Raw genomic sequence first — 288,358 nt, 5'->3', positions numbered from 1 at the left:
TCTCACCTCTTCACTTGCTACATTTTATAATATTTATAACTAGGGTGACTGGACATCCAGTTTGCCTAGCACAGTACTGATTTATGTCTGTTAGGTCAGAATAATTAGTAGTTCCTCTTTCTTACTCCCTAAAGTTCCAGTTTAGATTATAAATGGAACTCAAATATGTACCAAGGACCACATAACCCAGGGTTTTTATGCCATTGCACTCAAATAAGGACTATCTAGTAACTAAAAGTGACTAAAAATTTCCCGTATCACTGGAAGAACATGAAAGGTGATGTAAGTTATAACCTACAGTGACCCTTTTCAGAAGTCTCTCTCCTCTCTTCCCCAAGTGCTCCTGGTGGTGATGGCTGCTCCAAAGACTTTCAAACAGAGCCCCCTCATGTTACTGACATCCAGCATATATCTTCTATTTTGTCTCTCTTGCTTCTCTTGGCTTTTTTTTTTTGGCAGGGGTGGTGGGGGCGGTTTGCATGTCTTCTCTTTTCTCTATCCTTTCTCTTAATTCTGCTTTGCAAAGATGCTGAAGCCAATCTGGCAAAGAGAACTCTCTTTAGAGGGTGAGGGAGGGAAAGAATCTCAACTGGCCAGACAAAATTGTCTTGAGTGGGCTGGAAGTGGGAGGAGGGAAGCTTGAAAAATCTCCTTGGTGACTAAATCTTGTATCTGTCACAGATTATCTGAAAGCCGGGCTGTGCGCTCTGCATCGCAGTGGGGTGGCCACAATGCTTGGCACAGAGAGGTCCTCAAAAACGTGAGTGAATGGAAGTGAATTAAGGAGACCTTTTACCTGGCTTTGAAGGAAGAACAATATTTGAGTGGGTGTACAGGCAGTAGGAAGGAATTCCATTAAAATAAGAATCAGGATGTGTGTAGTTGTGGTGTTATAAGTGTGTGGTGGGATGTGAAGAGACTGGAAATAGCATGGGAGTTTCTCAGTGGTGAAAAGTGGAGAATTCTGTAGCTTCCAAAAGTGGAGACAGCTCCAGAATGGCTCTGGAAGTCTGCGGGAGGACTGCGTATCAGGAAGCCAGGGTACGTTAATGAAGTAGGGAGTGACATGGCAGGAGATACAGTTTAGATTAATCTGCCTACTTTGGGGTAGTTAGTATGCTTGGCACATGGGACTGCACTATGATGGATAAGAAGCATATAGCACATGGAAGGAACTCAATACCATCTTTATCACCACCACCACCACCACCAACACCTCCACCACCACCAACACCATCTCCAGCCCCATCATCATTTTGATTATCGGGAAAGTTGAGCCTGAGAGATAAACTATGGATTGTTTAAAGGAGGCATTGTGGAAGGAAATAGAGAAGCTTCTGGGAAGAATGGGAATTCCAAATCTTAGAAGGCTGTGTAGTAGAAGAGGAAGGAGACACACAGAGGGCTCTCTTGGATAAAGTTGAGATGAGGTGGGGAATCATGGGCAAGATGATTTCAGCTCAGCATTAATAAGCTTTTTCATATTCAAAATGTCTAACCATTAAATAGATTATCTCATGAGCAAGTGAGCGTCCTGACGTTGGGAAAGCCAAGAAGAACCTGGGTGATCTCCAGATGTCACAGATGCTTTAATAAACATGTGGAAGAGAGGGTTTATTTCTCATTTTATTCCCTTCTAGCCAAAAGGTGCAAAGACTTGTAGACCAAGTTGGTAACAGGTTGAGTGGCAAAAAAGGGTCATGGTCTATACTGGCAGTTTTCAACCTTTTTGCCCCTTAGGGAACACTTGGAAATCTCCAGAGACATTTTTGGTTGTCCAAACATGGAAGAGGGTGCTGTTGGCATCTAGTCAGTAGGGTGCCCAAATGTTGATAGTGGCAAGATTGAGAAAACCTGGCCTATAGTTTCACGAATCCATTGACCTCTGTAGAAGAATGAAGAGAGTTACTGGATGGATAATGTGACTCACATTCACTTGGCAGTATTTTCCTAAGCAATGAGCCAGAAATGCTGTCGAATATGCCCTTTATGTTGTGGTTTTCACACATATCTTAAAGATTATTTTTTCTTCAAAGCTTCTTTGAAGTTAGTAAAACTGGTTAAGAAATGCAGCAGGTGACGAGGACAAACTCACCATTCAGACTTGTTTGAAACCCAATTCTGGCTGCTATCCAGGGGGCTCTAGGAAGTGCAGTCTTGTATTTATCGTACTTCCTGGAGGGTAACTGACTTCCTTGAAGGCCAAAGGTGAATAAAGAGGATTCAAGTTTTGCAGATTTTTTTTGTAACCTGGTCATTTCCTTCCTCATTTTGTACATGGCTTATGAATAGGTAGGGAGACTATATGTTCAGGTTATCCTGAAACAGTCATAGTTTGTTCATACTGTACAGGGTGATTATTAATAGTACCTCCTTTTACCATCAAAAGTGTCCTGGCTTAGACAATAAATTATAGGGCCACCCTACTATTAATCGGCCAGTGGGTATTTTGATGAAAATTACCATTTTAAATATGAATTACCTAACTTTAGTGTTATCAGTATAAAAATAATTCTCCAATAACAGCTAATTTGATTCATCATCATCATCACAATAGCCAATCTGAAATAACTTGTCTAAAATAGCGATGACCTCTGTCACTTTTGGCCTACTTCTTCTTGTGATCTACAACCAACATTTGTGACTTGACTGTGACCATGGAGTTGAATCTGTAGCTACAGATTAAAGTAAATAACTCACTAGGGCCATGTTGACCTTATTCTGATCCACTGCCCAACCAGTAACACATTTCTATTAGACAAACAGCCCTTCTCTAACCTTTTATGCAAATTCCTTCTAAATCATGACCAATTCTACATTAACTTCATATCTTATTTTGTCTTTTTCAAAAATATAAACATTAAATTTAAAAGTTTTAGATTTATAGAAAAACTGTGATAGTCCAGAAAGTTCCCATATATCTTTCACCAATTTCCTCTTTTATTAACCTATTACATTAGTATGCTTCAATTGTCAAAATTAACAAAACAGTATTGATACCTTATTTGTTACCAATTAAAGCCTAATTGACTAATAATATTCTCTTAGTTTCAGGTGAATATCACAGTGATTCTGCATTTTTATACATTACAAAATGATCCTCATAATAAGTCTAGTTATCATGTCACCATACAAAATTATTACAGTATTATTATATTCTCTATGCTGTACATTATATCCTTATGGCTTATTTATTTTATAACTGGAAATTGTACCTCTTAATCCCCTTCACCTATTGCTGCCCACCCCCCCAACACTCCTTACTCTGGTAAGCAGCAAGTTTGTTTCCTGTATCTACAAATCTGTTTCTGTTTTGTTCTGTTTATTTATTTTGTTTTTTAGGTTCCACTTATAATGTATTTGTCTCCCTCTGTCTGATTTAATTCACTTAGCATAATACCCTCTAGATCACAGGTTCCCAACATTTTTTGGCCCAGCACCCATTTTTCCAAAGAGTGATTTGATAACGCCCCCTTAGGTGTATTATACTATACTATATATAAAAGAAGGACAGATTTTTTCAAATTATTTTATTAGAAGAAATTAACAATGTTAATGTTTTGCTCATAGTATAATTAAAATTAAAAAAATTATAAAGGTATATATTATTTAAAAAAATTAATGAAATCTTTATTAATAAGAGGGTTGAACTTGGTGAGATGACACTAATTTTTCAAAGTTTGGTGTCATTTTTGTCATCAGCAATCTTAAATTGCCACATTTCACTATTGACAATTTGTTTCTTTGTTAATAGATTGCTGACCACATTAAATCCTCTTTTGGCTAAATATGATGGTGGAAATGCAACGAAAAACTTCTTTGCTACAGCCCATAAGGCTGGATATAATATTGGAATTTGCCTTTGAAGCCAAAATTCTTGATATCCATTTTGTAATTTCAATTTCATCTCTTCATTTGTTGACAATTCTATCAACTCCTCCTGCAGTGATATTTCTGCTATTTGTAGGTTCAAGTAAGGTTCTAGGACCCCGTCTGGAATAATACTGCTGAGTAAATCCCGAAATTTATTTGTAAAATCTTTAAAGTGCTTGCAATTGCTGGCTATAAACCAGAATGTCGTCATCATTTGTTTTCACTAAAGAAAGATGTGGAAACTGATAAAATTGTCTCTGGCTCAAATTTCATTTGTTCAAGTCAAGTTCTGACATGAATGCAGAAATAGTTGCCTTGGCTTTGATCAAATTCACTGTAGAGTATTAATCAAACCTTTCATCATGTTTATTAGAGTACTGCCCAAGCTGCTAAGGCGGCTGATCCCCAATGCCCCCTTAATATGTCTTGGACCAAAAACTCCCCCTCAGATTTCTTCAGCACCCACCAATGCGAGGTACCACCCCCGTGGAGAACCAGGGCTCTAGATCCATCTATGTCATCACAAATAGGAAGATTTCATTCTTTTGTATGACAATAATATTCCACTGTGCATGTATACCACATCTCCTTTCTCTATTCATTTAGATGCTTGATGGTCACTTAGGTTGCTTCCATATCTTGGCTATTGTAAATAATGCTGTAAGGAATATAAGGGTGTATATCTTTTCAGGTTGATGTTTTCATTATCTTCAGATAAATACCAGAAGTGGGATTGCTGGATCATGTAGTAGTTCCATTTTTAATTTTTTGAGGAACCTCCATACTGTTTCCATTGTGGCCACACCAATTTATATTTCCACCAACAGTGCTTGGACATTAACCCCTTACCTGATGTATGATTTACATATATCTTCTCACATTCAGTAGGTTGCCTTTTTGTTTTGTTGATAGTTTCCTCTGCTGTGCAGAAGCTTTTTAATTCAGTGTAGTCCCACTTGTTTATGTTAGCTTTTCTATCCATTTTGTCTTTTCTAACCACTTCTCAACTCCATTTCCTAAACCGCTGCCCTTTCTTCAACTTTGATTCCCAAAGAGCTGAATTTGAAACGCAGTTTCATTGGTTTCCTGAAGCACATAAAAATGATAGATCTGATTAGGCAAATCCATATTTTATAAATACAGTGTATAGAGTCTCATCATTTAATACTTCAAACAGAGAATGATACCTGTTCTATGAAGGTTCCTGGCCATAAAGGCAACAAACTGCTTTCTATTTGTGTAGATTATGTTTTTCCTGCAGTGTATTCTTCTATATTTTACTCTTCTCAGCTCTTTGGGGGAGGGAAGTGTTTGTTCAGCAGGTGCTATGTACAGTAAATTGTTGTATGCATTTATGTTGCTATGTAAATAATGAACATTTCCACATTCATAGACACTTTGATAGCCACAGTGATAATATATTATTCTTATTTTAGAGAAAATAGATATACATAGGGTTTTACCTTGTTTCACCAGCTAAGACATATCAGGTTGGCACATGACCTTATTTTTCTTCTTTAAAGCCATACTGTAGCAGTTCTTGAGATTGCTCATAAAATATGTCAATTGCTTAGAATGCAAAAAAAGAAAAAAACCCATGATGTCCACTGTACTCAATCTCAGAAATCATCCCCATTTTCTCTTCCCAGTTGACTACTCAGTTTTGGGATTTATAGATTTAAAAACTAAGAGATTTTTCCCTAGCTCAATATGCAATAACACATGTGTAATCAGAAGCAGGGGCTTGGGAACCTATCGTGAGTTAAGAAAGTCAGACCCATCTCTTCACAGCTGTGTGGCCTTGGACAAGTTACCTAATCTCTCTGGGCCTCATTTGACTCATACACTGTAGGGGGATTAAAAACCTCATCTTATAGGATTGTTGTGTTAATTACTGTATATACATCTCTAGCACATGGAACAGAGTAACATGAAATAAGGCAGCAATTCTTTGTAGAGGCTCCCATACTGCTACTTTTCACATCCCATAACTCAACTACCATCTGTTCAAATGCCTGTCCTTATCACTAGATAGTGAGCAACTTAAGGGCAGGGGCAAGGTTTATTCATCTATATAGCTCCAAAGTCTAGCTTTGCAAATATTAGGCTTTCAATACATGTTTTTAAAATCAGTAAACCAACGGAAGAATCTGACAGTTTTCAAGGTGGGTAACAGTTGATTGTTACTCTCTTTCCCTACACTCAAAAAATTCTTTCCAAAAACTTCAAACTATGATGTGTTCTGGCTTTCCTGCAGCTCTGAGTACAGTGTTCCATTTGGCTTTGGGAAAACCTGTCCCTCTATTTCCGTAGCACCGGTGGTGGTTGTTGGCTACATCTGTGGTGTAGGCGCTGTGGGTATCCTGCCCACATCATCTTTACTTGGAAGGTGTCTCCAACTCATGTTGTTTGTTAACAGTGCGAAGTTGTGCACAGTTCACAATCTTTTTGGAGATTTCCCCTCCATTAACAGAAGTCTCTTGTCCATAGATGTTGGGAGGTTATGCTCACCCTCCCAGCCCAGTAACCTGCAGCAGCCAATGACTGACTGATACAGGGATACAAAAGTCTGATCATTTAGGGACCATACTTATACTAAAACCAAGTCAGATTCATAGCATCGTGGATGTGGTCAAATTGAAGGCTTGTCAGTGGTGTGGCTGCATGTCCTAGTCTCCAATCGATGCACTTCTGGGACAAAGTCAAGGACTTTCTGCAGTTTTTTTGTAACCTTTGGCAGGTTTTTATCCCCCAATTTTGTACTTTGTTCACATTTGGAAAAGAAAGGTCATATTTTAGTATTTCAGAATTGAAAGTTATTAGACTTATAAAGACTTATCAGTTTATAGCAAAGGATCAAAATGAGTTTCTTATGAATGTTTCATATTCTTGACATTCTAAGAAAAGAATATTAACAAAAAGTAGTCTGAAAAATGTAAGTCCAGAATGCCAGAATGTTTTAATTGTACCACTGACAGAAGTACAGGTTAACTTATTTGTAGAAAATATTTTCCAGAGTACTAGGAATATAACATTCTGGTAAGATAGGTAAAAATTTGACAGAACTGATTTGCCAGACTCTTTTCAAATCCATCAAAACTAAATTGAGTGTATTTTCTCTCTGACAGTGTCAAGCTCTTATAGTGCTTCAAGTTGGAAGTTATGAACATCTGTTAGCTTAACATTAGAGATACATTTCAAAAAAATCTACTAATAGAGATTGCTCACTTATTAACAAAGTTGTAACACAGACCTTGGAGTAGATGCATAAACTGAGTTGACTTGATCAGTCTGCATGATGGGGAACAGGTTTCCAGAAACGGGTCCTGTCTCCCCACATAGTGTCTCCACCCTGAACCTTTCTGCATGGTTGATGCTGGAAATGTTATTAAAGACCATTTATTCTAATTTACCTATTTCATCTTGCAGATGAAGAAACTGAGAACTGGAAAATGGAGAGGCTGAAACTACACATTTTAAAAACCACATAATGACTCTTTTCACTGTGCCCTTGAGATGGGAAGACACAAACTGGTTCTTACCCTGTTGTCTGCACTGGTTGGGATGTGAAGGAGCCAGGGTGAACGCAGGCACAGGAGGTACGTGAAGAGTGTGTTTTTTCATACCCTGTAGTTTAAGGGAACCAGTTGTCCTGTAGTACCACTGCCAGAGAGATGGGAGGGGAAGTGAAGGAAGTCAGCTGCAACTTGATCGCTAGCAGAGTGCATCCCCACCTGTATCCAGGTATTTTAGCCTTGTTCTAGATGTTCTAAGATCACCTGTGGCTGATATAGTCCATATGGTCCATACAAGGCTGAGAGTAGCCTGGAGTTGGGGGAGAGAACTGTACTTTGGATTTTGTCATGAACATTCCTGGGAGGGTGTGTTGATTTTAGATTTTACCTTCCTTGCAGTTTCAGGAAAGCTTATCTTATTTCAGAGATAAAGAAATGTGGGAAAGGTTCAGAATTTGGATGTTGAAGGGCCCATGTACAAGGAGACTAGATATCTTGTGTGGCTCCATACAGACCTCAAAGGAGACTGTCTTGAAGATGTGGGGACCAAAGCTGATTGAGATTCATAGGACTCACGGGTGGATCCTGAGCAGAGCACAGAGTTATGCCCACTCTCCTTTCCAGGTTAACTGTGGCAGCCAATTTTGCTCCATGCAATAGGCTACATTGCTGCCTTGGACCAGCTGATGCTCAGCTCACACCAAGGACCAAAATATTTTGGAGCATTCGGAGATCATTAAAAGAGAGCTAAGCCAGGCAAAGGAGTGAAGACTGAGGAAGATAACAGTGAAGTTGACTATGCTTCTGTGTGTAGAACTAACCCTAAATCTGAGGGATCCCCCATTTCATTGATCAGGGTACTGCTCATTGGAGTCCATATGTCAGTAGATTTGAAGTAGCTACAGAGGGCTAATTGTTCATACAAGCAACATGTGTGTTGAGGGGGAGCTGAAAGAAAGGGCAGAGTAACCAATAACTAAATAACCTCCAAGCAAATAAACAAAATCCCCACCATCATGGCTCGAAATGGCCTCATTTTTAAAAACAACAAACAGAAGGAAAAAACAAAATATATTCTTCCCATGCCATTCTCTCTCAGGAGTTATAAGCAGCTGGAGGAGACGGAAAATAGATTGTGTTCGTAACAAAACAATTGCCCATGACATTTTCAGGAGGAATGGAATATTAACTGAGAAATGATACAGACAGATGTGAGAAAACACAATGCTTAACATTTCACATTTATTTCATAAACTTATTTTTAATACTAGCAGACAGAGATTAAAAAAAAAAAGACTGTGCCCTTCTAAAGCTCTGAAGTCACATTGATTAAGGTTTATGATTATTAGCATCAGGTAAGTCATGGTCATCCCTGTAGGTATTTGGACAGGTGGACAAGCGGTATCGGAATGTGGAGCACAAAACATCTCTGGCGGCCCTTCCACAGTATCAGCAGGAGCTGTTCCATCACCATGTTCCTAACTAAGAACAGATTATGGGCCTCTCTTGGCTTGACCCCCCTTGTTCTCTGTAGGTAATTATCTGATGTGTCTTCTTTTTGAGGATCTGTAAGTAAGTGTTTTGATGTAGTAATGTTGATGTTATAACTATATTTGGATGGAGGCAAAAGAGATGTAGAATTTCGGTTTTTCCAGAAGTCAGCAGAACAGGTCCTAAGGCCGAGATGTCAAATACGTAGCTTTGACTTGTCAGATCAACAGCAGTTCCTTGCCTCTCCGTCCCTCACTGGTGTACACATGATGGCTGCTACAATGGGTGCCACACAGCCACGCATCTCTCTGAATTTTAATGAAACCCCACAAAATGTTGCAGAGAAGTAAAGAACATTATAATTTTTATGGCATTCATAAAATAAATTGTAAAAGCATGTGAGTAATGAATCAGACTTTTAGAGATCTCAAAACTTGTCCTCAAAAGCTTACCTAATTTTGAAAAAAATGATTGAACTTCTAAAAAGAGGCTTGATGTTTCTAGATTGTCACTCCATAAGTAATATTAACCAGGTAGAAAGCATGCGCTGTTAAAGAATAAGAATAACATTTATTTCATAAAAAATTACAGCATGTAGATTTATCAACTTGCAACATAGTTTTATTACTATGAATAATATTACTACTGGTAATTTCATTTGTAGTCATTTTATGTACATTTCATTTTGAAATAACAGTCGGCATATGACTAACCAGCATGTTTGTAGTATCTTTCTTACTCATGTGCCCTGAAGATATGGATATACTTAGCTATCATGTTTCTTTACCTATTGTTGAATTCTTCCTTGGGTCAAGAGAAAAATCAAACAGAATGAAGTATAAAGACAAAGTGTATAATGAAGAAAGTGAGAAGAGGGGGAAAAAGATGGTGGAGTAGTAAGGCAGGACGGAAACCCAACACACCCCAAGGAAGCAGCTATAGCAAATACAACTAACCCTGGAAATGACCTGAAGACTGCAGAGCACACCATCCGCACCTGGGGAAGGAGAGAAGCCCGCACAGAGCAAAGTGACAGAGCTGTGATCGACTGGGACCCAAGCCCTTTCCCCCTTTTCTAAAGATAAATAAAGTTGTAGAGTGAAACTTCTTTTTCCCACTCCTGCATACCCCTCTCCACTCACTTCCTATACTACTCAACTGTGACAGGTTCTACTATTAGTGCCATATGTATTTTTCCAGAGATACAAATATAGATGTCTATTTTTGCTCCTTTTATATACAAAAGGTAGAAAATTATACAAACTATTCTGTACCTTGGTTTTTAAAAACCTAACAGGACATTTTGAAGTTCTTTCCATATCAATCTGTAGAGAGTTTTATCACTCTCTTAAAGCTGTGGCGTGTGGCCTTCTGGTAAGAAGGCCTCTCCATTTAAAAAATTATAAAAATTTGTTTCTCATATTCCCTATATTTTCATAGTTTTAATTTTTACATTTATATATTTAGTGTCTGGGAATCATTTTGTGAGGTTTGAATTTAACATTATTTCATTTTCGAAAGGAGATCCAATTGTCCCAACAGTGCTTATTGAATAATTCATCCTTTCTCTCATGATTTGAAATGCCATCTTACCCTATAACAAATTTTTATAAATACCTACGTCTGTTTCCATATATCTCTATTCTGTTTCCCTGATTGATTTGTCTGGGCCAGAACAGCACTGCACTGTTTTAATTTCTCCAGTATTGTGGTGCATTTTGTTAGCTGGTAAGCAAATACTCTCTCTTAATTCCTTGCAAAAATTTCATTATTATCTTTTATTTTGTGGGTGAGCTTTATAACTAATTAATCAAGTTAAAAAAATCATGTTAAAAGTTTGCAGTTGCATTAAACTTACAGATAAATTTGTGGAAAAATGACACTTTTGTTGCCTCTCCACTGAAAGCATAAAAGGTACCTTTATTAAGTTTCTCTATGTGTTTCAGTCAAGTTTTATAATTTTTTTCCCCTACAGGTTTTCTATATTTCTTAAGTTAATTTTTAGGTATTTTATGTGTTTTGTGTTGCTAGTAAGAAGGGTGCCTCTTTGTCTCATTATATTGTCTTGCTGGTCATTGTAGATTAGAGTTTGCCACCGATTTTTATAAATTTATCAATTTTTGCTTGTTTCTGTTTTTATTATGGAATGTTTTAAACATACACAGAACTAAAGGCAACATACAATATAATTCCTTGTGCTCCCACCACCCAGCTCCTCCAGCCATCATGCCACAGCCAGTTCCATTCCGTCGATGTCCTGCTCCAGGTTGTTTTGAAGCAGTTACCAGAGATCACGTTTCATTATACATTTCTAAAAATATGTACTCTTTTTCTTAAAAAAAGTATGATCACATCATTATCACTCCTAAATAATATTAACAATCCCTTAATATCATTAAATATCCAGCGTTTACATTTCCCCATTGTCTCTAAGTTACTTTTAATATTTGTTTGAATCAGCACACAAATAAGTTCTGATACACTGTAATTACTTGATATGGCACATAAGTGTCTTTTAATCTCCAGGTTCATCCCACCCCTTTGTTTGTTGTGGATGCCATGAAGTCTTTTTTCTGCTGAGTTCCCCACATTCTGATTTTATCTGTTGGAATCTAATGATGTCCTTTATCATGTTCCTCTGTTGCCTGTATTCCTTCCAGTCCTATCATCAAGGTCTCTTGGGTCATTTTGGTTGACTGCAGGTCATTCTTCTGTGGACTTCCAGGGAGGGTTCATGGGAATACATTTCCTGAGTTCCTGCATGTCCGTAGCGGCTTCTCTACAGACATTATGTTTGAAGGTCAGTTTGGCTGATGTGAAATTCTTGGTGAGTGTGAGGTTCTTCTGTTCTGAGCTTGACAGACGCCCTGCTATTTCCTCCTGCTCCCTTCTGCACAGTTGCTGATACCCACACGGATCCTTGTTTGTCCCCACCTGTTCCTGTTTGATGTTCTTGAGTCTATCGTATCATCTTGTTTTGTTCTAGATGTTATCAGGGGCTTTTTGGTTTTGCGGTCCTACTTCCTGTTTTTTATGGGGGCATTTAGGGAGACGAAACAACTCCGTAATTATCTTTTAAATCAACAATTTATCAAAATAAATGGCTTTAAAAGGTTTTTCAGCTAGTCTTCATGGATTTTTCTAGGTGGAAAACTCTACCATCTGTTTTTTATTTTGTATTCAAAAGAGTTTTTTCTTATTCTCATATTGTTCCTCTGCTGATCTTGTTTTGTCTTCTCAAACTTCTCAAAGCTCACTGAGGGTTCGATCTGGAATATTTTCAAAGTTCTGTCCTTTCCTACCTTAATTCAGTTTTGGTGGCAGCCAATTGTTTTGATGACTCAAATATTTTATGTTTGTAATTTTAAAATTGAAATCTAGGTCGATGAGTTTTGGTAGGTGGTGTGGTCTCTTATTAATAATTGCGTGAATGACGATCTGGCTTCCTGGAAGGCTGGTTTCCGTTCTACCCGCTCAGCAGTGGCAGGGAGCTTCCAGAGCCCAACATGTGACTCCCTCAGAAAGGCGGGCTGGCTTTCCTTTGGGACCTATCAGCTAGGAATAGACTGGTGGAAGATCCCTTCATGAATGAAATGGGTAATTAGAGGAGCCATTTAAACATTGATTATTTATGGCATGTACAATGGTTGCTTACGATTGGCTGTGCTCAATTTTGACTTAGTATTATTTCTCTAATATCATCCTTTTTTCTGTTTGTCTTTCTGTTAACACACACACACACACACACACACACACACACACACATTCAAGAGTATGAATGGGGGTAATGGCATATTAGGGATAATCACACCCAATCCCCACAGCAATTTATAAATGTGGCCAACATACAAGGCAAATTTATTTAAAAACCCAAGTCCTTAAACCTTAAATAATTAAATGTGACAAGTTATTTGTGTTGTACCTCAGAATTGATATTGACAAGCTTGTTGTCTCAAAATCACAGTATTTTGTGTAAAAATCAGTGATTCCATATATCACAATGCACTTCACATAACACATTTTATATTTTGTTTCATAATGACATAAATACCATCAATTAAAGAACATTTGAGATTCTTCTGTTGAACTTAGGTCTAGTCAACCTTAAGAAAATGTTGTGAGTGGTATAATTTATGAGTGACTTTTTTCACAAAACTCATTAATTGGTTAGTTTACTCTGAGTTTGATCAAATCTGATAATCACTAGGTCCTCTCTTTATTCAAGCTAAATACACAAAGCTGAACTATGAGAAAACATCTTGTGTTTCATCGAATGACTTTTGCGATGAGGAATTTTTAATGATAGAGCTCATTTTCAAAGACTATGTTACAAATAATGATAATGAAGTTTGTTCACTGTTGAATTAGGAAACCCCTAGGTAAGGCTATTGGTTATGAAAATAATCTTAGCTTTAACTTGATGTTATAGTGTTAAATTGTGATCCACATTATTTAGAGTATTTAGATGTTATGTTAGAATTGGAATCTAAAACAAATTTTAGAAGATGTTCTCAAAGCAAAGTGGGAAATAATTTCATAGACAAAAATGGAGAAGAGAAGTGTGCCTGTGGTCCTCCTAGATAACAAACTGATGTTCAAGTGGTACATGAGAAGGACACATTTTGACCATTACCTTTCTCTCCAGTTTTTCAAATTCTCCTTCTCTGGAAAGGCTGATGAAATGAGGACATTTTATTTGCCTTTAAACTAGACAGCATGCCAAGTGTCATTAAAGATGGCTCTGCTCCTGAATCATTAAAGGGCAGTAGAGAAACTGCAATGAAATATGCTGTTTTTTGACATTCCATAACATTGCCCTTCACTGCAGCTGCCAAAAGTGAGCAGCTGCTTCTTACATTCCCCTGCCATTTCCGAGCTTTGCTGAAAGAGGTCAGCTCTGTTTTCTCATTACTGTTCTTTCCACAGGCTGGACATCTGGATTCATAGTCCTCCTGTATCCTAGTTCAACATTTTCTTTACCTCATAAATGGCATGGTGGACAGATCGGGCAACCTATAGCCACAAGCATTTTCAGTTTGACCCCAGTGACTCAGCCCCAGCTACTTACCCCAAGAAATCCAGACCACATGATGCAAGAATCATTGTACTTTTCCACTAAGCTGAGACAGAGGAGTGCTCTTTAGGACACAAAGAGAGAAGGGAAGCAAGGAAACAGGTCTGCAATTTGTTCCTGTTTCCCCTGATTTTCAGACAGTTGGCAAAAGTTAATGCACCTAAAGAGGAAGAATAAACAGAGGGCTGTCCTTGCAGTCACAGCAAAATCTGACCTTCTAGAGCAGTTAGAAGATTTCACTTAGAGGGTTTTCTAATCCCCTCACTGCCTTTATAAACACAAGTAAATACATTTGAGATTTAAAATCCCCATTTAGATAATTTTAGTTAAAGAACAGGAACATAATTCCCAACGCCTTCACAAACCCAATCCTGAGGTGCTGACCTGGGCCTGGTTGGACCATGGCAGCTCAAGGCCAGCTTCTAGGACCATTCTGGGGGGTTCAGCTCCCTCTGGTATCAGTTTGCTTATGAGGAGCCTTGGTGAGGATCCAAAATAAGATTTACCTGAACAGTTGTGTAAGAAATTGTGATGGTCTGTAACTCACATATGGTTCTAAGAGACACTGGGTGCGAAAGGAGATAACCGCACATCTCAGATATTCTGGAGTGATTCAGCATTTTAATTTTTCTGGTTTGATATTTCTGTCCCCACTGAAATGTCTCAGACATACTGCTGTGCTAGTTTCTAAATATGTTCTAGACCTGTGGTACTCAAAGTGTGGTCTGTGCACCTGGGGCCTAGGTATCACCTGGAAGCTTATGAGAAAAACAGAATCTCAGGTCCACCCTAGACCTGGTGAGTGCAGATTAACAAGAGCTCCAGTTTGTGAATCAATATTCTAGAGCCCCTCTTATAACTGGCTGCATGAAAAATATTTGTCAGAGCAGGTCCAAGTGATCTTTGTAGAAAAATCCAGAGGAGGTTGTATTTTCTCATTACCAGAGGCTGAACTCCTCCTTGCACGGCCCTCAGTGGGGTTTGGCGAATGTGGTTCATTTAGCATACATCTGGCCTCACTAGTAAAGAGGATTAAGAGCTTCAAAAGGGAAACAGCATCACAATATGTCTGCTACTGAGACTCTTTAGTCCTTGGATAAAGATATTTCATTCTAAATCCTGGAGTGATACCAAATAACTTGTTTAATTTGTGATTTTTTTGTTCAATGGCAGAAGAATGACCGAGCCCACAGGGTGGCTGGAAGCTCCAGCCTAAGAATGACTCAGAGCCCCTGAAGCCTCTAGGAACTGACTCTCTCTTTGGCTCTGACGGTGATATTGATGTTTGCTGAGTACTACCAGAGCCCCAAGATAATATGTAGAACCCTTGACTTCAATATAAAATACAGAGACTTTTCAAAAACATACAAGGAATTCTTTGTAGTTAAGAATTCACCTGCCTTGTATCTTTAAGATCACGTAGTAACTCAATCTTTCTAATTGTTTGTTATTGATGAATTGGAAAAAAAGAATTGATTAAGTAAGTCACATTGTGGTGACTGGGAGAGCATTTCTTTGGGAAGAGAAAAGAACTTAAAGACAGCAGGGCATCTGGGTTTTGCCTCCAAGCTATTCTACTACTGGTGTTCAGATACTAACATAGGTGAAACCCTTAAGATGAAGACTTCCTCATAAAGGGGGGCAAGACCTGACTCAAGGGACTCAATCACCCGAGTCAGGACACTTGATGGTCAGAGTGGTCACCTGGGTTTCCCCAGACAGCCTGGGTTTATGCCTGTTCTCTTGGTGTAGTAATTACTAGGCCTGACTCTTCCTTCCCTTCCTCTACTTGGTTTGGACCTTAAAGTATTAGATTCGTAAAAATGCCCACTTCATACGTCGTAAAAGCCCTTATATGTCATGTGTACGTGGTTCGTAAGATAAACTCTCCTTCGCTATTGTGAACCACGCGGCCCTTCATGGTCGACCCCGCCTGCTGTCCCAGTCCGATGTCTAGCACTCACCCTGTGTTCCGGCTGTACTGAATTACTGGGTTCTCACAATATGACATATTTTATCTTATTTGTATGGGACGGTTCTCTCTGCTGGAGGGAATTCATTTTCCCCACAGTCTGCCGGGTCGATTCTCCGTTCTTCCAGGCTCTTCTCTTATTAGCCCTTTAGGGAAACTGTGCGGAGAAACCTCCACGTATTGGGGCTTTTGTAGCCCTTTGGTGCACTTGCTGAGTGTGTGGACTGTGCCATCAAGCCCGGCGTGCCTGACACATGGTGGGCACTCAGTCCAAGTTCATGCAAGGTAGAGACAGAGGAGGGAGGAAGGAAAGAATGAAGGCGGGCAGGGGGGAAGGTGACAAGGAGGGAGGAACAAAACGGGGCTTGTCCTTGTAAAGTCATAGTTGCTAAAAAGGAAAACTGAATTTGGGGAGTCACTGTTATATGAGACTGTGAGATTTCTTTAGCTCTATGTTCCTAATTACTAACCCCTGAGTTCTCCTCTTTTTGCTTGTAATAAACCTTCAAGTAAAACCTGAAGTGTCTCGTGCACTTTTTAATAGGATAGGTTGGGAAAAGCAATGAGATTGCTTATTCTGCTGTATAGCAGGGAGAAGACTTGTCAAAAAGAACAGGGAAAGAAATGTTAAGAAAGAGGCAGAAAACTCACCTTCTACTACTGGCACATAGAATAGAAAGCATGGCAGGGGGCTCGTCTGGGACTAAGAAGTGACTCAGGGGTGTTGACACTGTCACAAATGCTGTCATATGGTTGAGCCTCCAAGTAACAGCTCTATGTATTATAATACTTTTTACTAAGGACACAAATGAGTACAAGGGAGCTTTTATTCCATGAGGATATCATTAAAAATGATGTTCACAAAGAGGTCCTAAAATGTCAGTGCATTTGGCTAAATACGTATTTCTTCACTTCCTCAAGCTGAGTTTCTGACATGTGGTCAGAGGATCACCGGTCAGCTGCTCTGCTTGCTAAGATGCAGATCCCCGGGCCTCTCCCCAGACCCGCTGAACCCGAGTCCCAGGGAGCAGCGGTGGACTCCGGATTTCCAAAGGCTCACTAGGGGTCCCTACATCTGCTCTGCAGTGAGAACTACTGCTCAGAGGGGGTTCGTAGCTTCTCCACACCACCTTTGACCTTGGACAGGAGCCAGCTTCTTAGGAAAGACAGTACTTTCATGTGGTGGTTGAATTGTAAAACTAAAAATACTCTGTGGCTGTGTAAAAAAAATATGGCTGTGTGAGCCTCCCTGGGAAAACCTGGGCGGGAGGCAAACCTCACCTCCACCCATGGTTCTTCTTTTCAGTCCAGTCAATGAGATTTTCCTCTGTGTTACTGAAAGAGATGGCTGAGAGGCTCTAGAAAATTTCTCGCCTGTGTTTCTTTGCAACAGAGTTTGGAATGGAATTGCAATTAGCCTGACATCTTTTTACATTTCCTGCATCAAGGAGAGAGTCATCCTCCAATTTTCCAGTTGGCTTATTTTGGTTAGATTGTGAACCTGCATAACAAGCTCTGCCCAGCTTCTGAAAAATCTGTGGAAGGTTAACTTTGTGGGTCTTTGCACCTTGGTAGTCAGGAGACAAGATCCAGGTCAGGATAAAGGCAAGACAGGGTCTCTTCAGGAAGAGGCAACATTGACATTTTCAGGGACACCGAGGAGAAGACCCTTATAGTGCAATGTTAGTCCTAATATTTTAAGAACTGTTCTTTCCAGCTGTCCCTCAGTGTTGCGCACATTGTTAAATTGGAATGTGTTGAGTTCGTGAAACGATTCTTGTTTTAAAATAAACTTTTCTATTATTTTAAATCATTTTTCTGGATCTTAAATCCATTATTATTCTCAATTTTCAAGAATCCACTTAAGAGATTTTATTACCAGCTTGTTTGGGAGCAGATATGTTCTCCTTGGGATCTCTGTACTACTCAAGAACAAATTATTTAGACTGATGATTTCTGTATTACCTGTCTATATAATGTGGCTTATAAACCAATGCTTCTACACTTGCATAATGTCTTGAATTGTCCAGCGTTTTGAACACTAATACTGTGCTTGAACCCATGTCTGTCTGGTTCTTAAAATTATATCTGATTAGTTCAAATAGCATGCAGTAAAGAAGGTTTATTTTTGGTTTGGGCGTTACAGAGTCTGGATTATTTGCTTAGATGGCTCCAATGTTAATCAGTCAAATTTCCCTTTGCTTGGTGTGGTCCACTGTCTTATACACACCACAGATGGTAACACAGAGCACTGGTAGAGTAAATTTGAATGATCCTTTTGAACATGAAGGATTAGAATACAAGGCATAGTAAGCAAGCATCATTAAGACAAATAGCTCGTGCAAGTTTTGTACAAATAGCTAGTACAAGCCACAGATGAATCACCTGACATGAAGAATCACCGAACATTAAAGTTTGTATACTGGTGTTGATAGTCTTTTGAAGGGAAGTTGAATTAACTATTTCAAGGGAAATCTAAACACGTTGAATTTGATCCAGTAGAGGGCACTGTATCTCTGTCCTTATGTATATATTTATGTGTGTATTATATACTATTAAATATGCCCTATGTTAAAACACAATATACTGTGTAAGACAATATAGAGCATATATGCATATTTAACATTCCTTTAAGAATTTAACTTTTCTCCTCAAAGGATGAAAGATTGCTTATACATGAAAACAGGGCTTGTAGATGGAACACGTGGTAAAGCATTTAAATGTAAAGCATGTTCTGTATTGTTGTGTATTCACCATCCAGATCAACGCCCTTGTGGAGTAAGAAAAATAGGGACTTTTCCTTTTCTTTTTGCAACATTGTTCTTGATTCTGGCTTTTTAAGGGAAGGGATGACTGCATTTTTTTCTTCTCCAGGGAGAAGGATGTTAATTTCTTGAAAACAATTTTGATAGCTAAAATGCCAAAATAAAGAATGCTGATTTTACGTTATTTTCACTTGTGCCTGACCAAAAGCACCGAAATGGCGTCTCCAGGAAGGTCAAGACTTGCCGCGCAAGGGCGGGAGGGTCCCGGCAACCACGGGCTGCAGCGCCGTCCGCCAGGCGCGCGCCTGTGCGCAATGCGGGGAAGCTGTTGCGCAGAGGTCCCGCGGAGGCTTCCCACGGGTTCCGCTTATTTCAAATAGCCTCCCGGAAAACATCTTAAGACGTTGCAGTGGGAAGAATACTTCTCGCCCTTGCTTACGCTCGTGTTCCTGGTGATTCCTGCTCACTGCTATTCCTTCCCAGTCATTCGTCGTCAAATGCACAGGCTGACGAGCAAGTTGAAGTCACCAGGGCATTAAACACAGGGAAGCAGTTCGTTAGAGCCAAGAACCTGGGCTTTTCAAAGGAACGCAGAGCGACGAGGCTTTACAATGCAAGGATAATTTAGCTGTAGGGACATCCTTTCCCTCCAAATAATCTGGAACAAGCATTGCTGTCTTCCTGGTAAACATTATGACTTCTAGAGAATGGATTTAATTATTGAAGTCTTCCGAATTTCAGTCCAACTGGAAAGTGATTGTGTCTTTCTTAAAGGAGAACTTGCTTTTTAATTCTGAAAGAATTTACTGATGCCTGCCTGTTAGAGAGTCTACTGCTGCAAAAGGGGCTTTAAACCGAGGCACTTTCTGAAGGGGTGAAAGATAAATAGGAAAATGCTAATGTCTTCGATTTCAGTAATAAATTTAGAAATACATCACTTCTAAAATTTTAGTGACTGGAGTGCAGTGGTGAAAGCCTGGAAGAAAGAGAAAAGATGTAGAATGGCCTCCATGAGATTCTAGATATTCCAGGAAGTCTACGGAAGGATAAATTCCACACCTCCAAAAACTGCTAACTTTTTAAATGAGTCAGTTCCCCTTCATGTCTGTTTACTTTATCAGGAATAAAGCTTCATTTAGTTACTAATATATTTTTAACAGCTAATATAATTAATCCCCATTTAAATATAGAGGCTCTGGGCAAGTAAATATTTATTAAATGAGTGGATTCTCATAACACAGAACTAAAGAAATCAGGTTGTTTCCCACTTTTGTACCTTTCTGGAGGCTGTTTCTGCTGCCTTGAACATCCTTTGACTGGGCCAAGTTGAATCCTATTTATCTTTCTGCACTACACTTCTAAAAGCTGTTGTTTTTTTTCTTAAAGCAACAACTCAGTGTTGGTTGGCAAGGATGTGGTGAAAAGGGCATTCTGTTCACTACCAGGCAGAATGTATCTGGTTTTACCTTTCTGAAAAACAATTGGTATGACTCAGGAATTGTCCTTTAATAAACTTACTGTAATAAGCAAAACGGGCAAAGATTTAGACACCAGTGAGTTTACAGAAATGGTGTTTTGTAATGGGTCTTAGCTGGGCTAGATTAGGCTAATTAATGAATGGAGCTTGAACTAGATAAGCAAACCCTGTCCTGGCTTTATTCAACATCCGATTCAATGGAAACTGAGACACTTTCTGAAGGAGCAGTGGGGATGGAATTGAAAATTGTCATGAAAAATTTCAAATACACACAAAAATAGAGTACTAGAATAAACTTCCATATACCAATCATCCAGATTCAACAAGGATCAAACATTTTCATTGTTTCTATCTCTTCATTTTCTTTGCTGAAATATTTAGCAAATCCCCTTTGCCATGCCATTTCATCCCTTCAGTATACATCTCTAAAAAATACTGACTTTCTCATATTTATAATGTCACTATCATCCCTGATCATAATTTTTCTTATATTAATATTTTAATATTTTGTTGGTATCATTTGATACTCAGTTCTTAACCAAAGAATTAATTATTTGGGAGGGAGAATTTAGGATCCAAACAGGTCCATCCATTACATTTGGTTGTTAGGGGATTGAAGTTTTAATGGTATTTTCAACTGGGGTTCAGACATCCACAGATTTTCCAGCTAACCAGGTGGGTGGAGGGCAGTGAAAATGAGATTGAAGGGAAGGATGGTGAAGCCACTGGAGAGAACTGAGAGAGAATCTGGTGTTGGGTGTGTGCCCTGAGGATGACAGGGTCTGCCTGTGTGATGTGAAAAGCTTGCTTACTGTAACAATTTGGGATTTAAGCAAACCTGATATGGGATACCCTCTTTTTTCCTTCATCTTCTGTCTCCCAGTCAGGCCAGAAGGTGATAATGTTTTCTGGTTTGTTTCACAAGAGGCTATGGAGTTGTGACACCAATAAGACCTAGAGTGTTAGTGGAGGGAGCATGGCAAAGGCTCATGGGGGGCAGTCAAAGCTGCTGGTGTGACAGAGCTCAGCGAAGGCAGGGCCAGGAAGGGAAGCCAGTGGGTCTAATGGCTGAGAAAGTCTATATTTTTTCTTTGCCTTTGAAGGATAATTTCACTAGATACAGAATTCTAGGTTGGTGGTTCTTGTCCTTCAACACTAAATGTTTCACTCCACTCTCTTGCTTGCATGGTTTCTGAAGAAAAGTCTGGGTTAATTCATTTTTTTTTACTTTAAGGTATCATTGATATTCAATCTTATGAAGGTTTCACATGATCAATATTGTGGTTTCAACATTCACTCACATTATCAAGTCTCCCCCACCACCCGATCGCAATCACTGTCCATCAGTGTACTAAGATGCTATAGAGTTACTACTTATCTTCTCTGTGCTGTACTGCCTTCCCTGTGACCTACCTATATTGTGTATGCTAATTATAATGCCCTTCAATCCCCTTCTCCCTCCCTCCCCACCCACCCTCCCCAGCCCCTTCCCTTTGGTAACCAGTAGTTCCTTCTTGGAGTCTGTGAGTCTGCTGTTGTTTTGTTCCTTCAATTTTGCTTTGTTGTTATATTCCACAAGTGAGTGAAATCATTTAGTACTTGTCTTTCTCTGCCTGGCTTATTTCACTGAGCATAATACCCTCTAGCTCCTTCCATGTTGTTGCAAATGGTAGGATTTGTTTTCTTCTTATGGCTGAATAATATTCCATTGTGTATATGTACCACCTCTTTATCCATTCATCTACTGATTGGATGAATAGATAAAGGTTGCCTCCATATCTTGGCTATTGTAAATAGTGCTGCCATAAACACAGGGGTGTCTATGACATTTTGAAACAGGGATCTTGTTTTCTTTGGGCAAATTTCTATGAGTGGAATTCCTGGGTCAAATAGTATTTTTATTTTCAGTTTTTTGAAGAACCTCCATATTGCTTTCCACAATGGTTGAACTAATTTACATTCCCCAGCAGTGTAGGAGGGTTCTCCTTTCTCTGCATCCTCATCAGCATTTGTTGTTCCTTGTCCTTTGAGATGTGGGCCATCCAACATGAGTGGTATGAGGTGATATCTCATTGTGGTTTTAATTTGCATTTCCCTGATGATTAGTGATGTGGAGCATCTTTTCATGTACTTGTTAGCCATCTGAATTTCTTCTTTGGAGAAGAGTCTGTTCAGATCTCCTGCTCATATTTTAATAAGGTTATTTGCTTTTTGGATGTTGAGGCATGTGAGTTCTTTATATATTTTGGATATTAACCCCTTATCGGATATGTCATTTATGAATATGTTCTCCCTACTATATGATGCCTTTTGTTCCACTGATGGTGTCCTTTGCTCTATAGAAGCTTTTTAGTTTGATGTAGTCCCATTTGTTCACTTTTGCTTTTTTTCCTCTTGCCCAAGGAAATGTGTTCAGGAAACAGTTGCTTATGTTTATATTCAAGAGATTTTTGCCTATGTTTTCTTCTAAGAGTTTTATGGTTTCATGACTTACATTCAGGTCTTTTATCTATTTTGAATGTACTTGTGTGTATGGAGTTAGACAATAATCCAGTTTCATTCTTACCTGTAGCTGTCCAGTTTTGCCAATACCAGTTGTTGAAGAGGCTGTCATTTCCCCATTGTATATCCATGGCTCCTTTATCACATGTTAATCGGCTGTATATGTTTGCATTTATATCTGGGCTCTCTATTCTGTTCCATTGATCTATGGGTCTGTTTTTGTGACAGTACCAAATTGTTCAGATTACTGTGGCTTTGTAGTAGAGCTTGAATTGGGGAGCTTTTGTTTTTCCTTCTCAGGATTGCTTTGGCTGTTCAGGGTCTGTTATGGTTCCATATGAATTTTAGAACTATTTGTTCTTGTTCATTGAAGAATGCTGTTGATATTTCGATAGGGATTGTGTTGAATCTGTAGATTGCTTTAGGCAGGATGGTCATTTTGATAATATTAATTCTTCCTATCCATGAGCATGGGATGTATTTCTATTTATTGGTGTCTTCATTAATTTCTCTCATGAGTGTCTTATAGTTTTCAGGGTATAGGTCTTTCACCTCCTTGGTTAGTTTTATTCCTAGATATCTTATTCTTTTTGATGCATTTGTAAATGGAGTTGTTTTACTGATTTTTCTTTCTGCTAGTTCACCATTAGTATCTAGGAATGCAACATATTTCTGTGTATTAGTTTTGTATCCTGCAACTTTGCTGAATTCAGTTCTAGCAGTTTTTGGGTGGATTATTTAGTGTTTTTTATATATAATATCATGTCATCTACAAACAGTGACAGTTTAACTTCTTCCTTACCAATTTGGATGCCTTTTATTTCTGTGTGTTGTCTGATTGCCATGGCTATGACTTCCAGTACTATGTTGAATAAAAGTGGGGAGAGTGGGTATCTTTGTCTTGTTCTTGATCTTAGAGGAAAAGTTTTCAGCTTTTCACTGTTAAGTATGATGTTGACTGTGGGTTTGTCATATATGGCCTATATTTTGTTTAGGTACTTACCCTCTATACTCATTTTGTTGAGAGTTTCCATCATGAATGGATATTGAATTTTGTCAAATGCTTTTTCAGCATCTATGATGATCATGTGATTTTTATCTTTGTTTTTGTTGATGTGGTGGATGATGTTGATGGATTTGTGAATATTGTTCCATCCTTGCATCCCTAGAATAAATCCCAAGTGACCATGATGGATGATCTTTTTTGATGTAGTTTTGAATTTGGTTTGCTAATATTCTGTTGAGTATCTTTGTATCTAGCTTCATCAGGTATATTGGTCTGCAATTTTCTTTTTTTGTGGTATCTTTGCCTGGTTTTGATATTAGAGTGATGCTGGCCTTGTAGAATGAGTTTGGAAGTATTCCCTCCTCTTTTACTTTTTGGAAAACTTTATGGAGGATGGGTATTATTTCTTCTCTAAATGTTTGATAAAATTCAGCATTGAAGCCATCTGGTCCTGGAGTTTTGTTCTTAGGTAGTTTTTTGATTACCAGTTCAATTTCACTGCTGGTAATTGTTCTGTTGAGATTTTCTGTTTATTCCTGGGTCAGTCTTGGAAGGTTGTATTTTTCTAGAAAGTTGTCCATTTCTTCTAGGTTATTCAATTTGTTAGCATATTATTTTTTGTAGTATTATCTAATAATTCGTTGTGTTTCTGTGGTGTCTATAATGATTTTTCCTTTCTTATTTATGATTATGTTTATGTGTGTAGACTTTCTTTTTTTTTTTTTTCTTGGTAAGTCTGGTTAGGGTTTTATCTATTTTGTTAATTTTCTCGAAGAACCAGTTCCTGGTTTCATTGATTCTTTCTATTGTTTTATTCTTATTGATTTTATTTATTTATGTTCCAATATTTATGTCCCTCCTTCTACTGACTTTTGGCCTCATTTGCTCTTATTTTTCTAGTTTCATTAATTGTGAGTTTAGACTGTTCATTTGGGATTGTTCTTCTTTCTTGAGGTAAGCCTGTATTACAATATACTTTCCTCTTGAACTGCCTTCGCTGTATCCCACAAGTTTAGGGCTGTTGAGTTGTTGTTTTCATTTGTCTCCATATAATGCTTGATTTCTATTTTTATTTGACTATTGATCAATTAATTATTTAGGAGCATGTTGTTAAGCCTCCATGTGTTTGTGGGCTTTTTCATTTTCTCTGCATAATTTATTTCTAGTTTCATACCTTTGTGGTCTGAGAAGTTGGTTGGCAAAATTTCAATTTTTTGAATTTACTCAGGGTCCTTTTGTGGTCTTCTATGTGATCTCTTCTGGAAAATGTTCCATGTACACTTGAGAAGAATGTGTATCCTGCTGCTTTTGTGTGAAGTGTTCTGTATCTACTTCTCTGTAGATATTTGTTAGGTCCATCTGTTCTAATGTGTTGTTCAGTGCCTCTGTCTCCTTACTTCTTTTCTTCCTAATTGTTCTGTCCTTTGGAGTAAGTGGTGTGTTGAAGTCTCCTAAAATGAGTGCATTACATTCTATTTCCCCTTTAATTCTGTTAGTATTTCACATATTTAGGTGCTCCTATATTGGATTGATAGATATTTATAATGGTTATATCCTCTTTTTGGACTCACCCCTTATCATTATGTAATGTCCTTCTTTGTCTCTTGTTTCTTTATTTTGAAATCTATTTTGTCTGATATAAGTACTGCAACTCTTGCTTTTTTCTCCCTGTTATTTGCATGAAATATCTTTTTCCATCCCTTCACTTTTGGTCTGTGCATGTCTTTGGGTTTGAAGTGATTCCCTTGGAGGCATCATAAAGATGGGTCTTGTTTTTTTTTTTTTATCCATTCTATAACTCTATGTCCTTTGATTAGTATGTTCAGTCCATTTACATTTAGGGTGATTATAGATAGACATGTACTTATTGCCATTGCAGGCTTTAGATTTGTGGTTGCAGAAGGTTCAAGGGCAGCTTCCTTACTATCTAACAGTGTAACTTAACTCACTTATTATGCTATTTCAAACACAATCTAAGGTTGTTTGTTTCCCCTTCTTCTTCTACCTCCTCCATTCTTTATGTATTAGGTATCATATTCTGTGCTCCACTCTTTATATATTAGGTGTGATATTTTGTCTATTCCTTGACTGACTTAGAGGGTAGTTGATTTGATTTTGCATTTGCTTAGTAATTAATTGGTTCCTTTACTGTGGTTTTATTTCTCTGGTGACAGCTATTTTGCCTTAGGAGCACTTCCATCTAGAGAAGTCCTCTAAAGTACACTGTAGAGCTGGTTTGTGGGACGTAAATTCCCTCAAGTTTTGCTTATCTGGAAATTGTTTAATCCCTGATTCAAATTTAAATGATAATATTGCTAGGTAGGGTATTCTTGGTTGGAGGTGCTTCTGTTTTATTGCATTAAATATGTCATGCCACTCCTTTCTTGCCTGTAAGGTTTCTTCTGAGAAGTCTGCTGATAGCCTTATGCACTTTCCTTTATATGTGATCTTTTTCCTCTCTCTGGCTGCTTTTAATACTCTCTCATTGTCTTTGATCTTTGCCATCTTAATTATTATATGTCTTGGTGTTGTCTTCCTAGGGTCCCTTGTGCTGGGAGATCTGTGTGCTTCCATGGCCTGAGAGAATATTTCCTTCCCCAGATTGGGGAAGTTTTCAGTAGTTAGTTCCTCAAAGAGACTTTCTATCCCTTTTTCTCTCTTCTTCTTCTGGTACCCCTATAATGTGAATATTGTTCCATTTGGATTGATCACACAGTTATATTATTATTCTTTCATTCTTAGAGATCCTTTTTTCTCTCTTCCCCTCAGCTTCTTTGTTTTGCTGTTCCCTAATTTCTATTTCATTTACCATCTCCTCTACCTTATCTAATCTACTATTAAATCCCTCCATTTTATGTTTCATTCCAGATCCTGTACTTTTCAAAGTTTCTGTCTCTTTCTTGAAGTTTTCCCTGAGATCTTGAATATTTTTCTATAGTTTCATGAGCATGTTTATGATTTTTATTTTGAAATCTTTATGAAGAAGATGGGTAATTTCAGGTTCACTTTGCCTTCTTTATGCTGTCTGCTGAACTTTTATTTGTACAATTTTTTTTTGCATTTTCATATTTCTCATGATTCCTATGGAATAATAACTTTGTGCAGGTGGTGCCCTCTAGTTCCCAGAAACTCTACTCTCTGAAGCTGTCCAGCACCTGCAGCAATGGTGGGGGTCACAGGTTAGTGGTGGCAGCACCTGCTGTGAGGAAAGAGCTCTTTCCTGCTTCCTGGCTGCAGTGCCTGCCTCCACTTTCAGGTCCAGTGGGCTGAACATGCAGGGAGGAGTCCCTATGTTACCCCTGTATAGCTGCCTAGACAGGGCCACCCTCCTGCTGGTCTGGCAAGATGGTGGGGATAGCAGGTGTGTGGACCAGTACCTGTGGGGAGGAAGGAGTGGCAGGCTGCATATTGCAGTAGGGAGCCTTGGGGCTGTGTTGCCAGCCAGGGGCATGGAGCATCTGATGCTCCTGAAAGTTCCCAACCTGCTGGGCTGAGTGTGCCAGGATGATTTTTGTTCACCCATCCTTTCTTCTGAGCAGCAAGCTCTGTGTAATCCTTGCCCCTTCAGCACCCCTCTCACAGTTGGGAAATCTTTCCAAGTGGCCACCTTTCTTTTGTCCTGGAGCAGCTTGTTGTGCATACCTGTTCTCTATAAGTGGTTGCAATCTCAATCTCTCTGAGTATTCTGCCTGTCTTTGCTTTCTAACCCCACTAATATCTGGAGCACCATGTAGTTTTGTGCTCCTGGGGCAGATCTCCAGGGCTGGGTGTTTAGCAGTCCTGGGCTCTACTTCCTCCCTGCTCCATTTCTATTCCTCCTGTTTGTGAGCTGGTGTAGGGAGAGGGCTTAGGTCCCACTGGATCCTGGCTTTGCTACTTTACCCTTTTCTGTGAGGTCTTCTCTTTTCCCCAGATGTAGGCAGTCTTTAGCACTCTTCAGGTCACTCTTATAGGATTAGCTGTATTTCCTGTGTTTTCATGTTATATGCAGTTTTAAGAGGAGGTTTCTGCCTCACTTCTCAAGCTGCCATCTTTTTACCATGTCCAAATCTGGTTTAATTATTATCTTTGTCTTCTATAGGAAAGGTAATTTTTCCTCTGGCTTCTTTTAAGATTTTCTTATTGTCTTTGGTTTTCTGCAGCTTGAATATGATATGCCTATGTGTAGATTTTTTGGTTTCCATCTTGCTTGGTGTCTTCTTATCTTCCTGGATCTGTGGTTTGGTGTATCTAATTTTAAAAATTCTCAATCATTATAATTTCAAATATTTCTTCTGTTCCTTTCTCTCTTCTCTTTCTGGTGTTTCTATTAAATGTATGTTACACTTTTGTAATTGTCCCACTGTTCTTGGATATTCTGTTGTATTTTTTTGCTCTTTTCATTTCAATTTTGGAAGTTTCTATTGACATATCTTCAAGCCCAGTCCTTTCCTTGCTGTGTCCAGTCTATGGATGAGCCCATCAAGGGTATTCTTCATTTCTGTGACACATTTTAAAAAAATTTCTAGGGTCTCCTTTTGATTCTTTCTTAGTGTTTCTGTTTCTTTGGGTTATCATTTTACCATTTAGCATTTACCAGCCTGCATTGCTTATCTGTTCTTGCATGTGCCCACATTTTCCATTAAAGCCCTTAGCATATCAATCACAGTTTTTTAAAATTCCTAGTCTGATAGTTCCAAAATCTCTGCCATATATGAGGTCCTAGTTTTGATGCTTGCTTTGTCTCTTCAGATTGTGTTTTTTGCCTTTTATGTTTACTGTTTGCTGTAGCTGTAGCTTGTTGAGATTAAAATTTCCTCTAGTACTCTTGTTTATATGCCCCTTTTTTGTTTTTCATTTTTTTGCAATATAGTTTATATACAATATTATATTGTTTTCAAGTATACAAAATACAACATAGTGATTCAATAGTTATATACCCTATTAAATGCTCACCCCAATTACTGTAGTTACTGCCAACATAGGAAGATGTTACAGAACTACTGACCATATTCTCTATGCTGTACTTTCATCCCTGTGACAAATTTGTATTATAATTGAGATTTTGAACCTCTTTACTCCCTTTACCTATTTCATCCAAACACCCCAAACCCTCCCATGGTAACCACTAGTCACTTCTCAAGGTCTCTTAGTCTATTGTTGTTTTATTCATTTTTTTTTGTTTAATTTTGAGATTCCACATGTAAGTGAAATCATACATATTTGTCTTTCTCTGCCTGGGTTATTTCATTAAGCTTAACACACTCTAGGTCCACCCATGTTGTCACAAATGGCAGGATTTCTTTCCTTTTTATGGCTGAATAATATTCCACTGTGTATATGTACCACATCTTCTTTATCCATTCATCTATTGATGGTCCCCTATGTTTACTGTTGCATTATTTACAATAGTCCTGTTTTTAAAAATTTCCCTAGAGACCCATTTTTAAATAGGGTTAAACAAAGTTAGACAAATACAGTTCTTTTAGCTGTAATCCCCTTTATTATATAAATATTTGTTGGTGTGGTGGTAGGTGCAGGAGGACCTATGATTAGGTCTCAGTCCTTTAGTGAACCTGTGCATCTCAGCTATGACCTTCCCAAGTACTTTTCAGCTTTCCTCCCACTAGGTGAGACAGGAAGGGGAGAGAGGCTGAGATTGGGTATTTCCCTTCCCTCAGGTTGGTTAGTCTCTGGTAAAACTCAAGTTGATTAAGTTCTGGTAAAATAATTTCCCTTGGGGCCAGACCTTTGTTAAAGATAAAAGTACTCTGGGAATATTTTAAAATGGTACTTTTCCCCTCGCCTGCTAGAGGCATGAGAAGACTTTTGTCTGCTCTTCACCTGAAATCCTGGGAGGCTCCTGGAGGTCAAACTCATAAAAGATTGGGGGTCTGCCTAGGCTGTGCCCCCAGGAGTTTTTTACTCTCAAGCTAACTATGCCCCATCTCTAGCAATTAGTCAGTTCTTCCTTTTTAAAATTAATTAACACATCCATCACTGTATATGTGTATACACACACACACACACACACACACACACACACACTGTGCATATGTGAAAACATTTTGCTTTTACTCTCTTAGAAAATTTCAATTATACAATGCAGTGTTAGCACCTATAGTCATCATGTTATACATTAGATCCTCAGGCCTTATTTATCTTACAGCTGAAAATTTGTACCTTTTTACCAATCTCTTCCTATTTCCCCAACTGTTCAGTCCCTGACAACCATTATTCTACTATGAATTTCTATGAGACTGACTTTTTATTTTTAGATTTCATATATGTTATACCATACAATGTTTGTCTTTGTCTGGCTTATTTCATTTAACATAATGTCCTCAAGGCCCATACATGTTGTTGCAAATGGCAAAATTTCCTTCTTTCTAATGATGAATAATATTCTGTTGTGTATATAACTTCTTTATCCATTCATCCATTGACAGACACTTAGGTTGTTTCCAAATCTTGGCTGTTGTAAATAATGCTACAATGAACACAGGAGTGAGGATCCCTCTCAGTAGCCTGTTTTCATTTTCTTTGTATATTTGCCGAAGTAGGATTGCTGGATCATAGCCAATTACTCCTTAATTGTTCCTACCAAGCTCCAACAGTGGCTTCTGCTCCCATTAAGTTGTGATTCTCCATATTCACCTGTCTCTCCAGTTTTGGGAACAATAGTTTGCTCCATGACCTTAATTATATGATGGATCTAAGAATAGTTGATTTTCAGTTGATTCAGCTTTTTATGTTGTTGTGAGGGTAGGGGTGATGACTTCCAAGCTCTTTCCACATTGGACTCACAAGACCAGTGGATTTGATGACAGAATTTAGGGCGGTTAAGACCCATGGAAGCAGGATATGGGATATTTTTATGGCTCACTTGTGGATAATTCCATGGTTAAAGATGGGATTATTATGGGTATCAAGCAGATTTGGAAAGAAAAAGCTAAAAATTATCATTATCTTCAACATCATCAATTTCAATAAGCATTTAGTAATTTTAAGTTGGGTTATGAAAAACAATCCAGAATGATCTTTGTCTCCAGTCAGCATAAAGTCTAAGTGGGAAGACAAGACTAGTGCATAGGAAGAAAAATAACAACAATATACCTACGTCTCTAATTTGTCTATGTGTCTAATGATATAAGGGTACTGAGAGAGGATTTAAGATTCAGAACTCTCCTTTAAGATAGGGATTTTAATACCAAATTCATGAGACTGTCAGAATAAAAATATATTTTGGAGTGCAACAAAAAAGCTTTTAGCCATTTGCATTTTTATAATCCTTAGAATTTTCCTTCTGTTAAGTGGGGAAATCAATATTTATTAAAGGTTGAAAATTATGCATAAACAATGTAGATTATACACAAAATTATCCACTGAGCAAAATTGAGTAAATATAAATATAAATTTAAAATTGAGATTCGGTTCTGTAGCTTTAAATGAACCAAATTACAAAATTCTGAAATATTTCAGTTTGTGAATTAAAATCTGATTATTCTTGAATCACTTGAATCTTGAATTATTCTTGAATCTTGTACTAATCCTGGAACAATCCATTCTATCTAGTAATTTAAAACCAGTTTTACATAGTACCTTAGAAATAAAGTGCTTTTTTTCCCCAAATATGGAGTTTACCTTAAAAATATGATTTCCTTGGGTGAGGGTCTCTTGGTGGCAAACTCTCTGTTTCACTTATTTGAAAATGTCTTTATATCACTTTCTTTCTTGAAAGACTGTTTCACTGGGTATACAGTTCTAGGTTTGCACTCTGAATTTTAGGTTGACTCTTTGAATATATTTTTCCACTGTGTTCTATCAACTATTAGTCTAACTTTCTTTGTAGGTAAACTATTTACCTCTGGCTGGTTCTAAGATATTCTCTTTGTCTTTGGTGTTCTGTGATTTTATAACAATGTAATTTGGTGTCCATTCCTTTTTATTTATCCAAACTGATATTATTTAATTATTCAGATCTGAGGCTTGGAGTCTCTCAATAGTTCTGGAAAAGTCTCAGTTGTAATCTATGTGAATATTGATTTTCCAAATTGTATAACTCTTGGAATTTCAATTGGATGTAAACTAGACTTAATCCTCTGTGTTTCTTAACTTTTTGCTGTAATTTTTCATTTTTCAATCTCCCTAGAGTGCATTCTGGAAGTGATTCTTTGGATCTGTCTAGTTCAGTTGTATTTTTAACTGTTTTGTTTAAGTTATCTTGAGTGTTATGTTTCAAATAATTCTATTATTTTTTTCAAGTCTTTTGGTTGTTTTAAGGTCTTATATTCTTTGCTTTTATTTTTGAGCCTTAATTTTATTTTTTGTTACATATTAAATATATGTTACATATTAACTAATTATATACTCATATGTATTTGTGGTTCTGAGAGTGCTGTCTATTTTTTCTGCTGATACTCATAGTGCCTGTTCTCCATGTATATTTTTGATGAGTAACTTTGAGCTATGAATTCATTTCCTTGGAAGTTTATCTTTGGAAATTCTTTGAATTTCACATTGAAATTACATTCTTTCAAAGAGGATTTTCATTCTTTCAGAAAGGATTTCTGCTAGTTCCCTAGAGCCCTAATTATCCTAGGTTACAGTAAATTAAATTATCCATCTGAGGCTTTTTTAGGTTGCACAGTTGGTGTGAACTTGGTCCCCAAACCTACATGAGGATCAACTCATTTTCACAGATTCTTAAGGCAATTTATTTTGCCTTCTGTTCAGTGTAGGTAAGAGTCAAAAGAAGAAAGTTTCCAAATGAAGGCTTATTTCTTCTTCATCCTTACAGAGAAGCTCTAGGCCCTTGGGAGCCCCAGCTTATGTAGGGATTTTTCTATTTGACTCCTATGTTGGGTAGATCCTGGGCTTTATTGTCTGCTTATCATGACCCACGTAGCTCTCACATTGGAGGTACAAGGGCACCAGAGTTCAGGTCAACCTATGGGCAAAAGCCAGTTTGGATGATCTTTTAATCTCAGGTTCACATTGAATTTTTTTCCTTTGTAGAGTTCTTGCCCTTTTCTTCTGTTTGTTTTTTCTTTTTTTTGCTGCCTCATCAATGAATTTAGTGTTTCTTATATTTTACTGAGCTTTCATATTGTTTACCTTCATAAGGCCTTATTATAAAACATTTGTCAGTAGTTATCAATACAAAAATTCAATCTGTCCTTTGAATGAGCAATTCTACTTTTAGAAATTTCTTTCGCAGAAATATTTACATGTTTAAAAATACATGCATGCCCTTTTGATCCCTGTAGCAGTAGATATAATAGTGAAATACTAGAAGTCTTCATTAATGACCACTCCATGCTATGGAGTAATACTGAGTAATCAAAAAAAAAAATGTGGAGGCCTCTACATACTGGCATAGGAGGATCTCCAAGATTTTTACGAAGATGGAAAAAAGAAAAGAAGAAAGAACTTTTTCTTCTTCAGTGCACCTTCTTATTTTTAAATTTTATTTTTGGTATCTCAAAATAGTCTTAGCAGAAGTAGTAAAAGTAACATTATATGCCAAAAAGTATAATAAAAAAGTAATTCACTCTGCAGAATGCCTTTCATCTGTAGACTTCAAACAGCATATATTACCACAACATTGAAGCATTAATAGACTAAATACTTATTATATATATTAAAGATAATATTACTTTAAAATTTCAAAATAGAATATTAACTTTATAAAGGACTTTTGAAATAAAGCAATCTAATCTTTTAGGATTTCTTGAGGGGTAGATAATCTCATCCATTTCAATATTTTCCCCTCATAATACCCAGAGACAATATACCTCTCATGTGCCTAATATCTTGAATATCTTTTAAGTCAGCAGGATAGAATTATTTCTAATATCTTATGCTAGACATTTTAAGATTATTAATATAGTAAGGTCCTGATGCCATATTTTACCCACTAAGTGTAAATGATATTTGAATTAGACAGTTGACATTGTGAAAGGAGGCAATCTGTTCTCTAGGCAATTGTTTCTAGATAATATCACTACAGCAAATCACTTCATAGTGCATAGGAAATTTTATGGAACAATTTGCTTAAAAAAGTGAAATATGTAGAAAAAAGACTCAATCTTAACTAATCATGCTCACATAAATGAAACTTAATATTTTAAAGAGATAACCAAAACTGTTTATCTTTAATGTAAGAAAGAAAAAAACACATTGGATATTTACCCTTATGGGAGAGAGAAGCCATAGAAATTTTTCTGAATGAGTGTAAATTTGAACCAATTTGTCTTTCAGTGAAAACTATATAACATACTCCTTCTTCAGTGTGTTATGTGACACAATATTAACCTGCAGAAAGTAGAATCTTGTTGGAACTAAGTTTCTATCTGAGTGGTACTCAGTCCTCAGAATGAGAGGCTATTTAGAAAGAGTTAAGAAACTCCCAACCTAATAGATAAAATAGGGTTATGAGAGAATAAATCTATAGTGTTTTAATGAGATATTTGTAAAGAATAATACTGACAGCACGTATATCAGGAAAATATCCTGATGATACAGTCCACATTCAAAATTTACTTTTTTATAGCTTCTTGAGTCTCTAGCTTTTGAAATCATTTGGATTCTCCCCTTTCTCCTTCTCTACGCTTTGAAAAACTGCTTATACAGGTTGGGAATTCTGTTCTGTAAAAGTTTGAACAACTTACCTGCAACACATTTTAAACTTGTAGTCTTTGGGGAAGGTAATTCTTTTTGCCATATATTTCAAAAGTTATTAATCTTTGTTAGTTTCAAGTTCTTTGTGAGTCATTTTAGCAGCTTTTATTTTTGCATAAAATGGTCTACTTTGTTATGATTTTCATTTTTTAAACATAGAATTGTACATTTTGTTCTATTATACTTTAAAACTCTCTTCCATACTTGTGTTTTGTGTTTACTTATCTATTTTGTGTTTTTGTGTTTTTTAACAGTATGACAGAATTTTTATTTAAACATAAGTAAGGGATCAGACATAAATCTGGGAAGATGCAAACCTGAACATTAGTAACAGGTATCCCTGGGTTGTGGCAGTGTAAGTGATTTCTTCATTAACATTTTCAATGCATTGTGAATGCATTTATTTTTTAATTAAGGAAAGTGTAATTTTAACATATAAGAAATACATTCTCGCTATTGTCAGTTGCATACTGTTTTGTCTTCCAATTAAAGGGCACTAATATGGAGAAGTGTCACTATTAGTCACTGCTGTGGAAGCTTATATTAACACAATTTTTGAGGCCAATTTGGGAATAGGTTAAAATGCAATATATGTAATATGTAATACTCTTTGTCCAGATATTTCACTTCTAAAGCTTTATTCTAATAAAATAAAGACCATGTACACAAAAATATGTTTGTAAAAAGTGTATGTGTATAAATGGATATTTAGACTTGCATTGCCCAATGGGGTAGCCATTAGTCATATGAAACTTTTGAGCACTTAAATTTAGCTAGTCTAAACTGAGATGTGCTGTTAGTATGAAATGCAAATTCTGACGCAAAGACTTAGTGCAGAAAAATAAATATAAAATATCTTGTTAATATTTCTGATATTGATTAGATGTTGAAATGCTAATATTTTGGGTATTGGGTTAAATAAAATAAGTTATTAAAATTAATTTCACCTGGTTCTTTTAATGTGGGTACTGGAAAATTCAAGCTTTCATGGGTGGTTCAAATTATATTAGTATTGACATTGTTTAGAGTTTGTTTTTTGTTTTTGTATCTGTGATGTTATTTATTAAGGTATCATTGATGTACACTCTTATGAAGGTTTCACAAGAAAAACAATGTGGTATTGCATTCACCCTTATTATCCTGTCCCCCCATACCCCATTGCAGTCACAGTGCATCAGTGTAGTAAGATGCCACAGAGTCCCTATTTGTCTTCTCTGAGCTACACTGTCTTCCCTGTGACCCCACACACACCATGTGTACCAATCATGACACCCCACAATCTCCTTCTCCCCCCTCCCCACCCGCCCTCCCAACCCCTCCCCTTTGGTAACCACTAGTCCTTTCTTGGAGTCTGTGAGTCTGCTGCTATTTTGTTCCTTCAGTTTTGCTTTGTTGTTATACAACACAAATGAGGGAAATCATTTGGTATTTGTCTTTCTCTGCCTGACTTATTTCACTGAGCATAATACCCTCTAGCTCCATCCATGTTGTTGCAAATGGTAGGATTTGTTTTCTTCTTATGGCTGAATAATATTCCATTGTGTATACGTACCACATCTTCTTTATCCATTCATCTACTGATGGACACTTAGGTTGCTTCCATACCTTGGCTATTGTAAATAGTGTTGCGATAAACATAGGGGTGCATATGTCTTTTTGAATCTGAGAAGTTGTTTTCTTTGGGTAAATTTCTGGGAGTGGAATTCCTGGGTCAAATTGTTTACAGGTTTTGATATTCCATACCATCTCATTTATGTATCTTTTAATTACTGAAATTACTGCAACAGCCTCCAAATGTTTACTTTACCATTAATTCATATCTGGTATTTAGAAAATTATTTTTCTCTTGAAGGTGGTTTTGTTTATTTAACTTCTTCCTTAGGAACTTTGTTTAGGAAGTTTGTCTCAAATGATAAGAGAGCCTTGAGGCTTTTTCTCAATTTGGCATCAGTGTGAAATGTACCTGTTGGGGCTTCCTAGCAAAAGTCTGTACAATTTTATTAAAACTCAGCAAGGATTCATAGGGCACTATGAGTGAGAAAGTTTGTTGATATAGCTCTTCTCTGGGTTAGTCTCCATTTTCCAATGATATTGTTCTTAGAGATGGCAGAAACTAAGTATATATATGTATGAGGCACTTCTGCCTCTAGCAATATGATGAAAGGCAAACTGAAGCCTTTCTAATACAAACACACAGAAGAAGTGGAGAAAATTATGACAGTCTTTTAAATATTTCAAAAAGGAAAAAGAAAGCCCCAGTGCCAGAAAAGAGAGGGAACTAAACATTCAGTGATAAGCTGTGAACAGGTGCTGTGATGTCCTCAGGGCAGGGTGGGGAGTATATATAGGTGCTTGAGTGCCCACATGGGTAGAAAAGTTGAAGACCCTGGTCTGTGTGAGGCAGACACTTGGAATGGAGGAACCCTGATATGATGCTAGAACTTTTGAAGGGATGCATCCTCAGTTAAAGAGTGAATTAGAACAGGAAAATAAAGGTTGTTTTAATCTAATGGATCTGAGTGGAAAAAATTAGTCTTTTCTAATATTTCTAAAACCCAAGCTTGAACATCATACAATTTTAGGGTTCCAATTTCACTACTCCTGTGGTCAGAGCCTCAGGCCAAATTAAGAAATACTAATATTAGAGTCATCCTAGGATGCTGATACCCCTAGGGTTGTGTCAGAGCCAAACCCAAAATCACTCTGAAAGGGTAAATTTATAGTCCAAACCACAAGGCATTCCATAGAAAAAAAGTCCAAATTAAAATGAGTCCACATGAAAATTACAAAACTGATGAGGAAATAATTCACCAACAGCAAGAGTCAGCAGATAGAAACAGTATATATAGCATTCTCAAGAACTTAAGATAATAGATCACCTGAGAGAAAATAAAAATTAAATATGTTAAAAAAAATAAATGATATATAAAAGCAATTGGTGCCCTAAGAAAAGAAAGAGTCTGAGAAAAGAACAGGCAGATTTGAAAGGTACCATTTCAAGTTGTAGAATTAAAATATGTAATCATTTAATATAAAATTCTCTGTATATCTTAAATAACAATTATGATAGTTATGAAAGGAGAATTAATGAAATACATATTATATAAAAAATTACCCAGAAAGCAACAAAATGAGATAAAAAGATGAAAGACATGAAGGCCAAGTCAATAGACATGAAGAATAAAATAAGAAGGTATGATGTGTATAGCAGAAATTTAAGAAGAATTACTAGAATGGGGCATAGAATGTAAACATGGTAGACGCATTACCAGAATTAAAGAACAATAAGCCTCATACTGAATAAATTCAGTCTTTGCAAGCTAAATAAAAATTAACTCACATATTTCTACATTGTAGTGAAATTGCATAGTACTGAAAATCAAAGAGAAAATCATACAGCAACCAGAGAGGGAAGTTACCAACCAAAAAAAAAAAAAAACCCAGCAGAATTCTAGTAGACTTTTCAAAAGGAGTAGTAGAAGCATGAAGTCAATAGAATAATTAGTTAAAAGGGTGAAGGGAAAACAAGGGTTCACTTAAAATTCTACACTCAAAAAACCTCTGAAGTGTGTGAATAAAATAAAAATATTTTTCAGACTACACAGAGATTTACAACCCATGGACATTAAAAAAAGGAACAAATTCCTGTGCTGATGGATAGGAAGAATTAATATTGTCAAAATGGCCATCCTGCCTAAAGCAATCTACAGATTCAGTGTAATTCCTATCAAAATATCAACAGCATTCTTCAACGAACTGCAGAAAATCATCAACATCCAAAATATATAAAGAACTTACATGCCTCAACATCCAGAAAGCAAATGACCCAATCAACAAATGGGCAGAGGATATGAAGAGACAGTTCTCCAAAAAAGAAATTCAGATGGCCAATTTCTTTGAAATGAAAAGATGCTCCACATCACTAATTATCAGGGAAATGCAAATTAAAACCACAATGAGATATCACCTCACACTGGTAAGGTTGGCCAGCATCGAAAAGACTAAGAATAACAAATGCTGGTGAGGATGCGGAGAAAGGGGAACCCTCCTACACTGCTGGTGGGAATGTAAGCTAGTTCAGCCATTGTGGAAAGCAATATGGAGGTTCCTCAGAAAACTAAAAATAGAAATACCATTGACCCAGGAATCCCACTCTTGGAATTTACCCAAAGAATTCAACTTCTCAGTTTCAAAAAGACATATACACCCCTATGTTTATCACAGCACTATTTACAATTGCCAAGATATGGAAGCAACCTAAGTGTCCATCTGTAGATGAATGAATAAAAAAGATGTGGTACATATACACAATGGAATACTATTCAGCCATAAGAAAGAAACAAATCCTACCATTTGCAACAACATGGATGGAGCTGGAGGATATTATGCTCAGTTAAATAAGCCAGGCAGAGAAAGACAAGTGCCAAATGATTTCCCTTATTTGTGGAGTATAACAACAAAGCAAAACTGAAGGAACAAAATAGCAGCAGACTCAGGGACTCCAAGAATGAACTAGTGGTTACCAAAGGGGAGGGGTGTGGGAGGGCGGGTGGGGAGGGAGGGAGAAGGGGACTGAGGGGTATTATGTTTAGCACACATGGTGTGGGGATCACAGGAAAACAATGTAGCACAGGGAAGGCAAATAGTGGATCTGTTGCATCTTACTACATGGATGGACAGTGATTGCATTGGGGTACAGGTGGGGACTTGATAATATGGGTAAATGTAGTAACCACATTGTTTTTTCATGTGAAACCTTCATAAGAGTGTATACAATAATACCATAATAAAAAATTTAAAAAATTAAAAATAAAAAGAAATAAAAATGAACCCACCAAAATATTAACAATAAGTACATTGCTTCCAACTTGGTAGAGGGAAAAATAGAAATTAAAAATATAGTAATAATGAAAAGGAAGAATTGAAGAGAAAACTAAACAAGAACATGTTTAAGTAGGAACAAAATAAGAGTAGAAATAAGCTAAAACTAAGTAATAATCACAAAAGTATGTGGAGTTGAAAGATAAAGCATATCTATTAAAACTGCATATTCTTATATAACTTTAAGAAAATCCCACCAAATCCACCTATATGATGTATGTAAGATAGACATAAAACTTAATGATAAAGCAATGTTGAAGAGTAAAGGATGGAAATGTCTTGGATAAATGACCAAAACAAAGCTGGTTAAGCAACATATCAGATACATGTATTTTCAGGCAAAAAGCATTATTTGACATACAAATAGCCCTTATTCAAAAGCAAAAGGAAGATACCAGAAAGCAGAATAATCCTGAACTTCTATGCAACCATCAAAATACCACCAAAATACATAAAGCAAACACTGGTCTAATTATTGGAAGAGATAAACAAATCCATGTATTTGCTGAGGATTCCAATGTTCCTTTTTTAGAAACTGACAGATCAGGTATACAAACAATGAATGAAATACGAAAGACTTGAATTGCATGTACAGAACTCTGTATCCAACATTTAGACAATTCACATTCCTTTTAAGCATATGTGAAACATTTACAATAAAACTGGGCACTTAATAAGCTGTAAAGCAAGTCTAAAAATGTTAAGAAGTTGATGTTACATGGTTATCTGATGATAATATTGTCATCTCAATGCAGTAAAATAAGAAGTTGGTAAAAGGTTTTACTGAATTCTATGCACTTAGAAAAATAAAATTCATGCTACTAAATGATTTGAGTCAAATAGAAGTCATAATGGAAATTTTAAAATCTTTAGCAATGAATGACAACATAATATCTACATATCAAAACTTTGAGGTTATAGATAAAGTAGTATTTAAAAGAAAAAAATCATATCTTAAATGCAAAATTTAAAAGAGAAAGAATAGAAGAATTCACAGGGTAGGCATGCAACTCAAGGAATTAGAAAAATAAGAACAAGTAAATCCAAAGAATAAAATAATGAATATAAGAGCAGAAGTCAAATAAATAGAAAATTACATAAAGAGCACCAACTGTACCAAAAATTACTTCTTTGAAGAAAAAACCCTTTAATAAAAAAGATAAAGCTTTAAGATTAGTAAAGGCATAAGAATAACATTAGAAATAAAATAGTAGCTTTAACTTTAGTGACTATATAGATTTTTAAAGAAATCATAAGATGATCTATTCCAATAAATTGAACTTAATGGAAAGAGATAATTTCCTAGAAAAAATATAGTTCTCCAAAACCTACTCAAGGAGACATAGAAAATCTAGGTAGGCTGATGAGTTTTAAAAAACTGAATGGATAATAAAAGTATGTTCCCCTAAAACCACCAGCCCAAACTATTTCATTAGTTATTTCTACAAATATTATGGAACTAGTAATACTTTCCTATACAATGTGTACCAGAGAATAAAAAAGAAGGCAAGCTCTCCAATTCCTTTTATGAGGCTGGTACAATCTTGTTGCAAAGACTGGTCGAGGGCATTATGAACACGGAAAATTATATGCAATTCTCACTCATCAACATCAAAGGAAAAACCCCAAATAAAATATTAGCAATACAAATAGAAAGAATGGATAAATGATTTAACATTAATGATATAAATAATAAATCTATTAATGTAATTTAACACATGTACAGATTAAATAATAAACTATATGAGCATCTCAAAAGATGTAGGAAAAACATTTGTCAAAATTTAACAGACATCCAAGAAAAAACTTTCAATAAAATAGGAATAGAAGGCAACTTACTTCATAGGATGTCTTAGAATAAGTTGGTGACTTAGAATAAGATCTGATGTCTGCTATCATCATGCTTACTGAATATTGACCAAAGTTCCTTACAGACCAGTAAGGACAGACACTGGAGTACAACAGATGGTGGAAAAGAAAGGAGCAAACCATAGTTTAATTTTTTTAGATAACATGATTGTCCATATGGAAAATTCAAGAAATTCCACAAGTAAACTGTGGGAACTAATAAAAACATTCAGCAAAGTTGTTAGATATAGATCAATACAGGAAATCAATAATGACATTCTCAAACAGTGGTACTGAATAATGGACAAAGTAATTTTTAAAAAAGATAACATTTACGATATTATCCCAAACTATAAGGTTATCAGGAGTAGAGTTACAAAAAGAAAAAAAAAAAAAAGAGACCTTCATGGAAATCTTTATTATACCACACATAAAGGAGGATGTAAATAAATGTTGTAACATACTACATTCCTGGATAAGATGATATTTCAGTGGTTTGAGTTCTCCCCAAACAATCTCTAAATTCAATGCAATTCCAATAAAAATCTCACTCATCAAAAATACAATTCTCATCAAACTTTTTGTGCAATTCAATATGCTTGTCCTAAATTCCTACGAAGCAGTAAATAGTCCAGAACAGTAAAAACGTTTCTGAAGAGCAGTAGCATCAGTGGTAAAAGTGCAAGCAGAAGCAGTGGAAGCTGAGAAAGGAAAAGGGAGATACAAGAGACACGAAGATGCTACATAGCTACAGTGATTAACACGGCTGGTGACGTAAGACAGCGGAAAGGGAGATACAAGAGACACGAAGATGCTACATAGCTACAGTGATTAACACGGCTGGTGACGTAAGACAGCGGCACGGCATAGACAAATAACATGACATAGAATAGAGAATCAGAAACTGGTGTACAAATATCAGGTAACTTAAATGACAAAGATGGTATGACACATTATTGGGGAGAGGGTGAATTCTTTAATAAATTATGTAGGTACAATGGATAATTTATATGGAAAATGATACAACTAGGTCCCTACTCCTTAATATACAGAAAAGCAAACTCCTGCTTGTTTAAAGACCTATTGTGAAAAATAAACTGTAAGCATTTTAGAAATAAACCCAAGATGTCTGTAATCTTTTATACTTTTCTATATGCTTACAATTCTTCATAGTTAAAAATAATTTAAGAAAAAAATTTGTGAACCAGATGTTTGGGGAATTATACTATTTTGGGGGGAACTTTCAGAAAATCTAAGGTGCAAAATATTTATGATAACAACAGAAGAGACATTTCCCAATTTCCCATGGACAACATGGCACTAAAGGCCAAACAAATATACCAGACTGCTAAAGAATATTACTTGGCTTCACTAACTCCCTATAAAAATGAGTGAAATAAAACCTACTTCATATGGTTCTTTTACTGTATCTTTTATAATCTTTATGGTCATGTCTTTTATGACAAGGGGGCAGGAACCCAACTTAGATTTCAGTGAAGATTGGAAGTTGGGCTCATGTCACTGGGAAGTTCAGGGGAAATAATAAACGTGTGTGCAGTGCAAGGCACTAGCCTAAAGGCTGCACGTCCATCCACCTGTTTAATTCTCACAACCCCAGTGAGCTGGGTTCTGTTGGTATTCTAACATTGCAGATGAGCAAGCACATGCAGGGGTAAATGGAGCACCAAGAGATAAGCACCTTGTATCTTCGTGTGGATTGATGGTCAGGAAAGAACTTAGGAAACAGAGATGTCTAATGCAGATTTTAAACGTGTTTACTTAGAGCTGTGCAATGTGAACACCTGTTGCACATCTCTCATGAAAGCTTCAGGGTCTGAATCCCTCACTCACCTTTGGAATATTTGGTGTATTTGGGCAGACCCAAGAAGTCTAAGCTCTTAATCTAGTTTGATATGGGGTAAATCTAGTTTGAGGCAGCATATGTGGAAGGAAGAAAGCAACCGTAAAGGGCCAGCTGAGCTCTTGGTCACGCTAAACAGTTTGGAACTTACTCTGTGATTAGGGAGCCCTACGTAAGTTTCTGAGCAGGGGCCAATATAATGAAAACACTGTTACAGATGTTTCAAGCGATATGCGCCAGAAATGAAAAATGGAAAACCTGAGGGCAGGGAGAGCAGTTAGAATGCTGCTTGTTGCGTTAGTCTATCATTACATAGAGTTGGAGGAAATTAGAAGCATAGTCTTGTGGCCATACACAAACAAGAAGAGAGGGATGAGAAAGGCCTCATCTTGGCACCTGATGATTGAACAGGTGGTTAGGAAAGAGAGTGGAGAATATGACAGGTAACTGAAGTTACAGTCTGGGTAACTGAAAGAATGATGTCATTATAAAGGAAAGGAAAGTTACAGTAAACAACAGGTTTTAGGAGAAAAACAATTCAATGTTAGATAAGTTCAATTCGAGATGATAAATAAGAAACTATCAGTCAGGATTCTTAGTTGGAAGCAACCAACACCAATTCTGATTTACGTGGCAAAGGAATTTTTGTTAAAGGGAGCTTGGTAGTTTGCAGAGTCTTCAGAAGATTTCTGGAACCAGGCTTAGACCTACCCACCCCAGAAGCAATGCCCCAAACCGCGAGCTCACCTCTGGCACTGTCTCTGAGTTCCTGACACCACAGACTGGCTGGCCCTGGCCACCGCTTCAGTCCCCAATGCTGCCAGGCTTCCTAGTTCCTGCTGCCCTACTCCACGAGTGCATAACTCAAGGTGCAGGTGTAAATGATTGGCACAGGCCACACGCCATGCCTAGCTGCAGGGACAGCTAGGAGAGTGAATGTCTGCTTTTTCAGCTTTATAGAGGGATGCAGTCTCTGTCCCCCACCAAAGTTCATTAGGTCTTGAAAGAGTCCCAGAGTAGGAAAGGGGGTTATATGCCAGGCAGCCGAAAGGGCATTCAAGCACAAGCCCCTGTCAGAGGTTTAGAAAGTTCAAGGGAGAGACTGGGGCTGGTGATAAAGCTCTGGAAGGTGATGTTCCCCAAAACAGAGAGTCTAGGGCATAATCAGGAGAGAGGGTGGCTAAGAACTGAAATTCAGAGAAGTGGTATTTAGGTGGCTGGGAGAGAGAAAGAAGGAGCGTCAGATAAGCTAGGCAAGAGAGGAGAGAGCTTCTGCAGAGTAGGGACGGGGCAGCAAGTGTGGGAGAGAGTCACAGGCCCTGGGAAAATATCAAAATCTTTGAAATTAAGTCAGCATTGGCCATCCTGTGCATCCCAGTAATAGTGAAATAGTGAGTCGGTAGTAAAGAAGGAAGGTAGGAGGTGTAGTCAACCCACTTATGAGCCTTATAGAGAATATACATTATATAATTACAGGCAGTATTATTTGTGCTCTAAAGTTACCACATGCTCCATTATTCCCTTATGGAGAGCCCAGCTGTAGAGTGCTGTTTAGCAATTAGCTTTATGCATTTTCCTGAATACTTAATGTTTTCTGGCCAGGACCTGAGCAGTGAGGGGCAAGATTTATCAATATTTGAAACCTCTGGTTAAGTACAGAAATTCTTTTCTTAAATTCTAAACTCCAACCTTTGTTTCGTATAGATCTCAGAGATTCCATTAAAGCCATAACATATCATATCTTATCAGGGGGTACTTTGTTAACTGAAAGCACATAAATATTAGTTGTTGACATATGTAGGATAAAAGGATGTCAGAATAGTGCAGTTTCAATTTCTGGGATCCCACAGACCTACATGCCATCAAGCACACATTTCAAAGTGAGGCATGGGAAAACCTGTGTGGGTTTGGCCACCAAGGAGATGGCAGAATATGAGTTGGTCACTGTTCAGCCATCATTCACCCTCCAGGTTATATAATTGGAAGCTAAGAATTTAGGGAAGGAGGTTAAAAATTAGCAAGGGCGCTCCTTCAACATTATTGGCTTCATTTGTTCATTCATTTATTCAGCAAATACTCACTAAGGACGCAGCACGTGCTCTGTGCAGTAGCTGGGACTACTTAGTTATTTAATTTGCCTCATGAAGCTGCAGCATTTCCGTCAGGTAGGAGGGCTGAACAAGCTCCGGTCAGAGAACGCTCCTCTCTCACATCATCAATCTCATGTGATGGTTCCAACTTCCTTGTTTGGTCCACTTCTGGTTGGAACTGAAACCCTGCTTCATATTTAATAGAGGCTTTTGTTCTCCCTTCACACAATATATTGATTCTTATAATTGGGCCTTTTTGCTTTTTCCCAAACTACATTACCCACATTAACAGCTAGCTTAAAATGCCATTATAAAACCATATGGGTCTTAGTGGAAGAGAAAAAAAGGAAATGAACCTCTCAGAGCTCCACCTCTTCCAGTAAGGCATTCCATGGATGGGGAAGTCTGTCAGGGTTTGCTTTTCCACCTCCCATTGGCTACAATCTCCCAGAGCTTTCTAGCTGGCAAGCCAGCTGTTTATTCAGCTCTGCCCTACAGACCAGGAAAGTCAGATTGTTGGGGGATGGGGTTCCCCTAATTTCTTATTCCACTCTTTGCTAATGAGACCTCCATCCTGCAAGTCTGTGCATATGCATTTGTGTACCGTCCTCAACCCCTGCTTATTGCATTAGAAAGTCGAGAGGATTAGAGAGCTCTGTAGAAATCGTACGGTTAGCAAACCTAACTCCATGTTAGTGGATCGCTCTTTATTTAATATCCTTGGGCTCACTTGGCCAAGGGCATATTTAGTTACTTTAACACTCCCAAATTGTGATTTTTGACATTTTCATTAGTATCAAGGAGATTTTAAGCATATGTAATTACTTTTATTTGAGGTGCTCCCACCATATACTTTACTACTTACAGGCAAGTTCAGTGAGGAGAGAATAGAAAGATCAAAGACCAAAGCAGCTCTGCAGAAGGACAGGGCCCCACAATTCTGGTCTGGGTGGCAGAAGGCTTGCTCTTCAGGTGCTGACGTGGTGCTGCACAGTCAGGGCCTATGTGTGTGCTTGGTTAAACTCAATTCAGCCCATGTTTACTGGGGCCTGCTAGGGGTAAGCCATCATGACATGTTCTAGGAGGGGCAGCAGGATGGGAATTCATTGATGAAAAAGTCATAATCTTTGCCCTCCAGTGCTCAAAGAAGTTGGTGATGGTTAGTTTTATGTGTCAACTTGACTGGGCCATGGTTTTTGTGAAGGTGTTTTTTGAGATGAGATGAGATGAACATTTACATTGGTAGACTCTGAGTAAGGCATACTGCCCTCCATGATGGGGGTGGGTCTCATCCAGTCAGTTGGAGGACTGAATAGAAGAAAAGACTGACTTTCCCCAAGCAAAAAGAAATTCTGTAGCTGACTGCCTGTGGACTGGAACCATGGCACCGGCTCCTCCCTGGGGCTCCAACGTGCCAGCCTGCCCTGCAGATTAGACTTGTCAGTCCCATAATCATGGGGACCAATTCTTTCAAATAAATCTCTTTCTCTGGAAAACACTACTAGAGGTCAAGCACAGATTTGCACAAACACACCAAGTAGATCACATCATCAGGTGTATAGTGTAGGGAGGGTTATACAGGACTTGTTGAGAAGGGCCATGAAGTGTGGGTGGAAGGTCCATCCCTGATGTGACCGGGGAGACGTTTCCAGCAGACTCGTATCTGGACTGTCAATGAATAACTGTCAGGAGGTCATTTTGAGTGATAGCTTTCCAAGTTTGTAGCAACATTAAAACTGGTCTAATCAGGTAAATTGTTAGAATTTTTGAGAGACATGATCACAGATTAGAATGCCCATTCACCATTGGGCACCACTGGAACATGATTCTCTGAGTTCCCTCAACAATTGTGCAGCTATGGCAAGAAGGTGGTGCAGACCAAATCTACTAGCCTACCAAGACTATCAAAGCCAGACCCTTGGGTGGCAAATTTTATTTTTGTAACAACTGGCTTTTTGGTTACAAATAATAAATTTAATATTTAAGTGATAAAAATGGTTGCTCTTGCTCGTAGCAAACCCATAAAAGGAAAAGTCAATCTACAGTGTCTGGAGAAGAGAGAATAGGAGTAAAACCAGAGTAAAACTGGTGTCTAAGTCCTCAACATCCTTTCTTGGATAGAGAATAGAGATAGTTGGATAGTTGAATAGAGACTTCTTGAGGGTCCACTCCCAAAGGGACCACCAGTCCTTACGGCATTAGGGTACATGGGTCATTTCTTATCCTCAAGTACACCAGTGAATACTTTGAAATTAAAATGGGAAGAAATTGACACATTGAGAAAAAGAGCTTCAAAAACCTAGCTTTTTCATTTCCTATGAAATACTGTTTTCTTCCAAAGACACAAACCTAGATAATTGCAGGGATTGTAATAAACACTGATCTTGCAAAATTAATATTAGTGATTCAGGATTTGAAGTACTGGGAGTATTTGGGAAGTCTGAGAACATTTGGAGCCATTTTGTGAGTCAAAAGACTTTTGTTCTACTGCAAAATGCCTCAAACAATTCCCAACACTTAGTGTTCATAGGACAAAATGACCACCCACAGTGCCTGAGGAGCTTGCATGGTGGGCACCAACTTTGCAAGGTTCAGTCTTTGACAGGGACTTAAAATGACTGCTACTACCTTGCATTTGGATGGAATCTAGGAAAAGAAAAACCTCTTTACTTCCAATTTAAGCATTTCCCCCTCAAACCCATTGTTTCACATGCTGAATAAAACAATGAAGTTGACTGAGAGTGTTTCCATTTTCTTCATGGCCTTGTGCCAGTATCTCACACACTTAATGCCACTTTATATTTCTGGCCAACCCCTGTAATCCACTTATGACAGATTTTTGAACTGCTTCAAGCAGCAGCAGTGACAGACATGTACTCCATGGGTAATAAAAGCAAGGTTATGGGGACTATCTTCTCAGAAGTTCTCTTCAAGAGCGGTCACCACACCAGTTGCAGGAAATATTGTGATGATCATATGACTGTAGAGACCCTTTCTCCTGTGTGGGTAAAGTTGTCTGTGATAAATGAACTGTTTCTTTCCTAGATACTTCTGCCTGCATTTCCTCTTATTCATTTAATATAAAATCACTGTGATGGGACTATGAGGGTGTCCTCTGTGCTTCAGTCCTCAAGCTTCGTGATACTATCCCACCATGAAGACCCTTCACAGTCTTAAGGTTGAAGCTGGATACTTGCCAGTATTTTTATGTTTCTCTTCCCTGTAGCTAATGGATCAATGTTTTTCACAAAGTCCAGTCTTTCTAGAGTCAGCTTCCTAATGGAGTTGAGTCACGGGAGTTCCTTTTCCCCTTCTATGCCCTTCTTGGAACATCCCTCTCATGTTATAACTCACCTTTCCTAACTCCCTTTGGTCCTTTTAAGGAAAAATTTACTTTGTTTTTCTTTTTTAAAATTATTTTTTTTTATAATGAGGTACATACAGTAAAATACACAAAATGTTAGTGTACAACTTGATGAATTTTGACATGTGTATATATATTCATGCAACCATTGCCAGATCAAGATATCAATCATTCTCACCAACTTTGTTGTCCTTTTTAATTTAGATTCTGGGAAGGCAGGAGTCCCACGGGTTCACTGAGTCACTGCCTCACCTCAAACATTGGTCATTTTTAAAGACAAAAAGTGCCACCAGATAAGGTGGATGTGTAATGTTTAGCTAAAATGAGAGAGAAAGAAAGGTGAAGGGAAATAACTCTTTTTTTAATTAAGGTTTCATTGATATACAATCTTGTGAAGGTTTCACATAAGCAACATTGTGGTTACAACATTCACCTATTTTATAAAGTCCCACCCACACATCCCGTTGCAGCCAATGTCCATCGGCATAGTAAGATGCTGTGCAGTCACAACTTGTCTTCTCTGTGCTGTACTGTCTTCCCCATGACCTACATTATGTATGCCAATCATAATGCCCCTTAATCCCCTTCTTCCTCCCTCCCTACCCACCCTCCCCAGCCCCTTTGCTTTGATAACCGCTAGTCCCTTCTTATAGTCTGTCTATGAATCCACTGCTGTTCTGTTCCTTCAATTTTTCTTTCTTGTTATACTCCACGAATGAGTGAAATCCTTTGGTACTTGTCTTTCTCTGCCTGGCTTACTTCACTGAGCATAATACCCTCTAGCTCCTTCCATGTTGTTGCAAATGGTAGGGTTTGTTTTCTTCTTATGGATGAATAATATTCGATTGTGTATATGTATCACTTCTTCTTTATCCATTCATCTACTGATGGACACTTAGGTTGCTTCCATTTCTTGGCTGTTGTAAATAGTGCTGTGATAAACATAGGGTGCATATGTCTTTTGAATCTGGGATCTTGTTTTCTTTGGACAAATTCCTAGGAGTAGAATTCCTGGGTCAAATGGTATTTCTATTTTTAGTTTTTTGAGGAACCTCCATATTGCTTTCCACAAACGTTGAACTAATTTACATTCCCAGCAACAGTGTAGGGAGTTCCCCTTTCTCTGCATCCTCTCCAGCATTTGTTGTTCGTTTTCTTTTGGATGTTGGCCATCTTAACTGTTGTGAAGTGGTATCTCATTGTGGTTTTAATTCGCATTTCCCTGATGATTAGTGATGTGGAGCATCTTTCCATGTGCCTGTTGGCCATCTGAATTTCTTTTTTGGAGAAGAGTCTGTTCAGATCCTCTGCTCATTTTTTAGTAAGGTTATTTGCGTTTTGGGTGTTGAGGCATGTGAGTTCTTTATATATTTTGGATATTAACCCTTTATCGGATATGTCATATATGAATATATTCTTCCACACTGTAGGGTGCCTTTCATTCTGCTGGTGGTGTCCTTTGCTCTATAGAAGCTTTTTAGTTTGATGTAGTCTGACTTGTTCATTTTTGCCTTTGTTTCCCTTTTCTGAGGAGATGTGTTCAGGAAAAGATTGCTCATGTTTATATTCAAGAGATTTTTGCCTATATTTTCTTCTATGTTTTATGGTTTCATGACTTACATTCAGGTCTTTGATCCATTTTGAATTTACTTTTGTGTATGGGGTTAGACAGTGATACAGTTTCATTCTCTTGCATGTAGCTTCCCAGTTTTGCTGACACTAGCTGTTGAAGAGGCTATTTCCCCATTGTATATCCCTGGCACCTTTATTGTATAATGATTGGCCATATATGTGTGTGTTAATATCTGGACTCTCTGTTCTTGTTCCCTTGATCTATGGGTTTGTTTTTTTGGCAGCACCAAATTGCCTTGACTACTGTGCCTTTGTAGTAGAGCTTGAAGTGGGGGTTGTAATCCCCCCAGCTTTGTTCTCCCTCCTCAGGATTGCTTTGGCTATTTGGGGTCTTTTGTGGTTTCATATGAATTTTAGAACTACATGTTCTAGTTTGTTGAAAAATCCTGTTGGTATTTTGATAGGGTTGCAGTGAATCTGTAGACTGCTTTAGGCAGGATGGCCATTTTGACAATATTTATTTTACCTATCTGTGAGCGTGGTATGTATTTCCATTTATTGGTGTCTTCTTTAATTTCTTTCATGAGTATCTTGTAGTTTTCAGGTTAGAGGTCTTTTATCTCCTTGGTTAGGTTTATTCCTACATATTTTATTCTTTTTGATACAATTGAAAATGGAGTTGTTTTCCTGATTTCTCTTTCTGCTATTTCATCATTAGTATATAGGATTGCAACAGATTTCTGTGTATTAATTTTGTATCCTGCAAGTTTGCTGAATTCACTTTTTAGTTCTAGTAGTTTTGGGGTGGATTCTTTAGGGCTTTTTATGTACAGATCATGTCATCTGCAGACAGTGACAGTTTAACTTCTTCCTTACCAATCTGGATTCCTTTTATTTCTGTGTGTTGTCTGATTGCCATGGCTAGGACCTCCAGTACTATGTTGAATAAAAGTAGAAAGAGTGGGCATCCCTGTCTTATTCCCAGTCTTAGAGGAAAAGCTTTCAGCTTTTCACTGTTAAGTATGATGTTGGCTGTGGGTTTGCCATATATGGCCTTTATTATGTTGAGGTACTTGCCCTCTATACCCATTTTGTTGAGAGTTTTTATCGTGAATGGATGTTCAATTTTGTCAAATGCCTTTTCAGCATCTATGGAGATGAGCATGTGTTCTTTGTTATTCTTTTTGTTGATGTGGTGTATGTTGTTGATGAATTTTCAAATATTGTACCATCTTGTATTTCTGGAATAAATCCTACTTGATCATGATGGATGATCTTTTTGATGTACTTTTTAATTCAGTTTGCTAATATTCTGTTGAGTATTTTTGCATCTATGTTCATCAGGGATATTGGATGGTAATTTTCTTTTTTTGTTGTGTCTTTGCCTGGTTTTGGTACTAGAGTGATGCTGGCCTAATAGAATGAGTTTGGAAGTATTCCCTCCCCTTATAATTTTAGAATACTTTAAGGAGGAAGGTCATTTCTAAGTGTTCAATAAAATTCAGCAGTGAAGCCTTCTGGTCCAGGAATTTTGTTCTTAGGTAAGTTTTGATTATTAATTCAGTTTCACTGGTGGCAATTGATTTATTGAGATTTTCTGTTTCTTCCTGGGTCAGTCTTGGAAGGTTGTATTTTCTAGAAAGTTGCCCATTTCTTCTAGGTTGTCCAATTTGTTAGCATATAGTTTTTCATAGTTTTCCCTAATAATTCTTTGTTTCTGTGGTGTCTATAGTGGTTTTTCTTTCTCATTTCTGATTTATTTTCTAGGTGTAAACTCACTTTTTTTCTTGATAAGTCTGACTAGGGTTTATCTGTTTTGTTTTTTTTCTCAAAGAACCAGCTCCTGCTTTCATTGATTCTTTCTATTGTTTTATTTTTCTCAATTTCATTTATTTTTGCTCTGGTCTTTGTTGCATCCCTCCTTTTACTGACTTTGTGCTTCATTTCTTCTTCTTTTTTTAATTTCATGAATTATGAGTTAAGACTTCATTTGGGATTTCTTTTCCTTCTTGAGGTAAATCTATATTGCAATACACTTCCCTCTTAGAACTGCCTTTACTGCTTCCCACAGGTTTTGGACTGTTGAGTTGTTTCATTTGTCTCCACATGTGGCTTGATCTCTGTTTTTATTTGGTAATTGATCTAGTGATTATTTAGGAGCATGTTGTTAAGCTGCCATGTATTTATCAGCTTTTTGTTTTCTTTTTATAATTTATTTCTAGTTTCATACCTTTGTGGTCTGAGAAACTGGTTTGTACAATTTCAATCTTTTTGAATGTATTGACACTCTTTTTGTGACCTAGTATGTGACCTAAAATGCTCCATGTGCACTTGAGAAGAATATGTATTCTGATGCTTTTGGGTAGAATGTTCTGTTTGGTCCATCTGTTCTAATGTATTGTTCACTGCCTCTGTCTCCTTACTTATTTTCTGTCTGGTTGATCTGTCCTTTGGAGTGAGTGGTTAGTTAAAGTCTCCAAAAATGAATGCATTGCATTCCCTTTCTCCCTTTAATTCTTTTAGTATTTGTTTCACATATTTAGGTGCACCTATATTGGGTCCATAGATATTTAAAATGGTTATATACTCTTGCTGATTTGACCCTTTTATCATTATGTAATGTCCTTCTTTGTCTCTTGTGACTTCCTTTGTTTTGAAATCTATTTTGTCTGATGTAAGTATTGCAACTCCTGCTGTCTTCTCCCTATTATTTGCATGAAATATCTTTTTCCATCCCTTCATTTTTAGTCTGTTTATGTCTTTGGGTTTAAAGTGAGTCTTTTGTAGGGAGCATATAGATGGGCCTTGTTTTCTTTGTCCATTCTGTTACTCTATGTCTTTTGATTGGTGTATTCAGTCTATTTACATTTAGGGTGATCATTAATAGATATTTACTTATTGCCATTGCAGGCTTTAGATTCATGGTTACCAATGGTTCAAGGGCAGCTTCTTTACTATCTAACAGTCTAACTTAACTTGTTTATTAGGCTATTTCAAACACAATCTAATGGTTCTTTTTCTATTCTCTCCTTTCTTTTTCTTCCTCCTCCTCCCTTCATATATTAGGTATCTTATTCTGTACTCTTTGTATACCTCCTGACTGATTTTGTGGGTAGTTTATTTACTTTTGCATTTGCTTAGTAATTAATTGGTCTACTTCCTTCACTATAGTTTTATTTTCTCTTGTGACAGTTATTTAGCCTTAGGAGCAATTCCATCTAGAGCAGTCCCTTTAAAATACACTGTAGAGATCATCTATGGGAGGTAAATTCCCTCAACTGTTGCTTATCTGGAAATTGTTTAATCCCTGCTTCAAATTTAAATGATAATCTTGTTGGGTAGAGTATTCTTGGTTGGAGGATCTTCTGTTTCATTGCATTAAATATATCATGCCACTCCCTTCTGGCCTGTAAGGTTTCTGCTGAGAAGTCTGCTCATAGCCTAATGGGCTTTCCTTTATATGTGATCTTTTTTCTCTTGTGGATTATAGTAGTACTCTGTCTGTTTCCCTGATTTTTGCCATTTTAATTATTATATATCTTGTTTTTGTCTTCCTAGAATCCCTTGTTTTGGGATATCTGTGTACCTCCATGACCTGAGAGACTATTTCCTTCCTCAGATTGGGAAAGTTTCCAGCAATTATTTCCTCAAAGAGAATTTCTATCCCTTTTTCTCTCTCCTCTTCTTCTGGTACTCCTATAATATGAATATTGTTCTGTTTTGATTGGTCACACAGTTCTATTATTCTTTCATTTCTACAGATCCTTTTTTCTCTCTGCACCTCAGCTTCTTTATTGCCTGTTCTGTAATTTCTATTTCATTTACCATCCCCTCTACCTTATCGAATCTGCTTTAAATCCCTCCATTGTACATTTTATTTCAGACAATGTACTTTTCAAAGTTTCTATCTCTTTCTTGAAGTCCTCCCCTGAGATCTTGAATATTTTTTTTTGTAGCTCTGTAAGCATGCTTATGCTTTTTATTTTGAAATCTTTATGAAGAAGGTTGGTAATTTCAGGTTTACTTTGCTCTCTTTCTGACATCTGCTGAATTTTTGTTTGTACATTTTTTTTCCATTTCCTATTTCTAATGATTCCTATGGAATAATAACTTTCTGTAGATGGAGACCTCTAGTGCCCAGAAGTTCTACTCTCTAGAGCTGCCCAACACCTGCAGCAATGGTGGGGGTCTCAGGCCCATGCTGCTGGCACTTGCCAGGAAGAAAGTGTTATTTCCTGCTTCCCAGCCACAGTATGTGCCTCTGCCGCCAGGTCCAATGGGTTGTGTATGCAGGGAGGAGCCTCTGGGCTACTCCCCTGTAGCTTCCCTAGGCAGGGTTGCCCTCTGGCCGTCCTGGTGCAATGGCAGGGGTAGCAGTTGTGTGGACCAGTGCCTGTCAGGAGGAAGGACTGGAAGGCTGCGTATCACAGTGGGGGGCCTCAGGGATGCATTGTCAGCCTTGGGGATGGAGCACCTGAAGCTCATGAAAGTTTCCAACTTGCTGAACTGAGTATGCTGGGATGATTTTGCCCACTTGCTCTTTCTCCTGAGCAGCAAGCTCTGTTTACTGTTGGGAAGTCTTTCAAAGTGACCACCTTTCTTTTAACCAGGAGTGGCCAGTTGTGGGTACCTGTTTTTCTCCAGTGGCGAGAATCTCATTCTCACCAAGTTGTCTGCCTGTCTTTGATTTCCAACCCCTCTAATCTACAGAGAACCATGTAATGTTGGTTCATGCTTCCAGAACAGATCTCCAGGGGTGGGTGTTTAGCAGTCCTGGCCTCTACTCCCTTCCCGCTCCTTTTCTCTTTCTCCCACCTGTGAGCTGCGGTGGGAGGAGGGTTTGTGCCCTGCCTGATTATGGCTTTGGTCCTTTACCCCTTTCTGTGAGGTCTCCTCTTTTCCCCAGATATAGGCAGTCTGTAGCAGTCTTCAGGTTGCTCTTTTAGGATTAATTATATTTGCTTTATTTTCATGTTATATGTGGTTTTGGGAGGAGGTTTCTGCCTCACATCACTATCTTTTTAAGGAAATAATTGTTAATATTTTCTTTCTTTGCTCATCCTTTGGTCTTTTGCATGACTTATTGGCTAGAAACAGGATAGACTTGCTTTGTTCTTCTTTAGTTGTTCCCTTTTTATGACAATTTCTTAGCTTACAAATACAAATTTTAGGGCCAGAGGCTAAGGCAAAGAAATCTCCAGTCAAACAATAGTACTTTATTGCATTAATGAGGACTTCACTGGTCTTCCTGACTCTGCCCTTGACCTCCTTCAGTCATTGTCAACAGAGCAGCAAGAATGACTCTATTATGATTGGAGTTGGTTCATATGACTTCTCTACTCAAAACCCTCCAGTGCCTGAATGTGTCCCCCCAAATTTATATGTTGAAGTCCTAAAGCCCATTTGTGATGGTATTTGAGGTGGGGCCTTTAGATCATGAGGGCAAAACCCTCATGAATGGGATTAGTGCCCTAGTAAAAGAGAACCCTCAGAGATCCCTTGCTCCTCCAGCCATATAAGGACACAAAAAGTCTGCAACTTGGAAGAGGGCCCTCAGCTAACCATGGTGTCACCATGATCTTCGACTTTCAGCCTCCAGAACTGCAATCAATAAATTTCTTTTGTATCTAAGCAAGCTGGTTTATGGTATTTTGTTATAGCAGTGCAAATGCACTAAGATAGGCTTCCAATTCAGAGTAAAAGCAAAGTCCTTGAAAATGAGTCCTCTAAGGTTTTATGTTTTCAGGTCACTTTTTTGACCTAATTTTCTAAACTCTCCCACTTACTCACACTGTTCAAGCCACCTGATTCCCTTGTTGTTTTTTGTGACAGATATTCTTCTGCCTCAAAACTTTGCATTGTTGTTCTCTCTGCTTCGAAATAATTTACCCAAGAGATGTGCTTCAGTCGCACTTTATCTTCTTTTATTTACTCAAATGTCACCTCTTTCTTGAGTTCTTCCTTGGCTATTTCACCTAAAATTGCAGTACCCACCCCATCACTGAGCTCTCATCCTACCTCTACCACTTGTCTGCTTTATCTCACCCTTTAGCACTTAACTCCAAGAAGAAACATATTTCATTTAACTAAACAATAAGCAGTAAATTGTCTCTAATCTGACTCACTTAATGAGAATGTACATTCCATGAGGTCAGAGATTTTGTCTGTTTTGATCACTGTTGTGTGCCCAGCACCTAGAACAATGCCTGGCATACAAGAGGTGATTACTCAATGTGTTGAACAAATGGAGGAATCACATCACCCCATGGGAGAAATCACATCAAGCCACGAGACAGAAATAAATGAATTGCTTCCTCAACTGTGCTCTGAAATTCTTTGTGACTATGGCTACAGCATTTGTGAAAGTTGACCTTGATAGTTTGTAAAAAATTGATTTTTCATTAATGGTTTGGAACTCACCAATGGAAGCAAAATGAACCACAGAGTGAGAAAGAAAATCAAAGCCTCTTAACCATCACTAACCAGAAGTAATGATAAAGCAACTCACAAATCTCAGGAAATAAAACAAAAAGAATGTCAGCACCATGCTCCTTGTGCTACAATACTCTGCCATTGAGATGTGGTCTCTTTTGGTGCATATTTTTTGACTTTATTAAGATATAAGTCACATACTGTGTAAGTTTAAGGTGTACAAGGTGATGATTCAACACACATATGCGTTATAAATATTCACCACAGTAAGGTTCATTGGCACATTCTTCAATTTGCATAATTACCATTTTGTTATAATGGTGAGAATGTTTAAGATCTACTCTTTAGCAAATGGCAAGTATACAGTGCAGTATTATTACTGTATTACCATGCTGTACATTAGATCCCTAGAATTTATGCCTCTTTTAACTGTAGATTTATACAGTATGACCAACATCTCCTCATTCTCCCCACCCCCAGTCTCTGGAAACTACTTATCTAGTTATTGTTGTTTTAATGAGTTTGTTTTTTAAAATTTTACTTGGAAGTGAGATCATGCAGTATTTGTCTTTGACTAGCGTAATTCTCTCAAGGTTCATGCATGTCTTTTAAAATGTCAGGATTTTCTTCATTTTTATGGTCAAATAATATTCTATTATCTTTCTATATCTATATCTATCTACATCTTTATCTATATCTATCTATATCTATATCTTTCTGTATCTATATATAATCTTCATCTATGTCTATGCCTAATCTCAGATTTTAAAAATCTATTCACCCATTAATGGACATTTAGTTTCCATGTCTTGAATAATGCTGCAATGAACATGGGTATCTCTTTGAGATAGTGATTTCATTTCCTTTGGATAACTACCCAGAAGTGGGATTACTAGATCATTTGACAGTTCTATTTTTAATTTTTGGGGAGCCTTTATACTGTCTTCCATAATGACTATACCAGTTTACCTTCCCAACAACAATACACAAGGGTTCCCTTTTCTCCACATTGTTCTCTGTTGTCTTTTGATAATATTCACTCTAACAGATTTTACCATATGAGTTAATATCTCATCATAGCTTTGCTTTACATTTGCCTGAAGATTAGTAATATTGAGTTCCTTTTCCTGTACTTATTGGCTATTTATATATCTTCTTTTGTAAATTGTTTCTTCAGGTTCTTTGCCATTTTTTATTTGGATTATTATTATCGCTTTGCTATTGAATTGCATAAGTTCCTTATATATTTTGGATATTAACTCTTTATCAGGTATATGGTTTGCAAACATTTTCTCCCATTCCATAGGTTGCCTTTTCATCTTATTTATTTTTTCTTTTCCTGTCCATAGCTTTTTAGTTTGATGCAGTCCCACTTGGTGATTTTTGCTTTTGTTGTTTGTGTTTTTGTGACACCCAAAATAATTGCCAAAACCAGTATCAAGGAGCTTTTTCTCTATGTTTTCTTCCCTATGTTTTATAGTTTCAGATATTAAATTTAAATCCTTAATCCATTTTGAGCTTATTTTTGTGAGTTGTATAAGAGAGGGGTCCAATTTCATTCTTTTGGTGTGAATATCTAGCTTTCCAATCTAACTTATTGAATAAACTATCCTTTTCATATGCAGTATTCTTGGTTTCCTTGTCAAATATTAGTTGACCACATATGTGTGGGTTTATGTCAGGACTCTTGTTTCTGTTACATTGGCATATGTGTCTGTTTTTCTTTTAGTAACATACTGTTTTGATTATTATAACTTTTTAAAATAGTTTGGAATCAGGAAGGGTGATTCCTTGAGCTTTGTTCCTTGGATATTTGTGGGGTCTTTGGTAGTTACATATGAATTTTAGGATTATTTTTTCTATTTCTCTCAAAAATGCCACTGGAATTTTGATAGGGATTGTACTGAGTTTATAGATAGTTTGAGGTAGTATGGACAATTTACCAATATTAACTCTTCTGATCCATAAACATGGGATATCATTTCATTTATCCCTATCTTCTTTAATTTCTTTCATTCAGGTCTTCACTATAAATAAATGGTTTTCAGTGTATAAATTTTCACTACCTTGGTTCAATGTAGTCCAAAGTATTTTATTGTTTTTGATGGTATTGTAAATGGGATTGTTTTCTTCATTTTTTTTTTTCAGGCAATTTATAGTTTGAGTATGTAAGTGCATCTAATTTTTATATGTTGATTTTGTATCCTGTAACTTTACAAATTCATTTATTACTCTAACAGTTTTTTGGTGGTTCTTTAGGATTTTCTATGTACAAGATCATGCCATGTGCAAACAGAAATAATTTTACTTCTTTTCTAATTTTTATGCTTTTTATTTTTCTTTTTATTGTCTAATTGTTCTGCTTAGGAGTTCCAGTTTATGTTGAATATGAGTGGTGATAGTGGGTGTCTTTGTTTCGTGTATGATCTTAGAGGGAAAGCTTTCAACCTTTCACCATTGAGTATGATAACTGTGGCCTTTGAGTGGTGATGTTACATTTGCCTTTATTATGTTGAGGTATGTTCTTCCTACTCCCACTTTGTTGAGAATTTTTATCATGACAAGATGTTGAATTTTGTCAAATGCTTTGGTTGCACCTGAGATGATCATATGAGTTTTATCTTTCATTGTATTAATGTGATGTATTACATTTATTGATTGTGTATGTTGAACTATGCTTATAACTCTGTGATAAATTCTACTTGATCATGGTGTATAATCCTTTTAATGTGCTGTTGAATTAGGTTTGATAGTATTTATTGATACTTTTTTCATCTATGTTCATCAGGTATCTGGCATGTAGTTTTCCTTTCTTATGGTATTCTCTGACTCTGGTATCAGGGTAATGCTAGCCTTGTCAAATGAGATTGGAAGTGCTTCCTCCTCTTCAATGTTTTGGAATTGTTTGGGAAGGATAGATATTAATTCTTTAAATATTTTGGATAATTTACTAGTGAAGCAACATGGTCCTGAAAATTTCTTTTTTGGGAGGCTTTTTATTACTGATTCAATCTCCTTTTTGGTTATTGGTTTCCTCAGATTTTTCTATTCATGGGTCAGTCTTGGTAGGTTGTATGTTTCTAGGGATTTATCTATTTCTTATAGGTTGTCCAATTTGTTGGCATATAATTGTTTATAGTAGTCTTTTATGATCTTTTGTATTTCTGTGCTACCAACTGTAATATCTCTTTAATTTATCATTTTATTTGAGTCCTTTCTTTTTTTCTTGGTAAATCTAGCTAAGGTTTGGTCAATTTTGTTTATCTTTTAAAAAACCAACTCACTTTTGTTATCTTTTATATTTTAAAAAATTCTCTATTCATTTATTTCTGCTCTGATCTTTCTGCTAACTTTGGGCATAGTTTGCTCTTATTTTACTAGTTATTTGATGTGTAAAGTTAGGGTTTTTTTTGAAATCTTTCTGTTTTCATAATGTTGGCCTTTATTGCGATAAACCTCCCCCTTTGAGATGCTTTCACAACATCCCATAAGTTTCGGTATGTTGTGTTTCCATTTTCATTTGTTTCAAGATTTATTTTTTCATTTTTCCTTTGATTTTTTCTTTGACCCATTGGTTGTTCCAAAGTGTCATCTTTAATTTGCACATATTTGTGAATTTTTCAGTTTTTCTCCTGTTGTTTATTTCTAGGTTCAAACTATTATGGCCAGAAAAAATACATGGTATGATTTCAGTCCCTTAAAATTGGTTAACACTTGTTTTTTCACCTAACATATAATCTATCCTGGAAAATGTTTCAATGTGTGCTTGAGAAGAATGTGTATTCTGATTCTGTTGGATAGAATGTTCTGTATAGGTCTGTTGGTTCTATTTCATCTAAAGTATAGTTCAAGTCCTCTGTTTTCTTATTGACTTTCCCTCTGAATGATCTATCCATTGTTGAATGCATGGTATTTAAGTCCCCTAATATTATTTTATTGTCATTGATTTCTTTCTTCAAATCTTGTTAGTATTTGTTTGATACCTATGAGTATCTTTACACCAGTGTCTTGCTTACTGTAGTTGTGTAGAAGCCTTAAGATCCAATTGCATAGGTGTATATTTATACTTTATTTTTCAAGATTGTTTTGGGTATTTAGACTCTTTACATTGCCATATAAATTTTAGAATCAGGTTGACAATTTCTACATTGCTGCCTGCTGGTATTTTTTTTTTTTTGAGAGGGCATCTCTCATATTTATTGATCAAATGGTTGTTAACAACAATAAAATTCTGTATAGGGGACTCAATGCACAAACATTAATCAACGCCAAGCCTAATTCTCAACAGTCTCCAATCTTCTGCTGGTATTTTTATTGGAATTGGATTGAATCTATCAATGAATTTGAGGAGAATTGATATTTCACAATATCAAGACTTCTAAAACATGAAAATTGTATATCTTTTCAATATTTAGGTTTTTAAAATTTTTCTCACTAATAGATTTCAGTGTAGAGGTCTTGTAGCATTTTATTAAATTTATCTTTACTTAATGCTTAAATGTGATTATAAATAGAATTTTAAAATATTTGATTTTCTAAAAATTTGCTGCTAGAATATAGATGACCTTGTATCCCATTACTTTATTAAATTTACATATTTACCTAGCATTTTTATGCATATTCCTTGGGATTTTGTAAGTAAAAGTCATGTTATCTGTGAACACAGAGATTTTTACTTCTTTTTTTTCTAATCTTAATGCCTGTTATTATTTTTTCTTATTGCATTGATTAGGCTTTTCAGTTACAATGTTGAATAAGGGTAGTGAGAAAGAATATACTTCCCTTTTTCACAGTCATTAATGGAGAGGGTTCAGTCTTTCACCATAAAATATTTTGTTCAGTGTGAGTTTTATCAGGTTGGGGAATTTTCTTCCATTGCTGCTTTGCTTAGTTAAAAAAAATGCCTATGCATGCAAAGTGTTGTGTCTCTTCAACTACTTTTAACATTTCTCTTTATCACTGGTTATCTGTTATTTGACTATAATGTGCACTGTTGTGTCTTTCTTTTGTTTATCTTGCTTGAGATTTGTTGAGCAGCTTGAATAAGCCCACAGGGACTCAGGTTTTCAGCAAATATTGAAAATGTTAAACAATTCTTACTTCAAATACATTTTGTGTCCTCTCAGTCTCCTTTACTCCCGTTTTTATTTTTGGTATTCATTCAAATATGCTTTAGGCCACTTGATATTGTTCCAAATGTCATTGAAATTTTGTTAATTTTTGTTTTGTTTTCTTTCTGTATTTTAGTTTGTTTATTTCTATTACTTTGTCTTCAGTTGTTTAACCTGCTTTCAAACAAATCCAGTTAATTTTGTTTTTACTTTAAATACAGCTTTTTGTTCTAGAATTTCCATTTAGGTATTCAAAATATTTTCTAATTCTCTATTACAATTCCTAATTTTTTTATTATGTATATACTTTCTTTGAAATCTTTGAATATATTTCTATTAACTGTTATAAGGTTTTGGTCATTTTTGGTTGGTTGTTACAATCATCTCTGTCATTTCTGGGTCTGTTAATAGTGTCTGATTTTTGCCTGGCCATGGGTTATGTTCTCCTGCTTCCTTGCATGTCTACTAAATTTTAATTGTTCACTGATTGCTACCTTTTTATGGATATTGTATTTTTGAGTGTCTGTATTTTGTTGTCTAAGTTAATACTGTATTAATATTTGTTCTTAAAGGAATTAATTTACTTGAGCATCAACTTGATCCTTTAAAGCCTAGTTTTTAAGTTTCATTAGGGTGTGTTGGAGTGGTCTTTATTTTAGGGTTAGACTAGCATTTCTGGGATCTCTACTGAAGGTTGTTGGTTTTCAGCTGTCTGTTAGCCCTGGGAGAGCTCTGGGAGATTCGTTTACAGGTGTAGTAGTTGTTCTTTAGCTTATTCATTAGGTAAGGACTCAGGAGGACCTGTATGCTGATTTTTGGAGCCACTTCTCCTTGTAGGTCTCTGTAATAGATACCTTGTGCTACGAAATTTTGACACTTCAGTAGCCTTCATTCCAGTTACCCTACCCCCACCTCAGCAGGACTGTTATATTTTATTTGGACTCACACTTCCTGCACTGGATCCTGAAAAGGACTTCCAGGCAGAAAACTGGAGAGATAATGAAGCTCATTGAGCTCATTTTTTTTGTTTCCCTTCTCTTAAGGGATCATGGTTATATACTGGCTGATGTTCAATTTTCAAATGCTTGTTTCCTAAGTTTTGTCAAATAAAGACCTAGTCTGGTATCACTGCTCCATCATGATCAAAAGTTGAAATCCCTTACTAATAATGTTTAAAAAAAGAACTTGGAGTCTTTCGTTTTCACCATTAACAATAGTTTCATTGTTGACATCTCACAAATGTTCAGTGGCAGATTACAATCTTCAAGATCTTGTTTCAGTTTATTTAATAAATTCACAAAGAGACATTTTTCAGTTAGCAAAAATATTAAAGATCATTCATGGCTTATTGTGCTAGAATATGCATGTAGAACAATCTCCAGTTAATCAACATTTGTCACATATATTGTAGACTGTGTAATAACAGGATAGTTTTCATTTATAATTTAAATTTATACACATTTCCCTATTATTTCAATTAATTCCTTGTGAAATATTCTGGATAAGTTCGCCACTTCATTTTTTTTCTTATTTGCATCTTTCTAAGTGGTCATGAAAAGTGGATACAATTTAGCAATTAACTTGACAGTTCCAATAGTGTTGCTATTAATTGAAGAATGCTAATTTTAGCAGGACCTGTGTAACAGGTGTAAAAGTCCACTTTCATGTAAAAATAAAAATGCAACCTCTACTATTCTTATAGTACCTCAAAATAATGTTCTTTCTGTTCTTTGATGTACTGGTTCTATACATTTTAGTTTTATTTAAATTAATTCAAGCAAACAGATCTTTGTTTTACTTTGTGGAATATTTATGACATTTAAGAGATTTTAATATATTTATCTAGTCTGAAAATCCATCTGATCTAAGTAATGTTTGTCTTGCTAAAAGCAGTTCATCAACTAAGTGTATATAGTACAATGAGAAAACAACAACAAAATTTAATATTTTGTAGTAAGTAACCTCAGATCTCATAATAGTTTGAAAATTTAACTTCTATTACTAAAATGCCTTTTTAAAAGAAACCTTTTAAAATTCATTGTTTATTCTGATTGATTCTCTGTAAACATTTTTGGGATGCATGAGCTTAAAAAGCAGACTGTCTTACTAAAGAATGTCAAATGAAATTATTTCTTATTATAAGATGTTATTTACAAAGAGCACAGTGCAAATTGAAAAAAAATTCATCAAATGAAGATGCCACTGACTTTCATACATGCCATGTTGACTGTATTTATATTTATATTTATCTATATATATTTATATAAATATAATTATAGTTATATTTATCTGAATTTTATTTATATTTATTTTAAAATTTCTGTTTGCTGGTTGGGAGTATATACTAGTTGTTATAATATTCTTTATTTCTTTTGTTGTCATTTTTAATATCTATGTTCTCTTGATTATCGTGATAATTTTTCTTTATTTCCTGATATGACTATCCTAGGTTTTTAAAATTGTAATAACAAGAGGGATTTTGATATTTCTTTGTACTTTGACATAATTTCAAACTTAAAAAGAAAACTTGAAAGTACAATGCAAAAACTTTGCTCAGTAACCATTTCAGTACAAATTGCTGACACGACACATCACTGCCTGAACATTTTAGAGTACATTTCCTTCTAACAAAGGCATTCATCTACATGACTACAGCAGAGCCATCAATGGTAGAAAGTTAATATTGATATATCATTACCATCTAGCTCTCAGATCCCATTCAGATTCAAACAATGGTCCAATAATGTCCTTTATGGCAAAAGGATCATGTCTGTAGAGCTCTGCAATCTGGAGCAATTCCTCAATTTCTCTGCCTTTATAATCTAGACACTTTTGATTATTACAAATCAATTCCCTTGTACGGTGTTCCTTTAGATTTTTCTGCTATTCCTTCCTGGTTATATTCAGGTTACACTTCTATGGCAAGAGGATCACAGGAATGATGTTGTTTTTGCCTCACTGTATTTCATTAAATAGCACATGGTTTTGATTTGTCGTATTTTTTGTGATGTTAGCATCAATCACTTGATTAAAGTGATATCTGCCAGGTTTCTCCAAAGTTAAGTTACCTTTTTCTTTTTGTAATTTATACATGTTTTGGGCAGAAATTTTTGGAAACTAAATATCCTACTTGTTATCAAACTTTCACCCTTTAATTTTAGTATCCATTGATGTTTCTTGGCTAATTTAACTATAATGGTTGCTAAATGGTTATTTCTAATTCAACTATTTTTTCTATGTTCATCAGTTAGTATACGGTAACCACTTCTATCTATCTGTTTATTTATTTGTATTAGCAAGGGCTCATCGTTTATTTAACGGGTGGTAATCTTGTACTATTATGTGTTTCAGTGCTGAAATTGTGCCAGCTTCACCCAGTGGCTCTCTCCTCAAGCCGGATTTTGTGTCCTATTTACATATCCCCACCATTCTTTAAGCCTTTCCTAATTTTTTGCCATGGGATAATATAGGCTCATCTTGTATTTTCCAGGAATTAGCCATTTATCCAAGGAATTTTGGTTCCTTTCTGTGGGAAATGGTATTTAGAAACTACAATGTGAGTGTGAAGTGTGCTTATTGCTATTAGATGTTGATAGCAATGAATTGAATGAATATAAATAGGTATGTAAATACATAGTACACATATTTATATTTAGTTCTCTATCTATCTAGGTATCTATGTATGTTTGTATCTATCTATCTGGAAAACTGTGAGTTCACACCGTTACTTCAAATTCTAATTTCACACTACGTGGGTCATTTAAAATGTTTTCCTTTTCATATTTGTAACTGTCTGTAATATACTTACTTGCCAGTCTCCTGTCATCAATACTGGCCCCATCTATCCCCTTCCTGCAACACAAACACACTCTCCTCCCCCAACTTAAGGTTCTTCTACTAGTTTCTCCAATGCAGATGACTTTCCTACTTGACTTGGGGCTTTGACAACTTGCATCAAGCCACCCTCCCACCTAGTAGGGGTTCCTCCGGCCTGTGCCAGGCTGCTGATATTCCCACCCTCTGGTTGCATGGATACCCTCTCCACCTTGTTCTGGCTCCAACAGTCTGTGCTGGGCGGATACCACTCCCCCATCAAGACCCCTCTTCATTCTACTTGGCTCCGATACCCTTTCCTAGGCTGCTGCTGTTACTGTGCCCTTTCCTCATCCTGTTCAGGCTCTGACAGCCCATGTCATGCTGCTAAGCATCACCTAGATCGGTGCCCTCTTCAGTCTGCCTGGGCTTCAACAGCTCATGCTGCAATGTTGCCTCCCAAACACACCACTTGGCCCCACTTAATGGTATTTTGCTTGAATTGTTCCAGAAGTAAAGGTAGTATGAAGAAGCAAGGCAGAAAAAAATGCTTGAAGGAAGTTTTTACATTTTGAAACTTTTACAAGTTTTCTTTCTTTTAGTTTACATTTTGGCTCCTACTAGGATTCTTTCTTTCAGTCACATTTGAATTTTAGTATGATCGAGAATTCTGAAAATATCTCAGATTTGTCTGGTAGCAAGACATGAACAAGAGCAATTAGAATGCATTTTAAAATTAATGCTGTGTAATAACTAGTTGTATAATTGTGTAGTAGTTTGTAGAAATTACTATTATGGCATGCATTTAACTTATTGGTGAATATGGGTAGTAGTTTGTAGAAATAAGGGACACATTTCTTTAGCCTTTTTCATTGTATCAGGGAGAATTTTCATGATATTTCATCTAGAACAACCAGACTCTGTTGGGATTAAGTGTATCACATCTGCTAAGATGTGGTCAGATACTTTGGGGTGCATAAAATATGCGAGTCCACATGCTCATGTCATTGTGCATTGTAAACTAAACACTTAAAATTTTTTATTTTATATCACTGAATATATCCCATGAAAACAGACACAAGATGTGTTTAAAATTATATATGCTGTATTATTTAGTTTACACCTAACAAGAGTTCTTTCATTTTTACTTGGTACTGATAAGCACTGAATCCTTAGTTGACAAGTTTACACAAACTAGCTTCCAGTTCTCTACATTGTAAACCTTGTTGCTCCCACATTCTTCTAGTGAGGAGTTCCCTGTGTTACATTCATACTATGGTAGTTTTCTGTTTCCCGAACCTTTCTGATTGAGAGATGGAGTATTCCTGGAAGTCATTCTTATTCTGAGGCAACTCTCAATAACTTCACTGTCTACAAGAGGATTAATGAGGCATGTAAGTGTATCCAACTAAGTGTAAAGTGAATCTGTTCTTAATTCATCCTTACCTTGTCTGGATCTCCAAAATGCCTGTGAATAGTTTCATGTCACCTGACACAAAGGAAAGTGGGATATGGGGAAACTGTTAATGTAATTGATTGTGATTAAAATATCTTCCTTTTGAAATTTTGCAAATATTTATGACCATGTGAAAACAATGCCAGGACCCCTCAGGGCTTTGGAAGGCGCTGTGCCTGTGTGGCACGCTAGAACAGAAACTTTGTTAGACTCCTGGGTTATCTGCCTGGGCGGGGGCTGCAGTGGGGTCTTCTAGGCTCATTGTTGAAACCTTGTACTGCCTTCAACTTTCGTATTTTGTTTCTTGGCCTTGTCATTTTGTGACACCAAGAGAATATGACCTTAAATGGTTTGCGTTCTCAGTAAGTCCATGGCATTTGGGAGGAATACAGAGAAATAAAACTAAAAAGGTGTGTTTTTCATTTAGCATAAAGGAGGAGAATTTAAGCAGTCTTTTCTACATGGTTTCTGAACCTGTCTGATAAATGAAGATGAAATTAAATTCAACTGACATAGAACTTACTATATGGAAAGCATTATACAGATGATGTGGAAAACACTGAAGTTAGACAAATTACATGAATTAGCTAAAGTTACCTGGATGGCCTTATAAAATGATTAATTAAACATGGCATAGGTGATTCAATGAGAAAGGTAATTTGTTTTGTAAATCCGAAAATATAACTTTGTGCTTGTAAGCTTTAGTGTATAGTGGCTGTTTTCTTGAGGTGAATACTAACCAAACAGTGGATAACGAATTAGCCTTTTAAGAAGAAAGTGATACTGCATTACAACAGCTAACATGGAATGAAATCATCATCGTTGGTTTATAGAATAGACTACCTAGGCCATCAAGAGACCATCAGAAAACATTTTTATCATTTACCTTTGAAATAGCTTTTCACTCATTTTCTTCATGTCTTTCCTTTCTTTTTATATATAAGAGACAGAGTTAGATAATAGAATGAAAGGGAAATTACCATAAAAGTCAATGAAATTAGGTCTTGCTGAGAGTGACTGCATTTACAGAGAAAGGCTATTGCCTTTATCTTAAGCTTCCTTAATATCCAAATCTAGAAGCTTTTGGGAAGCTCTATAGTAGATAATTGATTTTGTGCTCAGCACTGCCCACATTTTAATTTCGATCCATTTAAGGATAAGGCACAGTGAGGCCATGCATCTACTTTCATCATCTTTTCTTAGAATTTCAAAATCTAGTGTTTTTCACATGCACACACTTGTCATTTTGTGTGCTCCCTGAGGGCCAGGAGAAGGCAGTGAAGAGTGACTGTGAATCCGAGATGGAGGCTGAAAAGAGGCTGTCTCAAGCCATGATGTCAGTTACCAGTCCTCTCAGTCCCTCCCACACTTTCTTAGGACTTAATGCCAATGCATTTACTATCAGATGTGTCAGCACTGGTCTTCTGAGACAGAAAAAAATTTCTTTTTTTCCATAGCATCATTTCTTTTAATTCAGATTGCTCTGATTGCATAGCCCTCATGCATTTAAGCCTTAAGAATTTGGAAATAATAGACATCTGCATTTCCTTCTAAATGAGACATTTGTAAATCTGGAATTGCAGCCTTTTGCTTTGCCAGAAAATTACTTCAGGGGAGGCAAAGACACAGCCACAGAATGGAGTTTGAACATCACTCTTTCTGTCCAGGCCTGGTTTCCTGTGTTCTAGTAAGATGAAGGACACAGAAAGGGTCAATTATATCACCAGTCTTTAATGCCTTATTCTTTACAGAACAGTCAGTCCCAATTTTCTATGACCTTTAGTGGGGTTATAGACTGTGGGGGCTGAACCTTCAGAGCAGCAGCCCAACCCATCCCTGGACACTACGGAAGACTCTTTACCACCCCAAGGTGGATGAAGTAAGAGAAATATGGTTCCGAAAGTCCAAGACCAAAGGCCAGCAAATTGGCTGATTTGGTGGGTGGAGGGTAGGTGGGTGAAGTGGAATAATATTAGTGCATGTGGAGCTGTGAAGTAGGTGATGATTCGGTACTTCTCTTATTCAAATGCTCTGTCTACTATTTTGTATTGTCTACTGTTGGGCCCACATCCTTCACTGAATTCACTCTGGCCTACGACTTCAGCCCACCCTTCTTATTTGGGGGTCTCTAACACTTCCCATGTTAAAGAAGGAGATCCTCTCCCAGTTCATTTTGATAGAGGATGAGCCTCCATCTCATTGTACATCGTTTAGCTGTCTTGCTCCTGACAGATTGTCCTTCTAGACCTGTCTTTTCATTCCTAGCTATCTCAAAGCTCATCCATATTCTGGATAGTGGTTAGGTTGGAATGGTTTTATGAACACAGAGTATCACAGGTTTTCCAATGCATTTATACATCCATACATGTGTGGTGTTTCTTGAAAATTCTACCTCCTTCAACTTACTAATATAATTAAGAATCATTTTTGGAGCCCGGATTATTATCCTTAACATGCCTTTGCTTTCAGATCTTTATTTTGTATGCTTTTACTAATATCCCATGGCTGTTGACTGGAAGGCAATTATCATTAAAAATTGAGTCTCAGGTGCTGTGGGAAAAGCCTGGGAGTCCAGCTAATAAATTGGGAAGTCTCTCTCTCTCTCTCTCTCTCTCTCTCTCTTTGATACTTCTATCATCTTTCATTACTGGCAGTCCAAGTCTTTATCTGAGTTGGCTAGAAGGGCATACTGATGAGGCTCAAGTTATGGGTTAAGGGTAAGGTAACAAATTCTTATTTATGGGCCCACACTGCCAACACAATCCATAATAGCTATCTTAATCACAGGAAAGACTTATGACTTAGTGAATGTTTCAACTCAGAATGTTGATGAGGAAATATGAGTTGTTATGTCAAATGCAGAGTCTTGTAACAACAGATCCTTAGACCTGGAAGTAACATTCTAAGTCATCTTATCCATTCTCCTGTTTAGTTTAGAATCCCATGAAACCATTCCCATCAGGTGGGCTGTGCACCCAGCCTCTGTGTGGGCATCTCCTCATTGGGGTTCACTGTCTTGAGTGGTAGCTTGGTCTTTGATGGGAAACCGTGTTTCTGAGTAAGTCAGTACATGGCACCTAGTTTTGAGATAGAAAAATGAGAGCTCAACTTATGTCCCTTCTGTTATCTTCATTTCTAAATTCTCTAACCCAGCCTCATCCTGACTGAACCCCAATCTCACAACAGCAGCAGTTCTACAGTGATTGATGTTTTCTGAAGAGTTGCTTAAAATCACATTGGCAGTAGTATGAGGAGAGAAAAAGTTTATTTCTGACTCTCTGATTATTGTCTTGAGAGTGCTTGTGCATGAGAAAATGAGAGCTAGGATTCTGAGAAAACTTGTTTGGGATAATTTAGGTTAGAATCCTTCAGGATGTTTCATTTCAAGGGAGGAGCAGATAGACAATGTGCTGTGTTCAAATGAACTGTATTTAGTGGTGGAGTTCAGATTCTCATCCCATCTTGGTCCCTGTTCCCTTTGATAGAATTTGGGATTTAATGCCAACATCAGCTTTAGAAAATGGAATGGAAAAAAAGGAAACAAATTGCCTGGAGACAAAGTGCTTTGGAATTTTAGTGGCATGGAAAATGCTTGAATAAGACAGCGGCAGCCTGAACCAAGGAGAGTAAGACTCCTTCCTGCTCCATCAAGTGACCAGTATGATCATCCATTCATTCAACAATGCTTATTGACAGACTATTCTGCACCAGGTACATAGTGATATATGAACAGAACCACAGAGCTCCTTTTATAAATTAAAAAGTGGGTGATTGCCTAAATGGGTCTATTTTTAATTATTTGAAACTGTAATTATTTCTGGCAAAGGAATTCATCATGATGGGTCAGCCAGCTACTATAACTTCTTTCAACATTTGGTAGAAATTGTTAAGGAAGCCATGCCAAGCCACAACAGAGATGGAAAAAGATGATCAACTTTAAGCTCAAAGGGTGTTATTTGTTGTATGTTAACATATGGTGTGCCATACAATCTCTAGTGTATTTACTAATTTTCATATACAATGAGGTGAACCCCAACTGAGATGCCCAAATAATAATGGTGAAGACTGTTGACTTTCCAGTTTCTTTTCTAAGCTGTGTCTGTAATTTGATGCTGAAGTGAAGACAGCAACTCCTCGCTCCCTGGCATCCAGACGTTGCCTTCGTAGGCAGAGAAGTAGACTGGAAGCTCAGAGAGGCTCATTTGGGTCTGGTCAGATGGTGGTTGGTCAAGATGTAATTCCTGAGGCTTGAAGTCTTCCATTAAGGAGGAAAAAGCCCTAATTCAGTGAGTTTCCATAGACAGCTTCTCAGGCCAAAGAGGAAGGACACATGAAATCAAAACATCTTGTGTAGCTGGACCCTGTGGCTCCATCTTGGCATTTCTAAAATTAATATTTTTTACAGAAATTTTGTTGAGGTAAAGCTAAGATATCTCCTAATGATCCTTGACTCCTAATATTCATGTCTTGTGTAACTCCCTCCTCTTGACTCTGGTTGGACCCAGTGACTCACTTTTAATAGAATACGACAAAAACGGTGGGGTGTCACTTCTGAAGTTGGGTTACAAAAGGATTTTGGCTTCTGTCCTTGATCTTCTGCTTTCTCATTGCACTGTGATGAAAGTCAGATGTCAAGTTGTGAGATGCCCCATGGAAAGGCCAATGTGACAAGGAAGTGAGAAAAACCTCCAGCCAATAGCCAGCAAGGAACGGAGGCCCTCCGTCCACCAGCTGGTGAAGAACTCATGAATGAGCTTGAAAGCAGAGCCTCCCACTGAGTCTTTGGATGGACCAGAGCCCTAGCTAAACTTGGCTGCAGTCCTGTGAGAAATCTTAAGCCACAGCATTGAGCTAAGGCATGCCTGGATTCCTGAAATCTTGGGGGTTATAGGAATGCTATGAACATTCTTAAACACTCCTATCTTTGGTGGACATGTGTACATATTTCTGTTAGAAATATACCTAGGGGTGGAATTACTGGGTCACAGCATGTATTCAGATTTCGTAGATACTGCTAAATAGTTTTCCAAAAGATTTGCACCAACTTAACTCTTATCAGCAGTACTCAAGACCAATCTATAATCTATTTCAGCAGGTCTCTTTCCTGCTTCTCAATTCAGCACATGACCAACTGTGCCATGGGATTTTAAGAGCATCTTTTTTAGTAATAATACTATAAAAGAAAATAATAACAGTGAAGGCAACCTTTTGGATACCTAATTATCTAATGTATTAATTCTTGAAAATGAATATACAACCAGTACTTCATTATGTATTATTATTCTACATGTATTGAACACTATTAGAATAAAATGTTAATCATTATCTAGAATATACAATAGATGCCATAGCTGTAATTACATTAGATTTTTTATAAGATAACCAAGATTAAAGAAAAGAAATTGTGGAAGTAGAACACTTTTATATTACGTTTTTCAATATTTAGGTTATTTAGGTGAGCTCCGACTTTTTTTGTTTTCTGCTTAAGTTTCCTGGATAATGGACTTAATTTTACGCTTAACATTACTAGTGATGATATCACTGAAGCCTATTGTTTTTCATCATAGACAGGGGTTTTACTGTATTATACCCACTTTTCAATTTTATGTCAGTAAGAAGATTTTGTTGATCTGTATGGGTTTTTAGCATTATTTATTTGATAAAGCTAATTGGGATATTATTGAAGATACCTAGCTTTCCTTTACTGATCAGCATAAAATGCAGATTCCTTTATTAGAGTCATATTTTTTGAATTCATGGTTATAGCCAAGAACAAAGAATAATACTCATGTGCTCAGCCTTGTGTCTATAATAAAAGCAATGTGCAAAAAAGCAAGTTTGGCAACAGCAGCCCAATAACACGGACTGTTGAGCCTGGACAAGAGTGGTTAGGGAAATACTTGGTGGAGGTGTGAACTTGGTAGCTCAAAATCCCTGGAAGATGTAGATGTCCAAATCTGAAATATGAGTAATATTAGCCATAAGAGACTAGCCCCAGAAACAGTAAAGGATAAGAAAATGGAAAAATATTAAAAGAAGGAAAATAGAGATGTCATTATGGTAGGAAAATATTCAAAACCCATATTAAATGCCATGGCTCATAATATAAGGGTGTGTTCCCTTGGGTTTAGAAATCTTTCTTCCGAGGAAAAGGTGTAGAATGGCAGATGAGATGCTTTTGTGCTTTCTGAGAGCTGTAGTGCTGATGAGCACAGGAAGGAACAGTGGGGTGCAATAGAGGGACTAACTGCAGTGCATGCTGTCGGGGACATCAGGGTGTCACCTGCTTTGGGCTGTCTGTGGGTTTGGGATGGCACTTTCATGAGAGACGCTGCCCCAAATTGTGCAGCCCAGCTTTGGCATAAAGGCCCAGTAGCTGAGAGGCTGGGCAGGGGGATGTCTACTCATTATGACCTCTGGTGAGCGCTGAGGACACATTTCTGGAGAGCAAGACTGCCCTAAGGTCACTGCCACCAGTTGGCTGGTTTCTGGCTCATCTTTAACCAGAAACTCTAGGTTTCAGGCCAGGCCAATGTCCAGCCTACTAGTAACAGTGGACACAAATTTTGGGTTTAGGTATATAACTCACATAAGAATACCTCACTTTATTATGTTTTATTTCACAGAGTTCGAGCTAAATCTTTGTAGACCTATACGCAACTCACGGCATTTTTTTGAATGTTCAAGGAAAAAAAAATGGCATGTAGACTCATGACAGACTGTTTGACTATTCCTTAGTTCTTTAGCCCATGGGGAAGCTGGGTTCTTTGGGATGGTGGAGGATCTGACATTTCCTTGAGGTTATCAATGGAATGGCCCTATTTCCTAAGTCTTTGTGTCATCATCACTGTGCCATATTTCTCATCTTCAAGTTATCCCTAATATCATCTAACCAAATCTTGATGGAGTTAAATCTGATAAAGTACCCAGAAAACCATACCTTTAAAGGCAGAGGTAAAGGAATTGGTGATAATTAAATTATCAGACTTGGGAATACATTAGAACTATTTAAATATATGGAAGAAGTTGAGTGGTAATGAATTATATATCTCCATATGTCCAGAAAGAAAAGATGAAATTGAAAAACACTGAGCATTTCTTTAAAGCAGGAAGAGCCTTAATCAGTAATTGCTCTGCTTTCTGAGATTGTTGGGCTAAGTCCTCTGGTTCTATCCTACTGCATTACCCACGTCCTCAAATCTACACAACCATTGTATCACATCTCATGATTTGGTGGGTCAGGAATTAAGGCAAGGCTTGGCAGAGTGATTCTGCTCTAACGTAGCATTGAGTGAGGTCACCTAGTGGTACTCAGCTGGTGGATGGGCCGGCCTGGAGTGCCCAAGATGGCTTCACTGTCGTTTGTGGGGCCTTGGAGGAGGTGGTTAGCAGGGTGAGCTCAACTAGCATGGCTGACCAGAGCATCCACATGTAGCTTCTCCAGTGTGGTAGTTTCAAAAGTAGCTGAACTCTTACATGGAAGCTCAGGACTTCCACAGAGAGGATGTCAAGGGACAAGAAGTAAAAGCCACCAGTCTCCCAAGGTCTGGGTCTGAGAACTGGTAGTGCTGTGTCTACCACGTTCTCTTGGTAGAAGCAGCCATAGAGCCTGCCTAGAAACAAGGGGAGGGAAGGGCAGGTGGACCCCACTTCTCGGTGGGAGGAGGGACAATGATGTTATGGTTATTTATAATCTGCCACCTTAAGATAACAAATTCTAAATCTGATTATAACTTTTTTCATGATATACTTTCCCACTGTCGAAACTTTCTCAAACAAGAAAGAAGAGGAACAAGCCCTCTTTGTGTTACAGGCACTTGCTTTACTAATAGGAAATACTCATAAGGACCCCTTATGTTTGAATTATTTTCAGGGTTGGTGAAACATGCTTAGATAATTATTTAAGTTCTAGAACAGTGGCTAGTGTGAAAATTAATGGGAATTCATAAATTGTATCAGCATCAAGCTTACCAAGTATCTTTAAAAAATGTCCATTGTCTTTGGAGCCAGAAAATGTTCAGTGTAACTCCTGGCAAGTGAGGTGAGCACAATTTCCTCATCACTTCTCCTGCAGCATTGGAGGTACTATTTTTCTTCTCATTCATTCATGCGTTTGTTTTTATAGTGATTTTACACACACACACACACACACACACACACACACACGATGTTGTTTTCTTGTTCTTCTATAGAGATTTATGAAGGTGACATGGAGTCTCAGTGAACTGAGGTACTGAGAACTGAAGGAAACACCTGTCCCAAGGTGGGAAGGAGTGTCTCTGGAAGCAGCTGGCTCTCTTGGGTACTGAGTTGGAGAGCTTTGCCTTGAAGACGAAAGTGAGGATGTCACTAGGAGCAAGGTCCTGGGTCTTTAACAGTCCATGTCCATGGTAATTATTTGGCTGCTCAAACTTTAGCGTCTAGGAGCTTATCTGTCACACTTGTATCAATTTCTGAAGTGGACAGTTTCCCTTGACACGCTATCCCTCCCACTTTATCCACTTGAGCCCTAGTATTCCTCGTTTCCTATCCTTGAACCCAAATGTAGCCACACCCCCAATCTTATACCAGCTCACTGACTTGAGGTAGGCATTCCACCCCATACTCTCTTGGCCTTGTTCTTCCTTCACCCACCCACGGTTTTAAATTCTGTATCCAGTTTTTTAATTAGCAGCCACGACACAGCCCAGAAAGAATAACATGTTATTCCCGGAAGTGCTTCAACTCTGATCCATACCTGCATTTCTGTGGCTACAATCCTTGTAAATACCTTCTCATGAATGATCTCATGAGTTGCTCTCATGAATAAGAAAAAAATAGAAAGCCCTGTCCCCCCTTGCTAGGTACTCCCCATCTCACCATGACATGCTAATTGCAGTTCCCCAGAAGGGCCATGTTCTTTCTCTTCACTGGGCTGTTACATGAGTTCTTCTCTGTCAAATGATCTCCAACTTACCTCTTACTTTTTTTGGTCAAGATTCAACTTAAATATTTTCTCCATTATTTTTGGAGATATTGGGGAGGTTTTTTTAAGGAATTTTTTTCTCTTTATTCCATGGTACTCTGGGCATACCTTTATTAACATACCCATGCCCATGTGCTTCATCTGTTTATATATCTGGTTCCCTTTGACTTGTGTACTCTATCTGGGTAGGGACCATGGATTTGTCATCTTTGAATCTCCAGGCTCTGCTATGATGCCTAATGTTCAATAATACTTGCTGAATTCGTGTTTACACACACTAATGAATGAATGGGTGGATGGTTGGAATAAAGGATGGATAGACAGTGGGAGGGCTGGCTGTCTGGTGGGAGGAGGGCTGGATGGTAGAAGAGATGAATGAATGGGTGGTTGTGTTGGTTGACTATTAACCTTATAATAACATTGGAAGGATGTTTGTAAATGATGACTTTACACCTGGAATTTTATGACTTTTGATTGCTAATGAATCTTGCACAAACTCCATTTCCTCCCACATTCCTATTATAAATTTGTACATATTTTTATTAGTATACTGAAGCTCTTTGAAGAGTCTTGAAGTTGGTTTTAATTCAGCATTCTTAAAACTCTATTTAAAGAGTGTACAGCAAACTAGGGATTGATTTCACTACCGATTCCTACCCCAAGCTTGATTTGCCATGATGCATGGCTTCCTAAGCCTTTTTAGGTTCTTTACCGACAGGGTGAAAATAATCATATTTACTTCATTTACAGGGCTGATGAAGTGAAATTATTTGAAAAACACACACACACACACACACACATATATATATATATTCATACAATCTCTTTTATATCTATCAATCATCTGTTTACCTATCATCTATCATTTATCTATATCTATTATCTATATCTATCTTCATCTGTCTATGTAATCTATCATCATTTATCTATCTTTATCTATTACTTATCAGTCATTATTTTGTATGTGTTGTTATTAAGGTTTATTTGATATATCCCCAGAAGGACCTTGTGGAAATGTAAGTATTGGTACCCCTTTTAGTCACTGAAGTTATAAACACAAATAAGGATTTATTCAGAAACATGGAGGATTAGCACAAACAGGAACTAGAATTCTGTCTATACTGCTGAGATACATTGCTTGTTACTACTGCTAAAAAATGAGTTTTAGAGCCCCAGCATTATTAAACAGTATAGAATACTAGTTGTCAAAGAGTGTGGGCTGGCTCTAAGGCATGAAGAATAGGTTTTAAGTGCCAACTCCAAATCAGTTAGTAATAATTGCCTGTAGTAATGTGTTGAGAAGTATTCTGAGGCTCTGTCTGAGCTACAATTGTTACTGATGTCTACATGAATATTGGATCTCCTGTACATTTTGCCATGTATTTTCTATCTCTGTTCTAAGACCACAAAAGGTGTTCATATGATAGGAATTCACCCTGGTTTGTCCACTGATTCACCATATGATTCATGAAATAATTCATGAAAAAGTATCAGCAGAGATTTTGCAGTTTCTGGAAGTAGCCTTTGAACTGAATATGTAAACTTCCTACTTTGGTGAACATGGCTAATAGAATGTAGTGTCAGCTGGGAGAAAGCTAACTATGACAGGATGTCCATTAGAGGAATTTTCTTTCAATGGGAAATGCTTGTTTTCCCATCCAGGGTTGTTATCTGCTGCTAAGGAAGGGTGGTTTCTTGAGCAGTTGTGGTTAGGAGTGTGTTGTATTAAGTATTAAAAGTGTTCACTTGGGCACAGATGCAAATGCAATCAGACTGACTTTATTTTAAGCTTTGATTACATTCTAGTTAATAAGAATATACTATGCTAAGCCAGTTTAACAGTTTAATACAATGCATTTTATTTCATAATTGAGTATTGGAAGACTCGGCAAATGCTGTGAGATTACTTAATAGAGTTAGGTATGATCTACCTGTGAAAGGGACCAGCTAACCCTTATGGATCCCTGGTGCTGAAGGCCCAGGAACAGTCTCAAAAGCTTAGAAATGTGCTTATATAGATCAGGGAATTCCATTCTGGCTTTTCCTCCAGCTTCCTTTCCACTGTTCTTTTTTTTTTTGGCTAAGAATCAGAATCTACTGACTTAAATCACCCCCTAAGCATATCAATCAATAATTTTGATCACAAATCAGCCTTGCAAATAAATATCAGGTAGCCTTGTCTGTTGGAACCTTGGAGTGAAATACAAATGATGTCAATGTCCTCTGTCGTTTAGTCTGCGCCAGTACTGGCTATTTGAGAGGCAGAGTCCATATTACTTAGCAACACCCGAGTGCCGAGTGCTAACATGAGGTCTCAACATGGGTGACGGAAAGGACAAGAGAGAATTAGTGGCTGCCTGTCTGGTCACTAAATTTACTAGTTTCTCCAACTTGTTGGGCTTATTCTGTCTCTAAAAACATACCTGGACCTGTGTCATTGTGCAAAGGAGATGATCCCAGAGAGACAGATGAAGTATAATCATTAATTAAAGAGACTAATTCTTCATTTCACCTGTCCCAAGTCAGCCTCATTACTTTCTAGTACTGCAGCCCAGAAGGGGTTAAAATAAGGGGTACTGGTTCCTGCTGATCAAACCACGGTGTGATACCACCTATAAAATGCACCATAAAACTACATTATTTAATAGATCTGAGTATTGCACCTGCTTTCGTATCTCCTCTTAGGTGATTAAGTTTCCCACAAATGCAATTTGTTAATATGGGGCCACATCTTCTCACAAGGTAAATCTGTGAAATTTGGCAGGCAGTCTCTTTGCTGCAGGTGCAAGATCAAAGACCTTTCCATGGCTTTGCCAAGAAGAAAAATGATTTTATACTCAATTCCTGGGAAAAATATTCTCACACAGACGGTAGAATCTGATTCTAAGAAAGTGGGACAGAATTGTAGGACCCAAATCATATGCTTCCCTCCCTTTTGGGATGTTACCCCCAAAAGGCTGAGTGGAGGATAAGAAACCTTGTTTAACATGAGGCCAGGTATTGCTAAGGGAAGTCCTCTGATATTTGGATCTGTAGCCTTTTGCAGTGATAAATGATAACTTTTATATATATGAGCTATGAGAGCTTAATTAGAGCTTAATTAAAGCTAATACTCGAATCCTTTGGAAGGTGGAGCAATTAAAAACTAACTTCCATACTGAAAAATGTGCCTTTGAAATACCTGGCATCACTGCTATGGGACCCTACCCAGTCCCATGTCTTCACACCTAAGTTAAAGCAAGAGCTGACTATTTTTGCATTAAACCTTCCTTAGCTGAGACTGCAAGGGGCCAAGTGACTGAGTCCATCTCAGTCCACTGTGCATTTACACAGAAGGTCGTCTTTGAATCTGCAAGTCCAGCTCGCCGAACACATGTCTCAGGGAGTCACTGGTCAGACTGGCTATCAGCTTTCGAGGGCCGGAGACCCATGGCCGAACCACCTCTTCCCATTGCACAGTGGAGTCGGGTCGGATTTCACTGGAAGGTTGGGAAAGAGAGGAAAGGTTTTACTCTCCAGAGTGGAAAATCCAGTTTTCCATCTTGCTCAGGAAGCACTGAGAATCTCTGCCTGAGACACATACTCTCTTTCTTTCAGTTGACAGTGGGTAGAAGGCTGAAGGGTCTGGTTGGCTGATTCCACCAGTTACAACCCAAATAAAGTCCCTAGGTGAGGCTCTGCTGATGAAAGTCCCATTAGTTCAAGGCTCCTTCCACTTGGGTGCATTGGCTGGCCTCCTAGTAGATGCAGTCCACCCAGTGCGTGGAGGAGCTGGGCTGAGTCTCCCATCAGCCTCACGTTCTTTGGACTTTAGCTTATCCCCAAGCCTCCACCATAGCCTTGTGTGTGTGACTGATGTGCCTTGGCTCATTTTGGGGCATTTCAGTTCTCTCCTGGCATTAGATTCCTATCTGAATCCCCAGCTGCCTCTGCTGAGGTCCTGAAATTCTAATTAGATCTTGGGATAGACCTTTCCCAGGCCCAAGATCTAGAACATAACCTGCCTGCTGCCAACTGACTTTCTCCATACTCTGTAATTTGTAATCCTGTTTCAACCACCTGATTGGGTCCTCCCACCCAGGTACCTTTCTGCTGCTTGTTTGTAGCCATCCTGATAATAGGGTTAGCCTTTATGGTCCTGGTGTTCTCCTCTTCCTCTGCAGCCCAAGACCTTTATGGCCAAGCCCACCTCAGAGGATGACTGAGGGGTTGGGGCACTTAGGCTTCTCTGGGGTGCTTCACATCTATCACCCATGCCAGCCTCAGGAGGAGATTATATGCAGGTTTTATATGTAGGATAGACCATTGAAGTAGGTACTATTCCACACACTTTATAGTTAGGAACACAGAAGTTTAAACAAGTGAAGCAACTTTTCCAAGATCTTACAGCTGTTCATGGGCAGAGATGAGATCTGGCCCCAAGTTAATCTGATTCCCAAATCCATGCTCTTTCTACTAGAAACCGAATTTCATACTGTATCCCCCAAGAAAATGCCTTTTCTGACCATTGTGCTTGCTTTTTCACATGTCTGATTGCTCAAGCAAAACAGATGCCCTTTATTCAGGACTAAGAGCTTCCTGCAAGTGTTGTTCATGGAGGATTCCTGGTCTCTGGCTCTCTGACCCTCAGGGAGGGCATGTCCTGGGTGACTGCGTGAAATTCTGATCACCGCTTTTCTGGGAGAGGAGGAAGATGAATGGAGACCACCGTGGCTTCATACAAAGACTTGTAGAAGGCAGACACTATGGAGTATTGAATAGGGCATGCAGGGGGGTGGTGCAAATTAATATTTGTATAATGTACTTAGAATGTTGGCAAGATATGATAAGAGCCAAGTATTAGGTATGTGCTGTTGCTACTGTTATTATATTATTAGCACCATCATCTTTGTGGTGTTTGTTTCCTCTTCCTGAACTCTGCAAAATAATTTAGGAAAGTAAGTTCTTCCTGCCTGTATGCAGAGAAATAGTTCTTTGGTCTTAATTTATAGTGACCAGTTCAATATGAATATGTTTTGTGATATTTATTTCTCAGTAGCTGTGCTATTTTTGCCCTGATCCAGTCATTCTCTCTTCCCTGGATTCCCCAAGTGATCAATCAGAAATACTTTGCAAAATGGTCATCTTACTTAAGAATGTGGTCTAGGGCCATGACATGAAGGTAACTACCTCAAACAGAAAATATAATCCCTGAGTTTTACTTCATTATTTGCTTTTACTCACAAACTCACCCCCATAATGATATTCATACATGTATCTCACACATGGATTCTCATGTGTGTATATATACATGCCCAGTCATGAGTATCATACAAAGATACATATGCATACCTAAGTATGCATCTACTTGCAGATAAATGCAGAAAATGCATAGAGAAAGAGAGAAAAAAAATTACTCATCTTACTTAGTGGAGTAATATTGGAATAATCCTATTTGCCTGGGGATACATGTTGTGATAAATGATTCTCAGTAGTGTGCTGAGTTATCACAATACTCTGGCCATTTATCATCTTGAATGCATGCGAGCAAATGGGATTAGTACTACAACAAACTGAAACTCTCTGTGGTTTGTCCTCCATGTGTCTAGCCCTCAGCTTCTATCCTACTTGAGAAACTCAAAATTTAAAACAAAACCACAAAGCCAGGGAACTTTTCTTTTGAAATAACATACTGAGCCTGATCATTTTTAAAAAGAAAAATGAATGTGGAAGATGAATTATTTGATGAAGTATCGAGTGCAGAAACTTGAAAGCTGAGAGTCTGTGGGGTAGCACCACCAAGCATCTGGGATCGGTGGGGGGTGGTTGGGAAGGAGCAGGAAGGTACACCTTCTCAGAGCAGAGTTGGCTCATACCCTGAGCAAGGAATGGGACACAGCACTGTTTTCCTTGTCCCTAGTTCAATTCCCTGCTTGCCAGCTCCCACCTCTCAGGCTCTCTGCTTTGAGCTGAAGACCCACCTGCTTTCTCTGTCCCTGGCAGGGTGTGGCTAGAGGAGTCAGGTGGTAATTCCCTTGACTACTCAAGATGTGTATCCTAAAGAGGAATACAGTCTTGTAAAGGATTCTGGCTCTACAGAATAGCCCTTTTCATGGGTCCAAGTTGTTACATGGATCTGCCACTCTTAGATCAGATCCTGGCAGCACTGGGTACACTGGAGTGCTTCTCATTATCAGGCAGTATGGATGTGGGTGCTGGCTGGCTCAGGTCTCAGTTGTGAAAGTGTGTGCTAGAGTCAGGAGGAGACAGAGAAAGTAGTGCTCTCTCCAAAGTTCTAGTCTACTCCAGAAAATAAATATTTTCTCAAGTTCCTCACAAGTTTTGACGGTTTCTGAGAAATAAAGCTTCCCTTGGCTTGGAAAGATCCACCCCTTAGATCTGGATTCCCATAAGAGACTGAGGGCCTGGCTTTCTGTCTGTTACCTGCCTGCCATAGCCCAGGATGTGGGAAGTAACTACTAATAGTACCCCAAGGAAGAGAGTGGGTGGGGCATTTGCCTTGTGCCCACGCAGGGAGTGGCCTCTGTCATCCTTTCTGGTTTGCCCCACCCTCCTCTCAGATATTAACCATAAGCAATGCACCTGGATACTGAGCCTACTTTGAGCTCTGTACCTCCCAAATGGCAGGTCATTGCAGTGCGTGAGGATTAATCCTCTTACTGTACAGATTGCCTCTTTTCATGAGTTGGCTTGTAATCAAGGTGGAGTTCTTGGCACAGCCAAAGTGTAAAGGAAGAAGGAGGGTCTGGTGCCCTCGGATGAATCTTGTATGGTTACTATTTGAAAGGGAAAAATTGGATACAGCAGGGGGCTGTTCTGAAGAAGAAATGTGTTTCTCTTTGCCTGAGTGATTCTTGCATCTGATTCAAGTGGGAATGTGTGAGAACGGGTGAGTTAGACTGTCGTTTCTGATGAAAGTGGGGCTATCACTGCTGACCTCTCCCTCTAGCTGGGGTCGACTTTTAATTTAATTCTCTTTTTTTCCCTGCAACTTTCCTATTAGCACAGGAAGGCAGTTATGTTTCGTGCTTGCATTTTATTAGAAGCCCTCAAATTATTTTCTCAGTTGTTTATTGCATTCACTGGCATCAGGCATCTCTTAAACGGTGGGATGCAGGAGCTGTCATTTGTAAGCCATGCAGAGAGCCTTTAGTGGAAAAATTGTTCCTTAAAGGTGCCCCAGGAGGGATAAAGGAGGCCTTGTACTTGTCACAGATTAAGAGTAGGGAGGCTTCATAGAGGGTATTGGGGAAATTCTGGTGACTGGCCAGTTTCCAAAGCCCCTTCACCTCCCTTTCTATGCCTTAGAAGGTCACCCTGCAGGAAATATGCTAGATAGATTGATAGTGACGGGGACTTATTTGTGGTAGAAATGAAAGTAATAAACCTCAAAGATTGGGATCCATTCTGGGTGTCACACTTAAGAGGGGCACTGACAAATAGGACTTTGTGGGAGAGAGAGGGAGCTGAAACTACATTACGAGGGAGAAGAATGAAGTCAGGGTAGGTCGAGAGAAGACTCAGGATGATGTGACAGTTGTTTGAAAACATTTGTGATTCAGCAGGTGGCAGAGAGATGGGCTTATTCTGTGTTGGGTCCAGAAGACAGAGTTACACTCGATATGTTCCAAAGGTGGAATTGTTTCCTAGTAATTAGAGCCACCTGCCCATGGAATGGGCTGTCTTGTTGGGGGACACTGTTTGTCAGTAGAAGTCACAGGAGCTGAGAACTGTGTGGCACAATCCAGGGGTGCCAGAGTAGAGGCAGCAGAGTTCCATTCGCATGGCCACAGAACTGCGTGTAGTCACTGGTGCCCTGAATATAGAACCAAGTCCAGAACTCTTTAGATTCACCTTGATTCTACTGAAGGTAATACTTCTAGAGGGTGTTTGGGTTGGTGAAATCTGGGTGACAGTGTTGGAAAGAAAGGACCCATGGAAAGGACATCTTTCAACATAACGTCTGTCACATAGTGGGTACTCAATAAATAATAGAAATGATAGACAAAGAGGTTGTATGGCAAATGCTTGAACCTTGGGTTGTGGAATCCCGAGTCTGAATCTTGGCACTGCTCTTATACGCTGAGCAACTGTGCAAACTAGTTGACCTCTCAAAGCCTTAAAGGGAGATAATAGTACCCACCCTCTTAGGGTGGTTTTAAGGCTTAAATGATGGAAGTGCTGGTCATACCAACGCTTTCTTTGTCCCATGCCTTGTAGAAATGGCTAGTAAGAAGGCAGCCGCTTCTCCTGCATGTTCTTTGGGGATTGACGCAAGTTTGGAAAAGATAGAGATAAAGCTGTCCACTCGTCCACATCACCTTCCCGCTTGCCCTGCCCCGTGCTTACCGGAACATCTTCCTCATTGGTTTCAACACTCCTGGACCGTCCAGGTATATCCAAACATTTTTTAGAGTTTCTTTTAAAGGATTGGTGAATTCAACTGTCACAACCATGTCAGAGCCAACCACCTTAGCACCACGGACCTGAGAAATAAATTGGGAGAGAATGCGGCTCGTTAGAGGCTCAGAACACCTTTTTCTGCTCTCCTGTGTCCTTAACCATCTTCACTTTTGCTTCTGTTCTACAGTATATTAATTTTTTGGTAATGGAACCAGTATGATGAGACTACCTTACCGTTTTGACTGTGGGATATCTATTGAGAACAAGATGGAAAATTACTAATGAGAAGCACACTCTTTCCCTCATTATACAAACCACCCTAATTAGACCTAACGTGACCACCAGCTGCTCTCTGTCAGTAAGAGGTGGAAGTGCATTAGGTACAGCAACAGATTTCCATGGTAAGGGCAGCCAGATAAACTCCACTTATGGAGAGGGCTCAAGTTTCCTGCCAGGACATGGGGGATCCCTGAGTTCAAGAGGAAGAAGGTGCTCCAGGGGGCCTGTGCCTTCTCATTTTTGGGCATGCTAGAAAGAAATATGTGCAAGGAGGGACTCCTAACAGTTGAACTTGAAGAGGAATCTGCACACTAGAGTAGACAGAAAATACTTTTCATCTGCAGCTATAACATCTGTGTCCAGGAGAGCATCAGGCCACTTGTTGGTGAGTTGAGCCCTAACGACTCTCAGAAGTATCTGGTGTTTGGCAAAGCATCACATGAGATGGCCAGAGTTCAATGCCAGCTTCCACACTTGCTAGCAGTGAGGACTTAGGTGACTTACTCAAACTTTTTGAAACATTTTTGTCTCTAAAGCTGGACTGACAATTCTCTGGGGTAATCTGTATATAATGCTATTATTATTATTATTCGCTCCTTTGCTGTGCTTACTATGTGCCAGGCACTGTGCCATACACTTGAAATTATGTTTTCCCTACACCAATGCAATGAGCTGGAAAGGGTCAGATATTTTAATTTGTTTAGGGGATCTGTATGCCAAATGGATGGATCTATGCAAGCTCTAAGTATCTTGAGAACAAGATAATAATAATAGTTCTTCCTTCAAAAGATGAGATAGAATTTGATAATGCATATAAAGCAGTTAACACACAGCATGACATGTGGTAAAGGCTCTATACATTGTTCCTCATGCTTTTTTGGAGTAGAGTTCCTCAGGGTTGTTTTATTCACCTTATATTTTAGCCCACTTTCAACTCCAATACCTAGCCAGTACTGAGAAAATGTTTGCTAAATTAGGTTGTCTGCTTAAACATGGGATTTATAGGTTGTTTGAGTTTTCTATATAACAACCCAGCCATTATTATACCCCATTTCTTTAAGCAGCATATAATACCAGAAAAATCATGTGGAAATGAGTCTTTCTTTCAAGTAGAAGACTCTGCCCAGAGAAGATTGTCGCTTTCTGACTTTAGTCAAGAATAAATCTTTATGACTTTACCTTCTAAGACATAGTTTGTGACTACATTTATGCCTATGGGATTTTAAAAATCCAGAAGAAAAATGAAAATTGCAACCGTTCTCCATGTTCATTACATATTCAAATTCTCATTTCCTAAGGCGAGATGGGTAGAGAGCTGGGTTCAGAGGGATTGGGGTGGAGCAGATGATGATCACAATGGTGACTACAACAGGTGTCACCTACAGAGCACAGATTGCATGCCAAGTAATGACAAATACAATATATACACACTACTTACATGCATGAACTCTGTCCATGCGACCCCCTCCACCCGCTGCCGCCCTCCCCAGGCCTATGGGCTGCAGGTTGGGAATCCCTTCCACACAGGTAGGCTAGCTTTACAGGAACATTCCTGTGCTGTGGAAGGCAAAGTGCACCCTTCCAGGTCACTGATGACAGTGACAGGGGAAATGTAGTATCTGGAAGGCTGGCTCATGTGTGTGGGCCTCTAAGGCTGGGCTTTAGATTTGAATATAGTTAGAAAATTAAGCTTCCTCAGATAATTTCACATGTCACGCCTAATCAGTTCGCTTTGGGATTTCATCTCTGTAACTAGCTTCTGGTATGGGTGTATGAATACTGCCCAGCCTTCCCCGATACTGGAGCAGGGAGAAGGCTGGGCAGGTGGGGAGAGGAAGGGAAGCAGTGCTTCTCAGGCTGTAGAGGGTTTCTTTTACAACTAACAAACACTGAGTGTCCCTTTTCTGACATTTGTTTCCTGTGCCCAAAATTTAAACTTCTTTTGCCTGATGGCTGGAGATGATAATGAACCTTTGAAACTCAAAACAAACCAAATAGAAAAGCCTACCCAACATTTAATATCATTTTTTTCTGCTTAGGGAATCCAGGGGGCAATATTTCCCCCCTTCTTTGGAGCACAGTGGAGTATACACATAGAATTTCCATATTCCATATTGATTTAAGTGATGTGCCATGCATGGTATCTGTAAATGCCTATCATGGGTGAAAATGTTCAAATCTAATTCTTTAAGGAAGCTGCATATCTCCCTTTTCTTTAATTCTGTAAAAATAACTTTGTGTCAACATAGACATATTTCTGATTTCTTTGCTTTCATAAATAAAGGGGGCCTTCAGTAATCCAGAGGAGGTTAAATAAAGAAGAAACTTTTCTGTGTATTCATTTCTGAGAGGGGCACCATTACTCATACTAGAAAAAGATAAAGTGTTCGTCATATTCAGCAATATCAAATTCTTTTCCATGTGTTTGACGGCTGTAATTTTTTTCAATATGCCGTTTAACATATCTGTTTTGAGATGGATTCATTGACACAGAGAACAGACTGGTAGTTGCCGTAAGAGAGATGGGGAAAAAGGTGAAATAGGTGAAGGGGGAATAATTAGTGAGAATGCTTGGTATCTCGATCTGGGTGATGGTTACTTGGGTGAATACATGTGTCAAAATGCATTAAGCTGTACACTAAGATCTGTGCATTTTACTGAGTGTCCCTTGATAAAAAAAGTAAAGTTAAAAAGTTAAAAACTAAAATACCTGTTTTTAAAAATTGACATAAAATATGATGATTTTCCAAGTTAAACACCATTCACTGATATTGACATACATTGAAATGATTCTTATCATTTGTGCCATTTCATGATAAGAAGCAACTATTATGAGTCTTTGGTAAACAAGAAAGCTACTAACACATACATACATTTTTTGGAAGAAATTACTTTTTAGGAAATCAAAAGATCTGATCTGCAGAGTATGTGCTTTACAATAGATAAACTGTATTCAAAATTGAAACTGAAATGAAGCAAAAAGTTTGAAAAAGATTGAATCTGGTTGGCAGCATAATCACATGATTTACTAGTTCACCTCATGGCCCTTACTTCAAGTGCAGTCAGTTTTGCATTATATATATTACCAGAAAATGAATTTTTTTCTCCTCTCCTGTCTATGGTCACTGCTGGTAATAAGCAGTTGCTGGTTTGTAAACTATGCCCACCAGCACCACCACTGAATCCAGCTAACACCCTTAGTATTTACTAAATAATGCTAGCATTTTATGACAGGCAGTGTTCTAAGTCTGCACTGTCCAATATGGTAGCCACTAGCCACATGTGGCTATTTAAATTTAAATTAATTAAATTACAAATTCAGGTTCTTAGTTGTACTAGTCACATTGCAAGTACTCAATAACAACATGCGGCTGCTGGCTGTCGTACTGGGCAGTGCAGATTTAGAATATTCCCATAATTGTAGAAAGTTCTATTGGACAATGCTGTTAAGTGGTTTGCTTATATTAACTCATTTAATCCTCACAACCCTATGAGGTAGATGCTGAGTCTCTTTTTTACAGATGAGGAAACCGAGGCACAGGGAAGGTAAATAACTTGTTCAAGTTCACACAAATAAGTTGGGAAAGTGAGATTTGAATGCAGATAGCCTGGTGCCAGAGTCATTGCTTAACCACACCCCTATACTGACTCTGATTAATAATAACAATAATAGAAAGTTACATTTTCCTCAGTGTTTATTTAGTAATGTAGACATTGTGCTCATCATTTTGTTTACATTATCTTGTTTAATCCTACAGCTCTATGCCTTGGTGGGTAGACATTTTCATTATCTCTATTCTGTTCACATGAAATTTAGAAGATAAACAAAATGGCCACATTTATAGAGCTAATAAGTTGGTAGAACCCAGGGATGAATCTTGGTATTTCTGACTCCAAAACACTCATCTTTAAACACTACTTACACTCTCATCTCTGACAGCAGAGAGACAAAAATTGTAACATTTTTCCCCAGCTTGAAATAGCTTCTTTATTTTCTGAAATTTACTGAAGAATCCTTTGCAGTATTACCTTATGTTATCACTAAGCTATCAGTTGAGCGCAATGATTATAACTGACCCTGAACTAAATTCTAAAACATATACACAACCCAACTCTTTCTTTTTGACTTTATGGAAAAAGAATTAGATTCCTATGCCAGAGTAAAATGTGACAAGATAGCATTGGGGCCTTAATATATTATATTACTTGGTGATAATAGGAATTTCTGTTTAGGGTAAAGATAGAGATATGAAAAAAAATAACCAGCAGCCCAAACAGAGTAAGATAATAACAACTATGACAAGTAGATGAAATTTGTTATGCTTGATGGTTTACTTAACATGTGTATTTCTTTTAAAGATTAAAAATAGCAAACAGGAAATGTATAGAGAAAATTACATTTTAGATACCCCAGTTAGCAGTGATTTCTCATTTTCATTCTCAAATGTACTGAGCAGAGAGATGGGCGTGTGCATGTCCGAGTGGCGGGCTCACTCACAGACCTCATCCGGGCTGTGCTCTCTCGGCCGATGGAGTCCACCCACTACTTGCTCCTCTGTGACCAACGACTGTGAGTGGGTGGAGAGTCAGCTACCCAACCGCGTAGAGCCAGGGCTGGTGGTGCCCCACTGGGAGCCCCTGGGAATATAAAGACTTCCTGTAGAGCCCCCATGATGGGGCCTCGTATACAGCTTTTTCTTTGTTTTTCTCCACAAGTGGCTTAGCACAGTGCTGAGAGGCCTAAGTACAGTGGCTGGGTCGCAGAGAGTGACTGCATTTCAGGGAAGCTGCAGAGAAAGCATGATGGACTCAGGGTCTAAAGAGCAGGGACTGCCACTGTGTGTCCTTGGGCCAAGTCCTTTGAACTCTCTGGGACTTGGTTTCTTATATGATTATTGGGAGGATTCAGTGTGATATTACATGTGAAATGATCTGGCAGAGCATCTGAAACATAGCATTTATTGAATCTAAATGCTGTTGAGAGGGGGGGAAATGTTGCCAGGGGACCATGAGAACCTTCTCTTCTATGAGCTCCTCATGGAGAAATGATGTGATTCGGTTTCTCAGAACGAGAAGAGAGCCACAAAGGAGAGAAGCAGGAAGCCACCTCCAACACTTCTTGAAGAGAAGTGGAGAAGCCACCTCCTCGGCCCTGCCCCACACTCCCCTGAAGGGCTGTGGAGACGGGCGGGGCAGCGGCGAGTCCTGGAGATGGGGACCGGGAGGCGTCACAGAGCCCAAGGAAGGCTGAAGGGAGAGATGGGCTCAGCTGGAGACATGGGAGGGAGAGTGGCCCAGGCATCAACGGGGAATTAGAACACAGTCTTTGTCTTCATTTTATCTCCTTAATGGAAAGTTTCAGGTATTTAGGCTGTCATAGTACAAAACAAAACTAGAATTACATCTCACAATTTACCCAGAGGCTGTCAGGCATTTTGTGGGCACTCACCCTTACGTGGTTTCCCCACTTCTCACCCTTCCTCCTGAGTAAATGTCTATGAATCGGCTTGTTAGAGGAGCAGGACCCAGGCACCCACCACAGCAATCTTCCCGGCCTTGCTCTTCTCTGGTGGAAATAGGAGCAGAAGGGGAATGAAGAGGATTCTGCACTGAGCCTCAGGAAGCGCTGTGGGTGCCAGTGAGAACACAGCAAAACCAGGACAGTCATTAGAGACCTGGGCCTGATGCACCTGTGCATTAGGAAGGGGCGCCCCTTGTCGGGGTGGGTGCAGCTCTCTGCAGGGCTTGGCGAGTGCTGAGTGGGCTAGACTTGGCCCCCTCTTGACCTCCCCCACTCCTGGGCTGGGCACAGTGGGCACGAATGTAGAGTGGGCCTCGGCTCTGCCCAGAGGAGGGTCCCAGCATGCCACTGGGGGTTCAGCAGGGCCGTTTCCGTGGCCTGTGTTATGCTCACTGCTGCAAGTGCAGGGTGCCAAGTCCCCGCTGGTCAGTGGCCCCTCATGCCAAGATTCTGCTTGTTGATGTCTGTGAATTCCCCCTTTTTCTAAGCCCTGTATGTGGTGTGGTTGACCCAGGCTAATGCAGAGCTGGCCTGGGAGGCCACTGCTAAGAGGAAAATCAGTAGCCTTCCCCCATCTCAAAGAAAAGTCCATAAAAATGTTCTCAATGTTGAGGTTTCCTCCCATAGTTTTTTAAAGCATTTGCTACACCATTTTTAGAGAGTGGGCACCAAATAACTATTTATTGAATGAACTGAATAAATGAAGGAATAATGAATGAATGACTTGAAAAAGGATGAACAAATACTGGAAAATTCTTTTAGCCAACAGATCAAACAAGTAAGGAGCAAATGCATGTTAAAAATCATATTTATCACTTGTTCAGACTGTGCCAAACCTAGGGGAACCTAGGGGGAGGCAGCAAGGACCCTAAAATGCATGTTTAAAAAAATTAGGAAACAGTCAGTTCTCATTTTAAATGTTTAAAAAAGATTATTATTTTTTTTTAAGTTTGGAGGCACCTGTTTGCTCACTGTTGTAAATTTTAAAAATCATATACATAATAGCATTGCTTGTATCTTGTCTTAGCAAAATTGTTCCTAGTTCAAATGGGAAAATTAGTTCTACTGGTGTTTCATGATGTTCTGCAAAGGCTGCAGGATTTGTTCCCCATGAAAATGCTAAAGAGCAGCTTTGGGACGGCCCTCAGAAGAGTTTATTTCCCAGGTACTGGCTGGAGGTCACCTGAGGAGCATGTGAATGCCCCTTCTCTCTCCCCTCAGACACCCATGGGCTCTGCAGGAGTGGCTCCCATGAGAAGCAGGTCACACACCCAACATCCAGCAGTCAGATTCGGTGCCACCGGGTGAGGGCTACATTCGCTTTAGGCCAGAGGCCCACACACTGTCCTGGGTGATTCACTGATGCTGGATTTACAGGCGTCAGTGGGACTGGGCAGGGAGGAAGGGTCACTTAGCAGCAACAGCCAGGTCCTGGCACAGGCTGAGCGCTCTCACAGACATGACTGATGTTAATTCTCACAACGCTGAGTTTTACATGTGATTATAATCAATAGTAGGAGTAGTATAATAATTATCAGGATGTCATTCATTCAGCAAAAGGGGACACAGTTTCAGAGAGAGAGAATGTGTGTGTGAGAGAGAAAGGCAGAGACAGAGACAGAGAGAAGGAGGAGGAGAAGAGAAAACAAGGGTTGCTAGGCATGGGGAGTGGAAGCTCTCACCGTGGTCAAAGTACTGTGCTAGGCTCTTTACGTGGGTATTGCAGTGGTCCCTCCCGGCGACCCAGCCGGGTCAGTACTGTTGCTGGTCCCATTTTACATATGGGGGGGGGGGGTTGAGGAATTACCTAAAAGAAGCCCAGATAAGATGATGAAGTTAGAAGGTCCAACTCCAGCCATCTAAACTACTATGCATCTCTACAGAAGAGGCTGAAGGGCCCCTCCGGGTAGTCTCACGCTAGTTGACTTGGACGATGTCAAGAAAACTGTGAAACCTTCATTACTGAGAATGAGAAAACCCACCAGAACGATGTTCCCAGGCTCCACACCACAGATCCCAGATGCCCTGTGCCTCTAGCCTGGAGACCAGCTGTATTCACTCTGTTGCCCCCCACCATCTCCCAAGAAATAGCTGTTCATTAAAAATCGGAATGCTAAAGAGTTTTTTTCTGACTTAAAGCATCTTACAACAATCAACACATGGGAAGGCAGAGAAAAATTCTAGGTCTGATTTTAATAAAATACACTTTTCTCATCAAAATATTTTGATAGCATGGGAAAGAGATGTGTGCTCATTAAAGTTTAATGAGTGTGTCTCCCTGCCATTTTCCATATGACGTTCGCACACGGTGACTCATGCGTGGTGGGTGCTGGGAATAGTTAACTGAGGGCACAGCTTAACGCAGTCGCTGTCTTTACCATCACAGGGATGAACGCCATCCCGGACCAGATCCGTTCAGATGCAGGGACGTGTCCACGGGCCTAGCCGTTCGGCTGGGGCTTCAGCTAGGTGGGCCCAGTGCTGCTGCTGGTTGTCCTCTCTGTGCTCTAAGAAGGGAGCTGGGTGAGAACAGTGGCAAACTGGCTGCCAGGCAACTGCAGTCCCAAGGCTGAGCAGGGGACTCCCAGAATAAGACAGTGCTTTGGGCAAAGGCTTTGAAGAGAAGGGGGTCTAATTCTTGGGAGGGCAGAGATGACAATAGCCTTACGTTCACGCTTCTGAATCTTCACTGGACCTGCTGTTCAGAGTCCATTACAGAGCTTCCATCCTGCCTCGCTGGGTTTATCTTCACTAGTCCTCTGCTCCCAGCCTGGACTCCAGCCAGGGCAGGCTTCTGGCTGCCCCCCACAACTGCCACCCACCTTGCCCCTGCCCTGCTCCTATGTTTTCCTAGGATCTGGAGAGGCCTCCTCATCCATCTCTACTGCTTGAAATGTTATCCATCCATTGAGGGTCATCTGTTCTTCTACAGCCTTACTTCACTCCACTCAAACTCATGGGATCTCATCTCTCTTGAAAAAACGGACCCTTTATTAAGGTGTCTCCATCTCCTACTTTCTGTAAAGTAGTGTGACAGTAGTATAGCCTAGTGGCCATGTGCACTGACTTCCAAGTCAGAAAGGCCTGGGTTGGAAGCGTCCCTCCTTCCCTTATCAGGCACATGATCAAGTGGCTTAGGAACAGCTGTAATAGCAACAGTCACAGCAACTGACATCCGCTCTGTGTTTACCGCTGGTCGGGCACGGGGTAACTCATACGCTCACGACAAACCTATGAAGTAAGTATCGCCATTATCTTGCTATTACGGACGAGAAGCAGAAGTTAAGAGAGGTCACACAGTTATAACGTCAAGAAAATAGGCTTTGAACTCAGAGCCCACTGTGCTACAGGCATCGCCCTCTCTGATCCTCAGTTTTCTCATCTGTAAAATGGGATTACAACACCACCCACCTCGTGGAATGGTAGGGAGGACAAAATAAGATAATATGAGAGAAGCATGAGAGTAGAAGGCTCATCGTAACGGCTGGGGGTCACGTCCTTGTAAACCTCTGCCTCCCACCCAGCCCCACCATGTGTTGTGCCCGCACAGTCATTGCGGCAACCTCGAGAGCTCCTGTCAGCTGGGCTCAAGGAGATGGACCAACGGGTCTGGCATTTTCCCAGAGCTTCAGGACGTGTGTCCTAGGTAATTCTGGACCCCTGAGGGCCATTGTGCTTTAGTACTTTCACTGCATTTAGCTCCCTGTCCAATGCCTGTTTTATGCCATTTATGTGACTCTGCTCCCTGAGGTCGCCTGTGTAACATTTCAGTGGGACGTTTTCTTTCTCCTCTCGTGCCTGCTTCTCCCACCCGGCCTGTTCTCTGTGTGCTCTTTCCCTCCCTCGGTCACTGTCAGGATGGGGACTGCCGCCTTGATGCCACAGCTCTGCGTTTCACTTCTTCGGTAGGCTAAGCGGCATCCCAGGTGCCCAGCCCATCAGACAGAGTCTCAGGAACCAGGGCTTCCCGCAGCCTTTGGGGACACGAGGGCGGCTTTCGGAGTGTGAGGTGCTTTACCCAGGAACCCCTCTCTGCCTGCCCTGATTTAGCTAATGTTATTAACCCCGTGTTGAGGTTGATACGGCTGATGGGCTTAGTCGTTAAGGGACAGTTCACGTGAGGACGGTCCCGCCTCCTTTCCTGAACAACTGTGGCACTGGGCAGAAGCCAGACTTTCTATCTTTCCTGTTGAGTCTAGTGGCCCTGCCTCTAAATAAGCTTTCTCCAGGAACAGCATTCCTGGTACCTTTATGGAAATAAGAATTAAAAAAGAAAAACCACCACGTCTCTTTTTAAAGTACACCTTTCCTGTCCAGGTCACTGAACTCACGGGAGAAGGTGTTTTGACTCTGGCCCTTGGGAACTAAACTCTTCTTTAAGTAAACCCAGAAGATGACTAACAAATAATCCTCCAAGTGAATAATGTCTATAAGATGAAAGTTATTGATTTCCATTATACATCCTGTTTATGAGCAGCGGTGCAGTTAGGTCTGGCCTTTGGCGGGAAAGGTTCCCAGGTTGAGTTCATGGGTGAGAGTGGGGACGGGTGCTCCGCCGGGGACCCCCGCGTCCCGCAGGGAGAGCCGGCCACGAGCCCATGGGTCACCCTGCTCAGCGGACCCAGTACCTTATGTTCCTAAGTTCACGTTCTCTCGGGATTGAAGGGACCTCTGGAGGAGCCCCCGTGCCACCTGTCTGTTTGCACTTGTCTCCCGTTCTGCCCGCAGAGCCACACGTTCCATTTCACTCTGTCCCTTAAGGCCTCATGTACAGATGCTGCCATGATGGGCCTTGGCGGGCACCTGGGGCAAAGGAGCCCAAGAGATGTGATGATTTAGGCCTTTCTAGAGAGGAAAGGCCTGGCTTGTCTCCTCCACAGGCACTGCCTGTCTGAGTTTAGGGGAGCCTTGTCCTCGGGTGATGGATTGTACGGCACCCACCCCACAGCACTAGGCCCAATGTAAGCGGCCATTTTGAATGCTACCCAACAGTTATTAGTATCACAGATGACTCACGGCACATGATTCATAAGACGCAAAACATGCATTTCCTCCCTGACCATGACACCCCCCACCTCTGCCGGCATCTAAAATATGAGAGACTTTGTAAAACTTGAATTTATCGATCACTTGTGAGGAAGGCAGCTTAGGATCTGTGCTAATCATTCTTCATCACTTCAAGAAAAAGGTTCTCCAATGACTTGGGAAGGTCTCTAAGCCCTGGACAAGGCTGGCTATGCTGTCAGCCCCCAGGTGCCCTGTGGAGACAGGAAGGTGACCCAGGGATGTGCTTACAGATGCTTACAGCCTCCTGAGCTGTGGGGGCATGCAGGCTACCACCTCTGTCTTCTGTTCCCACCCATCTACAGTCCTCCTCTGCCAAATTCCTCCAAATTCCTCCAAACCATTTGGGCAGAGATTTCTGGTGGTAAGTGGGGAGACACTATTAAAACTACCAGCTAAATAGGCAAAAACCTTATGGTGACAGAAGTCAGAAATGTGGTTATTTTGGTGATGGGGAAGGGGCAGGAGGGAACCTTCTGGGGTGTTGGAATCCTCTCTATGTTCACCTGGCCGTGGTTGCAAGTTGTATACATATATAAAGAATCATTACCATCAGGTTGACATTTCTGTTTGCACATTGTATACAGTAAATTGTGACATTTACTGTATACATGTATATCTCAGTGAACAATAGTACCGTCCAAAATGCAGGTGGGAGGCCATCCAGGCGGTCCCCATCTTATGTCACGCCTGACCCACTCTGCTCTGGAGACACTGAAAGTTCTAAGTATCTGTATCTGTTACACATCTCTATCTTCCTCCACAAGTGTGTTTATACCCACAGGTTATATTTATATCTGCAGCCACATCTATATATTTAAATCTGGAGAGGAGAGAAAGTGTTATATGTGCATGTCTATTTATAGGGCGGTTTACTTCTTTCAAAGAACAGGAAGATCCTAGCTCCGTTTTCCTTCTTCTTTTTTTGAGCAGGACACACAATCTTTCTCTCACACACACACTAAGCTTGGGTGTCTAATCAACAAGCTTGCCTTTCTACCTTGTCTGAGGTGCTGGAACTGACCTGGATGATGACCGTGGGGATCGTCAGCACAGTGGACTTCTGCTTGGCCAGAACATCCTTGGTCTCGTTGACGCGGGCTGTGACGAAGAAGTGCAAGGATGCTTGTTCCAGCAGCTGGCCCATGTACTCGCCCGCTCTGACCAGCACCTCCTCTCTCTTGACTGGCAGGAGGGAAAACAAACATGCCGGGCATCAAGACCTGAGGCAGGATCTGCTCTGCTTTCCCCAAGTGCCCCCATCTTTTCCACAATGGCAGAGCATCCTGCAGGAACCCAGCATAGGTGAGGAGCAAATGGAACAGGGCGTCCATCAGGACAAACTCTATTGCTTTTGGGTAAAGAAAGAATGTGTTGGAAATTTAATATGCAGTAAAGCCTTTCTAGAGAAAATGTGTGAAATTTTCCAAACAGTGCTTTTGCATTAGTAAAATGCAACACCATGACAAAGATGCTCAGAACCAAGGACAAGGGGTTTTCATTGCGCCTGCTTTGATTTGGGCAGGCAGGTCCCGGGATGGCAGATGTGGAGGGGGAGGTCCAAGGCCACTGTCCCATGTGCTGTCTCCTTGTGCAGTGAGAACCAGGAGAGATGTCTCATGCAGACCATGGGCTGTGCTTGAGCAAGACTGTCAACCACCTAGATCTCTTCCTTGTAGCACCCCACATTTTCCTTTCCAAATTTTTCTGTACTAGCCTGACATGATTTTTCTATTTAAGAGAAAGAAGCTGTTGAAACCAGTTTTCACCTGAGGCATTCAACTCTCTCCCACCCCCTCTCCTCTATGCAAATGCCTGTTTCCTCAGGGCACTGACGTTGGCTTTTAGGTGTTGAGGGAGGATGACGTCTGAGGATGGGGAGCGGTTCTGGCTCCCCCTCTGCTCACCATCTGGGCTAAGGGCAGGGATTCTGTCCCGTGGCTTTGACCACAGCAGGGAGGCCCTGTCTGGCTGCATTACCTGCTGCCATTTCCCACAGCCAAGCATTCTAGAGCAATGGGCAGGGCTTCTGCAGGTTGAGTCTGGGCCGCGGCGCAGCCGGCTGGTGCGAGCCTGGTGCTAGTGCTGTGTTATTAGCTGGCACGCCCAGCAGGGAAATGGGTGACTCTGGTCTCCATCCCCATGCTCTGAACACAGGTGCGAAAACATTCCTGGAATAGAAAGTCTCCACCACCGCTTCCCTGCCCAGTATCTGCCTTCTGCCAAAGAGTCCTCCTCCTTGTGGAAATCAGTGAAGGGCAGAAGTCCCAGAGTTGATAGTTTAAAGGGCAGAGGGTGGTTCACTGTTGCCCTCCACAATGAGCCCCTGTCCTAGAATGAGGGTAGCATGCTGTGTGGGGCAAGCATGGGGCACCGGAGGGCCTCCTGCGTTGTGGGCCCACAGGCGAGGGTGTATCAGGCCATGCGCAAATCTTCACAGGTGAGTAGGTGCTGAGCCTCTGGCCCTCTGACTGAAGAGCTCCCAGTCTTGGCTCCACATCCCAGCCACTTGGAGACACTTAACAAATCTGCTCTGCTTGATCCCACCCCAAACCAATTAAATCCGAATCTTGGAGGCTGCGGCCCAGGCATTGTAAAAGCTCTGCAGCTGACTCGACTGTGCAGTCAGGGTTGAGGAGCACAGCTCTAACAACCAGGGGACTAGCCCCCCAGAACCAGCCCTGTAAAAACCTTGGTTCAAGTGGAAGGTACACCCTTGAACACAGGTGCTTGCTGCTCCATGTGTGGTCCCAGACCAGCAGCGTCATAGCCTGGAGCTTGTTAGACATGCAGCTTCTGTGCTCCACCCCAGCTTGTGAAGATCCCAGACAGGAGGTTCTAGCAGAGTTAGGGCAGTCAGCGTGGACTTGGGAAAGTCTCAGTTTGAAAAATGAAACTCCTGCACGCCAGACCCCACCTAATTTCTGGCAAAGGTTGGCCAGCCTAGACCAGTGGTTGTCAACAGTGTTGCGCCTCACTCCCCAGGGGATGTTGGTAATGTCTGGAGACAATTTTGTGACATTTTGTCAAAACTAGGGATTGCTACTGGTATCTAGTGGACAGAGGCCAAGGATGCTGCTAAATATACTACAGTACACAGGACAGTCCCCATGACAATTATCCAGCCTGAAATAGCAATTTGGTGCCTTGGCCGAGAAGCCCGGCCCTAGGCTGTGCAGAGTTATTAGGTGGATTGGTCCATCTAGACAAGTACTAAACAGCTTGGCTTGATTGCTGGGCAGTCCTTTTCCATTCAGAGTCACCCTTTTGAACCTATGACCCTGCCTTGACCTTGGCCCTCAGAGGCTACCTTTTTGAATGACCCTCTCATATTGCCTTCTTTAGGCCTGAGCCTGGACCCTGCTTCTTACATGACTCCCCTTGCCATTCATTCTCCAGATGCATAAGACTCTGTCCCTCAGTTGGTTATGACCTAGCACCTGGGGTCTATTTTCCACTTCCCAGATTTGGACAGTTGGGGTGGTAAGGTGACAGGCCTTGAAGATGCATTTTGCCTCTGGCTGCCATCAGTGTTAATATAAAAATGGACTTCCTCTGGCTGTTTCTGGAGGTCTGTGTTTGACTGCTGGGTTCCTTTAGGCTGGTGGGATGTGTCTGACTTCTTTCTACCAGTCTTTACAGAGGCTTTTGCTGCCTTTGTAATGGCAGCATCAGGACCCCCTTTATTCTCCAAGGTAGAACATTCTCTAAATCATAGCACTAAAGAAACTGGGCTGTTCTTCCAAGCCCAAGAGAACAGTGCTCCTGAAATAGTCTGTTATGTAAGTGCTATGTTTTGCCACTGCACAAGAAATTGTTCTAGATAAAGTTTATTAAACATGGCAAGAGAAAGAAGAATAGATTTTCATTCTGTGAGTGGTGGAGCTGGGACCCTGCCAATATCATTTACAGTATCTGGGGAAAGCCAAGGGAGCCACAGACTGGAGCTGCCTCATCTCTTTTCCAAAAAGCAAAGAAAACTAAATATAGCCAAGTGGAAATGATAGCACCTTTGAAGGTACTAGAAGGTTTAAGTTATTCAAATCCCACAGGCTGATTCTATCAGCCTTACTCATCAATCTGAAAAGTATGCCTCCCATCCTGCTTGGAAAACTTTCTTTGCAATAAAGCCTCCTAGGAACTCTGACCTGCTTGGTCAAGGTCTAGAATCTTGTGACTTTTTGCAATAGGTTGCAATTTATTTTAGACTGCAATATGCAATTTAATGCCACCTTCCTGCAGAGAAAAGCAGGAAGAACTGCTTTTTTCTCCAACTGCCTTCAAGCTATTCAGGGCAAGCCTTGGGGTGGGCTGAGCAGGTGGGTCCTGTGTTTTAGATTTGATCAGCTGTATCTGGATCCATGACTGAGAGGGCTAAGCTGTCATGCCATTCGAGCCTTCTAACTCTGTAAGCTCCTTATTTCATCGTATTAGGGAGAGAAGGCAAGGAGATTGAGAGATGGAACCCCCATGCTGTGGGAAAACGATGGCATGGAGTTCCCTGTCTGGGGAGAGAGTGGCAGCTGGATTCCGGGTGGTGGGAGCTTGGGTACAGAACAGTCCCTGGGCCGTCGGGCCCGTGGTTAGCCCAAGCTCACTACCATTGCCTGAATGGGACCTGGCTTCTGTGACCTTTTTTGCTTCTAATTGCTCTTTGTGGCCTTGAACACATCAACACATAATTCCAGTTTCACTTTCCCCAAATGTAAACATGTTTCAAGTTATTTACTGAGAGCCTAGCATGTGTGAAGCACTTCACATATATTCTCTCATTTAGTTTCTTCCACATGCTCCTCTCTCACACCACATGCCCAGTATGCCACCCAAGCCATTGGGCTCTACCTTCAGAACAAACCCAGACCTGACAACGTCTCACTACCTCTTTTCACGACCACCACCCTCTCCCACTGGACTATTGTGACAGCATCCGAACTAGTGTGGGCCTCGGCCCTACCGTCTATTCTCACGAGAAGCCGGAATTACCTCTCCCACCTTGAGGGATAGGAAAAATGCTAGATCTTCCAGTTTCCAAAGACAATACCACAGTGATTTCATAACTGTTAGCCACATTACTGAGGCCAGGGAGATTTGCTTCCTCAAATTTGGGTAGGTTTCTCAGAATTAGGATTTTTAGGGGTAGTTGCTAAGTTTTCTGGGAATATCTTTCTGAAACCTCCCAGGGTACTCTGGGGCTTGGGGCAATTTCTGAAGCCAGAAAGCCTAAAACATTTGAGATGAATGAACTTTGTAAAACTTGTATCATTCATACACTTTTTCTTTTTTTTTCTATTTCTGTGCCATACATTAGGTTCACAGAAATCTAGGGCCCTGATGTGTTTCATCCTTTCCAACCTGCTCTGTCTAACTCGACATGTTCTGCCTGGAGACCAGGTTTACTGATTGGATCATTTTGTCTAGTGGTTTGTGCCCCCTCAATGCTGGTAACCCAAGGAATGTGGACGGGTGGAAATTGCAATCCCTAAGGTAAGCTGTAGCATATTGACCCAATCTGGCTTAAAATATTCTGAACTCTTATAGTAAAGGAGATGCTTTGGGAAGGCATGTATGTAAGGGAGGCTGGAAGGAATAAGGGATGAGAAAGGGGTCCCATGAGGGTTGATAAGGAAAGAAAAACCTTTCAGAGGCTCCTGGACACACATGTTGAATCTCTAGTCTCCTCTCCCAAGGGTGGGCTCTCCTCTGTCCCTGTACATCAGACAGATCATCTTTTAGAAACAGCCTATATGCACAGCTTAGATGCCCCTGCCTTCCAAATGGTAAAGCAAAACACATCATTCCTTCTGCACAGAACCCAAAACCCCTTCCTGACTTGGGGAGAGAGACACTCACAGAGGTCTGGCTTTCTGAGGGGTGTGTGTATCACAGACTTCCCCATGCATCCCAATCCCCTTGAGATCCTGATCCCACAGATCTGGGGTGGTGCCGGGGAGTCTGCATTTCCCACCAGCTCCCAGGGGGTGCAGATGCTTCAGGTCCTCAGCCCACATGTAATTTTCCCTCATAGGGCTCTAGGCTTTGAAAATTTCAGTGTTCCACTTGCATGCGTGAGATATGAAGTCAAAGTGGAGGCCTCTCTAGAAGTGGGTTTTCCTTTCACACTCCTGTGTGTGGGCAGCCCTTTTAATTCTGACAAAATGTCATTAGTGAGTGTCAGCACTGAGCTAGATAGGGAGGCAGATGAGAGTCCCGGAGAGAAGAGCCCCCCTCGTTAGCTTACAGGACAAGGGATCCAGCTTCACGTCGAATGTCTCCTTCTTGAATTCTGATGTGGAGACCCCGGTGTAGAAGATGATGTTGCCTGAGAGATAGGCTGAGACGCTGTAGTGATTGGGGCTATTGTTCTGGAAGGTGATGGTGACCTTGAAGTCTTTTCCCAGCACGGCATTTTCCACTTCAAAGTCCATGTCCACGTCAGACCTCGGCTTGATGATGCCTTCTGTGTTGACGTGCTTTTTAGCCCCATACATCATTGCGGTTTCTAGGGCCAGTCTCTCTTCCTCTTGACCTAGGAAAGATGCAGAGATAGTAACAGGGAAAAAGAAATGCAATCCATCAAAGAGAAAGCCACATTAATGAGCACACTGTTGGATTGCCTCTATGAGCCACATAGCTCCCCTCTGGGGCAGGTGTCATCAGATTCTGCAAAATTGAGCCCCTGGGCAGTTATGACTTGCCCAGGATACCGAGTTAGGCAGCATCTCAGGGCCTATCTGAAAGGGTTGTTTCAGTTGCTTCCAGTGTTGTTTCTCCAGTGCTGCTATTTCAGAGTTCAGCAGGTGGAATTGACAAAATGTAACTCTTCTCAAACTGTGGTGTCCATTTGCTTCACTTCCCAAGCCCTACATGAAGCTAGAATTTGGGAGTCTCTAAGCAAAGATTTTTGGCAGTAGTTGCATCTTGCCATTCCATATTCTGCAGCATGAGTTTTGTCCTATTCGTTCATCTCCCTGACAAGACAAGACCTGTTTTCTTCATCTTTCTCTCCCTGGGCAGCTCCCGTCCTGCCCTCCACTCTTGCCTCTGTTGAATTCTGTCCCTGGCAAAGAGCAGAGATCACTTTTTCCCAAACAGTGCATTGGCTCTTACACTCGGATCTAGCAAATTGTTAACAAATGTTCTCTACAAAGATGCTTTAAGGCCAAGTTCCCTTGGAGAGCGCTGGGTTCTCTAGTGGCTCCTGGATGTTCACAGTGTTCGTTAGCCTATCAAAGGTTCTGAGATTGAGCCCTACAGCGAGGAGACCTATTTAACACAAGATTTCACACGATCATTTGACACTGAACATGTTTTTTTTGAGGGACACCTATGGGCAATTGGTGGTGCACCAAAGTTCTAATGCAGTTTGAGATGTGTGTGCTGCTTTTAGGAAAACGTCTTATGCGGGGTTTTCAATATGGTGGTGGTGGAGAGGAAGACAGGGAGAGGAGGAGAAGGGGTGGGCTCTGGAAGAAAAAAACTTGCTTCGTGCAGGTGAGCAAGTGAGGACTACAGGTACAAGGGAGGCCTGACAGCTTGTTCCCAACTCCAAGCTGGGCTAACACTCCCTACAGAACATGGGACCAAATGCTCTGCCCTAGGGGGTCGGGGCTTGAGCAGGTGCGCAGGGATCATCAGTTCTCTTTGCCATCCTGCTGCCTCTGGGCGTATCTTAGTGTGTTGTGGAAGACAGGCGAATTCTTTGGCTTGTAAAAGCTAGGCATGGAATGGCTAGCAAAAAAGAATCATTTTGAAATAAAAATGCTGGCTTTTATAATCACACTAGTTTTAAGATATTGTCTTCTACTTCGCTTAGTTAATATGAAATGTGATGGAAATGAAGAGGCCAATTAATAATAATAACTATCACTGAGAGCTCATTGTGGCTGGTGTTGTGGTAAGAGCATGTTGTGCATGATCTCACTGAATCTCCAGAACAACTCTACAGGGAAGGTCCTGTTCTCACAGTTTCCTTGTTTGTGAAAGAAAGGGTGTCTACAGCACAGGGTTATTCAGTGGATTGGAGGTTGTCCATGCATAAGAATTGGAACCTACTAGTACTTGGCAAAGATGGAGAAAATTCCAGCAGGTGCGGCAAACAAACGTGAAGGTGCAATTTGTGTGTGTGTATATTAACAATTTCTCTGATTGTCAAGACTGCATGGATGTGCCCAAAACAATATGTCTAGGGCAACCCCTGGCGAGAGCATGTGTTTACAAATCAATAGGAGGGAGGTAATTATAAAGGGAAGGGAGGGGTTATGACAAGGGAAACTGAAATATTTTAGCAGAAAGTATCTGGGGAATAGCTCCATAAGAAAGAGAGCATTAATGATTATCACTTTGGACGGGCACCAAATATGCATTTAGGGAAAATGCAAGAGGCTAACACCAGCAGCAGGAATGTGGTCTGGGAGTCTCCCCCGTGAGGGAGAGAGGCTGAGCTGCCCAGGTGAGAGGAAGCCCTGGGGCAGCTATGAGACTGTAGTGCCTGCTGTGGATGGAGGAACCTCCAGCTTCCTTCTGGGGAACAGCTTCCCTAGAGCAGGAGCTGCCAGGCAGAGGCAGCTGGGGATGCTACAGGAAGAGCTGGCCCAGAGGAGAGGCAAACACACGGGGATTCCCAGAGCTCTGCAGAATTCTTGTCTCTCTGCAGCTGAGCTTTATGCTCAGACATCTTACATAATTCCGGGCGATGAATTTAGTGCTGTGGGAGAATGCTCTATAGCCAGATTATATTTTCTAAGCTTCTGCTGTGGCCTCCAGCAGTAAGGTCAAAACATCTTTCCCTTGACTAGGATGTAATGGAAATGCCCTTTCAGTCTGATGAGGCCTCTGCTCACTCTTTGGGTCTTAGTGTAAATGCAACCTTCCCAGAGTGCCTCGCCTGCTCCCCCACCTTACCCTGCATGATGTGTTCCTAATCCTAGCTTCTCATCTCACACTAACACATCACCTGGCTTTCTTTCCTTTTCCCAGGACTTGTTGCTGTGTGACATTATTTCCCGAGCTAGAATGCAAACACCATGTCTCCAGGGCCTATGGCCCACCCTGGCCCAGGGGCTCTGAAGGATCAAGGTTTGTAGAAGCACTTTGTTTTCATCCAGAGACAAGATTCTTATCTTTATAATAGGTACTAAAGAGACCAGTTCAGGACATTGATGTTCAAGTCAGCTCACCTGTGCAAGTGCCTCCTGACTTACCCTTAGATTTTCAGGCTAGTCAAGCCCCTAAAATGTCCCTACACTGAGCTAGGCTCAGATTAGCAGCTCAGCCCTTCCCACATGGGTCTCGGGACAAGGGAGAGGGATCAGACTTGTGTCCATCACAGACACTCGGTCAGGTGTTTGCATGTTGGTGCCTGGGACATGGGAGAGACTCAGCACCTTCTGGGGGCAGGGAAGGCCTCTCGGAGCATTTTTTCCCTCCACAGGGAGTAGCCATGGAGATAGAGGGAGAAAATGAATTTGAACCACCAAAGGGGCATCTGGATGCTCTGGGGCTTGAATGATTCTCAAGTGGCCAGATCTGGGTGGATTGTGGATCTCTTCACTGGGGTAGGGAGCGTGGGGAAATAGATCTGGGGTGGAGAGAAAGTGGGAGAAGGCAGAGTTTGAGGAGGGTCAGTTCAGGTTTCTAGGGGAGATTTTGGTGAATGTAGAGCTGAAAAGTCGAGGCTGGCGACACCGACTTGGGAGTGATCAGTGTGTATGTGAACTAACCCCAGCTATGTAGAAAGAACAGAATGTGGCTGGGGATGAGGACCAAGGGCTGATGCCTGCAATGAAGTAACATTCAGAGGGACTGAAGAAAGTGGAGCTTGGAGTTGCAGAAGACAATAGAAAAAAATGGTAGTTCAGGATGGAACCAAGGAGAAAGTTGTATCATAAGAAGGAAGAGAGACTCTTAAGAATTGGGAGAGAGCAATAGCATCAAAAGATGTGGGGGATCAGGCAAGCTGAGGTCTGCAAAATGTTTATTCCATGTGGCAATCAGGTGGTCTCAACCTTGAGAAGAGCTTCAAGGGCATCCTGGTATCACAACTCAGGTACGATAGGTGAGGAATAAAGGGGAAGGCACAGGATGCCAAGGGAGGGCAGCTCTTTTAAGATGCCTGGCTGGGGAGGCAAGGAGGGAGAAAGAATGGGCCATGTCTGGTGGAGGCTATATTATTGAAAAAGAGTTTTGCGATTGTTTTTAACACATGACGCTTGAGCCTGCTTACATGTAAATGGAACGGAGCTGATGGAGGAGAGATTTACAAGAGTGACAGAGGGAATACTGGGTGGAGCCAAGAGGAAATGGGACCCAGTCACCACCATAAAAGGAGACATATGGCCACAGAAGTTTTAAGAATTCTGGTTTTCAAGATTTTATAGTCTAATCTTTTATTTTGAAAAAAGATACGACATTAACATTAAGCTTTAGTTCATCAAAGTGAACAACATTCTTTCTACAATTTAATTAAAATAGCTAATTCCTAAAAATGGAAGTAATTTTCTTTTCTATGTTTTTACTACCCTCACATTCTCCTGGCCACATTCAGCATTTGTGGATCAAAAAAAAAAAAATGATACAACAGATTCAATAATGAGAATCAGGGTGGCAAATGCATGACCATGGATGGTGGGGGTCTCTGCTGGGAGCCAAGGAAGACGTCGATCATCACACACTTGCTCTTCCCCACCACATCGGGGTACAGTCTCTAAACAGCACACCCACGTGGTCATTCCCAAAGTTAGAATTTGAAATTCATATGCCATCCTTGATTAGGAGGCAAATTATCCACCTGGGATCAAACTCCAGCCCAGAAGAAGCAAGGTAGAGTATCTCTTAAACTGTCTGAGATTTAGGGGTTCTTCTGCTTGGACCAGACCCTACAACCTCCGCCAGCCTGGACCTTGCCCTCCTGCCAGGCTCTGGAGGTATGGGCCTCATGACTCTTCCTCATTCAGAGTTGGCACGTTCAATTTGATTTAGCCTGGCGTCCACTCTGGCCAAGGCCCTGACTCCTCTTTCTTGGACTGCTTTGGGGTCCTTCTTTTGGTGACAGCTTGACCTTCGCTGCCACCTCTGCGGATGACAGCTAACGGGAATGGCACTTGGCTGTGTAGTTTAGACAAGACAGACGGCAGCTTGGACAGCTACCTGTAGGCATGGCTCTCATTCCCCACACTGTCCGCTCAGGACTGTTTCCACACTGGGAGGGTTTATCCACAAACCCTGTCTTCCCGTCTTTTCCTGAAGAACTCCCTCCCCATGCTCCTCCTAGTCAATGTCTGTTTCCCCTTCCGTCTCAGAGAGCCCTGAGCCTGGCCCGGGAGCCCTCTCTCTGTGTCCACCCTGGTTTGGGGCGCCTGCCATGCAGCTTGCTGAGGGGCTGCCTCCTGCTCCCCTCTCCAGCTGGCTGGGAAGGCAGGGCTGAGCGCATCCCCATCCCTGAGCAGGACTGGGAATAGAGTGGGTGGTGAGTAGCAAGTTGTTGAATGGATGAAGGAATAATGGCTGAATGTTATGGCTAGTTTCTTTTACTTCTTCTTTTTCCTTTCCACACCTTTGCCTGTAATTCTGTAATGAGATGTCATTACTTGTTTGTTTTGTTTTATTGTATTTATGGTGCTTTTTTTGCTCTCTTTTCAGGAAAAAGCCAAAAAGAGAAAAAAATCTTTTGTATCTATGTTGTGCAATGGATGATGAACAACAGAAGTGAAGAATGAACCATTTCAGAAATACAGCAAAAAATCACTAATGCAGAGGACAAAAATCCTGAATTTCTAATTACCATGCACAAGAGTTCTCAATTCAGCAAGCTTTCTCTTTATAGTGCAAATTGATTTTGTAAATAAGAACAGAGGGAGTGTCTAAAACATTGAAAACAAATTCTGCACTCCTTAGCACTTCAGGAATACTGATGAATATTTACGTATAAGCTAGTTACTCATCACTGTTACCCATTTACTAAAATAAATGCCATTCCTAAAAACCTCTGCTGGTGGACTCATTTGTAAAATGTACTCTGTGTTCCCCATCAAGACACCCAAGGTCCTCCACCGTCTGTCCACTTCTAAGATTTGTTTCCAGCCACTGGGCCCTCAATCTTATGCTTTAGTGATGTCTCCAGGGCCCTAAACACACAAGTTACTTTCCACCTTCATGCCTTTGACCACGTTCCTACTTCCTGGAGACCCCTTTCTGTATTTCTTTAGCCACAGTCTGCGACATCTCTTACATGGCTTCACTTTTTCTGAATCTCTTGGCTGGACCAAGTATCCTTCTTTCTTTGTTCCCAAGGGCCCCTCTGCGTAATGATCCTTTCACTTGGCCTGGAACAGAAATGGGTCCTGCTCACTGAGGGAATCCCTGGCACTAAACCCAATTCCAGGCATTGAGTAGGTACTCAGTACTTACTGAGATGGACTTGAACTCAAAGCTCCATTGGAACCATTCTACACAATAAAAGTTAACAACACTGCCTTAACAGTATCTTACAGTTGAATAGGCCTTCAACCTAATTGGGCTGAATGAGTGAGATTGCACTGTCCTATTAATATTTTATCATCTACCTCAAGGGACTTACATGATGATTCAATGGAACAATGCATGTGAAAATAGTTTGTAAAGTACTAAACAAATGTGAATAGCTATTCAAATTTCTATTACTGAACTAAAATTACATTAGTTATACAATGTTTCCTAATATTTCCAGTAAGGTTCTTTCATATTTTTGTGAACAAGGATGTGCTCTACATTCTATTAAAATAGACGACTTGAAGCCAAATCATTTTTATAAGCCATGTAAGGAAAATTCTGCTCAAAGCAAAACCACAATGAAAAGTAGTGGGTGTGATGTGTCTTTCACTCATGAGAACTTATACCAAATGCTGCAAATGCCAGTACATTCTCTGGGACACATGTCAGTAATGGAGGGTGAGTGCTAAATGGACTTGGGCAAAGAAATCTTCACTTGATTGTAACAAATTACCTTCTTGGAATTTGTAGGTATCAGTAATATCATTTATGCCATCTCCTCCAATTTGTTTGGTCACAATTAATTTCCCGATGTGGGTAGCATCAACAGTTTCAACCACATGAGTGCCATCTTTCTTAGCTGTAATGTAAACAAGGTCACTGTTGACCTAAAAATAAAAGAGGAGAACATTAGCTACCACCAAATGTCCTTGCCACCAAAATCTCTCTCAGTGGTCATCATGAATCCCTCGAGCTGACATTTATTTCTTTAGCACCTTGTTTTTTTAGGGTTAAACTTGTTTTAAAATAGTATGAAGAGGAATCTGGTTTAATCATCAGGTATTTTATTTTATTTTTTTAATTGAAGTATAGTTGACAGGCAATATTATTTAATTTCAATGATTTGACAATTATATACATTATAGAATTAAAAATTAAAAACAGAACTACCATGTGACACAGTAATTCCCCCTTTGGGTATTTACCTAAAGAAAACAAAACACTAATTCCAAAAGATATACACACCCCTATGTTTATTGCAGTATTATTTCTAGTAGTCAAGATAGGAAAGCAACTTAAGTGTCCGTTGATAGATGAATGGGTAAAGAAGATGCTGTATAGGTATATCCCTACACACACACACACACACACACACACACACACACACACACATACACAGTGGAATATTATTCAGCAATAAAAAAGAATGAAGTCTTGCCATTCACAACAACATACATGGACGTATTTCTGCCTTTTATTGTTTTTATTTGTTTGTTTTGTTTTCAGACTCCACATGTAAACCTGCTACTTGGAGCCAAAAGCATTTTAATTGAAAAATAATATTAGAATATCCAGGAGAAATTCAGGCAATTTTCTGGTGGTTCAACAACTAAATTATGCTATTTGTAGGACCTGGAAATAGCATCTTGGGTGTAAATTTGTGCCTAAGAGTTCATTCCCCCAGAGTCCCTTATTATATTCTTCATAATCACTTTCTCAGGATTCGATTTATTAGCATGGAAGCAGGTAGGAAACCTGAATTGAACTGACATATTGGCTGCTCCAGTCAAAAACAGTCCCTGATGTATTGACTAAATGTTTTCCAAACCTCAGTTCCCTCCTTTCTTGAGTAGGGTAATCATAGCTCCTTCCTCAGGGTGGTTGCAAGCATGAACTGGAATAAATGTCTGCAAACTACTTATCATAGTGGCAGGCATAGAGCGAACACTCAATGAATATTAGTAACAATGGTAATAATAATAATAAATTAATAGAATTGCCAGATACTTGTCAAGGTGCTGGAATCCTAGTGATGAACAAAATAGATCTGATCACCACCCCGATAGGGTTTACACTCTGCTAAGGGAGATTTTATACATCAGAATCACCTGGGGAGCTTTAAAAAAAAATGGCTATTCAAGGAGGTCTTGGTGAACTAATATTGTTTTAAAAAAGGTCTCAAATAATTCTACTGGACACCGAGGTCTGAAAACCCCTGCAATAAAGTACAATAAGTATCTTTCAGAGGAACATCATGATGCCATGGGAGCCTCTGGGGTCGAGTGAGGGGATGGCTAGGGAGTAACAGCAGGTTGAAAACCTGGAAGGTGCGTTGGAGTTAGTGGACTAAAGGATCTCACTGGAAGTGTTCTTATCAACAAGCCAAGCAACAAAGAACTCGCTAAATAATACATGGAAATTTTTGGAGGTGAAGGATATGTGTAGTTCCTTCATTGTCTATTGGCATCACAGACATGTGCATATGTCCAAACCCACCAAGATGTATATGTTAAATGTGTGCAATTTTCATATGTTATGCCCCAATAAAGCTAAAAAACATAAAGCAAAAAAAAAGAAAGAGAGAGAGAATGGAAGAGAATTCTGCTCAAAGCAAAACCGCAATGAAAAATAGTGGGGGTGATTTGTCTTTCACTCATGATAATTTATACCTGCTGCAACAGTTGTGAAGAAGCTATTTGAGAGATGTACTAGATGAGCTATAAGAAACCTGGGTTCTCATCTTGGATGTGTAGTTTTGGAAAGTGCCCTTAATCTTGCTGAGCTTCAGTTCTTCTATAAAATGAAAATAATTATACCTGTTCTGCCAATTTCATAGAGACATTTTAATAAGATAGGATGGAGATAGGATCTATAGGAGCATGACTTGTAAACTTTAAAACCAAGTAAAAATGTAATTGTCATTACTAGGTAATGGGAAAAGTACATGATAGATTCTTAACTTAGAAAGAGAGTAACTTTTCTCTACTTTCTCATAAAGTGCTCTGAATTCATAAATGATCTCTAATAAACAGAATGTTAGTAACCAGCATTTATTGAATATGCATAATGTTTCAGGATTAGGAATATTTAAACATTATTTAACCTTCATAGCAACAATCCTATGAGGTTTGTATTATTCCTGTTTTACAGATGAGGACACCAAGACTTAGAAGGGCAAGCACCATGTGTGGTCACTAGCTGGGAGCTGGTGGAGAAAAGTGCAAATCCAGCGCTAGCCACAGCCTGCCCCCTGACCTTCACCCAAGGCTGGCCCACAGCCTGCCCCCTGACCTTCACACATGCTGCCTCTTCCAGGTCACCCCACAGGACAATGAGCACCACCTTAAGGTGGTGATATAGTCCTATTCTTGTGGCTCAGTGGTTCCATGCTTGGGCCTCAGATTTCTAAGGGGATAAATGGTGGCCCTAGTCCTCAGCAGAGTGACCTGCACTTGGTGGCACTAGCCATATGATGTGAAATCAGGAATCAGAACAGGAGATGACAGAGTAGACACCTAAGGAATATTTGTCATTTTGGAAAAAAAAGAGTTAAAATTTAAATGAGCTTCCTGAGAATTTCAGCTTTCCCTCTGGAGGAGGCCATGCAGGCACAAACAAATCCCTCCTCCACTCGCGAATTATAGCAACAGTAATGATCAATACCCTCTTAATATCAGCCCCTCCGACAGCTTACAGTTTTCCAGGGAGACAAGGCTAAATAAGAAAGAGGTTAAATCCTTGTCTCCTTGTACATAGCTTAGGAAATCTATGTACTAGTATCTCAGGCCAGCCCATCACTGTCCCTGTGCAGAGAGGAGAAGCACACATACAAAGTGGCTTTTGCGTAAGTGTGTTAGATGGTTGGGGTGGAGGGAAAGGGTTCTTTCCAGTTAACATCAGCAAGCTGTCCTTGTGGTCTCAGCCGCTAGTGTGGTGGTTCTCCATCCTGACTGCACATTAGAGTTGCTGAGGGGTTTTAAAAAGTACCAGTTAGAATCCTCCAAGCAAGACTAATTACATGTATATAGCAGAACAGTTTTAAGTGTAGGGGAAGAAATATTGGACCAAGGCTGTGTGACTCTGGCTAAACTACTGGATGTCTCTGAGCCTGAGTTTAATAATACCATTTGTGCAGGGCTGGGAGGTAGATCCATTACTACCGGAAACAGCCCTATGTTTAAGGCCAATTTATTTTCAGTGGAAAGTGCTCTTCTGAGGGCATATGGAAGCAGTAGACCCCCACGTGGCCCAGGAGCCTGTCTGGCACAGTTGCCATACGTCCACCCAGTGCCTGCCCCTCCTCCAGCCTGCAGGGGCTGGCTACCCTGCCAGGGCCCCGTGCATACCCTTGCTGCTTCCCATGTGCCTCGTCTCCCACCAGGCCCACCAGTGCTTGGGGGTGCCATCGGGCCCTAACACTCTGAGATACTCTTCTTAGCAGTGTACTCTGCCCCAGCTTTTGTTTGCTTGATGCATTCATTCATGCCATCATTCATTCATTCAACAAGTGTTTATTCATGAGTAGTGCCAGAACCTGCTTTCAGTGTTGAGGATCCAGCAGATCCTACCTTTGTGGGGCTTATATTCTAGAAGGGAGAGAAATAATAACACTAAGACAGGGTGCCATAAGAGCAGCAGGGCAGGAAGTGATGTCTTAGGTGGGGGTGGGGGTGGGGGTGGGGGTGGGTGGGATGGCCTCTTTGAGGGGAACCTGAGCAAAGACTGGCATGTAGAGAGGGCAGACATACACAGGCAGGAGGATGGGGTCGGGGGGAGCTTTCCCAGCCAGAGGAAAAATACATGCAAAGACTTCGAAAAAAGAGCTTATTTGGATGTTTCTAGAAAGCAGGAGGGTCAGTCAATATGGCTGGAGGGAGGGATAAGTAAGGCACGGAGTAGAAGGAAAGCCAGGGGCCAGATCCCATAGAGTCTTGTGAAGACTTATGCTGAGTTTCATTATTTTTCAATGAGTATTTTTTGATGCATGATATTTTCTGGCAAGATGTAGGAGGAAAGTTAGGAGGAAAAACCAAGGTGATTCCAAGGTTTTTGTGTCTTATCCCAATGAATACACAAATTATTTTAGATCAGAATAGGAGATGCCAAAAAATGGGCTAACAAGTGGTAGGAAAATAACCAACCTGGAATTGAGGATGAAGAATCTGCAAAGAAACATCTGCCCAGTTTGTATACAGAGAACTGCTGGCTCAGAGCTGGGGAAGGCATGGCGTCTGGAGCAGCGGGGTGGTTCCTGCGGGCCTGAAGTTGCTGGCTCAGTGCCAGGGAGGGAAGGCAGGAGTGTGTGTGTGTGTGTGTGTGTGTGAGTTTGGGGTGCAGTGGTGTAAAGGGGACAGCAGAACAATCAGAACAAACTAAGGTAGAAGAGAAGCAGCAAGTCCTGTGTGAGCTGGGGACTCAGAAGACGCCTCCAGATGCTTGGACCTGCTCTGCCTTCCTATCGTCTCTTTGGGAGCCCCCGGCTGCAGCTTGCTGGGGAGACAAAGGGCAGATGGGTCTCCAGAGTGGAGGCACTCACTGGAGCACTGAGGGCACGGGAAGGGAGAGGGTAGACAAATAAGCCTCAAGCCCTGGGAGAAATCTAGAAATGTGAAGGGTAAATTTCCAAAATGGAGGAGGAGAGTGAAAGGGACAGAGATAGGACGCTTTCCCTCTTATGTGGGGTTTTGCTTTCATGAGAGGAGACCAAGGCCCCGAGGAGAATAAAAATGTCAATGACGTGATGTTTGATCCGGCCCGGAAGTGAGTAAGCAATGACCAAGAAAGGCAGCACACCCGAAGGCCGGAACAGGAAACTCCGTCTGACGCATCTGGGCTGGTGAGAGGCAAGCTTGTGCAGCGAGATGGGAACGAAAGGTGAGGATGCAGCTAAGCCTGAGTCATGTAGACGCTCATTCAAGTTGAATATGACGCCCCCCATGGGGTCCTACTTTAGGCTGCCTTGAGGAAAGATTCCTCATACCCTCTTCAACAGCTCAAACATCTCTTATAAATGGCTCAGCCCGGGAGCTCAGCCCATGCCAAAGCAACAAATTGTACGCTCTGCCAGACAAGTCTGTGGCGGGTGAGAGAGAAGTAATTATAATCTGCAAATCCTGATGACATTCATAACACCCCGATCTATATTTAATAATAGCAAAAAGTGTTTGCATTAACAGCTATTAGGCAATTCACTCTCGGAGGGAGGTTTCTCCCTCCCTCTTTCTTTGCAGTAATAAAATATAATAAAAATATAAAAGCAAGGCTTTGTGAATTTTAGAGTGATTTCCCATTAAGAGATTCTCATAGTGTCATAAACTATCAGATAGCAGCAGAGGAGGTTTGGATAAATCTTCAAATCCTAAACTGAAATCAAGGGACTAAACCTGCAAATGTGAAATGCCTTTTTTTTCCAAGGCTTCTAGAAAATGTAACAGTAGGTAAGTGGAAGAAGTACTATTGCTTTTGTGTATTTCAATTTCTGATTTTGTTGTCTAAATATTTTATTCTATTTTACTTCCTAAACATTCCCCAATCCTGCCTCCTCCTTCCCCACAGACTGCCATTTGTCTAGTTCAGGATTCACCCAGGGTGTAGTTTTCCTTCTATGTCTCACCATCTCTGCATGGAGTAATGACTAAGCCTTCCAGCTGGTCTCCCCACCTTAGCATCCCCTTCAGGTCTGTGCTCCAAAGGCTCATGTCTCTGCCCTCTGCGACTCTCTTGTTGACGGGATGACGTGCCCATTTCTCAGGGCATAAAGCCCCCTCGCCGAGTTTCTGCAGTCTGCATCTTTTGACACTTCCTCCTCGCCCCCTGATGTATCACTTTTCATGAACCTGTATAACATTTAATTGCCCCCACTCACCATTTGGATGCTCAAATTGTCCCCTCTGCCTAAAATTCTTTCTTCCCTCTGGATTCTTTCTTATCCCTTCTGCTTGAATAACTACTAATCATCCCTCAAGACTAAGTTCAGGCACCAATTCCTCCAGGGAGCATCTCTAACCCTCCCCCCAGTGCTCCTACAGTACGCTGCTCACCTCACTGTGGCTATCATGTGGGTGTCATTGTGGTGTGTACAGACGCCACCCTCCTTCCCTAGACAGGGTCTTAGGCTCTTTGCTGTCTTACTTCATTCTGTTTCCGACTCATATGTCTCAATAAACAAATCTGCATGTATCAACGCAGATCACTCTGCCTACATTGTTCATCTGACAATTTAGTTCTACCTCATCTCTTGTATTAGTGTTATTTAACTTTTGATGTGTGTATGTATTGCCACCTCCATCAAGAATCAAGTTCCTTAATGACATAGGCTTCTGCATTTCCCATAGCAAAGTGTCTGACACATGCTAATAATAGCTGTTTACTCGGGTAGCAGAGCAGTAGTAGAGTGTGGTGGTTACTGTGAGTCCAGGTACCTGCCTGGCTTTAAATCTTAGCAGTACTGTTTATTAGTTAAGCAAATGTGGAAAGGTCATTTAACCACTCTTTGCCTCAATTTCCTATAAGTGGGAAGAGTTATAATACCCATTTTAAAGAGTTGCTAAGAGTATCAAATGGTAGGCAAAGTGATTACATAGAAAGAGCTCAATACATGATAGACATTATTTTAGTGTATTTATTGGTGAAACTATACTCTGGGTAAATCCTGCCTCTTGGGCTCTCATATTTCTCTGCCCTCCCAGCAGCCTCCCAGCCTCCTCCTTCACCTGACACCTCTCACATTTGATTGGCATTTTAGAGCTCCCCGGGGACAATTCTTTAACTGCCTCCTTTGCTTCCAGCCCTGGCCAGTTCTTCCAGAATTTCAGATCCTTCACCAAAGTGTCCCATCAACTCATTAAGTGCTTCATTCCAGACCTCGTTTTCTCTCCTCCCTGTTGGAATAGCTCAGCTCTCCTTCCCAAGGGGTAGAGGTGAGTCTGGAGTAGCAGGAAATGGGCTGCAGTTCCCAAACTAAGACCTTGGCCTGGGGTGTGTTTGGATTTTGTTTTTCCTGAATTGCTGGGCTAGTCCCAGAGTGAAGTAGTATACTCGGAAATTTCAGTTCATGAACTGTCTCCACCAATTTTTAGTTGAGTGATTCATTTAGTCACTTAATTTCTCAGAAGCCATTGGTACCTACTTCATGGGTACAGGACTAAGATAAGCTTAGTGAAACAATTGCTTTTCAGGGAGAAAATCTCAAAACATCAAGGAAAGAAAAATGTTAAGTAACAACTGCATTTACAATTAAGAGCCTGGAGGCTGGAAGGATGTCTAGTTGATGTTGTAAACATGAAGGATACGCCATGTACCTGGGAAATTGAGAAGTACAGCAACCCAGTATCTTATTCTTTTAAGTGTTAAGAGGTTGCAGGGGAAAGCAGCTCTTTCTCTAGCTTTCCACTTACCTCTGCAAACACATAGGGTGCATCAAACTGGAAGCAAACGTGGCCATGTTTGATGGCTTGAACAGAGGCTGGACCACACCGATACATCCCTGCATCACACAGAAGAAAGAGAGCATGAGTCTGGTATCTTCTGTGCTGTAAGGACAGCTAAGTAGCACTAAGTATGGCTCTGTAGAGACAAGTGTTCCTCAACCTCACTTTGAAATAGCCCCAAAGCTTTCCAGGGCCAGAGAGAATGAACGACCAACATGTGTAATCAGGAGGTTTTTGTTGGAAATACCCCCTCAGATTAAAATTCGAAGCCTTGAGAAGAACGCAGGGCATGACTATTCCTGAGTGTATCCTTCCACCTATGAACATACACTCAGGTGTATCTGTGCCAAGCTGTTGGCTTAACATTAAGATTTATCCTTTCACAGCCAATGTCTGGGATGTCAGAAATGGAGACGTGCCTTCAGTGGATGCATTGTTGCATGCTTGTTTTGATTTTTATTTTTGGACACAAAGGGCGTATAAGTTTAACTGGATAACAACTTAAACATTGACCGCACACATTCACCAATGCCCAGCATGCATTCAGGAGGTCAGTAGACCCATCTTTACTTTTATAAAGCCCTTTAAATTTTAACCAGTTCTCTCTAATTAGTAAGAGATTAACTGCCATTAGTCACCTCTGAAGTCTCCACATGATATATAATCCAGAGCACTAGAAAGTGTAGAAACTTTCTCCCTTAAAATCCAGTGTTAGAATAAGATTCTCTGATGAATGTGTAATGAATGTTTATTATATTTGTCTATATACATACACCAAAACCTCATATCAATACCTGAGGAAATAAACATAATGGTCTGATTTTTATCACCATATTAAAGAGACATGGAGACTTAGGATGTGATTTTATAAAAATTTGGGGGAAGTCATGGCTGCTGCTCGTTGCTCAGCACAGTTGGCAAGATAGACGACAATACCCATGTATTCAAATTTTGAAAGAAATCACACACGCACAAAATCAGGTTCTGGGAAAACAGAAGTTAGTTTAAAGGATAATCTGTAATTATTTTCTGAGTTCTTTACTTACTGTCTTATATGTTACCATCGAGTGTCAGGGAGGGCTGAAGTACATTTTATAGCCTAGTAAAAGTGCTTACACAGGTATTTTTTTTTCCCTTGTCTTTAAGTCTGCTTATCAAAGCAAGAATGGATGACTTACATATGTTAGGTTTTACGTTCTTTTTCTAAAATTATAAAATATTCAGGGTAAATACGACCATTGAAATTAAATTAAACCTGACTGGAAGGTAGTGAATACTGTATGCGAGCCCAGGAAGCAAGCACACCGCTGCTGTTGTTTGCTGATGAGAGTATTTCCCACACATCAAATGTAGTCATAAAAGCAAAGAAAAGATCTCAGGGAAACAATTTTCCCAAGGGAGGGTGGAGTTTTACCATCACTATTTTCCTGGGGGGTGCTGTCCACGGCTTGCCAACCTCCAAATCCAACAGGAAGGTCAGACCTCTTCATCCAGGCTTCATTCCAGCAGTGGTAGTTCCTTAAGAAACAACAGTGAGATTAAACTTCCCATCATATTCAATGCTCCAAAAAATCCAAATGTGACCTCAAATCCTGTGAATGTGCTCTCTATAGGTTGTTGGACTGGATTAAAGTACGTTGAGGACTCGAGGGATAGTCTGTTGAGTTTGCGGTTGAGATCCATCTCCGATGCCAGGGGGGCACTCAGGTAGCTGGACATTGCTCTGGGTCTGCTAATATCAGCTTCAAGGCCACCCAGAGATATCCTAATCAGTGCATTAAACAGTTTTGATCTTAATTATTCTTTGCAGCGTAACGAAACAGAACTTACTACATGCTAATGGGGTAGGGAAGAAAAACTAATTAAACCAAAATACATGTATCTCTGGATTTCTTTTATATTTATATTTATGTATACTAGATTTATAAAAAGCACATCTTTTGCAATAAGCAATATAATGTTTGTATTTATGGGCTTAGATTATTGCCATAACATTAACTCCTGACTACAATTGTTCATAATTTGTAGCTAATTTCCATTTGGTGTTCAATGAGAAGAAAAGGGTGTCGGGGAGAATGTCTTTTTACCCTTTAGCAAAGGCACCAACCCACGAGCTGGGAGCCATGCAAAACTTTTCAGGACTTTGCACATGACCCTTGAGTCAAGAGTGTGGAATTAAATGTCATCACGAATTGTATTATTATGTCCTTGGAAAGACTTGAAATTATATGACAGTACAGAAACAAATGAGAGCACATTAACCTGTCCACATTATAGAAAATATTCATATAGTAATAACGATTTAATGGCGGGGTGAGGTAGTTACAGCAGTCTTTGTTTATAACACTGATTAATTTCAGATCCAACTACTATCCATCCTTTCCCTAAATGACCTTCATGTCAGTAATTTGTGCATGTTCCCATCTCTCTCTCTGAATTCAGCTCATCATTGACTGGCTCAGTTCAGAGGTATTCATTTCACTATGTACCCATTACATACCAGGTACCATGCTACGTATGGAAACTCAGTAATGATCGAGACATAAGTTCTTGCCCATAAAGCCCCTCCCAATTAGGAGGACCGTCAAACAGGCAAACTAATTGTTAAAACATTTCAGAGGTTTACTGTGAGGCTTAAAAAGATGATACATGTAAAGCACTTAGAAGAGGGCCTGGCATGTGATAAGTGCTCAAAAATGGTAACTCTCAGACTTTTAAAAATAATTAATTGAAGTGATGCATGTTACAGTGGAGATTAATTTGGGGTGCAATGGGGTCTCAGTGGGGAAATTCTCAGGGCATGAGGATATTTAGCTGAGTTCTGGAATATAAATGGGGGTTTAGTAGGTCAACAAAAGGACTAAGAACAACTTTGTGGGGGCTGCTTATTGTGACTGAAGGGTAGCACATTTGCATATTTGGGTGCATGGAAGAAAAGGGATGGCAGATGAGGGTGGGCAGTGAATCATAAGACCAATACCCATAGCACTTATTAGGTGCCAGGCACTCTTCTAGAATTTTTGTGTACATTAACATGAGTTCCTAGTACCCTCTGAGAAAGCAACCATTGTTATTATCCGTACTTTGTAAGGGAGGGAAATGAAGCACAGAGAGGTTAAGAATCTTGCCTGAGGTCACACAGCCAATTAGTGAGAGAGCTCTAGGGTCCATGCTCTTACACACTGATCTATGCTATAGATTGTGAGATCTGCTTATCCCCAATTAAACACCTGAGCTTTATTCTCGGGCAAGTTAAATTTGCAAATCTGTATTTTTGGAAGGTGAGTGGAAAGGCAAGATGGAGACTGAGCAGAGTTATCCTCTGTCACCACGAAGAGGGAGAGGAGCCATTGGGAGGTCTGAGTGACAGGCTTGGGGAGGTGTGAGGGAACTGGATGAGCTGAGGAAGACTTTCCCATCTCCAGGGAGCATGGTGGCTCCATTTACATTTACCAAGATTGAATGGAGGAGAAAGAGAAGAAAGCTTGTGTTGGGGGTGAATGTGGGGTGGGTAACAGGTTCAATTTTGGAAGCGATGAACTCAAGTGCCTGTGAGAAATTCAGGAGATGAAACCTGAGAGGGAGCTTTATTATGCATCTGTGACATTTGGGTTGTGGTGAAGAAGTTACTGGAGTCCTTACCGGTGAGGGAGGGGAGTCGGGGCAAAAGCCAGGGGAACAGTGAATGGGAAGGGGAAGAGGCAGTGGGGATTTCTCCCCTGAATGTGGTCTAGGTTGTGATGGAAAGAAGAGGAAATAGGGCAATGGCCAGACAGCAGTACAAAGCAGGGAGGGTTGTGGTGATTATTTTCATGTTAGGAGAGATGGTTTTGCTTATGAAGGAAGAGTAGAGTTAGGGTGGACATAGAGAGACAATAAAGAGACAGATGGAGCAAAAGAGGCTCAAATCCTGAGGATGCAAGGAGATGAAGTCAGGGGCAGGACCACGGGCGGGTGTGGAAGTGAGGGTTGTCTGCAGGGGCGTGGGGTGCAGATGTAGATCACAATCACGTTGTGAAGGTGTCGGGGCAGGAATGTGAGGTTGGTTCCCACTTGGGGGCTTGTATCTGACCCTGAGGCTGGAAGGAATTGAGTATTAAGCGATGACTACTAGCCTCCCTTTGGAACGGTGACGATTGCGTCATCAAGAGGAGAGACCCAGGAAAAACAGCAATGAAACATTTGAGGTCCCAAATGGACCCAGTACACGACTCAGGGTGTTTAGCAACCCTGGCTTTCCCTGTTACACCACCACCCTAGATTAATAGGCCCTAGAACTTCTTTATTTAAATTTAAATATTGGCAAGGTTAGCCTTGAGCAGGATAAACAAGCTTTGCATTTCAGATATCAAAGACTTTTCTTTGAGGATAATATTTCTTTTCAAATGACTAGGAGATGAGGAAAGGTTTCTTTTCTCTCACTGTGGTATCAAATTAGGTACTTTATTCACTTTCACCTGAGACCATATCTGTGTATTTAGGGTGGAATTGTTTAATAAGAGGGTCAGAGACTTGTAGGCAGTGGGTGAGGTGGACAGACCTCACCATGTGCTGCCCACCTCACCCACTGTCTGCAAGTTCCAGTGGGCTTGGGCCTTAGTCAGCAATGGCTGGGCTCCCAGACTGGCCGTGAACAGAGGGAGAGGGTGCTACTCTGGTGCTGTGGGGATTTTTTTCCCATCATTCCATTCTCCCTGCTCAGGAAAGGCCAGGGAAAATGTGTCTTGAGCTACCCGTGCCACAAGGGTATGGATACATGCGCTATTTCTGGGTACACGTGCTTGTCATTTCTATCTCAAGTTCCCCCGTGAAAAGGGGCTAATATTTACACATGTCTGAATTCCATTTACCTGCTTTCCAGTTTGGGAACTATAAATGTTTCCTAAAAGGTTATTTCTTATTTTGAAGCTTCTTTAAATGGATCCATAAAAGTCTCTGTTCTCATTGCACAGTTTCACCATGCATATGTGGGGTGAAATGAATTCACTTTTGGGGCTCTGTCTTGTTCATATCACACAGCCAGCACTAGAACTGGCCCTTGGGAGGTGCTCACAAAGTACTGGTTGATTGAAAGAGGGGACTTCTCCTAGCAGGGCAGGTGTAATTAAACCTTTGTTTGTCGGTTTTTAAGATTCATGGTTTATATTCTCTCAGAGCCTTTATTTGAAACCTGACTTCCCACTATATCATCAAAAGGTACAAAAAGTGTCCCTTTAAAGTTAAAAATTATAAACCTTTAAAGTGATCTAGTTTCCTCTTACTAAAGAATCGGTGTAGAAATTAAAATAAAGCCTCCCTTTCATTGACTGTTATTTAATCAAGTTGAAAATAACATTTTAGGGAGATAATGATGAAGTTGACAAGTGAAGAACACATCTTTGCTTTATGTTATTTCCTTTCTGCTTTCTGCAGTGACAGCCAGTGATTTCTAGAACTCTTTTCAAGGATGCTAATAATTCAGCAGTACTGGCACAAAGGACCCAGAAAATTTTCACCAAAGGCAGAGCCTCACAAGAGAAATAGCTCTATGCCCTGCTGGAGGACCCTTAAAGAGACATCTGGCATTTAGCTCATCCTTGGACTCAGTACACCCCCTTTCTTGGAATTTGCATACAGGAAATAATCATTCAAATTCAAAGCCAAGTACAGAAGAATGTTCATCCTTTCATTCTTTGTAAGGAAAAAAATCAGAAACAACCTATCCAAAATGTGGTTAATTATTTTGAAACATGAAGTACAATACTATTCAGACATAAAAACACAGATCTATATTTATTAAGCAGGAAAGATGAATGCATATAATTTTTAAAAATCATATTACAGAACACCATATAGAGTATAGGAGTTCATTGTGTATATATGTGTGTGTGTGTGTGTAAGTCAGAATTTTAAATTACCCTCAGCTTTGTACAATTCCTTCCCCTTGAATGTAGATGAAATCTGTGAATAGGGTGGGATATCACTCCTGTGATTATGTTAATCTACATGGCAAAGAGGATTTTGCAGGTTTAATGACAATCAATCTGTTGACTTTGAGTTGATTTTAAGGGGGAGTATCCAGGTGGGCCTGACCTAATCAAGTGAGCTCTTTTAATCTGGGTCTGGTTGTTGGAGACAGAGCAAGCCAGAGGTTTAAAGCAGCAGAGACATTCTCCTGCTGGTCTCAGAGAAGATGAAGCTTTCATGAGTTCTACAGCTGCAAGGAACTGAATTCTTCCAAGAACGTGAATGATCTCAGAAGAGAGTTTTGAGCATCCGATGTGACCATAGTTCCAGCCAACACTTTGATTGCCATCGTGAGACTCTGAGCAGAGGACCCAGTTAACCTGTACCCAAACTTCTGACCCACAGAAACTGTTTGATAATATATTTGTGTTGTTTTAAGCTGCTAAGTGTTTGGTAATTTGTTATGCAGCAATAAAAAATGAATACAATATACAAACAGACATATTAAAGAATGCCTAACAAAATATGGAAATTGTTCTGAGTAGCTGGAGAGTATAACTCTAACTTTTGTAATTTTTCTGCAATATTTAATATTTTTATAATAAACGTGTACTGGTTTTTCCCCCAAAAAGGACTATTAGAAGGACTATTTTTGGTTACAAGAAGGTAGAGCACTGTTCAAAATCTTCCCTGGTTCTAACAGCTGGGTAAGGTCACATCCAGAGTTGCAAGAGCCCATGGGATGGTAGAGAAGTAGACAGAGAACGCAGCTGAGACCAAGATGGGCTTCAGGGCTCTGTGTGCTGTATGTTCAAGGAAAATGAAGTGGATAATTTAAGCAAGGAGTCCTTTACTGCTTTTAACTTGGCTAATTGCTTAAATACTCCACAGGGTCATCTCAGTTAGAATACATCCAAAAAGATTTCACAGAAAAAGAGCCCCTAAAAGGAAAGAAAGTGATATGGGCTCATAACTTGTTTCTGCAGCTATTTTAGAGCTGAAGGGACAGCACAAATAAGATCAAGAGAAAGCCCTGGAGGAGACGTCTTTGACCAACTTCAAGTGTAAATTCAGGGTTTGAATCCTTTTATTTCAAAAATGGCAGAGAGTAGAAGAAAGGCACTCATCTATCTTGCAAATTGTTTTTGTATTTGGAGCAGACTAAAGCAACCTCATCTCTCTGGCTCTGCCGATATACTCCTAATACAGGCAATGACATTGGTGACAAAAACGACAGCACACCTTGCTAAGCTCTGGTCATTCCAAAGGTGGGGGGTTCGGGTGGGAAGGGAGCTGCTGGAAAGGAGTGGGACAGGTTGGCGGATTCTGAGGCTTGTCTAACGACTTCCAAAGAGGAAACGAAAGCCCACGCCAGAAAAAACCTTGTCATCTAGGAAAGGTAATGAAGCAAGACAACAAGAAAGGAATTCTTCAGAGGAAAAGACGTGTGCTGGAGGAATATTTTATGGAGCTGGGAGCACCGCATTAGTTCCGAATGCAGCTGTTTGTTGTCAGTAACTGTTGGAGTTCCGGAAACGGGAGGGGCGTTTAGAGTGTCTGGGGTCATGTCTGTCAAAGGTGAGAGGTCCAACCAGGTAGCGAACAGGCCAGTCCCCACTGTAGGAACCAATTACACACAAAGACAAAAGAGAAGTAGCGAAGGTATTTTTGTTTATCCTGTGCAGGAAGAGGCCCTACAATGTTCATTGAGAAGCTGCAGTTTCAACAGTCTGCTGTAGCCTAGGAGAGCACAACACCGGGATCGAAGGTGAAGGGCGGGCTGGGAGATGTGCTGTAACTCCCGAATCGAAACTGTAAGCTGTATTTGTAGGAGGAGTAATAATCAAAATAATTAATAACTGCTCAGACACAGACATGAACCAATTGGAAATTGCAACCAATCAGAAAGGGCACTCAGTCTAATTGCCAGTAAGGACATATTGGAGCATACCGGATAAAAGCCAGCCCAGATATATTGAATCACATATACAGTATGAAAGTACTTAGCATGTTTGTTTCCATTTACAATGTTTTCTGGGAGTGCCTTCCCTTAGTCCTGAGAGCACAGCCTTTCCCCTCTCTTCTTAAGCTTCCTGGTACTGATTTCTTGAATACTTATTAAAAGAATTTTATAGCAGCTTTATTAACAATGATTTTTAGGAAATTAGAGGATGATCATGTAGATTTCTTTTTTCTCTTTCGATAGTTTCCCTTGTTTGGTTATCCATTTTATTTTTTCACTGTGGCACCAGAAAATGGAAGAGACAGAGAATGGCACAGAGCCTCAAGGTCATTCTCTGAAATTTGTTAAGCAAGGAGTCCTTTACTGCTTTTAACTTGGCTTCATTTCAAGAGAATGAAACTGAATTTGGCAAAAACAAAGCAAAAACAAAACAACCCTCAAAATGCTCAGGAAGTAGATGCCACCCATCCACATGCACCACACTTGCCATCACCACTTAGCAGAAAGCCCTCTGTAATTGCTGGCTCCCTCTGCGGGATTCATTTTGAAAATAAGACCCTGTCTCCCTTTACCAGTCTCTCTGGCATAGCAAATTAGGGATTGATATCTCACCCGCAAATGAAGAAAAGAGAGGATTTTGAGAATATTTATTTGGATAACTTGAATGTCTAAAAAACTTCCTATAATAAATTCTGTTCAAGTTTATCTATAGTTATTGAAGGGAATTAAAAAAATACAACCAACAGTCTCAATAGGTACCAAGGTTACTGCTTTGCATTATAAAACTGCTTATGAGTATAGTATTTTAAGGTTGATAGCTCTTATTTATATAAAGCTTTTCCAGATATCTTATTAATCATCAAAAGAAATTAAATTATATTCAGTGTAGCTTAGGTGGTGCATATTTTATTAGCTTCTAATTATTTGAAAACTGTAACCTTTGAATGGTGTATGTGATGACTTTCTAAGGCAGAATCTATGATTAACCAAAACATGACATTTTTCTCTCTATGAAAAATACCTTAGTGTTTCTTACGTGGTTTACTAGATGGCTCCCACTTTCTTTTCCATTCTAATTTCCTAACATATTTATAAAGACCTCTGATTTTTAACCTCCCAAGCTCCCTCTTTATTCACTCTTACATGGGACTTGAGTAGACAGGGATGGAAGGCATCCTCTGGAGATATTCTAACTGTAGGACTAGGGTAGGTGTGTGACAGGAATAGGAGGAGTGTCTAGTGCAGTGATTTTCAACCTTTAAAATCCAGTGCCCCTTCCAACCTTCTCGAAGATCAATATAATGCCCTATAATACTGAAAAAGAGAAATAAAAGGATGTACACAAAGTAATATGTATTTCAATAGACATATATCAAGAAGATATTAGACGTCCAACTGTTCCTATAAATTGCAAAACCTAAAAGGGGTGCGGTACACCCCAGTCTGGAACCACTTGTATAGGGGTTAAGAGTGTGCTTTGGGGAAACACTTCAAGAATGGCAGAGTAAGGACCTCCAAAAACCTGCTCCTCCATAAAAACAATAAGACTACTAACAAACATGATCAAAACTAACTAATTTTCCAAAACTCTGGAAATGACCCAAAGATTTGCAACAATCTGAGGAGTATTTATTCAATAAAAATGAATCAATCTCATTAAGAATGGTGAGCTTTGTGGCATTTTAATTTGTCTTATTCTCATCACCTCTCTCCATAGCTCTATGATAATCTTGAACACCAACATCCTCACAACTCTGGTAGCTATAGAAACTTGCAGCCTAGCAAAAATGAAGGAGAGAAATGGGTTTGAAACTCCTTAAAAGCCCTGTCTCCAAATAATTGCCATTATTTCTTTGGCACTATTTTTTTGTCTGGCAGCTCTCTGAAAAGCTCCATCTTCAGGGTTTATTTTTATTTGATCTGATTCAGAGCTTATTGTGTAAATAGCCCTATCTATGGGGATGTTCTCCAGAAACAATTAGAAGCAACTGTTTAACACTGCAACTACCTGAAGGGGTGATCTGTTAAGGATAATAAAAGACTGCCCCAAAAAACCTGAAAGGAAAACCTAGGGACTGAGATGTTCGTTTAGGCCTTTGAACAATTCTGACATACTCCTAAGATTCTAGATGGCCAGATACATGTGCAGGGCTCTGGGCATGCCCAGGAAATCCCCAAGAAGATCCTAATCTCTCACCCCTGGCTGACCTTGAGGCTCTGTGCAAGTGGGGAGTGAAGGCTACAGCAGAATTGTGAACTTCCTGCTGGAGCATTGAAGACATTTCTCCAGCACACTGAGAGAAAGACTTGGTAAGCCTGGCAATTTGTTGGTTCGAGATATTTAGCTGGTAACTAACCTAACCCAGCAGAGACTTTAGTGGTCACACAAGATAAAGAATACAAACTTTAGAGATTAGTCCAGAAAGTCATAAACAAACAGCAGCAACAGTAACATTAGCAACAAGCTCCAGGGAGCAAGAAATCTGATTTACAGTCACCACATTGTGTTATCAAAAGTGTCCAGTTTGTAACAAAAGTTACAAGACACAAAAAGAAATCAGAAAGTATGGCTCATACAGAGAAAAAAAAAAGCAGTCCAGAGAAACTGCCACTAAGAAAGCCAAAACATTGTGTTTACTAAAGATTTTAAAGCAGCCATTATAAACTTGTTTAAAGAAATAAAGGAAACCATGACAGTGATGACTAACCACATAGAGAATATTAATAAAAAGATAGACATTATGGAAAGGAATCAAACAGAAATTCTGAGGATGAAAAGTATAACAACTGGGATTAAAATTTCAACCTTCCCTAGTGGGTCTTAAAAGCAGATGTGAGCAATTAGAAAGAAAAGAAAGTCAGTGAACTTGAAGGTAAGTCAGTTGAAATGATCCAGTTTTAATAACTGAAGACAAAATATCTAGAAAAATAACAGAGCTCAAAAGACATGGGACACCATCAAATTTACCAACATGCTCAAAATGGGACTCCTCGAATGAAAGGAAAGAGTAAGAAGCAGAACAAACATTTGAAGAAATAGTAACTGAAAACTTTCCAAATTCAATGACAGACATTAATACACACATTTGATAAGTTAAAAGCTCTAAATAGGATAAACTCAAAGAAATATAAATCTTGACTGCAACAGGAGAAAAGTGATTCATTATATACAAGAGATCGCCAATAGGATTAAAATTGACTGCTTATGAGAAACCATGGAAGTTAGAAGACAGTGGCCTGATGTATACAAAGTGCTAAAGAAAAAATTGTTAACCAAGAATTGTATTTCTTACAAAACTATCCTACAATAAAGAAGGGAAAAGTAACTAAATAGATGATTGGGAAACATAGCATAAATGTATATTTGTTTGTAATTCTTGTCTCTGATTTTAAAGACAACTCCATAAAGCAGTTATTATAAAATTGTGTTGATGGATTTATAATATAGAAAGATATAATCTGTACCACAATAATAGCACAAAGGGCAGGGGGAATGGAAAAAATTTTGTATGCTATTGAAATTAAGTTGGTATTAATCTGAACTAGGTTGCTTTAATCTTGGAAACCACTAACAAAAATATCTGAAAAATATATAGTAAAAAGAAACAGAAAAAGAATTGAAATGGAACACTAGAAACTGTTTATGCAAAATAAGGAAATGATGGAGGAATAGGAAGAAAAAAGATATTATACACATAGAGATGAAATATCTAAATGGCAGATATAAATCCTATTTATCAGTAATAACATTAAATGTTAATGGGTCAAACATAAGATTTGTTTATGGCCTAACATATGGTCTGTTTTGAAGAACGTTCCATCTGTACTTGAGTGTAAAGTGTTTTTTGCTGTTAGGTGGGCTGATCTACGGCTGTCCATTAGGTCTAGTTGATATACTCTGTTGTTCTAGTCTCCTGTTCCCTCACGAAACGTCTACCTGCCTATTCCATCCATTATTGCAAGTGTAGTATTGAGGTCTCCAACTTTAATTTGCTGAATTGTTTATATTTTGTTTGTTTTTGTTGAAGTATAATTGACATAACCTTATATTAGTTTCAGGTGTATAATACTATGATTCAATATTTGTATATATTGCATAAGATCATCACGCAATGACTATCAACATAATTTTATAATTACTGGTATGTGAATTATATTTCAATAGAGGTGCTGTGAAAATGTGGGCTCCAGGGTCAGCCCCCTTGGGTTTGTGATTCAGGCTCTGCCACTTCCTGGCTGGTGACCATGGTGAAGTACTGTGCCTCAGTTTCTTCATCTATAAATGAGGGTCATAATAGTAATTAATAGTTTGTTAAAAGTATTAAGGGAGTTAATATATGTTACCCAATTTGGTCAGGACCTGACACAAAGAAAATACTCCCTGAGCTTGAGCTGCTTGGATTGCTTGGAGGTGGCAAATGACCTTTTCAGTCTTTTTCACCATGACTCTGGTGTGGATTCAGTGTATAACCTTAGTTGTCTAATGACAGTGCTTGTGATCTGGCTCCAGGTGATTTTCTCAAGAACAGTTTGGCTGGCAGTAGTGTGGTTAACAAGACTACCTATTTGAAAATAAGTATCTTTGGTAGCTGTTCAGAACTGGTAACTTGGATGCATTGCAGAGTAATTTTACAAACACATGTCTTTAAGCAGTTTGGTCTATATTCTGAATTTTTAAATTGCAATTCATTTCTGGGTAATTCTTTTCTTCACATGTGGTGGTTAGAATTTAGGATAATACAACACGGAAGTCCAACAAGTTGGAACACACTGAGCAGCTAAAGCAAGATACAAGGTGGCGAGGTCTAAGTTTTAAAAATGTGCATATGATGTGCAAACCACCATGGCAAGCACAGAGACTGCAAAGAGAAGTGGAATGGGTACTGTGTTACACCCAGGGCTGGCTCCCAGGCACGACAGCAGCTGAATTTCTGCTCTAATTTCAGTGCTACCCATTGCAACACCGAACTTTTTGCGTTCGGAATGAAAACAAAACAAAACAATAACAACTGTACTTTGCAAAAGGTATTGAAGAAAATTGGGATTTTCTTTAAGAACCAGACGCACTGAGGCCAACCAGTTACAGAAATTTTCTGTGGTATGTTTGGTTTCTTTTCTTCATGGGAAGCTGGGAAGCCAGTTTGCAAAGCAGTACCTATTTGTGAGTAAATGCATCATAACCGGCCCTGTGCAGATGAGCAGGCTTGAACACAAAGCGAGTGGCAGAACCTGCTGAATGTTGGGGGAAAGGCCTGGCTGGGGAAACAGTGAAATTCATCTCAAAAGAAACTTTGGAGCTGGAAATGGCTCTAGAAGCTCAGTACGAACAAACTCATGGATTTACATATAAGAAAATTAAGGCCCTGAAAAACCAAGAAACTTGCCCAAGGTGACCCAGCTAATTTGTGACAGAGCTAATCATGTTGCCTTGCACCATGGAGAGGGGGAGAAATTGCAACAAATTTGCAAGAAATTGCAAAAAATTTACAAGATAAGTTTGACTTGATTTGTTGTTTTCCCATGATGCCCTAAGGAAAAAACAAAACAAAACTGATTTCTTTCTATTCGGATAACTGATAATTCTTAGCTTATTCCGACTTAGAGCTGAAGCTGATAAAAACAGATTTGCCAGTTACTTTTAAATATTAATTTTTTGAAAAATCCAGTTTAATCAAACCTATTTCATTTCAAATGAAAAGACAATAATATTGGACATAAAGACTCTTGCTCTTTGCTTTAGCACTTATCATTTTTACAGTTATCTTTAATATCATATAAATTGTTTAAAACTCTGAGGCTGTTTCCTACATCTGCCAATTGGCAATCAGCTGCACCATGAGAAGAAGATGGGTCAGTTCATGGACCTTGGTGTACACATAGGTTTCCAACCCCCCCTTCACTTCACATCCTGAGGGTATGCACAGCATATGATTCTGCTCAGTCCACATTGAACCCTATTGTTCAGAGATGAACAATTTCCTCTGGGAATGTGACCAAGATTTAAAGGGGCTCATGAGGAAGGCACTTAAAACTTGGACAAAAAGGGTCTAGGAAGCTACTGCCTCCAAGAGAGAATCTGGAACACTTCACTGTTGGACCACCTAAAACTAAGAGAGTGAGGGTTGGGGTTGTCTTAAAGGAGGCAGTACTTGGGGCTGGACCATGCCTGGAGAGTAGAGAAGCAGGAGAGGTGGTGATCGATGAGTAACAGCAAGCCATCCCTTTCCCTAAACAGTATTAACTCCATCTGCTCTTTGTGAATGCACAGCGTGGGGCATTAGCCCCTCCAGGAAGGTGGGCAAAGAGCCAGCTGTTCTTGATGTTATACAGGAAGGAGCAGCAAGGGGCTGGATAATGAAAGTTAAAGTTTAAATATTCAACGACTGTAGTCTTAATACAGGATGCATGGAATTTCATTCCTTCCTGCCTGGTCCTTAAAGCAGATTGATCTCTAGTTATCTCATCTCAGCCCCTTAGACTTTTACAAACATGTCCCTGAGTTTCATCTGTGTGTCAAGGTCATTTCTCGGGCATTCCATCTTTAAACAGCACAGCCAGAGGATTGCAGGAGGTAAGTCTTGGAGTCCCTGGCCACTTCCCACGCGAACAGCCGTTGTCCTCGCTCCCCTGGGCCTATGAGGGAAGCCCCTTCCCCTTGCCTCTGTGGCTCACATTACAGCCCACCTGATATTATTTATATGGTTGCCTTACCCACAAACAGTGGATAGAGTTCCTCAAGGACAATGATTCTGATTAATTTCTCTCTGAATCCTTACTATCTAGTATTTTGAACATATTAGTGCATGATAGTGTTTGTCCAATGAATTAAATGACATTAATTCAGTTAAACAAATATTTAAAATTGTTTCCAACCAATTCCATTTATTAAGCCCTTACTCTATGCCCTGCACCCTGTTACATGTGGCAAAACAAAAGTAATAACTCAGATATTGTTCCTCCTTTTGGGGTTGTATTCTGGTGGGGGTGAAGCCAAGACGTGGGTATAGTTTTTTCATCCTATATAATGAAGTCTGACTATACCTTCTCCAGAAAAAGGACGCAGGATAATGCTTACATTTAAAGGGAGAAGAGCCTTTCATTTAAATCCTTTTCGTGACCCTGATAAGTGCCACCATCCCTTTCTTTTAAAATGGTTTCCATTTCCACTGTAATCATGGTATAATGAGGAAATCAAAAAGCTCTTTCAAGGTGAAGCCAAACCTTTGCACCGGAGTGCGCCATCCCCCTACCCCCTGACAAAGAGCCCTACATCCCCATTCACTGTGTGGACTGCAGCTAAACATTGAGAAAATGTCTTCATTAAACTGTCCGCAGTGATTCATAGACGCCTTCCCCCAGAGGTTAGACATGATTCAAAACCCATCAGCACCCCGGGGACAGGCGGCTTAAATTGCTCCCTCTAGGATATGCTACCTTGGGTGGAACCACTTGGAATTTCATTTGCTGTCCCGAGGCCCGATTACTCTGCCCAGCTGTGACCTTCTGAGGTTCCTGGGCCCCTCCCTCTCCTGTATCACTAAGAAGCCGGCTCTTCCCTCTGGTGGCATCAACAGTGTCCACCCTGTGCAAAACTGCTGCCCCGTGAGAGGGGACGCACTCTCGGAGGGGCAGTCCACCATGCAGGGCCCTACGGTGGCGAACCAGGAGAGGCAAGTAAGGAGTGAGTGATGGTCTGTGGCGGTAAATGGAGATGGGTCAGAGCCCGGGATGACGTCCGAACTTTGCCTTTCTTGCCTTTGGGGTGTGCTGAACATCAGGTACGTCTGGACGCATTCTCGTGCCCTCCTTCTCAACCCTCCACAGTGGCTTATTTCCACTTTGGGCTCAGTGGACCTGGCTGAGTCATGGGAAGGAGGAGACCCCGCTGGACAAATTAATTCAACACAGATATACCATCAGGGCCTCAGTGTCGAAGAGATGGTGGAGGCACGAGAGAGACACCAAGGATTCATTCTCAAGTTTCCTTTAGAAAGAGAGGACATGGGCAGGGCAAAGAGGGCAGCGGCCAGTGCGAACCAGCAGGGAGTTGGGGCAGACGTGTCAGACTGGAGCCTGTGGGGGGGAATGAGTCTGGGGGCTTGGGTGAGGCCAGGTGCTCCTGAGACCCCTGGGAAAGTCATTAGGCCAGGTATTGCCAGGCATGCGGCCCTGGCCTCTCAGCGATCAGCTGATGCTCACCATGTCCTTCCTGCCCTCATCTCAGCCTGTCAGTCTTCTGCTCACCCCACTCCTTGCTTGCCCACCCTACAGCTCAGGCAGCCCTACTTCTTACCAGGAGCCATTACTAGTCCAATTAGCAGGCACTGATTGAGCACTCCCTCTGGGCCTAGCACTGTGGTGAGTAATTTACCTGGATCATCTCATTTAATTGTCACAGCCCTCCATCAGGATATGGTAACTACTAAGATTACTCTCACTCTATTGAGGAAGAAACGGAAGCTCAGAGAGGTGATGTCATTTTCTGAAGGTCACACAGCAAGTAACTGCCTAAAGCCAGAACTTGCCATGGGGGTGTGGCTGTGGTAACCATGTACTGGTGGGTTTGTCCAGGGACAGCTCCCACCAGCCTTCTTAAACAAGGAAGGTCTTAGAAATACTTCCAGTTTTCTGGAACATCTATAGCTTCTGAGGCCCACTAATGTTTGCTCTATGAGGCATAAGTTTCTGTTTTTGCTTAAAAAATACCTCAAAATGATGGAAAAAGCACTGTCATCTTGGGACACTGAGCACCTCTCCTTTTCTGACTACTTCAATGTGCTTAGGTTGATGGCAACATATTGTCTCCAAGAAATTCCAGCTGTGTGACTAATAATGACGGCAATAAGAACAGCTCACATTCATTAGGCACCTGTTATGTTCAGCTCTGAGCTGAGCGAAACAAGAAATGTTGTCGTCTCCACTTTAGAGGAGGAAAGAGGGGCACACAGAGGTTGTGCCTTGCTCAAGGTCACACAGCCGTCTGCGGCAGAGCCAGGCCTCACACCCAGACTTGACTGAGCCCTTGAAGCTTTAGTCGGATGGGAAGTTGTCATATTTTGAAAAAACCATGTGCCAAGAAAGGAAACAGAGAGGAGCCCAGAGTTGTGGTCTGGCTGTGGAGGGCGGAGGGGGCTCCAGGCCAAGGAGCACAGTCCCAGGGTGCTGGATATTTGGGAAGGAGAAGGAAGGAAAAAGGATGACAGGGCCAGGGAGGAGAATTTGGAGCAGAGAGTTGAAAGAGGAAAGGGTCATCAAGGTCAAGAGCTATCAGCATCACGATTTTGTATGCATTTTGTTCAGGGCCTCATGCGGTTATTTGTGAGGGGTGCCCCATGGGAATTTATGACAGAAGGCATTCGGATCTAGGAATAGGGAAGAATAATTTCGAACTGCAGTTGGCTACAAAGGCACCGAGTGTTTGTGTAAGGAAGAGGAGTGCAGTGCAGAATGCCTGATAATTCCCGTTTTGCTATTTGCGACTGTCACAACAGGCTCTGGGGATGGCTTTTTGGTCTGTTTTTGTTGTTCCATATACGTGCAAGGATGCTGTACTGTAATTCCAAGGGTTTAATGATGCTTTAAATTGCTGTTCAGTTTACAGAGGTGAGGCTTTGTCTTGCCTGTACTCTCTAGCTTAGCATTGCTTAGCTCACTCCCTTCAAAGGAACTGTACTATTTTTTATTCATAGTAGCACTTTTGCTACTAGTTCAGTGATTTCCTTCTTTCAACATTCTCAAATGAGCATTTACCAGCATTGGTGAGTTAATACTGCTCCTACAACTGTGATCCATTCCTGTAACGCAGGGGAGTTAAGGCACTTCTAACTTTTAATTTCTCTTAAAATGACTTTGTAACTTCCAACCATCCCCATTTGGATGCTTTTACAACTGACAGTGTGTTAGCTTTATTACCTATAAAGAACAAGTGTAGGAGACACATTGTTGGCTTGGAAATTCCATCTAGTTCAATGCCTAGTAATTTCCTCCCATACAGACCTTCATAAATATCCTGTAAATTTGGACTCCAAGGACTTTTCCCCTTTTTTGAATATTGTTTTGGACTGAGTGGGTCACAGAGAAAAAGACAATTTCTTTGGGCTCTTAAGCTTCCTGTAGTCAGCTTGTGACTCAGCTGTTCAGGGCAGCGAAAGAACCATGTGGTTGCCCTTTGGTAGTAATTTCAACTTTACTCCCATTTCTACTTCTGAATGAAAGATGAGGTCACAGATCAAGGAGAACCACATCTTAACATTCAATCAATGTTATGTTTACATCAAGTATATGTTGCAAAGGCAAATATGCGTTGTGTTAATGGTTAGAGGCACATGGGTTTTATTCTCAGCTTACCAGATTCGTGACCTTGAGCAAATTACTTTAACCCCGTCAGAACTCAGTGTCCCCATCAATTAATGGAAATATTAATAAGCACCCACCTGATAAAACTGTTAAAAGAATTAGATAAGATCATGTACACACAGGGACTGGCACATAGTGCTTAATAAATGTTAGCTATATTACTCTTAGAGTATTGATATAGTAAATGCTTGGCTCCCATATCTCTGCCATTCAGCATAATATTCATATACTAAGGCAGAGAGGGACTAGTATAGACTCTAGCTGAAAAGCTATGGCCTTCTTTGGTGGTTACTATAGTAATGGGATGATCAATCTTTGTTACTAGGAACCCCAACTGCTTATTCAGTAGCATTTCTCATTCATTATCCAACAAAAAAATCTCTGATAATCAAACATTTCTGTCTATGGTATCAAACAGTCCTTAAAATAGAAGAAAAAGAGACATGAGACTGAGCTTGATTTGCGTAAATGTCTAATGTCACTTTCATTTGATATCAGCAAATGCCTTTGTAAATCAAACTCACCACACTGAATCCTTGGTGAGTTTGGAGTTCACGTTCCCATCTTCTTCCAGGAAGATGTCCATTTGCAAGTTGGCATCATTATCATGGGCTGAGAAATAATTGGTAACCACTCTTGCCGGTATCCCAAGGCATCGTAAAACTGCAGGGAAGAAGACAGACCACAACTAAACACATCTCCAAAATTTAATAAAGACATAGTGAAAGTCCTTTCTCATACAGGGCTTTCTTATTTTTCAACATGAAAAGCCCCTTTGTGCATGTTGTCCTCAAATGTTCCATACTGAAGAAGGGGGACTATTCTCCAGCAGTGGGCGCTGCCCGGTCACTCAGACTGCGCCGGGGACAAAGGAAGCCCACTGCAATAGAATCCCAATAACAGGGTTCCAAGGGTTTAGTTACTAATCCTACATCATCAAAGCAACATTATTTTAGGCCAGCTTCTGGGACTATGTTCCTGAAAATTACATTAAAAAACAGTGGATAGCAAGTTAAGAATTTACAAAGCAGGTCCTCAGTGGGATTTGTTCTCCTGGCGGAAATTTGCTTCTGTGACACTTGGTGGAAGGTGACACCACAGATTTATTTTAATTGTTAGATAACAAATTACCTGCAAACATCTTTTGCCATATGTACCTATTGATTAAACTTAATCCAGATGCCCTTCCTGGTTCCCAGAACACCAGACATCAGGGCTCATTGAAAATAATTCAGCTGACAATTTTAAGATGAATGACTTGGCTTGTCTTTTTCTCCCCCTCCGAATAGGTTAGGACTTTTAACTAAAGCCTATCTAACTCCTTCAGTAGAACAACCTTGGAAGTCCAAATCTGAGTCAGATACTAAAGTGTCCTCATTAAATGACTTAACCTTCACACCGCAAAGAAGAGCAAAGGCAACCACCACCTGCCTCCTACTTCTGTCTTCCTTTATACCCTATTCATGCCACAGTTTTACCAGTAAAATGACTGGCACTCTAGTTCTATTTCTGGCTTAACACTAACTCACAGAAAAGGACTTGTTGCAGAGTCTGCCAAGCTCACGGTGTTAATATAGGTAAAGCCTGACACTGGGCCACCAGTACCTCCTTCTTTCCAACTTTCCTCTTCAGGTTTATTCCCCCTGTGACTTCCCCACATTGTGCTTCTGCCTTTTCCTAGCTTACCACCAAAGCCTGTTTTCAGGAATAGATCTAACAACCCTTTTATACAAAAGGCATAAATGGAGTACGGTGTTCACTATTTTATCTGGTTCTAAGCCCAAAAGAACTGTCCTGAGGTAGTGGGATTACAGACAGCAGGAGGATATGGGGATGCAGAAGGTCCTTTCTGTTTTCCACGAATCATTTCATATGAGTGGCTGCCTCTGCTGGGCACCCTTTACATAGTTTTGGCTTGGGGACCACGAGGAAGGGAGGTCTACCTCTGATCATTAGCCCCCCTTGAAGCTCAGGTTTCTTTTTAGAACTCCAAGACCAACACTTTTAGGAGACTGATGCATGGGTCTTTATTGTTCCTAGGAAATACATATTCCTTTAGCCCTTGGGTATACTCAAATAGCTAAGAAAATAATCTCATTTGGTTTGATGCCATGGAGAAACAGAACATAAAACTCATGATTTCTTCCTACTTGGATCACCAACTAATTCTTGAACTGTTGCAACTTTGAGATGAAACTGATAGGCTTCATAATCATTTATAAAATGGCCTCAGCCCAGCTTCCAGCCTCCATCCCCTCCTTGATTTTTCTGATTAAAAGAAAAATGCTGATTAGGTAAAACATTCTTTATTAATGAGCAAGCAGAGAGGACACTCCAACTTGAGCTTAATGTTTTCTCCAAGGCTTTAGAAATGGCATGTTAATGAAAATCATTACCAATGATGAAGATATACTGAAATAAATATATTTTTAAAAATATTCACTGAATTAACGATTACACTGTCTGGGCTTAAGCAGGCAAATGCTATTTTGAAAAATGATGCATGAGCTGAGAAGAATAATTCTGTTCCCATATGTTTTCCCCTACAGATTGGATATTGGGTGGATTAAAAATCAGAAGGGAAACTGGGGAGTAAAGACTGTTCATTACATTCTGCCATCTAATTTGGCAGGGCACTGCTCACATGTAAAAGTGGAGATGAGAACTGCCACAGTCCCTTCCATAGTTAGGGTGAAAATTAAGTGGCTATATTTATGAAACTTCTCAGTAATAAGCAATAAGCCAATAAGTGTATTTATAAAACTTCTCAATAACAAATAAGCAGCATATATCTTATTATTTATTATTTTAAATTTTGCTAATTAAAACTTTTTAAAATGTGAAGAATTACTGAAAATAAAATGGCAAATCCTTCCCACATTCATACTTGGCCCCTGGGACCCTCCATTTCCCTGGGTGTTGAATGATGAATTAGGTAGGAAACAATCCACCATTCTTTCTATAAAGATTCTGCACTCAAAGAGAAACTATGAACATATTTAACCCAGTACAATATAATTATGCATTGGCTACATCCCAGAATAGCCACCCATAAATTCTATAGAGCCAACAAAGGCTCCTAGGTCTCTTTGTCAGGTTATAGATAAAATGTCTTGAAGTGAAATTTCCTTTACATTAAAAAAATATTACTCAGTTGGATACTTACATGTGTTAAAGACACCAGCAAAAACCCAGCACTGACCATATCGGACCGGATTCTTGGAACTCTGGTATTCCAACAGAATGTCAACACTTCCAGTCCAGGCTGATGGGGGGACGCCATAGGAATAGGTATTGTCCCAGGAGCCCACGAGGACACCTTCGTCATCTTTGGCATTAATCTAAATGAGACCGTGAGTAGTGAGAAGGAAGAAAGACCATCTGGAAGAGTCCTCTCCAGACTCCGACGCTGGGCAAGCTAAGGCTTCCACTACCTTCCAAGTGTCCTGCACGATGAAAACAGCTCCACTGCTGCTCAATTCACTTTATGTTGTCAAGGAAAGTGATGCAATGACTAAGTGTGTAAAGGAGACCACACATCTGAGACAGCCTCTCACGTAGCGTATTACTGGGGTAAGGCAGTGTTGCATGGCAGATAGGAAGAGTTGTAACGTCTTCTCCACATTCTTAGGAGAAGATATGCATAAGGCACGTGGTCTGGTTGGAATAGTGCTGGAAAATGATGAGAGGAAGGGAGGAAGATGATTAACAAAAGCAATAGCTGGAGTAGGAATCAGGTAGGGGTCTTTGTCAAAGGAGAATTCAAAACTGACGAATGATAACAGATGTATAGGTAGTGTGGGAACCCAGAGTCTCATGGTCTAATGAGTTTTGACTTCGATGATGGGTGGCAGACTTTAGAGAATTGCAAAAGTAAGGCGATGCTGCCATAGGAATTAAGAGTTAATAAGAAATTAGATTCCCATGGTTACCTTACAAAGTTTGCTTAGGGACTAAGTTTGCTTTAAAGAAGTATTTTCTTAGTGATTTTTAAGGTGATTGCACTATTACAGTTTTGCTGAAAGATATTTCCATTTACAGAAAGAGCTTGGGGTATTGCAGTGTAAGTATGGGGGAGACATAAGGAACAAATGGCAATCTTGAGTATTTGAGAAAACCTTGCTACACATTCAGACCACAGTCATTGGTAGCAGCGGGCCTCAAGTGCAGGAACAATGCCCGTACACTTACTAAATATGTGAGTGATGATTCAACAACTATTGAACACCTCCTCTTTGCCAATATTCGCTTTTAAACACCTTTTGTGTTTAAAATAAAACAAAGATGAGGAAGTAATAATTTCAAGGCACAAGGCACCCTGTCTATATTTTTGGTGGCACTACTGAATCTTACCTCTCTTGGTGTAACTTTCATCGTGTTTAAGTCAGAAGAATGTCTAGAAGGGAAACAGTGGAAGTCCTTCCAAAAACTGGTACCACTTAAACTATGTTCATATGTTGACATGACAACATATGTTGACATGTTAGAGCCTTGTTCCTCAAAGTGTGGTCTGTGGACCAGCAGCAGTGTCATCCCCTAGGAGCTTTTTAGAAATGCAGCACCTCAGGCAACTCCTCAGACTGGCTGAATCTCAGTCTGCAGCTTAACAAATCCCCAGGTGATTTGTGTGCACATTAGTTTGAGCTGCATAGATGTAGATTGTGCTGAGAAGACATTAGTGAGAATTGTGAAACATATCATTGAAGCAGTGTGTTTGGATTATGAAAACCATAAAAGAGGTATTAAAATATGGTGGCTCTGAGTTCACTGCCTTGCCAATTAACAGCTCAGCCTCAGCAATTGCCCAGACCCTGGTCTTAGGCTGAGCTTAGTTGTATAAGAATCTGTCCTGCCCACTGGGTCATAGGTTTATTGAGAACGGAGATAAAAATCTTTCTGACTTCTAGCAAGCATTGGCAAAGAGCAGGTACAATAGTTGTTGAATAATTACTTGAATATTCAATAAGCATATAGGCATTGTACATCTGAACAAGAATAAGACCTTCTAGCTGGGGAGAAATGGACAAGAAATCAATTAAGTGGAAGTAAAGGTTACTGGTATCAGGAGAGAAAGATGTACAGGTAGAGGGGGGCTCAAAGGAGGCAAAAAATAGTTTTATCAGGTTGGACGGTGGTGGTGGTGGTGGGGTCTGAATAGAGGAAATGACATGAAAGCCAGGTCTTGAGGGGCTGAAGGCCAGAAAAGTCTATCTATGTAGTGGAAACAGTTTGAATAAATGCTGGATGTCATGAAACAATATGGCAGTTTCAGGGACCGGTTAGGAGTTCTTCATGGATATCATGTAAGTAGGCAATATGGGATGAAATAGAAAATATGAGGAGAAAACACAGAAGATGTGCAAGCACCCTTTACTCTGAATGACAAACCCTCCACTGAAAAATGGGAGTTGCTCCAGCACTGGGTGGCATTTCCCTAAAAGGGTCCTTCTGAGGAGTATTCTCATTTTTCTTCTTTGTGTACTCAGGTTAAAGTGAAGGTAACTACCCACTTGACTTGTTTAATGTAGAAAAAAAGTAATTATTTGGAGATTTCTGAAAGACCTTTTCAGCTAATTGCAAATTCATGTAAATTGCCTTTGATGTAAACTTTGACTTTATCCTGTAATTCCATGAAATGACTGGAGGGGTGGGCAGCAGGGTTTAGCCAACTATTTTGGTGCTATTCATGATCAGTACTTCTCCTTGCAATTCAATTGATTATTTAAAAGTCTGAATATATTATAATGAGGCCTGAAGAGTGCTTTGATAGGCTATGGTGTGGTTTGGTCTTTGTAGATAGGTAGATGCAACTTTAATTCACATTACCATTTCCCTGTACTTATCACTGAGAAATAAGTAGGGCCTGTGAATCACAGAGGTGGAAGTTCCTAAACTATGATTCTGATGACTGATTTTCAAACAGATAGCCATTAACTAGAGGGGCTATTTATAGTGTACAGTTGAACCTCATTAGGTAATGGGAAGAGTAAGAAAAAAAAAGCTCTCTCCTCTACAGACCTTTTAATTGTTAATGCTGAACTGCTCCCCTGTTGCTAGATAAATCATGACTCCCACTTATTAGCATTTTGCCAGATTAGCTACTGTTTTCTAAATAGAACATTGATTTCTGGGGAGCCAGATACTGAAAGGGAGAGGTCTTTAGTGATAGATATAAAGGGTTAAAGTAGTATCTCCTCCCTAGACCACAGAATATGTTTGGGGGCCACTTCAAGGGCATGCTGGTCCTTTTTCATGCCACAGTTGACTGTTTTAAGATCCTATCATGAACTCTGAGGTTGGCCAGTGACAGAATGAAATGTCTTGGTCTTGCATCATTGGTAGGCAAGGAGACAATAGGGACCCAGGGCTTTGGATAGGGAGTGTTAATCAACTTCATTAAGGTTGCATTACATTGTCTTCCCATAATACCTACAATTTTGGAAAACTGCAAAACCAGCCCCCACCCCACAAAAAAAGCCACTATTAGCAACCTCATGGCATAACATAATTCAGTAAACTTCAAAACCTAGTTCCAAGAAGAAAAGGAGGACTGTGTAGTGGAGCACAGAGGCAGCATAACTCAACTCCTAACCCTAGCCACCAGTTCTGCAGAAGCTACTGTCAAGTCAACAAAATCCTGAGAGTTCTCATTTGTATTTCAAAAGCTGCAAAGAAACAGACTGAGCTGAAATGCTGATCTTTTTCTTGTTCTGATCAGATTAGTGAGAATAACTGCTATGGGGAAATGTGGAAAGGGTCTGCACCCCTAATGAAGTAGATTCTGGGACTACTCCAGAATGGGGAAATAATACAAAGCCTGGGAGTTATCAACCTGTAGGAATGAAATATAGCTTCAACTACGTGGAGTGCCTTCTGGAATGAGAAATTCAACAGAATATTAAAAGACAGAGCAGATCCCAAGTATACTAACAGAGAATGCCATCTCTTCAGGTAAACTCATTTCCCTGCTCCAGCCTTTCTCAGGGTTCTAAAGAGTAGATAGAATGAAATACATTGGCCTCAGACTGTAGCTCAGAGGAGAAATCAAGCCAATCTTAAATTGGGAAGTGTCACCTATGCTATATTAGAACAAATAGAGCACTTGGAGAAGAGTTTTATGCAAGTATGAGCAGACATTTTAAAAAAGGGAGAACAGAGAGAAAGAGAAAGAGAGAGGGGAGGAAATATGAAAAAAAAATACATAGAAGAAAACAAAATTAAGGAGCATAAAGAATTTTCTCACAATCTCTTAGGAGATCACACACCTAAAGGCACAAATTGAGGATCAAATCACATCATTATGGATCTAAAAATAAATTATAAACTGTAAGAAACAGAATAGATACTGCTAAAAAAGAAAATTAGTGACAGTTGGTGCCAAGATGGCGGCGTGAGTAGAGCAGCGGAAATCTCCTCCCAAAACCACATATATCTATGAAAATATAACAAAGACAACTCTTCCTAGAATAAAGACCAGAGGACACAGGACAATATCCAGACCACATCCGCACCTGAGAGAACCCAGCGCCTTGCGAAGGGGGTAAGATACAAGCCCCGGCCCCGCGGGAGCCGAGCGCCCCTCCCCCCAGCTCCCGGCGGGAGAAGAGCAGGCAGAGCGGGAGGGAGAAGGAGCCCAGGACTGCCGAACACCCAGCCCCAGCCATCCGGGCCAGAGCGCAGACACAGTACGTGCCCGGGGGGCCCTGGATGCTAGGGAAACCAGGCAGCAAGAACAGTGAGCGGGCACCGGAAGCCTGGCACCAGAGGACATAAGAAAAGTGAGCGGCCATTTTTTTTTTTTTTTTTTTGGTGAGCGCTTTTTGGAAGTCTTAAAAGGGCAGGGTGGGACACTTAATCCAGAGGTAGAGAATCTGGGGATCTCTGGGCACCCTAATCCCCTGGGATGCAGGGAGCAGGGAGGCCCCTTACGGAGATAAATAGCCTCCCAGCAGCTCCTGCTCCAACGCGACTCCACCATTTTGGAGTAGCTGCCCGAGCCAGGCCACGCCCACAGCAACAGCGGAGATTAACTCCATAGCAGCCGGGCAGGAAGCAGAAACCCTGTCTGCCCGCAGCTGCGCAGCACAAGCCACTAGAGGTCGCTGTTCTCCCAGGAGAGGAGGGCCACAAACCAGCAAGAACGGAAGTCCTTCCAGCCGTCACTCGTCCCAGCTCTGCAAACTATTCCTATCACCATGAAAGGGCAAAGCTACAGGCAGACAAAGATCACAGAGACAACACCAGAGAAGGAGACACACCTAACCAGTCTTCCTGACAAAGAATTCAAAATAAAAATCATAAACATGCTGACAGAGATGCAGAGAAATATGCAAGAGATATGGGATGAAGTCCGGAGGGAGATCACAGATGCCAGAAAGGAGATTGCAGAAATGAAACAAACTCTGGAAGGGTTTATAAGCAGAATGGATAGGATGCAAGAGGCCATTGATGGAATTGAAACCAGAGAACAGGAACACATAGAAGCTGACATAGAGAGAGATAAAAGGATCTACAGGAATGAAACAATGTTAAGAGAACTGTGTGACCAATCCAAAAGGAATAATATCCGTATTATAGGGGTACCAGAAGAAGAAGAGAGAGGAAAAGGGATGGAAAGTATCTTGGAAGAAATAATTGCTGAAAACTTCACCAAACTGGGGGAGGAAATAATTGAACAGACCACGGAAATACACAGAACTCCCAACAGAAAGGATCCAAGGAGGACAACACCAAGACACAATAATTAAAATGGCAAAGATCAAGGACAAAGAAAGAGTTTTAAAGGCAGCTAGAGAGAAAAAGGTCACCTATAAAGGAAAACCCATTAGGCTAACATCAGACTTCTCAACAGAATCCCTACAGGCCAGAAGAGAATGGCATGATATATTTAATGCAGTGAAACAGAAGGGCCTTGAACCAAGGATACTGTATCCAGCATGACTATCATTCAAATATGATGGTGGGATTAAACAATTCCCAGACAAACAAAAGCTGAGGGAATTTGCTTTCCACAAACCACCTCTACAGAACATCTTACAGGGACTGCTCTAGATGGGAGCACTCTTAGAAAGAGCACAGCACAAAACACCCAACATATGAAGAAGCGAGGAGGAGGAACAAGAAGGGAGAGAAGAAAAGAATCTCCAGACAGTGTATATAACAGCTCAATAAGCGAGCTAAGTTAGGCAGTAAGATACTAAAGAGGCTAACCTTGAACCTTTGGTAACCACGAATTTAAAGCCTGCAATGGCAATAAGTACATATCTTTCAATAGTCACCCTAAATGTTAATGGGTTGAGTGTACCAATCAAAAGACACAGAGTAACAGAATGGATAAAAAAGCAAGACCCATCTATATGCTGCTTACAAGAAACTCACCTCAAACCCAAAGACATGTACAGACTAAAAGTCAAGGGGTGGAAAAACATATTTCAGGCAAACAATAGCAAGAAGAAAGCAGGGGTTGCAGTACTAATATCAGACAAAATAGACTTCAAAACAAAGAAAGTAACAAGAGGTAAAGAAGGACACTACATAATGATAAAGGGCTCAGTCCAACAAGAGGATATAACCATTCTAAATATATATGCACCCAACACAGGAGCACCAGCATATGTGAAACAAATACTAACAGAACTAAAGGGGGAAACAGACTGCAATGCATTCATTCTAGGAGACTTCAACACACCACTCACCCCAAAGGATAGATCCACCGGGCAGAAAATAAGTAAGGACACGGAAGCACTGAACAACACAGTAGAGCAGATGGACCTAATAGACATCTATAGAACTCTACATCCGAAAGCAACAGAATATACATTCTTCTCAAGTGCACATGGGACATTCTCCAGAATAGACCATATACTAGGCCACAAAAAGAGCCTCAGTAAATTCCAAAAGATTGAAATCCTACCAACCAACTTTTCAGACCACAAAGGCATAAAACTAGAAATAAACTGTACAAAGAAAGCAAAAAGGCTCACAAACACATGGAGGCTTAACAACACGCTCCTAAATAATCAATGGATCAATGACCAAATCAAAATGGAGATCCAGCAATATATGGAAATAAATGACAACAACAACACTAAGCCCCAACTTCTGTGGGACACAGCAAAGGCAGTCTTAAGAAGAAAGTATATAGCAATCCAACCATATATTAAAAAGGAAGAACAATCCCAAATGAATGGTCTAATGTCACAATTATTGAAATTGGAAAAAGAAGAACAGATGAGGCCTAAGGTCAGCAGAAGGAGGGACATAATAAAGATCAGAGAAGAAATAAATAAAATTGAGAAGAATAAAACAATAGCAAAAATCAATGAAACCAAGAGCTGGTTCTTTGAGAAAATAAATAAAATAGATAAGCCTCTAGCCAGACTTATTAAGAGGAAAAGAGAGTCAACACAAATCAACAGTATCAGAAACGAGAAAGGAAAAATCATGACGGACCCCACAGAAATACAAAGAATTATTAGAGAATACTATGAAAATCTATATGCTAACCAGCTGGGAAACCTAGGAGAAATGGACAACTTCCTAGAAAAATACAACTTTCCAAGATTGACCCAGAAAGAAACAGAAAATCTAAACAGACCAATTACCAGCAATGAAATTGAAGAGGTAATCAAAAAACTACCAAAGAACAAAACCCCCGGACCAGATGGATTTACCTCGGAATTTTATCAGACATACAGGGAAGACATAATACCCATTCTCCTTAAAGTTTTCCAAAAAATACAGGAGGAGGGGATACTCCCAAACTCATTCTATGAAGCTAACATCACCCTAATACCAAAACCAGGCAAGGACCCCACCAAAAAAGAAAACTACAGACCAATATCCCTGATGAACGTAGATGCAAAAATACTCAACAAAATATTAGCAAACCGAATTCAAAAATACATCAAAATGATCATACACCATGACCAAGTGGGATTCATCCCAGGGATGCAAGGATGGTCCATCAACATCATCCACCACATCAACAAAAAGAAAGACAAAAACCACACGATCATCTCCATAGATGCTGAAAAAGCATTTGACAAAGTTCAACATCCATTCATCATAAAAACTCTTAGCAAAATGGGAATAGAGGGCAAGTGCCATCTATGATAAAACCAAAGCCAACATTATATTGAAGAGTGAGAAGCTGAAAGCATTTCCTCTGAGATCGGGAACTCGACAGGGATGCCCACTCTCCCCACTGTTCTTTAACATAGTACTGGAGGTTCTAGCCACGGCAATCAGACAAAACAAAAAATACAAGGAATCCAGACTGGTAAAGAAGAAGTTAAACTGTCACTATTTGCAGATGACATGATACTGTACATAAAAAACCCTAAAGACTCCACCCCAAAACTACTAGAACTGATATCGGAATACAGCAAAGTTGCAGGATACAAAATCAACACACAGAAATCTGTGGCTTTCCTATACACTAACAATGAACCAACAGAAAGAGAAATCAGGAAAACAACTCCGTTCACAATTGCATCAAAAAAAATAAAATACCTAGGAATAAACCTAACCAAAGAAGTGAAAGACTTATACTCTGAAAACTACAAGTCACTCTTAAGAGAAATTAAAGGGGACACTAACAGATGGAAACTCATCCCATGCTCATGGCTAGGAAGAATTAATATCGTCAAAATGGCCATCCTGCCCAAAGCAATATACAGATTTGATGCAATCCCTATGAAACTACCAGCAACATTCTTCAATGAACTGGAACAAATAATTCAAAAATTCATATGGAAACACCAAAGACCCCGAATAGCCAAAGCAATCCTGAGAAAGAAGAATAAAGTAGGGGGGATCTCACTCCCCAACTTCAAGCTCTACTATAAAGCCATAGTAATCAAGACAATTTGGTACTGGCACAAGAGCAGAGCCACAGACCAATGGAACAGACTAGAGAATCCAGACATTAACCCAGACATATATGGTCAATTAATATTTGATAAAGGACCCATGGACATACAATGGGGAAATGACAGTCTCTTCAACAGATGGTGCTGGAAAAACTGGACAGCTACATGTAGGAGAATGAAACTGGACCATTGTCTAACCCCATATACAAAAGTAAACTCAAAATGGATCAAAGACCTGAATGTAAGTCATGAAACCATTAAACTCTTGGAAGAAAACATAGGCACAAACCTCTTAGACATAAACATGAGTGACCTCTTCTTGAACATATCTCCCCGGGCAAGGAAAACAACAGCAAAAATGAACAAGTGGGACTATATTAAGCTGAAAAGCTTCTGTACAGCAAAAGACACCATCAATAGAACAAAAAGGAACCCTATAGTATGGGAGAATATATTTGAAATGACACATCCGATAAAGGCTTGACATCCAGAATATATAAAGAGCTCACATGCCTCAGCAAACAAAAAACAAATAACCCAATTAAAAAATTGGCAGAGGAACTGAACAGACAGTTCTGCAAAACAGAAATACAGATGGCCAACAGACACATGAAAAGATGCTCCACATCACTAATTATCAGAGAAATGCAAATTAAAACTACAATGAGGTATCACCTCACACCAGTAAGGATGGCCGCCATCCAAAAGACAAACAACAACAAATGTTGGCGAGGCTGTGGAGAAAGGGGAACCCTCCTACACTGCTGGTGGGAATGTAAATTAGTTCAACCATTGTGGAAAGCAGTATGGAGGTACATCAAAATGCTCAAAACAGACATACCATTTGACCCAGGAATTGCACTCCTAGGAATTTACCCTAAGAATTCAGCAATCAAGTATGAGAAAGACCAATGCACCCCTATGTTTATTGCAGCACTATTTACAATAGCCAAGAATTGGAAGCAACCTAAATGTCCATCAATAGATGAATGGATAAAGAAGATGTGGTACATATACACAATGGAATACTACTCAGCCAAAAGAAAAGGGCAAATCCTACCATTTGCAGCAATATGGATGGAGCTGGAGGGTATTATGCTCAGTGAAATAAGCCAAGCAGAGAAAGAGAAATACCAAATGATTTCACTCATCTGTGGAATATAAGAACAAAGGAAAAACTGAAGGAACAAAACAGCAGCAGAATCACAGAACTCAAGAATGGACTAACAGGTACCAAAGGGAAAGGGACTGGGGAGGATGGGTGGGTAGGGAGGGATAAGGGGGGGGAGAAGAAGGGGGGTATTAAGATTAGCATCCATAGCGGGGTGGGAGAAAAGGGAGGGCTGTACAACACAGAGAAGGCAAGTAGTGATTCTATATTTTGCTATGCTGATGGACAGTGACTGTAAAGGGGTTTATAGGGGAGACCTGGTATAGGGGAGAGCCTAGTAAACATAATATTCGTCATGTAAGTGTAGATTAGTGATACCAAAAAAAAAAGGCAGTTCCTGTGTGGTAACCTGCAATGAGTTCTACACAAGGGTATAAAGGGCATATAAAAGTGCAGGCAAAGGGTCTGTTTGTGTTTATACAGAGGATCAAAGCCTAATTGGGCTACCCCGAAAATGAACTAAGATACGATATGAAAAAGAACTTCCAACATCAGCACTCTCTGGAAGTCTCATGCCAGAAGATGATCATCAAAAAACCCCAACAAAGATCCTGCACTGCTACAGCTGTAGATGCACTCATCCCACCAGTTCCTGGACTTGCCATGGGAATGAGGAAGGAGATATCTAAGCTGGCCTGTGCATACAGTAAAACAACAAATTTGACTGAATCTATACTGTTGGAACTCAACCAAGAATTAGGAGAAGTGCAAATTGTAGCGCTCCAAAATCTTACAACTACAGACTATTTACTGTTAAAAGAACATATGGGATGTGAACAGTCCCCAGGAATGGGTTGTTTTAATTTGTCTGATTTCTCTCAGACTGTTCAAGCTCAGTTGGACAATATCCACCATATCATACATAAGTTTTCACAAATGCCTAAGGTGCCTGACTGGTTTTCTTGGTTTCACTGGAGATGGCTGGTAATTACAGATATGCTTTGGTTATGTAACTATACTCCTATTATGTTAATGTGTGTGCGCAATTTAAGTAGTAGCTTAAAATCTATACATGCTGAAGTTACTCTAGAAGAAGATATGTCAAAGAAATAATCAATCTTCCCATGTTTTCTCCCGCCTGCTACTTCTATAGCTTTTCTTCTTCCTTCCTAATTACAACCCTTAAATAGAATTCGTGCCTCATATCAAACTTACCGAGTATCATAATTCTTCCAAGTGGTAAAGATACCTCAAGACAAATGCTGGGCATAGAAGCCACAGGGCATAAATATGCAAAGAAGTAAAAAGCTAACCTTTTCAAACAATAAGGCTTCTCTCTCACTTACCAACTTTACATTTCCCTGTATGGCCCCGCAAGATGACTGGTTAGCCAGAGACGGGTAAGATTCCTCAAGGGAGGAACAACCTAAGACAGGCACAGTCGCAGGGGGGCCATCAGGTGAGAAATTGGGGATCAACAGAGGTGAGGCTTAGAACCTCACCCCCCTTGTTCTGAGAGAAATCTTCTGCATACGTGGATGTTTTATTGCCCTTGTCTAGCTTGGATTAACACATAGTCTACAGGCACACACCTGATCATCTACATTTGCTCTCTTACAACACTAAACTTTGTTTTCTACCTTTATCTTGTATCTACCTACCACTTCAGCATTTTATTAAAAATAATAATAATAAAGAGAGAAATGTGGTATCCACATATAAATCAAGTATAAAAATCAAATGAGTATTCATATTTGAACTGACTGTTTATAGTTCATAATGCATGAGCAAAACCAAAAGTTTCTGTGATGACTGCCCTTGTACTGTTCACCATGTAACTTATTCACTATATAAGAATTTGTTCTCCATGTAAGAACTTGTTCGTTATGCTTCAGAAGATTGGAGACTGATGAAAATTAGGCTTGGGGTGGATTAATGATTGTGCATTGAGCATTGACCCCCCTATACAGAATTTTATTGTCGTTAGCAACCATTTGATCAATAAATATGAGAGATGCCCTCACACACACACAAAAAAAATACACACTTCCAATTGTAAAATAAATAAGTAACCGGGATGTAATGTATAGCATAAGGAATATAGTCAAAATATTGTAACAACTTGGTATGGTGATAGGTGGTACCTAGAATTATCATGTATATAAATGTTCAATCACTGTGTTGTACATCTGAAACTAATGTAATGTAATACTGTGTGTCAACTACCCTTCAATAAAAAATAATTATCTACAAAAAAAAAAAGAAAATTAATGACATGGAAGAAGAGCTTGAGATAAATACTAATGGAAAAGATTAAGAGAGTAAGTTATTTAGAGAGAAGTTCGCAGTTATGGAAGGCAAGAATGCACAACATAAGGATAATTAGTATATTTAAAATAGAGAACCCATAAAATGAAATGGAAGTAAAATCCATAGCATAATATAAGAAAATTTTACCTAATTGAGGAAAAATTGAATATATACAATGAAAGGGCAAACTATGCTCCAGGGTAATTTGACTCAGGATTCTCATTGCCTAGGAACTTTAATTAAGCTTTCTGAACCTAAAGATTAAAGAATAATTGTTCAGTCATAACTACAGAAAATGCAACTTAGCAACAAGTGAGGAAATCAGGCTGCTTCACACTTCTCCACAGAATCATGCAATGATGGCAAAACATAGTCAATCAGTATTTGTATAGTCCTGAGAGGAAGGTTGACTTAAAAATATTATGCATAATTAAAATGCTCTGCAAATATAAATGCAGCCAGCAAATATTTCCAAACATGAAGGATCTCAGGGAATATAGTACCAATCACAACCAAACTACTTGAAAAGTGATATCAAGATAATAAAAAGCTGAACCAAATGAAGAGCCCAGAAGCAGAGCCTCTGGTAAAAGATCCAGCGATGAGAAAAATCCATATATGTTTAAAAATCTTTGGGAACGATAGTAACAGAATGAATGTGAATTATTCAACTTGATAATCTAAAAATAATTATAATCCTAAGAAAAATTTAGACATGAGGGAGGAAAGAGGAAAAGAAAAATGGAAATGCTAATGTTCTAATGTTTTGATCTCTCTTAGTTGAATGACACCATTTAAAATTAAAACATAACTTTATATGTAATTACTTTATTCTCATAATGGTTTTCATAATTTTCAATAACCTTAGAGGTGTCCGTTAGGAAATAATATTTCTTATAGTGAAGAAACATGTATTCGAAGTTTAAAAATTTGTTCTGTTGCAATTCAGTTTTTTCTTCTGTGAGGTAAAATTTAATAAAATTAAATAAAATGTAAAATTGAATAGAATTTGAATATAATTAAATAAAATACTTCATGTTAAATATTGTGATAGAATTTTGCATAAATAAGAAGAGACCAATGGAACACAATAGAGACACAGAAATAGACCCCAGAAATAATATATTCAACCAATTTTTGACAAAGTTGCAAAAGTTAATCATGGATAAAGAATAATTTTTCAACACATGCAGACTGGAACAATTGGATATCCATGTGCAAAAATGAACTTTGATTCATATCTGTACCATATACAGAAGTTATCTCAAAATGGATTATAGGTCTAAGTGTAAAACCTTAAATTATAAAACTTCTGGAAGGAAACAGAAAAATATTTTGTACCTTTTGGTTAGGTAAAGATTCCTTAGATATAATACCAAAAGAGTGTTCCATAAAAAATATATTTATAAATTGGACTTCATCAGATTAAGAACTTTTGCTCTTTGAAAGGAATTGCTAAGATAATGAAAAGATAAGTTCATAGTGGGAGAAAAGATTTGTAAATCACATATGTGATAAAGGACTTCTCTTCACAATATGTAAAGAGTGCTTGAGAATCAATGATAAAGAAGTGAACAAAATGTAAAAGCATGGGCAAAATATTTGAACAGATACTACATCAAAGAAGATGTAGTATGCATAGCAAATAAGCACAACCAGTGATGCTTACTGTCAGGAGTTATAGGAAAATGCAAATTAAAACCACAATGAGGTAACACTACATATATATTAGAAAGTCTAAATTTAGGCCAATCATATCAAGTGCTGGGGAACCTGGTGGGAATCTAAAATGGTACAGTTATGTCAGCAGTTTATAAAAATATAAGAGATATATCCTGCCATACAACCTAGTCTTCCTACTCCGAGGTATTTATCTAAGAGAAATAAAGCTATGACTATCCAAAGGCTTTTACATGAATGCTTCTTTTTGTAAGAGGTAAAAACTGGAAACAGCCCAAATCAAATGGCAATCAACCAGTGAGTGGATAAACAAATTGTGGTTTATCTATACAATGGGACACTAATCAGCAATAAAAAGGGATGAAATGCTGCTACAAACATGCATAGATTAGTCTCCAAATGACTTAAAGAAGCAGTGAAGAAACCAGACAAAAAAAGAGTAAATACTGCATGATTCCATTTACGTAAAATTCTAGAAAATATAAATCAGTGGGTAATGATAGAAAGCAAAACAGCAATTGCCCAGAGATGGTAAACAAAGCAGGGAGTTGTCAAAGGGAGAAATTACAAAGGAAACTTCTGGGAAGTGATGGATATGTTCATTGTTTTCATTTTCATGGGTGCACCAAAATTATCAAACTGCTTACTTTAAATATGTGCACTTAATTGTTTGTCAACTACACCTCAATAAAGCTATAAAAAGTAAGTTAATACTTTTTAACTAAAGTAGCATCAATAGTATAATATCATTTGTGGTTTAAAAACTAAATATATATATCAAATTGGAATGATATACATCAAATATTAATAATGGTTATTTCTTGGTGGTGAAATTTGTCGTGATTTTTTTGAAAGGTTTTTAAAAAATTTTCATCCTTAAATTTTTCTGGATTGTCCAAGTTCTTTTTAGAGGGCATTATCTTTTTAACCAAAAGTAAAAAATATCTTTCATAAAAAGTCTGAAAGTGTACCAAGATATTATTGGGTTTAATTCTTGCAGTGAGAATATATATAATTATTATTTCCTTCTTCACACTTTTAAAAATGTTTAGAATTTCCCCAAATATTCACCCTGGGAAAAATAACAGTTAAAATTCCTTTTGTGCCCAGTAGGGTGGGTCGCCTCTCTGAACTCAAGGCTTAAGTCCATGGGGAGTGATTAAACTGGGTTTGCTCAAATATAGGGAGGTGCAGAAGCAATGCTCTTGGAGGGCTGGAAGGGTGGCCAACCATTCAGAAGGTGGACCATCAGGGACTGGGGAACTGTGGGAAATCCAGGAAGAAAATGCAGTGTTTTTTGGGTGACAGACCCTTTAAACGGGATCACTGAAGGCCACTGGCCTGTGCTGGTTCTGAAGTGGAGCTATCAGCAGAGAGCCTATTCAAACCTTAGGACCTGATGCTGGAGTTTGTACTGGGTAGACCTTCACCCTAGACTCTGAAAAAGCCCTGGGTTCCTGTGGACTTCAAAGGACAGGAAGAGTCTAAAGCATTAACAAGCACTGGACTCTGTCCGAGTTTAGTCTTGGACGACTGAGAAGATTTTAACTTGATACTGAAAAATAAAGAAATCTGACATTTTTGATTTTCTAATTTCCTATAGCACATAGCTTTGCATTTTGTATGATTACTATTTTTTCTGCTTCTTTTTAAATATGTAAAGGTATTTTTCTTATCCTCTGAGCACATTTTATATGGCTATGATGAAATGAATTTTCTATTATAAACCTACTATATTCTGTTAAATTTCATTGTTAAAAGTTATGTTCTCATGTAATTGTAGATTAATGATACCAAAAAAAATGTTCAATGTAATAAAAGGAAAAAAAAAAGTTATGTTCTCATAAAGGCTAGGATTTCTGCAACTCTTGTAGAATCCAGTTTTATAACTAATTCTGTCTATAATAGCTTCATGAAGACCATTGGATATAAATTTTGGGTCACATGAACTAACTACACTGGTGGAGAATTAAATTTAGGAAAGAGAATTATTCCTTGAATAAGATCTTTTCCTGGTTTTGTGAACCACAAGCTTCAAGCAGCAGTCTGGTGGTGCCCAATCTTAATTGTGGAGAGAAGTTGTATAGTGGATGTCAGTTGTGCCTATGACATTACAAGGTTCTGCAAAATAACCTCAGAGGTCAGTATGTTGGGGGTTGGGGAAGGAGATGGCTGAGTTGTGGTCGTGGTGGGGGAGGGAGGTCAGGCACCATCTCTCTCCATAACAGCTCTGTTTTTCTCATTTATGTATTTGAGCTCAACTAGTATTTGTTTGAAAAATTAGTTGCAAAAAATAAAATTTGAAAACCCATTGGTCTGGGAAGGTAGAGATATATTTCTTGTGTCTGCTCTACCATTTGTTAAATTATCTGGTGAGGACAGAAAGGTAGATGAGCTGAAGATGAGGTGCTCTCAGGCAGGTATCCATGGGCAGGCCTCCCAGCAAAGACATCCCAGAGAAAGAAATAGGGTGGCAGGAATTCCATTTTCTCCCTTGCCTGGCTCCTCATCTTTGATCTTTTTTTGGCTTTTCAAAGCACTCACATGGGTGTTGGTCCAAAGAGAAGGAAAGGCATCTACATCTCCTTGGCTTTTCATAGTAGTAGCCTTAACTGCAGGCTGTTTCCTGCCTTGGCACTATTGGAAATATTCTCTATTCCTGTAATGTCCTTCCAAACTGAAGCCCTTTCTTTACCTGGTGCATACCTCTTGATTCTCTAAAACGCAGCTGGCTTTCATTCTGGAAATCTTTAACTGGCACTTTGATTTGGAGGTCCTTTCTCTGTGCTCACAGAGTTTTCTTTGCTCAGTAGTATGCTCCTGTCTATCACATTGCCTTGTGTCCTTGGTTGGTTGGTTTTAGTCCCATTACCAGCTGTATATTCCCAAAAGGAGGCAAAGCACCACGCAGTTTTGATTTGTTTTCCTAGTGCTGGCACAGAGTGGGCACTCAATAAATTCTACTGAGTGAGGGGATATGGTATCTGTGGATGGTGAGTGCAGGTCACCTTTTAATGTGTATTTACCAGACCAAAAGAAATGGGTTAATCAGAATGCCAACAGACATTTTGTTGAAACTGACACGTTGTTTCTAAAATTTATGTAGAAATTAAAAAGATCTAGAACAACCAAAACAATTTTGAAAAAGAAGAACAAAGTTGGAAGACTACCTGACTTGATGATTAACTATAACACTACAGTAATCAAGACAGTATGGTATGTAATGATAGACAAACAGACTGATGGAATGGAATAGGAACAGAACACAGAGTCTAGAAATAAGTCCATGATCACACACTGTTTGATTTTCTACCGTCACCAAAGTAATTCAATGGGAGAAATGACCATCTTTTCAACCAATGAAAGCCTTTGAAACAAATGAAAGCCTTCCCAACAGTCTTTTCAACAAATGGTGCTAGAATAAATGGTAAACTGGGGAAAAGTAAACCTTGACCCCTATATCACATAGAAAGATAACACAAGATGGATCATAAATGTAAAGGTAAAAGCTAAAATTATAAAGCTTCAAAAAATATAGGAGAATATCTTCATGACTTTGTGGATTTAATTATTTCTTAGGGAGGATTCTTCAAATAATTAAAAAAATTGAATTTCATAAAATTTAAAAACTCATTCCTTAAGATACACCATTATGAAAATGTAACAACAAGGCATGTTCTGAGGGAAATAGCTTCTGTAAATATCTGACAAAGGACATGTATTCAGAACATATAGACAGCAACTACAACTTAATAATAAAAAAAAGATTCAATCCAATGAGAAAATGGGCCAAGACTTGAAAAGATAGCACACCAAAAAAAGATGCATTAATGGCCCATAAATGCATGAAAACATGCTCAATATTGTATTTATTAGAGAAATGAAAATTAAAACCCCAATGAGATTCTACTTTATATCCACTAGAATGATTACCATTAAAAAGGCTGAGCTGAAAACACCAAGAACATGAGAAGTTGTGGAAGAAATGGAACTGTCATATATTGCTGCCAGGAATGTAAAATGGTCCAATCACTTTGGAAAACTGGCAGATTCTTATAGTTAAATATATCGATGTTCTATGACCTAGATATGCTGCCTTTAGCTACTTACCCAGAAATATGAAAATGTATGTACACAAAAAGACCTGTACAAAAATGTTCCGAGTAGCTGTATTCACGATAGCTTCAAATTGGAAACATCTCAAATATCCATCAACAGGTGAATGGATAGACGAATTGTGATGTAGAGTACAATGAAATACTGCTTAGCAATAAAAAGGAACAAATTAAAGCCATGTACAAGAACCGACAGAGTTAAAGAAGCCAGCCCCAAATAGTAAACACCGTATGAATCCATTTACGTGAAGTTTAAGAACAGGCAAATCTAATCTATTGGAAGAAATCAGAATAGTGGTTGCCTGTGGGGGTGTGTGGATTGACTAGAAGGGAACATAGGGACATTTCCGGCAATATCTGTATTTGGGTTGTAGTGGTGATTATTCCAATCAAAACTCATTGAATTTTGTATTTAATATCCACTCATTTCACTGTGTAAATTTTGCTCCAATTATAAAAGCTCACGAATTAACCCCAACCTATACTATGATGCATATAACCCCTGTTATGCAAATATTCTTTGGTAGCATACTTGACACAAGCTCTGACAGTGGTGGATAATTAAACTAATTTTTAATGAAAACTACTACAACTAGAGATTATTAACCTTGTCTTCCTTAGTAACTGAGGATTCTTATTTGGTCAACACATATTTTCCTAATTGATAATCATGAGAAATAACCAAATGGGGATCAAGAGAGAGATACTGACACTTAAAGCTCTTTAAGCATCCTCTTTTTCCATTGCTGCTTGGCGTGGGGCTGGTTTGGAATAGGCCCCCAAATATATTTGAATGACAGGAATAGATGGATGGGAAAGGGGAAAAAGCAGAGTCAGAAAAGGGAAGGAGAAGCATCTCAAGGGAAGAGAGAGGAGAAGGCAAGGGCAAGCCGGCAACCCAAAGTGCGAACGGCAGCGAGCATCTCCTCCGGGGCAGTGCCGGCTTTGCTTCACTCCGTCTGTCCTGGGATGTGCGACGAGAGAAGAGCAGCCCCAGCTGCACACTGTGAGGGTGTGCGGAAAAACATCCTCGCGTTTCAGAAATAGCCCGTTGTGATTACAAAATAGATGCAGCATTGAAACCTCATTCCAGGAAGCAATTCAGGGAAAGCAGACATTTAAATTGACTATGATTATCACGTTCGAGAGATGGCTTGTAATAAATGTCTGTGTTTCTCCAAAAGTATAGGGAGAACGGGCATAAGAAATGTAACCTTAATAATTGAGAAACCAAGCTGTTAGCCCACAAATGGAAACTTCATTACATTGCTGGCTTTTACCCTAAGAGAAGAAAATGATGTCTGAACAGTTCATTGTCTCCTCACTGCCCTTACCCTCACCTGATAGAGGACTGAATCAGACAGGGCTTGGAAAAGGCATTATATTTATGTCCAAGGAGCTCATGTGATACGGAGAGAGGACAGCTGGAGGACAAATCCAGGGAAATGTAACACTGTGAATGGGACAGTGGGGTCAGGTAACCTGAGATCCCTTTGGAATTCTGCCAGGGACCTTGGATAAGTCATTTGACTTCCTGACACCTCAGTCTTTTCATCTGCACAGTCGTTATTTATGGAATGGATATAATTTCTCCAAACTAGCTATGAAAACAATGTCTGTTAGGCAAATTCTATTTGCCCACTGGCTTCCAATATACTAAAAATTCTTCAAAAAAAAAAAAACAGAAATGAAAATCCCTAGTGAATACGGTGACCTTATGGTATTATGTTTAGTTTGAAATATACTAGAGATTGTCCCGATTCTGCCCCTCCCACTCATCACTGGATTCCCTCAAGTCATTCCTGAATTGTAGAAATGCTTCCCATGCTTAGGGATACCTTGACTCCAACTTTAAGGGTTTAAAAAAATCTTTTCAGAATTGGAACTTTAATATTTGACCTATTGGACTACAGTACCATTTTTAATTAATCCTAACCAGTAGGTTCTCCAAAATTGCCATCACTAGGAGCCTCTACTGATTGAGATAGGTCACCATTGGGAAGATTACAAAGGGGATCAGAGGCTTCTAGTTTTTCTGCTATGCCAAAGTGAGGAACGTCATTCCTGACATTCCTGGGCACGAATCATGGTGACAGAAAAGCACAATTTGAAATAAGAAAGCCAGTAGGATTGGAGACTCAGAAACTGCGTCCGGACCTCAAATCCATCATGGAGCCTACCTCTGGTAATGGTCACCAGCCTGGAAATTATAACTCCTGAGCATCTGCATAGGTAGTGGTGCAGGTGTGTCATTCTTCCAAAACTCCAAATGGAAACTGTCCTTCCCTTCCCAGAGACAGCACTGAGCCATAGTGAGTGTGCTCTCCCAGATTATCCGGGAGTGGTTATCACCACCACCACAGCCATTGCAAGTCCTGATTGGCAGTTACATAAATCTTTGACACAAGACTGGGGAAACAAATTATTATTACATAATCATGCTTTTGGGATAGACAAAAATTTTCCAAAAATAAGATCTATATGGAGAAATGTGAGAAAGCTCCTTAGTGGTGGTGAAATAACCAGGGACAAGAGCCACTGAGCATCTCCAGGGCACTTCACTCCAAGAAAAGGGATCTTAGCTGCTTATAAACCAAAGGAGCAGCAGCAGAGTGTTTTAAAAATTGTTATTTTATTTTTTAAAAATAAAACTGTTAGGGAGCTGTGCTGTAGTTGGTCTGTATGAACAGGGAATAGACTCCATGTATTTACTTCTGACTCTGAAGTTCATTTGGGATGACTGAGAAGTGGAATTTCGAACCCAAGTTAGAATGTAAGCTGAATAGTTATGATAATTTGTTACATGAAGAGGTTTGCTGAATGCGATGCTTCTCAGAATATGTACAAGTAAACAATTAGAGGAAAATAAAAATATGATTTTGTAGTAAGCGTCCTGTGGAGCTGTTTGGCAAAATATCAAAGGAGTGATGTCATTATTGTCTTTTTCATGCCATGGGAAAAAAAATTTTCTAAATATTGGGACAAGGGGAAGAAAGATAGAGTGAAAAGAACTTTATTTTCAGTTTATCTTTGAGGTCACATAGGCTTGAGAATCAGAGGCCTGAAGTCCGTTTTGTCCAAAAGCTCTACAGTCATTCATCTTGTCTTGGACCCCAGGAAACTCCAGGACCTACCTCCAGTTGTGGTCAGTTTGATTTACTAGCTGGAGTTAAAGATATATTTTATAACGTTAAAGAGTACACGAAACATCAATTGGTTAAAAAAAGTTCAGTCTTGAGTTAGTTCCCAAAAGGCACAGTCAGAGCAGGGTATTAATGGGGATTAATGATGGCATTGTGGTTCGATATTAGCAAAATACCAGGGTTAAAAATAAATGTGTACACCTCAAGGGAAGCAGGAAAGTCCAGCTGGCAACAGTATAAATGCTGGAATTTTAAAATAAGTAATTATATTGACATTTTTTTCCTCCCCTCTCTCATTCCAAAATTTTGCAGCATTGTCACTTTTTAAAATTATAATTGACTCAAATGAGGAAAGTATCTTTCTCCAGAGGTGCAGATCACCCCTGACTACATTTTCCTGCAGTGGTTTGGTGACAGGTTATGTGGGCATTATTTCTACCATGGAAAAGGGTTTCCACGAATAATAGCATAATTCATTATTGCTATGGGCCCTTTTCAGCCATTCTCCTACCTGTGGATGCAATATTCCAACAGTTAGGCCAGTGTTTAATCCTGGGAAAGCTTTGAACAAAGCCTGAGAGATCTGCATGCCCATACCACCCTGTGCTTATTTCATCTGAGAATTTGCCATGCTGTGTTGAAATTTTCTGCTTACGAGTCTGTCTTCTCTATAGATGGTAAGCTCTGTGAAGGCAGAATCTATGTTTTGTTTACAGTTGTACCCTAGTACCTGGATTGGCAGATTGTCGATAAATACTTATTGAATGAAAGGGTTACTGTTGTTTTGACTACCATCAGCATCCTCATAGCAGTGACCACCACCACCCCACCACCATCACTGTTATCAACATCACCATTCCCATCACCATCACTGGCATCATTATTGGAACCCCCAATGCCACCACCAAACCATATTTGGTACCTGACCTCTCTGGGCACTCTTCCCTCATAGACCCAATGCCTTTGGCTATTGAGAATTGTCTGATTTACACCTTTCTTCACTTATTCCCCCATTTTGAAATTCACCTATTCTAGACCCCATTTTCGTAGGCCCTTTTATTCTAGTTAATTTGCAGTAGTAATTGTGTTATTGGCACTGATGCGTATGTAGCGGCCCTCTGAAGTAATAAGATCTGAGAACAAGGACAATATCTAGTTCCAGATCAGCCACTTATTTGCTGGGTGACCTTTGAGTGACGTCATTTCCAATGGCCTCTGCTTCTTCCGTAGAAGACCCGTGGAGAGCCTTCCAGATCTCAGGGACTGGGCTGCGTGAATTTCAACACATTGTTGATAAAGTCTCAACCCAAGGAGCACACCTGTGCTGAGGTGAGATGTCAGGGGTTTCGCAGTGAGTAAGTTTCTGCGGCCGCCGCTGTCATCACAGCAGCGGTGTGCCTCCCTGGACAACTTCTCTGCCCATAATTGCTGCCAGATCCAATCAGTAATGGGTCAGAAAAAGACCCCGACAGGTAGCCCCCCAACAGTGATGCCATGCTATTGTCACTGTCTTCCCTTCCCCCCAGCACCATGCTGTTCTTGTCACAGGATGGCATAGGACAACTGTTTTGATAGTCTGACCAGAGCTCAGAATCCATGTCTAGTTGCTTCAAAGTAGTCAGAGTCAGCGATGGAATGCTTTACTGAATACCCTGCAAGTGAAATAGCTTTTTGCTTTTTTTTGATAGCGCAAAGCATCCTTCTAAAATTTTCCTGACACACTTCCTGGCAATGTTCTTGGAGGGGACTGTCACATCAAATATAAGGTGGAAGGAAACAGCGATCGATGTAATTTAAAGAACGAAGTATAACTTTGGGCAAGTTTCTTCCCAATTTGCTCTCTAAAAAATTTTTCTTTTAAATCAGTCTTCAGTAGGGCTTTGGTAAAATGAACCACTCAGTATTTAGATGAGCCTACATAAAGTCAACTTAGGTGAGGTTCTGACATCCCAGGCCCCACCCCTCAATTAGATTACAGGATTTTTAGACTTTCTTTCCTCTGGGAAAATCCTATAGCCCAAGACTTCTACACTGTCATAAAATTTTCTGATTTTGACATCAAAGTGAAGAAAATGAAATTCAAAATAAGAACTAAATAGAGGAAAAATAAGAGAAAGCAGAGCATTGCTTTGAAGAAAAAAAGGATGTTTTTCCTGCCACTGGGGATAACAAATATGGTTTGAATATAGAGACAGAAATTCATTTTAAAGATGAAGTGATGCCTAGGAAGACTGAGTGATTTGCCCAGGGCCATGCAGTAAGTCAGTGGCAGTCAGAAGAGAGAGGTCTGATCCCACAGGGCCAGGGCCCTTCCCATGTGATGCTGCCTCCACTTTATCTTCACTGGAAGAGTGAAACCCAGCAGATTTTGGTAAAAAGACAGATCCTCTGTGCAGGCGAGAAGAGAAGGTTAGGGAAACTGAGCCACAGTGGTCCTCACAGAGGGGTGGTCTTGACTCCTAGGGGACATTTGCAATATCTGAAGAGATTATTCATTGTTGCAACTGGTGGCGGGAGGTTCTACTGGAATCTCTTGGGTTGAGGCCAGGGATGCTGCCCAACATCCTTCTGTGCACAGACTGCCCCCACAGCAAAGAACTGTCCAAGGTCATAGACATTGGACAATAGAGACTTTCATCTGGATATTGTGCATTTAAAAATTCAGATTTAAATTACTATTATTGCCATTAGGAAGTTTATACAACATTAAGTATTATCTGTGGTCACTCAGCGTCGTGTACCCACATACTCTCTGCAAGTTCCTGCTAATCTTTAGTCCTAGAGTTTGCCGTGACCACAGTAGATGAATTTGTCTTTGGGGGTCCCAATCATGTGGTTGTGCCTCTTGTCCCCACTCTGCCTCCTCCTGGTGTCCAGCCAGGGCCAGGCTGCTCATCTCCACTCCTTCCTGGCAGCATTTGATCCCAGGAAATTTCTGCCTTCCATCACTTCCATCTCAGCATGAACCAAGCTCAATGTGTTACCCCTCTCAAAGCATTTGCATGTCATGATGCGTCTTTGTCCTAGTGCTTGCAGCCTGTGCAAGGAATTTCCAGACTCAGTGACCAGGCTGGGGAGATGTTTGAGAAGAACTCCTGAGACAATCGTGCAGCGGCCTCTTTTTTCCAGTGGACAGGGCCAGCCCCTTGAGAAAATGGATACGGGCCCAACTGCCTTGGAATCAGGGTTCTGGCTAGACTCATGCACTATAAACATTTTCTTTCTGGGCTCTCTAAATCTGTTTCTCATATTTTAGGCAAATGTTTAATTGAGAAAGTTGAGAATTTTTATCTTTTTTTGCTTCTTTTTCCTTTTAGTCTTTGCTTAGCTTTACTCATGTAAATTTACAATTGTAAAGATTTACTTAGCTTTACAATTTCATGTTAGATTTCTAGGATTTGTGAACAGGAGAGGGATTGCTAGTATGACCAGAAAGCAATTGATTTTTTTTTTAATGCCATCATTTTCATTGATTTTTGGAGGCTCAATATTTTAGTTTCTAAGATCATTATAACTGAATAGATTTTGGAAAAAATCACAGAACATTTCTAAGGATTAAAGGAAATAATAGATGTGAAAGGGTTTTGAAAACTATCAAACATAAATTTTGTTTATGTAAACAATGGTGGTGATAGAAATAGAGATATAGTCCCAAACAGCCCAGGCCTCTGTCCCCTGACCCCGAACACTTCCCCCTACAAAATTAAAACCAAACCAAACCACCCCTCAAATAGATTCTGTCTAGTTCTAATTCTTTTAATTGGGTTACAGATTTTCAAAATTAGAACTTCATAGGTTTTTTATGATTAATAAAATTTCAAGGCAATTTGCATTAGGATTATGTGCTTAATTCAAGACTTAAAATAGCTTCCACTTGGCCAAATGCCACTACAGAAAGTATTGGGTTAGCTGCTTCCTATTTGTCTCCCTCTGCACTGGCTTATGTTAGGCAGTGGTTTTAGATTAGTAAAAATACACACAATGTTTGAGTAAGCTCAGGCTGATGAGCATACCAATTTAGAATGCTTAAGGAGGAGTTAATTTGTATTCAGCACTGCTAGCTATTTCTTCCTGTCATGGTAACTTCAAAGGAGAGGAAAAAGGGGAACTTGTCTGTGAAACAAGAAAATTAGCAACTGACTGCAGGTCTAATGTGGGTTGTTATAAACAGTTATTATAAAGACATTTGCAAATTCTTTAGAATTCATTGTCTTTTCATTTTGCAATGTAAACTAATGACAGAAAACAAAACTGCCTTTAGATGTTGGTTTTTACCCTTTTAAGCTCCACTATTTCTTAAATGTGCATGTAGCTTAATTATTAATAAAACAAAAGAACTTAAGAGCTAAGCAGAAATTAAATTTCATATCATTCCTGTCTAATATTTTTACATTAACAGTATTGATTCTATTTCACTCAAACTAAACTCAAAATTCTTCCAAAGACAGAATTTAAAAGAAAAAACTTATGGAAATTGGTAATATAGGGATCTTTTATTGCTCAGTCTTTGATTGAGTGAAATAGTACCTAGCTTAATGTTTTTCCAGGAATATTCTGCACATGAATCAGAGCTGGTATGCTTGTATGCACCAAGGGCAGGGTCTGTGCACTCTGTGTATCGGTACAGTCCAGGATGCTAGGACCTGGGTATCACATCTAATCCATCTCACACACCTGACCCCCCACCTTCCCTCTCCTGGGGATTCTGTCTCCTCTCCCGAATCTGTTCCACTGCAGGGGTTTTGCATTCTTGAAGATGCTTCAGCATCTCCTAGAGAGAGCAGCGTGGGAAGTACAAATGTCTAGGTTTTGAGTCAGCAGACCTAGGCTCTAGCTGAGGCCTTATCACTATTTTCATCTGTCATCGCATTGTTTCCTAACTTGCAAAACAGCCTGAGCAATGCCCATTGTATTTACCTCATGCAATAGATTCTGTCTAGTTCTAATTCTTTTAATTGGGTTATAGATTAAAAATGTGTAGTTCCTTTGTAGTTCCTGTGTAGAATCAATACCCATTTCATAAGCTGTAAAGCCCTATGGTGAGGTACCACTGTAACAAAAGCTAGACTTCGAAAGAGCCATTTATTTCTTCACTCTTACTGTGGATGTGAAAATGGAGAAAAACCGTGTTTTGCACATTTTTATTTTTGGGGTGCTCCTTGATGATTGTTTGTTTCATTGATTATAGTCACTAACATTTTGTCATGGACTCCCCAGGCCCTAGGCAAGAGATTCTTAAGAATAAGTGGCCTATAATATAATATCATCTATCATCATTTGTCTGAAGCCAAAAAAACATATGGTACTGAGATAAGATTTTATTTAATAGCACATGAAAAGTTCAGGGAATTTCAGTCTCTTAGAAACAAACGTTTATTAAGTGTAGGTCACCATTTCACCAGCTCTTAATGAACTGGCATCTATATCGAGGCAAATGACCTGTGTAATATATTTTAGTCATCGGTGATAATTGCTTACCATTGCAGACCCAACACGGCTGACTTTGATGGGATTCCCTCTTCCCGAAAGGTCCATTTGTGCTTTGTCCATCACATACAGGCAAGTGTCGAGGATACCATCCTCAAACTATTTGGGAGGAAAAAAAAGAAACAGCTTAATATTCACTTTGTAAGCAAGACATTCTCTGCCAGAAATTAAAATGAAATCACAACCTAATGTGTAGTTCCTGTGTAGTAAACACCCATAATCTTCAGCTTGAAATATTAAAGTGGAAGGAAGGAGACATCCTCTTTTATTTTTCAGTAAAAAAAAATAAGAACTTAAAAGCAACCTAGAAATACAAACAGCACTAGTGGAGAGCTGATGTACTCAAGAATCATGAACTGACTTGAAGTTCTTCAGAAATTGTACAACATAATTTAGAGGATCTCTCTGACATATTGGCAGCAGTGCCCAGGGCAAAGGATTAAATGATTTACCAAAGTCAGGCCAAAGTCTCAAGACCTCAAAAGTAACATGAGTCCCTGTACATCTCAAAAATAAATGGCTGTCAGGTATATCACAAGAAGGTATTTCAGGTCTGGAGAGCATGCACCGGAAATAGTAGACCTTGTATAGTAAATGTCTGTCTAAAGTTTCCCCTTTTTTGAGACCAAGTGAACTCCAGGGTCAAAGAGAAGGCAGAAAGACCTAGAGAATGGAGATTATATTATCAAGGAAACAGCCTTGGTGGTCAGTTCAATTTCCTTAGAGAGAATTGCTAGCCACATGCAATAACAGAATTTTCTAAAAATTGATCAAACACAAAATAATAATAAAATAGCAATTGGGAAGATTTCACTTGCACTGTGCCTCACTGTACAGGAAATTTCCCTAAGACAGAAACGTGGCAAATTATCCACTCAAGTATGTGTGACAGAAACCACAATCTAAATGGCTAATTACCATGCAATTCTTCATTAAGTCCAGTTAGAATACCAGCTCTGCGTGTACCCTAGACTTACATGACGGATGCTGTAATGGGTAATTGCACTACTTCCTTGGGTATATAAAGAACTAATTATTCTGGTTCTTACAAAGCAGCATCTCTCAGCTGTGTCTGTGGGACATGATAGCATCTAACTGGAAGGAGAAAGAAATAGTCATAGAACTAGCTGTTTCCCTGCATTACTACAAAACTACTGGCTTGCTTGTTTGTTTGGGCTAAAGGACCCAAATTAATGGACTCTGAATTCCAGTAGAGACAGACAGTAGCTGTGCTCAAGGGTGTCTACCCACAAGCATACTGGCTGAGGAGTAGTCAGGCTTGGGATCCTCCCCAATTCTCCATGCTACCCACCTTTACATCTTCCATTCCTTATTAGCTCTGCAGATATTGTCACACTGGGGGCATAAACACCTAGAGATTAGGAATTAGGAACCCAAGGCAAGGGCACCAGACAATAGGCAATAGTCACAAGTTTATGTCACTGTGAGGGGAGGACTTATATCAGGGAGCCAAGTAGAGACCCAAAGAGAGGGAAAGAGCACAGATATCATTAACTTGGCAGAACATCAGAAAAGCAGGTGGGCAGGCTTGAGTACTGGGCATGTGCTTCTCAGGAGTCAGAGTGAAGGAGCAGGACACAAAGCCAGGCAGACAAGACAAGCACTGGTGATGGCATGGGTCCCAGTGGTCAGGCTGGAGCAGGCATGAGGGATGCAGGGAGAGCAGACAAAAGTCAGAACAAGGCCTGAAGCTGAGAAAGTATCATGTGACCTGGTGAGGCCAGGTTCTGTGAAACCTTCCCTTGGATACTCAGAACAATGGTGCATAATTCCAATCATGTCAGCCAAAAAATGACATATTCGCCTTCACTCATATTGCCTATGAAAATTCATTGCTGAATCACAGGATGTGCGTTCATTTATGGAGATATGCTAAAGATAGCATTCCTTTGCTCCATGGTTGAAGATCCCAAACTGAAATAGTTTCAATTATTGAATATCTTCAATGAAATGCAATTGCTACTTTATATCTGGACTGTCCCTTGAGGTTGCAGCTGATAAAATGTCTCAAGATAAAAATCCAGTGGACCCTCCTTTGACGAAATGGTAACACTTTTCTAAATCTTTTTCTAATTTCTAATTTTCTAATATCCTAAACCAACTCTTAAAAAAAGTGATTGCTTTGAGTTGGGCACACACCTTGCAGTATCCTTTGCATCATTACCAAAACACCTTTCCTTTGAAGAAAAGGAAAACATCACTCCATCTGAGCTAATGAGATTCCACTGTACTAAGATGCCAAAGCATTTCTCACTGGAATGCCAGGTTATCCATAGAAACTCTCATCTCTGTAACACTGTAATAACTGAAAAGAGGTGATTTTGGCTGATAAATTATGCAGTTTCCTTTCTAAATCTCTGCTGCTAGGTTCTCTGTCTTGGAGTTTCAGATCTTGCAAGGCAGGAAATTGTGCTTGTCTAATATCGACATACGGCGCCCTGCAGTCATGCATGTGACAAAAAATATTAAGTAAGAATGTCCTTGACAATGACAAATTTTAAATGTCTCACCTGGCCGTAGCTCCAGCTTCTACTCTTGATGTCACTGACATCTCCATAAAAAATAACCCCGATGTCATTCAGGACATACTCTTCTCTTTCTTTATCATTATCCAGGTACACAGCATCCTCTGCATCAGAAACATAATGACCATTAACAAACCAGACTGTTTCCATATACTTGCAAATTTGTTTTGGTCTTAAACTGCAATTTAATCAGCTAACTGAAAAAAAAGTTTTTCATTTCCCAATATGTAATTTTAGCAATAGTGAACCTAATCAATAGCCAAGATTGCTCTGTAAATGATGGCGTTTGTCAGCAAAATGCTGTCAAACCCTGGCTTTTTAAACTTCCAAGCAGCACAATTAATTGACACATCTCATTAAACATTTTAGGATTCTGGTGTGTCAGTAATTTCAGAATCAGAACTCTATGATGCAGATACAAATCTGTAACACAGATCAAATAATAGTTTCCAACCTATTCACATTAATAGAAAACTAGCCAAATTGAAAATGATTTAAAAACAAGTCTGGGGCATATTAGAAGACTGCAGCCTAGTCTGCCATGCCTGGCTTGTGCCTGGATTTTGCCTGACAGGAAGAGGGGGCTGGAGATTGCCCCCTTTCAGTGAACAATCCTTGTGGATGTGTTGGCAAGCGTAGGCAAGTGCCCAGCCAGCCTCCCTGGTCAGCTTCTTTGGCTGCAAGGACTTTTCTCCCCTCTGCTTATAATCTCAGGCAGGCAACATTCCCCATATTCCTACATAGTAATCACTGTGGTACTTATTCCTAAACCATGTGTGAAAGCAACAGAAGCATCCTTACCACAGCGGGACCTTACAGGTATAAACTACACTTGGGTAAATTGCATGTTTGAAAGAGGGTCAATTTTGGTTCTGATCAGCGAAACGGTCCATTACATTTCTTTCTCCCAGGTCATAACTGCCATCCTGATTACCTTTTCAGGGTTCTTTCCTCCTCATTCCCTGGTAAGGCTTTTATCCCTCCCTTGGAATTAGTAGTTGTCAACCTTGGCTGCCCGTTAGAATCATCTGAGTAGATTTAAAAACTCCTGATTCCTGGACTGAACTCCAGATCAATTAAATCAGTATCTCTGGGTGGGGGGGGGGGTTAGATCCAGGCATCAGGTATGTTTGTGTGTATATATGTATATATGTATGTATGTATGTATTCAAAGCTCTTCGGTGATTCTGATATGCAACCAAAGTTGAGAACAAGTGCTCGAGCCATTCTTGCTACTCCAAGTAATGGTTGAAAGACGGGCAGCATCAGTACCATCTGTGAGAAATGCAGAATCTCAGGCTCTGCTCAGAACCACTGAGAAAGACCTGCACAGACACAGCTCGCCAGGGGATTCATATGTACGTTGAGGTGCGAAAAGTACTTCTCAGCCGAACCAGCTCAGACCCGTTCTGGGATATATCCTCTTCCAACCTCCCACCCCTGCCAGGGAACCATTATTTTAGCAAGTTTTAGGCAAATTATTTTGAGTTTGTCCATGTGTCGATATCATGTATCAACAGCTCATTCATCACATCCCTGGACTCATTCATCAACATCCCAAAGCCACCTTATCTTTCTGGAAGAATCAGAATAACAGGACAAATGTGCCACAGCTTTCCCTCAGCCCTTTTAAATTTAAGCCCTTTTAAATGGGCTGAAATGACAGCTTCATCTCCAAGTGGAACAAACCAGAGAGAACACACAAAGAAGTGACAGCTGCATTTACAACTGAGTAAAAGAAGGAAAGAATGGTTTTATTTTTCAAGAGAAAAGAATATGAGAGTGTATGTGAACAGATATTGACCATTTACATGTACACAGCCCTCCACCAAATGCTATCAAAATGTCCTAGAGAAAAGGCCTACTTTTGTTGTTATTCTTTTATGTAATAGTGGTTTAACTGTTGTGACTATTGCAATAATAAACATCTTAGCCAAATGGGTTTCAAATGCCTGTTGTTGAGATAAAAATCTTATTTTAAAACAACTGAGGTCTAGAAGTGGCATTTAGGTAAGTTTTAACCTGTTTTCCTTATTGCATGAGATGTTGATGGACTTGTCCTATAAGATATTAGATATCGGATTGCATTTAAAGCTACTACAACTTAAATAACTGGTATAAAAATACATTAATGGGTCAAAATGATCTAGAAAAAGATGTTACTATGTGTATTTATCTATCTATGAGAGTAATACATGATAAAGGAAATATAAATCAAAGCATGTTACTGGAGTGTTCATTAAATTTAGCTGAGAAAACTGGCTGTTTGGGGAAAGTGAGTTTCCTGTGTATCAAAATACACTGAAAATTAATTTAAAATCTGAGTCTAAAAATAGAAAGCATAACAATAAAGAATAAAAATTTTAAAGGTGAATATTTATTTGGTATCTAGATGTGAAAGTTTTATTTAAAGCAAAACAGTAACAGACTCACAGACAGTGAAAAGAGACTGTTGGTTACCATAGGGGAGGAGTTGGAGTGGGGGGCAAATAGGTAAAGGGAATAGAGAGTCACAAATCTCAATCATAATATAAATTAGTCATAAAGATGAAAATACAGCATATAGAAAATATAATCAACAAGTTGTGTAACATCTTTCTATGTTGACAGATAGTAACTACACTGGTTGGGGTGAGCATTTAATAATGTATATAACTGTTGAATCATTATGTTGTATATTTGAAACCAATATGATATTGTATATCAACTATACTTCAATAAAAATATGTAAAAAATAAAACAAAAATAAAGAAAAAATCCAAAAGGAAATGATCAATGCATTTTATTTAATATAAATGTAAAACTTGAATTTCAGATGAAATAAAATTTAAAGTATATAACAAACAAGAGAAATATTTGTAAGAACAAAAATGTTAGTAAATTTTTCCTGTATGTAAAGAATTCCAATAAATCGATAAGAAAATCATTAAGTATATAAAAGAAAGTCAACAAAGGAAAAGCCAGTTCACATAAGAGGAAATGAGAGCATAAATACATAAAAATAATTTTAACTGTTTATCTAAGAAATGCAAATATTTAAAAGGAAATATATATATTATATTCATTTATTTGTGTATTTAAATTGGCAATTGTATGATTAGCCTTGAAAATATTCATGGTATTTGATTCAGAATAATGAATCTATCTATTCCATGGAAATAAAATGCAGATATGCAGCAAAAATGCATGTGTAGAGTTTGCTCATCAGAGCATTACCTGTAAGTGAAAAACTCGGAAAAAATATGAAATACCCTTAATGAATTATTTGTTCACAAAATTGAATAGTATATATCCACCAAACTATAGTTTGGAAAAAATATTTGATCTTGCAATGATACTGGAATTGCACAGGTAGCAAGTGAAAACCTAAATGTGGGGCACAATATCATGCATAAAATGTATAATTATGTGACTATTAAATAAAACATCTGGAAATAATTTGATAAAGATAATGGATACATTCATCTATCTCCATGATTACTGAAGATGCCTTGAAATTACTGATAATTATACATATTAAATTAACAATTTTAGGGGTGGGGAGTAAGAAAGAATGCCAGCAGACTCTCCAGAAGAATTGAGGAATTTCTAGAATAAAAACATATATATTAAGATAGTACGATAAAAGGCGTGGGAGACATCTAGACAATCCAACACTCGCCTATAAGGCATTTTATTACAAGATAACACAGAAAAAAAACGAAAAAAATATATAAGAGGAAAAAAAAGAACCAGAGAGACTTGTCAAACTGAAAAAGATCATAGTGTATCAAACACGATAAATGAATAAAAGGCCCATACATAGATACAAACTGTTTAAATGTCAAAACTTCAAAGAAAAAACAAAAACTTTGAAGTCAAAAGTTTAAAAATACTAACTGTAGAAGAATGAGAGTAGATTGAAATTGTATTTTCATAGACAAAACTTGCTTTTTTGGTAGTGGATTTTTCATAGGTATTATTGGATGTTAAAAGGTAAAGGAATAATATCATGGACATGCAAATGGATATGTGATTTTACCTAGAATTTTGTTCCCAGCAAAACTGTCATACAAATGAAGATCAACAAAAAGGCATTTTTGGGACCTGGAAGGACTCAGAAATTTGATTACTTGCACATTGATGCTTGAAAAGTCATTCAGAGATGTACTAAATGAGAAAGATGAAAATACAAGAGCATTATAATTACTTATTATATTTAGAAATATTAAAAATCATTATTAATGACACAAAACTAAAATTGCAGATAATTTTGACATAGGAAATGGTAGGGCTGAGTGGAGAAAAGGTAAGTAAATGTTTACAAAGCTTCTTTGCCATGTCTTGAAGGAATCACATATATTAATTATTTTTTAGGCACTCACAGAAAATATAAGATTAAATATGTGATTTAAAATTTAAATTTTTCTTCAGCACATGAAGATACTCTTAAATTTTCTCAAATAAGATGGGAAGAATTAAAGCTACAGCTGAAGTACTATTTCTCATTTTTTTTTAGACTGGCAAAATGCAAAAATTTGCCAGCATACTCTAATGAAATGTTGGGGAGAAGAAAAAATACCATTATATATGACTTGTAGTAATGCAAAGTGTTATGCATTTATAGTTAGGCTTGGAGAAATAAATTCTAGGAATCTGTCCCAAACACATGAAACACCATACACTCAAAGCTATTCTCTACAGTATTATGCATAATAGGAAAAGCCTGTAAACAGCCTTAATATCTGTCCATAGGCACCTGGTTGAATGCAGTATGTTCATCCATATAATGGAATAGTATGCTATTGTATATACTGTATATGCTGTTAGGGAAGGAAACCCGGGATTTGTTGTTAGAGGAAAAGAGCAAGGTGCACAAAAATGTATATAGTTTACAACTTTCAGCTAAGAAAGAGGGGAGGTAAATAAGTAGGCAATTAGCTACACATTTATATAGATGAATAGACATGCTTATATCTTAAAATATAGAGATAAGCCACAATTAAATTTGTAAATCTACAAATTTGTTTAGTAAATTTGACTTTGGAGTCATGTAATGTTTTGTAAAGTTACAAAACAAAACCGAATACAAACAGTTTTGTTTTATAGAGACAAAGCAACCTCGAAATAAATGAAACCAAAATGAAATAAATGAACATGACTGTGAACAAGTCATTATACAGTGACTTAAACATAGACAGTTAAGTTACTTTAGAATGGAATTATTTCATTGCATATCCCCAGTGGAATATAACACAAGGGCAAGAAAAATCGCAAAATAGGTAAAAAGGAAAAAAAAAGATCAACTGTTTTAGTAAGTGTATTGTAAGTAATAATTTTAATACTGACATTTGATACTAAGATAACATAAGCAATTATGTTCATGACATTAGAAACCAATATTTGCAGGATCAGAGAAAAGATTCATAAATAAAATCAAAGAAATGAAAATTTAAGCCTTGTATTCTAACTTCAAGCCATTTATTACATAATATTCTTTTGCAAATTTTAGATTTTAATGTTATTTTCTCTCAAACTTATTTACTAAATTTTTTTTCTTATCTTAAGGGAAAAGGCATTCTTTCATTTTTCTTTTTTTAGGACTTTCAGGCACGATCTGATACTTTGGATTGCAGTTGCCAGAACTTGGTATCGTTAACACTTGCGGCAGCCGACTGACAGCTGGACTGATTTTGAATAAGAAGGAAAGCATTAAAGGTTTGACTACAGAATGAAGCTTTTCTTTACAATCTTTGGTAAATGACCAGAGGAAGATTGACTTTTCCTTGGAGTGCGTTGCACTGCCCGAAGTTCACCTGGTTGCTGACCCTCGCTAGCCACCCCTGTCCCCCGTTTCTCTAAGTTATTCCTGTGCTTGTGTTTCTTCTCAATCTTAAATGCGTGCTCTTTTCTTTTTCTCCTCTGACCCAAGAGAGAGAAAAAGTTACTGAATAAACTTTTTTAAATTGAATGAATAAAACTGATGAAATAATTTCTTCTATAGTGTAATTTAGTCATTTATAGCATGTCAGGATAAATTAAAAGAACTTTTGTCTGGAGATGCTGCTTGGAGCATTTTATATAAATGGAAGTATTTTGTAAATAATATTGAACTGTAAATTGAAATTTGTTTGTTCGGATTGTATCAGGTTTAATTAATTTTTCTTTTTCATTTGAAAATGAATTTAAGCAACATTAATTTCATGAATGTGAATTTCCGAAGTAGGCAGTTTCTGTTTCTCTTCCATCCATCCTGGTCAGCTAAGGTATTTGTTTCTAGACTAATAAACACTTCTATCCTTTTAGCTAGGAATCAGTCTCATAAGGTCATTTTTTTTAGTGTAGTTTGTGTGAAATAAAAAGGTTTAGCTTTGGTAATAAGTTTTCAAAGCAGACCTCCCTTTAGCAAGGTATTTTTCAGTGCTTTTATTTCATTAGGTTATGCATTTTTTCTGAAATATTTTTGAGATAGTATTGGAAGGACTGTATACAAAAGCTGCAATATTTTTGTAACACAAGTTTTTGTATTTTTGCCATTTGAAAAGATTGTGGAATAATTGGTCTGTAATTAAGCTGAAAATTTAAAGCCGCTGTTAGCTTTGTGAATCAAAATATAGGTGTTTTTGTCTTAGTACATTGTTGTTCTCCCTGCAGTAGAGCTGGACTCCCATTGATCTTCTACCTACCGTTCATTTCTTTGCAGTTTACACATGAAGAATGGGAAAGTCAGCGATTGCAGCTACTAATCCTGTGGGAGATGAATCTCGTTTCACCAAAATTAAACTATGTTTTTGCACTAAACTGACAATACAAGTGACACATTACTCTCAAACAGGAAGACCTCACCACTTAAGGCTCTTAAGGCTCTGCTGAACTCTAGGTTACTATTCGCTACTATGTTCCCCCATTGGGGGATGCAACTATTTTAAATGTTGGGCGATGGCCATTCTAGCTACTGTTGAATACCTCTGTTTGGGGTAGATATGACAAGAAACTTAAAAAGAATATATATAAAGGGGAGACTGGTTGTCTTTTCCCAGATGGTTTTGTTTATGCCTTAACAGGCCTACAAGTGGAGTTTTGGAGGTTTGCTTTCACTATGCTTGTCTGCAAACAAATATTATTAAAATATTTTTCTATTTCTACTAGTCCTTCCAATTCTATGAAATGTTCCAATTACAGCATACAGTAATAATCAGAAACTTACTTCCATTATAATAAAATACCAAACAAAAAGACTTTAGAAAAAAATTAATTGAAATTGAAAGTATCAGTAATACTCCTGATGCATTTTCTCTCAAAAAAATCACTTTTTCTAGTTCTGTCTATTGAAAAGAGCTAGAAAAAATAAACAGTGTAACAGCAATGACTGCCCTTGAGCCTGGGTTATGGTGTCTAAGTACTATTCCTTCCCCCAGCTCTCTCACTAAAAGATAGTTGGGCTCCTTAAGATAAATGAATCACCACAGGGAATGTACAAGACTGGGTCAGGTAATATACAAGACTAGCCTGAAATACTTCTTGCCAGAAAGTATGGAGGTTATCAGAGATCTAGGAGTCACGGAAAAGGAATTAGAAATGAGCTTAATAGGACTCCTAGTGGCCAAGGATAGGACAATTAAAATATCCAAAATAATAGTCATGACAAAGGATTAGAATACACAAAAAAATTCAATGTTCATAAATTCATAGTGATTTTAAAACTATTCATTGGTTACCTTTGTAGGGTGCTAAGAACCAACTCAATATTTTGAAAACTTAGAAATAACGAAAGAAGCACATATCTAATACTTCTTTTATGAACATACCTCAAGGTAACAAAATAATTGGTGCTAATAAATACAGAAGGAATGGTAGATTAGAATTTCACCATTTTGCAATCCCTAATGAAATAATGGTTCTAGGTTAAAATCATTTGTTAATAGGCTAATGGGGAATTTCATAATGGATAGATGAAATGGACAAAACCTGATACTATTGATAAATCTAAATATCACAAAAAGTGATAAACAGACATTATGTATCTCCCAATAGGATGGATGCCCTGTGAAGCATACAGCATGACTTATGTAAGATTCTTGCTTTCCATTCTATTCTGGCCCCTGCCAAAACAATAAAAAAGAATTCACTTGAAATGAATCCTATTGCATTTCTAGATCAGACTATCTGCTTATAGGAATATAAGGGTTACAGAAACATTGCATGACCCCAGGGGCTGGAAGCAGCAAAATCCAGAATATGGAAAGTGCTACATGAAGGTGACTCAGTTTCAGCATAAAGTTTGCAGCATGCAAAAACATATGAAAACACAGTGAAAGATTTAAGAGATATATCAAATTTATAGACATTGATTCAAAGAAAGTGTGAAAGATATTTTTTAGAAATTAGGGGAAATTGGATTAAGTACTGGTCATTGATAATACAAAGGAAATCTTGATTTTATTACCTGTAATACAAGAATATGTATGTATATGTATATATGCATTTGTACTCACATACACATATATGCATATATATGTGTATTTTTTAAAGATGCATGGTAAAATATGCAGGGATAAAAGAACATGATGGCTGGAAGTTACTTAAAAATACTAAGGCATCACTCTAATACAAAAACCAGGCAAAGACCCCACCAAAAAAGAAAATTACAGACCAATATCCCTGATGAACATAGATGCAAAAATACTCAACAAAATGTTAGCAAACTGAATTCAAAAATACATCAAGAGGAGCATACACCATGATCAAGTGGGATTCATCCCAGGGATGCAAGGATGGTACAACATTCAAAAATCTATCAACATCATCCACCACATAAACAGAAAGAAGGACAAAAACCACATGATCATCTCCATAGATGCTGAAAAGGCATTTGAGAAAATTCAACATCCGTTCACGATAAAAACTCTCAACAAAATGGGTATAGAGGGCAAGCACCTCAACATAATAAAGGCCATCTATGACAAACCCACAGCCAACATTATACTTAACAGCAAGAAGCTGAAAGCATTTCCTGTAAGATCGGGAACAAGACAAGGATGTCCACTCTCCCAACTGTTATTCAACATAGTACTGGACGTCCTTGCCATGGCAATCAGACAAAACAAAGAAATACAAGGCATCCAGATTGGTAAAGAAGTCAAACTGTCACTATTTGCAGATGACATGATATTGTACATAAAAAAACCTAAAGACTCCACTCCAAAACTACTAGAACTAATATCTGAATTCAGCAAAGTTGCAGGATACAAAATTAATACACAGAAATCTGTTGTATTCCTATACAGTAACAATGAACTAGCAGAAAGAGAAATCAGGAAAATAATTCCATTCAGAATTGCATCAAAAAGAATAAAATACCTAGGAATAAACCTAACCAAGGAAGTGAAAGACCTATACCCTGAAAACCACAAGACACTCTTAAGAGAAATTAAAGAGGGCACTAACAAATGGAAATTTATCCCAGGCTCTTGGGTAGGAAGGATTAATATTATCAAAATGGCCATCCTGCCTAAAGCAGTCTACAGATTCAATGCAATCCCTATCAAAATATCACCAGCATTCTTCAATAAACTGGAATTCATATGGAACCACAAAAGACTGCAAATAGCCAAAGCCATCCTGAGAAGGAAGAATAAAGCAGGGGGATCTTGCTTCCCAACTTCAAGCTCTACTACAAAGCCACAGTAATCAAGACAATTTGGTACTGGCACAAGAACAGACCCATAGATCAGAGGAACAGAATAGAGAGTCCAGATATAAACCCAAACATATATGGTCAATTAATATATGATAAAGGAGCCATGGACATACAATGGAGAGATGACAACCCCTTCAACAGCTGGTGTTGGCAAAACTGGACAGATACATGCAAGAGAATGAAAGTGGATCATTGTCTAACCCCATACACAGAAGTAAATTTGAAAAGGATCAAAGACCTGAATGTAAATCACGAAACCATAAAACTCTTAGAAAAATACATAGGCAAAAGTCTCTTGGACATAAACATGAGCAACTTCTTCATGAACATATCTCCCTGGGCAAGGAAAATGAACAAGTGGGACTATATCAAGCTGAAAAGCTTCTGTACAGCAAAGGATACCATCAATAGAACAAAAAGGCATCTTACAGTATGGGAGAATATATTCATAAATGACAGATCTGATAAAGGATTGACATTCAAAATATATAAAGAGCTCATGTACCTGAACAAACAAAAAGCAAATAATCCAAGTAAAAAATGGGCAGAGGAGCTGAACAGACACTTCTCCAAAGAAGAAATTCAGATGGCCAACAGGCACATGAAAAGATGCTACACATCACTGATCATCAGAGAAATGCAAATTAAAACCACAATAAGATATCACCTCACACCAGTTAGGATGGTCAGCATCCAAAAGACCAACAACAACAAATGTTGGCGAGGATGTGGAGAAAGGGGAACCCTCCTACACTGCTGGTGGGAATGTAAATTAGTTCAACCATTGTGGAAAGCAGTATGGAGGTTCCTCAAAAAACTAAAAATAGAAATACCATTTGACCCAGGAACTCCACTGCTAGGAATTTAGCCTAGAATGCAGGATCCTAATTTCAAAAAGACATACTCACCCCTATGTTTATCGCAGCACTATTTACAATAGCCAAGAAATGGAAGCAAACTAAGTGTCCATCAGTAGATGAATGGTTAAATATGTGGTACATATACACAATGGAATATTATTCAGCCATAAGAAGAAAACAAATCCTACCATTTGCAACAACATGGATGGAGCTAGAGGGTATTATGCTCAGTGAAATAAGCCAGGTAGAAAAAGACAAGTATCAAATGATTTCACTCATCTTTGGAATGTAAGAACAAAGAAAAAAAGCTGAAGGAACAAAACAGCAGCAGACTCACAGAACCCAAGAAGGGACTAACAGTTACCAAAGGGAAAGGGATTGAGGAGGGTGGGTGGAAAGGGAGGGATAAGGGGGAAAAAAAAGTCTCATTACTATTAGCAGACATAATGTGGAGGTGGGTATGGGGAGGGCTGTACAACACAGAGAAGACAAGTAGTGATTCTATTGCATCTTACTATGCTGATAGACAGTGACTGTAATGGGGTATGTGGGGGGGACTTGGTGATGGGGGAGTCTAGTAAACATAATGTTCCTCATGTAATTGTAGATTAATGATACCAAAAAAAGAAAAAAAATACTAAGGCCAAAAAAAGGGAAAGAAGGACAGATAAAACAAATATGACAAGATCTTGATAACTGTTGAATCTAGGAGATACATAAATAGGTATTCATTGCTACTTTTGAGTTTGAAAATTTTCTTAATAAAAATAAACTTTGCCTAAAGGGTACAAAAGAAAGCACAAATAAATGAAAACATTAAAATGTTTCTAGTTGGACACAAAGATTCTTTAGTGTAAAGATATCAATTCTTCCCAAATTAGTTTATTTAGTCAATGCAAACCCAACCAAAATTCTACTCAGATTATTTAGAATTCTGTATGCTTATTCAAAAATTTATTTGAAAAGACATGAAAAAATAGTCCACAGCCAAAATGTTGGAAAAGAATAAAAAATAGAAGACTTTCTCTTAGTGATAAACTGAACTTCTTGCCCCAATTCATCTGTTCCTGTATCCATGCTCTGGCCATGTAACTAGTCATCCTTCTCTGTAAAGGTAGAACATTCCCCTGTTGACTTTGGGTTCACTTTGATTAAGAGGCATTAGAAGAGTGAGGCAAGTGAGGGTTTGAAATGTGCTTGCACACCTGAGCATGTGCTCTTGTCATTTCTGCCATCACTATGAGGCAAGTGTGCCCCAGGAAGCCCACTAGTCACAGGAGGATAAGAGACACACAGAGCAGAGCATCTTCACAGCCATGCAGTGAGGGACAGAGTCTCCCCAGCTATTCCCACCTGAAGCAGAGCTGACCAGTTCAGTCCTGCCTATGTGAGCCCAACCACAGTCAAGACCCAGATCCATGAGATGAAATGCTTATTGTTGTATGAGTAAGATTTTCTGGTTCTTTCTTATGCAGCATTCCTGTGGTTATATTTAAATAAAGCCATAATTAAACTTGATTTTGGCACAGTAATAGATAAAACTACACATAGAGCTAGATGTGTACATTAGGTCTTATATTGATAAAGGTAGCATTTCAAATCAATAAGTAATGATAGATGTAATCAACAAATCATGTTTTGACAACTGTCTATTCATGTTGGAAAACATTTTCAGTAAGATCTCTTTCTTCCACCCATACAAAATTTTTTGAAAGATTTAAAAAGATTCATGTGTGTCCTTTCCTGCCAAGCCTTAACTCCCCTCAATTGTTCCAGATATGAAGAAGTAGAGAAATATAACATTTTATATTATGTATATATAAAGCTCAACTTCATTAATAATTAGAGACATGCAAACTAAAATAGCCATGAAATACCATATTTTGCCTATCATAATGATAAATATTAAATTATAACGCTGTGTTCCAGGAAGAGTATGAAGAAATGGATAATCTTTAGTACTGTGGCTATTATAAACTACTGCAGTCTTTTTAAAGGGTAATTTGGCCGTATCTATGCAAATTTAAAATGTGAATTCACTTTGACCAACCAATGTTATTTCCAGATATCTACTCTACAGAAATGCATTCATACAAAATGGATGTGAGACATTCAATATAGCATGAAATGCTGTAGTGAAAATGGGAAGCACTCCAGATATTTGTAAATAAAAGAACCAATCAATTAGGGCATAAATATACCAAGCAGTCATTAAAAAAATATGTATGTACTGATATAAAAAAACTCTAAAAGTAGATTGTGCAAGAAACTAAGGTATAGAGTAACTTGCATAACACAATCCCATTTGTGGTTAAAAAAAATATACACACACTATAGGTATACATATGGACATTAATATATAAAATGATAGCAAAATATTTGGATCCATGCAAACAATTAAAGTTGGTTTCCTCTGGAGATTCTCTAGGATGGAGGATAGGTCAGAGAGAAAGTCTACTTTTTACCATATATATGAGTATGTGTGTATATTTGAAAAGAACAATGTATTCAATTATTTGTCAATTAAAACAACTCGAAATATATTGAACAGATGGAACTACACCAAAATGTCAACAGTGTCTCTGATTTGTAGATCTCTGAATTCTTTTTATCCTTTCATTATCCTTATTTCTATAATAAAATTTTCATCATCAGGAAAGTTACTTTTTAAAGAGTGGTTGCATTAAGTGAAACTACCTATTTAATAAGAGGTTAAATTCAACTTTTATATATTAAGTTTCCTTCAAGAGCAATATAGTTGTGCTTTTAAAGAAAATTGATGTCCTTATTAATTATCATCATATACTCATAACTTTTCCTCCTTCTTTGAGTTGCCCTCTACCCTTTTGCTCCCAACACAGGCTGGTTGAGCCTCGCTCCCTCAGTGCCCTGCGGATGCTGCAGTAACATCCATCCCCCTATATGTTCTGAGACTCAATTATTTATTGAACAAACATATGTTTAGTATTTACTACCTGCCAGGACCTTCCTAAGTATGGTACAAAACCAAATGAACTCATGAAAACTCATAATGTCTCTAAGAGGAAGGCGTTGCATCACCATTTCGTAGATGAAGAAAGTGAGGAAGAGAGAAGCAGAGTGTCCTTCTCAAGGCCGCCGTGCTAGGAAGCGGGAAGCCAGGATTTGGATACTAAGCTGTCTCCCACGTGGACTGGGACTCTCGAGTCTGAGGATTAGGTCCCAGAGTGCCTGGGAACGCAGCTCAGTAAATGCCTACTGCAAGCATGAGAGGTGGCGATGGATGTCTGGAGCTTGCAGAGTGAGAGAGAAGTCCAGGAAAAAGAAGGATTTACTTTTGGGCTTCGGTTTACTGATGGGAAGTTACCAATTTAAGCAGCAAATGATGAATGGGGAGGAAATCTGTAGCTGAAGACTAGGCCACCCTTTTCCTTCCTGCAACTGAATTAAATCTTACCTCAAAACCAGTGGGCATGACCATGAATCCACAACACGGTGAGGGAGTCAAATGGGAAGGCTTGATTTTAATTTTAAATTTATTTATGATTTTAAAAGAAGATTGAGGGTGGAAAGCAATGCTTTCTTTTCCCTGTTTTTATTCAGATCTGTCACTTTAAAATACAGGTGTCCAAAGCTCGGATAAAAAAAAAATTACAACACCATGGAAACTCCAAAAAACACCCTATGTTTGATAGGCTAACAAAAATAGGTAACCTTTATCCTTTGCCTCTGTTGGCTTTTTGGTATTGTTTGCTTGTAAACTTTCAGTAAGTTTCAGAGGCATAATGAGGTTTTACTAGATCCAGGAGGAATAACTGGTTCCCTAGATAGTGAAATGGAAGATACTATTGATGGTAAAAACACACTTTACCAGTAAAAAACTAGTGATTCACTGTTTTAGAAACACAACCATCTGAACTGCTAGAAAGCGTGTGTGTATGTGTGTGTGTGCATGCCTGCATGTAAGTGTGGGGACTGCGAGCTATACTTCTCAAATGCTTGAGACCTGAGGGGAGAAGCTGGGCCTACAGAGCTCATGGAATAGGAATGGCAGGACTATGGACCTGTGGACAACTTCTTGATCTTAAGTGACTTCTGGCAAACAGCTGCCAGCACAATAAAACTCAAGAGCAAAACAGCAAATGTGGCATGATATTTCCACCTGCTTTACCCAGGAGCTCTGCCACCACAACAGATCAACATAGCTTGTAAATAACCCCCTTCCCAGGTGACCAACATGGCAAGTTGTAAAGGAGAATGATCTAATTTGTTTTACTATTGCCCTGGTGGGAATTGTGGGGTAGTTAAAAAAAGAAAATTGTGGGCTGAGAAATTTGAAGACTCACTTATAGGGCTGATGTCAGGCACCCTTGGACATTACCACTTGCCTCCCCACCCAGAGAAAGTAAGAATTTATAACAAACATGTAAAAATGAGTGCTGAGCCTATTGATTTTAGTATCTGTAAAACCTCTTTGGGAGAAGGTGGGCTATGCATCACCACTTTGGCTGAAAATTTCCTTATGCTTATTTACATGCTGTTTTAAAGTTAAAGCAAGTCCCGCTTCTAAAGTCATTAAAGTCAACCCTAGCTAAGGAAACTCAGGGATCAAAGAAAACTATATGTCAGGAAGGCTATTGTACAAATTCTTTCCAAAGAGACTGTCTAACAACTTCAATCAGAGTTTGGTTTTGTTTCTGATCCTTTGGAAGAAATAATGGCTTGGCCCCTTCAAAAAGGCAAAATGCGTCACTTTTTCAGTGAAGGGAGAAATTTTGAGTGAGGGGATTAGGAATAATTCTTACTTGCATCCTCTTTATGTAAAAGCTGAGCATCACTAAAGAAAGAGGAAGATTTATGCTGTGTGAGTGTAATTACTCTTCAAGGAGTGGCTTCATCTGCAGAGGAAATGTGACTCCAGATTGGTGTCATCATGATGGTTTCCTGTCTCAGAGAAAATCGGAAGGGGTTGATGCCCTCCAGCAGGCTGTGGGTAAGGTAGGCAGATTATGAATAACTTCCTGTCTATGGGAGCTGGAAAACACTGGAGCATATTAAGGAATGGCATTTCCAAGGTTTGTGCTTTTTTTTTCTTTCTGGAAGGGCTCAAAGCCACTGTCTTCCTAGAATGGTTTATTATAGCCCCTCCAGAGGCCTGCATTTGTACCTATTGACTTTGGAATGGAATGGAATGAATCCATGAAACACAGTTATGTGCTTCCTCAACAACTGGGTCTATTTACACTCCTTGCAAACATGTTGCATTACACTGCAAGACAGGCCAGGTTGGGAAGTTTATTTGATTTGTGCTATTTTGCCAGTTTTGCTGGTTAAGGACTTTTAGTGTAATTTAGTGTACTTAAATATCTTCAGAAGAGAGGCTATTATTCATGAAGCAATTCTACAAAGAAAATGCCAGAGATTCTTTACTTAGCACGAATCCTCAAAGGGAGACTATACCCTTGTTGGAATGCTTAATTTTTTTCTTTTTGCAAAGAAAACTTTCGTTTGATCTTATAGCTATCAACTTAGTTTTATTTATCTATTTTTTGTGGCAGGGTCTCCCAGTGAAATTGGACCCTGCTGATATTGAAAAAGAATCCTGCTTCTCGAAACACATAATGCAAGGAGATACTGGCTTTCACTATTCTTTGAAGAGTGAAAAAGAAACTACACACATAAGGAATTATAAACTGCATGAACTGGCAGAAGAATATGACTCTGGATTAGACCCTATCAACCCAGTTCCTTCCAGAAACATCTCATGACAGCTTTGGACTTGATTCTGGGGTAGGTATATGACATTGAAGAAAATGTTTACTGTGATCTCTAGTCTTGCTTCTGATGCAATGCCACACAGAATGTAACTCATTTGGTATAAAAGGGATGTATAAGCCTCTAATGACTCAGACACTTGCAAGAGTGATACATGCTGTTTTATTAAATAGAAGGGTCAAATAACTAAGAGTTTCACTTTTTCACATAAGCTATACTTAAACTTCATAAAAATTCAATTAATATTTGATTGCTGTTGCATGCAAGCCCTATTCTAGAAGCTAGTGAGGGTACCAAGATAAGCCACTGACTTGTCTCTTCCCACTTCCCAACTAGGCCAGGTACCCCTATTATATGCCCTTGTGTGCCATGACTTATTTTAGTACTTTTCACAATTGTAATTCATGTTTATTAATAGAACATTTGTGAAACCTTTGAAAGAAGCTCTGCAAAGTCAAAGATTGTCTGCCTTTTTCCCTGCCATATTCCCAGTACCTAATTCAACATTGACTGACCCTTAATATTTGTAAATGAATAAATAATATTGTTGTACTACCCTTGGTTAATTATATTGTCTGGACATGGAGGGACACATATTATCAATATTTATGGATCAGTGGATAATTGGCTCTGGCCTGAGGGTGGGAATTTTGGCCTGGAACTCTAAGAGAAAGGGTTGCTGGTCACTGTCACCATGGGAATACCAGGCCGGATGCATTACTTGGTTCTGAAGGGTCCAAAAGACCATTACATTTATCATTATAAAGCAAATAGGATATGTATAAGTGTCATAACAGAATACACGCTGGTCATATTTATTCACTCTTTCTTAAAAGTATCCAAATATTGGAAATCCATTGATTTTTCTTACATTAAATTTAATTGATTCCTCTGTTTGGAGGAAAAATGAGTTAAATCATATTGAATAGAGTTAGAAATACCAGATTCTAATTTGGTGTCAGTTGCTAGGACTGAGAAAGAAATCTACACACATGTACATATGCACATATTCCCATACACACCACATGTGTTTTTTACTTTTTTCAAGATGGTAAGGTGTGAGAATACATTTACTACTTAACCACGGTGATAGGTGCAGTGAACCAAATTTACTTGTAATTATGAAATGAATGCAGTAAATATTTATTAAACATTAAGTATGTACCAGGCACTGTGCTAGGTGCTGGGATATAGGACTGAATGAGGTAAGGGGAAATCAGTGATGGAGAAGGTGCAGCAAAGCAAGTTATTAACAGAAAAGACACCCCCTGAGGATGACTAATGCTCAGTCAAGCAGAGCAATCACAGACATATCTGGAGTACTCAGCACAGGTATGAGACATCTAAATCTTTCAGAACACACCATCTGTCACTAATGCTAGACTATTGATCTAGAATATTCTGAATTCAAATAGGGAAATGCATTCAATAATCCAGAGTTCCTGGGTGGTCAGAAAAATAAGATAAATTCACAATAAATGCTCAGATCACTCCTGCTGCCTTTGTGGGTACAGCTCTCTCCAGCACCCTGGAGAATTGTCCCTCGTGGAATGGGTCTGAAGTCTGGTCAGCACTATTAAATTAAAAAATTAACCAACAATTCTCCCTGCATCCACCTCTCTCCTCACTAGCATGGTATTGTATTGATCCCCATTAGTGATTTAGTGATTAAGGAGGATGAATTGCCTATGAATGTAAAGCAAGCTGAAGGGCGCCCGGACACACAGCTGAGCATTCTTATTTCGATAAGTATTGTACATGCCCATATAACTTTCAACCCAGTGCCCCAGGCCACCTTGGACGTCCCTTCCACATCGAACGTGCAGCATTTTTAGCATCTTTCTACCTTGCTCTATTTTGACAACTTCTGATTTCCTCTTTTGTTATCTTTTCCACTTGGGCAATGGCCCCACACCTCTCTGTTGACCTGCTTTCCAATTACCACACCCTATCTCTATGAGTTCCTTGCTATGAATTAGTATATGCAAGCACAAAACTGGGTCAGTCTACAGATCTGGTTGTGTGTTCATCATACCGGCCCCCTTTTACAATTATGCCCTGGCTTCCACGTCGGATAAGGCACACAGTGAATGAAGTGGGGAGATGCCCTTTTTTTCCCTCCATTTCATAAACATGCCCTGGGAGATCTTGGTGAATATTAACCTAAGAATGAAAAAAGGTATTATCTTAAAAGCTGGCAATAGAGTTTTTCTGTAGGGAATGGTCTTGGAAAAGTATGTAGTCCCCAAAAGTCTGATTGTTGGAGGAGCCCAAACAACAAAACAGAAAAGCTTGCTGAACTGCTCTGTATGAGAGATTAAAGAGAATTTGCTCCTGAGAGAGGATGGGAGGGAAGAGTTTGGAAAAAAAGGGGGAACACAAGGGAAGGGAGAAGAAGCAATGAGGTAGAGAGAGACTGGGATTAGGTTTAGGGAGGGGTCAGTAAAACTCTGAGAGTAAATATAGCCTCCTATGTTTTGGAACTATTGTGTAAACCAGTGGTTCTCTAAGTGGGGTTCCTGACCAGCAGAAACAGCTGCCCTTGGGAGCCGGTTAGAAATGCTAGTTCTTAGGTCCCATCCAGACCTACTCAGTCTGAGGCTGCTGCACAGAAATCTAATAAATCCAGGTAATTCTGATGTGCTGCAAGTTTAGAATCAGAGTAAGTCTTTCCGATTCTCACCTCTACACCAAATTGCAATTACTGTCTAGACATTCACAGGTGCTTCATGTGACTGGTTTTGATGTTTCTGAGGCAGCACAGGAGTCAGCCCTGGGAGGAACAGGACTCCGGAGGTAGAGAGGACCATGAGCATATCACCAATAAATCTGCAGAAATGTCTGAACTTTCACAAGCCAAGGAATTGGGTGGTGGGGGTGCTGGGGGTGGCAGTGTCCCTTCCTGGGGACAGGGAGGGCCCATCGGCCACATTCCTGCAATAAGCCTACTTCCTGCTTCCCAAATCTCACGTCCTCCCTACCAGGCCTCCCGTATGCCCTCCTTGCTTCTTGGTCTCCACAGCTGATTTTGCTTTACACTCACTGAGAAAAAGAGGATCACATAATGGGCACAACCTCTTCCTCCTTCCCTGGAATCTAGAAAACCTGAATCTTTGCCCATCTTTCACTTTGTTCCCATCACAGTGGAGAAGGGAAGGCCCTCCCTACCAACGGTTGCTCCCTGGATACCATCCACTCAAGGATTTCACTCTTAAGTCAGTGCTCTTCAACTATGCCTTCAAGAATCAGCTGCAGTGGTTTTTAAAAGCCCTACAGGTCAGGCTGCCCTCAGACCAATCCGAATGCGACATCAGTAGTTAAAGGTCCTCAGGTGATTCTATCATCTTTGTCTAGACTCTAATTGTTAATGATACTAATTCTACTTTTATTCTTTCATTAAACCTCCCCACTAGCTCCTGATGGTGCCTACATTTACATCTCCAGATCGGCCATCTCCTTGGAGCTCTAGATTCACTTATTCAAGTGTCTACTTGACATTGCATTTGGATATCTCACAGATATCTTCAAATTAACATTCTAAGTGTAACTCTTCATTTTACTCCTAGATCTTCCCCTCCACTTCCCTTGGTTTTCCCAGCTCTGAAAATGATAGTACCATCAACCCATGTGGTAAAACCAGAGACCTAGAGTTAGTTATTCTTGACTCCTTCCTCTTCTTCGCCTCCCATGTTCAATCCCTCTGCAAATTCTCTTCTAAATCCCAAGTAGATCTCCATCCATCCCCTCTTTATCTCCACTGCCACCACCATAGTCCAGTCCATCATCATCTTTGTCCTAGGCCAGAGCTTCCAACCTGGGGAAAATCGAAGGTCCTATGGCCAGGATCCTCACCTGACCCTAAACTACTTGATGATGTAACTGGCCTACTGCTATGCTAATGCTTCCTCACCCCTAGGCAATAAACTGTTATTGACTGAGTCACTATATAAAGAGCTCTTCTCAGTGCTCTGGGCAGAGGCAGGGATGGAGGTGGATTATGGACCTTAGACTGCTGGATGCAGATGTGATTCTAGTGCTCAACCTACCACCAGGAGAATAAGACTGGGTATAAACCCTTTCACCCCCAGAATGTTCCATTGTCATTTCTTGTCTCACTGAATCCATAGTGAACTTGGCCAAGGCTAAACCCTCAGGCAAGACACAAATGGATCTCTCTGGTTTTATTCTTACTTCCTCCCATCAGTGACACCTAGGGAGATGTCCCTCTGCTCCATTTCTGTAAAGCGGCATCTAGCTCTGGGGCCATGTTATCTATAGGTCTAGGCAACTCCTTCTGAGTAGAGGTACCTGGAAACTGCTCACATGGATACAACTGAAGATCAAGGCTGTGATCAGGTAGTCTAAGGTTATTAGACTACCCACCTCTTGAATGGTTTTTCTGTAAAGTCAGTATGTCAGGCAATATTACTAACCCTTTTCACCTCTAGAGACTGGCCACGTAAATTGTAATGCATGTGGACACATATCCCATTTTGTACAGCTATGTAATCCAAAAAAGCTTCAAACAAACAAAAGTTTGGGTAAATAATATAATTCTTTAAATACCATAGGATGTTGATTAGTTATATGAAATTGTATGATTTTCTTTTTGTAATACAAAGAAAGTATACAAACTCCTGGTTTATTTATTTTATAAGTATAAAGTTTTAAAATACAGTTTTCTTATAATAGGCCACCTCCTACATATTCCTCCATCTGTCTCCTTTGCTGATTCCTTCTGTATTAGACCCCTAAATGCTGGTGTTCTTTGGAGGTTAATACTGTATCTTCTTTCCTTCTGTGTCTATTTTTCTTCCTAGGTTCAGATAACTCCCAAATTTATATCTGTTTCTCATCTTCAGATTCATATACGGGGATACCTACTAGTCATTTCTGCTTGGGTATATACAATTATCTGCAACTTAACATTTTCAAAATTTCAGTTTGTCTCTACATCTTCCCTCCCTGTGGTCTGTTCCATCTCTGTAAATAGCCCTCCATCCACTCAGCTGCAGAATGCCTTGTATCTTGACAAGATTACTGAAATAGGAAGGCACCTTTGAACTGCTCATGACTCAGTTAAAATCTCTTGTTACCATCAACCTTGAACATCTGCCTCATAGATAGGATTATTGGGTACAAGATATTGGGGGAGGGGAGTAGGGGTATAGGATTAGCTCAGTGCCATCTGCCAACACTACTGAAATGTAATTCAAAGAAAATGTCAGTAGGATCCAGGCTTATGACACATTTGAGTAGAAAACATTGTCATTCACTTACCCTGATTCAAATGCAACTCTCACAAACAAGTGTCATTCAAAAGCAGGAATAATATAGGCTCATTTTGGAAGATATGGAGAGCAATGTATATGGGATAAAGTAATGTGAGAAGTCTCCTGCCCCACGTGAGCTTTTTTAAGTTTCATTATCTTCTTAAAATCTAAAAGCAGATGCTTATCAATGCTGCTGTAACATTTGCTTCTGCATCTGGAGCTTGAAATCAGCCCCATACCAAGCCTGGAAGCATGGGACAGATACGGAAAGGTAGAGGTGGGGCTGGGGAGCAAATACTATATGTGACTGAGTTTTCAAATTGAATTGATAGAGAAATCCTTGACTTGACTGTGTTTATTTGACTATAACTAGATTAAGCTTCTGTAGCAGACAGAAAGGAAGACTCAAAATAGCAGTAGAGATTAAACTGTTATATTAAAATAAAGATATGTTTGTACATCCAGAATTATGATTCATGAAACTTGTACCCACTATACATATAAACAAATTTATGAGATCCTTTACACATTCAGACTTTCTGTTCTTGAATTAGGGAGATAGAGAGGTCAGTTCCACTATGGGCAAGATCAACTTTATTCTATTTTTCTGAAGCCAAATTTTTTAAAATAAGCCCGTTTTGTTTACAAAGCAATAGCATACATAGACGTGATACCATTAACATATAGCTCCACAATTAATGTATTGTGTAACTTTAGGCAGTCTTCAATTATTTCCTGGAATAAATGTATAACAGCATTAACTTCTTATATACAGGTTTTGTCCTCATATACATTGAGGACAAATTTCATACATTTTTCTATATCTTAATCATGGAAACCACTATTTTAATATGGAAGTAACATGTCTTCTAGAATAATTCTACTATCCCTCCAAAAAAAAGATGTATTGGAAATACATGAACTTTTTAATTTTTATAAGAAAAATAAATGCCTGCTCCTTACCTTCACACCAAGGATTAAAGAGAATGTATGTGTCTGTTTCTGGGTTTCTGCTAGTGCGGATTATGCCATAGGGGGTCCAGACAGCAACATACATGCGGAATTTCCCCACAATGCACTCTGGGGAAGACTGGATAGACAGCCGGACAGACTTGTTCTCTCTCATGACAACTTTAGCCCCCCACGTGCCATGTTGCAGCTCTGATACAACAGGTACTGGGATGTAGGTTCCCTTGTTCTCCTGAGGATAGCGACCTACGAGAAGAAAGAAGAAACGCAGTGTTGAGTACATTTCACAAACCATTTTTTGTTCTCACTTTGTTATCTTAATGGTGAAGGTGGAAAATAATTCATTAGACTTGAAATTATAAGACTTGGGTTTGAATTTCATTTCTGCTGCCAACTTTCGGCAGGATGGGAGTAAATTTTCTTAACTTCTTTACCTCAGATTTGTCATGTCTAGGGTCTCTCGTTGGTTAGTTTGTCAATGAACTTAAGATGTAGAAATACTAATCTCAGAGGCAAAAACAACAAAACAAGAGCCGATAGGGTAAGTTATCATCCCTTGAAATTCTGCCTTCTCAAAAGTTCGAAGTGCTTTTTCCGGGACTTAGGTAAATGTTTTTGTTTATTGTGAATATGCTTTTACTATTTGTTATATTATCTATAATAGGATTATATTTATGGGTTGTCCATATGTAACAATTTTCATATTCAACCAAAACATGTGTTTATTGCCAATCCCATTAGGGATTCAGGCTTATGTCAGGGACAAGAATTCAGTCTCCAGAGGCAAATTACCAACGTTTCAATCTTGGCTCTGCTACTTCTTTACTCTTGCAACCTCTAGGAAATTACCTGACCCTTACAAATCCCTGTTCCCTTCTCTTTTTCTTCATCAGTAAATGAGGATAACAATACCATCTAAGGAGGAAATTAATTAATACATGTAAGATGCTTTGCATGTAATTTCTCATGCATAACAAATGTGTAGCTATTATTTTAATAGAAGATTACACATCAGAGCATTTTACCGTATTGCCAGGCTTATCGTACTTGATGTATAAGTGATCTCAGGGTAAATCTTATTTCTCTTTAATGCTGTCATTTTGGATCCAGTTCTTGTTTCATGGTGCTACCCTCAGAACCAAATTTTATCAGTGAGTTTTTGAAAAACTAACATCTTCACTGTGTAGAAAGTAAACCTCACAGCATTCTTTAACTCTTTAGCTTACAGTGTACTTTATAGTTTAGTTTACAGGATAATGAAATACATAGACATTTTAAACTGGAGCAAACTTTCATTTACAAATTTTACCAAAATGTATTAGACATTTAATTCTTCTTGACTTGAGGAAACATACGGAGGCAGATAAGTCTGTAAATTATTTTGATTACAAGCCGAAGAATCTTTAAGAGCAAAAGTTATTCAGTTCAATATTTTTATATAATACCTGTACAGGATTCTACATTAAAACAGACAAAAACAATGTTTCATTTTGGCCTCTAATTACTGAGGTCTTTAAAGCATTCTTTGGTAGGCATACTGTTGAGGATAGAGCATTCTAAGGAGGTAGTTGTATAAGTTACTGCTGTGCAATTCTATAAGATGCTCAATCTTAATGAAAATAACAATTTACACAGTGCAAGCCAGGGAGAAAGATTAGAACCCTGGTGCTTTGCTATGTGTTAGGGGTATCAGCTAATCACCACTCAGGATGAATATTACCATAAATCCAATAGAGCCTTAAAAATGGTTTTTTGCCAAGATGTGACAGTGTCTAGGTGGTGTCTTGGGAATACATGGGGCTTAGCCTCTGAGAAGCCTGCCCATAAATCCACCTGCAAGAAGTGTTTCTTCCAAAGACAGCTCCATGCCCATATGTTCAAACTGGGGAATGAGGTTGCCCTTTTTTCTGGAGGCACTGTTGCTCTCTGGAGCCCCCATCACTGTTGAAGTGTAGATAGTTGTCAAAAGCAATCTTGCCAGCTAAATAGGATCATAATTCATTTATTACAGTGTCCCCGGGCAGCAGTTGCCACTAAATACTGGCAAGGACTTAGAATACACAGAATTAAATACAAGTTTTGTGAAAATAAACTTTCAGAGATAAAATCTATACAGTAATGACAGACTTAGATTTTTTTAAGATGAATTATATAAGCATGCTCCCTTAGGAATAGCAAGAACCAGGAGAGCATGTCTGAAGCTATGGGCTATGTGCTGTGAACCTCAGCTTCACCTTTGTACTAACATCCACTTTTGTTAGAGTATTGAAATAAATAACACAATCACTAGTTTCCATTATTACACTTCAAATTATGATTTCAAAGACTCACATTTTACCTATTAAGTTCATGTTACACAAAAAAAGTAAAGAGAAAGGAGAACCATGTTTAATTCTTGCTGGCTTTGAACCAAATCAGGACGTGACCTAGCTTGTTTGGACATTTTTCATCCATGCAACAATATGCCTACTATGTGATAGGTAGTATCTTAGGTGCTGGGGATACCATGGTGAACAAAACTTTGGACTCCTGTGTTCATAGAGCCTCTGTCTATGGAAAGAAGTCAATGCTTATGCTGTTTATTATGTGCCTGTTACTGCTTTATTCTTTATAACAAACTGTGAGAGGGAAATCATCATCATTATCTTAATTTGATCAATCAGGAAACAAAGACACAGGGTCATTAAGCAATTTCTCCTGGATGATGCAACTAGTAAGTAGGAGAGTTGAGATTTGAACCTAGTCAGTCTGGCTTGAGAGCCTGAGAGTTTAACCACTAAGCTCTAGGGCATGTTTAGAAAATTCTTTGGAGTTGGTGAGAACTATGTTCAAATTCTTTTGTTTAAAATAATTTATTCTGTGGGTTTTATTTTTCTTTTTGGAATTTAGTACAGTTGTCAAATATTAAATTCTCTTAAGTTCAAATTCTGACTCCACAGTTGAATATTGGTGCCCCTTTGGGCAAATTTCCTAATTGTCTGAGCTTCCATTTCCTTGTCTTTTTGCAATCCTGTAACTAGAAAGAAAATAGGCTATATTAAAATGAAAGCTTTGTACCTGACACACAGTAGGGATTGACCAGGAGACATTTATTGTTTGTGTTTTAAACATAACAGCTACTAGAAAGTGAAGCTAGAATGAAGAAGAGGTGATTGCCTCACCTCCGATTCTAAACCTGAGGAAGGGCGGGGGTCCCAGGGAAAATCAGTTACTTCTGTTGAGGGCGGTATTGTGGCCTCGGGGAAAGCAACTCAGCCGGCTCTGAACTCACTGTGGGATCCTGGCAACGTACTTATCCTCTCAACCAAAACCTTTACTCTGTGAAACAGGGATGATAGTGGTCACAGTTCATGGGGGAAGGGCAGCTGGATAAATAGCAGTTACTGTTAACTGTTATTCCCCATTTTCTCAGGCTTTCTGATTCCTCTAAGTGGCCCTTTCTCTGCTCCCCAAGTGTGAAGCCAGGGTGCATTCACTAAGAGTCAACCTACAGAAACCAGACCTGCTTTCAAAGGCCAGTTTATTCCAGATTCAAATATATTGAGCTGACTAATTTTTCTGTCAGGAGAATTTGTACAGTCCCCAACCCCACACCCACTAAAAAAAAAGTGATGATATTCATTATTAACCAAAAAGCCTTAATAATTCCAGAATCATCATGGAAGAATCACCTGAAATCTGTCCCTCATTTATAACTTCTGATATTCTCAGTCATTTGTGGTCACGGTAATCTTTATTCATGATTTTGAGCAGGAGTTGGCAAACTGTGGTTCATGGGTCAAATGTAGCCAGCTGCCTGTTTGTGTAAATAAAGTTTTATTGAACATACTCATTCATTTGTGTCTTATGGTGCTACAAAAGCAGAGTTAAGCAGCTGTGACAGAGATCATATATATACATGGTCTGTAATGCCTAAAATATTTTCTATCTGGCCTTTACAGTAAAAGTTTGCAGACCTCTGCCTTAAAGCATTTTATATTCTCTTTATTTAAGAAGTGATTTACTATAGACACCTATGTCTAACGTAACACATGGACCTCAGAAGAAAGTACCATCTCTAGCTTTTCCTTTCAAAGAGAAATATGTTACTAAACTAATAACAAATATCTGTGCTATTAAGTCAATATTTAGTTTCCATAAAGTCTCCTAGTTAAATTCTTCACAGTCTCAGAGGGTGCTGAAGACATAAGAAGTTGGTTGTAACGTTTTATTGATTTCACTATATGTAGCTAAAATGTTCAATTTTATTACTGTAAAATTTGTTTAGAGTTCCCAGGGCAGTTCACATAGACAGAGATGGAGACAAAGTGAGAGGAATGAAGGCTGATTCCCTGGAGTCCTTACAAGAACACCATGAGGGCAGTTTTACAGATGGGAAACTGAGGGTCTGTGCATTGTGATGTACAAGACTCCTGTTTAACGAGACAGAGGCAAACAGGCTTTTAAGATCTCGGCACCGGGAAGCCTGCTGTCCTTTCTCTGCATCATGTGACCTCCATGGAGGTAAAGGGAGGATACTGGTGCGGCTACTGAGATGAAGAAAACTACGAGAAGAAGAAAGCTGGAAAATCGGAAGGGATGTGAGGCCAAAGGACAGGGAGGAGATGTATTGTGGTAAACAGGAGACCTATGAGACACAAACTCAATAAGTGGTAGGGAGGAAGAAGGCCTGGCAGAGAGGAGCTTGGAAAAGGGTCTCTGGGCCACCATGGATTGAATCAGGAAGGTTTCTAAAGTGATGTCACTGAATGAAGGGAGACGCGTGAGCAGCGTGGCTGATATGATCAGGCCAGAGGGCACCAGCCAGCACTGCGAGCAGACCAGGAACAGGCACTCATTACGTGACTTCATTCCAAAGGGAGGAAAGAACCTGGACTCACAGACCTTTTCATATTCACTGTATGGAAAAGCTGATTATTAATGTGAGGCCCGACATGTCAATAGTACCTCAGGGTCTTGTCAGCTGCGCTATTACACCATGTTTAATTCTGAATGTAATGACTTCCATGACAGCACTGGGGAAGAATTTTCCATGATTAAGTTGTGAGTGAGAAAACTGTGACAGAGTAGTATTTCATTTCACTAAATAGCCTTCTCACCCCCAGGAGGTAGCATGTTTGAGAGACCACAATCAGGCTACACTCAGGAACACCCATCCATCAACATCCATGGTTATCCATCAATTATCCTTGGCCAAACGCAGGTGTGAAACTCACCCTACAGAGGCGACCACCATGTTTCCTGTGAGTGTATAATGCCTGGATAGCATTTTCCCCAAAAGTGTTTTATTTTGTGTTAAAAAGAAAACTTAGCAATAAAAATAGAAGCAAGAAATACAATATCCCAGAAAGAATTCTCATTTTGTTTTTAGTAAGGTAGTCTTTGAAATCAGACTACCAAACATGAAAAATATAATTACTGATTGCATTCTTTCCTATTATCTAGAATCAGTGCCATCTTTCCAAGGGATCTAGAAATTATCATATGCTTTTAGTTTAAATGCTTGTAAATTATGTTTGGGGCCACAGAAATATTATTTGTAAGGCAAAATTCTCTTGGACCTTATGCCTGTATCAAATGATTCTGTGTCTTACGTAACCTCTCTTTCTCCCTACACCTACGTGTGTGAACATGGAAATGCACCTACCTTAGCCTCCCCCACAAGCCTGGAACCAGGAGGAAGAGGTGAACATATCCATTCCTTTAAGATTTTATTCTCATCAGCCTTGGCTCAGTGGGCCTTAGCATTTTGCACGGCTTCTTCATATTCATGTCATTCACATGGTAGGCAGGAGAAATCCACCTCTAGCTTAGACTCAGCTCTACGTGACCTTGGGGAAAGTGTTCTCTCAATCATTCATTTCACAGACCTGAGAATCCACTGCCTGCAGAGCACTGAATAGGTAGTACCCCACAGAAGGATGTGCTGCATTTTAAATTTAATTGTGGGTAAGTTGATGGCTTGGAGTATTTTCACATTAAAAACACAATGTTCTATGTGATGATTAGGTTCCCAGGTAGTCCAAGAAGGCCACTAATTAGAATATAATATGGTCACTGTGGTTGAATATTGTTGCTAATAGAATTATTCCCATTTTATTTACTCATACTTAGAACCTGGGAGAGCATATTCAGCATGAAGGAGGAGCAGGTACCTGTAACTGAAGAGAATAAGCCTGTCACCACTTTACGCTGGTGCTCTGACATGATGACACTTACACCTCAGCACGCCCCTATTCCTGTCATCTCCTGGGTGTGTCATCTGTAAATCATGGCTCTAGTCGGTGCTCCACCTGTGCTGTACTTAGTAACACTTCTAGTCCTGTCAGTCTTAATTAATCACCAAAAAACCTCAAATAAAACTTTCCCTCCTTACTCTCTTAGATATCTATATTTCTTATTAAACTTAAATAAAGATATTTACTTGTCATTACAGCCCCATAGAACGTCACAGTGCCTTGCACCAACCTGTTGTCCAATACATGTCAGTGTGACTGAATGACTGAATTGAACTTTTCCCAGATAACAAATCCCATCAAGAACGTCACAGAGACTTTAGAAGCTCTGAAATGAAATGCCTGCACCAAGCCAGTTGTCAATTCCAAACATCCTTCACAGGAAACAAAAATTCCTAGTTCTATGCTTTTTCCTTCAAAGGGTGTTTTCCATTCATATAGAAATGCATTTTAAGCTGAGCTCTGACACTACGTAACTGCAGACTCTCACAGTGAATTCTTACAAGGGGATTGTCTCTAAGGAACTCATGAATATGTCATGAGTCTCCAGCTGGGAAGGTAAATTTCACGATGTTAAGTCATTTTTCCATTTGGTTCATTTGTTTTTCCCAAGATGCACCTTTCATGTTCAAAATAATCAATCTATTTCCAAATGGGCCCCCAAAGTATTACTGTGACAGCATGATGCATGCAGCCGAGTTGGGTGTGAATACAGTAGCCTTGTAAAGGGGAGCAAGCCTTGTTTTAACAGTCTTCAGATGGAATGCAAGGGCAGAGACTGGGATGGAGTAAGTCCCTGAATAACTTTTACACGCACCAGGTTATCAACAAAAACAAAACACCACCACCAAAAAAGAAACAATCAAAAAAGGCACAGAAATCTTGGATGATAGCAACTAAGAGGTGAGAGACACAAATGTTCAAAAACATATCATTTCATGAAAGACTTTAGGACCTGGCCTCTCTATTTCACAACTTGCCAGTGGGAGACTATATATACACATATATATATTCAGACATTTCCTAAGGGAAGAAAGCTTCCTGGCAATGTGTATTCTGTGGCTGGGAAGGAAGGAGAAGTGTCTTGAGGACAGAGACTGAGTTTTGTTTAACTTTTTTATCCACTGGCATGCATGATGCTTGGAACATAGTAGGTGCTCAATAAATACTTGGTAAATTGAAGATAGGGATACTCCCTAAGATGTCTCAACTATCTTAATTTTATTTCACTTTTCTTTCAATCCTTTCTAAGTCTCTTAAAACCTTTTTTTTGGAGTAATGTGAAATTTTATGAAATATGTATATGAAACCAGCACTGTGCTAAGCTTTTTGAATGATTCAGAAAAAAATAACAAGCTACTGCCTAATGTGGAACACCAGCATTAGGGTGTATGCAGTAGATGGTGGACTGAGGCAATAATCTGGGCGTAAGGAGATGAATGCTTGGTCCAGGGTGCTACCAACAGTGTAGAGAAGAAGAAAACGAGGTGAGAGAAAACTTAGAGGAAATATCAACAGCAGCGAGATAAGAGAATGTCTTCATCCATGAAATAAGGTTGCAGGGCTCCTTCAAGATATCGACACACATTTTAAGCATGCGACAAGACGCCAGGCTTTGGGTGGCATTACCAGCTATGAGGAACAAGGTGTGGTGGGGGCTTCTGAAACATAAACCATGACAACTGTTGGGTGCAGGGGAAACCCAGAGGAGGAAGTGGCTACAGGTGCTATGCAAGTGGGAGAGGATCCCTCAGAGGAGGTGGCTTTGAGATGTCATCTTAAAAGTGGACAAGACTGGGAGAAGCCTTCCCAGCAGAGGGAATAACGAGAGCACGGAGCATGAAGAAAGAGCAAGACGCCTAAGGCAGGAGAAGCAGCTGACCTGGGCAGGTAAGAACCAAACGGACATTTGACACTGTGCAGAGGCACTGGGGCTGTGTCCTGGAGGAGCTGGGGATGGGGCAGAGGCTACCGAGGAGCTCTGAGTGCCTCATGAGGTTTGCACCTAGAATGATCACTCTGGTGGCAGGATGCAGAAAGGCTTGGAAGGGACGAGATCGGAGTGAAGCCAGTCAGAGAGCTGCTGAGGTGCTGGTGAATGTGGTGACAATTGGCTCTGGAGGGAAGGTAAGTGCAAGGATGCAGGATAGAGGCAGGAAGGAGAAGCAACAGAGGCTTGGTCAGGTGGGAGATGCTGGTTCTGGAGAAAGGGACAGAGCCAAAGGCGAGCCCAGGGTTTGTTCATTCTTTACCAGATGGTATTTGAGTGTCCACAAGTGTCCTCTCTGCCCTTAAGAACCACGGCTAAGCTGCAAAGCTTGATGACCATGCAGCTTTGTAAGGTGTCTGCTTCAAAAGCTTGGGCCTGGTGTGGTGAACTGCCATACAGATTTACTCAGTGAAACTAGTGTTCTGGAAATTCCATTAACCACATGCATGTATTGCCTCATTTGAAAGAAGTCAGAATGTTTTTAGTTTTGAAGAAAAATAATAATCAGTATAAAGTCTCCACAATGTAGGCGAAGTTGGTTATAGAACGTAATGCTACACTGGACATTTGTTCACATGCTGACCCAATTCCTAAGGGGCAGGGGACACAGGAGTTAGAAAATTTGGATTTGAGTGCCATGTGGTCCACTTGGGAATCACAGGTACTGCTTGCGCTTGTCCACTGTGCCTGATGACTGCCTGGTTGCTCTCAGACGCAATGCCCACTCCTCCCAGAACCACAGGGAACCCCATTCCCCGCCTCCTTTGCCCTTTGGGTTCTACGTAGGTTTGGCTAATGAGAGGCTTTGAGGGTAGATGGGAGAGACACCAGGGTGTGTCTCCCTTTCTCTGTGTCCTTGAAAGCTTGTCTCCCCCATGGCTCCCAGCCCTCACTGGGGGCTGCAGAGCCCCTGTAGTGGCCACAGATCTCAAGGAGGGTCTCCTCTTCCTCCATGTGCTTTAAGCCCAGGTGTGCTGGCAGTTTTTAATTCCCGAGCTGCCTCAGGGTGTCACCTGTTTGGCCCCTTGGTAATTCTCTTACCAGTGTAACAAATTCCTTTGATTAAACTTTTGTTGCTTTTAAAACTTCTGTTTTATGCTCTAGATCCTGACCTTGCCATATGTCAGATACTGTATTAATACTCTATTGACTTTAAAAATTATGCCCACTTGTATACTGGGAAACTGGGTTCAGAGAACTTAAGTAACTAGCTTTAGGTCACACAGGTATTAAGGTGCAGAACAATGATTCGAACCCAGGTCTGTAGTCCAGCATTCATGACTGGGAAGCCAATCAACCTCTCAGTCTATTTTCCACCTGTAAACTGACAATTATAAAAAATGAGAATGAAATAAAAATGTGTGCGAAGAGCATGTCTTCAACTGAACAAATTATTGCTATTCTTATTATATGGTGTCTGATGGTCACAATAGTAAAAGAAACTCACTAAACCTGTTTTATTTTTATTTCTGAGCATGACCGCATGGGTAGAGAAGGTGACTGTTGATGTGCATAGTCCAGAGATTTATGCAACAAGCATTGACTGGACAACATTTAGCTGCCAGGCACTCTTAGAGGTACTGAGAATACACAGATAGGTGCATGGAGCTTACAGTCTATGGGGGTTAACAGACAACAAGCAAATAAATACATACAAGATCAAATGGAGATAAATGGTATCAAAAAATAAACCAGCTTAAGGGGACAGAGAGGGATGGGGTGAGGGTGCTAATTTGGAGAGAGCGGCCAGAGCGAGACACTCTGCTAGAGTGACATGAGCAGGGGTACAAAGGAAAGAAGCCATGCAAGCGGCGGGGAGCACATTGCAGTGAGTGTGAAGGTCCTGGGGAAGGTCATATTTGGCAGGCTGGAATTGGCTGATGTCCTTGGAGCAGAGAGAACGTTGGAAAAAGTGGTAGGAGATAGGGTGAGAGAAACCCAAGAGATCAAGCAGGGCTGTGCAGGCTGGTGTCATGACTTTGGAAATCATTCTGATTTAGAAGTCTCTAGAAAAGAGACATCATCTGCTTTAGAATATCTTTAAAAAAATCACTTTGGTTGCTGTGTGAAGACTGTAGGAGAACAATCAAGATTGCTCTGAAGATCTCTTGACTTCCCATAATACTCCCATTTTGCTTTTTGATCATGAAAATTCTTCTAGTTGTAGTCAAATTAGAAATAATGCTAAAATGTTCACACCCCTCGGAAAGACAATATATTTGCTTACATTTGTTCCTCTATGATATGAAACCTGATTACCATACCTTTCCTAAAAGCTGGTTTTCACAGCTTGGAGAGAACTGGATGTTAGAAGTAGGAAAATGTGCTCATGGGAGATGGTATTAAAAATATGGACATTTGAAGTACAAAGTTCATCTACATCACCATTGTTTGTAGGGCAATCTCTAGCCCTTCCCTGACTTGAGTTTAAATGGGGCTCATATTCTATCAATCCATTAAGGTTTAAATCTTCTAGAATCTAGCAATATTAGGGAGCAAGATGGGATGTTGATGTTAATGTCTAATTTTTTGTATTTTGATGGATTTCATGATTATAAACCAAACTCACCCCCCAACAGACACACCACTCGAACTGTTATGCAACACATTCAACTGACAAAGGCTGTTCCACACTTCTTGGAGTTCTGCCCCCTTCAAACTGGGCTCTAGAAGACTAAGGCAGGTTTGAAAGGGACAGGAAATATGCTTTGGACTGAAAGTGGGGGTCACTGACAAGGTGCATGAGAGCTAGTCCCTTTGTTACCTGCCTCTTTCATGTTCTCTGTCAGCTTCAGGAAGCAGGCCATAGGAAATTCTCTCTTACTGAACTGAATTTCTTCAGCAAGCAGCAATTCTCTGGAGCCAAAGCTCCATTTGTTTATGCTGTATCCATCATGGGAGCAGACCAAGGTTTGCTGGTATTATGACAAAAACTCATCTAGTTAAAATCATGGCACCTGACTTAAAAAGAAAAAAACAGTGTCCTTAGCCAAGAAAGACAAGATCAAAAGTTTAGCTGAATGTCTTCCAAGCAAAACAGACCTCCAATGAAATATTCACTAAAACAATCAATTCTTGTTAATAATTTAATGATAACAATAATGGGAATAAGGACAAATCATTGGTAAGTCTAAAAAAATATTTGTCTGTCTTTGGAATGCAAATACAGGAATGCGATATACAACAGTAAGTGTTAGACGAGTCTGCATCGCCACAGATTTAATCAATTGTTGGTAGAGCAAAAGTCAACATGGAAATACTCTAGGCAGTAAGATACAGTCCATTTGGTATTAGTCTGCAGGTGGATATTGACAACACCTGCTCAATAAACACTTAAACAGATATTTACTATGAGCAAAGTAATATCACTTAACTTGGAGGTGACAGGACTGGGTATGAGATGTATGTGATATACTTCCTGTACTCAGTGAGTTTAAAATCAAACATCCAAGTTTAGGCTGTACTTCAGAAAGTCAGAAGACTAATGCCACATGAGACGTAGAGAGTGGACTGCTGGTGGAGTAGAAAAATGACTGTATTGAAGACATAGCAACAGAGATAGAACTTGAAGGATGAGCAGAAAGAACAACATGCATTTTATTAGTTCATATATGTGCGATGTTCATAGTTGCTTCATGAGCTGTTAATTGCTTACATTTAAAGCATTGTGAAAATAATTGTACCCAAGCTTTGTTTTCACAAGTGACATAAATCAACTATATAAGTGACCATGAGAAGGCTTGCTAAAACACAGGGTGCAAAGGAACCACATCCTAGACTGGACCAGTGGAGCCCTCCCTACGGACACTCGGAGGGGGAGGGGGATTGCTCTTGACATCCCTCCAGGGCCTTGGTTTGTATTCCAATCTTCCCTCATTTCCTCCAGGAACCTGTTACCTACTGATTTGCCTAAAACCTTTTAAAATAAAGGTGACTGTTGAGTACCTCTTCATCTGTAGACTGTGTACAGTTTAGCCTTCCATGCATGACACTCAAGTCCAGTCCTTTGAAAAATGGCACAGTAAAGGAATTGTGTCTAAATATCTGTTACTACCCTTAAGCTCCAAATTTTACTCCAAACTCAGAGCACATACTCTGAAGTTTCAGACAGTCTGTTGAATGGGAACTTCGTCTGGTCCTGCCTTCCCCGGCGGTTCCAGGTGGCCAAACACCTCCACAGGATATTCCATGAAAACAAACATTTACCACTCATTCTGGGAGAATTGATCTAAGCTAACAGTTAATGGCAAGTGTCTAACAAACCCACCTCTGCTAAAATTTTAGTTGCTGATAAGGCTAATTGTACTGCCCTGCTATTCACTTCCCTATTTACCCTTTATAGGAAGTAATTCTTTAATCTTAAATGAACAACTGCTATAGTTGAATTCCACTATTTGCATACAACTTGGAGAGAGGGATGGGTTACTGTCCTCACCTCCCATTCAATGGGCCCTGTATGCTTCCAAGAACTTTCCAGATCCCAGGCCTGGCATCAGGCCAGGAACACCAGGACCAGCCAGTGTCAGGGTCTGAATTCCAGTGATCCCTCCTTGAGGGAAGAGATTAGGTGAGAGGAGCTTGGTTAAGGGCTTAAGGTATCATTGCACCTTTATGAGTCATTACCATGTTCCTAATGTCAAAATAATGTTTTGCTGTTTTAAGCCACTACAATTGTAATCAGTCCTTACAGAAATAATAGAAAAGTAGGACAAAAAAAGCTCATTTTTGACATGTTGTGAAGATTCTCTAAATGTCATTTTATGATTGATATTATCATCTGCCCTATACCCATACTCACTCAAGTCCTCTCAGGCATGAATTAGGAGAAACATCAAGGATGAGAAGTGTTATGAAGGTCAGGGATCATGGGTCAGGGGTCACCATAGGAATAACATGGAAGCAAAAACAATGATCAGTGAGATAAACCTAGATTAGATTGGGAAATACTGAAGGAGGTAAAAGAACAATGCGTACACCTAGAACTCAGGTTTTATTTTCTAAATACTACCTTCTATTAGAAGGAAACAGAGCTCCATGGAGAATGGTTGATTCTAGGGCTGGGGCAGGGAAAATACAAGATGCACCTAAAACATTTTGTTGTGCCAGAAAATAAGAAAGTAAGAATGCTGATACCAGTTGGAAGAGTTTCCAACTGGCAAAATCTAGGACAATTTGAACATTAAATTAGTGAATGATAGTAACAGATTTAAGTAACCCATTTAACTAAAAGAGGAAATCATGAATTCATACTGATAACAATCATTCTATCAATAAAAATTTTGATGATGAATGGAATAATTTCATAGTCTCAAGGTACTTTCTTGTAAAGTGTTTTTTAGTTACAAAGGGAACAAAGAGTAACTTTGCAGTAGAGAACCCCACAAACACCGCAGTGTTGGAGTCTGGATGTGCTGGCCAGAGACCCCTCCAGGAATGAGAGACCCCTGCACCTGCTCAAAGCAACGCCAGAGAATGGTTCTCAGTGGGTCAGTCCTCTTTGGGAATTGCCTAAGCTGAAAGAAACTGTCTTATCCAAAGTCACACCTCATCCAAGGTCATACCTCAACACCTTGATTTTGGACTTCCCAGACTTCAAAACTGACTGTGAGAAATAAATGTTTGTTCTTTATAATCCATCTAATCTATGGTATTCAGTTATAGCAGTCTGAATGAGCTAAGATACCAGCCTATGACACTGTCATAATCCAGTCATCAAAGTTAACATCATTAGTAATGTGATCTGGAAAAAATAATGTGCAATCAGCTAGGATTCACAGGTAGGATCTACCATAGCACCAGTTCTGGGATATTACTGCCAAAGATGCATAGCCTGACTGTAATCATGAGAAAACATCAGACAAATCCAAACTGAGAGGCATTCTACAAAACTGCTCCCTTATAATCTTCAAAGGCATCAAGCAATAAAAGTCAAAGAAAGACTAAGAAACTGTCCCAAATGGAAGAAATCTAAAGTGGCAAGACATGACACCAAAATGCAGCATGTGATTCTGGACTGGATCCTCTTGCTAGAAGGGATATTATGGGGACACCTGGTGACACTTAAATGGGGTCTGAAGATTAGATGATCATAATGTATCAATGTTAACTTCCTGAATTTGATGGCTGTATAACAGATTATCTTTGCTCATAGGAAATACATACTGAAGTGTTTAAAATATTCAGTGATAATGGGAAATCAGGTTAATGTTCTAATGGTTCTGGGAAAAAAAGAGGCTCTTTGTACAATTTTTGTAAAGTTACTGTGAAGTGGGGTTTATTTCAAAATTTAAAAAACTTTTTCAATAACAGAATGTGTGTAGCCACTGTTGGTGCAATTATTCTATATAATCATATTCTCCTTTATTCTTAAACCATCAGTGATGTAGGTCTTGAAATTTCTTATGATGAGAAATTCTTATCATATTTTTTTGAGCTTTTTCTCTTTAGGATAACAATATCAATTCTTCACAAGTCTATGCTGAGGGGGCATCCTCCTGATTGCCCTACATTAGGCAATGCTCTGTCTTTAACAATTTCATGATAATGTCTTTCCCTGCAAGAAATATCAGCTGTAAAAGAATACAGGACTAACTGGTGAGATGCAAAATGTCAGTGAGGAGCTCAACCCGTCGCATAATAATGCAAACAGAATCCAAGGCTGAAGAGATCGATATGCTGGTAGTTACAGTAAATCACTGGAACAGAGAACGCAGAGCACCCAGGTTTCCTGTGACCTATAAATCTAGGGGGAAGGAGGCAGAGAGCAGAAAGAGATTTCTTTCTAACTTCTGAAGATGATTACCTTATACTTGTGCCCTAAATAATCAGGACTGTGATTTTTTTGTTCTTGAAATTTTATCTTGATAGTTATAAACACAAGTGCTGTCTTTATGAATCATCTTTATTTTTAAAATTTGGCTAACACTCCATTCAAGTGCCTTTGACATGTTTAAAGCAATTTGTTTCACAACTAGGAAAGTTAGAAGAGACAGAAATGATGGAAATGAAATAACGCAGACAGTGTGTCATTTCCTATCACTTAGAAATATGTTGCACAAATAAAAAAGTTGTTTGATGGAAAATGCCACCATAGCTGTCTCCATTACTTCATTTCCATCATTTTAATCACAGAAACATTGTTTTCATCTATTTTTTTTTAAATTAATTGCTTCAGAATACTAAGAGCTCTTGTTTATCCTGTATATTAATTTTCCAGTGAGCATACAGCATGTATGCCAATCTAGCTTGAGCTGTTGGACATCAAATGTGGTTTCTCCCTTTGGAAGCCAGTTACGGGGTTGAGAGGGAAAGGTGTTTTGCCTTTGTATTTTCCCAGTCAAGGAAGCAGTACCTGAAATAGCATTGGTTCCTGTAAGTACAGATGGAAAGCGTGAAATCTTTATTTGAAGAGTTGGTAGTGTTGTGCTGATGACTTTTTCCAAGCAGAAAAATACACAGATAATGCTATAGTGTGAAATACTGCACACACTTCATTTAGCTACTGATTGAAGGAAGTATCAGTCCCCTTAGATGCACATTCTATGATGTCTGGCTTAGTCTGCTATGACAAAAAACCAGAGACTGGGTGGCTTACATTACAGACATTCATTTCTAACAGGTCTGGAGGCTGGGGAGTCCAAGATCAAGTGCTGGTAGTTTTGATTCCTGGTGAGAACCCCCTTACTGGTTTGCAGATCCCTGTTTTCCTGCTGTGTCCTCACATGGCAGGGAGAGAGAGAGCTCAGGAGTCTTCTCCTCTTCTTGAAAGGATACAAAGCCCATCATGAAGCCCACCCCTGTGACTTCATCTAAGCATAATTATCTCCCAAAAGCCCCACCATGTGAATTTGGAATGGATGGGGATACAAACATTCAGTCAGTAGCCATGTCTCATCCATCCCCTCTCCCTTACTAAAGGCCTTCAAATTCAGATCCTGATTACTAGCTAGTCCTAGCATTCCTGACCTGATGTTGGCTGGACCTGGGATCTGGAAAGGTCTTCAAAGGATATAGGGTTCACTGAATGGGAAGTGAGCCCATAGCCCTCTCCAAATTGGAGCAATGAATGGAATTCAATGATGTTAATTTATTCATTTAAGACATTAGGGAATTATTTCCATAAAGAGTAAATATGGACGTGAAAGAAAGTAAAATTAGTCTAATCAGATATTAAATTTTAGCAAGAATGGATCTACTAGACTCTTGCCAGCAGCTGTTAGCTGAGACCGGTTCCTTAGCATGAGTTGCCAAAGGCACGGGTCGCAGTGTGGGGATGTTTGGTGACCAGGAGCTGCAAGGGAAGGCAGGCCCAGAGGAAATTGCAGGGTAAGAATTTCTGAGCTGCCCAGTGGGCAGTGCAAAATTCTTCATACATTTGGAAAACCATTGCCTCAGTTTCCTCATACATAAAAGGTAGTTTGTCATTGTGACTGCCTCCTATAGCTACGCTGCAAGCACAGAGAATGACCACGGGCCTGGGTTTCATACTAGCTGAGCCACACTCATGGGACTTTGGCTTATTCATTCCCCCACTTGTCCCAGATTTCTGTTAGTGCCCATTCAGGCACCCCCTAGTCCTTTCCTAGGTGATCTGATTTTACACCAATGAAGTTAAGGCTGCTCCCCCAAGAAACCTGAGGGGGTCATAGAATACTATAGAAATATCCTGCAAAGCCCCAACACAAAGAGGCTTCGCTCCCGTCTGCTAGAGGCCTTTGCACTCAGCCCCTTGGGTACCTGGGTCTCTTTGCTCCTGAAGTGAGGAAGCCAAAGAAGTCCTCACTGTGCCTCAGATGGCTTGCTGTGCCTGCTTCCAACTCCATGCCTGTGGCTGGGTCTTATGCCCTTTGCCTGTGTCATCTCGAATGGATGTCTCTGCTTGACTTCACCCATGCTGGATGAACCTACTATCCCCAATTTTCATTCCCAAAGCCAAATCAACACTGCATCCCATTTAATCCAGTGCTTTCAGCTCCTGATGTTTTCCCTTACTGAAATGGACTTTCTGTGCCCTATTTGGACACTTATTCCAATTGCTAACATCATGAAATTACTCCCTTTTCCCCACTACATTCATCTAGCTTTCTAGTAGCTTCCTCTTACCTCAGCTCCGATTTGACAATCATATATTCAAGGTTTGATAAGGACACAGCAGGAAAACAGGGATCGCATTTACCTAGGATCCCGTCTATTTAGTCACTCCTTTTCTCTCAGAAGTGTCCTGGTCTAGAGGATAAACTATAGGGTCACCATAGATAGGTGTGGCCCACTGAGCTCCATCAGGCCCTGAGCTGACCTTGTGCAAGAATGCATTTTGAACCTTTTACTGGATATGCATATTTTCTAGATCTGTAAAACAAGTGGGTTGGGCAAGTGATGGCTATGATTCCTTCCAGCACCCTAACATTTGTGATTCTGTGATTCCATGAAATGCAGCAAGTTTTTGGTTTCATCGTCTTTAGCAATGAGCCAATGCACACAGTAAGACATTTAGGGAGGCTTGCTTTTCAGAGCAGCCAGTCCCAATTGCTCAGTGGGCAGTTATGCCCAGGCAGTTCTCCTCCTCCTTCAGCTCCTGGTTTCTGCCTTAAACATAAGATCAGCTCTCAGCATCTTCGTCCATCCTCTTCTAACTCATGGTTTTCATCTTTTCTCTCAAAACTTATCCTTGGAATATCTTGTTTCTATAGGACATTGCTCTTTGCAGAGTGTCAGGTAGTTATTCTGCAAAGCCAACTTGTGCAAATTTATAAACAGGGCCAGTTAGACAGTGTTATCTACAGTCCTGGAGCACTTTCATTTTGCAGGGGAGCTTTGGATGTTATGCATTAATTCAAAAGAGTAACAACAGTGGAGGAATTCAACATTCTGTTGCTGGAACAGTTTTTATGTCTCATATGGACAGTTGCCTTTCTACCTGACTATAGATTTGGCCAATGGCAATCATATGTTCATCAAAATATAATTGGTGGACATAATGTGTGAATGAATAAATAATGAATGAGATTTAAAAACTGTTTTTTTGCAACCCATCTTATCATTGTTCTACATATTCCTCCCCAGAAACCTATATTGTTTAAGTATATTTGGTGTCACAGTTCAAAGTGTGAGAATCTATCATCTTTAGATTAGCAGGAAAGCATGGATTACAGGTATCTCCCCTCTGTTCTTTCCCCACAGCCATGTTTGGTGAATAAGGTGAATGGGTATCATTTAAGTTTCTTGAGCTCCCACATGCACAGTAACCTACACCATTCATTGAGGCCCCTTTAAACTGTTCTTGAAAACTCAGTGACTTAATTGCATTTGATCATGTTAATGAGATTCTGATCTTTGAACAAAGATAGCTTTTCAGGCCTCATGTTTTAACCTGACACGATGAAATGGATTGTTTAGAAAGGATAATGATTCTGCTGTGTGGAGAATCCAGATGCCACAGCTCACCTCTATATAAACAGAAAACCTGAGCTCTGAATTCCATTTAGTGCAAAGATTCACTAAGTAAAAAATAGAGACTGACCCCAGAGTGAGCACATCCCTTATGGACCTGCCAGAAGGGGTCTCCCCTACCACTGCCAGATGCACAACACTCTGGAGCCTCGTGAGTGAGTGGTGCCCAAACACCAAATATACCTGTGGGATTTGATTCAACCGAGGATTCTCTTTGCATTAGAAATACGTGAACACAAGCAAAACAATAAGCACCTGGACCTCCAAGGATGCCTTCCTCTCAGCCTGGAGGGGGTACATTCCCTGTCCCTCTTGTGATATTCCCACTTCCTCAAGGTCTACTTGCTTGACATGAGACCCTTCCAATCAACTCTAGCCTAGGCCCCTCCTAACTGCTCAGAGTGATGCCTGCCTGCCTCTGTCGCACTTTTCTGGCAGAGAATTGTGTCCATTTAGCACCTGATTACAATATAGTTGTGTTTGTTAATTGTGTGGAGTTCTTCTCACCACACGCTCTTTAAAGCAGGATGGTGTTTTCAATCCCCTATGGCATCTCATGCAGAGCCAGACACAGCAGAGGATTCTCAGAAATTCAATGAATTTCTGAATTCCAGATGTGAGACAGGATGTTATAAAGTCACTTAAAGATTCATGGAAAGGAAGTAGACAGGGAAATGGAAGAAGGCATATTAGGACTCTCTGAAGAACCTCCAACAGGACAGCAAATGAACCTCTAAATAGCCAGGCTTGGCTTTAGCCAGAGACAAGCGTCCAAGATGGCTTCCTGAAGGCTGAAGAAAACTGAACAGACACAAAAATTGCTCTAGCCGCCCCCTGAGGGTGACTCCTGTTACTCCCCTAACTAACGGGTAAATACCAAAACATTCATCCACAGGGCAGTGTGTATGTGTGTGTGAGAGAGAAGAACAAAGAGACAGCAAGTGCAAGAGGGAAGCAGAGAGAGATGGAAAGTAAGATAAATGATAGAGAAGGTCAGACAGGCTGAGATATTGAGAAGAAAGGAAAAGTGGAACGGATGGCAAAAAAAAAGAGGTATGTTATTTATAGCTTGTCTGTGGTCATCTAATACCTGTCTGCCTCTGGCTGCTGTAGAATAATACTTTATGAAAGTTATACTTCTTAAGGAATACTGTAAGAATTCAGCTTTCCTATCAGTTGCAATATTCAAAATAAGGCTGGTAATTGGGTTACCTTATTAGCAAGTAACTATCACTAAGGAGTTCAGAGAGGTTTCCAGTTAGTACCTCATCAATCTTTACAACACACACATGAAGTGAAGAGAGGGCACAGATTATGAATAATTAGTCCACTTAGCTCCTTTCTTCAGAGGGTTTAATTCCACATGGACACTGTCTCTGTTTTCACAGATTGGAGACTTAAGGTCAAGGTGTAACAGTGGGCACATTAGTTTTCATTAAATGTTTTCCCCTTACCTTTTTCACCCCTAACTTCACAGCCTGCAAGGATTTCTTAGAATTTATGTAGAAAAGCCAGGGAATGCCCATGCTGAGTAATCCTTGGGTTCAGACCATAAGTTTCTGGTGGAGTACAGCTTCAGTTATGTGGGTGCCAATTAGTCAGGGTTATGAATTCTCATGAGTGAAAGAGGTCAATGTAAGACACAGTCCAGATAGAGAGAGAGGAGAGAGGGCGGTGGCCAATTGGGGGAATAACAAGGAGAGGGGGGAGAGCGGAGAGAAGGAGTCACTCTCTCACTGTCTGCAGTCTTTCCCGGGGCTCCATGCAGGACACCTGCTGTTAGGAAACAGCACTACTCCCCAGCTGGCCCTAAGCTTTGCTGAGAAACTCAGGCTCTGCAGGATGGGATGTGGTCATACAGCAGGGCCTAGGGGACTCCCTGCAGGTCTCTGTCACTGAAATATAAATGGCAGTCCCTCCTACTTAGAGATTAAACAGCCTCTGGTACTTCAGCTAGAACTGTGGGCAAATAATTCCAGGCAGAACTTGACCTGTGGGCTGTCAGGGTTCCTATTTGACTAATTAAGCTGCCAGCATGGATGTTGTAGACACTGGATATTTTTATTTGGAGGTTCGGTGGTTGTTATCTTTGCTGCGCTATCAGGAGAGAAAAGACAGAGAACAATGGCCTCCTGTTTGCCTTTTTTGCTGTGTTTTCTTATGTAGCAATAGTCTTTCACCTTCACTGTGGGAGAGACCCTCTCCCAGTGCCACTGATCTGACTACAAAGACTGCAAGGGCTCATGACTCAAAGGGAGGGTGGGAGCCTTCTCTCTCAGACCCAGGAAAGCGTGGGCATTTGGGGGGAATGTATAATACAGGAGAAATTGATCCCATAGAAAGCTGTTTGAAGAGCCACCCACATTTAGAGTCCAGCTAGGCAGTCTCCATTTACAGGGAGACAGTCAAGGAGATTAGAGCAGAATAAAGTGAATTAACCCACCAAACAAGATAACTAGGATTAATTTTACTCTCTTATTATGAGTTTGGCACTTGACAATGTGTCTGTCCTCATCTAGAGGGTCAAAATGGACAGGCCGCTGGGCTCTGATACTAATGGTCAGAGAGGTACTTGGGGATAGGGGACCCCCCTTCACTGCACAGCCCTGGGTAAGTCATGCAATCCTTGTGCACTTTGGCTTCCAGATTTTCCATGAGGCTATTCCTACTTCCCTGCTTCCCAGTTTTGCTGTGAAAACAAAAAGTTGCTTTCGTGTACATTATCACCTTTAATCCACAAATAGCTGTTTAAAGTGAGTCTTATGATATCTGTTGGCAGGCGAGGAAACTGATTCAGGGGTTAAGTGATTCTGTCATTGCTGTAAGTGGAACCAGGACTCCATGGGGTCTGCCTGGCTCTAAACCCTCCACCACTACTGCTGCTCCAGGGCCCTCTATCAAATGAGCTGTCATCCCTGAAATGACTCCAAAAAGGGCCAGTCACTGTATACACTGCTAGTCCTTGGGTCACGGTGCATCACCTTATTACAGGTGGGTCTTACTTGACTGTGCAAGGAAGAAAACACCAATTTTACTATTTCTTGTTAGCAAATTTTAAAAAAAACAGACAAATCATACAGAATGATAGAGTACATATTTACTCTGTCACCTATTAGAAGGCTTTCCCCCGACCCAGTCTCTCACTGATGTCCCTGACAACAAGCTCAGCCCTCCAGTTGATCTTTTATATTCTGCCACAGTAATCTAAAAAAGAAAAACTCAGATGTTTAAAATATGCTGCTTAAAACTTCCATAGAGGTTGTTGACCATCTATCGAATAACATCTAAATTTCTAATCAAGGTTTACAAGGCCATCAATATGTTTCCAAGAGTTCTTTCTCTACTGAACTTCCCATTTTTCCTAGACTATATACTTTTTCCATTCCACTGGGTCAACTCCTGTTCATTCTTTGAGACCCAGCTCAAATAGCTCTTCCCAGAGGACTCCTCCAACCAGCTGCACAATCTCTCTGAGGTGCTTTCCAAGCATTTTGCCCAAGAGGCTGGCATTGAAATCAGTGTCTACTGTTCAGGCTGTTCCCTCCAGGCTCTCTGAGGGCAGAGGAGGAACATGTATTACTACTCTAGTCCCAGTATAGTGTCTTACACGTGAAAGTATTCAGTAAGAGTCCAGTAAACACATTAAAAATAAATTGACTTTATGATAAAAGAGGCAGAGCAAAAATCTGGAAAATAAGTATATAAATGTAGGAAAATTAATCATTTTAAAAAATAAAAGTTACTGTGTTACAAATGTCAAATTCATAGTTATTTTATCATTGGCAAAAAAACTCAAGTGTCAAAAAGAAAAAACAGATTTTTATATTAAATTACCATATAGACTACAAACCCACTCAAGCTCCATCATCTGCCTTCTTTAGTATTCTACCTACAGAATGAAGGTAATTTGCAATGGTAATTCAGCATTTCCTAGAGTGAGTTCTGCATTTTACTAAACAGTATTATGAAAATAAAAATACGGTGGTGTTTGTGGTAAAGTAATTTACAGAAGTGTTAGGTTAAAGATTTGCTTTTTGACTTTGTGCATCCTTAAAACCTTTAACAGACTAATGCGTGTGGGGATTCTCCAAGAAGAGGTCTGAAGCACACCAAGACCCAGATGTGTCTGACCAAGGACCTTTTTTATGGAACATATCACATGATGTATTCATAGAGGATACGCTCTGGGAAACACTGGCCTAGTTTCTTAGATGCCATTATTAGTCATTTCACAGAGGTGCTTAAAAATGAGCACACCGATCATCAATGCAGAAACACACATGGGCAAAAATTTGAAATGACATCCTATATAAATGTTACTTCAAAATGATGAAACAGGTAGCCTATTTTCATTACAACACAGCATAAAATAGTGAAAAGAGCCATCATGTAGCAGAAAGAGCATAGGGTAAGAAATACTTGTTTGCATCTTACCAGCTGGTTGATTTGTGGCAAGAAATATCTCAGCAGAAAAACTGCTATGTCCATGAAAATCACCATCGGTGATTTTATCTGGACTTTCTGAACTAAAATCCATAAGAACACATACTCTTAAAGGATCTGAGTGATGCTGTCAGATATAAGCAATGGTCATTTGCTTCCTCAACTCATGCATCACCTGTTCAACTCCTACATGTCGGAGAAACCTGAGGTCACCGGGCATGACGATCAGTTTCCTGTCCGTAGCTAACATACTCACACCTCTCTCGCCCCTTTCCCAGTGCTTTCAGAGAAGAGATTTTTTTTCCTAGTCTGTCCCTCATCCACTCTGTGCTTCTACTTCCCTGCGTTCTCCCGCGGTCACCCAGTGCTTCTCCTGAGGCTTCAGCCTCCTTCCCATGTGCCTACATCCACATTCAAGTACCTCCAATCCGAAAACAAACACCCAAACCAAAACACCCCTCGCTAACCCACATGCTTCTTGAATGGCCATTCAAGTTTTCTCTTCTTCTCCTCCTCCAAAAAGATTAATCCACATTTTTTATGTCCATGTCTTCATATCTCGTTTACTTTCAGACCATTAACATTTGATTTCTCCCGAAGTAACCCGTGTCTCCCTAGCGGCTGAGTCCAGTGGAAAGTGCTTACCTCACTGCACCTTGCTGTATTTGATAATGCTGGTTGCACTTTTTTCTTTAAACACCCAGATTTCTTGGATTTAATGACACTCCACTCCCTGCTTTCGCTTCTACTTAATCTGATCATGAGGTCTTTGTCTCCTGCAAGGGTTCCAGCTCCGGGACTGACTCTTTTAAAGCTATTTTTCCCTAAGATTTGAGCCTCAGTTCACTTCTCAATTGATTGCTTTTTCTGAATGTTCTGTGAAAGTATGATATCCTAATTTCCATAAATCCACCTCAGACCTCTTTCTTAATCTTCAGATTCATATATGTGAGCGTATATGAGCTACACCTGACTCTTTACTCTTTTCATCCCACAGAGACCCCCCAATCACATGTCCTGTAGATTTTACCTCCCAAGTATTTCTCAAATCCCACCCCTCCTTTCCATCTCTACCATGGCTGCCGTAATCCAGGCTACTACCTTTTCTCCTTTGATCACCCTTCCTCCAGTCTCAAGTCCTCTGGGAAATCTCCAGGTTTCCCATCAGACATCAGAGTATGGCACCGCAGCTGCCTTTCATTAAATGCTACTCAAGAAAAAAGTAAAATAGAAAAATGAAGTGTTGAGGATATTTCAGTGTTTCATAGGGTTAATAATGCAGAACATGTGTAATTGAAATGCTCCTGAATATGCTCGGGTACCTGATGAACAACCAGCCTCCCTCAATGTGATCAGTAAGGGCTGTTCTCTTACTCACAGATGGCAAAGCTGGGAGTGACTCCTAGCTCACACCTCTAGGTCCGCTGCATGCATTCTCAGCTCTCCCTGTCCCTCTCCTCTGCAGAGACTGGAAAAATGGAATAATTTCACAGCTTCTCTTATACATAAGAGCAGCAAATGAGACGTGCAAAGCTTGCTGGGAGCTTCGGGAACAGCTTTTGTTTTCCTGATACGAAAAGAAGGCTTTGCTGACCATCCTTCCCCTCTCCTTTCTGCCATAACTAGAAACAAGAAGCCTGGAGCCGTGGGCACCACTATGGAAGTGAGGAAAAGGTCAAGACAATCTCCAAGAAGCTGGCCTCAAACCCTTTGACTCCAGGGAAACAGAAACTTGCACATGGACTCTGTCATTACTTGGGAGGGTTCACTGGCAGGATAATGTGTGTGGTTTTGAGGGCGATAGCTGGTAAGGAAGACAGCTCACAGTTCTTTCCTTAGAATGACTTTGCCTCTACAGAGTATCACAGAAGCAGGGAGTCCGTGTTAAAGTAACAGCAAATTAACACCACGAGCTGCTCCTAAATTTTCACAGCTCTAACTACAGGTGAGCATAACCTGTAATTAACGCTCTGCTCATGCCTTTCATGATTTGTCATGGCTGTAGGCTCAGAGGTGGAAAGAGAGAAAAGGCCCCACAGACTACCAGGCACATTTTTCAGCCACACCCACCTCGTCAAATTCATGAACACCTCCCACCTAATTCACAGAGAGAGCTGTGCTCTGCCGGCAGCTGCTGCTCGCAGTTATCCCAGCCCTGGGGCCATCTGCAGTGCAGGCTCCCAAAGCTCTGGCCGAGGAAAGCATCATTCCCCCCGTTCAACCTCTCTACTCAGAGAACCCAGCAGACGGTGGATTCACTTGGGACCCGCCAAGAGAGTCCACTTACTTAAATACTTAGAAAAAAACTTGATTTGAAGGCAGAATCACTTTTAAGTAAGTCCCACGATCTAGGTTCAGAAGACAGTAACCAAAGGTAACACCAGCATATTAACGGCGCCTATCACAGCTTATATAATGCCGCAGAAAACGAGAACGAACGATCAAGAACTGAATGCAAACTCGAAGCAATTATGTGGAAAGTTATTTTTTCTGTAGTTTTAATATGATGATAGCTTGCTCCAGGCAATCATTATATTCTTTGAAAGTAGTGCATAAATTGATCTTTGTTGATAAATCTAATCCTGCTACAAACACGTTAAAACAAGTATTTGAGTCTTTTTTTTTTTTTTTACAAAATGCTCTTTTCTGTTTTTTAAAAATCACGATTGTTCACATCCTCAATTTCCTGAAACTGAGGTGCACCTGCATATATAAACCTTTGTATTCGATTTCACTTCCAGCTCCCATTCGATGCTTGTCTCTTCTCATTACAGCGATTACTTTTAAAATTTAATTTCCACAGTTTTATTCCATCCTACTGAAACAAGTACTGCATTTTAAGAGAATTATTTCTGAGCCTCAGTTGAGTGTCCAGTGTTCCTTTATTCAGTCTTAGAACTATGGCAGTGGTAAGGCTTGAGGTTGTCACAGCAATCCACCCAGTGACATGAGACACAGACAGGACACTGGTCAGGAGAAATCCTCTATCAGTCCTTTAAGACCCATTAGAAATGTGTTTGATTTCTCATTCACTAAATAGTAGAGTGTGGAATTTTGTTATTTTTCAGTTCTTGTTTATATAGTAAACTTGGAAATAGAATATCCTCAAATATAGTGATGCTATAATAGGTTGTACACATCGCAATGCAGCTTACTTCTGAAAGCACACAATACGGGCTCTAAGAAGGGTTTAAAATTTGTGTTGACTTTTAAAATGTACAGATTTTTATCTTAAAGGCACGTGTGGTTTGCTTCCTCTTCTCTACCTTTTTACTGAAGGAACAAAAGTAACACCGTGTGTTTTGTGAAAAAGAGGAGGACTTTCAAGGCTATCACATATGCTGTGGTGTCCTGCCCAGACCCTTCCTGCTCAGGATGGAGGCATCACTTCCCCTGATGCTGCAGGGTGGCGGCTCACAGCTCCCACTGAGTTGCTCTCAGGGGTTTGCCTTCAGCCACAGACAGCCAACCACACTAATTACCCCTTCCTGGGGACAGTGTAGCCATGACCAGTCAATGCTAGGAGACAAAAGGCCCCAGCTTCTGCTTCAAGACTGGGTGGCTCTGGAGGTCCAGTCCAGCCCCAGGGCTCCCTGCAGGATGCACCGAGTGCAAGCCCTCCATCTGCCCCATGTGGATCCTCTCACTCCCTTACAGGTGTTGACCCCAGGAGCACTCCCCAGTTAACCTTCTCCACACCAATCTCTTCCTCACAGTCCATTTCCTGGGGCTCCAACCTAAGACATCATCATTCTTTGTAAGACTTCCCTTGTTATAATTATCTTCTGAATGGTCTGTGAGAGAATCTCAGACTTCATACAAGCCCGATTCAGAGATAAAACTTAGTCCTATCTTCTTAAAATATTTGGCTATACAAGAATTTCTGTGTAGTTGGAACAAAATTGTGAAACAGAACTTACAAATGGATATTTGACATGTGTGGATTGATGATTCCATCATAAGTATGTCAAAGCATTGTAATCAAATCTAGTCAGACACACACACACAGAAGAGATAGACTAATAGACTTACAGAAAGAAATAAGAATAAATTTTCATCAGATTTTAAACTATTGTTAAAATATTAGTTGTGCATTCCTTTCTCACTTGAAGTACTCATTATTTTAAAATATTAGCAATAACAGTTTGTTTCCTAAGAGTAATTAAATTGTGTTTTTTTTTCATTTTGCTTAACATACAGGAATAGTAATTCCATTTTCCCTTCCTGTATCCCACAGCTGGGATTACAAACAGTCCTGTGTAGAACACAAGCATCACTGCTGTTGTCTATTCAACTCAGGGTCCTCTTTGCTCCTCTCCCACTTCCGTTCTGGGTTTCCCCACATTTATATATGAATTTGCACTGTAAATGCAAGTAAGTACCAAGCATATTCCTCAAGTAGTCAGGGGTCAAGATTTTTTTCTTAGGAAGGGTTGTGTAGTTTTAGGTTTATTTTTAATTTATTTATATGTATTCCTACATAGATCAGTCAGTTTACAGAAATGCACACATATAATCCTATTATGCTTGCTTTTTTTCTCCCTTCGTTGTATGCTTCCCTTCCTTTGGCTTCTCCCTCTTTTATTTTGGCTACACTCCCACCAAGGAACCCACGTTATCACCTATGTTCTTTTCTGCACTCCTAATACTTCACAGATTTATGCACAAATGCAGTTACACACAGTGGAGAAGATCTTAGGTACACTCTCCTACGTTTTGTTTTCTCACCACTCTCTCTCTTTGAAGTCATCTGGCATAGACCTACTTCATTCTTTTTTTTAAAGTAACAATCCATTGTGTTACTATAACAGGATACATTCAACCACTCCACTACTAAGAGATGTTTATTTTTAGGTTATTTTTTTGTCACTATATAAACAATGTTGCAATAAATAATACCCATCTGTATGAACTCGATTTTTAAATACCTTGGTATCAGTTTCTAAGAGTGGAATTGCTGGTTCAAAGGGCATATGTCATTTTAATATTAATAGGAACTGCCAAATTCATCTCTAAAAAGGTTATTAAATTATACATTTATCTCAGCATTGTTTTACTCTATAAACATACCCCCAACAGATATTGCAGTCTTTTCTAAATTTTTGCCAGTCTGATAGATATTACTTTGATTTGCTTTCTCAGTCTACTAGTGAAGTTGAGCATGTTTTCATAAGATTACTGGCCATTTGGATTTTTTCTTTTGTGAACTGTCTCTTCACGTACTTTGCATATTTTTCTATTGTTTGTCTTATTATCTTTTTTTTAGTAATAATAGTTACCATTTATTCAGCCTTGTTTATGTGCATTCTCATGACAATCATGGTAAGTAGAAATTATATGCATTTTTTCAAAAAAAGAAATAGAAGCTCAGAGTATCTATATTAGCATCAACAGTTCACTTTTCTATAGCTGGAATTTCAATTCAAGGCTATCAACCTGAAACACTGTGCTTTAAACAATTATACCATTCCTCAAAAGCATAATCCTCTTAAATCCTAGTTTCATAAGGCAAAAAACCCCTGAAGGTTCACACATTTGTAGATAAAGACCTGCTACTTACCTAATTTATCTGAACACTTGTAGTAAAATGGTTTGTCTGAAAGAGACTGGGAGCATTCCTATTTAATTATACTACTAATTAACCTTCCACTATTTGTATAGCACATAAGAAATAACACTGCTCACATACATAAGAGAAAGCAGTTAATGAAATGTGCACTATTGCTTGTCTTTATATTGTCAATTTGTAAGAGCTTTTTGCTTTCTTTGTTAACCTTTTGTCTCTGATGTGTATTTGGAATATTTTTCTAGATCTATCTTTTGTCCATTGACTTTATTGGTGATATTTGTGGTCATATACTTATATTTTGGTCATTTGGTCATATGTATGGTCACTTGTAGCATTGTGGTATGTACATACTAAATATGTTCACATATGTATAAAACTATATATGCATATGTAAATATATATTAAAAACATATCAAATGCATGTACTTATATGTAAATATATGACATATATACCAAATATATACTAAGATACAAAAGTACAAAATATTAGTTTTTTCAGCATTATTTATTAAAACAACTACAAACAAAAACCAAAAACCCACATACTTTTCTTGCTCCATTAAACCAACAACTCTATAAAGTAATCTTATATACTGAGATATATTTTTGGATTCTCTATTGTGTTCTACTAAATACTATTTATAGTATATTCTGATAGATGCTTCTGATAGAAAATGATCTATTACTATTTCTTTGTAAAGTTTCTTGGTTATTGCCAAGTAATTATTCTTTCAGCTGAACTCTGTCATTTTATCCAAGTCTAAAAATAAACCTCCACTGGGATTCTAATTGGAAATGCATTAAACTTATGTATTAATTTTGGAGGACTTAAAAAAATATTGCAATTTCATATACAAGAACATATTTGCCTTTTCACTGGTTTTTCATGTCTTTCATTAAGATTTAGTTGTGTGTTTTCTTACATTGCATAATTTTAGCTACTTTTATATATAGGATTTTTTTTCTTATTTCTATTTCTAGGTTCTTAGTGCTAAAAAAGAGAAAGTCTATTGATTTTTATGTGTTTATCTTTTATCTAACCATCCTACAATGTTTTATTAATATTATGCTTTTTTCCTTGAATCTGTTGGGTTTTCTATATATACAATCATACCATTAGCAAAATGTAATTTTTATTTATTTTCCAAAAGATGTTTCCCTTACATTGTTCATTTGTTAAATCATTTAAAGCAATGCTCTTTAAAACAAGGAATGGTGATAGCAGATTTCTCTAATTTCTTATTATAATTAAAATTATTAATTTTTTGCACTTAGGACACCAAAGGTTGTTGGTTTGAGGTCAGTAATGTTTAGTGTAATTGAGGAGATTTCTTCTACTTTTATTTAAGGTTTCTTTCTAAAAACAGCTACTGAATATAATCACATTCCTTTCAGTGACTATTGATTTGATTGCCTGATATTTTTTCTTTATTTATGTATAGGATTATATAGACAGATTTCCTGAGATTGAGCCATCCTTGCCTTTTTGTGCATGTGTTTACTTGTTACACTTATAAATTCCTAAAGAAATATTTATTATGATGTGTCAAATGTTAATAACTATAACTTAAAGAGTTCCATGATCAAGTTAATTTGAGAAACACAGAACCAAATAGAGTTAAATGGCACTGCCCATTACCATTAAGCTAATGTGCATTGTCAACCTCCAAAAGGAGATTGGAGTACAAAATGTTTAATGAATTTTATTTGACTTCTATTTGCCATGGACCATCCATGGGACTAGATTAGAGAACAAGGTTTGGGAAATATTCATATGGAGATTGTCCACTTAGAATAGCAAATAGTTTTAGCACATGAAACTGATTAAATCATGAGGGCAGAGGTAATAAATTAAAATGTCAGATGTAGAAGATGCCAAAACCATTTGGTGAAAAATAATCTAATTAATTAATAGTTTGTACCAATTATACTCACTTTGATTTATACAAGATTTTTCCCTGGGTAGGTAGGCCCAAATTATTGATGGCATCATACAGACCCATCTCAGAACACAGGGTGGTCCAGGAGCTACATGTAATCCCAGTTTCAGCTAACTGTTAATGTATGAGTCTAGGCAATGATGCAACCACTATACTCATATCAACCCCTCTCTACTATGTGATCTCTACTCTCTCTACCATGAGATCAAGACTATGATGACATGGGTGATGGCTTGCATGTGGCACTCACCAATGACATATTCCACTCTGAAGAGATCCCTTCTGGGGTCATATGGACGATTGAAGTCAACCTGGATGAAGAAAGGCTGCCCTCTACGTACAATCAAACTGTTGCTGTCATACTTGTCGGTGTGGTGATCCACTTTGTTGGCATCCCATTTCTCCTTGAACAGGTGAACATTCGTGACATTAAGGTAATCTATACACAAAGAAAGTAATTGAGGGTAACCATTGAGTAATTTTGGTTTAATCAAAAACTCAAGAAACAAGATCATTTTCCCTGAAGAAGCAAGGTTACAAGGTCTTTTGGATAAAACTCTATACAGGGGGTTATAGCTTAGTCTTTTGTGACATTCTTGCTTTCAAAGGGGGTTTTTAAAAATGTTTTCCCCCCTCTCATCTCATTTCAGACTTCATGGTACCTACTGTAACAGACCGAGTGATGCTGATGATACCGATCATGTAGGTTCTAGGTACTAAGGAGTTAGGATTACAGTCTTCACCTTCCCAGTCTCCTGCTGGTTTTCCTGTACCAGGAGCTTCCCATCATGACTACTGCCTCACTATGTCTTTAACTAGGGATAAGCAGGGAATACCCAATTTTCTTGTCTTCAAAAAGGGAGGAACCAAATCTAGCAAAGCCTCGAAGGACAAAGTTGGCCATAAATCCAAAATTCTCCTCTTACTTCAGGAAGGGCCAATTACCCCTCCTTTTGTAATTCCAAAAGTAAATCTGGTCCCTCAAAGGCAAGAAAGAGAGGGAGAAAGTATAGAGAAAGGACACTAACATCTCATGGAGACAGGTATGCTTGCTTCCACTTTTCATAAGCGGAAACAAACTTCACATTTCCCTGGGTACGAAACAACCAATCTATACCCTGGTCTGATGCCAAAATCCACAGGTTTTCCCTCTGATGTTTGGAATTGGGAGTGAAAATGCCAGCTGTACATTTACTTGAGTCATGATAACACTGCGTAAAGTATAGATGTCCTCCCACCTCTATTCCCTTTACAAATGATTTCTAAATGTGAAGGTAATCCTAACTACCCACCTCCACCGTAGTTTAGAAAGCCTAGTCTAGAGACTGATCACTGTGTCTGCATTTGGAGTTCTAAAGTGGCACTGGGGAGAGAAAGCTGGGTGGGGGGGGTGCACTGGCTCTTGCCGCCCCTCCTTTCCCTGACGCTGTCTGCTACCTGACTTGTCCTCATGGCTATGAACACACTGTGCACGGAGTCCACAGCCACTGAGCTGGTATCCGTGCTGGAGCATCACCCTGTAAGACTTCAGTGGCTTCCTTTGTTTTTATTCAGAAATCCCATGAAGGATGCCCAGTCTCCTGCGGCCTCATTTTTTTCCCATAGGCAAAACCAAAATATTGGTTTCATTAAGACACTCGCCAGCTCTTTAGTCCAGGAGTTGCTGAAACACTCTTGATTAATTCACAGGCCAGGTAATCCTGAGTTTGAATTTCAGGGCTCATAAATACTTAGGTAAGGGACGTCACCTTTCAGAAGCCCAGCTTTCTCACCTTTAAAATCAGGATACTAACACTAAGAGAATTTCTAAGATTCAAGACATAATGTTGCAATAGATCTGGCACTACGCCTGGCAAACAGTGGGGCCATAGACTTACTTGTGGTTTGTTGAATATGGACTCTGACAGGGCAATTTTGTATTTCACATGGCATGGTGCTCAGCAGGCTATTCTGACTGCAGCATTACAGCAAACAGAAAGTGCAAGATGCAGTTTTATTTTTACCTCATCTCAGAACCCTGCTGTAGTACATGGTCCCCTGAAGGGTACTTTCCTTTCATTATGCTGTGGTCTGAAGATGTTTAATTCTCTATACCCCTCTTATCTAAGTTGTCTTTCCCCTAAGTTCTCTGGCCTTATTAAGGTCGCAATCCCCAGTGTTAAAACCAGCTTTGGAAAGAGCTGGAGATTCATAAATGTCCCAGTTGAAAAGGACCTTAGTAATCAACTCACCTGGCCCTCTTTCTTAGCACTGTGCCTTTTAATAATGTTTTGTTTTGTTTTGTTTTAAATGTCTAAAAATCTTAATCCTCAGAAATGGGCCAATCGGTTTCCATTCATCATCATCAGTGAAGGAATATACTAATATTACAGCCTTGCAGAATCTCAGAGGGCAAAGGCACTTTCTAGACTATCTGGGAGGCCTGCTATGTGCTGCATGAAACATCTTGAAAGCTTACTATTTCAGCTTCTCTCCTCTGCCCAGAAAACCCACTATCTCACAAGGCAAACAGTCCATTTTCAAACAACTCTAATTATTTGAAAAATCCTCTTCAGTTGAACTGACATCTGCTTCCTTGTAATTTTTCTAACCTCAGATCCTGGTTCTGACTTCTGGATAAATATAGAATATATTCTATTCATTTCATCTAGTATTCTTTAGGTATAATAAGCCCGCTATTTGGGTTCCTCTGAGTGGAACATTCTCCATTTCTTCAACTGTTCTATAAAAAATTACTTCCAGAACTTTTACCCATTACTCTGTTCCAGAATATACTCTATTTTCTAAATTTCTCTCTTGTAGTGTTTTTCTTAGAATTAAGTACATTACTTGGGTTATAGTTTTTCCAATGAAAAACAATGAGACCATTACATGTTTCAAGATAAATAGCCTATTTCTATTATGCTAGCCTAAGATTTCTTTAGTATTTGCATACTCCACTCTTATTGCTGATTTACATTAAGCATCAGGTGAAGCAAAACCTCTTCTCATGTCATTTCTGTTAGGAGTGGATTAAAATTCAATCCAAACCTCTATAAATCATTCATTCATGCTGTTATTTAGCCATATCTATTAATTCAATTCCTTTTAGCTCAATTTTTAAAGCCTTACATGTATTAATATTAAATTTCACCTTACTGAATTTGGTTAATTTGTCCAAGCTCTAAAGATAATTTTAGACCCTAAGCCTATGTTCAATATAGTTAATATCCTCCTTAGCTTCCAGTCCTCCAGGAATTTTACAAGTGTGCTATTTATATTGTCATTCAAGGCATGAATATAAATGTTTATTGAGTGAGTCAGTGCCTAATAAGTACAGGCTAGGTAAATGCACAGTGGTAGGTACTAAAAAAATGAGCAGATAATTACGATATAAAATCATAAATATTCTGATAAAGAAGTATAGGGTCCTAGGTGGGGAAGGGTATCTGGGAAGTACAGGGAGCCCCTAGCCAAGATTAGGGGGCATTCAAGAAGCTTTCTGGAGCAAGTAAGGTGTAAGTAGTAGTGAGAAAGACAAGCAGGTTATCTAAGTAGAAAGAGGGGTAGGGAAGAATGCTTTAGGGAGAGAGGAGGGGAGTGAAGCCTGAGGCAGGAGAGTGTGCGGTTTACTTGAGAAGCTGAAGGGTGATTGCTTGGCTGCAGAACAGCAGTGGGACCGCTGTGGAAGAGCAGGAGCAGCTCGTCAAGCCCGCTGACCGTGTTAAGCGGTTGGGACTTGAATCGCACTGGCGTTCCTGTGAAGAATCCGAAATAACAACCTGACATTATTTTATATATATATTTACACTGCTTCTGGTGACCGAGTAGAAAACAAATTGGCTGTGGCAGTAATGGGGGCAGGAAGGTCAGTTAGAGGCCTTTGCAGCATCCCAGGTGAGGGATGTGTGAGTCTGGTTTGCCTGTGAGGAATGGATGCACTGGTCCTGGGGCACCGCCAGGGTTTGCCTCCCCTCGCCACACCCCTGCTCCCATAATAATGTGCCCCTGAAAATGAGTATATTCGCTTTACACCTTGGCTTCCCAACCAGCTCTATGTCCAGGGAGAGAGAAAGCTGGAGAGAGAAATTTCAAGTATTTCTTTAGTACTTAGTTTTTATTGCAAATGAAAGCTGACTTTCCAGTTTCATATACCTGTCTGGTGAGCCTGGCTCATGTCTAGTGGTCTGGCTGAAGGAAGCGTATCCTTGAAGCAGTGCAGTGCAGGCCAAGTTCTGTGGGATAGTGATAGGTACTGGAAAAAAAGCATTCCCTGGTTAAACCTATTTGGGAAATGCTGGCTTAACCGAATTTACCACTCTTTGCAAAAGAGTGGTAGTGGATTAAATGAGAAAATCCTACATTCCCTGTCTTCTAGAAGACAGGCTTGCTTCTCTTTTCCTGGATTTCTACAGATTGGTGGACTCTTTCTCCTCTTGATTCCCAGAATATATTTTTCTTTTTCTTAAAAAAAGAAAAATCTATCATTAACCACTTTGTATTATCTTAATATAGGTGACTTTATCTATGGGACTATAAGCCCTTTGAGGACCAGACCATGTCTTAAATATCTTGTCACCATGTGTGGGACAAAGTGCAGAAATGCCATTGTAATTATGCTACTTTTCACTTTAAGCAAATCTAATACCCCTAAAAATTTGGAACTTGGATTTGGTTATTCATTTTTAAATTGATTAATTCTTTTATCATAGGATTTACCATAGGAGTCCATTAAATATCATTTACCAGAAAATTTCATTCTTAAAATACGCTCGTTTCAGGGCTGAATATATATATTGTTTAAGACTGTATCTATATTGTTTAAGTGATGTGAGGGTTTGTAACCCGAGGCCCCCAGCCCAGCAGTTTTGTTTCGGATTGGCATAAAAGTGCCACGTCTTCATAGCTCACCTGCATTGCTTATAACAAAGGGTAGGCAGGGTGCTAATGAATTCTTTTGAGAATACAAAACCAAAGCCAAAGAAAACCTCATGGGTTTCATAGTGAAAACATAAAAATATGTAAAATAGATGAAGAATTTGTTTTAAAATAGTGTGCTCTACATTATTACGATTTTGATGACATTTAATTCTAACTTGGGAGTTTTTCAGCTTTTTCTAAGCGAGCTCCTCATTTTCTATTAATCACATCACTCTAGCAACTTGATGACTCCAGGAAGAAAGAAAAAGAAATCATAGGAAATCACAGCGGTACTCTGGACAAATTAAGGCAATAAGTAAAATTTCCCTGTATAATATGTTAAAATAAAAGTCCACAGTAAATAATTTAAACTAAGAAAAAAACATTTCATTTAAAAAACAAAACTTGGCTAAGACGTGGAAGATGAAAAGCTACTCTGAGAATTCAAATGTTTAAAGAAATAATATTCCAGACTTTAGCTAAATGTATAAGACATCCAGAAGGGTACAGGCAGGGTGGTCTGTCCTTTAGGTGGAGAGGGAACGACAGCCCTATCACCCTCTCTCTGATGTAAACTCCTGATAGGTTGATGGGTTTATTAGGGCTTGCTCCAAGTACTGGGGGATAAAGTGAGGTCCCAATGTCACTGGTTAAAAAACATTTCTGTCATTGCTCATGGATAATCCCTCAAGGATCAAGCCAAGTATTTGATTCTGATAATAGCAAGGACTGTATGGATGGCTCATAAACTAGAACAATAGATATAAAAATATCACAGTTCTTTCTATTGTCCATTTTGCTTAGTGTTGCCCCTGCTCACATAGTAAGTACTCAGCATATATTTATTAAGCTGGCATCTGGATTTTTGCTTTGTTTTTTGGATCCACAAGACAGAGTTTAGATTGAAAGCGCCCTCTCATCACCCAGGCTCCATTTGCCACAAACAGGAAATGACTTTGCCTCTCCCTGTCTAAGCCCAGTTCCTGGCAAAACATTGCTAAGCTACTTTTTTAAAGAGAGATACTATAGCTTGAAATTTGGCAGCTTGCTCTTTCAAAGTGACAGCTTTCAAAAAGTCTACCTAACACAATTTAGCCCAATTCCAAACACATCAGAAAATGGGCTGTTTAAAAGAAACTCTCTCCTCATGAACCAGCTGCCCTGCTGTCCTCCTACCCTTTCCCTAATAGGAAAAAAATGGATTAGTTTCTCCTTAGGTTGTAAAAATATTCTTCAGAAAATGATTATACCTGTCACAGACGGAACCTTGAAAGAAGTTAAATGTTTAGGTTCATATCCTAGGAATTCCCTAGGGAACTGAATTCTCCGTGCAACCTTTGGTAATATTATTACCAAACTATAGGCATAAATACTGCCCATGAGGAAGTAGGTCTGCTTATTGTGCAAACAACAGGATAGAGGTTCCTTTTTCATGTTTCTTTTGGATACTCCAAAATTTAAAGTATCATTAATTAGAACGATTAAAAACATTTTCTTAAACAGCTTATAGTTTTTTAACCATTGTTATTAAAATGTGCTGTAGTATAAAATATATCAGAAATAATCAGCTTCTAAGAGAAAGCTAGAATAAGAGAAATGAGACAAACACCTTCCCCAGGTACTCAAATCCCTCTGTTTTACTTTTCTTCAAGCCTGAGGTGTCTCAACACCCTCCAAATGTATTTCCTTCTCTCCATTAAAATTACCTTTAGAAGACATAATTTCAATTAGGTCATTTTACTATTTAGAATCTTCTGCAAGCCACCCATTAAGTAGGAGGAAAGGTTAAGGTCTTTAAGACCTGTTATGGTGGGATCCCTGCCTACTTTTCTGATGCTCATCTCCCCTCTCTTGTTCTCACTACTTGATACATACTGTTCCCTCTGCTAGAAATGCCTTTCCATGCACTTGTCTACTTGAAACACTCCTATTCATCCTCTAAAACCCAACTCAGATGTCCTTTCATCAAAAGCCTTCCTTACCCTCCTTCTCACTCTACCCACACCACTAGTATTCCTTTCTCCATTATTTCACTGCAGTTTGCATAATTTCTGTTACAGTCTGTGTCTTACTGAATTGCAGTGATCCTTTCTTTGTTTCATCTAATAGGTGGAGAGCTGCCTGAGGCCAAGGATTGACTTACTCATCTTTGTCTCCCCAGAGAGAGGCTGGCACATGCCTGACACATACGTGGCAGTTGCTAAATGTTTTTCCACAGACCTAATGATGGGATGAACTAGTTCTATACAACATTATTTCTTAATCATACATTGAATGCCTTTCTTAGTTTTTCAGTAATTTTGAATCCAGAGAGGTTTACTCTGCACAAAGGGGAGATTGGTAATTAGTTAGTTAATTAGTTGATTTAGATCTGACAAGCAGTGGTGGGAGGGAGGAGTTACTCAGAAAGACATAAGATCCCATTAGTCTGAAATACACTAGATCTTGCATGCATTTGATGCTTTAATGATCCAGATTTGTTTTCCAGTTGTATTTATTGCATTAGACCTGTTAGATAAGTATTATAATTACTGCTGCAAATTATCAGCAATGGTTAATAACGTAAAGTGAAACTAGCCTAAGAACATACAATTATCTCCTGGAACATTACATCTCCTGCTAAAATAACCTTTGAGGCCAGGAAGGCTGTACAAATGCCAACTGAGCACACAGAATGGTCTATTAGAAATAGGTGCAAATCCAAATATCTGAGATATGTGAAAATCTTCCTCAGCTACAATTGATTTCCAATGGTGGCATCAAGGATACCTAAAAGCATGTGAGGATGTCAAACACCACCGCTGATTTGCTGGTCCATCTTCTGAGATTCTATTATAACCTCATGTATTTCAGTTTTTCTTAAATATTGTGCTGCTGCATAGGAAGAATCTTATGTGAGTTTATATATTTTGAAATACATGCTTAATAATTCTTAACAAAATAGTCACTAAAGTTGCAAATTAAGGGTATTCTACACACTCAGTATGTATTATATACACCGACCACCCAAGGACTAATCAAAATGAAAAATCTGGTATTTCCCCTTTTTCCTCCTCTTACATCTCTGCCCTTCTGAGTCGGTTTCACAAGAGCAGGCTGCTAAAGGGGAACTTTGGAAAAAAGCTTCTATTGAAACAAATGAAGAGAGAAAATCTGATTTAGGGCTTTGTGTTCCTGGATCCAAAGCCATCCTCCCATAGGGGATCAGGGAAATACAAGTCCTCTTGGAGGCCACTAGTGGCCAATACATGAACTGCAAGAAGATGGCTTTAAAACTTGTGTAACTAAGCCTTAGCAGGGAGGACTGGGGAGAACTTGTATTTAGTGTCAGAAAATCCACTTTCCATATAAATAAATAGAAATTTGAAATGAAAAAGATAATTAGGGGATGGGCCTTCTTGGTCAGATGGTTTGTACACTGGTATTTGTTTTTCTGTCCTATGCATCTGGGGCTTACTGCAGTGTTTCCTAGGTTCAGAGACCCTATCCTCAGCACGTAGCACTTAGCTCATTTGTGTGAGAAATAAAAACTCAGTTATTACAGATGCATGCTTGTGAAATCTGGGACCTGTTACTGATAATAAGAGCATAATGACTCTAGGTTTGATGAGTCATTCAGTTCTCAAGTGATCGACTGTTTACTCATTCCACGAATACTCACTGGCCACTCACACTCCTATGCCAGAGCCTAGGCATAAGTATCCCAGAACGTCACTCGGGTTGTGGATATATATGATTGCCAAGCAAATCATGGCAGATTTTTCAAAATAATTGAATTCAATATAATTCCCCACCCCTGCCTCCGAAAACAAATTAACAAAAAAATAGCAATCCCATATTTTTAAAAATTGATCTACCTGCTGAAGTTCTCCAACAGTTTTGATTTTTTATTGGCAAGAGTTCGTTCAGCTTTCAGACACTTAGGGGCTACAGGCTGTACATATTCCCCTCAGAAGCAAGGGCTCCCTGCAGGGGGCTCCCCAGCCTGGAGGGGTGTGGTCATTTGTACATGTCCTGTGGGTCAAGTACTCTCACAGGCACTGGTCGTTGGGTTCTTGTGACAACTGTGAAGTAGGTGTTGCTTCCATTTTGTTGATGGGGAAAGTGAGGCTCGGGGCACTCACACAACTTGCCCTGGATCCCAGGGAAAGCAAGTGGCAGATGTGGAACAGGAACTGAGGTTTTCTGAGACCTGGACCAGGTGGCTCTTTGTTATACTTCCCTGCCTCTGTGAAGGTTCACATCCTGCTCACCCATCTTGTGCCCTTTCTCTGTTCTTCCCCCCCTCACCTCCTGTCACCTTGGCCCCCTTCCTAGAGACCAGAGTCTTCTCGGCCAGAGGGAAATTTTGCTAGAACACTGAGCACACCAAGGTAGCCTGGTTGATAATTTGATGTCTGCAGGCTTTCCAATTTTGTTTGCATTCTTAAGAAAAAGGAAAGAAAGAGTTCCAGGCTGGGCAGCGAGGAGTAAACATCAACTATTTGCTTTGGCCTCAGCTTCCTAATCTATAGCGTGGGGGGTTAGAGGAGTAGATGAACAGCTCGGTTCTGTGGCTCCAATGGTGGAGTCTTAGAGAGTGCAGCGCCCAGATGGTAGGGGAGCGCAGAACTAAGTGCTTATAAGCTTGTCTTGGCCCTTCTGCTCCTCTGAAGATGCCCTTCTGTTCTGCAATCTGTGTCTCCCATGCACAGAGGGCACCCCATGATGGCACTGAGTCTCTGTCTGTTTTCCAACTGGATACCAATCATCTAGACAGGATAGCAACACAATCAAACCTGTTCAGAATACCTGGGCAGTTCTCTGACTTGCTGAACTTGTTAATAATCAACATTATCCTTTCTCTTTGCTTTCCACAGCTGATCTCTTTCTGACAGAGGTGGATGACCCACACACCACAGGGCGATCGTGGGCACTTAGCCCAGCAGGTGGGTGTTTATGTCCCAGTGAAACCTACCACAGAGCACCTTCAGGAGCAAAAGTGGTTTGATGCATGCATGCTACTGACAAAAAGTGCCCCCTGCTAAACGCCATTCAGGGACCTGATTCTGAATGTCCCTGCCGTAGCCCAAGGGAATGGCGTCTGTGTCACCAAGCCACCACTGACACTGGGCCCTGTCACAGCTTACAGGGCTGAGTGGAGGTCAACTGTTGGCTGCTGCTCCCAGAGCAGGTCCCCTGGGATCAGTGACGGTGAGAGCAGGGACACAGCTGCCTCACGGGCTCACCAGACTGCTCTGGAGAGAAAGAGAGGGCTTCCGTCCCCGTCACTGTCAGAGTCTGGCGTCTCTTGCCAGCTCTGGAGGAGGGAGGAGGACAGAGGCACAAGCCAGACAACCAAAACAGCTACAATGTTTTAGAAGTGGAAACTTCCAGCTAGAGAATATTCTTAAAAACAGAACAGTAGGCCTGGAAGAGGCCTCAACCAAACCAATGCCTCTGTTTGGTGGATGAAATAGATAAGAGATGGAGGACAAAGAGACTTCCCTGGGATTACAAGGCTTCTAAGTGGCAGAACTGGGACAGGAATCCAGGTCTTTGCTGTTTTTACCACTCAACAGAGAGTTTTGGAGTCCTTTCTTTAAAACCAGACTCTGCCAGGGGGCCCTCTTTTGTGGCTCAGTGGAGCAGAGGCGCAGACAGAGGGCCCTGGCAGAGAAGCAGGAGGGGTGAGCCTGTACCTTGCGGGATGACGCCCCGGGGCCCCAGCCCCTGCACCTCCGTGGTGGGAGGGTCGTTCTCTGCTGCATTGGAGTTGTTGGGGGGGACAGCTCTCCTGCCCCCAAAGGTGGTCTCCGAGGTCTCTGACATTCTCAGCTTCACAAGCTCTTCGGGGGAAAAAAGGAGACAGAGAAAAGCAATGTGCAGTGAGTTACATTTGAGATAAGGATTCAAAAATAGAGAACCATATCTGTGTGATAGCACTTGAGCAACACATTTTGGGTTTTGCATAAATAAAACTTGAGAAGTGGCAGTAAGGAGTTGTCTAATGATAGAGTAGAGCCCCTCACAGATCGTGGGGAGATTTTGTGTTTGTCAAAACATATGGAAAGCAGAAGAAAAGGGGCCTATTTGAAAAAAAATGAACAATGTAAAAGATTTTGGAGAGTAGGGTTGTCATCCTCATTATCCCTAAAGGCAACTGTCATGTGCATGTATATATATCTGTTTCATATAGACTTAGGAAGCCTAAGTCACTTCTAAGAATAAACTCACACAACTATGCCCAGATAAGTGGTGTCCTCTAAAGCATTCATATTTGCAATTTAATTCAACCAATACTTAGTGAGGGCCTACTATGTGTGGGGCTGTGATCTAGGCACTTGGGATACATGAGAGAACAAAACAAGATTCTTGCCCTGGGTTGCTGCCAGCCTAGTAGGGATTAGGGTGGAACCCACAATTTTCAGAAGTAAACAGAAGGGTATGAGAAGGTGGTAACTGCTTTGGAGCTAGGACCACACGAGCAGGACAAAGGAGATGGAGGGTGCCTGCAATTTTAAAGAGGACTATAAATAGCCTGTTTTCTAAACTCACTTGGTCAGTGGTGGTATCCCTGCCCTCGCTCCAAGCCTGCTTCCCCTTCCTTTGCAGTTTGTGCAGGCAAAGGGCCAGTTTCAATACCACACACCTTACTGTTGGGCACTGATCAGGACTTGTTGACCAACTGACCGAATGAAGGGAGACCTTGTTTCTGGCCCAAATGAAGCTTTCTCCTTGATCACTGGGATTTCCCAGCCATGACTTCTGCTTATTTGGCTGTTTTCAAAAACCAGACACGCCCTCAAAAGATGAAGAGCTGCTACTGTTAAAGCAACTAGAGGAGACTGTTCCAGAAACGTGTTGAGCAAAGGCAGTCACATCTGGAAACAAGAGAACCACTTCCTAAGGCATCTGGTCTTGGAAGGAGACAGCATGTTTGGAAGTGTGAAGTCTGAATTGTTATCTATAAACAACCATCAACATTATTCACCATCTCTAGTGAACTGAGGGGAAGGCAGCCGCGAGAGAGAAAGGGTTAATTGTAGCAGGATGGCAGGAACAAGCAGTCCTGGGGGGGTGGGGGGAAGAGCAAGGATGGGCTGTAGGATCACTAGGGGCCGGAGGGTTGGGGAAGAACAGTGCAGAGCAGGCCAGGAGCCCGCTGGGGGAGAACACTCCTAAAGCGGAGAACCAGGAGCCCCAGGGGCTTGCCAGGCCAAAGAAGCTGCGCAGGCCTGCCTGGGTGAGCGCAGGGGCTCAGAAGCACCACCTTCTGCCAGCTCAGCGGGCAGGGGGCTTTCCGAGTTCAGCGCCCGCACTGAGGTGGGGGAAGGGGATGCGCAGGGAGGAGACCGAGCCCAGTGGATCATGCATCGTGGTAACAGCCAAGCAGGTGTGCTTACCTGGCCCCCCCTCCCTCTGCTTCCAGCCACTCGCGTCCCTTGAGGAAAGGGGGCCTGTCCCTTGGGCGAAGCCCTTCTAACTCCCTCATTCCCATTTGGAAGCATTCTTAGCAGGCTGCACCTTCAGGAAAGCTTCGCAGAGTACCTGCGAGAAGTCCTTGCTTACAAGTGCGGCTGGATAGGGGCAGAACGATTGCAAGTGGGGCTGCCTCTGCCCCCAGGCCCCTGCACCCAGAGCGGCCACCCTGAGGGATTGCGGGGAAATCCGAGGGACGGGGTTGGGGCACGGAGCGGGCCGCTGGGTCCTTGCGCGCAGGCTGCGGTGATGCTGGGCAAGGCTCTGGGGCTTACCTGCGGTCCCCTCCGAGGTACCCTAGCGCAAGCTGGCTCTGTGCGGCTCAGGGGTACTTCCTCCAAAGGACTCAAGAAACACGACAGGAAAGTTGGCTCTTAAATAACTTCTTAGCAGCCCCCGCCCAACTCCCCCGTCCCACAGGGTTTTCTCCTCCCCCTTCTTGACAGCTGGAGCCAGCAAGCAGCTTCTAGGACTTTCTATTTACTTCTGCCATCCTGCTCTGCTATCCTGGCATGCGCCTCCTCTGCCCACCCAGGCCCCCCTTCCTCCCAATGACCCAGCCCCTTCTCCTCACCACCCCCACCTGCAGATCTGCAGCCCCTCGGGCGAATGACCCTGCGGTGTCACCCACGGGCTCTTTCCCTATGGGAGCAGAGGGAGGATCCTCCTTCACAAAGGAACGTTTTTTGCCATCCAGGATTCTGAGGTTGGCTGGGATGACTTGGCGAAAGGAAAGGTTTGCCCTGCCGCAGACAGGTCACCGACAGCTGTGACCGTGCATCAAGCAAGGGCAAGTGTCCTTCCTGTGTCAATAAGGCTGAACGGCATGGTCTGTATTCTTGAACCATCGGGGGTGGGGGGTCGGGGGGGCCTCAGCCTCCACCTCACGGCCAGACTTCCTGCAATGCCTGAGGGAAGATGAATAAATACCTTTAAGAGTGCCCCTCAAATTAGAAAATAACACTTTGGGTTATGCTGAAAACCATTTTGGTTTATCTTCAAATAATTGGAGAAAAAGAAACAAAACCTTTCCTCTAAAATTTTCCACATTTTTTTTCTGAGTTTTTGTGTTTCCAAATACTTCAGTCACTGTTATTTCTAAACTTTTACTGTCTTCAAATATCTGACCATGCCATTTATCTAATCTTATAGAGAGAGGGGAAAAACGGTGTCATTGGTTAGGAATTCTCCTAATTTTCTGTTACCAAATCTATGAACTTGCCTGCAACTTTACCCATCTTCCCCCTCTTTCTTCCTGTTACTAACTTGGGAAAGGCTCCCACGCACCCCCTTGTCCATGACCGAGTGTGCTGTGTCCCCATGTCCCCTTGTTCTCCAGGGCCTTGCTGTGCCACTTACCCATTCTCCCCCCCATCTCAGAGAGCCCACTCTCCATCAGCATTTTACCCAACTTCAAGCCAAGTCTCTTCAAAATTTTTTAAACCCTCCCTCAACTCCCCACCCCCCCGCTATTGCGAGTCCCCCTCCTCTTCATTGCGTGCTTCTGCCATCCACTACCTGCCACCCTCATTCTACTGAAACTGTAGTTCAAGGTCACCAAACCTGCACTAAATCCAAACGTCAGGATTCAGTGCTCACAGACTTAATTTTTGGAAACCTTGCGTTCTCTGGAGTTCCCTCCAGTGCTGCACAAGCTCCCTTGATAATCTCGGCTCTCCTGCCGTTTCCAGTTCCCATCTATATTCCGATCCTGACGCCTCCCAAATCTAACTCTTCAGTTATGATCTTTTCCAGAATTTCAGGCTCCCCGTTTAACTGCCTACCAACCATGTTCACTTGGCATGTCCCATGATGACTTGGCAAAAGGGAAGGTTTCGTGTCTAAAATGAGATGTAATTTTCCCTGAAAACCTGGTCCAATGCAGGAGCTCCCCGTCCCGATGAGCGCCACCCCCTTGCCTCCCAGTGCCAAGCCCGACGTGTGGCATTGCTCTTGACACTTCCTTCCCCCCCCCAGTCACCAAATCCAATCCTTCCACTACCAATTCTACTTCTTAATATCTTACTACCTACCTCTTAAATAACTCTTGAATCTACCCATTTACCCCCACTCCCACTGGGGAGGCTCAGGATGCCCCATCATCAGCTTTTGTCAAAACCACCAGAACTACCTCCCACTTCTGATCTTGACCCTCTGATCCAGTCTCCACACTATAGTCAGAAGGAACTTCGTGGAGCTCAAATCTGAAATGAAGTTCTTTGAAAAGAACTCTTCCCACAACTTCCCTTTGCTGTTAGGATAAATCCCAAACATCAGCTGAGGAGGCCCATGCGGCCCGGGCCTGCTTTATGCCCCGGCCCCATCCCTGTCACTCTTGCTGGCACACTGCCCCACTCTCCTACGCCCTACACCTGCTTTCCCCATGCCATGCTCCAGCCACAGCAATCTTCTTTTCTTCTTACCTTCTGCCAGAAGCACACTCCTCTCCACTCTCCTCCTGCCACACGACTAGTTCTTATTCCACTTCCAGATCTCAGCCTGAATTGCACAGACGCCCTGCAAGGAGCTTGCCTGGCTGTGTTGCTCCTCACACTGTATGGCCATTTCCTGTTTCCTCAGCTACACCCCCAGAGACTCCATGGGGGTACAGACTCCAACCAGAGTTTCCCAGGGAGGGGCTGCTGATCATTCAATTACCCGAAGTCCACTCTTTACATATTTTTTGGTAAGTGCTAGAGAAAGACCCTAGAGAAGGTGTCATCAGACTGTGGCAGTTCTCCTGGCACATCCAGCCTGAGTATCCTGGATGCCCAGACACTCCTGCCCTTGTGGGGTCCAGGGAGGAGCGGTCAGCCTCTCACTCTCCAGATTAGGTTGCACAGCTGCCAGGTCTCCCCAGGATTCCTGACAGTGTTGCACATTAAGGACAGGCTTGTCACCCTCACAGTCACCACACCAGTGCCACTTTGGGCCTGAAACTCATTGATTATTGTGTGAACATGCACACATGTTGCTCAACTTTCTCACTTCCCCAAGTCACCAACCCAGAAGCAATAACAAATGCAATCGTTCTCCCTGTGCTTTATAAATAGTGTCAGTAAGAGAGGGTCCCAGGGTGGCCTAACGTGGTTGAACCCCATCCATGTTACAGAGCCTTGCCTCACAGTCATGTCAGAACAAAGTTTTCTGGCTGTATGATGAATCTTGAGCTGTGCCAAAAAGTGTGACTTCTGCAGAAGCAGCTGGGTCCATAGACTCTGAAGTCTACAGTGTCTTTCTCTAAAGGTCCCTTGCCTAGTATGCAGGTGGCACAGTGTATATACATTGAAAGAATGTTGCAGGTGGGGTCCAGCTGGGAAAACATAAACCACATTAGGTATTTTTAAAAGAGAAAATTTAACTCAGAGGATAGTTACACAGGTGACAGAAGAGACAGGAAGCCAAAGAGGAGAAGGCCTGTCAACTCAGCAATTATCAGCAGCATGGAGGAGCAGGGTCATCCCAGGGCCAGGGCTGGGTGACATGGCAGGGACTGGGCCACCTGAGATTCAGTCACCACCAGAAATACTGACTGGGGTCAGCAGGGAGGGAAGAACTACCTGAGCTTGTCTCATCTTCCTCTTCCACTCTCCCTCCATTGTCTCCCATTTGCTAAATTCAGCTAAAATCAGCTGACAAAGGAGTCAGGCAAACAGATTGTAAAGTTGACGCCATCACGCCTGGGTAGGGGGAGGTCCCAGAACCAGCCCTGGCGTTGATGATTCTTCAGACTGTTATTCTCACAGCCATGATGTATTACAGTGAAAAGATACAAATCAAAACCAGGAAAGGAAAAGGCTTGGTGGGGGAGTGAAGTCCAAAAGAAGCCAAGTGCAAGCCCCACACCTCCTGTCGGAGCACAGAGCACACTCTGACCTCCCCCAGCTGGGAGTTGTAAAACCACATAGAAAATGTTGTCCACCAAGGAAGCCATGAGAGTCTCAGCACCCCGGTTATTTACTGGGGGCTGATCACGCAGGCACCCTCTGACTAGCATGTACCAAACTCCAGACTCTCAGGGGGAAAGCAGGTGCTCAGCACAAACCATACTGTGTGATGTAGGCGTGCAAGCCATACTTGTTAGCTGGGGAACTGAAGGAGCCATGATCTCAACATCTTGTCGACTGGATTGTGAAGAAGGCTACAGTTTATACCTCATTGTCCACTCAAGGAACAGGGCAAGAATAGCTAGGCATGACATTTAGGGATCCTGATTACTGTCAGAAACAAGCAGCAAACTTTGGGGGTTGTAAGTAAACAGAAGATGCCTGGGAAAAAGATTCCAAGTTCCTTTACTTTTGCTCTTCAGTCGAGTTCTCATTTCTATGGTAAGGACCTACCATCTTTCACTTACTTGGCAATACCCAGGAAGCAGACTGTTTGATCAGGTGAGGACTCTTCCAGCAAACTTCATTTGATTTACATGCAAAACTTCATATTACAGACAAACAAGCAACTCAGCCACGTCTGGACCCTGCTGGCTTTTTCCAGCTGAAACAGGACCTGGATTTTGTTGCAGAGGAAGGTGAGTGGCTATAAATAACAACTGGCCTCCTACAAAGATACTAAACCCTCTGAAATGAATGATCAAAGTCGTCTCTTGGGGGAGCCTCTCCAGCGCCCTTGAGCCTTAGGAGTTGGGAGGAAACTTTCCACTACAGAAGGACGGGGGTTGGGGAGGAGGATGGAGGGAGGCTGCGCAAAACGTTTCTAATCATGGTACAGCCTCTGTAGTGAGCAGTTTGTACAGGAGAGTGGCCCTCTGCATCCGGGCACATCTATAAGGAAGCCTCAGGGGAGTCATCACAAAATTTGACAATGACATTTAAAGCCCAGGAAGGAGTTTACAAAGCACCATCGCCAGAGGGCTTGGGTTTCGAGAGAGGACTGGTCCTCCAACAGCTTTTTCCCTCTTCTCTTGGGATTGATGTAAATCCGCACCAGCGACAGCTCCAGGTGGCAGATGCTCATAGTGCCTCGGCTTCCCAAGGCCGTCCCCTCCCTGGCGGTCCCCTCCAGGTGGCAGATGCCCTGCTGTCACCTGTGGTCCACCTCCCTGAGGGGCAGTGGGTCGCTGGGCAGCTGCTCCTCATGGCAGGGCTTCCAGAAAGACAAATGGAGAAAGGCGGTCCTCTCCTTAGGAACCATTGTTATTTTTAATTATGGTACAACACACATAAAATTTACCACCTGAAACATTCTTAAGTGTATGGTTCTATAGTGTTAACCATATTTACAATGTTGTACAAACAATCTTCAGAATTTCTTCATCTTGCAAAACTGAAACAACTGTGTGTGAGGATGTGTGTCTCTGTGTGTGTGGTAAGGGTATTTGTGAGTGTGTGCCTGTGTGTGTGTGCGTGCAAGGGCAGGGTGGCACTGAAGAACCACTGAGGGGGAGCCTCAGCCCTGCGGCGAGGTGAGAGAGCTCCAGAAAACCCTCTCCGTTGGCTTTCCAGTGCCTCCAGAGCTCGGCTGGACTTGTTTAAAGATACACCAGGAGGTTTTTACAAAGTAGGATTTTACAAAGTATAATAAAGGTCAAGTAGAACTGGATCTCTTACAGATGAAACCTTTCCAGTTTGAAAGGAGACCTTTTTAAATGTTGATTAATAGACATTCAGAATGGGGTGAGATACCTGTGATGAAGCTATACCCAGCCTCCCCAGTGTACAGACCAGGCATGTGGCTAGGCCTGCTTGGTTTGCTCGATTCTGTTCCTTCTGGCGGTGCCCAGACTCTACTGATCACAGAAGCAAAGCAAGAGACTCCACATCCACCTATCCTACTTATCTCACTTTTTAGGAAAAAACACACTTGGTGAAAACAATAGCATTATGGTAAAAAAAAAAAAAGCAACTTAAATGGCGCATAGCAATGCATAGGATCAAATGATCAACAACTGTGAAACCTAACAGTGATTCCACAAATTTATTACTAGTGTGTTAATTGAAAGAATAGTAGCAATGGAAAGCCACAACCAACACCAGATAATGCAGATGCACTACAAATAATGCTTGTTTCATCAAAATTGCCAGAATGCAATCATCTGTGTGTGTGCACACGTGAGTGCGTGTGAGGGCTCAAGTTCAGGGTCCCCAAGGTAACATGGCAGCTGGAGTTAGAATCTAGGCTTCCTCAACTGCTACCCGTGTGACCTTGGCCCAATCACTAATGTTCCTACCCCTCAGTTCCCTAACCTATGGAGTGGTGATCATTATAGTGTCTACCTCACAGGCTGTGAAGGTTGAAGAAGAGGAGGCATGTGAAACACTGTGCGGCCCCTGGCACCAAGCTAACACTGAGCATCACCAAGACTGTCAGGTGTGCACTGAGAAACCCCAACTCACCCGTGATGGATGTTGTAACTTTTCTAATAATTGATATCACCTGTACTTCCTTATTATCAGGGAATGAATATTTAACTTGCTGATAATTTCAGGTACTTGAGGAGGATCCTAATCAGCATTTATTGTAGTGGTCTTCAGTCCAGACCTCTGCAGGAGTTTCATCGGCAAGCTGATGGGGGCGGGGGATTCGATTGATAATTGGCTGGTTGCAGCTGTGTATGTAAGGAGACATATGGGTCTCTTTCTAACAGAAACGAATGAAAAACCTCCTGAGATAGGAAGCTGTTGGAGGAGTGGGTCAGTGTCTTGCCAATGGGTTTCAGCCCCATGCAAGTTCACTATGGATTCAGTGTGACCAAAGAAATGACAGTAGAACATAGTTGGGGTGAAAGGGTTACACCTAACTTTATTCCTGCGGTGGCAGGTCAGTCACTAGAACCCCAGGAGCGAGTCTGCATTCAGCAAGTCGGTCTCTGCCTCTGGGCCCCTTTGCCTGCACAGCCATCCTCTGGGCCTCTGTCCTTGGTACTGCCACCACTCCAGCCTCTGCTCTGCTCCCCTGCAGCCATGCCACCATGTTGTGCAGAGCACAGGGCAGAGCTCTTTATATAGAGTCAGTAACAGCATATTGCCCACATGTGTGTAGTGAGCTAGCCAATCAGGGCCAGGTGAGAATCCTGGCCACAGGAACCTTCACTTTATCCACAGTCAGAGAGGATTTTAGATGAAGTATGCCAAGTGAATGGACCAGTTTTTATATGGTTCCCAGAGCTCTTTGTAAGCTCACATCCAGGAAGGTCAAAAGACAGACCTCCCAGCATCCCACCAAACTCTTCTAAATGAGGCCTGTGGACTCCAGCCAGCAGGAGTACACCAGTCATCTCCCTCCCTCCCTCCCCACCCCAATCTCTCTCTCTCTCTCTCTCTCTTTACGTATATATGTGATCATTATAGTGTCTACCTCACAGGCTGTGAAGGTTGAAGAAGAGGATATATATATCTGTGTGTGTGTGTATATACATACATATAATATATATATAATATACATATATTGTGTATATATATAATATAATTTTTATTGTATATATATATAATATGATTTTTATTATATATATAATTTAATATTGTAGCATATATTTTAATTTTCATGTGATACAATCTTTTTCTCACGTAGGAATTCTATGATGCATATATGTATTTTGACATACATATAAAGTTTATATATTTACATGTACATGAAGCATTTACATGTGTTTATGTGTATGCGCAATGGTGTCATAGAGCTGAAAAGCCTAGAGAAAGAAATTGCTGAGTGACCATCCGTGAAAAGAGAACTTGTCCCATCCTCTGGCTGTATCATAGTGCCTGCACATGTGATCATGCAAAGGCCTTTGGCTTGCTTTGGAGATTCATGGATCTTTATCCAGAAGTCCTGCTGCTGGGAAGACCCTGCCGAGCATCACGTCCCTTCCATTTCCGCCTGGCCTCACCAGAAGCTCGTCTTACGGTTTGCAGTTCTAGTGCCTCTGCTCTTGTTCCCCTTCAGAGCAGTGCTGGTTCCCAGTGCTGCTCCTCATCAGCAAGGTGTTGCATGCCGACAACAGCGCGGCCCCCGGGGAAGTGACTGCTGTAGCCTAGAGGAAGGTTCAGAAATCAGAAGTACTTTATTTTGGTTTTTAACATTTGCCTTCAAAATGCTTTCATCTAAAAAGGCAACTGTATCTTCTCTGACTCTTTACATTGGGATTGATAATAGAAAACACAATTGTGCAATATTAATACCTTGTAGTTGCCTATTAACTGATACTATTCAAAGCACTTGCACAACTGCTGTTTAATTCTCTATCAACCCTCTGCAATATCTCTACACAAATAAGGGAACTGAGCCTTCAAGAAGCAAAGGGACTTGCTCATGACCACATGGCTGGTAAGCTACACATCTCAGACTTGAACTACAGTGTTTCTAAAATCAAATTCAATGTCTCTGCTACAATACACTTTAACCATCAATCTCTTACTCAGACTTGCCCTTCAAACCTACGTGTCCCAAAGTCCTTCTAGAGTTGGACTCCACTTGTCTGGCCAGACACACTGCCAGTAGGCACCTGCCCAGGGCTTTCTAGGTGTAGTGAGTAGGGGACAATAAAGTGACATGGCTAGGCTGTACCTCACTGAAGCCATCCTTGTGGATGGAGTGCCTCTACCAAACTTGTCAGTCAATAGACGAGTTTTTATTGGGCCTCTGAATGGACCAGGGATTCTCCTAGGGCCAGAGATTCTCAGTGGGGAGCAAGAGGGATGGTCTTCCCTCAAGTGCTTACAGTTGGCCCCGAAACTCATCAGTGAAGGACAAAAGCAATATTTATCATCCATCCTGGACACATCCACCTGATACTCCCACCCCCAAGAGCTCTTTCCCGGACTCAGGCTTATGGAATTTCACTCATTGTGTTTCCAGACCACCTTGGCTACACAGAGCAGATTAGAACCGTCCAGTTATTCTGAGGATGCCAGCCAACTACCACCCTCATTCCAACCCTCTCTTCCCCACCACTTCTTCTCTAATCTAAAAATGCCTTCCAGCACAGGCAGGAACTATGACAGAAGAACTTTCCAGTCTAACAAATGGTAACAGAAAATGCTCTTTGCTGCTGGGCCTTTGCGATCGAAGTGCATCATGTGTGTTTGCCAGCTGCAGTTCAGATGGCTACTATTTTACCCTGCATTAATTTTTTATGAAACCTCTCTAGGGCTCAGGGGACCCTTAATTGGCTTTTAGTTCTTTATTCTTCACTGTCGTGTCTAATTGCTGAGATGGTTCCATGATAAGACTTACATTTTAAGGTGGCTTTAATGTATTTACCAGCCTGCCCTTCTGCAGGCAGGCTCACATCTTGGTGTGGAATTTATTCATGTTTTTCCTTTGGAGAGGATATGGAGGAATTATTGGCCTATTTACATATTTGCTTTTTATTATCAGTTTTTCACACTGGTGGTACGGCATACAGAGCATTGCCAATAATGAACTGCAGACTCTATTTTCTAATTTCAGCTTGATTCTTAAGAAGCATATGAAGCCTGGGCAGCAGAGGTGAATCCTCTTTAAATGGAAGCCTGCTTTTTGTATGAAACATACTTACGTGGTCAGGTATGATATCAGACCTCCTGGGCCCAAAGAGCATCTTCACGGCCCTGATATCCAGCTCTGACTTGGTATCAGATCATCTCTGGATCCTTTAGAGCAGCAGCAATTGTCTCTCCTGTCCTTGGAACCCCCTCCCCCTTTGCAGCCCCCATTACCAAAGAACCCCATGGACTGTTTAGAAAACACTGATATAAAACCAAGTAGGACCTGGGGAGTTGCTGGTTGCCAGGGGTCTACACGCAAGGCCAGGGCTGCAACCTCTAATTTCAGATGCCTTTTTCCTTACCAACTTCATATGCTTTCTGAAAAAGAAGAAAGAAGAAAAAAACACTGGTCGTCTGGCTTTCCTTCCTTAAAGTAAGAAGCTAATAGAAGCATAAGGATCTGCCTATCGCAGCTTGTTTTCTTCTAACAGTGACTTGCACATGCCCTGTGCAGACCACTTGCAAGATCCCCATGAATGTAATTTCACACCCCTGGCTTCTCCGATCAGTTTTTAACAGTTTACAAAATATCACTATATTTGGGGGGAAAGGAAAAGATTTCATTTTTGGTGGTCCTATCCCCAGTTTCTTGACGGCTCCACATGCACCTTGGATTTGTGTCGGAGATAGTCCCTCTCTTGGGCTGTGACAGCCCGGAGGTACAGAGACTTCATTCATTTGAGTGTCTGGCTTTTGATCCAGCCCCTGGTTAGGTATCACATGCTCTGTTATCATTAGTCTCCTGTCTTCTGCAAGATTTCCACTTAGTAGACAGCTTCAGCACTATTGTTAAGTATGAATTTGCTGGTATTTTAACTCACTCGTCACAGACCATTAAAACCTGTGCTCCTTGAAGTCTCTCAAGTGTGCGAAGACCAGATGGGTGGGAAGGGGCTGCCTTTAATGTGTGTTTTACCTTGTGTGCTCAGGACAGAGAGGTATTGTTCGGTCATATTTGTTCAGTCATTGAAGGCGAAAGACAGTGTTTCCATTTGAAGGTTTGGTTCATTCAAAGGCAAGCAATCAGTTCAATTCTGCAAGTATTCATGGAACACTTCCTATGACCTAAGAACAGTGCCAGAGGCAGCAGGGCGGTGCCCCCCACGCTGACGTGTGCAGGAGAATCACCTGGAGAGCTCCCCATTAGATAGGCCTGGGGCTGGGTCCAGTTAATGTGCGGCTCTAAAAGGTTCCAAGGGCGTGGGGATGCTGTCTGTGGGCTACTTTGAATAGCCCTAACTGTGAGAGACTCCTTAATGAATTTGCAGGGATTTGTGGGAAGAAATTAAAACATTTGAATTAGAGACTCCAACACCCAATAACACAGGACCCAGTAATGCAGATGCACACTAGAGAGAGCTAATGCCAGGGACTTCAGGAGGGGGTGGGAATGTGGGGACCAAAGGTGTCAGACTAGTTGTCACCGGTCTGGGACAGGGTTTTGGAGGTGGCAGTGTTTTGAAGAAAGGACCTGATGTGGATGGGTATGAAGAGAGAGGAAGGCTTTCTGGGAGAGGAGCATAAAGGTAATATTTAGTGCTAATGAAGGTGATTACTTAACAGGGAGTTTTCACCAAGAGCTGATAAGATTCATTTTACAGGGTAAAATAAACAAAGCCCAACTAAGTGAGAAGACAAAAAGGCCATTTATTCTGAGCTCGCTCTAGCAAGGGAGTTAGCCTCCATCACTTGTGTTTTGGAAGAGACTCAAAGGCAGGCAGAGAAGCAAGAAAGCTTTACCATAGGGCAAAGGGAATCCTGCAGATGAGCCCTGATAGGAGGCCGCTAACCTGTGGAAGTGGCAGGTGGGCTAACTAGAAGCAGGGCACCCCCTGTGATTGGTTAGGGGTGTTGTTAGTCCTAAGGTGGAAGTGGAAACAAAACTTAGAGCAGCTGTCATGAAGACCTGACCATTTGATGCTGGTTGCTTTGGAAGGCGTTGTTTGGCTGTCTGTCTTGGTACCTAAGATAGCAATCAGGCTTCCTCAAATCTGACCTGGAGATAGCAGCCTGGCTTCCTTGACCGTTTACTCTAGATAAAGGGTTGGTTTCCTGGGCAGGTCGCTGCCTGTTGTGGGTTGGAGCTCTAGTTTTAGAAACGGTGTGGCCATTGTCTATGTGTGTATTCAGTCTCATTTCTGTTTTAGACACAGCCAGATACTATGGGGTTTGTGGGTTGTCCTGATGTCATCCATCCCTTCATATGTTTTTTTTTTTTCATGTTTGGGGAAATGTGGGCTTGTAGTCTCAGTGCTCATAACTGGTGCCCCTTTCCTTTTCTTCTGAGTACTCAGGAGCCCCTTCTATGTTCTATTTATTCCATGATCCCTCAGCTGGAGAACAAGTGAACTTCTGGAGAAGATCCTGGTCCATTTGCCACTGAGTAAAGCCCAGTTCTTGGGCTGCATTTCTACTCATAGAGTGAAAGCTAAGGCTTGAATCACTGCCAGGGATGCCTGGGGGGTGTCAAGGACTAAGGGCCATGGCTCTCCCCTTGATCTTGCATGAGAAGACAATTGCATGCTCTCTGCAGAAGCTCCCAAATCTCCAAAGAGGAGAGTCCTGTGCATTCTTGCTGGGTGATGCGGTCACAGGCCCGGCACCTTGCTGACGGAGAGAGATGGCAACTTGGCAGGCAGGGTCCTCTGTGAACAGAGCTAACATTCTACAGGCCTGCGGGCCCCTAGTAACTGAGCAAGTCACCTCTTTACCTGGCAAGCACTTAAAAAGGCTTGGCAGCGGCACTCCCTAGACCCTGTGCTCTGCTTGCAGCTGCCTTGGCCTCAGAGTTGGGCTGCCAGGTCATATCTTTCAGCACAGACACCCTTCCTTCAAGTTTTTTGATCAGCTCCTTGATGATGATGCCCAACCTTTCAGCCACCTCCCTACTTTTGCAGGTAGCTCAGCCCTGTTTATTTACTCAATTTTCTTTTGCTCTCTGAAACTCCTCTTGGTATGACTCCAGGATGCCCAGTGAGCCATGAGCACCTAACTAAGTCTCTAAGTGAATCTCCTGTGTTGAGCCATCCTTTCTCTTTTTCTCTGAATTGCTTATTTGCTGCACTTAAATTCATTTTGCATGAAAAAAATTCAACAGGTAAATCCACTGCATATTAGATTAAACTAAAATGGCCATAAGCACTCAATGTAAATTATTTTAACATTAAAAAAAAATCCATAGCAAAGATTTATCATTTACAATAAACTTAGATATTATTAAAATAAATAATGCATCTAGAAACTAGAACTTTTTGGATTTGACTTCACACATGTTGAGTATGTTTAGACATGTATTTTTTTCTGGGAAAAAAACAAATTTTTTTTTTGCACAAGAGACGAAAAAATGAAGTTATAGAAATAATGGTTCTGTTATGTATATTGAAATAGAGATTCCTAGCTATCCCTCAATATCCATTTTCCCTTTCTTCTGCAATAATTGAACCTCTGATTTTTAGATGAAGAATCCTATTTCCCAGCTTCTCTTGTAGCTAGTGATGGCCAGGTGACTGAACTCTGAACAATGGGAAATATATGGAGATGTGTGTGAAATTTCTGGTGTGCCCTTTCTTGCTCTGGCTGGAATGTGTTTTCTTTCTGTTGGCTGGAACGTGAACATGATGGCTGGAACTAAGGCAGCTTCATGAATCATGTGGCAGAAGCCTTAAGGATTGTAAATAAAGTAGCAAATTAGAAAGAACTCTTGTAAGGTGGCTTCTATTCCAGACCCTTAAATGAGAGTTAAATAAATAGGCACACAGTGAAAGGCACTGCTAGTTTTGTTTTTTGGGTTTTTTTAAACCACATGCAGTGAAATCTAACCCTATTTAATGCATACATCAACATAATCAAAGAGCAAGGAATAAATTTTGCATTGTTCTTAGATGTATGAGAATAACACTTATGCCATCAGGACAGCTCTCCCCTTTGTCATTCTAAACCAACCCAGAGGCATATTTGCTGGAGTTGCAACCCACAGACTACCCAAATTGCAGAACTAGAGTTTCAAATGTGAGAGTAAACCATCAGTCTTTTTCCTTTCCAGCTTCATTGAGATATAATTGGTATATGACACTGTGTAAGCTTAAAGTATATAATATGATATGCCATCAGACTTTGGAGCATATGACAAGAAGTAACTGAATACAATGCCAAATTTAAGGTTTTTAAAAAATGAAACAAAATAAAATTGATGTCTGTGTGTCATATACCACAATCAGGATTAAATTCAGGAAGGATAATATGTAGAAAATACAGACTGATAGGCTGCTAGTCATTCTTCCCATCTACCCACTAAAAAATACTAGGCCCAAAAATAATTACATAAGATCAGGATTTATTAACAAAACCTCAAATTAATGACCTACCTGATTCAAATCCCCTTTAACTTAAATAGGTGATCTGCTCTTAGAAATTATTACAAATAAATCTATTCCCTTCAATCTCAAATTTGAGGATTGACAAGTATACAACTATTTTGTAGACAGTGGTCAAGACAGGCTACCCTGGTCCAACTCCCCATAGGGAAAAAAAACTGCCAAAAATTCAGAATATTGAAATATATTTCCCATAGCATTATTCTTTTATTCCCAGGTATTGCATTGTACCTGAATGAACTATGTAGCTGGAAAACATAGCTGATTTAATTTGGGATAGTGACATGATTAAAATATTAAAATATTCTATGAGAAACCATACACTAAAACAAAGAGCTGGGACTGAGTCACAAATCTTAGGCTTTATCCTCTTACACTTGACTTGTGAGCTATCTCATGAATGGAGATACCATGTATGAAAGATTGCTAGAGAAACTCAATATATAGGAATCAACATCTTGACACCTAAAAGAAGAAAATTGTGGCTCCATAGCATGTCCCACATTGTGGGACAGATGGAGAAACAAACTGACATGTAAAAGGTCACTGATTTGATATTTCTCGGACAGAAATGCTTCCAGCTGGGAGTAAATCCACAAGTCACTGAAGTGTGGAGGGATAATCCACTTTATTGCCTAAATCAAGTATTTAGAAATGTTACAATACTCATAGGAAAAAACTGAAAGGATAAGAAAGGAATATTTAGACTTCATAGTTTAAATACGCACAAGCTAGATACTTGGTTAAAGCATTGGAATTCTTTTTCTATGAAAGTAAGAACCTTTCGGTGAGATCTGAGACACAGTCATGGACTGTCTTTCCATGGTAACACTTGAACATAGTACAGAATGGAAGAGGCCTAGTAGGCACAGGCCAGATGAAAATGATCTTCTGGCCCCTGACAGACTTTTTACACTAAAGATTTAACATTAAAGATTTACATTAAAGATTCCATTGCTGACCTGAAACAGCATTGGCAAGGACTGCGTTGAGTCCTCAAGTGAGGCTTCCCACGTGAATCTCTTCCTCCCCAAAACCTGTTTCACAGACATGGACAAAAAACAACAACAACAACCCACTAAACTGTATGTGGCTATTTTTAGAATAATTAAGTATAAGGCTTTCAATATGTGAAGCTGGTCACCAGAATAAGAGTTAGCCTGAGATCTACTCGAAATACAGTGAAATAATACACTAAGCAAAAGCTTCAAGTAAGAAACTTGTTTCTAACACTTTAAAATTTCTGTACAATGAAATAATGAAAAGCAAAGAATTCAACCACAATAAAATTTGATTTGATAAGATACAGAAGGTTATGATATAAAATAATAATCACCACAGATCAATACACCTTTGCTCCCCAAGCACAATAGTTCTTTTTCAGAACATTGGTTGCCCTTTTAAAATGTTACTGATAAGGGATGAAATAACCACATAAGACCGCTATGTTGAAAGGTAATCTATATCCTCAAAGAAACCAAAGGGTAATGTAAACCAGTTATATCACATAAACTGACTTACCTTTCTCCCCAGTATAAGCTGTGGTGCCCACCAGATGCTGGAATCAGAAAACAATCAGAATTATGTGCTTTGTTTTTGTTTTTATTAGTTAAGATGCATAAAAATAGTCTGGTGTGGAAGCACAACGGATCTGAAATAATAATGCCTGAGTTAGAGTCACAGCTCTGCCACCTTCGGCTGCAGAGTCTTGGGACGTTCACCTCATTTATTTATTAATTTTTTTTGTCTTGAGTTCCTTTTTTATAGACTGAGGAATTTGAATAGGTTATCTCTGAAGGCTTTTCAAGATCTAATGTTTTATATGGTGATGTGCAGCAATTCTCTCCTTCAGGAATTCCTGGAAGGTTTTCTTGTCTTTTTCTCAGAACGCCTATTGGGAACACGATTGCTTCCCCCTTCAGGATCCTTCCTGTGAGATCCCCAGACTTAGGAGAAATCTGTTCCTTCTGCTGGATTAGTTAAGAAATGGGTATGTGCCCATTTGGGAACACTGAAATCAAGGGCTCTGACAAAGTTCAGTCTTGCTTTTCTGAGAAAACTTCTGCTCTCCTTCACTGGACCGGGTTGGGTGCAGAATGGAAAATCCGAAATGTTGTCACTCTCTCTCTACCGCGGTAGAGGCGAAACCAGTGTCTTGAGAAAAGCCGGGTCAAAGGCCTGCCAGGGAAAATGGATCCAGAACCACAGGACTGAGTCAATATGGAAGCTGGCCCTACCCTGGATTTCCAGTTCCGTGAACCAACACATCTCCTACGGCTCCAGCAGGCTGGACGTGGTGTTTTCTGGTCCTTGCCGACAAGGACAGTCGGAACTGTCATTTCCTTGTGGCTGACATAGTCATTCACGCTGATCTCCCCTCTGCACTCAGCGCTCTGTGAAGGAAGTAATAAGAGAGATTTAGCCACAATGTGTCCACTTGGTCTAGAATCTCAGAAGTAGAAAGAACCTAAGCTCTGAGGTTGTTCAGTAGAGAAACTGCATTTCACTCATCTTTGTATCCCTGGTACTTAGCAAGGGCCCAGTAGAGGGTAAGCACTTAATAAATGTGTAATGAATAAAGAAGAAAAAATAATATAAGCAGCTAATGTACTGAGAGTTTACTAGTTTCCAAAACACACATTCCTTTCAGATGTTCCCAACCAATCAGATACCAACGTGAGCATTCCCACTGATCAAGGAAAGGAAGAAACTAAGTAACTGGCCCAAGAGCACTCACAGGATTCCAACCTAGACTTTTCTGATTTCAGAACCCAAGTTCTCTCTTTATTTTCAACAACTTTAGACGTTTGTAGTTCAGTGTAGTTCAGTAGGAGGGACTAGCTACAGGTCAGCAAACTTTGCCCGGTTCAGTTCAGCTGGTGTTTGCTCGTAGCAAGACTCCATGCGTTCCACCTGAGTAAAAGGCAGTCTTCCTCGGGAAGTTGCCGGTCGTTCACGGATAGTGCGGTGTTTGCAATGGTGTACCTGTTCAGTTCGTTACCTGAAAGGAACCTCGCTTACTATATGATAATCACATTAAGAGAGAGTTCGTAAAGTGGTGCAAAGCTTTTTTTCTTGGTATTCCTTTCAAGTTACTATTGAGCCCTAAAGAACCCCCTCTGGATTTCCACCTCTCTCTGATACTGCGTCTCCCTCACTCCTCTCTCCTCCGCCCCACGCACTCTTCAGGGTGCTCCCTCGCTCTGCCCACTCCCGGGGTCCACCCTCTTTGAACCTCCCCAGGTCCTCTTTGCCAGCACTGCTCTTGGCTCCAACCAACACAAAGGAAGGCAGGTCCCCAGTGTGCTTTGAGGGATGCAGCCTGAGGTCTTTCAGATTCCTCACAGTGGAGCATCTGCCAAACAAATAAAACACATCAAAACCATGCCTTTTTGCTAATGTCGGCTGCTTTTTATGACATAGCTCCAGGGATTATTTTGTTCATAAAACATTGTTCTCCCCCAAAGGAAAAATAAGAGAGTGAAAGGCATAAGGGGGAATACAAATCCTACCCTACACACATACACCCTCTGGTTGTGCTCATATGGAAAATGATATCCTCCTCGGATGGCATTTGGGACTCTGGTTTTGGACGAGCACCCATCTGTCAGATCCTAATGCAAAAGCAATCTTTCATGCTCTGCACATACAGGGTGAGAGGAAACCATAAAGGAACTTTTTCAAAGAATTAAGAGAAAAAATTGCCTTCCTCATTCCTCAGGGTTTCTTACTCCAAGGTCAGTTGCTATCTGATGGACTCAGAAATAGATTAAACTTTTCATATTTTCTATGTTTTTCTGGGGAGAGGGTCTGAAACTCCAAATAGGTTGACACATTCCTGATCTGTTGGCCCAGTGCAGAGAAAGAAGTCAACTATGTGGTTGGCAACTTGCTCTCCTTTTACTCATGGGTATTTGAAGGCATATACATTTAATCACATTTTTATGAATTTTCATGAAAGGCAAATTAATAAACAAACTGGTGTAGCACAGCCATGAAAATCTATGCCATGGCTACATGGCTTCAGGCTGTGCCCCTGCCTTCTCCAGCATCTCACAAAGGCAGGGAATGCTGAGCATGAGATATGAGCAGTTAGAGCAAACCTTTCACCCCTATTTGGGAGAAAAAAGTAAATGTCTAATTTTATGTGGGTCAGCAAAGGGAAGTGGCAGATTTGAATTTCATTTGGAGATGGCTAAATGAAGAAGACATAGAACTTAAAACAAAATAAATCTTGGCAACGATAAATGTCAATTTGGAATTTAGCTCTTTCTGTCATAAGATAATTTGGACTCATCTGCAGGAAATGAGATTTTTCACAAATAGAAAGAAATCTCTTAGTTTTTCAGTAATGATGGACATTATATCACATGTCTGTTCTTAGTCTTCATTAATCTTTATTTTACTTCTCCTTTGAAAATTTTATCACTTGTGAAAACAGTGGTGTAGACTCTCATCTGTACTTTGCAAACAAATAAGAAAATTAGCTTTTCCTATATTCAACTATACTTTTCAAGAGGGAAAGAAGACAATATTTAACAAATCTTAATTGAATTTAAAAACCACATGCTATTTTTTTAGGTGTGAATTTTGATAAATATTTAAAGATTTTTACATTCATTTGGAAAGTTTTGTATCTTAACAGATACTTTTGCAAATAAACACATTGGATTAAACATCGATTTACTTATAAATTGAGCATTAAACAGTTAAAACCATCTGCCTTCTTTGCTGTGAATCGTAGATACCAAGAGCTTTACTAGGTCACTATCAATGGTCACCCCTGACATTTACTGACATGCTTTCCAGAACAACTGGTGCCATATTTAAGATTTATCATTACATAAACCAAAGATGCTAAGACTGCCCTCATGAAAGAAGCACATTGCAAACAAATTTAGTTTCGATAATAATCACTCTTTGATGTGCTGTTAACTTTTCAATGAGCTTCCATAAATGAATAATACGAAACCACATTTAAATAGCACTTCATCATATACAGAGCCCCTTTACCTGCATTTTTATTTGTCTTTCACCAGAATCCTGTAAGACAGATTGGCCAGGGACTCACATCTACATTTTTGAGATAAGAAAACAAGCTCAAAAAGGCAAAAGGGTCTAACTTTGTCATACAACCAGTAAGGAGTAACTTTAGAAACTCTCTAGTGCTCTTTTCCCCATATTTTGATAGAACTCTCATTTAATGCCTCCTACTGATCTTAACAATAATCTTTTCAGATAATTAAGGGAGCTACCACAAATATCGTAAATTAGGTCAATATCATAATTGCAATGTAGTCCCAGACTGGGTAGTAGTTTAAGGAGCCACTGCTGGAGTCCAAAGGGAAAGAAATGGTGTCTGATTTGAGTTCTCTGGATACAGTGTATTCCTAGATCCCAAGGAGAGGGAAATGAAGGAAGCTTTTAAGAGTGGGAAATGTGGATAGGAAGAGCACTGAATGGTAGAGTCCCAAACCAGGTGGGGGTGGACCCACACCTTGCTGGCTACATAGACTGGGTCAAATGTCTAAAGATGCAGAATAACTTTGTGGACAATTGGACCAAATACTAGTAGGTGACAAATTCCCCATACAGTGCTCTTAAAAACCTCTTTCCCAAATGAGAAAAGATTAGCTTTCCCAAGGCTACATAACTGAAAAGTGGAATTGGTATATTTGGCTCCGAAACCCTCACTGGCCTCAACATCCTCACTGACTTTGTTGGCTGCTGTGACCTTCAAATATTCTACCCGTCTCTCAATTCTGAGTTTACTTGAGATATTATATAAATTCACTAACAAACTGAGCTTTTTCAGTTGACTTCATTCCTCTGTAATGTGGTTCTTTCAGGATAATTTGAAATTTAAGGTAGTAAATTGTGATGTATCATAAAGACCATTATAGTTCTATAGTATTAGATTGTGGTTGCTTTTATCATTGTTTTTGTTACTGTTTCGGTTTTAGGTTTTGCTAATTCTTTACTGATATATTGTTTAGATTTTATTTATTGTACCAAACTATGTGTTTTGAAAGACTGCTCATTCCTTGCCTGTTCTTCTGTTACCCAAATAAAACATCATCTCACGACAAGAAATTCTATTTATTTAAAATTTTTTTCCATTAAGTTCCTTTTAATAGTTTCTTCTCTCAATTGAGACTTCCTATTTGTTCATTTATAATGGCTGTACTTTCTTTTATGATTTTGAGCATGGTTATAATAACTACTTTAAGATAGTTTATAATTTCAATATCTGAGTCACTTCTATGTTAGTTTGCATTAATTTCTTTTCTTTTGAGTATGGGTCATGATTGCCTGTTTCTTTATATGTGTGAAGCAATCCTGGATTACATCCTGACATTGTGAATTATATATCATAGAGACCATGAATTTGATTATGTTCCTCCAAGTAGTGTTGATTTTTTGTTGCTGTTGTTTATCTTGGCAATCAATTAATCTGACTGAACTCAAAGTCCAAATTCTGCCTCTGTGGTAAGCAGTGGCTGCAATGTCTATTTAGTTATAAGCTCCCTGGAGTCTACCCCAAGTATGTATGTTTCAAGGGACAACCAAAGATTTGGAAGATTTTTATTTGTAGAATTTGGAGCTTTTCTCTATGGCATTTTTTCTTTCCAAGATTTCCCCCTCCCCAACTTTCTGGTTGCTGTGATAGAACCAAACTCTGTCTTTCGATTCCTCAGTCATAAGACGGCTGGTTCTGAGCTCTAGCTGTCTTGTAGGTCACTGACCAGGGCCTGCCCTAGGTGAGAAAAACCGGAAATTCACCCCCTGCCATTTCCTTTTTCCAACTATGGACCTTCCTCCAGTGTCTGCTTTTACTCACTTTGCAGGAACTTCAGATTGTCCTTATTTTATATTTTGTTATTTTTATCTGAGGAAGAACTGATCTACATAAACTCCTCTTCCAATAAGAAGTGGAATTCCTAAACCTTTTATACTCAATGGCTTCTTTGAAGTATGTGAAGGACCTGACATTAACTGATCACTTCCTTGGAATTCATATGCTGAGAAAATATTATTACATCCTAAAGCAAACCAAATAGAAAGTCCTGAATAAAAGTTTACAAGGCTTCTCAGTTTGTAAAGACCCCACCACAATAATTATATTATTATTTTTATTGTCTCTCATTCTCTTCTGTTTTCCAAAATAAAGGAACTGATAAATCCATTAGATCATAAAAGCATATGTCTCTACAGTTCTGTCAGTCATCACATAAATATTTGAATTCCTTAAGCCAGATAGGCTTTTGGGGGATTTCTTATATGACATTGTACGTAGGTGACTTGTACTTCTTGGCTGAATCAAATTTGACCTCCAAGAAAAATCTTTACTTAAACTAGATTATTTATTATTATACACATCACAGAAAGCAAAAGATTACCTTTTAATAAAATTGGTCTCTATAACACAGGGTGGAAAACTTTTGGGAATCAGATTAGCAGAAAGAAAAAAAGAAATGTATGTTCTGGGTTAGTTTACAAATGACTAATTCCTGCTTGTTCTTCAGATGATTTCAGTGATGTTCTGCTAGGAGATTTCAGGATAAAGTAATTTTTGCAAGAGAAAGGGCTAACTTGAGATAGTCTTCTGAAGATTTTGTTATTTGTAGTACTTAAAATTCTGGAGTAACATTTTAACGGTCAGAGTAAGATGCTCAAGACAGCAATATAGCTGTCTTCAGAAATACATGACCATACCTGAAAGATATGACCAGGTTGTCACCAGTTGCAGGGCTTCAATAAACAATAATGTTACATCAGACAATAGCTGCTCACAAATCACTTTATAAAAGCTTTTCTGGCTGGCAAACAGTCTTGAAGAATTTGTAATTAACTCACACTTAATTTTGCTGGAAATTAAGTAGATTGTCTTCTTTTATAGGCAAGTTTCTACTCATGAATACAAGGAAGACTGCAGAATCTCCATAGAAAGGAATTCGTACCTCTAGGAATCACTACTCCTGAAATTGGTAAAATTTAAACCACTGTATTTGTCAGACTACCTAAAGTGTTCTGCTTTAACCATTATGTCATTTAATGTAAAAGCTGGGTATGCAGTTTTTCAGTTCTTTCAAACTAAAGACTTTATTGATCATGGAGTAAGTCCCTATTATTTCTAGACCTGGAAACTGAGGTCCAAACAGAGATTTGCTTCAACATCTAACTAAATGAGTAGTCTTCAAATTATAGCATAGAGTCTGTTGGCTTGTTGTCTTTCATATCCCTGTACAGAGATAGGATGGAAATTTCCAGTGTCTTAGTCATCATACCAAGAATAATCCATGAAAACACACACTCTGCAGAGCTGAAACTTGGGTCTTAAATACCTATTTGATTTTCCATCCTGGGTAACTAAGCTGGACAATAAGTAAGCCTCAGAAGCTATACTTACCCCATCATTCTAAGGCATAGACTGGAAGCCCACCAAGTAGCCTAGGCTTTATCACTTCTCCCAGAAACCACACCCTGGGCTTGGCCCCTGGATCTTATCTCTTCTGCTGTGGGAGAAAGGAAAAACCAAAAAAATTTAGACCATTGATAGAAAACAAACCCTTCCTCCCAGACGAGTGACCAGCTGGTCTAAGCTTCCACACCATTTTCCCTTTACTTGGGCCCCCCGTTAATTTGATTTCCAAGTGTAAAGGTACTTCTTAAAATAAAGACCTACTCAGGATGGTGTTATCACAACCACATGCCACGTGGCAGGAACTGGAGAGGAGAGGAGCTGCATAGAAACATCATCACTGTTGTCAGAAATAGTGCCCTGCGGGATGCAGCCGGGAGAGATGCTGCCAATGGCCAAAGACCTGTAGGGATTGTACATGCCAGGGAGGCCTGTGCATATGCCACAATTACAGATCAGATAACTCTGTGATGTCCAGATGGTGAATAAGCCTCATCCATGGGGAGAAAGGACAATGAAGGGAGGGCACCATTGTAAATCCACTCAGTGCTCACCCAAAATAGACTGAGCTTAATCTGCAACACTCCAGCTCCATTTGAATTGACTGTATTGTTTTCTTCCATTCATAAAAATTGAGTGCTCAGTAGCTCAGGAATAGAGAAAAATAGTTTTCATTCTTGCCTGCTAATATTTCTAAAAGTGAAATGCACCCTCTCAAAATCGACATCTGTTGAGTGCTCATTACATGCTGGGTAATCTCCTGTGATTTTAGAATTATCTCACAAAGCAAGTTTTTCTGGAATAAGTATTGAAAAGAGAAAGTACAGAGTCATAGAGAATGAATAGTTCTCATTTGAATAGATATTGCCAAAATGCTCATGAAAGTAGCCACATGAACTTAGGTTCCAGCACCACTGCATGAGAAAACTGATTTCCCCAAAATTTCATCATGTCATTAAACTGAAATTGATTTTTAATCATACCCAGTTTTGTAAAAATCAAATCCCATTGTTTTGACTTCTCTTAACACTAGTGAATCTGAGCAAAGTTTAATGTGTTTAATTAAACAGTTGTACTTCTGTGAAGTATATGATCATATTCTCTGTCCATGTATTGTTGGTTGTTTGTATCTTATCTATTAGTGTAACTCTTTATTTGTTGTAGTTATTAATTCCTTAACTGTTATTTATGTTGAAAATATTCTCATCTAGTTATCTTGTGATTTAATTTTTAAGTGTCTTTTTAATAGATGAGATATTAATATTTATGAGTTTATATCTGTATATCTTCTGTGTTTGGTTTTAAAGACCTTACCCACCTCAATTGTGGGGGAAAAAATCCTCCAATAATTTTGTTTGTAACATTTAGGACCTTGTATCTGAAATTTACTTTAGGTATGGTGTGAGATAGAAATTTTAATTTGTTTTTAACCAAATGAATATAGCCATGTGTCCCAACATAATTTGTTGAATTTTTCTTCATCTGATGACTTGAAGGGCTGCTGTTCTACATCAAATTTCCATATTCATATGTGGCTGTTCTTCTGTCTGATGTTGTTTTGTTCTTTTCCTCTGATCTATAAACATTGTGTCATTCCATATGAGTAGCTCTCCTTGTTCCCTTTGAAAATTATCATAGCTATTCTTGTCCATTTACTTTTCTAAATGATATCTTTTTAGCACCCAGATGGGTTTTATTTTCTTGTTTACATTTTCTTAATTTTCTGTAATTATGATGTGTAATTTTATTATGTAAATTTATTTAAAAATTTTTACTAAAAATTTTGGTTTTACATTTTAGCTTTTATAGGGGATATAACATTTTAAAGACATATTAAAGAAAGCATTTCTTGGTACAGTTTTTCCTTCTTTAACCACTTATCCCAGTGCTAATTTTAGAGGGTTGCTGTTGTTTTGACTACTTCTGTGGAGTTAGATAAAAGATAGTACTCAGTGACAGAGAGATAGCATAGTATATTGGGAAAGGCACAGATTTTGAGCCACAATGCCTAGGATCTAGTTTATTTAATGGATTAACCAAAAGGCTTTTTTTTCTTATAAGGTTTATTTATTTATTTAGTCTTATTGAGGTATAGGTTACATATAACGTTATATTACTTTCAGATGTACAATATAGGATTCAATTTTGTATACATTATGAAATAATCACAATAATTCTAGTTAACGTCTCTCACCATAATACAAAAAAAATCCTTGTGATAAGGACTTTTAAGATTTACTTTTTTAGCAACTTGCACATATGCACTACAGTATTTTTAACTATAGCCACCATGCTGTACATTGCATTCTATTACTTAATTATTCTACAGCTGGAATTTTATACCTTCGACCTCCATCCCCCATTTTCCCAACCCCAGTCCTCTCTGGCAACTACCAGTGCATTCTCTTTATCTATGATCTTTGGTTTTTGCTTGTTTTATATTTTAGTTTCCACATGTAAGTGAGATCATACAGTATTTGTCTTTTTCTGCCTGGCGTATTTCACTTAGCATAATATCTTTAAGGTCCATCATGTCACAAATGTCCATCATTTCACAAATGGCAAGATTTCATTCTTTTTTACGGCTGAGTAGTATTCTCTTGTATATACAGTGTATTTTCTATATCCATTCATCCATCATTGAACAAAGGTTATTTCCTCTGGACATTGTAAATAATACTGAAATGAAAAGAGAGTGCATATATCTTTTGAAATTGGTGGTTTCCTTTTCTTCAGACAAATATCCAGAATTGGAATTACTATATCATGTAATAGTTCTATTTTTAATTTTTTCAGGAGCCTCCATATTGTTTCCCAGAGTGTCTGCCCCCCACCAATTTACATACCCACCAGCTCTGCGTAAGGATTCCTTTTCCTCCACATCCTTGCCAGTACTTGTTATTTCTTGTCTTTTTGATAACAACCATTCTAACAGATGTAATATCTAATTGTGGTTTTGATTTGCATTTCCCTAATAATTAGTGATGTTGAGAATCTTTCCATGTGGCTATTGGCCACTTGTATGTCTTCTTTGGGAAAAAAAAAAGTCTATTTGGATCCTCTTCCCATTTTTTAAACAGATTGTTTTTGCACTATTGATTTGTATGAGTTCTTTATATATTTTGGTTATTAACCCCTTATCAGATATATGATTGGTAAATATTTTCTTCCATTCCGTACATTCCCGTTTCATTTTGTTGATGGTTTCCTTTGCTATGTAGAAACTTTTTTGGTTTGATGTAGTCCTGCTTGTTTCTTTTTGCTTCTGTTGCCTTTGTTTTTGGAGTCAGATCCAAAAAATCATACCCAAAAGCTTACTGACTATGTTTTCTTCTAGGACTTTTATGGATTCAGATCTTACATTCAAGTGTTTAATTGAGTTTGAATTAATTTTTGTGTAAGTGCAAGATAGTCTAGTGTTAGTTTCTTGCATGTGGCTGTCCAGTTTTCCCAACACCACTTATTGAATAGACTGTCCTGTCCCCATTATATATTAATGTCTTCTCTGTCATTCATTAACTGACCACATATGCATGGGTTTATTTCTGGGGTCTCTATTGTCTTCCATTTAATTGTGTCTTTTTTATGCTAATATAATGCAATTTTTATTACTATAGTTTTGTAATAGTTTGAAATCAAGGAGCATAATGCTTCAGCTTTGTTCTCTCTGAAGATCGCTTTGGCTATTCAGGCTCTTTTGAGGTTCAATACAAATTTTTGGATTTGTGTGTTCTATTTGGTGAAAAATGTCACTAGAATTTTGATAAGAATGCATTTAATCTGTAGATTCCTTTAGATAATTCGGACATTTTAACAATATTAAGTCTTCCAGTCCATGAGCTCAGGATACATTTCCATTTATTTGTGTCTTCTTCAATTTCATTCTTCAATGTCTTATATTTTTTCAGTGAACAGCTTTTTTAAAATTCTTGGTTAAATTTATACATTTTTTTTACTTTTTTTTTTGTTATCATTAATCTACAATTACATGAAGAACATTATGTTTACTAGGCTCTCCCCTACCCCAAGTCCTCCCCACAAACCTCATTACAGTCACTGTCCATCAGCATAATAAGATGTTGTAGAATCACTACTTGTCTTCTCTGTGTTGCACAGCCCTTCCCATTCCTCACCCCCACATTATACATGCTAATCATAATACCCCCTTTCTTCTTCCCCGCCCTTATCCCTCCCTATCCTCCCATTCTCCCTAGTCTCTTTGTCTTTGGTAACTGTTAGTCCATTCTTGGGTTCTGTGATTCTGCTGCTGTTTTGTTCCTTCAGATTTTCTTTGTTCTTAAACTCCACATATGAGTGAAATCATTTGGTATTTGTCTTTCTCTGCTTGGCTTATTTCACTGAGCATAATACCCTCTAGCTCCATCCATGTTGTTGCAACTGGTAGGGTTTATTTTCTTCTTATGGCTGAATAATATTCCATTGTGTATATGGGCCACCTCTTCTTTATCCATTCATCTACTGATGGACACTTAGGTTGCTTCCATTTCTTGGCTATTGTAAATAGTGCTGCAATAAACATAGGAGTGCATCTGTCTTTTTCAAACTGGAGTGCTGCATTCTTAGGGTAAATTCCAAGAAGTGGAATTCCTGGGTCAAATGGTAAGTCTATTTTGAGCATTTTGAGGAACCTCCATACTGCTTTCCACAATGGTTGAACTAATTTACATTCCCACCAGCAGTGTAGGAGGGTTCCCCTTTCTCCCCAACCTTGCCAACATTTGTTGTTGTTTGTCTTTTGGATGGTAGCCATCCTTACTGGTGTGAGGTGATATCTCATTGTGGTTTTAATTTGCATTTCTCTGATAACTAGTGATGTGGAGCATCTTTTCATGTGTCCGTTGGCCATCTGAATTTCTTCTTTGGAGAACTGTCTGTTCAGTTCCTCTGCCTATTTTTTAATTGGATTATTTGCTTTTTGTTTGTTGAGGTGCATGAGCTCTTTATGTATCTTGGATATCAAGCCTTTATCAGATCTTTCATTTATGAATATATTCTCCCATACTGTAGGGTACCTTTTTGTTCTATTTATGGTGTCCTTTGCTGTACAGAAGCTTTTCAACTTGATAAAGTCCCACTTGTCCATTTTTGCTTTGGTTTTCCTTGCCCAGGGAGATATGTTCATGAAGAAGTTGCTCATGTTTATGTCCAAGAGATTTTTGCCTAGGTTTTTTTCTAAGAGTTTTATGGTTTCATGACTTACATTCAGGTCTTTGATCCATTTCAAATTTACTTTCGTGTATGGGGTTAGACAGTGGTCCAGTTTCATTCTCTTGCATGTAGCTGTCCAGTTTTGCCAGCACCATCTGTTGAAGAGACTGTCATTTCCCCATTGTATGTCCATGGCTCCTTTATCAAATATTAATTGACCATAAATGTTTGGGTTAATATCTGGAGTCTCTATTCTGTTCCACTGGTCTGTGGCTCTGTTCTTGTGCCAGTACCAAATTGTCTTGATTACTGTGGCTTTGTAGTAGAGCTTGAAGTTGGGGAGTGAGATCCCCCCACTTTATTCTTCTTTCTCAGGATTGCTTTGGTTATTCTGGGTCTTTGGTGTTTCATATGAATTTTTGAACTATTTATTCCAGTTCATTGAAGAATGTTGTTGGTAATTTGATAGGGATTGCATCAAATCTGTATGTTGCTTTGGGCACGATAGCCATTTTGACGATATTAATTCTTCCTAGCCAAGAGCATGGGATGAGTTTCCATTTGTTAGTGTCCTCTTTAATTTCTCTTAAGAGTGTCTTATAGTTTTCAGGGTATAGGTCTTTCACTTCCTTGGTAAGGTTTATTCCTAGGTATTTTATTCTTTTTGATGCAATTGTCAATGGAATTGTTTTCCTGATTTCTCTTTCTATTAGTTCATTGTTAGTGTATAGGAAAGCCACAGATTTCTGTCTGTTAATTTTGTATCCTGCAACTTTGCTGTACTCTGATATCAGTTCTAGTAGTTCTGGAGTGGAGTCTTTAGGGTATTTTATGCACAATATCATGTCATCTGCAAATAGTGACAGTTTAACTTCTTCTTTACCAATCTGGATTCCTTGTATTTCTTTGTTTTGTCTAATTGCCGTGGCTAGGACCTCCAGTACTATGGTAAATAACAGTGGGGAGAGTGGGCATCCCTGTCTTGTTTCCGATCTCAGAGGAAAAGCTTTCAGCTTATCGGTGTTCAGTATGATGTTGGCTGTGGTTTTATCATATATGGCCTTTATTATGTTGAGGTACTTGCCCTCTATGCCCACTTTGCTGAGAGTTTTTAACATGAATTGATGTTGAATTTTGTTGAATGCATTTTCAGCATCTATAGAGATGATCATGTGGTTTTTGTCTTTCTCTTTGTTGATGTAGTGGATGATGTTGATGGATTTTCGAATGTTGTACCATCCTTGCATCCCTGGGATGAATCCCACTTGGTCGTGGTGTATGATCCTTTTGATATATTTTTTAATTCGGTTTGCTAATATTTTGTTGAGTATTTTTGCATCTACGTTCATCAGGGATATTGGTCTGTAATTTTCTTTTTTGGTGGGGTCTTTGCCTGGTTTTGGTATTAGGGTAATGTTGGCTTCATAGAATGAGTTTGGGAGTATTTCCTCATCTTCTATTTTTTTGGAAAACTTAAAGGAGAACGGGTATTATGTCTTCCCTGTATGTCTGATAAAATTCCGAGGTAAATCCATCTGGCCTGGGGGTTTTGTTCTTGGGTAGTTTTTTGATTACCACTTCAATTTCTTTGCTGGTAATTGGTTTGTTTAGATTTTGTGTTTCTTCCTTGGTCAGTCTTGGAAGGTTGTATTTTTCTAGGAAGTTTTCCATTTCTTCTAGGTTTTCCAGCTTCTTAGCATATAGGTTTTCATAGTAGTCTCTAATAATTCTTTGTATTTCTCTTGGGTCCGTTGTGATGTTTCCTTTCTCATTTCTGATTCTGTCGATGTGTGTTGATTCTCTTTTTCTCTTAATAAGTCTGGCTTGAGGCTTATCTATTTTGTTTATTTTCTCAAAGAACCAGCTCTTGGTTTCATTGATTTTTTCTATTGTTTTACTCTTCTCAATTTTTTTTATTTCTTCTCTGATCTTTATTATGTCCCTCCTTCTGCTGACTTTAGGTCTCATTTGTTCTTCTTTTTCCAATTTTGATAATTGTGATGTTAGGCTATTCATTTGGGATTGTTCTTACTTCTTCAAGTGTGCCTGGATCGCTATATACTTTCCTCTTAAGACTGCTTTTGCTGTGTCCCACAGAAGTTGGGGCTTTGTGTTGTTGTTGTCATTTGTTTCCATATATTGCTGGATCTCCATTTTAATTTGGTCGTTGATCCATTGACTATTTAGAAGCATGTTGTTAAGCCTCCATGTGTTTGTGAGACTTTTTGCTTTCTTTGTACAATTTATTTCTAGTTTTATACCTTTGTGGTCTGAAAAGTTGGTTGGTAGGATTTCAATCTTTTTGAATTTACTGAGGCTCTTTTTGTGTCCTAATATGTGGTCTATTCTGGTGAATGTTCCATGTGCATTTGAGAAGAATGTGTATCCTGTTACTTTTGGGTGTAGAGTTCTATAGATGTCTATTAGGTCCATCTGTTCTAGTGTGTTGTTCAGTGCCTCTGTGTCCTTACTTATTTTCTGTCTGGTGGATCTGTCCCTTGGAGTGAATGGTGTGTTGAAGTCTCCTAAAATGAATGCATTGCATTCTATTTCCTCCTTTAGTTCTGTTAGTATTTGTTTCACATATGCTGGTGCTCCTGTGTTGGGTGCATATATATTTATAATGGTTATATCCTCTTGTTGGAATGAGCCCTTTATCATTATGTAACGTCCTTCTTTATATCTTGTGGCTTTCTTTGTTTTGAAGTCTATTTTGTCTGATACTAGTACTGCAACTCCTGCTTTTTTCTCCCTATTGTTTGCATGAAATATCTTTTTCCATCCCTTCACTTTTAGTCTGTGCATGTCTTTGGGTTTGAGGTGAGTCTCTTGTAAGCAGCATATGGATGGGTCTTATTTTTTTATCCAGTCAGTGACTCTATGTCTTTTGATTGGTGCATTCAGTCCATTTACATTTAGGGTGATTATTGATAGGTATGTGCTTATTGCCATTTCAGGCTTTAGATTCATGGTTACCAAAGGTTCCAGGTTACTTTCCTTACTATCTAAGAGTCTAACTTAACTCACTTAGTATGCTGTTACAAACACAACCTAAAGGTTCTTTTCTATTTCTCCTCCTTTTTCTTCCTCCTTCATGCTTTATACATTAGATATCAAATTCTGGACTTTTTGTCTATCCCGTGATTGACTTTGGGGATAGTCAATTTAATTTTGCATTTGCCTCACAATCAGCTGCTCCACCCTCCCTACCGTGGTTTTACTACCTCTGGTGACAGCTATCCAACCCTAGGAACACTTCCATCTATAGCAGTCCATCCAAAATAGACTGTTGAGATGGTTTGTGGGAGGTAAACTCTCTCAGCTTTTGCTTATCTGGAAATTGTTTAATCCCTCCTTCAAATTTAAATGATAATCTTGCTGGATAAAGTAATCTTGGTTCCAGGCCCTTCTGCTTCACGGCATTGAATACATCATGCCACTCCCTTCTGGCCTGTAAGATTTCTGCTGAGAAGTCTGATGTTAGCCTGATGGACTTTCCTTTGTATGTGATCTTATTTCTGCCTCTGGCTGCTTTTAACAGTCTGTCCTTATCCTTGATCTTTGCCGTTTTAATTACTATGTGTCTTGCTGTTGTCTTCCTTGGGTCCCTTGTGTAGGGGGATCTGTGGATCTCCATGGCCTGAGAGACTATCTCCTTCCCCAGATTGGGGGAGTTTTCAGCAACTACCTCCTCAAAGACACTTACTATCCCTTTTCTCTCTCTTCTTCTTCTGGTATCCCAATAATGCGAATCTTGTTCTGTTTGGATTGGTCACACAGTTCTCTCAATATTCTTTCATTTTTAGAGATCCTTTTTTCTCTCTGTGCCTCAGCTTCTTTGTATTCCTCTTCTCTAGTTTCTATTTCATTTATTGTCTCCCCCACCGTATCCAACCTGCTTTTAATACCCTCCATCATGCTCTTCAATGATTGGATCTCCGACCTGAATTCATTCCTGAGTTCTTGGATGTCTTTCCTTACCTCCATCAGAATGTTGATGATTTTTATTTTGAACTCCCTTTCAGAAAGAGTCACGAGGTCCATATCATTTAAATCTTTCTCGGGAGTTGTATTAGTAATTTTACTCTGGACAAGGTTCCTTTGGCGTTTCATGTTTGTATATGGCGCCCTCTAGTGTCCAGAAGCTCTATTGTGGAGCTGCTCAGCCCCTGAAGCAATGTCAGGGGTCGCAGGGGAGCGGTACTGGTGCCTGTGGGGAGGAAAGACCTGTTCCCCGCCTCCCGGCTCCTATGCCTGTCTACACTGCCTGAGCCAGTGGGCCAGTCACACAGGTATGTTTTTGTCCCAGAGCAGCCGGATATGGATCCCTGCTTTCCACAAGCAGCCGGAATCCCAGTGTCCCCAGGAACTCTGCCTGTATTAACTTTCCAGCCCAGTAGTCATGCGAGTCTCATGAAAGCACCATGAAATGTAGGTTTGTGCTCCTGCAGCAGATCTCCAGAGCGAGGTATTCAGCAGGCCCAAGCCTTCCACTCCCTCCCTGCTCCGTTTCTCTTCCTCCTGCCGGTGAGCTGGGGTGGGGGAGGGGCTCGGGTCCCGGGAGCCACAGCTCCGGTACGTCACCCCATTCGCTGAGGTCTGCTCTTTTCTCCAGGTGTGTGCAGTCTGACGCCGTCCTCTTTCCTGTTGCTCTCTCAGGATTAGTTGCACCAATTAAATTTTCTAATTGTATCCAGTTTTAGGGGGAAGACTCTGTCTGTCCTCTCATGCTGCCATCTTTAATCCCATCTCTCATTTTATACTTTTTGATGCAATTGTAAATGGGGTTACTTTCTTAATTTCTCTTTCTCATAGTTTATTGTTAACATATAGAAATGAAAAGATTTTTGTATATTGATTTTGTATCCTTAAACTTTGTTTTAAAACTTTTTTTATTGAATCTTTAAGGTTTCTTCTATATTAAATCATGTTATAGGCAAATAGTGACAGTTTTACTTCTTCCTTTCCAAACTGTCTTTTATTTATTTTTATTTCTTAATTGCTGTGGCTAGGACTTCCAATCTTGAATAAAAATGGCAAGACTGAGCTTCCTTGTCTTGTTTCTAATATTAGACCTGCACCTGGCCCATTCCTCAAAATATCAAGTTTCTAAAAATCAAGCTAAGACTGAGGAATAAACAGTTCCAGATTAAAAGAGACTAAAAAGACAGACAATTCAATACAATACATTAGTCAGAATTTTCTTTTGTTCTAAAGCACATTATTGAGACAATTGGCAAAATAGGAATAAAGTCAACAGATTAGATGATAGAACATTATCAATGTTAACTTCCCAATTTTAATATTTGTACAGTGTTTATATAAAAGAATGTCTCTGGGCTCAGGGATTAAAGACAGCGGGGTTGAGAGGTGAGACAGAGGCTTCCACCTAAAACTGCCTATAATATGAAAATATAATTAATATGACTAATCCTGAAAGAGCAACAAGAAAGAGGGCTGCACCAAAATGCATACACCTGGAGAAAAGAATAAACCTCATGGAACAGGGTAATGTACTAAAGCTGTGGCCCAGTGAGACCCAAGCCCTTCCCCTACCCCAGCTCACCAGTGGGAGGAAAAGAAACATAGCAGGGAAGGAGAGGAGGCCTGGGACTGCTGAATACCTAACTCCAGAGATCAGTTCTGGGAGCACAAACCTACGTTTCATGGTGCTTTCATGGTAATCTCCTGATTAGGGGATTGGAAACCTAAGAAAGGCAGAATACGTGGAAAGACTGAGATTCCAGCTGCTTGTGGAAAGCAAGGATCCATATCCAGTGGCAGTGGAGACAGGCATAGCAGCCAGGAAGCAGGAAACAGCTCTTTCCTCCCCCCAGGCACCAATACCACTCCTGTATAGCCCCTAACATTGCTTCAGGGGCTGAGTTGCTCCAGAGAGTAGAGCTTCTGGGAACTAGAGAGTTCCATATACAAACATAAAACACCAAAGAAACCAAGCTGGTTCAAAGTAAAATTACAAATACAACACCTGAGAAAAATTCAAATGAAATCAACTTTATGAATTGTGCTGAAAGAGAGTTCAAAATAAAAATCATTAACATGCACAAGAAGGTACAGAAAAATATTCAAGAACTCAGGAATGAATTCCAGTCAGAGATCCAATCACTGAAGAGCACAATGGAGGATATTGAAAGCAGATTAGCTATGGTGGAGGAGATGATAAATGAAATAGAAACTAGAGAAGAGGAATACAAAGAAGTGGAGGCACAGAGAGAAAAAAGGATCTCTAAGAATGAAAGAATATTGAGAGAACTGTGTGACCAATCCAAACAGAACAAGATTCGCATTATTGGGATACCAGAAGAAGAAGAGAGAGGAAAAGGGATAGAAAGTGTCTTTGAGGAGGTAATTGCTGAAAACTTCCCCAATCTGGGGAAGGAGATAATCTCTCAGGCCATGGAGATCCACAGATCTCCCAACACAAGGGAACCAAGGAAGACAACACCAAGACATATAGTAATTAAAATGGCAAAGATCAAGGATAAGGACAGACTATTAAAAACATCAGAGAGAGAAATAAGATCACATACAAAGGAAAGCCCATCAGGCTATCATCAGACTTCTCAGCAGAAACCTTACAGGCCAGAAGGGAGTCGCATGATGTATTTAATGCCATGAAGCAGAAGGGCCTGGAACCAAGATTACTATATCTGGCAAGATTATCCTTTAAATTTGAAGGAGGGATTAAATAATTTCCAGATTAGCAAAAGCTGAGAGAATTTATCTCCCACAAACTGTCTCTACAGTGTCTTTTGGAGGGACTGCTATAGATGGAAGTGTTCCTAAGGTTTAATAGCGGTCACCAGAGGTAATAAAACCACAGTAAAGAAAGTAGAACAGTTAATTACTAAGATAATGAAAAATTAAATCAACTATTCTCAAAGTCAATCAGGGATAGCAAAGAGTACAGAATATGATGCCTAATATATAAAGAATGGAGGAGGAAGAAAAAGAAGGAGAAAAAAGAACCTTTGAATTGTGTTTATAATAGTATATTAAGTGAGTTAAGCTAGATTCTTACATAGTAAGGAAGTTAACCTTGAACCTTTGTAACCATGAATCTAAAGCCTGCAATGGCAATAAGACCACACCTATTGATAATTACCCTAAATGTAAATGTACTGAATGCACCAATCAAAAGACATAGAGTCACTGAATGGATAAAAAAACAAGACCCATCTACATGCTGCCTGTAAGAGACTCACTTTAAACCCAAAGACATACACAGACTAAAAGTGAAGGGATGGAAAAAGATATTTCATGCAACTAATAGGGAGAAAAAAGTAGGAGTTGCAGTACTTGTATCACATAAAATAGACTTCAAAACAAAGAAAGCCACAAGAGACAAAGAAAGACATTACATAATGATTAAGGGGTCAATACAACAAGAAGATATAACCATTATAAATATCTGCTCCCAACACAGGAGCACCTACATATGTGAAACAAATACTAACTGAATTAAAAGGGGAAATAGAATGCAATGCGTTCATTCTAGGAGACTTCAACACTCCATACACTCTGAAGGACAGATCAACCAGACAGAAGATAAGTAAGAAGACAGAGGCACTGAACAACGCACTATAACAGATGGACCTAACAGACATCTACAGAACTCTACACCCAAAAGCAGCAGAATTCACATTCTTTTCAAGTGCACATGGAACATTTTTAAGAATAGATCATATAGTAGGCCTCCATAAATTCAAGAAGATTGAAATTGTACCAACCAGTTTTTGAGATCATAAAGGTATAAAACTAGAAATAAAAAATGCAAAGAAAGTGAAAAATCCCACAAACACATGGAGGCTTCACATGCTCCTAAATAACCAATGAATCAATGACCAAACAAAAACAGAGATCAAGCAATATATGGAGACAAGTGCCAACAATAATTCAACACAGTAAAATCTGTGGGACGCCGTGAAGGCTGTGCTAAGAGGAAAGTATCTTGCAATATAGACCTACCTCAGAAAAGTAGAACAATCCCATATGAAAACTCTAAACTCACTATTAATAAAACTAGAAAAAGAAGAACAAATGAGGCCCAAAGTCAGCAGAAGGAGTGATATAAAAAAGACTAGAGCATAATTAAATAAAATTGAGAAGAATAAAACAACAGAAAGAATCAATGAAACCAAGAGCTGGTTCTTCAAGAAAATAAACAAAACAGATAAAACCCTAGACTTATCAAGAAAAAAAGAGAATCTACTTACATAAACAGAATCAGAAATGAGAAAGGAAAAATCACTATGGACATCACAGAAATACAAAGAATTATTAGAGAATACTATGAAAAATTATATGCTAACAAACTAGATAACCTAGAAGAAATGGACAACTTTCAAGAAAAATACAACCTTCCAAGGCAGACCAAGGAAGAAACAGAAAATCTGAACAGACCAATTACCAGCAACTAAATTGAACTGGTAATAAAAAACCTACCTAAGAACAAAACTCCTATACCAGATGGCTTCACTGCTGAATTTTATCAAACATTTAGTGAAAACCTAATACCCATCCTCCTTAAAGTTTTCCAAAGAGTAGAAGAAGAGGGAATACTTCCAAACTCATTTTATGAGGCCAGCATCACTCTAATACCAAAACCAGGCAAAGACACAACAAAAAAAGAAAATTACAGACCAATATCCCAATATCCCTGATGAACATAAATGGAAAAATACTCAACAAAATATTAGCAGACTGAATTCAAAAACACATCAAAAAGATCATCCATCATGATCAAGTAGAATTTATTCCAGGGGTGCAAGGATGGTACAACATTCGAAAATCCATCAACATCATCCACCACATCAACAAAAAGAAGGATAAAAACCACATGATCATCCCCATAGATGCTGAAAACCATTCAACAAAATTCAACATCCATTCATGATAAAAACTCTCAACAAAATGGGTATAGAGGGCAAGTAGCTCAACATAATAAAGGCCATATATAACAAACCCATAGCCAACATCATACTTTACCCTTAAAGATAGGGAAACTTTACCTTTAAGATCAGGAATAAGATAAGGATGCCCACTTTCCCCACTTCTATTCAACATAGTACTGGAGGTCCTAACCACAGCAATCAGACAACACAAAGAAATAAAAGACATCCAGATTGGCAAGGAAGAAGTTAAACTGTCCCTGTTTGCAGATGACATGATATTGTACATGTAAACCCTAAAGAATCCACTCCAGAACTGCTAGATTTAATATCTGAATTCAGCAAAGTTGCAGGATAGAAAATTAATACACAGAAATCAGTTGCATTCCAATACACTAACAAACTAGCAGAAAGAGAAATCAGGAAAACAATTCCATTCACAGTTGCATCAAAAAGAATAAAATACCTAAGAATAAAACTATCCAAGGAAGTGAAAGAACTATACTCTGAAAACTACAAGACACTCATGAGAGAAATTGAAGAAGATAGCAGTAAATCGAAACACATCCCATGCTCATGGATAGGAATAATCAATACTGTCAAAAGGGCCATCCTGCCTAAAGCAATCTACAGATTCAATGTAATTCCTATCAAAATACCAACAGTATTCTTCAACAAACTAGAGAAAATCATTCTAAAATTCATATGGAACCACACAAGAGCCCGAATAGCCAAAGCAATCCTGAGAAGAAAGAATAAAGCTGGGGGAATTATGCTCCCTAACTTCAAGCTCTACTACAAAGCCACAGTAATCAAGACAATTTGGGACTGGCACAAGAACAGACCCATAGACCAATGGAACAGACTAGAAAGCCCTGATATAAGCCGAACCATATATGGTCAAAAGGAGCCATGGACATACAATGGGGAAATGACAACCTCTTCAACAGTTGGTGTTGGCAAAAATGGACAGCTACATGCAAGAGAATGAAACTGGATTATTGTTTAACCCCACACACGAAAGTAAACTCGAAATGCATCAAAGACCTGAATGTAAGTCATGAAACCATAAAACTCTTAGAAGACAACATATGCAAAAATCTCCTAAATATAAGCATGAGCAACTTCTTCCTGAACACATCTCCTGAAGCAAGGGAAACAAAAGCAAAAATGAACACGTGGGAGTACATCAAAGTAAAACGTTTCTGTATGGCAAAGAACACCATCAACAGAACAAAAAGGCATCCTACAGTGTGGGAGAATATGTTTGCAAATGACATATGTGACAAGGGGTTAACATCCAAAATATATAAAGAACTTACGTGCCTCAACACCCAAAAAGCAAATAACCCAATTAAAAAATGGACAGAGGATGTGAAGAGACAATTCTCAAAAGAAGAAATTCAGATGGCCAACAGACACATGAAAAGATGCTCCACATCACTAATCATCAGGGAAATGCAAATTAAAACCACAATGAGATATCACCTCACACCAGTAAGGATGGCCAGCATGGAAAAGACTAAGAACAACAAATGCTGGCAAGGATGCAGAGAAAGGGGAACCCTCCTACATTGCTGGTGGGAATGTAAATTAGTTCAACCATTGTGGAAAGCAATATGGAGGTTCCTCTAAAAACTAAAAATAGAAATACCATTTGACCTGGGAATCCCACTCCTTGGAATTTACCCAAAGAATACAACTTCTCATACTCAAAAAGACATATTCACCCCTATGTTTACTGCAGCACTATTTTCAATAGCCAAGAAATGGAAGCAACCTAAGTGTCCATCAGTAGATGAATGGATAAAGAAGATGTGGTACATATACACAATGGAATACTATTCAGCCATAAGAAAGAAACAAATCCTACCATTTGCAACAACATGGATGGAGCTGGAGGTTATTATGCTCAGTGAAACAAGCCAGGCATAGAAAGACAAGTGCCAAATGATTTCCCTCATTTGTGGAGTATCGCAATGAAGCAAAACTGAAGGAACAAAATAGCAGCAGATTCACAGATTCCAAGAAGGGACTAGTGGTTACCAAAGGGGAGGGGGTGTGGGAGGGTGGGTGGGGAGGGAGATGGGGATTGAGGGGTATTATGTTCATTACACGTGGTGTGTGGTGTGTAACGGGGTAAACAGTGTAGCACAGAGAAGGCAAACAGTGCATCTGTGGCACCTTTCTACACTGGTGGACAGTGACTGCATTGGGGTATGGGTGGGGACTTGATAATATGGGTAAATGTAGTAGCCACATTGGTTTTTTTTTCATGTGAAACCTTCATAAGAGTCTATATCAATAATACCTTAATAAAAAATTTTAAAAAAAAAGAATGTCTCTGTTTTACAGGTACAGAATCACCTGACCACACCTAGCCAAAGGAAAAATGGGAAATTCAGTCCATATGCCAAGGCTAGTTGAGAATCAAGGTTCTATTTTGGTTGTACTCCAAGGTTCTACTACACAAGAAGAGGAAGAGAGCAGATTCTGGGGGGAAAAAAAGTGTTCTTACTTATGAACAACACAATCTTGAGAAAGCTGATTGTAAAAAGACAAGGTCACATAAAAGGACGAATTATTTTAAGGCTACAACAGGTGATCTCATGGATGGGAATGAAGCTACATCCTGGCCTTACAAGGACTGGAATAGAAACATCAGGGACTGAGTTTCCTCACTATCACCAACTCTCCTAGGCCGCATGATCCCCTTCAGCTCCACTTCCCCTCATCTCCCTCTCACCAGTCTCGTCTACCTACCCGCCTGACGTATGATTCCAAATGGCCTTTCCCAACTTCCAAGTCTACATTACACGGCAAGCCCAGCTTTGACTATCAACTGTCGGTGCTCTTTGTGTTTCAGTACACATCTGACTGGTCCCACTCATGCTTTTCTAAAAAGACTTAAGTTGGCCACAATATGCTGAGAAGTGCTTTGGGATCGCTAATCACATGTGGCTTAAGAGAGAAAAGACAATGTCACATGGTCCCCTGGACTCTCAAATGCAGTTAGAGATTTTCCCAGAAGAATAAATAGGGTGAGAAATGAGTGTTGTTTCTCATATAATCCTTTAGATAGGCTGGTAGATACTTCAAAATACTCTTCAGTTGGAAAAAAAAAGGCCAAAATGGAATGAAGGGGCCTGTTCATTCCCAGAAAAAAAAAAAAAAAACTGCTAGGATCCATCTCGAGAATAGCAAATCAAATAGCCAAAGTGGGAATGTACAGTAAACATGATGAAAGAAAATGACTCCCAATAAAAAAACATTATTGGCCTTTCTCAAAGATCTTTCCGCACGAGTGTATGTGCAGAAATGGATGGGATGTGGGAGGCAGAGTCCGGGCATCTGCAGTCAGATGAAAAGAGAACTGAAACCCACAAGGGCCCTTCCCAGTCAGCTCTCTGCCTGTGCTTAAATCTTTTTCCTAGACTCAGAAGGTCTTGGTAAATCTGTCAGCTGTCACAAAGTACCATCTGTCCTAAGAAAATGGGTGCAGAGGTGGCTGTAACCCAGGGGATTTTCCCAAATGCTGTCAGCATGCATATTCGCTGGTAGGGAAGCATGGCCAGTCCTTGTCAAGTGAAAGTTCTGCAGAGAAAATCCCTGAAGTTGTGCCCATGTGAGAATGGGTGTGGGTTTGGGTGTACGATTGGGATGGCGGCTGCCCACCTATGAGAGAATGGGAAAAAGAGGAAGAGTCCACATTAGACAGCACACCCTCAAGAGATGTAGGGGAGGAGGGTGTCAGCACGGGGACTGTATAAAGAAGGTAACATGCCGGCCATGTGAGGCTCTGTCCACATCTGGTTCAGTGTCTGGATTCATCAGTGTAACTGTGACTTTAGTCTGCCAGCTGAGAGCCTGTTCCTAACCTGAGGCCGTGTTGACATCTAAATGCAGAACACCCTCAGTCTCTTTTAACTGACAGATTCAAAACTGTCCTCACAAGCTCTCTTTAAGGAAGTTAGCCAAGTGTTTGAAAGTGAATTCTTTCTGCCTGGGTCAGCCATCATTACTAAGCAAAGGTTTGCTCCACATTGTGGGGAAAGCCATCTACTTACATTCAGGATAACCTCAGGCTACTGATTCTGCCAGTTAGAGGCAGGAATTTGGTTCTAGCACCTAGATTTTGCGGGAGAGTCACAGCACTGCAATTGCTTATATCTTTCAGAAAAACTGTGCTTGTGGGTCCCATTTGCTTTAAGATGACACCTAGTGCTTTTATAATCAAGCCTTTGGCCATGGCTCAGAGCCAGTATTAGGATGACAGCAGACATTCCCCCAAACATGTGGCAATATTTCCTGATTCTACCATATTTTTTTAGAGGAATCTGGAAGATGTTTCTAACAACTAAAGCCTCATCTAAGTAAAGGCCAAATGCATACAGATGACAATAAAACAGAAATACATGCAAAGGAAACCTGCACACACACACACTCACACATGTGCACACCCTCACACACACACACACACCACATTTTTAAATTCCACATAAACCCCGAACCACAGAAGTTCATGAATATTTCCTCACACACAAGAGATGGCGTCAATTGGTTTCTGAGCCCTGTGTGGAGTACCTCCCAGTTACGATTAGAAGGCTGGCAGGCCTGAAAGCATCTGAGTCATGGGCTGTACACATCAGAGGGGCTGCTGAGACCTCTGGGTTTGGGCACAGCCCCTTTGCAGAAGCTGTAGGACCTGTTCATTTGCCTGTAAGGAAGGACAAATGCCAGCCCAGAGCCCAGGGCTCACCTTGAGCTGTACATCATGAGACCTCTCAGGCGTCTGCCAGCCTCAGGAGGAGGACGGCAGAGCCTACTTGTGGCACACACATGCATTCTGCCACAGCTGGAAGCACTGAGGCTGCATGTCTGGGTGGATGCTTTGCCCTTCTGGCAATTTTTCCTTACCTCTGGCTCCGTCTACCAAGTGGTTGGAGGTGCTTCCTTACAGGTGGCCAAGGAGCCAGATGCTATAGGAATGCAGGAATCCTTGGTTCTGGGTTTCATTTAAAAATTTAAAAAAGATGTATGTGTGTGTGTATATATACACACATACACACACATATGAACTACATATTGTATAGACATACATATAGGAATATATCTCTTATTCATGAACACTTTTATGCCACTTCCTGTATACACTTACATGCCAGTTATTAGGTGTAAGACACTCTTTCAAGGTCTTCACAAATGGTAATTAATTTGATTTTCAAACACCCCAATGCTGCAGTTGCGTTTCACATCCCCACTTCACAGATGCATTCACTGAAGCAGAGGCAAGTTAAGTAATACGTTCAGGGTCATGGAGCTAGGGTGTGATGAAGCCTGTGTTCAAAGACCTCTGATCCAGAATCTTTGCATTCTTGCTGTATTCCACCTACTTCTCTGCACACCATCTTTGCTTGCTGTCTTTTAGAAAGGGAGCTGTGAAAAAGAATTTAATTATATTCAGTTGAGCAGTGTGGTACTTTGGGATTTTTACCTGGATATTCTTCCAGGCTTCACACTCTCTAAAGATGATTTACGAGTATGTACATCTACACTTTTTGATCACTCAAATTCAGCTTTGCAAAACTTTATATAAAGAGAGTTAGAGATCATGAATTTGTTAACACTGCAAACAAATGTTAATTGTGGTGCAATTTATACTGAAGAGTGTGAAAAGTCAGAGGAAATCTGCTTTCACAAGATTTCACTTAAGCTATACATTGATTTACCTCAGATAAAAATAGAGATAGTCTAAATCTAGGGTTTTCTTTAAAAAAAAATGCTTCCAAATAGCACAATGAACAAAAAATAATCTATTATAAGTGTAAATGGCTAGTTGCTTAACTATTGCAAAGTTTTAGATCCTAACCTTGCTAATCACATTATTAACTGGTTATTATTGATCATCACTTAACTTTTATGCTGTTTTTATCTGCTTTTATTTTTTCTCATTTTCAGGGAGTTTCTCTCATGTATTGAAACTATTTCTTATTTAACTTCATTTGAAAGTAGTCACTGTTTTAATGTAGCATGTATAATCAAAGATATTCAAGGGTTAAAATATTTTTTCATTGCAATAGCAGTTGCTTGGGGAGTGTCTTAAGAACATTCTGAGATGAGTAAGAATAAGATTTCGAAGCTGGAGATGGGAGTTCAGACGCTGCACCCTCATCACATTCTTCCTTGAGGAAACCTCACGGGGCACAAATGCCAATGTGGGAATAGATGGCACACAGTGCTTTGAAAGTTATAAATCCCCTCCTCCACATAATGCCTGTGACAGACTCTAGAATAACCACTTTTCTAGTGATGCCTACCATTTCCCTGGAAGGTATAAAGAGAATAGACACTAAGTAGCCCAGGGGCAGGCAGAGAGACCAGACTTCAGTAGAGTCAGGTTGCCCAGCTTGGCAAATAAAAATATAGGAAGGCTGGTTCCTATAAATTCAATTATCAGATAAACAACACATAATTGTTTAATGTAAGTATATCTCACTTGTTTAATGTAAGTATAAGGGATGGGACGCACTTACACTAAAAAAAAAGACAATAATTCAAATTTAACTGGGCATGCTGTGTTTTATTGGGCAACCCTACCAGGGAGGCAGAGAGGGCATAGATGCACTGAGGCCACATAGACCTACTGACAGATGAGTATAACATTCTTTGCATCTGCTTTGCCCAGATGATTATTATAAACTGAGGATTGTGTGCAATCAGAATATGAGTATATTTTGGAGAATCTCTGTGAAGCACAAATGAGAAAGTAATGTTAGTAGCCAATGGGTGAGACCAGAAGCCTGAAGTGCTGAATTCAAGTCACTCCTCAGACCTCTGCATGTGCCCTTGGGCAATCAGTTTATGTATAGGGAAGGAAGAAAGAACTAAGAGTTTTTCAAGTGTGAGCTATGGTTTACCTCATCCATAAATTAAGATGATAATAATCACCAACTGGTAATGGTTTTTGTGAGGTTTAAATAATAATCACTAACCATAAAAGTGCCTTTTCGACCCAAAAATTACACACCAAAATATCACACAAATACAAGATATTATGATCATTCACCAGCTATACCTGTTTTGGGAGGAAGAAAACAGAACCTCTTTCTCCTCTTCCTCAGGGGTCCATCTTGATGGGGAATATCTGATATATTAAGTCCTTCAAATATTAAAGAGTGTAGGTTCACTCTGACCACTCTGACTATTACTAATTAATTCAATTCAAGCTTTTGCTAAGTGAATGACTCAGCAAAATTTTATATTTTGTTAACTTAAACTTCTCAGCTTACTGCAGCCAAATTATTTCAGAACTAACCAAACATGTGTCACAGAAAGTTTAACCTTTATGTGCCACAGATATAATACAGGTTTATTTACAAAATAAAGATATAGAGTCAATAGTCACTGAAGCAGAAGGTTGAAATACATAAATCACTATTCAGTATAAAGTATGGTTATCCTGACAAATATTCTTGGGGTCAGAGGCTCTGGTTTTGAGCACAAAATCTGCCACATACCATGTGGTCTGAGATGGTCCTTTAACTTCTCTGAGCCTTAATTTTGTTATTTATAAAATCAAAATAATAACCTTTTATCTCATACAGGCTGTTATGAGGATTAAATGGAGTTTACATACATATATAGCACCGTGGGAAATGTAATATACAATAAAATGGAATTGCAATTTTTGTTAATCTATGCTGTGTTGTGTTATACTGACTGACATAGAAGTACAATCTTCTAAAAACATACCAAAGTGTCAAAATTCTGGCATTATTTTTATCATCTAATTCCTACATTGATTTTTTGGACTATGTACCTCTCTAAAGTCAATTGCTCTTTCTTTCAGCTAAAATTTGAAGTATTTCAGATACTTATGTACAAGTCAGTGGAGCAGTTTGGAAGCAATGTTGAACATTTAAAATGTGTCTTTTTTTCCTGAGGCTATGAGACCCCCAAAATGATTTTGGTGTGTGCAGATACACCCTCTGACAGCTAGAAAACAACTGTGTGAAGCTCTCCACCTTTCTGTTGCAGACAAACTTGTTAACAGTGCCAGCGAATAAGAATTACAGTGCAGTTCAGACAAAGGGGAGTAATAAGTCAGAGGCAATCTGCTTTGGCAAGAATCACTTAGTGAATGCAATAAAAACAGCTCTGAGCTGCAAAAGTCACTCCCGACCACATATAGGTCTCAGATGAGCAGGTAGGGGTTCACCTTACCTTGAACCACTGAGCAACTGGGAGCCTGACTAATATTTATTATTCATAAGAAATGGAGCCAGTGCATTTCAGACACTTGCAAAGCACTACAGCCGTTAATGAGGTGGGGGAAATGAACTGTTCTCCCGTGGCCCCCCACTGTGTTCATTCTAATGTGTGATCATTAGACTGCACAAGTCTCTCTGAGGCTCAGTGCCCAGAGGGCATTACACCCTGGAGAACGTGAAAACACTTTAATTAACGACAAGAGTGGGCAAGCCTGCTGGGTTCCTTCTGTTACCATCCTTAGGACCTGAGAAGTCAGCCCTCAAGTGGTCACCCCACCATTTTCATCATCAACATAAAAGAAAACACTAGCAACAATCTCATTTAAAATTGATTTGGAAAGACCACTAAATATAAGATACCTCTCCACTTTCCTTCCTCTGTTCAACTTTACTAGCAACCAACATCACACCAGCACGTACACACATCCACTAGCATGCTCACACACACGCATGAACTTGATATCCTTCTATATTCCACATGCTCTGTGAACAGTTCTGGCATAGAGATGGATAACCTGTCAAACTGGCTTAGAATATCCATTCATTTGAATGTGCAAATTTGTATTAGTCAATTACTCAGTCAGATAAATGATTTGGTTCATTAATTTAAATAAAATGCTGACAAATTCCTAGCACACCATCAAGCTAAGAGACCGTGTGCCTTCGATTTGTTCGTTTGCTCCTTTTAAATGTTGGATCAGTGATTTCTGCCTGAACTGGTTATATTTAAAACTATGTCATACCCAAATAGAATTTGCAGGAAGGGAGAGTGGGGATGCCCTGTCCACTGTTAAAAGACAAGCTCTCATTTTTTAATCTTGCACTCTCTGTCCTGGACTGATTTATTGCTACGTGTGAACATGAATGTGCACAGAGCTGGCTGCATGCACACGTGCAGGCTGTCCACCAATGTTAACTCTGCAGCTCAGTCCGTAGGCAGACTTCTGGTGGAACAGAGTTACTTCATGGCGGGAACTCTAGGTCGACCAGAATTCAGAAATCACTTACTGAAGACTTAATTACCACATTGTTCTATTAATTAGTAAATATTTATTGAGCTGATGTCTCTCACTGAATGGGCCCAAAACGAAGTGGGTAATCCAGATGGAGACAAAAGACCAGTATCTGAGACACATTTGGAGAAAATTAAATATTAATGTGTGCAGCTGGTACGTAAACCTTCTTCAAAGCATTCTCTTTTTCCAGGCATACTGGGGAGGTTTTGTTTTATTTGGGTAGAAAGTAGGAGTCGAATGGATGGCAACCTAAGGAGCCTTTATAAGAAAATTAACTTATTAAGTTAGAACAATTTTAAATATACAGAAAAATTATGAAAGCAACTCAGAATTCCCATATACCTCACACCTAATTTCTTCTATTATTAACATCTTACATTAGTATAGTACATGTGTTACTGTAATTATGAATCAATATTAGTGAATTAATATTGATACATCATTAGTAATTAAAGTTCATACTATATTTAAATTTCCTTAGTTTTTGCCTACTATCCTTTTTCTTTTCCAGGTTTCTATCCAAGATAGTATATTGCATTTTGCCCTCTTGTCTCCTCAGACTCCTCTGTCCTCCCCTGACAGTTTCTCTGACTTTCACTATTTTTGATGACCTTGACAGTGTGAGTACTCATCAGGTATTTTGTAGAATTAAAATGGGATTTGTCTAAAGTTTTCTCATAATTTGACAGGGGTTATTGGTGTTTTGGGAGGAAGGCCACAGAGATAAATTGCCATCTTCATCACATGGATATCAAGAGGACATATTATCAACATGACTTCTCACAGCCACCATTCTGTCTGTTACAGTAGACTATTACTTAAAATATTGGAAACTATTCTTGCAAAACTGGACCTACAAGAAATACATCACATCCACAGCTCTCTGATCCACTTACTAGATGGTGGGTGGCCTCTTATTTTAGTTAAATGGTTTATGGACCCTAATATTTATTATGCAGCATGCCTTTTCCCTGGTAAGCATCATTTTCAATATAACATTAAATATTTAAGATGCATAGAGGCCATTAACTCTCATGCAGACAACATAGTTTCAGCCTCATTCTAGAATCAAGTAAATCTTGATATGTTTATGTGTGAGAGATTTTGACAATTGAGTGTTTCAAGAAAAAAAGTGAACTTTACATTTATTGACTTGTGGTATTAAATTTAAACATTCTTGTCTAAAGCTAAGACATTTTAGCATAATTTTTCTTTAATAGAACTCACGGAGTTGGGAACACAAATATTTGCTGAACGTCTACTCTGCATAAATATTTTACATATTGTACTTAATTTAATAAGCACAGTAGCCCTCTAGGTCAGGTAGAGTTATGTGCATTTTACAGATGAGGAAGTGGCCCTTGGAGACCAAGTCATGTGACTGATGAATGCGAAGCCAGAATGTCCGAATGACCCAGGTTCTTTCTGTGACACAGCCCATTCCTGCTGGAGTTAGTAATGGTGTATTTTGGGAAGGGACAGAGTGGCCTCTCTCTCTTATACCTGAAATGCCTCCATTACAGGTGCCTTTGGGCCTTGAGAAACTTCCAAGCTTCAAGAACCTTCTGGAAAAATGCAAGTTTCTATTCTTATAAACATTGCCACAACCTTTGTATGCTTGATAAAACATAAAAAATCTTTACATTGCTTCATTTTTTTCTATAGTTAGGCAGTGATTCTTACTCCTTTTTGATAATAATGTCTCCATTAGAACTTCTCACAAAAAATTATGGCAGTTGCCCAGAAAGTCAAGTAAGGGTGACTTGGAAAAATTCTACACTGTAACCCCCTAATTGATCAATATGAAGATAGCTGCAACGTGGCAAATATTTTATAATATATAAGGAATTGAAATAATGAGAAAAAGAGCAATCCAATGGAATCATGAGCAAAGCTCATGAAGAGACAGTTGAAATTAAGAAGTAAGAATGGCTAGCAAATATATGAAAAGATATGCAGCCTCTTTACTAATCAAATGAATGCAAATTTAAACAATATGGTTTTTGACACATCAAACGGGTAAAGATTAAAAATGCTAATACCCAGAGTTGGCAAGAGTGTGGAAAGGAATGATTTTTTTTTTTAGCAACACCTGTCATAGCTTTAATGTATGCTTCCTTTGAGCTCAAGATTCCACTTCTAGAAATTTATCCTATAGAAATATTTAAGTATGCAAAGATATGTTTCCCAGGATGTTAATTGTATCATTATTTACAAATTACAAAGAACAGGAAACAACTCAAATGTCAATTAATGGGGTTTGTTGAAATAAATTGTAGCACACAATACAGTGAAAAACTATGCTATCCTTAAAACAAATAGAGCTCTGTGCATCCACTTTATGTTTTTATGTGCAAAAAAACCCCTCAGATTGCTGATGAGTTTGTATTTTGTTACCCAGTTTATGTCAAAATATATGGCTTTACCAGTATATTTCCACACTTCTTTTGAATGTGTCAGTGATGGGGTTTTATAAGAAAGAGAATTCTAAACTTGGCATGTTGTTAGTTCCTTGGATGGGAAGGTGTGTGCATCTACAGACAGACCAGAGGTGTAAGAAAATACTTGTAAGCAGAGTGAGGACATTATCAGCGGGAAGCTCAGAAATTCATTGAAAACACACTGAAATGAAGTCCTTGTGTATTACTAATTGAGTCTGTGGTGACTCCAGGGAGTATCAAAAACACAGAAGTTATATAAAATGACTCTTTAAACATGCAGATTGCCTTCCTTGAATGATTATAAATTTGATTGATATTTTCTTTGATTTCTTCATCACATAGTGAATATTATAGAATGAAAAAATGTATGTGAATATTACACAAAATCTTTTGTCTTTCAACTCTAAATAATTGCTATTCAACTCGAATGAAGACGTTTGAAGAAAACGGTAAGTCTGAAATGTCTCCTGAAGCATCATCCTTGCTGAGTCATTTAAGAAAAGGCTTATCACAGCCATGCTCAACTAACTTGATCTTCCAGAAATGTTTTAATTACGTTACAGCAACAAAGGTAGTGAGCTGAATGCAATAACTGTACTTACCCTAAAGGTTAAATACATTATCCAGAAAAATACTAACGGACAAAGAGACAGGACTTCATCCTGCCATGTGTGGGGCAAACCTACCATGGGTACTCGGAGGCTTTCCGCAGAATATGAAGCTTCTTATGGCAAAGGTGAAGGCCACCCTCTCCATGTCTACAAAGCCCGGACGTACTTGTCCTGGCTGATGTCTTCTGAACTAGCCCTAGAGCAATGGTACTCCTAACCAGGGATTTCCTTTGTACTTCTAGGGCTTTAAATACATCTCACATCATATTGATACTGAGCCTAATTTTGCTTCAGAAAATAGTCACTTTAGCTACCTTTAATATGACATGACAAAAACTGGCTCACAATTACACAGATTTGGGGAGCTGTCAAAAGGATGCCTGATCACCCCCACAAGAATTGTGATTTAGAGAGGAAAATGTGGGTACCAAAAATACTTTAATGGGGATGCTCAGAAATGTCACCTCAAATGATAGTCAACAAAGACACAAAGAACAACAAATGAAGCAGACATAGGAAATGAATCAGGGAAACATGGCAGCCTGGTTGGACCCAAGGAATGCTTTGAATAGCAGCAAGCTCTGGAAATAGCACTAGGATTTAGCCCAGTCCTGGATACAGTCTGGTCTGTGGGCTGCTGTTTATTCAGTGTGGTCTTTATGGCAACCTCTACTCACAAAGGTGGGGCTCAGGGGGACAAGACACTGTTATTACAGCTTTCCATCTGGTGTTCAACTTCAAATTGTTGCTTAATATTATATGGAATAACACATACCAAGTTTTGAATGGTAATAAGCAAGCCTCAAAGGCCCCAAGACTTGGATAGGCCTTCAAAAGTCCAGCTCCTTAGCTGATGAGTCATAATCTCTTTGATCTGACATCTGGAAGGCAACCTCTTCAAGGATTTTATTCCCTATACATTCACTTCTCTCCCTCAGATCACAAGATGCAGCCTTAAATATACAAGCTGAACGCAGGGAAAATTTTCAGAGTCTAAGCCAAAGTGACATTTTCTTTTTTAACCATCATGATTTAGCCTTTCATTTTTGTTATCAAAATATTTCAAAATAAATTAGATATCTTTTATCACTCTAGTCCCATTGTATTACATAGTACTTAGCACACTGTTCACAGTAATTAAGGTAGGAATAAGAGAAAGGAGGATGGAGTTTATTTGAGGGGGGGTAGGACTTAATTATCTGGTCATATCTTCGGTTTCCAGATTTCCCATAGCATGAGTCAACTGTTAGCCCAGCGAACACCAGAAAATGTTATAGTATTTTAAAAAAGGAGCTGAGGCAGTCCTATCTCTACTGCCAGCAAAAGCTAGGATGGCAACAGCAGATAAAGGAATACAATAAAGTCAAGGTTAAGAGCTGACCAGTGGGATGAGCTCAAACCTCGAGCTTCTGAGTTGGAAAAGCAGCTCCACAAAGTACAGCACCAGGTCTTGAATTCTATAGTTCATGGATCCACAAGGGGAGAAATTTTAAATAGAAAGGACATTTTATATAAATACATTCCAGAGAACCTGTATGCACCTGACCAAACCTATCTGAGAATAAAAATAGGATTTCAATAATCTAATGTCAATATTTCTGGGTCCCCACCCCTCTAGTCTCTGATGGACTTCAGGCCACCCTCCAACTGTCATACAGAGCCACCGATTAATTCAACAAGTAGGTATTGAGCTATTAACATGCCCCAGTCATGGTGTGGGAGAACAGCTGTGATAATCACGAACCTCATCCTAAGGAGCTGATAACCTGGTGAAAGTTTCTCAAGGCTTGTCTCACTTGCTTCTGAGTGCCAGTTTGTTGGCTTCCAGGGACATTTACTGTTCTCATTTCCCCATCCCATTTGCCTTGGAGATGACTGATACCATTAGCCATACCCAACCAGCTTGCTGTCAGTGCCAAGAAAATGCACTGGTGCTTTCATAGTGCCCATCAAACTGCTCCAAGGCTGGTAGTACACCTGTCAAAGATGTGGAAAACCATGCCCCTGCTTCCACTGGCTGAGAATGCTGAAGTCACTGGTGCCATTTTCCCTTGGGGGAGAAGTTGCCTGCACCCACATTGTTGACATCCTAGAACTCCGTCAGGTGATTGTAAACATTGTTAAGAGGAAAAACAAAGTAAGGTAACCAGACAGAGTAACAGTAGGGAAATTCTTTTGTAAAGCGTGATCAGCAAGGTCCACTTTGACAAGGTGACCTTTGAGCTGAGACAGAATAAAGTGAAGGGGGTAGCCCAGATGTCCACATGGATGTCTGGAGGTAGAGCATCATAGGCAGAGGGACTGAGTGCAAAGACCCTGAAGTAGGTTGCACCTGATATCTTAAAGCTCCCCGAGGAAAACAGCCTGGCTGGAGCAGTGAATGAGGAGGAAAAATGAGGTTGAGGAGGAGAGGAGTCACATCACATGTAGTCTTGTAGTCCTTGAAAGACTTTGTCTTTTCTTCTGAATTTCATAAGAAGCCACTGTGGGGAGCTGATCAGATAAGTGACATGATTGACTTAGGTTTTCGAATCATCACACTCTGAGGAATAGACCAAAGGGAGCCAAAAGGGGAAGTAGGGAGGTCATTCAGGAGGTACTGAAAATAAGGTGAAAGATGATGGTAACTTGCACCAGGTTTAGTAGCAGTGGGGTTGGAGAACATAGTTGGACTCAAATTTGCTGTCATGTTGAATGTGAGGTGGAAGAGAAAGAGAATTGATAGTGACTCCAGGTTTTTTAACCTGAGTAACTTTATGAATGCAGTCAGTTGTTTTGACTGGGGAGGGGAAGTCTGCGGAAGAAGCAGGATGGCACGGTAGAATCAAAACTTTGATTATGGACTTGTTGATTTCAAGATGCCTATTAAGCATTCAGTGGATATTTTATTAGGCAGCTGAATATACAAGATGATTAGACTATAGGAAGAGATCTGAACTGGTGATTTAAAATTGGGTGTCTTCATCATATAGTCAATGGAACTAAGTTAGATCAAATAGTTACTAATCATTTTTTAATAAATAATGGGAAAGTTCTGAGGACCTCTTCAGGTCCCAAGGGGGTCCTGGAGGCCTGCAACATCCAAGGAAAGGATGAGAATGCAGCAAAAAAAAGCCCAAGCAGGAGCAGTCAGTGAGACTGGTATCCTGAGGACTTAGTGAAGAAAGCACACCAAAGAGTGAGGAGTGATCAACTGCATCAAATGCTATGACCCTTTGAGCAAAATGAGTCTAAGGACTGACTGAGAATCTGAGACTGAAGTTGTCAACATGGAGGTCATCGGTAAGGTGAACATTTATTTCCCAGACTAGGACACTTCTAAGAATGAAAGAGGTTGAGTATTAGCGACCTATTGTGGTAGAACAAATTATCCTCAAAACTTAGTGTCTTAACATAGCAACAAACATCTGTTATCTCCTACAATTCATGTGGGTCTAGAATTTGGGAGTGCCTTTGCAGCACGATTTATCTCAGAACCTTTCCTAAGATGGCACTCAGATATTGACCAGGGCTGCAGTCTTCTGAAGGCTTGACTGGGGCCGTAAGCGCTGATTCCAGAGTGTCTCACTCACATAGCAAGTTGGTGCTGGCTGTTGGGGGTGGCCTCAGTATTTCCCCATAGGGGACTCCCCATAGCTTGAACGTCTGGAACAACACAGAATCTGATTTCCTGTAGTGCAGGCAATCCAGGAGGGCAAGGCTGAAATGGTTACACAGGTCAGCCCTGCTCAGTCTGGGAGGGAACACAGAAAAGTGTGAGGCTAGGATAATTGGGGTCCATCCTACAGATGGCTGTAAGAGGGTCTTATTAATATTTATGCCCAGACAATAGATGTGAACAGGGACTATCTCAGGCAAACTAGATGTACGATCACCCTTGTCTGGTGACTGAGTAGAACAGTTTCAGGGGAGTGATGTGATAAGGATGAGAATCACACAATGAAATTCAATCTCAAATTTTTGCTCAATTACTGGATGAAAAATGGCCTCTTTTTCCATCTCTTTCCACCAGGCTTTAGTATAGTAGAATTATGAATATAACTGTTAGCCATTTTGCCATTAACTTGGAGTCAAAGAACAAATCCAACAGATGATCTTCTGTCAAGAGTTAAAGATTCTTGATAACATTGTTTGAGCTCTTGGATCCAGTGAAATTTAACAGCTTACATTACCTGGAACACTCATCACATTTTTCCCCATTCCCTTTAAAAAACTCAGGTTAGATTTCTCAAGTTTGTAACCAAAAGGATACAGATTAATGTCTCCCTTAATTAAGTAGGTCCTTGTGAACCACAATCCACTAGTCTTCTAAACACAGCCAGGCATGTCCAAGTGCAGGGGAAACACAGCTTAAGCTCAGTGTGTCTGTCTGCCACAGCAGGACGGCTGTTCAGGTCAACTCCTTTAAGAATCTTTACCTATACTATCGTCTCAGTTGGTGGCTAGGATTAGGTAATGGATTTCATACATAAGAGTATATATTGACATTGAGTTTGTATTAGTATCTGAGTAAACCATGAAAGCCAATCTTCAAGACCAGCAATGCCACAGGTACTTCTTTAGAAACAGTGTTACTCTGTGAAACACTGAGGGTTCTTCCTTAAATCAATCCAGAAGCAAAGGCCTTGCTTGCAAAACTGCTACCAGCAGAGCAGCTGCACCATCCATCTGGAACCTAACTGAAGTCCATTTCCGTCAAGGAGAAGAAAATGTCTGTTTTTAAGTTGTTAGTTGCTTTATTTTCTCTTACTTTCTAACTCCACTTCAAAATCTTTTATCCTTCAGTCATCGGCAAGAACAGAACTGGATTTTTATAGTTTCTCAGGATTTATTCTATTTATAATATGCCTATTTTGAATTTGAAAAAGAAATTGTGTAGGTAGGTGGACATAGAAGAGAGGTTAAAGGTGAGTAGAAAAAAGATGACAGTAACTGATGTCAGCCTGTGGTCCCACCCTTGCAAAAGGGGTTTCCCAAGCTGGGCAGTAAGGGCCTTTAGCCATCTGGATGTTTCCCTAGACCAGTGCCTTTTTGGATTGTACATCCAGAAGCAGGGACAGAACTGTGCATGCAGAAAATTGAATGTGTCCATTGATCTGGCAAGTCTGATCAATTCTCATTCTTGTTAGCGCAGTAATTAGTCCTCGTGGTCACTGGAGCATTGGGACAAGGTAGTTTGGGTGCCACTTGTCTTACTCCCCCAAATTACCCAAACATGAGACACATCCAGACTGGGACAGAACAAACCTCCTTAACTTTCACTCACCACCTGTTTCAATTCAGGAAATGGGTGAGGAGGGAGAAAAGCATGGAAGAGATGTTTAATTTCAAGATCTCCACACTGCTGTCACTCAGCATTAGCTTGCTTCTTTCAGAGAACACAAACATTTCCTGAGCATCTACTTTAGGATATACATTGTCTCATTTAATCCTCAGAAGTAGGATTTATACCAGCCACTCTCGAAAAGGCACAGTTTATATGGAAAACATCCATATCATCCATATGGTAGAAACTTTGGCAGTAGGCAGAACATGCTAATGGGTTGAACCTAGAGCCAAGAACCAGCAAGGCCAGTTCATAATCCTAGGTGTACCACTGCCCTTGACATATGGCCTCCACAGGGCATCTGTACTTTAGTTTCCCTTAAAACGCAATGTACAACACTAAGATAAGCAGAGGAGTGGTGTAACTATATTAAATGTTACACTCTGAGCTTCTTTAAGGAAAGGTGTTTAAAAATGTGGAGCGTGATAACTATTGAGTAAATAGGCATTTCATACTCAAGATTTACCCAGTGGGGGTGTGTAGGATGATGTGAATTGGTCCCTCTGCTCTCTCTATGTGATTCAGTGTTTCCAGATGGTTCATTCAATTAGTTTACTTCAGTATCTTAAATGGAATCTATTGAGAAATGATAGTTTACTCTACAAGGGGAAAAAAGGCTATCAACACACTATCCCTAACATGCTATGTTACTCCTCCATAGCTTATGGCATGAAATGTGCCATAACTTTCTCTAGACAGACTTATAGAAAACAAGACAGTACTATTCCCTCTGTTCAATATAAATTTCTTCCCCTTGAGCAGGATTTCTCAGCTTTGGCATTATTGACTTTTGGAGTTGGATAATTCTTTATTATCCTACGCACTGAAGGTTGTTTATTAGCATCCCTGGTCTCCACCCTCTAGATTCCCATTGCAATCCCTCCCCAAGTTGTAACAACCAAAAACATCTCTAGACAATGCTAACTGTCTCCTGGGAGTAAAATCACACCCAGCTGAGAACCACTGCTTTTGAAGATTGATAGTAACTGAACAACAGGATGTTTGAGTTAGGAGATCGAGAGAACTGAGTGATCATTTATGAAATCATCCATTTCATAGATGAATAAATGAAGCCAGAGAAATTTGGCAACTTACTTCAGGCAACACAGAGGTAAGTGGCATGGATAACTAGCATGAGGACCCAGGTCTTCTGACTACTGCCTGGTCACTTTACCTAGTTCTTGGAGTTGGTAAAGCAATTATATTCTTATCTACCTGATCATATTAAGAAAGAGAAAATGAATTTCCATTGAAGGAAGTTACTTTCCAGAGCTACAGTCATACTAAAATTTTATAGGCCTAATCCAAGTTCCTCTGAGGTCATGCTGATTTAGGAGAAACAACCTTTATCAATTTCACTTCCCACCACCACTCTTCTATTCCCTCCGGTGCCCAGAGAGGTTGCACTATTCCCAGGAAATGGAGGCATAGAGTATCCTGCCAGGCTGGGTACATTTGAATCCTCTAACACACACGTGCAGACATACATGCACACACACACCCTTACACAACTCAGCACATGGCTCTAGAATGTGGTTTGCTTCCTCAGTTCGCCTGACTTTCCTTCCCTTAGCCATCCCCTTGCACTTACCAAATTCACATGCCCCTTCAACCAAAAAACCCAGAGTGGCCCCTACTGTCTGAAGATCAGTACTCTCCAAATCTGACATAATCTTAAACACTTTAATTGAAAATTCCTTTCTTCTTCAAATGTGCCCACCAGACTTTTGGCCTTGCCTAAACATGAACAGGTAATGTTCTGAGAAAGCAAGAGAGATGTTTGAAGTAATAAGTAAATGTGGTGACATAAATAGAAATGACATTTATTCAGGAAATTTATTCAGAATATAAAATGAAATTATTAAGTAAGGCAATAAATTATCACTTATGACTTCTAGAACCAGTTTTCCTAACTCTATGGTAACTAAAGATTTCAAATACTGTCCCTAGGACTTGAAATTCCCTTCCAACTTTTATTCACCAAGCTATCCTTCCTTAACCTCTGAAGCGCAGTTCAGATATCTCCAGGAATCTTCTCCAACACTCTACACCCCAGTTGGATTTAGATGGCCTTAATAGAGGGCATTATGACATCAAAACACATCTATTGCCCTTAACATAGTCTATTTTTCCAAGTTGCAAATAGGCAAACATGCTCCAGAAGTAAACAAGAAGAATAAACATGTATAGGGTATCCTGTTATAACTGAGGCCAAATTTACAACAACATAACAAATGTCATGACAGAGATGATTATTATAATACTGTGTAGAATTTCAGATGGTCAATTCTCATAAAGAGCAACTATTTGAAGGACATCCATTGAAACTATTCAATATTTTTTCCATCTCATTTAGCTAATTCTATAGTCAGTGTCAGTGTTGATGGCTTCTCAGGTACGGTCTAGAAATGCTCACCACATCTGGAATTGCACATAGGTATTCACACAATAAAAAAATAGATACCCAGTTTTCCCTTGCCCATTTCCATGCCCATTCTGCTGAGGACATGGTTTCCTGTGCCCCAGGTGCACACAGCCGCTGCTTTCTCCAAAGCTGCTGCACCACACCTCTGTGCTGGGGGTGCTGAGGGGCTGCTGCAGATGGGCTGGGCTCG

General features: G+C 39.8%; 1 protein-coding gene, 1 long non-coding RNA gene and 1 other non-coding gene across 3 annotated transcripts; all 3 read right to left on the bottom strand.

Annotated features, from left to right (window-relative positions):
• Nucleotides 1-77,493: 77,493 nt before the first annotated feature.
• Nucleotides 77,494-232,111, bottom strand: F13A1 (coagulation factor XIII A chain). The gene is made up of 15 exons (XM_057494210.1): nucleotides 232,000-232,111; nucleotides 229,945-230,091; nucleotides 219,615-219,803; nucleotides 188,732-188,983; nucleotides 166,188-166,306; nucleotides 163,648-163,755; nucleotides 137,104-137,278; nucleotides 134,462-134,600; nucleotides 117,087-117,190; nucleotides 115,640-115,728; nucleotides 107,977-108,130; nucleotides 101,236-101,523; nucleotides 96,022-96,182; nucleotides 84,080-84,216; nucleotides 77,494-79,209 (listed from the first exon to the last, which is right to left on the bottom strand). The coding sequence occupies exons 2-15, from the start codon at nucleotides 230,072-230,074 to the stop codon at nucleotides 79,056-79,058; spliced, it is 2,199 nt and encodes a 732-aa protein (XP_057350193.1). The 5' UTR covers nucleotides 230,075-230,091; nucleotides 232,000-232,111; the 3' UTR covers nucleotides 77,494-79,055.
• On the bottom strand, nucleotides 217,446-217,574 carry LOC118930341 (small nucleolar RNA SNORA19). The gene has a single exon (XR_005032004.1). It is a non-coding gene; the product is annotated as a small nucleolar RNA SNORA19 (small nucleolar RNA).
• Nucleotides 232,112-247,109: 14,998 nt separating the features above from the next.
• LOC130681213 (uncharacterized) lies at nucleotides 247,110-273,442 on the bottom strand. Its single transcript, XR_008994286.1, has 3 exons — nucleotides 273,238-273,442; nucleotides 253,987-254,092; nucleotides 247,110-247,969 (listed from the first exon to the last, which is right to left on the bottom strand). It is a non-coding gene; the product is annotated as an uncharacterized LOC130681213 (long non-coding RNA).
• Nucleotides 273,443-288,358: the final 14,916 nt, after the last annotated feature.

This window comes from Manis pentadactyla, chromosome 16 (genome assembly GCF_030020395.1).
Source record: "Manis pentadactyla isolate mManPen7 chromosome 16, mManPen7.hap1, whole genome shotgun sequence".
Lineage (NCBI taxonomy): Eukaryota > Metazoa > Chordata > Mammalia > Pholidota > Manidae > Manis > Manis pentadactyla.
The sequence above is the reverse complement of the archived record's forward strand: the minus strand, read 5'-3'. Positions and strand labels throughout refer to the sequence as shown.

Bases quoted from the DNA above. Each gene is read 5' to 3' on its own strand.
- F13A1 (XM_057494210.1), bottom strand. From the start codon at position 230,074: ATGTCAGAGACCTCGGAGACCACCTTTGGGGGCAGGAGAGCTGTCCCC. The intron at 108,131-115,639 runs GTAAGTGGAAAG...TTTTATTTTTAG, and splicing joins CACCCTATGTGTTTGCAGAG to GTCAACAGTGACCTTGTTTA. The intron at 101,524-107,976 runs GTAATTTGTTAC...CATCTTTCCTAG, and splicing joins TACCTACAAATTCCAAGAAG to GTCAAGAGGAAGAGAGACTG.